The following is a 288,358-nucleotide window of genomic DNA, read 5'->3' as shown; positions in this document are numbered from 1 at the left end:
GCAACTACAAACTAGGAGGGCTGCTTCTGTGCATTACGCTGGTTTTTGTCTAGAGGCCAACTACTAAAGTAATTACTGTTGACATTCTAAGTAGCTAAACCTTCTTTGCTTGTCTCCCTCCTCTTTCTCTCCTGCTCTCACAAACACACTCACTGACAGTGTGACAGTCTATCTAGTCGTCTCTGGAAGCCATATGCCTGGCTTGAAGGTTGCCCTGCAGTGGGGTTTAATAAGTGGACTGGAATCTGTTTCGGTTTTAACAGAAACACAGATGTCCCTTGCTGTGATCTCTCACTCACCCCTGGGGTCAGAGGGACGGTTGTGTGAGGGTCAAGGAGACACTGTGTTCCTCCTCACTAGTTCTTTGCTAATCATTTGTTGGCGATTCTGGTAAATAGCGTCAGTTCAAGTGGGTGATGTTTTGTCTCTTTGTGATGCACGTCTGAATGTAAGTTAATCTCCTCTCAGGATTGGACGGGGCGCCCTGTGTATTGCGGCTGCTGCCGTGATCGTGGGAGTGTACCTCGTACCCTCTCCCATCGACCCCAAGCCATTCATGTGAGTCCCGGGCGTTTCGCCGCCTCTTAATTCAGCATCTGCATGTTGAGAGCACTTAGGACGAGTACCCATGCCACTGGGAGAGGGGGGGCCTATTCACTGCTGTGTGTTGCGGATTTGTCTCCTGCAGATTTGAGGGTCCTCCTCCAGCTCTTGAGGGCCCTTTGGCGGTGAACACCAGGCTGCAGAAGGGACGCAGGCTCTTCGCTGGCCAGCTAAAGGGGCCTGAATCTTTCACTGCTGACGAGCATGGTGAGTGTTCCACCGCCTCCCCAGAGAGAGGAATCCAAATGAGACTTGGGCCGATACTACTGACGTTCACTCCCTCACCTGTTGTTTGCCAGATTTCTCAAACGTTGGAAACCATGTGGTTCGCTGCAGTCTCCAGCATTCTTTCTTGTCATTTATCATTGAGGATCTGTTTCTTACTGTTTCTGTGTGTCTGCATTTTCTCCAACTCCTGTGGCTGAAGTCTTATCGCTCCCCTCACCCCCTTCTCTCTGGCCTCTCCAGGGAATGTGTATACAGGCACGGTGGACGGAAAGTTGTGGAGAATCCACCAGGACGAGCTCCACTTCATCACACAGATGGGGACCAACATCCCAGAATGCGGTCAGTAGGGGAAAAAAAAACATCAATGGGTTATTGTGACATCACCACATATGGACACGTGCTAAGCCTAGATAAGGCCAGTTCAGTTGTTAAAGAAAGACTGTAAAGATATGAAATATGTTTACAAGGTTAGATAGTTACAAGAGCAGACTGTGAAATTGTGTTTTTTGGAATATACGTGCTTTTATGATGTGAGACTCTTAACTACATGGCCTCCACTAGCATTTTTGTGAATCAAACACTAAGTGATACTGAAGATTGAATCAACAGTAAAGATGTGCACTAATAATTATCAGCTCAGGATTTGTCATTACTAGCCTAGAGATCAGATGAGTAATCAAAACCTTTGTAGTTAACTGTATTGACGAATGAATCAGTGAATCAAACAGTCAAGTAATCAATTGATCGATCAAAGTGTATTTGTTATACTGCATTTTTAAAATTGCATTGTCATAAAGCATTGGAGAGAGTACATTTCTGAGAAGGAATGAAAAAAAGCAGATAACCCAGGGCCGTTTTGGAAAAGACTGGAAGATTATATCCTGACTGCTGAAAAAAGCAGTCAGGACACTCTGCTCAAAAACAGTGTGGTAGAGAACAAACAGATGACAGTTTTGAAATCAATATAAATGCAACTTATGTGGCACAGCTTTGATTCAGTCTAGAAGGAGGAATATTTCTGAAATCCTGGTAGAGTCTCTGCGTTTGACACATGCGTCAATGCGTCCGTAACGAAACCGCCTCGATGGCCGAAAGAATAGTTGTGCCACCCCAACAGCCAAAATGGTCTTTGCACTCGGCTGCCAGGTTACATTATCCACGCTGAAGTGATTCTCAATGAATGGTGTATTGTTATTTTAAAGGGATGACATTTCGAGGGATCCTTCATTTCTAGATGCCTTCATTAGCATGGAAACCATGCTGCAGGTTCTTAACAGTCAGAGAGGACTGGGGAAAAAAAGGACTGCATATCTTATTACTGACTCTTCAATTAATATAATTCAGCCTAAATTAGAATCGACCTCCAGAATATTTTGGCTTTTTGGATAGGCTGAATGCAATTTAGATCATTGAGGTTGTGTGTAATCACTCTTCATTGTCTTGACAGTATTAGTATTCCTGCCTTAATGTGCTTGTCTTTCTGTTGATGGTATAGTTGAGTCTTACAGGGCTAAGTGTTGTCCGTGTGTTTGAGCACCTGTATTGCTTTGTCGGTGCTATTGTAGGTAGGGATACGGACTACGAGCCCTTGTGTGGCCGTCCTCATGGGGTGAGGCTGGACCGGCACGGCCAGCTCATTGTGGCCGACTCCTACCTGGGTCTGTTCCAGGTCGACCCACAGAGTGGGGAGAAGACTCTTCTTCTGTCCAGTCGGAACGGTCCGTGACACACACTACACACACACATATGAACATATGATCTAATGCAGAACAATTTACTACTTTTGCACATTTAATAAGCCTAGATAAACAGCAGTGCAGACACAAAGACCATCACAAAGCAATGCACTATATAAAGTCTCATTGTATGAAACTGCACTGCAATATATTCATGACAAATACAGATGTTCTGTAACAAAGCGCACTAGTAATGAAGCCCCTGTGGATGCAGGTGCGGACGGGATCCCGTTCGGGTTCCTGAATGGGCTGGAGATCTCTCGGAACGGCACGGTATTCTTCACTGACTCCAGCAGCAGGTGGGGCAGGAGGCACGTCCGCTACGAGGTGAGAGGCGTGGGTGTGCGCGGCTCGCGTTCGTGGCGCCGGCTGAGCATTGCCTAGCAACCGCATGCCCCCTGTGGCTACCTGGGTGTCATCAGCGTGGCCCTGAGTCTAAGCCCTCTGTGTTCTGCCAAGCAGAGCTGCATCTCGCACTCAGAGTCTGATAACTGGCTGTCAGAGTGACTCTTGCCACCCCTCATATCGCTCATATACGGAGCATAAGATTACATACAGCACCAGTCAAAAGTTTGGACACACTTGATTAAGATAATTGGAACCATGCATTCAAAGACTTGCTTCAAATACTTGAAATCTGTTTAATAGGCATCAACAAAAAAATTTGGCTACTTCTAAGATTGATTTGATTTCTTGAACACTTTTTTGGGCACTGCATAATTCCATTTGTGTTATTTCATAGTTTTTATGTCTCTGCTGTTATTCTAAAATGTGGACAATAGTAAAAATAAAGAATAAAGGCTGCGTCAAAACTTTTGACTCATGCTGTACGTTCTAATGACTCACCACTAAATGTTTCACTACATCTATTCGTGGTGGGACTCGTGACATGTAAGACAACAGACCTTTCTTTTGAGTTCGCTCCATGTGTCACTGCCTGACACTTCCCTGCAGTTTCTCTGCTCAGAGGTTAAGATCTGCTCCCCGCAGGTGCTCGAGACCAACCACCTGGGGCGCCTCCTCATGTATGACCCAGAGACAGGAAACGTGAAAACGCTGCTGGACTCCCTGTACATGCCCAATGGCATCGCGTTTTCACCCGACGAGGACTTCCTGCTGATGGCTGAGACCAGCATCGGCCGCATCCTCAGGTCAGAGCAGGAGCGGTCCTGGTAGCGGGCCGAAATTCTTGCTGACATCACTCCCAGATTTGCTGAAAACACGTTTCCGCATGTCATGTTTTCCGCTCAGCTAAAAATAAGGAAATATTCATTCAAAAACACATTGTACATATGATAAAGTAAAAGGTTTACCACTATTTTGTACAGGGGTGGTACTGTGGTGTACTGGTATGGCACAGTGCTCATAACCCAAAGATTGCTGGTTCGATCCCCCACTAGGCCACTATGGCTGTACCCTCGGGAAAGGCACTTAATCCAGAATTGCCTCAGTAAATATCCAGCTGTATAAATGGATAACATATAAAATTGTAACCTATGTGAGTTCCTCTGGAGAAGAACATCTGCTAAATGACAATAATGTAATGCACTTTGTACAGTATATGGAGCATTAATCTAAGCCTGGAAGATTAAGACAGGCAATGACTAGTGATATTGTGTAACACGTATCTTATTCCTTTGCTGTTATACACAGTGTGCTCCGGCTGTTGCTGCTGCATATGCTTAGCGTGTCACCTTATCCTTTGTGTCCTGGCAGGTACTGGCTGAAGGGGCCCAAGGCCGGTACCAAGGAAGTTGTCTTGAACAACATGCCCGGTTACCCCGACAACATCCGTGCGAGTGACCGTGGCACATTCCTGGTGGGCATCACCACCATCCGCTTCCCCGGCCGCCTCTTTCCACCCTTCCTGGACCTGATTGGGCCCTATCCTGCTGTGAAGCGCTTCATGACCAAGGTAATCCTTATCATCATCTTCATCCACTTCCTTTTTGTGTTTCTGGTAGTATGGCTTTGTGACCTGCACTGCTGTGTTTGAAGAGATATCAGCAGGCATATAACTCCTACACAGGAGGTTGAGCACTGACCTATGGGAGATTTGCACCAAGGGTTTTTGACCGCTAGCCCTGGTTGCCTGTGCACCAGATACAGATTTAATTGACATGACCCTTGACCCCAGCTGTCGCAGTGGTTGTGTTTTCATGTGTCATGATCATAATATCAAATGATTTGTTCATTCCCATGCACTGTGACCACTTCAGCCAATCCACATTCTATAAAGATCAGTAATTCTGTACAGAATTCTGTCCTGCACAAGGCCCTAAAATGCAACCAGCATGTGGGGCTGCTTGAATAGCTTTGGACAGGGGACAGAGAGTGGCTCTGTTTCACCTCTGCTTACAGTCAAGGGGACTCCACACTATGTAATTCAATATGGCAGCACCAGCACCATCTGTTGCTGGAGCATTTGAAGTCCTGTCTCTGTTGTGCAGTTTCTTGTCCAGTACCCTGTTTGGCTGGAGGCCAATGGGTAAGAGGACGTCTCTCCTGGAAATGGGTTTTGTTCTCTAACTGAAAGGTCATCTGACACTGACAAAGGTGTCAGAGGGGCTTCGGTTCACCTGCCTCTTGGTTGCTTGCCTTTAAAAATGCATGTTTGTTCAATTTAATATTCAGTAAACATTTTACTTGCATTCAAAATGTGTCTAAAAATAACATTGTTTCTGTAAAAATATAACCAGTTGATACCAGTGTTCAATAAAACATATTTTTAACCTGCTGAATACCAAAGTGTAAGTGCTCACACATAGTTTAGATTGTTCAGTTGCACCATAAATATCCTTGCCAAGCTCATATTTTCATAGCTACCTGAAATTCTTCTTGAACAATCATGGTTTCTGTAGGACAGTTATGCACTGCTGATGTGATTCCACTCCTCTGTTTCCAGGTGGTTCCACTGAGCTGGTACAGTGCGCTGCTGCCAAAGTACGGTCTGGTTCTGGAGCTGGGCCCGGATGGGGAGATTGTAGACAGCTTACATGACCCGAATGGCAGCCTGACCTGGGCCGTCAGCGATGTGTTCCAGCACGGCAGCCGGGTCTACCTGGGCAACACTGACCTGCCATTCCTGCCTGTCCTGGAGGATCCGAGATAGGTGCTCTCAGACCAGGGGCATAAGGGTTTGAGGGGCTAAGAGACTTCACACATTCTGTGTGCTCATGATGCACTGTGAGCCAGACTCACAGGGAGGACAGGAGTAAATCTCGACTTGAAAGTGAAAAACCGGTAACCGCCGGCGATGCCTACTTTACCTCCGCAGCCCATTTTCCCCCATTGTTCTCATTCGGTGCGTTTCCTGGAGTCCCGGCCAAATTCCCCAGTCAGGCCATCTAAACATACCCCGGTTTATTTGGCTAGGCAAATCCCTCCTCCTCCGTCTCCGCTGATGCGTGGTGAGCAGTGAGCTGCATAATGGCTGCCGTGCACCACGCAGGGGGATGCTGCACATTGCTGGGGGTTAAGGGGAGTCACTGTAACCCCCCCAGTCACTGTATAACAGGTTGGGATCCTTGAAAAGGATGAAATTGCCTTATGCATCATCATTGTCGCGGTAATTCTTGCAGACATCAGGTGGGTGGGTCTCCGTGGAGTCAGCGGGGTGAGGTCTGGGCACTGGGACTCCAATCTGGCATGTATGATGGAGAGGACCACTGGATACCCCATGTTTTACATGTTACTTACAATGTTTACAATGTTATTTGCACTGTGAGGCAGAGGCCACTTACAGGCAGTGGTGGTGGATGAACATGTACACTTACACTGAATTTGCCACAGTGACCTTTTAAATCGAGTTTATCCTCATATCATTCAATGTTGTCACTAAGTTGTTTTTACCATTTCAGAATATTGCAGGAACATTGTCATTGATTTAGAAGTACCTCAGCTCTCCTTCAAATAAAAGAATTTCATCATATGAGGCTGCAGCATAAAAATCATCGCTCTTATAAAAGTACAGCTGTACTATTATACTGTATTAATTATGATTGTGGAGCTGTAAGAGTGAAACCCAAAAAATATGCATTTTTGATACACCTCCACAACAGTTTTGAGGGGAAAGTTACCAGCAACATTTTAAGGTTTTGTGATTCATGGTCGAATGCAAAGCCAGGAACATCTGGTGTGAATTCTTACAGGCAGGGCTGGTGAGTGCCAGGAAATCAGCCTGTTTTCACTGCGGCTGCACTGAGACACCCCAGAAACACACTCGTCTTACCAATGATGTGCTTTTTAAAATGCCTTTATTGAACAAACAGGCAAGCCAGAAAAGTTTACATTTTCCTCTGTAACAAAAACACTATTGCTGGAAAAAAAAAACACATTGTGCAAAAAAAAAAAAAAAAATCATAGTATCTTAGAAGATTTAAAAGTGCATCAGCTACTTGACTGGGCTTGAATGACCGGGTTGAGTTGCAGGAGGAAGGTGGTGACCATGGTGTACAGTATGTGTGAGTACAAACAAACTCAAGTAGACCGCAGTCATTCTCAGTGCTCCTATCCCTTATCAGCGGTAACCCTGCCTACGCTACATTCTAGAATCTCAGGAGAACATTTAACGAACCGGTCAGATGGGCTGCCCCAAAATCAACACCGTGTTTAACAGCCAAAAAGACCACAGTTGTGCATGTCCGCTCCTAAGGACCAAAGTGGCAGGTGAACTGAGCTGGAGACAGTGTTCTGTTTTGAATGATACACTGACTATGGGCTGTACCGACCCTTACATAAACCAATGGTTTAGACCAGCTCAGAGCCTGTGTGAGTTACAGTGAAATATTGAGTGTGTTACACAAGTAGTAAAAGTACCAGAAGAAGAAAAAAAATAAAACTGTCAGTTACTGACATCTGCTGTGTTATCAGTCAGCTTTATCAAAGTAATGGCATCATTTCCCTTGAACGTACATTTGTTTGTTCGTAGACAACTTTTGGTGTGAAAACTCAAAGTTGCTAATAAGCATCATCGACCGCTGGGTTCGAAATTCACAGTTTAAGTAGTAAAAAGTGAGAGAAAATTTCCCTTTTGCAGGTTACAGATGTAGTCTGTTAAGACCGCTAATGGGAGCGTGCATCTGTATAAATAAATCAGTCCAAGTCAGGCACAGTCTTTTTTTAACAACTCTCAGCACCCACTGCACTTCCCTTTCACAACCCATAATAAAAAACACTTCCTTTATGTAGTGGGGGAATACAGGATAGGATCATAAATACCATACTGCAGACATTAGATATTTCTGTATGAAGACATATTTCAGGAAGTGGAATGAGAACTGTTGTATGAAAGGAAATGCTCATTTCAGTAGACAAACATCCAATCTTACAAGATGTGTGCATGCGGGTTAGTTGTTTGTATTGTTAGATGCAACACCTGGGGGCGTCCAATAGAAGCCTTTGCAATACAGAGGCTGGTATGTTTTCTAGTCTGCGCTTTTGGCCGAACAGCAATAGAAAGTACCTGTGCAAACTTCTCCTCAAATGTTATCCAGGCACCAAGCTATGTTTTTCCTCAGATATACACAGCAATAGACTGATTCACATAGCGTAACAACAAAACAACATTTACCTTATGCATCTGGCAGGTTAAAAGTTGGTGTTTGCACAGTAGCTACTGCCTGTCTTGTCAGTCTACTTGACCAGGAACCAGTTTTATTTATGCTGTTGCCCTCTTACATGAGTGTGGCAATTCCAAGTACTAAATATGTTTTGGCCCTAGAAGTATATTTTAACAGGCAATTACTGCACTGTATAATGTGTAGATATGTCAAAGGATAGAACTTGATTTCCTGCTGCAATCAAACATTTTTATGGGAAAATTTTAGTGAGTAATTCATAGTTCATTCCCTCTTCAATGTAAAAAGTGTTTCACGTAAAGGATAAAGAAAGGTTTAAAGAATTAAGTTCCCATAAAAGCTTGCTGCCATCTACAATGTGTCTTTGGAAAAAACATCAAATCTGATAATACATTTCCCCCGTCCTGGGAAACAGCTCATATATATACATGGGAAACATCTCAAATGTACATCCTTACTTGAATTGGTAAAATATAAGGCTTAAACCTGTTTCCATCATCAATCTCTAAAAATAAGAACTATGTGCGTTTAATGTGGCTGTTTGTTATGAAAAATGTTTTAGTGTCCGTAATATCTGATTGCACTTCAATAGAGATGAGTTTATAAGAAACCTGTTAACTAAACTACCTCACATACTGTTAACATCTGACATCAATTCTGTTCATCTGTCCATGTAGGCAGATGAAGACAAGTCATCGGTTCAACCCTTACAAAAAGGAACAACAGGTTCTGTTATTCCCAAAATTAAAATCAAAATCTAAAAAAAAAAAAAGTTTCAAATATAGACAGTGAACTATACCGATATAACACACACACACACACACACACACACACACACTCTCATGTTTTTGGGACTGCGTTTGTGGGTCAAAACAGAAGGGCTTCTGTCACACATGAAGGCAACCATGTTAAAAAAGTGGCTGTAGTGATGGCTGGCCTTGTCTCTCTGTGGAACCCCTCTATCCCAGTGTTAGGCTCCCCCCTCCCACCTCCAGCAGGGGAGGAGGGGGGGGTGGGACAGCTGCAGGACTACCCTCAGGACACAAGGCCCCAGCAGGGCAGGGGCTGGCCGGACCCCCCCCCCCACCTTACTTCAGCGTCTGCCGCAGTCGGCTGATGCGCGGCCCCCCGCTGCTGAACATCATCCGTGGGTCAAACTTGTACCTGCAGCACAGAGAGCCAGGGGGCGTCACCCTCAACACAGCAGAGCCTCTGATCGTCCAGCCTCTATCATTCATTTATGAACTTAAGAAACGGTCTTAACGACATTACATTACATTCTTCTGGCAGACGCTCTTATCCAGAGTGACTTACATAGGTTATAGTTTTTTTTAACCTGTTATCCATTTATACAGCTGGATATTCACTGAGGTAATTCTGGGTACCTTGCCCAAGGATACGATAGTACCCCTACGGGTGCCCTAAAGGGGAACTGAATGAGCAACCTTTCAGTTACAAGCCCAGCTCCTTACCACTGTGCTACACTGCTGCTGTATTCTCACAAATCTGAAGCAGTTCAGGTTGAGGACCTTACTAAAGGGTACAACAGCACTGACCAAACTGGTTACAAGCCCAGTCCTCTAACCATGACTGTGCACTGATGGGGTTAATACATTTGGGAAAGGTGTCCCTGATCCCCCCGCCCCCAGCTGACCTTGAGTCGTACACCCCCGGCATTCGGCAGGACGGCCCCGAGCAGGACTGCAGCATCATCAGCCTGTGGTTCATCTTCTCCAGAACCTCCTGGTCGATGCTCTTGGCGATGTTGCTCAGCTGGAACGGGTCTGCTGTCAGATTGTACACCTCCACGAACACCTGGAAAGGGCAGCAGGTTGGTGAAAGAGCTCCAATCAGCTGGTACATGTTTTCAGGAGGTAGGAATTACTGCTATACACAGAATAACATTCACACTCCTTCATTTTTATCAGCTGGAACTTATATAAACAAAAAGCCTTTGACAAAATTTCTCATACACACAGACATACCTACCTAAATACACAGGATTTTTTGACAACAAATGTAATGTCTGCCTCTACCTCGTTGTCGTCAAACTCGCAGTACTGCAGGTCAGTAGAGGGGGAGACGGTGCGAACGCAGGCGTAGGTGTTGTTGATGGCATCCTCGCACACGCAGTCCGGGAAGCACCCCTAATGGGACAAAGATGCACACGGTCAGCGCTGGTACTCAGAGTAATCATGATCTGCATGTCGATGTTGTAACATGGGTAAGAATGTGTGAAAGTCGGGCTCCCCTCCCCGTACCCAAACGCCAGGCCCCAGCAGCGGGCAGGTGGGATCTGAGACATTCAGCCCCTCGCCCTCGTACTCCACCAGCATGTCTGTCCGCCAGGTGCTGTTCTGAGCTTTACCATTCTGAGGGAAAAAGAACCCACACACATCACAGCCTTACACTGTTACCCTGTACTCATAGTCAGAATAACCCACACACATCACAGCTTTACACTGTTAATCTGTCCTCAGTCAGAATAACCCACACACATCACAGCTTTACACTGTTAATCTGTCCTCAGTCAGAATAACCCACACACATCACAGCCTTACACTGTTAATCTGTCCTCATAGTCAGAATAACCCACACACATCACAGCCTTACACTGTTAACACTGTGCTCAGTCAGAATAACCCACACACATCACAGCCTTACACTGTTACACTGTGCTCAGTCAGAATAACCCACACACATCACAGCTTTACACTGTTAATCTGTCCTCAGTCAGAATAACCCACACACATCACAGCCTTACACTGTTAATCTGTCCTCATAGTCAGAATAACCCACACACATCACAGCCTTACACTGTTAACACTGTGCTCAGTCAGAATAACCCACACACATCACAGCCTTACACTGTTAACACTGTGCTCAGTCAGAATAACCCACACACATCACAGCCTTACACTGTTAACACTGTGCTCAGTCAGAATAACCCACACACATCACAGCCTTACAGTTACTCTGTCCTCATAGTCAGAATAACCCACACACATCACAGCCTTACACTGTTACACTGTGCTCAGTCAGAATAACCCACACACATCACAGCCTTACACTGTTAACACTGTGCTCAGTCAGAATAACCCACACACATCACAGCCTTACACTGTTACACTGTCCTCAGTCAGAATAACCCACACACATCACAGCCTTACACTGTTAACACTGTGCTCAGTCAGAATAACCCACACACATCACAGCCTTACACTGTTAACACTGTGCTCAGTCAGAATAACCCACACACATCACAGCCTTACACTGTTACTCTGTCCTCATAGTCAGAATAACCCACACACATCACAGCCTTACACTGTTACTCTGTCCCGAGTCAAACTCACCTTACACACATTACAGTAAAGTTTTACACTGTTACGCTGTCATCTTAGACAAACTAATTGTGAAATTAGTGAAGAGTTTAAATCAGCATAAGCCATACTGTGCATCGCTATGTCTATCCTATGTGCCCTTTACCATGAGAGGCAGGAAGGACATGCCGTCCATCTGAGTCTTGTTGACGTCGAACCCGGCGATGTCCAGGATGGTCGGCCCCAGGTCCACATTGGCCACAAGCATCTGGGGGTTCAGTAACAGGCAGGCTTATGCCATCAATGCTCACACGTACAGTTGGACTTCCGCCTCTGTGTAAAATGCTAGTTGCGGGAGAGCCTGACCTGGCATGTCTGGTTGGGCTTGATGTTTGGTCCTCTGACCAGCAGGGGCACTCTGATGTCAAACTCATACAGCTGCCGCTTGTCCAGGGGCAGAGAAAACTGGCCTAGAGAAATAAGGAGTTGAATGAATTAAAAGTAAATGCACCTCCATGTCTGGTAGGCAACTCGCTACTCTGTACCCAGAGCTTCAACTCTACAGCCCCTACTGACCAAGAAATCATTAATCTTATTGATTAAAGTATCACTGAAGATTTATTTGAGGGCATCCATCTAGAGCTTTCACATGCAGCAGATTCAGAAATGATTAAAAATAGCCCAGGCTGGGTAACTCAATCGCTACATTGTGGAAACAAGATAAAGTGACTTAAGCAAATATTGACAAGAAGGGAGTAACTTTTTAGTAGGAAAGAACACAGAACAGTCCTCTGTCTTGGATGACTGGAGACGGCCACACCTGATGCCTTGTATAACACAGGCGCTGAACCTAACACACACCTGTATGGTAACCGTTATCAGAGGTGAAGATAATGTAGGTGTTCTCCAGCTCGCCCCGCACCTCCAGCTTCTTAACCACTTTCTCCACCAGGTCATCCACAGATAAAAGAGTGCGCCATCTAGTGTGCAGGGAAGGAGATAATGGCACGCACAGATTTATACAATGGAATGCATTTCTAACAAAGCCAAGTATAGAATGCTGGACCGACACTTTTCGTTACCGATTCCGGAAGGCGTTGTCCAGGTACTGCACAGAGGAGTTTGTCATGGGTGTCTTAGCCTGCCTGATTAGCCAGTGTTTGTCCTGGAACAACAAACCCGAGGTGGGTGTTATTAAAGTCTTAACCTCTGAGGGGAGGGGGCCGGGGCTGCCCCAAGGGTAACTGCTTTTCATTGTCTTCTTTCTGCTCGGAAAGCCCACCTTGCCGTGCACGTTGAAGTTGGGGTCCCGCGGTGCCTTGACGTCATTGAAGCGGCCCTCGTACTGCGGGGCAGCGGTCCAGGGGGCGTGAGGGGCCGGCGTGGACACCATCATGAAGAAGGGCCTGTAGTTAGACTTGTACTGCAGGAACTCGATAGACCTGTTTGCCTGAGGGCGGAGAGACCAGGAAACAGGTGAGCAGTAGGTCTGGCAGCATTATCGCGAGAATTGGCGAGAATGTAAGCGACAGGCGAGAAGAACACTTAACACGCCAAAGCTTGGCTATTCTGAGAACCGCGAACATGAAACATGAAACACTGGGCAACACTGAACATTGTTTAGACCATTTTCTCTTTTTTACTTTTTTCTTCACAATTTCAATTTTCAATTCATGCTTTCCTCAGAGATATAGCAGGTGTTCATTTTAACCAGTGGGACTGGACCGAGCTCGCTCATCACGGTACGCCTGTGAATCCTTCAGCACTGCAGCCGGAGGTCACGTATATGTTCTCAGACAAAGTGGTAAATATGTGCAAAGCAGCTTTATTGAAAACACGATCAGTTCTTACCAGCACATCTGTCAGATAGTCTTCACTGTAGTTCTGGCCGTGCTTTTGGGCCTTTCCATTCACAGATAGCGTGTAGTTATAGTACTTTGAGTTTCTTTCCTGTAAAGTCAGGTGCACTATTAATAGATGACGATGATGATGATAACGATGATAATGTCACAACGAAGACAATCTTATTTGGAAAACTCTTCATAAAACCACACATATCAAAGTGTTGACACAGAGTTTTGCATGGTGTTTGCTTGAGGTTTAGTGAGTTTAATGAGCAAAAATGCTTGTGGGTTTCACAGTGAAGCAACAGCTAAACACTAGCGACATAGAGCCCTCACCCATGCCCACAGCCAACGCACTTTATCTCTGCTACTGGAGGTTGTTTCTTTAAATAGTCATCTGCTCGTGACACCAGCACAGGGACTCAAATCTATTCCCAAGGGCAAAGTAGGACGTGCAACAGTGAATCACACAAACCCTTCCAGAGGGACACAGTCTTTCTTATTAAAAATGCAGCACCACACACAGGCTGTCTGGGGCAGTCCCAAACTCAGAGGTCCCAAGAGTGTCTTCCCATGCCAGACAGAATCTTTTATTTTTAACTTTGATATATGTGTTCAATCGACCTTGCGTGCTCTACCCCCATGAGTAAAATAAAGAATAAAGTCAAGCGTTCTCTCCTTTTAGGGGCTGATTCCAGCTCTGCAGACACTCCTGAATTCTGCACAATAATTCATGCTCTAAATAGGGGAAAAGATGAGTGCCCTGCCAAAAACTGCAGCCAGTGCACTCACTCACTGCAGTGGAAATGCGACCCAAAATCACAACCTCATCTTGGCTCAATTTGTCAAATTCTAACATGCCGTACTTGTAACGGTGATACCTACAGGTACATCTGTAAAAAAAAAAAAAATTCCCTCCTTTTCTCCACAAAAACACAAAAGACTGTGATGTCAAACCCACCAGCCTGTGCACTTCTGAAAGCACTACTGAACCCTGAACATTTTATTTAATGCTCATCAGGTCATGGGCCAAGCTTTATTTGCCTGACATTCATGCTGTGTTTTTAATGCATCCGACAGAATTCCTTACCAAGGCAAACCAGTAGTCCCAGCCTGGAGGGACATGCTCGACACCCCCTGCTTCAGAGGATCCATACTGGAACAGGCCAGACAGAGAGACCCAAGGGTAAGGCAAAAGCACAGGGAGTCAGGGAGGTAACCTTAGTAAACTATCACCAGGGTCAGTCTGACTCCACTGAAATAACATCACTTAAAGGCACAGAAAACAAACATCTATGCTTAACAGGAATTAATCTAAAAAGTAACAAAAATGCAACAAGCACAACTGCATACAAATGGAATTAAATGGAATATTACACAGACTCTGGGGGGTGGAATGACACAGCACATCACACCCCACATTTAGTCACATTACAGAGTGGCACACAAAACCTCCCTCATTAAAAAATGAATTCACTTCATTTTTCTCAAAGCTGCTCTTCTTTCTGAGGCCATCTGATGATGCAGGATAAATGAAGGAAGATTAAAGGGACAGATCCCTTAGACCACATTAACGACAGGGCTAATGACTGTTTTATAGAACAGGTACTGATGTGCATTCTGTCTTAGCTCAGCGGACAGCAAAAGAGCCCTGTTTAACCCTCTTCAGCCTTAATCTGCGCTGGAAACGACTTGGGGAAACCGGATGGACGAGGAGCTCTACCTCGTTAAGGTACTTCCCAGCGAAGAATGTCTGGTAGCCCGCGTAGCGCTGCAGCAGGAAGGGGAAGGCGCTGGGCTCCTGGCTCTTCTGCCAGGCCATGCTACTGCAGTTGCCCTCCAGGGTGTTGTTGATCACGTGGTGGTTGTGCGGGTACTTCCCTGTGAGGATGCTGGCACGGCTGGGACAGCACAGGGGGCTGGCCACAAACTTCAGGGTGAGGGGGTTAGGGTGGAACCGGGGGAGCGACAGACAGGAGCAGAGTGACCCACTGCATATTCAGTCTGTTCCACGTTATAGCATTTGACTGTCACAACCTACTGCTTTGTCCCATTTCAATCACTCATGGCAATTTTGTGCAACTACGCTCCCACAGAAATACGGAAGCGTCGATGATTGTTGGCGATTTCTGATTCGGATTCGATTGTGAGATTTGCTTACTTCGCTACAGCCATCTTTCTCTCTCTCAGTGACTGACTTGTGGAGTGGCAGACAAAATGTTCTTATCTTTTTCTTTCTATTTGTCTCTCTCCCTGAAAGGTAAAAGCCTCCTTTTAGCAAATGAAAGCAAATGCAGGGATCCCAGTCCTTGGCTGGAGCAGAACCACCAAACCCAAAGGCACTTCTGTAGTTCAGCAGGTTTCGTTTGCCGATTACGCTTACAACCAGGACAGTTTCATGGGTGCAATCACCAACATAACAAACAGCTGATACCTCAAGTGGTCAGACAGCATGAGTGGATCGGCCCCATTCTAATCTCTCCTTCTCTCTTCCATTTTGATAAGACACATTACTTAACTCTTTAAGGTAAACATGCAACAGAACAACCAACAGTACCGCACTGTAAGGTTGCAGTTTTTATTCATACTGACTGAGTTTAACCTTTCTACAAGAAATGACAATCCCAAGACATAGTATTATTGCCCCAAGTCAATACTTGTTATAATTTTTTGGATTTGTTTCTTCATTCAATTATTCATTAACCAGTGAGTATGGTATTCTTGCAAGTGTATACATATAAATTACACGGTATCTGTGAGCTGACAAGCTTTGTTGACTTTTCTGAATATTATTTAGATCCTTGATATTCCTTGCTATTCATTATTTACTTTATTTATTCATTTTGTCATCATTATTACATTAATGATTATTATTATTATCATTTCTGTGATAATACTACCCCCATGCATCTTATTCTTTTTTTCTTTTTGCCTTTTATATTTACTTGATGTATTATTATATTATATGCCAGTCTTTGATGGTATCAGAATAAAATGACTGAAAGAAAGGTTAACCAGTAATCAAAAATCTGATGACCCTTCCAAAACATTTCAGTTTGGCAGCTGTTTGACATGATTTTGGACACAAAAATGAGTTGTTGATCTCTTGTTCAGGTCACATTATTCCTGTCACTTAATGCTTTCTCCATAACCAAGCAGTTTCAAAACACAGAGTAAGTTATTCATTAGAAGAAAGGTGACACTTACTGAATTTGTAAATGATATTCCTGCCTCACCAATAAGCTTTCTTGTCTTGTTTAGGGGAATCTGCAAGAAAGAGAAATGTAAAATATGGAGCTTAAATGGAAAAAAACAGCCTGTCTACTTCAAAGCTAAGCCAGCAAGTCCCATTCTTTGTAGTTTTGCAATATCTCATTTCACACTCATCTCTGTATGGTACAAACTAGAGCTATAATGTGAACAGAATCTCTTTAGCTGAAGCAAGTGGGACTTTAAATCATGCATTACTGAATTTTGTGTGGCAAATTTTTAGCTTACTCATCACAGGTGGAGTGACAGATGCTACAAAAAGCAATAATTAAGGACTTACTGCTGAGGCTACTATCTCTCCAAAGGACTTGTGGTGATGTGCAGTACTGACATATATTTATGGGTAACTTTAGGCCATTTTTTCGGACAAACGCAAGCCACGCTCTTGCACTTTCTGAAACGTAACTGTCATCTTCTGATTTTTGGCATATCATATCTATAGAATGGTGGACATGCCATTTCTAATCGTGTTCTCTCTCTTTCAGGGCATCGTTAGATTTCGATGACATCGTTATGTTTACCATTTTGCCTCACACGTTAGAAAGAGCATTCTCAAACGAAAGCATCTGGAGAAATGCCTTCCAGACTGTTAAGACAGCTAGTTATCTGACTGATAAAAAAGTGATGATGTAGCTAAGGTACATAACCTATTGGCGACACTATGTCAGCAAGCTAGCTGGCTTACCAACATCCAACCCAAGAGGTTGTTCATCACTGAACATAACTCATATTCGCTTAGTTTATTATTAAGTTGACAGAGATGTCAGGATAGATAGCTAGGTAACGTTAGCCCCAGGTGGTTACTTTGCTTATAAGCCTACTCAAGTGTAACTAATTAGCAACAGCAATAAATTGGAGCTAATGTTATGGGTAACTAGCAAGCCGATTCTCTTTAAAGAATGGCATCTGACGAGCGGGCCGAAAATACAGTACACCATTATATAATACAAAACACACATAACTTACCATACCACCGATTTTGACGTCCAAGTCGTCAGTCAAAATCAAAACAATATTCGGTCTCCTATTCGTGGCAAAAACTGCCATGTTATTAGATAACAAAGTGACGCAGATAACAATAAAATTCAATAAAGGCCGGAGACCTACTCTAACTGATCTCATTTTCACTGTGAATTAACGGACAAACCCTGCTATGTCAACGCGAGGGCTTTTTTAAGTATATAAAGGCGTCTAATTCAGTTAGATGGACAAAAGGCTCCCTTTCAAGAAGAACAGCGCATAAACACAACCAGTCCAGGACAACACTTCCCTGTTCACGTCACGTCACGTGTCTGTTGAAAAAGGTCAGCTGATCCCAACCGCGTGATTGCTGCAACAGTTGAGTGCGACGTCATTGCTCCGGAATCGCATAAGACTGCATCTTAACGACAGGGTATCATTTACATTTACATGTACTGGCTTGACAGATGCTCTTAACGGAGCAGCTTACAACGTATGAATTCAATAGGATAGGCATGTCACCGTATAGATACCTAATCATCAGGACTGTTCATGAAATAGCATGCCATTGTGGGACATTTAACAAATTACCCACAAAAACTTAACCATCGTTTGTTACTTTCCTGCATGGAGGATAGTTACACGAACACATCTGAAGCACCGTCACTGCTAAAATTACAGTGACCTAACCCTTCATGCACAGTCAGTGAGGCAAATTAATATTTTTAGTTAAACAGCAGAGAGCTGTCTCCTAACGAGTACTAGCACTTCACTTGAATAAATGACATGTAAAATATGCCTGTCATGTATATTGCTGTCGTCAAAGTGCTTTACAGTGAGGTGTCTCACTTCAGCTACCAATAGGTACCATTAAACTGAATTATGCACAGAGGCAATTTTTCCCAGTACCGCTTACTACAAATCATTTGATCATTTGAGGAGGAGTGGAGGAGGGATTTAGTTAGTCACTGAAACTGGAGGATGATTACAGAGTCAGACTGAAAGAGCCAGGAGGCGAAGGTTGAAGGCATCAAGCTATGAAGAATCTTAACAGTAAATGCCATTTGATTTTCAAGGTGGGATGCCCTTAATGTTGCATCAGAAAGGTGGCATCACTGAATTGCAGAGTCATAGTACCTGATGCAGGACACTGAGTTTTCTACTTTGTCAAGAGTGAAGACTGCCCCCTACTGGGCCTACATAGGCGCCACAGGGATTCAAGGTAATAAATGTGTTTGGCATAATTTTACATATATCGACAGGAGAACCATAAAACTGACCTCCTGAAAAAGTGACCATTGAGATGATCAAATGTAACTCACTCATTTTGCTTTAAATGCAGAATTTGTGAATTATCAAAAAACATTACCTCTACCTTACAAAAAAGTTAGCTATAATACAAATATATTCTGAAATGTGTCTTTCGTAGCCTAATAGAAGTAGACAGTAAAATAAGTAGGCATTTTGGGATCACGGAAATCAATGGCACATACTGTGGCGCAAGTTCCTGTGTTGCAGTAGTGTTTACCTTTACAGGTGTGTGACTCACGTCAAACGGATAATATTAGCCACAGATGCACCTGTTGAGAGGCGAGGCAAAACTTTGGTTGGCTCAGTGAAACTTCCGAAGTGGGCTGTAGTTTTGGCTCCAGAAGGGGCGTATATCCAGCGTGTGGAGTTTCAGGAAGGAAACAAGAAGTCAAACTCCAGTCAGCTCAACCTACCCCGTGGAATGGAATGCACCCGGAACCTGGGTTCCTTACAGCCGCAAGTGAGACAAATCGAAGTTTCAGAATACCAGTGTGCTGTTTGTCTCCTGTCTTACAAAAGAAAAGCTCAATCGACCGATCTCAAACTATGTGAGGATTAACGAACGGGACACAGCAGGAAAATGGCGTCTCAGGTAGGACTCGGGCAGAATGAACTTTTGGAAATTGACATATGTGACGCTGACATCTGTTCTGAAGAGGAGAGCGGGGTTTTTGTGAACTCAGGTGCGTCATACACAGATGGGTTCTCCGGGTTCCAGCAATGGATTCCCTCAAGAAACAGTGGTCTGTCGGACATAACGAACCTGGAAAAGACTACCAGCTGCGTAAGTAGGTGCACTAAGACGCCTAAAACTGCCATTTCCAGTTGCACTCAAGTCCCCAACGGCAGTGCCAGTCCAGATCGGGGTTCTGTGGGTAGTGAACCCACGGAAGACGAACCAAGAGCTGTATCCCGCGCATCTATCGTGGACTGTCTCCTGATCGAACTCTATGACACCTGTACGAATCACAACAGAAGGAGTGTGGATAGCCTAGACAGTTCCACAGAAGCGTCCAATTCGGATGCATTCTTCGGGAGAAGCAACAGTGGATCTAATTTCCTGCAAGAGCTGCAGGAGAAACACACCAGGAGGCGTCAGATGAAGTACTTGGCCAAGAAAGGTAAAGAAATTCTCGCTTTTCGTTAGAGTGGCACATGTTTTGTGAAGAGAATATTAAACGATTATGAGATTGCTATTCATTTTGTTCGTTAGACCGTAGAACAGAAATACGAAATCCTACTCCCAGCAATCACCAAACCGAAGCATGGATGGTTGCTTGATATGACGTGTACACAGTACAGTAGATAAGGTAACCTGTAGGGTGGCGTCGTCATAAAAGGTTTTCTAAGAAATAGTTTTGGAAGCGACATGTTGCAGTGATAAATGTAATCATAACCATTCATGACGTCCAGTGAAGACTCCTGAAGCATGGTCTCATCTGACATAATCAGTTAGGCTTGTGTGTCAGTGCTGAATGATGTTGGGCAGCTTGGACATATAGGCAAATTGCAAACATTTTATGATTGTTGTTTAGTCTTTTTAAGCCTACACAACACAAAAAAAGAAACCATTCTATTAAATTATTCCATTATGCTGTTACCATTCTACACAAAGTTGTCCACCTGAATGACTGATGCATGCCACAGGCAACATGCTGTTATTTAAACTATTTGATTTAGGTTGCGTTATGAGTGATATTCACTTTTCTCTTGTTGTCAGTAATTAATACAATCCAAAATACTGGTCATACTGACAGAGCTGCTGAAGAGTGCTCGTTTACTTCTCTGTACAGTCTGTACATTCGTTGCATCTTGAGCCTTAAAGCCATTAACACCTGTTTGCTAGGTTAAAAGCTTTTTATCTTGATTACATGATGAATGTTTGTGTTCTCCCTTCTTCTGTCGGTTTTTGAAAAGGATCTCTTTGCATCTTACAGCCTAATATTCTCTGCCAGCATCTTTTAAGTAATCTCGCCGGGCCCTTAATCAGTAGTTAAATGAACCAGGCCCAGCATTTGTCTTGTTTTAAAGCGTACATTATTTTCCTCTTTGAAAACAGGAGGAGGGAAGCCCATACAAGTGCTCCATTAAGTAGTCATCAAGTCAGTTGATAAGACATCAGACAGAAGGTGGTTTCTTTGTGCCAGACTTGGGTGTTCTGTAGCAATATGGTGTATTCTGTGGACAAGTTGTGGGACTGGAGGCATTTGATATACATAATGGTGTATGTGTTTAGTATTTTTGAAGTGCTCATTGCTCATGAGTGTTTTTTGAATTGCGGAGAGGAGTGATCATTAACAAAGCAAAGACAAAAAATATATTACGAAGAGAAGCATTGCACCAGTGTTTCCAGACGGTTTCCAAAGACACTTTCATCAGTTGTTCTTCTAACAGTAAAAGATCCCTGCTTACATTTTCTTCTCTGCCCAGACTCAGAGGAGCTGAAGTGGATTATCCAGGAAGTGAAGTACCGCATTGGGATCCAGTCAGCAAAGCTGGTGCGGCAGCTGAAGAGGAAGGATCGACTGTACAATAAACTGCAGAAGAACTGTGACATCGTGACCGCCTGCCTGCAAGCGGTGTCCCAGAAAAGACGTGAGTTCAAGAGTTTCATTCATCATTGCCCGATTTAATTGAACAACCAGACTCAGGTTTTCTCTGTTTAACATATGACTAATACGCTAATATATTGGTCTGACATTTAACTTGGATGGATACACTTATGTTACTTATGTTCTGTTTGTGCTGGAAGTCACTCTGGATAGGAGCTTCTGCTAAATGCATGCAATGTAATATGAAGTAATGGATAAAGTAGCTTTGTGAAAACAACCTATTACCATGGTGATGTTTGATTTGCCCATTGACATATTTAATCTTTCATAACTAAAACCTTCCCCTCAGTGTCAGTCATTCTTGCTTGAAGAGCATTTGAACACCAGAGCCACTTTGGAATGTGAAGAGTGCCTTGCTATAAATTAAGGGAGACAATTAAGGATGCACTTGTGACATGTTCACAGTTCATGCACTACAGGGTGGTCATAATTTGTGCATAGGCCTCTCTATTCTAGGTGTTTGCATCTGCTGGTACTACCCAGGCTTTGCAGCCTGATTTCCAAATCCAAAACCAGCTGGATGTATTCTTTTGGGATAAATAAAGAAAACCATGATGTGTTGTATATGTAATGTCTTGCATCCGAAATAACAGCAAAGCCCTGAGCAACTTTTGGTGCTAGGAGAGGAAAAACAACAAATAGTCACTTAGGAAGCACAAATATAGGGAATGAGTCCACATCCCTGTTGTGAAATATGTTTTTCTTAAGTTGCTGCAGTTTTTGGAAAAAGGACAAAAAATTGCAGCTGGCATTTCAATCCCATATATGTATCATCAGTGACAGTTCAACCAAGAACAGTTCAAGCAACCAGCTGAGGAATTCAAAGATTGCCACCTTAGCACTCAGGGACTGTAAATTTCAATAATTATATCCCAGTTTGGTACCAAGAGGCACTACTGAGCATTGCACAGCTGAATATCCTTAGCTACATTATTGTTTCTACATTCTATCTTCAATGAGCAGAAGGGATCACATGGTGTTGTAGCGTAAGAGCTGAAATAATCTTGTTGTGACATGGTGGTGATAAGCATCTGATTTAACATGCATACATCTAAATTCACGTGAGTTTGCAAGGGTAGGCATAAAACACTGTCTCCCAGGAGATATTACAGGTAAACAGGCACAGTATTACAAAAAGTAACTGACAATTAATCATAGCACCATCAATAAAATCAAGGAAATGTGTGCTTCGGTACAACACAATATCCTTAACCTGAGCTGGTGCTATATAGTACCCCCCCCCCCAAATTGTTGAGGCCTATTAATTAAATTGCCTCTGGTGATGGCTGCTAAATCTCATGGTAGATACAGTTCAAAAGGGTGACCTCGTAACTACGGAAGCCCAGTTCTTTGATATTCTACCCTTACGTTTTGGAAGTGGTTGCAGCACTTGAAACTGCACATGAACAACTGAAGTACTGGCAGTGCTTAATGTGGCTATTTGGTCACCTTCACATAATGAAATATGAAGCATAAGAGCATAACTGAGTTTTTACATTTTCACCATTTTAGTATCTGCAGAGAAGCATTGTTGCTGACTTAAGGTGTTGTGATTAATGATATGAGACTTTCTCACATGGGTGGTTTAAATTGCTTCTTTCTTATCTGGATGGTGATGTAGGATTTTGTTTCTCTGATAGTAGCCTGGAGTTACAGAGTGTATGAGTGAGAAAACTATGAAGGCAGATGGTATTTTTAACCTGTACCTTCTATACCCTGTGATCTCATGGAGATATCCTCTCTTGAAATGTTATAAATTAGCTAGTGTCTCTACCTACCCTTTGCAAAGAAGCGGTATCACTACCAGGTAATTGCTTTCTGTGTTTAAAGATTTGATCCCATGAATGATTGTATGATACTAGGGAGGGATACTTATACAATCCCTATTACATAACAAAAACAAAACAAGAAGGCTGATCCAGGAGGGAGTATGCACTTGGTGCTGTAAGTGTGCTTTCGGGTTTAATTGGAAATGAAGTGACATGATTCCATGGGGGACCCGATTTGTTCAGATCTTTACTTATGTTGAAAATGGCTTGCTGTGAACCAGGATCACACGGAGGAATGAGCTCTGCAAAGGCCCCTGTCTGAGTTCATTCAGTCATAACCAGGTATTCAGAAGAGCCACTTCACTGTTGTGGTGTTACGCATATATTGGCGAAACTGTCACATTGTGAAATGCTTGGAATGTCAAATAAATGGACACATATACACTGCATACGTGTGATCAACTTATATTCCACCTGTCTGCCTATGCTCAGCAGTCATTTAGGACCATGTCAAAATTACAACGGGAACACTGGTTTTCATATGAATTGTGCAGAATGTGACGACTATGTGGTTGTGTTGATTGCTCTGCTGGACCATTCTCTTCTCCGATTCTATTAAATGCTTTGATTTTTCTGTTTTGCTTTGTCAACATGCAGCATGGCAGCTACAGGCAAGAAGGTATGGCATGCTCAGTTGCTGTTCTGAGAAAGCATGACTCTGCTGTGATCTCTGTAGAATGTAATGTGTTACCATTCTTTAAAAACACACTTTTTTTTTTGTTTGTCTGACAGAAATGGTGTTAAAGATGGTGTGATATTGTGATGATTTAGGAAACTGGCTTAGGTGTGTGATTCATAATTCGGGAAACCTCTGTCAGGAACGTTCTCTTTTAGGGAGACATGATGCCTGTTTACAAGCCCAGTCACTTGCAATTGCACTTGCTATTACTTAAATTGACATTTGGATCTTCTTTCTTCATCTGTTTACCTATGCATGTATCCCTTTGTGTTTGTTGTGGTGTCTAAAAATAATGTACAGCTTTTCACAGCAGCTTTCAGACAATCTTTGAGCCTTTTGGTTTGTTTGCAGGTTTAGCTAAACTAGCTGCATCCTCTGTCTTGTTCTTCCTCAGTTCCCATCATTTATTTCCATATTGGCCATCTGTTCTTGAAAAATAGTCGTTTACAACAAAACATGCGAACATGTTATGTTCACATACTGAGCATACAAAAGTTTGCCACGCATACGGTCTGTGACTTATGTTCTGCATACATTGGGCAAATAAACCAGTGTATCCACAGAATGCACAGGTTTGAACGGGTAACGCCATTTATAAATTTTAAAATTCCGAGCTGTTTTTTTGTCATGTGTGCCTCTGTGACCCTTCCGTCAGGTCTTCATTGAAACGAAAAATCCGCTGAGTTAAATCCACCTGCTTTATGCGGACGGTTTTATGGTACCTAATAATCTTGAACGAAAAACAATCCAGAATGTCTGTGTTAAGTACAAAGTCTAGAAATGTACTAATAGAGACAGAAGGCCAAGCTTGTTTCTTTTTTAAGGTGAGATAGTGTTTTTGGAATAGCGTTGGCGCTTTCGTGTTAATATGCGCAGAAACATATAAACGTCTTATCCTTAGTTATTTCTAATTGTTTGTTATGTAATGTTATGAAAATTGATTGTAGTTCCCGGAATTTTTTTTATAGATTGTAGGCTAACAACTGATTTCAAGAATACATAACCGTCTTAGCATGATTATAATCTTGGGTGAATAAGAAAAAAAAACCCTCCCCCTTGAGGCTTTTGGTACTAGGAGAGGTCTTTCTGAATGAAGAGTCGGGAGTTTATACAACGTAGTATCGAAACGTAATGATAACGCAGATGGCCGCTGATATTCGTAGCGGTCGCAGGTTGTGGCAGCACCCCCCTCCTCTCTCTCCTCATATCCCCTCTCTCCCCTTTGTTGCCCTCTCTGCTTCCCCACCCTTCTCTCTACATCCCCCTGCGTGACGCCGCGTATGTGGGTGTGTGTGGGAGATCACCATGGGATCCCGCTGCAGCAGCGGTACTGCAGACTGCAGATGCTCCGTGAGAAACAAGCACCGTTTCTCTGTTGTGGTTGATACGCCTCGGTTTTAGGTGGGGGGATATTTTCACGTACACGTAACGTGGTCGCGGGCGTTCTGGTTATATCATTGCAAGGACCATTCGTCTTAGGGAGTTAATTTCTTTTTTTTTTCTAAATGGGAAGAGGTTGTACCAAACTCCCTGTACTCGACTGGAGAGATACCGCTAACCAATTGACTGATTAATTGATTTATTTCGCCATCTTTTCTGGAACAATTTTTGAGCTGATCACATGTATATTGCTGGGAAAGGGATGCGTTCTGTTCGAGCAAAAGCAAAATTCCACAGACAGGGGTGAAGACAGCGTGGAAAATAACCCATCAAACAAAATTAATGACGGAATCGGTAAAATTGTAGTGTTTTTGGTGACTGAATTTTTCCTTATGAAGCAAGATAGGTTTACCACTTCTAAAAGGTCTAGAATTTGTCAGAAACGGCAAAGTGCCGGGGGTGTTAGCAGCATCATTAGTAATGTCCTCAAGAAGCGGAATTGCATCTCCAGGAGCGCCCCGAGACTGCTATGCACGCTTGAACCAGGTGATTTATGATCTGTGCACCTTTTTTTCCTATGACCACCCGTGTTTGCCGTTAGTTTTCCGGCGGTGTTAAAGCAAGAACGACTTTTACCTTTGTTCTGAAGATGGAGAGAAAAGAAATACTACATTTAGCACCAAAGCATGCGATTTATTGATTGCGGCGCTTATGTATTTTGCCACGTCGTATTGTGTGTCGTGGCAGTTCCTTTAACTTCCTCTATTTTTTGTGTTTTGGGGTTTTAAATATGGTTATTTTATTAAATGTGTTATTCATTATTATGTATAGTCTGTATTATTTATTTCTGGTAATCCATTAACATTTTTTTCTGGTTTTGTACTGTCTACTGACTACCATGCACACAGACACAAATACATTATGGTTTGAAGTGTTTAAGTCTTTAATCTTTTCCAAAGGGAAGTAGGAGGGTTCCAGAGATAATAATCGTGTAATCCTTTTCAGCCCGTACAGGAAGAGGGAAATAAAAGGTCGAAAAGTAAACATGGACGAAAATCTACACTGTGTCTGTGTGTTCGTGCATTCGACAGGGAAACATGGCTGAGCCCGAAGCAGGTTGTACTTTGTTTAGTATTAGCTCGAGCTGTTCGGTGTGATCACGGCGAAACTGCCGAATGTGATCGAGACACGCCGTGCTTGTGCCGCGGCTGAATGACTGTTCATTCAGAGAAGCCAGCAATGGCTGCTGCCGTGGTCACTGGGCTTCCGCTGTTCGTGTGCTTTGAATGTTTTAAAACGCGGAGCAGATATTATTTTACCCGATGTGTAGATACGCTTATGTGCGGAAATATCGTCAGTGTCTTCGACTCTATTTTCAGTTGTTCCGGTACATTATACGATGTAGAGGTCCTGAGAATTGTGATCAATTGTAATAAGAGGAGAGACTGTGATATCAGCACCATGCCGTGTGGGACAGCGACTCCAACGATAGGCTATATCACCGTGGTGGAGAATCTGATACCGTGCGTCGGTGTTGTTCCTTAATTCATTTTACTTTGACATAGGCAAAATATATTTTTAGTTGTAGAAGGACCCCTGTTTTGTCTAAAAATATTTCTGTTCCGCTGTATTAAGAATCCGAGGCTGTAGCTCTGACGTTTTCTGAAAGCGCATTAGGTAATCTTACCCTCGGTGCAGGCGAGGCCTCTTGGTGAGAGTGAACCGCGGTGCTTTTTGCGTCATTCATCATTCATGGACAGGAGATATTTTGCTCTCTTTCCAATTCCCGTTCGAGACGATGCCCTTTTATTTCTCAGACTCTGAAGGGCCAAGTGAAAACCAGTCTCCATGGATTATTTTAGAGGGAACCTGGAGACTTAACTAGTCTAGCTACAGTTCTCTGTTTATATATTAAAGTATGTGTTTAATGTATTCATAGAACATGTTGTACAGCTGCATGAACGTAAGAGTTTGCCTATGTTAAAAAAATGAAATTCACCAGATTTGTATTCATGCATTTATCTAGTACCGTACTGACTGATTCTTTCCCCTGCTCCTCAGGAGTGGACACAAGACTGAAGTTCACTCTTGAACCATCTCTGGGCAAAAATGGCTTCCAGCAAGTGAGTGGGCTGTTGTGGTGCTTCACTGTGGGCTCTGAAATGAATTGTACTGTATAACCAGTCAAATGTTTTATTTCCTCAATGAGTGTAAACCACACAATTATACATGCCTGGGGTTACAGTCATAAGACACACCCATGTCCCCCCTTCTCTGTGTGTTAATCTGACTGTGTGTCACATTGTTTGTCCTTGACAGTGGTATGATGCCCTTAAAGCAGTGGCCAGGCTCCCCACTGGCATCCCCAAAGAGTGGAGGAAGAGGGTGGGTACACTTCTATTTTTTTAATATGGAAAGGAAAAGAACTAAACAAAGGTTTACATTGGCAAATGCAAAAAAAAGGTGATCGTGATCATTGCTTTGTGACCCTTGATTTTGCATTTTATTTTCTCCAGGTATGGTTAACATTGGCTGACCAGTACCTTCACAGCATATCTATAGACTGGGAAAAGACCTTGAGATTTGCCTTCAATGACCGCAGCAACCCAGATGATGACTCACTGGGAATCCAGATTGTCAAAGTAAGGAGAGCAGGCTTACTAATACTTTAAGACATTATAGATAATCACAGCTTCTTCAAAAATGGCACTTGTCTTCCCCAACACTTCCTTTGTTCACACACCAGATCACCTGTCTGTCAGATGTCACAAGAATATACAGTACCAGTCAAAAGTTTGGACACATACCTTTCTTTATTTTTTACTACTTTTCAGCAATTTCAAGCATTTTCCAGCAATTTCAAGCATTTAATCATAAGATCAAAATGTCTCAAATGACTGCATGTTTTCTATTACTGTATGTGGAAACTGCCAAGACCATTTATTGCTTTTTACAACACACAGATAATGCTGTGCGTCTCCCCACATAAAATGCCTGCCACACATTGGGATTTGGTATTAGGTATTATCTGTTGCAGTCAGAAAAATGACACCTTACGTAGGCAGCCGGAGGGACCGTATGACATGGGCGAGGGGAGAGGATACCTTATTGCTGAAATAAAATAAATGGCGTGTGATATGAGCTTCCAGGCTAATGGAGGGACAGCCACGGGATGTTTACTCGTGGTGCTGTGTCAACACTAAGTGGATAATGGAAAAGAAGCTGCCGCTGTTTTTCTTCCATCCCCATGCGCTTGCACACAGTGACTCAGGATCTGTGTGTTTTTCCCAACTGGAAGGAGTCCAGGCTTCGCCCTTTCTCTGGTCCGCGTTCAGCCCGGACACCTGATCCTATCGCTGCCATGGTGACCATGGGTGGCACGGAGGAGCTGAATTCAGACTGCGCTGGCAGTGGGCGTTTGAGTACTTGGAATGAAATATGCGCATGGGTCTGGTTTAAACAGAGATAGGACTTGAATTGTGCATTTTTTTAAAGCCCTGTTTGTTGTTTTTTCCACTCAGGACCTGCACAGGACAGGCTGCAGTTCTTACTGCGGCCAGGAGGGGGAGCAGGACAGAGTTGTGCTGAAGCGGGTGCTACTGGCGTATGCGCGTTGGAACAAGGCTGTTGGTTACTGCCAGGGCTTCAATGTGCTGGCTGCCCTCATCCTGGAAGTTACGGAGGGAAACGAAGGGGATGCACTCAAGGTATAGTTCTGAATATTTTGTCTCACAATTCACCTCAGCCAGCCTGCACCTTCTTTATTAGTAAGAAACCGCATGTGGCTCATGGATATTTTTATGCTTCACCAGTTCCTCTTCAGTGTCAGGTAAACATAGGTATGAGGTCTTTATCCCCCTCTTTCCCGCACAGGTGATGATTTACCTGATTGACAAGGTGCTTCCTGACAGCTACTTCGCCAACAACCTGCGAGCCCTGTCTGTGGACATGGCAGTCTTTAGAGATCTGCTGAGACTGAAGCTGCCGGAACTCTCCCAGCACCTACACAACCTACAGAAGGCAGCCAATCGGGAGGGTGGAGGTATGTGACACACTTCCTGTTTCCAGTCCTCTCTTCTGGAGTCAGTTACCACCATCATTCGGTACTGTGGCTGAAAAAAAAACAGCCTCAATCAATTTTATTAGCTGAAGGACAGACTTTTTCATCATCGCTCCTCTGTTAATTCTTTTCACATCTACCATACCTGCAGGTAGCTACGAGCCCCCCCTCACCAACGTCTTCACCATGCAGTGGTTCCTCACCATGTTTGCCACCTGCCTCCCCCACCACACCGTGCTGAAGATCTGGGACTCGGTCTTCTTCGAGGGCTCTGAGGTGCTGCTGCGGGTTGCCCTGGCCATCTGGGCCAAGCTGGGAGAGTGAGTGGAATCGCTACAAAGATCGCTTCCTTCCGAACCATCCCGATCCCACACTGCACTGAATAGCTGTGCCTTTTATCATTCTCCTCACTTTCCCTCAAAGTGAAAGAAGCAGCACCTACATATTCTTGTGTGCAATTGTCTGGATTTCTCCTCTTAGGCTGTTGTTGGTATAAAGTGAGAGAAGGAGAGTGTGAGAAACATTACTGACTTGGCACAGGAAAACAGATTCTCCCTGACAAACCAGGCTGAATTGGTGCTATATCAAGCATTCAAACAGAAACACAATTTCTGAGTGCTATTTACAGCTCTGGTTATGACCCTCTGGGACAGAGAAGCAAAAGTGCCTCATAAAACACACTCAAAGCCTTTATCCTGAGAAGGGGGTGCTTTTTCTGTAATATTTTCCTCTTGGAAGTGGCTGCTTTGAGCAGCCTGTGAACATCCACAATAGACCTGTTGTGCAAGCAGATAAAAGGCCATAAAATAGTTTGCAGTGAGCAGTGAGAGAGGGAAGAGGGCTGCAGGAATGTTTTGGAGCTGATCTTGTCATGGACCAGGGCGTCAGAAGACACACACACACACACACACACACACTGCTGAATTCAAGGTTTTAAAGTGTGTGTGTACGTGTGTATCTGAGTAAGTGCTTACACGATCTGCATCCTTGTGTGTTTCGGTGCAATCAAGATAGTGAAAGGCACACAGAATGTATCTCATGTCCCATGCCTTGTCACCATGGCAACAGCAGACATATTACTCAATGTACAGTATGTGGAAGCAGTCACTGAAGAGAATGGACTGAGAATGTTCCAGAAGTGTATATATATACCACTATGGTGTGAGGGTTGTACAGACTGTCTTGTCTGGTAAATCTACACCTTGTTTCACCCAGATGAAGTGTCTGTACCTCTGGATGTGTAAATACAAGTTTTTGATTCTCTCCTTTCTCTCCCATTCCACGTTATTTCATTTCACTGTGATGCCGCACACTGAGATTACATTCCCGGAACTGCTGCACTGCGCTGTCAGCTGTGGGTTTGGACTGCCTGTTTGGAAAAGCTTTCTTAATCCAGTCTGAGTTTCCCTGCATTGTATATTGTATAAGACTTCTTGAAAAATGTGTTTAAGGTCAAGTATGTCTTAAACCTCAACGCATCTGTTTGCATAATGTGTCTGGGTCCCATTCTCTCTCTCTCTTTCTCCCTCTCCCTCCCTCCCCAATATCTACCAGACGGATTGAGTACTGTCAGAGTGCAGATGAGTTTTACAGCACCATGGGCTGCCTGACTCAGGAGATGCTGGAGCATGACCTCATCGACTCTAACGAGCTCATGCAGGTCAGTGTGTGAAACGCCACTCACGCGGAGGATGGATTCCAAATTTGCCAGAAGTACAAGCACTTGAACCCTGTGTAACTTGGGAAAACAGCAGCATTTATCAATTTTGTGCCAACGAATACCCTGTTTAGGCTATACCACATCTACTATCATTTAACCTGGTACTCCCATGGCTGGTGTGGCTGGCTGTAGGCATAATAAACTAATTGTTTTCAAAAACCTGTGAAACTATAACTTTGAGTCTGGTTTTGGGTCGGAGATCTTACCATAAGGACAACTTCTTGCTTTAAATAAACTGCATTAATTCTTTTTACCAGCATGGCTGTGTTTGTAAGTAGTTTTAATGTAAAAGACGTGGGTTGTTGATGTGTCTGAGAACTGATTTAGTCAAATACCAATCAGAAAGCATTATTTTAATTTTTTGCTACACTAGACTGTTGTAAGGCAGCAGGACATATATTGAACACCAGGGCGATGTGTTCAGTATTAACTCCCACATGCTGTATGTACACTACATGCTATCTACGCTATGTATATGGTGTTGCATGCATATGCTTGCTGCATGCTCACTCGTTTGTGTGTGATGTCACTTTGCACTGGTTACTTTCATATTTAGAGATTGTGTTTATGTATGTATGTGAGGACTTTTTTGTGGTTACGCACAAATTTCCCAAAAGGCACCGACGGAGCAGCTGAACACAAGGAAGGCCCATCTGTTTCTAGATTTCATGCCAATTTCTGCTCCAAATCGCTTTGAAATTACTTACTTTACATTTCGAATCGTGACTGACCGCTGCAAGCTTTGTTGTGACTGTGGGATAGAGCTGAAATTAACCAGTGTGGTTTTAACAGCTGCTTCAAGAAGTTAAAGATAGGAAATTAATGAAACACAAACCGGCAAACTGCTGTGTCCTATGAGAGCTGAAAATTCAACTGTATAATTCCTACAACTTTATAATGATATAAATTAGAAGGTGATCACTTGTTTTGGTAAATACCTCTAGTATTTGATGTTTATTTTACATGTAGTAAGTTTTTTTTTATTTTGGATACTGTGTTCTAGTGACTGATGTATGGTATTACACTTGGGGTCCATTGCCTCGTCAGATTGCACAAGTTAACTTCTTGAATGGTGTTATGCTCACACTCACTGGTCTGGGAGTGTTGTTATCCTGGTTTGACACTATTGCTCATTTAACCTGAATGGATACACTTATATGCTATTGTGCTGGAAGTCACTCCGGATAAGAGCGTTTGCTAAATGCATGTAATGTAATGTAATATAGAAACGCTAATGTATGAACGAAGTGAGACCCATGTTGTGGTGGGCGTTGATGTGGCTTCCTCTGTTCTTCCCCGGCAGACGGTCTACTCCATGGCCTCCTTCCCATTCCCCCAGCTGGCGGAGCTGAGGGAGAAGTACACCTACAACATCACCCCCTTCCCCGCCCCCGTCAAGCCCAGCTCCAGGTGAGCAGGGGGCCGACACTCGTTATGCAAAACCGCCATGTGACGCCTTTTAAATGTCCAAATATTTCCACTCGCCCCTCATCGTTATTTACTGTGAATACATTCAGATGCTTACATTGTTTGGACTCAGTGCTTTCAGCTACTTTCGGTAAGTGTGTCCTGAATGAAACTCAGCCCTCCTGTTTGTGGGACGGTGAATCCTGTCAGCTGTGTTCTGCGGCAGGCCAGCTTCTGCATGCAAATAAGGCCTAATCTAAGATGAGGTGTTCGGTCACATGCTGATAGCAGAGACCCAGTTTCTCAGAACAGTCATTTGAATAAAACACTTGTGTAATTCTGCAGTTATGAGTCACCTGACACGCTCTGGAATAATGACAATGATCAGGGTAAAAAGCGCAACCAGGTCCATGAGGGTGGACAGAAGATTATGACTTTGAATTTTATGTTACTGAAGGTACATGTTGTGATCAATCTTAACAATTATACCGTTCAAACACTTACCAGCGCTAATGTTAGATATGTTCCGTTTATTAAATACGTTTTATTTAATAGAATGCGATATTTTAGTATATGATAAATCAGAGCATAATTAAATGTAATTTAATTATGTAAATGTAAATATAAATTTTATGACATCACCTACTAGTTTCACATTACAAAATACAATTTCTGCTATACAATGGCGTCATCTTATGGCTCCAGCCAAAGGAGTAAAAAATTAGTCTATCCAGGTCTCCTCCCCTCTCCATTTATAATGTTCAGTTGAGTAATAATGTCAAATCCAGCCCTTACATTGGCTACCATTACTGGCCATGTGAAGAGAAATGTTAATCAAGGCTGTGCCTCACAGCTGAATGAAGCACAGTGCCTTTCAGATGGAGGGAGGCAGTGTTCTAGCCTGGAAGGCTGGCTCATTGGCAAATGTCTGTGGTGTGAAGCAGTTTTACAGTTATGCAGACAGACAGCAGTCCAGCACATGGCCCCTTCCCCTGCCCTGCTCTGTATCACTGACAGCACAGAGACAGTGGAAGTCATTTTAAAGCCGTCAGCCTTCTTGTGGTAGGGCTTATACTCACAGCCACTGGTCTGGGAGGGTTGTTAGCCTGGTCTGACACTGTTGCTCATTCAACTCGAATGGATACACTTCTGTTCTTTTTTGCTGGAAGTCTCTCTGGGTAAATGAATGTAATGCGATGTTCAGCCAGTTTAGGTGCACAGACCAAATTACCCTGCCGGCTCTGTGTTTGTGGTGTGTGCAGTCACGGAGGCCGTGGACGGGACAGTGACGAGGAGGGCGACATGGACGACGAGGACTCCTTGGTCAGCGCCCTGGGGTGCCTGGGTCCCATCGGAGGACTCCTGGCCCCAGAGCTTCAGAGGTACCAGAAACACCTAAAAGGTACGGTCTATCTACTGTCTGTCACCAATAATGTAACCTGCTGCTGTGAGGCAATATAAAAGCAACATCACTAGACTGTTATTTGTTAGCAGGGCTGAGCCATACCATCTGTCAGTCAGATAAGGGTAAGCCATTATTAATGAGAATAGAGAGAGCAGGGTACGTGTGTGCGCCTGTTCTGTATATTGGCCGCTGTCCCATTCTCCATCTCTCATCCCCTGCCCGAAAGGACACGCCCAGCCCAATATCCTGCTCCCTCGCTCTCCTTTCCTACAAAACAGGAAGCGCCGGTTTCAAGTTGCCATTTGCACCCACTGCTTTACAGATATGATTAGCGTGTCTCAGATCTGATAGAGGATGAAATGACTTTTTTTGTTTGTAATGTTATTTCTTGAAATTAACGCAAAAAAAAAACATGTCAACAGCAGTTTTTTTGTAGGTTTGATGATAAAAGGGCTTAAATGATCGTAGACTAGGAAGGGGAAACAAAAGCCTTTGGAGGTCTTGAAAGGGGTCTTTTTTTAAGTAAGCGTTGTCATGGTTTCTTTTCATTTGTCTAAGACTCTTCTGCTGCTTCCTCAATAGTGTCTCTCTGCAGGAGGCGGGTGTTCTATTCATTCAGGAGGGGGATCAGATTTAGCCATATACCAGCAGCAAAAAGACTATCAGCGGAGAGCTAGGGAAACGTGTGTGTGTGTACGTGTGTGTGTGTGTGTGTGTTCCTGTGTCACCGTGCACATGTATGCATTTATGCCTGTTAGCCCGGTGTCTGTGTGTATGTAGAACAGTGTTTATAGAGAAAATATTAATTGTTCGGCCTCAGATTAATAGTGAAAGCTCAAATCTCCAGAGGCTGTTTTCATCTGTGCTCAAGTTCACAGATGTATTTAATTTTGGCATTACCAATTTAAAAAAAATTAATTAAAGCAATTTCTTGACCTTGCGCTGACTTGAGAGGAAATACACAGAAAATGAAGGCTGGGACTTGGTGGTGTGTTAAAACTCAAGCAACTTTCACTAACAGCGTGTGTTAAATGCAGTAAATAGTAGCCAGGATGTCAACACCTGTAGATTCTACAACATGTTGTCTTGTCTCTGGATCTGTCATGGTATAGCACCTCTGTATTTACACACACATCCTCTATCTCTCTCTCTTCTTCTCTCTTTCTGTCTGTCCTTCCTGTTCCCCCCTCATCTTCCTCCCTGTCTCACTCTCTTTCTATCTCTGTCCCTCGCTCCTCTCTCCTCTCCCTCTTGCCCTCTCTCCCCTCTTTCTGTCTTTGCCTCCCTCTCCCTCTCTCTCTCTCCCTCTCTCTCTCCCCCTCTCTCCCTCTCTCTCTCTCTCTCCCTCCCTCTCTCCCTCTCTCCAGCAGACCAGCGGGAAGAGCAGAGCTTGCGGTGCAGTAACATCGCGGAGCTGAGCCCCGGGGCGGTGGGGGCGGGGCGTGCCGAGCACCAGGCCGCCATCAACAGCATGATGCTGGAGCGCATGAGCACTGACATCAGCGCCCTCAAGAAGCAGTACCTGCGCATCAAGAGACGGCAGCAGCAGCAGGCCAGCCTGATCTACATCCACGCAGGTACTGTGGGGCGGGCGGTACTCTCTCAGAGTCAGTGTTAGCAAAGTGTAGTATGTGTAATAATATCAGTAATACAGGCGGTAACAGTGGACGGCGTTCTAGTCCCTCTGGTCCTGCTGTTGTTTCTTTCATGGTGTAACGCTGAAATGAAAAGTGAAATTTGTATGGTGTGTTGTGGCCAATTGTAGTGCAGAGTACAGTGATGAGTGTGATGAGTGTGATGAGTGTGATGAGTGTGATGAGTGTGATGAGTGTGATGAGTGTGATGAGTGTGATGAGTGTGTGTGTGTGTGTGTGTGTGTGTGTGTGTGTGTGTGTGTGTGTGTGTGTGTGTTAGGCCATGTGTGCGTGCATCTTATTGACAGTCAGTCCCAGTGTCCCCTTTTTCCTCTCAGGACTGCGAGCAACCAGAACTCCCGGGATCCCTTCTAATCCTCAGAACCAGCAGAATCATGGTACTGTCCCATGTCTGAGGGGCAGAGTCGGGCCCATGGGGCACTTAGGGGTAGTCTGGAACAGTAGGGGGTGCCATGGGTGATTATGGGCAATGTGGGTCCTGTGGGGCGCTGCTGGAGATTAAGGGGGTAGCGTTAGTTCCTGTGGGGTACTTCCTGGGCTCATCAGGCAGTATACTCCCTCTTCTGCTCACATCTCTGGCTTCTGCTGGCTGCGGGATGCTTTCTGCCAGCAGGAAATCACACGATAAAAAACTTGTGTAACAGATTCTGAAAATGCGTTGATTCAGAGTTAAGCTTCTCAAGTGCACAGAGAAGTCCCACATCAAAAGGTCTTTAGAAGATATTTTTGATGTAAAAAAAAATTATATGACAGCTTAATGTAATGATATTTAATATATGATAACCAATGACCTTTAACAAATTACAGCTCTTCATCCCTTGCTCTTGTCCTTGCTCTCTTTACTTTCCCTGTTGGTAACAGGAGGGTTCCTGGATGGGGCTGAAGGTGGAGGGGTTGCTGGTTGCAGGGTTGATGTAGATGTTCGTGTTTTGTAAAGCTGTAGCAAAGCAGGGATGTTTCTCTCCTTTTATTCAGATAAATGCCCGGCCACCAGCCTCCTGGCCTCGCAGCTTCACCCGTCCCCGGTGGTAAACCACCTCCTCATGGGGAAGAAGCTAAAGGCGGTTCAGAGGGGCTGCCGAAACGGCCTGGTCCACACCCCGGGGGCGCACGGGGTGCCCCTCCCCCAGGCCCAGTCCAGCCCCTCCCAGGTGGACGCGATGAGGAGCAAGCTGAACTCGCCGTGGCGCACCCACGTCCGGACGCACCGCAGAAACGTGGCGAGAGCTCGGGCGCAGCTGGGGTACGGCGACACCGAGGAGCTGATCGAGGACGGGGGGCCGGCGGAGAGACCCGGGGGAGAGCCGCAGGAGGAGGAGGGCAAGGAGGAGGAGGAGAAGGAGGAGGAGGAGGAGGAGGAGACGGAGCAGGAGGTAGAGGAGGAGGAGCTGGAGGCAGAAGAGAGAAAGCTGGAGGAAGGAGAACAGGAGGAGGAGAGCATGGAGGGAGAGGACATTCACCCCCCTGAGCAGAAGCCTCAGGACTCCGGGCTGGAGGAGGGGGTGGGGAGGGTCCAGAAGCAGCTGGCTTCCCTCGATCTGAAGCCCGGATCAGAACCGGCCTCTCTGAGCGTGAAGGAGTCGATGCCAGAACCTGATCCCTCCGTCCCGGTACTGCCTCCGCCACCCCCGCCCCGCCGCAAAGAGTCAGACTCCTCCAGCTCCGAGAGCGGGGGGTCGCTCAGACGCACCCCCTCCACCCCGTCCACCCCCTCCACCCCCACCACCCCGGTGGGCCCCCCCAGGCCGCAGCACACCTTCTCCCCTTTCCCCATCGTCAAACCCCCCCGAAAATCGGCAGCCGCCAGGAACTTGGGCCTGTACGGCCCCACCCCGCGAACCCCGACTGTGCACTTCCCTCAGATGAGCAAGAGTGTGAACCGTGCGGGTGGCGGCACCGTCAGCTCCACCAGGAGGCGATGATGAGCTCAATCCAGAGGACACTCTTCGGTTCCCCTGCGCTGTTCTCTCTAGTTGAGCACTTTTGCACTTGCTTCTCCTGTTTAGTGCTCAGTACTGGATTACTCAGACCAAGGTTTGTACTGACCAAACCACACAGTAATTTAAGGCAGGGGGAGTAAGGTCATCAATAATTCATCAGTGACCTTGGCTGGGGTGTCGGAAGCTGATTGATGTCTCCTCTGTGGCAGAGAAGACAGTATGTGCCCAAGAACACAGTTAGAAAAGTCAGCTGCTATGATTCAGCAGTTAGGAAGATCCATTAAGGTCTTATGGATGGTCTTGGATGTTTTTTTTTCATGTTTGTTTGCATATCCATTAAATCCAACCCTGGGCAAAGATAGATGTTCCATTATATCAACCTCAGTCACAAGGCAGAGATAGGACATCTCTGTAAAAGCCACTTTTTCAGGGGGGTGTACACCTTTAACCTGAAACAACGCTGCATGTTGAAGTCTCAAGCTGATACTGTTATACTGTCTTTGCTATAATGTGCAACCAAAGTGTGGGAGAAAACCTGTTTCTTTTCACTGTACTTTACCAGACAACATTACCTTGTAAAGCACAATGAATTGGTTAATGATGTCACACCTTTCTCTAGCATGCAGACTTTCCAGGCCACGGACAAACCTGGTGATGTGTACAGACCCGTAAATACATGTTACTGTGTGTGCCTTAAAAATGTCCCGCAGGGGTCCGAGGAATCTCCGAAACGGGGAAAGCTGACTGCCCCTCTAACACATGATCGTTCCCCTTCACGTTCCCCCAACGTTCTGGTCAGCCTTCACAGTCACTTTCACAGAGAGGATCGGAGATGTATGATGCGTGCGCTGTGTTCAGGGCCCTCCAGCACGCTGCCATGTAATCCCCCAGCCAGACGGATTCACTCACTGCCTCGGGTGTCATTCCCTCAGCACTATAAAAGAGTGGGACCCATATGTCAGTGTTCAACTCCGTTCGGACGAGCTCTCCGCCCCCAGCTTTTGTAGCGTGTTTTTACCTGGAGCGTAACGGCTTGCGATCTCTGATGTCTCGCATTGTGTTTCTCCTGTCGGTCTTGTCTGCTGTTCACCTGCCTACATCTGAATGTTACGACACCTTCAGGCGTTCACGTGTTCACGGTAGTTATTTTGGGTTCTGCGTTGCTTACGGTTCACCCTCAAAGTTCCAGAAAATCATCCCACGTGTTATGACTTGTATTTTTTTTTGCCAGAAGGGGGCAATAGTCAGAATATGCCATAAATACTTAGTTTCTGACATTCGGACTCCTGCTAGCAAGGCTGTCAGAGGGATCACTCTATCACTTTGCCAGAAACGACTTTTGGTACCTGAGTGCCATTCTGTGTATCCGTGGCAAATGAAGTAGAAATTATTACAGAACTGTACACCTTTGGAACTCATTCTGGGTTACCTTGAATTGAACTGCACAGTGAACCAGATTAAAAAAATATTAAAGACCTTTCACTCAATCACTTAAATGTCACTGTTGTTCCAGGGCACAAGATGTGGAATACAGAATAGGCAGAGTGTAGGTAACTGTTTTGTAATAACAAACTAACCATAATCACTGAAGGGTTGGGTTGTGGGATGTTTTTTTGCAGAAGGACTCCTAGGGTGTATTGTAAGCATGTCAATATTGCGCTTAACCCAGAATCTTGCTGAAAAGAAAACTCTGGGTGGTGAAATTGAGAAATTAATTCTTAATTTGGAATTAGGCAACCTTTACAAACTGTATTGTTACTGTATATAGCTCCTCCTAAACAGTCCCAATGACAGTGTTTTAATGGCATTGCCTGTACATTTTTGAATGCTATGTAAAAGATATCTAAAAGTCCTGATTACTTCAGTGGAATAGGTGTATGACACAATGAGACATTAAAAGGCTTTATGAAAATCTTCAAAGAGTGAGAAAAAACGTAAACTAGTCATTGAAAATGAATCTGTGGTGCACTTGTTTCATTGTCCTAAATAAAATGAATGACTGTATCAGCTGTTTGCTTGTTTTATAAGCTCTCTGACAAAAATATTTCTAGCCCTGAAACGTACGATACAATACTAGACACTGTTACAGAATCATTCTTGACCTGTTAATCCCCTCTGTTTAAGGTCTTCCGTGTTTATTCTAATAACATTGACTTTGCAATTTTCGGTTAGTGGATGGATCAAGCTTAATTCCTTGCCTGGAGCTGGTCCATTTCCCAAGATATTTTTGTCTATTCATTTCCCTTTTTTTTTTCATCTTAAAGGTAATAATATACATGTCCACAAGGGGGCGTATAAGCCTCTTGTATATTCCCCCTCTGTTGATGAACAGTGGATCATGTTGCATAATGGCACCACAACAAAGTGGAAATGCTGAACCGATTCCAGGTCTCAATTGCCATGTCAGCATTCGAGGAACCCAAGTCTTTGTCAGTGCCGCCTTGTGCTCAGCTGCCCTCTGTCCCCAGTCAGAGAGATGAGAACAGATCCCTGCCGTCTCCTCTCTCTCCCTCACTTTGTGTGAACCATTGTCCCTTGTGCAACGTAACTACCAGCCAGCCGACACTGAAGTCTTGAGGGTGAGTTGGAGTGTTTCCTATACTAGAGTATAGAGTGGGACTTGTGTTGTTTTCCTCAAGCATAAAACTGTTTAGGAAGAAATCCTCACATCCTTCCCTGGCACTGTGGCTTTTTTGACAAAGTTCTTTGGATTATAGGGAATCCCTGACGGTGGTGCACAGACAGGAGATGGTGGGGAGGACGCAGCCTCCACCACCCGTTCACCTCTTTTGGGTATGATTGATTTGATGGTTGCACGCATTCATGTGCATTGGAGCATTGGGTGTCATATGCAATTTTTACATTCACTGCACAGGAAATCCCCACACTTTGTGCTTTCAGCATACAGTGCTCTCACCCCATTCAGCATCTTATCTTTGCTTATTTGATATAAATGCAACCCCCCCCCCCTCCCCCAGCTCCCCAAGACCTCCCCATCCAAAATGCCTGGTTAGAAACATCCATTAGTGACATTAACAATCCAATTTATCAAATGTTTGCTGTAAGAGAGTAAATAAATGAAGTTTGGGTTCGTGTAAGTTCATGGAATTTGTAATTTTAGAGTTTCAGATGTTTTACAAGTAATCCCCAGAAGCTGGTTAGCACTCATCTTGTCCTCTAAGTGAATTTATTTTTTTTTCCAGTTCAGTGAATCCTGGTGCCTCATTTTACTCACTTAGTGGAGTAGTTAGTAATGAATAATTTTAGAGGTCATGCACAGAATTACAAAGATGTTTTTTCTGTTATTCTGGGATCATTTTAGTTTGGAGTAGTCTTGCACGGTTGTACACATGTCTGTTCATCCTTACAGATAGACAGAATCACATCTGTGAATCAGTCTATTGTTAAGTGCTCGTTTTAACCTTCACTGCCTGTGTTCAAGCACATGGGCTTTTTAAAACCTCTTGCGCCACCTGTGCAGGCTTTTCCCTACAAGCTTGTTCTGTACCAACAGACTAAGATCCATGATTCACCTGTGGCAACTTTTTTTTTTTTTTTTTGACAGACGCTATACATGGATAATGTTCTTGCAGTGGATGAAAAACAAAACACACATACATACACATATACATATATATAAATATATTATATAATTATGTATAATTATATATAATCAGTATGGGCTATATGGGCACTCTATGCATCTTGCCGTGATAGCCTTGTGGGTCAATCTGGATGATGTCTGGATGATGAGTTATGATTTCAGCAGGACAATGGAAGAGGTCTGCGTGGCCTTCGTGGGGTGTGGCAGTGAGCGTGCTCACACGGCATGTTGTCTCATCTCAGAAGACGCTCCTCGAGAGCGATGAGCTGTCACCACACAGAGGCATTCTTTCCCGTTGTGTGCTCGTCGCCACGGGCCATGGATAAGCGTCTAACCACTAAACGCACCTTGTGGTATTGGCATTGATTGGGCTTGCCTGCAGCGGATTGCTGCAGATCAAAGGGCCGTGGGAGGGGGGTCAGGAATAGAGGTGGAGGCATAAGAATAGTGTCAGGATAACAGGATCAAAGGTGTGGGGACGGGATGAAGGTCGCATGTTTACAGGGATAGGAATAGGCTGGAGGGTTAGACGCACAGTAATGGGCTTAAGGCTGTCAGAATGGGAAGGGGGAGTGGTATCAGTGCTATGGGGGTGTTATTAGCGAGGGGCTTTGGGATATTGAGACGGTCTCTCCCCGGTGGTGCCGCTGACCCAGAGTGACCCTCGGCCAAGCGGGGTCAGGCCGTTTCAGGATGGGGGAAGACCTAGGGACAGAGGGATTACAGCCCGGGCCAAGAGGAGAGCGGCTGTGAGTGGAGATCATTCTTCCGCGGCTCTCTGTGGACAGGATTTTACAACACCTGCTCCGAGCAGAGGGGAAAAATGTCCAGGAAAATGCATGATGTAATCTAAACTTTTTAACATGTGTGACAGATCACTATCAAAAACTTCTGAAGACTCGCCTTGCTTAGACATGCAGTATTCACTCAACAGGCCACCAGGAGTATGCTGGGAGTTTGAACCCCGGGACTTAGCGATACAGTGAACTGAAAGCTGAGCATAAATCTATGACAAACAGACCTCTAACTGCACTTTTCAAGCTCACAGCCTCCAGCTTACCCCAAGGGTAGAAAAGTCTGTAAGGGAAGGATGTGAAGACCCATGCAAGGCTGCAAGACTCCTGGGGACATGGCAAGTGAATTAACACGCAGCTATTTCACACTTATTAATGTTGTCGCCGTATAAATTAGTAATGTTGAGAAAGTACGACACAAGTTCAAGGAAAAGGAGGGCACAGAGGGTTTGAATAAGCCTGCGCAATGAAAGGGAGGTAGTCTGAGCTTGAATCAGCCATCACGTGTTAAGAAAAGTGTGAGTGATGGATTGGAACTGGAGAAATTCAAGCAAACACTTGCAGAAAGAATGTAAACCTCACCTCAGGGAAAATAACAGAGCTGGATTATGAAATGCTGTTCTCAGTGTGGCTGAGCGTATTACATTTCATTCTGATATTCCTCTGGACCTGTGTTTCACTAACAATGTAACAGATTCATAAAACAAATTCACATTTTCAGATAATATGACCAAAATATTCTGAAGAAAAATTCATATGCTATTCTAAATATTAACACTGGGTGGAGCAAAAAAGCTTGTGAAATTCTTACTATGCCAGTCATGCACTGAAAATCCAATGACAGAAGATATGAGCTCCCATAAATCGGTGACTAGCCAGATTTCTCCTCTGTATGAAGGGGACACTACACCAAATTGGGGTCCACATCATTCTAGTCCTTACTCTTAGTTCAGGAGATAAACCTATAACAACAATACTGTTATGTGTCTATTTTCTTGTGAGGCATTGCTCTTGTATTCTTGAGTAAGGTACTTAATCTGCCTTTTTGCAGTAAGCCTCTACATAAATTACTAATATCTAAAATGTTAGCTGAGTAATTCCCCCGGAAAACAAATTATATTTTTTGGAGTGTGTCTTTGACATGTTCGGACTTGGGCGTATTGTGTGAGTAAATGTTAAAGAACACACAGTTAATGGTGCGATTAGTGTAACAGTCTGGATATTCTGGTGATTGATTGGGTGTGGCTAGCTGAGCTCTGACTGCAGAAATCATTGGGGAAGGAAGATGAGACAATCTACTACAGGAAGAGAAAACATGCAGATTGTTCACAACTCACAGTCACTTACCTTCTAGCAATCCCTTGCACTCTTGTGTCGACCCCAGGAGGTGACATCATAGGCCATGACAGACTCATGTACACATGGGACTCCACTACCCCTGCCATATTGCCCCGAATACCCAGTGCAACTTCAGGAAACCATTAAGCATCATCTCAAGAATTTAAGCCACCAGTGTAACCTGTATGGCTCACAGAGGGAATCCAGCTCATGACCTTGAACATCATACAGTGCACCTCCCAAAGCAAGACATGATTATCTTGCAGCCCATGGGATGCAGGTTATCTGTACAGTCAGATTCTTCAACTCTTGTGTAGACCCCAGGGGGTGACGTCACTGTCATTTTGCCTGCATGTATCCTGCAATGGACAGTACAGCCATCCTTTCACTGTTTTCAGGGATAAATCTACTTCTACTTCCACAAAAGACACTCTGCTTCTCCCGTGGGAAGAAAAAAAGAGACTACTGTTAGGAAAAACTTTTATGTAATATGAAATAGCCATATTAACATGTGCACCATAGCGGACATTAAAATTGCATTATTACATTCCTTAGAAACCACCATCTACCACATTCAGATACTTGTCACACATATCTTAAAATAACAGACACAAGAAAGATCAGAGAGAGAATAAGAGAACATTCAGATGTAAAGTGCTCTGTTTTAATAGCAAATTGACAAAATGAAGTTTGAAGAAACACACAATCCCATTATCCACTTCCGAACAGAAACATACTTGGTCCCTGGATTATTCATTGTGAGTATAAAGTATAAAATATGCACGTACAACTCTTCTATGCCAAACAAAGGAATTACTTCCTTGCTGTAGGGAGAAGTGGGTGAGTTCACTCATTAATCTGTCTGATACTGTGATCCAAGCATATAGAATAGCTGTTTTTTTCCGGGGTTTTGTTTTTTTGGCTGAAGGAACAGCAGCAATTTCCCTCACATGATTTGTATACACACCCCTGTATACACACTGGTCACAGTTCCAAACAGTCTCAGCTTAGACAGGACAAGGGTCCATAGCCGCAGTGTAATATCGAATCCACGAGGTGCAGACGACAGATAACAAGATAATGCAGTTGACTAGCTCGAGTTTAGCAAATTTAGCATTGAGACCACTGGGCAGAGAGGCAGCTGACGTAGCACTGGGGCAGGCATCCAGGCAGCAGGGTAGTACAGACAGAAGGATGAAGTCAGGGGCCAAGAAAATGCATAAATAAATAAAACACATCAACAAAAATAATAATATCAGTACAACTGCAATCCCTGTCTAGCTGCTGTTGGAAATGTATGTTAAGTGTTTAGTTACACTTGAAAAATGTTCTTTTTACTACTGCTTCCCTGGTAAATGCTCCAGATCAGGAGCCGATACCTAAGATCCAACCTATGAAATGTGTTACGAATGGAAGTCTGCTTTAGGAGGTGTCACCCATGCTGAATCCTTTACTATCTAACATCGTTTTCTTTCGAGTCAGAGCAGAGCAATCCGTATCCCACAGAACATCTGCAGATGTGTAGAAGCCATACTCTACCGCTGTGCTAATAATAGAAATAATGTCAATACCGATAATGGTAATACACCATGCTGCAGCTCCAGGATATGCTTTCTTGCTCCAGTAATTTACTCTAAAATATGTTTACATGCTTTTCAGGCACAGACTCTTCTTATGGGCTTCACACGCTGTCAGATCCTGTTTGGTTTTGGCAGGATTCGCTGGCGCTGTCCTTGCCAAATCATTACCCAACATTACATTCTGTGAGCAAACACAACCGCTTGACCGGGGCTTCGTTTTGGAGAGAGCGCAGTTTTTGGAGCCAGTCCGAGCATCACTGTGGTCAGCTGCGACCTGACCTCTGGTCCACAACGACGGCTGATAGATGGCAGCGGCTCGCCTGTGCTCACAGGCCACGCCTCCCCAAACAAAGACGGCGGAGCCAAGAAAAATGCAGAAAGCGCAGTGAAAATAAACTGGCTGAAACTTGATACAGGTGATTTTTTTTGGAAGGGAGACTGATTACTGTTAACAAAAATTGTTTTGTCGCATACTTTGCTGAGGGAATAATACTGGTTGGATTCTGTTGACAAGCAACTGATATGCTTTCATATCGTGAAAGGGAAGAATCATTCATGAGTGACTGGCCTGGTGATGGTGACGTCATTGTCATGTCATTGTCATGTCATTTTCAGAGACATGAGAATGAAAGCATCTCCCTCCAAAAACTGATGTTGTGATTAAGAATGTGAATGCACTAGTGCCAGATAAGTGAAAACAACCTTTAGTGTTTTAAGATGTGAGTGATGGATTGGACCAATAGCCATGCATGCTAAAAAAAATGGGTATGGGGGTTGTCAGGAGGTTTGCTTAAACAGGCAAATGATTGTAATTAGCTGAAATAATTTGCCTTGTTTGGAACCTTCTGTTTTCCTCAATTTCAGTGAAATACCACTACTCTCTAGCTGAACATGTACACAGAGGTTTAAATACCAGTCCCACCCCCACTCAAGACCCTGAATATTCCACATGTTCCCTCACTTCTATCTGCAGTGTCCTGGCTCTGTGGAGCAGGAGTCAAAAAGAGTTCAGAACAAAAGTAGCTTAAGACAATCTGCAATGAATGTGCCGCTATTCTTTGACTAACTTCGGCTCAGCCATACTCTCATGTCTGTAGGCTTTCTTTAGACATCAAAGCAAATTGTTTTCACTCCAGGCACGGACACTACCAGGGGTTTCTCTCATGTCAGGTTCAGTTTGTCAAGAGGTCACCTGAGCTGTATTATATTGAATGCACACGCATTTGTTCATGAGAAATTTATCATTTTCGATATTCGATGTAGTTTTAATTTTGGGAATAAATTGTGATTATTAGTGTTAATGAACCTAATGGGTGTTTATTTGGATCTCTCGTTGTGTTGACAAAGACTGTCACAACGTACCACAATTTACGATTTTTAAGTGCAACTAGCACACCAGGTGTCCCTGAAGGTGACAGGAGCCATGTCTGAGATGGGGGTCATGCAGTTCAGTTTAGACAGACAGACTATACCTTTGGCTTCGGGTAGGGTCCCATCTCAGATATCAAATGGACAGCATGAGTTTTCATCTTCACTGTGGTCTTTTTAAGAAAGCGTTTTTTCTGATGACAAAGAGCCCTGAGGCAGAGCTGAGGACACAAGTCTTTGATCAGAGGATTTTATGCTGAGGCAAAAAGAGGCGATTCTGTGGGAAGGTGCAAGCCACATCCATATAAAGGAATGGCAGCACATCCCTAGCTAACTAAGTTTGACTGGCTCAGTCTTGTTTTGGGTCAGGCATTTACCATACTTGGGCATGTTGCAATGATATGTTCGCAAGACGCAGTACTGTACATAGTCTGTGGCGTCTTTGTTTGCTTATGGATTTTGAAAATAAATTGGTCAAATTTTTTCTTTATTAATTTCATGTGGAATGAGTTTAAGAGATCCATCCCTGCCAAGAATAAAATCAAAAACAATATAAAACTAACAAAAACACAAAAGATGAGACAAATAGAGGCAATTCTTTCTTCCTTTTTTTATGGTGGCAGATAAATGGAGCTGCTTTTTGCTTTTTGCTTTTTGCTTTTTGCCCACTTCCCTTGAGGTTTTTCTGGGGTTCTGAGTACATTTTTACTCGTGTAATCAACCACAGTGCCATTCTTACAAATTTATGACAGTGCTTTGGGTCATTGCCCCAATTTTATTAATGTCATTTATTTTTGTCCTATTTGTTAAAGTCAATGGCACAATGCCTTAAGGGAGTTTGGTGAAAAATACAGTACAATACAGAAAATACATGTACAGCAGAATTCCTAAGAAATACCACAGAGATTTCACAAAGCCAGTACTAGTTGATTGTCTGCTATATTATAGCATAGCTGCAACATTTGCATATACCACCTAAGAAGTTTTTCTGGAGGTTTCAAAGAACAGGCTGCCAACCCTGGCAGACAACAACCAGCAATGTGAATGACTATTTTAGTTTTTTTTTTAATCAGTGCTGAACTTTCAGAACAATTGGATAAGCAAAGAATACAATACAAAAAAAGTATAGTTAGATATATAGATTTAACTTTCTATATGAGAGGGGCAATGTTTTGTTCTCAGTCTTCTTCAAGCGGCATTGTGGGATTGTGGGAAAGTGTCTAACTGGAAGCCAGTTCCTGGATGCGTGATGACTCCATGACTGACGTGCCAACCAACCAGGAATGTAAAGTCAACTAAAGGAATAGCCAAGACACACAGGGTACGTCAGGGTATGTTAAGACACATAAGCCGTAGAAATCACGAAAAAGGACAAACCATTACACATTACACTGTATAATAACAGGGAACAAGGGTACGATAAACCTGGAAAAAATACTTAAAAAACTGAGGGCTTCCAACTTCTTCACCGAGGCACTACAATGAAAACTGGCCTTATGAAGAGTGTAAACTGAACAATCCTGATGCACATACTGTATTCCTTCATTCCTTTATTAATGCAATTTTTAATATTAGTTTCTATACCATATAAAGACAATTAGCATATAAACTAAACTCAGTACAGGTCCCATGTACATATATTATTTCAGATCAATCGGTATCAATAAAAAAGCAATAGTCACATCTTGATGTAGACCTTTTCAGCATCTAATTTATTAGTACTAGTTTATTAGTATTCATTAGTGTGTATTAGTGTATTCAAACATGCGTCAGTGCCAAACAGCACTCAAATCACAAGCACATGCTTAACTCAGCACATAAGTGCAATGCAATATCTTCATCATGTTTTACCCAATAACTACCGCAATATCCTTCAAGCCAATGAAATGGATAATACAACACGCATGGTTGTCTTTATCTCTAATTATTTTTATGGATTGTTATCTTAGGTTATATTTTTAAACATTCTTGTCCAAGTCATGGGACCTATGGCAGCAGAAATTGCTTTGCTTGATTTGCAGCTTGAATATCAAAGTTCAGTCAAATTAGATTATTATCTGATGTATCTTTTGGTGTAATTATTTGATAGTACATGCTGGTACTGTCAGGGGCTTATGTGACTTAAATCCATATGCTTCTGTTTACTGTTGTGAGAGAGGCAGTGATCCAGAACAGAGACTGGTCATTTAATCTGATTAAATGTTACTCTCTTGTTCAACAATTGGTCAAATACATTCAATATTTTATATATTCAATACATTAAACATTTGTCTTTATATTTAAGTACATGGCAATTACAAAAGCAGACAAACATAAAGACACACAAACACATGCATGCATACACACATGAACACATGCATGCATACATGCACACACACACACACACATGCACAACTGCCCAGACCCAAACTGCTAGACAGTGGAATGCAATGTTATTATTGTACAATGTAATCATTGGCCTCAATACTATCATTAATGATGCATTGTTTTCTGAAATAATAACTCATACCAAGGTCACATGAAGTAAGGTCTTATCTGATTTTTTCATTTTCCTACAAGCTTATTTAGAAGCTCAGGAAATGTTGAAAGATTTCTGATTGCGATGTAAGGCCATATGTGGAATTTGACTTAAAAGTGTACCAAATTATTCACATTTCCTATTTTATGTATTCTTAATGTAACTCAAAGCTGAGTTGATTTTGTTTTTATCTCACTTCAAAGCAGGACTAGCATGTAAGATGTCGGCATGATCATGGACAAAAATCCTGTAATAACTTTCAACAGTAAATCTAGATGAAGACAAGCTTTTGAATGGTCTTTATCTGTATCCCGATAAGGAATGTTGTAATCATTTTGAGAAGTGCAATGTGGGAAAGTACATAAATAAGGTACAGGTTCAACCCCCAGACCACAATCAATGAAAACAGCTTTGTTACTTGTGAGTGCTATGTGAATGAAGTGCTCTGGTCTGAGCAGGACACCTACTTGTTACTGCTGGTCAGCAGTGGTCAGTATGTGAAGCCAGCTCCTCACTGCTGAAAATCAACCTTGGCAGCGGTGACGGGTGATGTCATAGGAGATAATTGTGACAGGAACTGAACTCTTGATCCTATATCTCCTGGGCCAAGAGATTCTATGACTGTCTGTGGACAATGCAGCACCATGTTAAAGGTCTGTCTCACACGATCCCTGCACAATCCTCCTCACGCAGATATTATGCAGACCTGAAATGCAACCCATCAACTATTTTGCACAAGTGACATAACCCCCAGTGAGCTCGGACTTAATTATTTTTCGAAGCTGTGTGGGGAGTGAGGTCATTCGGAGGAGCTTGCAATGCTCCACCCAAAATAGCTTGACAGCCTAGCTTTTTACAGCCTGACTGATTGATATCACAATTATGGAATGCACACACACACACACACACACACACACACACACACACACACACACACAAATGAACACAAGTGCCCTGGTGCTTCTGCTAACCTCAGACTCACCCCCGACCTCTTTCCTTTTTGTGCAGTCAGAGAGGGATGATCCCTGTCTCCGTTATGATCATCCCTTTCATGTATTAATCAGAGTGCTGCTTTTGAAGTGCTGAGGAATTCACTTTGGCAGACCTTAGAGGGCTGTTTTTGGTGTTTATCATTAATCTTCATATTCTTGTCTTACCCACTCCTCCCTATCTCTGTCTCACTTTCTGTCCAACCCATTAACCTAATTGTGGAGGAGGAATATTTGGAGGGTTCAGAGCACTGTGCAAAACCTGCACAAAGAGAAATTCAACCAAAGCATTACTCTTTACAAAACAAAACAAAAAATCTCAGAATAAATTGCATGGTGAAACCTTCTCAAACTTCAAATAATAATTATGTGTATAAAAAAATAATACTCCTACTGCTACTATGGTGCTTATGTTCTATTGTGCTGGAAGCAGCTCTGGATAAGAGCGTCTGCTAAATTCATGTAGTGTAATGTAATGTACTATTACTACTACCTTGACTACCACTGCTACTACTTCTAATAATAAAATTCCTAGTAAGTCAGTCCCCAGGATCCTCTGTGAATCTCTGACAGACCACAATCATGGATTATTGGGACACAGGAGTTCTGGGGGTGGGTTCTGGTCGTGGGTGTGTCGCTGTGATGGTGGGGTGATGTGCTCTCAGTCACAGAGCTCACTACAGAACTGGGTCAGTTCAAAACATCTTGGCTGTCCTGTTACCACGGTGAAGCACAGTGAGCCCCTAGGGCAAACCTGCACAGCACACGGTCACGTCCTGCAACTCCGGGACCCCTTTGTGTCCAAAAGTCACCTACTGGACACAGTACCTACCCATTTAGTAACATTGCGCCAGCTGGTTTTTACTGGACACTTTTGAGCAGTGAGGGAAGAGGGTAAAAGGAAGCAACGCTATTAGTCTCCTATTCAACATCCATTTGTAACTCTTTACCAACAATAAGAGAAAGGAAATCTTTGGGAAGCAGGCACTTCCCCTCATTTACTAAACAGGGGAGGGTCTGAGACAGAACAAAGCAGGCTGGCAGGTTCCAGACCAGGCTAACTCCCAGTCTTTCAGGACGAGCGGAGTGGGAAAGAGATGTTTATTGCGTTCCCTGTACCAGCCTGACAACCTGGATGAAAATTATGTTGCAGCTGCCCCACTTACTTGAGCGAGGATGTCTGAACTCAGTGTAAGAAGGTGACCGTGATGTCAGAGCACCGCCGTAAAGGTGATCTGCTGTTGTGCTCATCTGCTGTGTCCGTCACCAACACCCATGGACTGCTGTGGAGGTTGAAAGTTTTTGGTGTAGTTTTTGGAAGGAATATCTTATTAGGTTTGCTTGAATTATGTTACGTTAGCGGAAACACTACATGCTGGTTTGTTGAAAAACTGCAAACAAATCATACGTGCAATTTCATTTGAATTCATACTGAGAGTAAATCCTACCAAAGGTGTGTTTTTGTACTTCTGTCTAATCACATTTTCCATGTTAATGTTTCAAGACATTCTGGATTTAAAAGGTACCCATTCATACATTTTTAAAATAATTTAATCCAGTGTAATTCACATTCAGTTCCTTCATTTTAGTAAATTCACTAAATTGTATTTTATTAGGCATGGCACATTGTTTATTTCGGGATTACAGCCTTACAGAAAATTCCTCTTAAAACTGTCTTGTTTTTCTTTCTTCTATTTAAAACATTGGAGAATGTCAACTGATGCACTAAAAAGCAGGTCTGGACAACATGAATGTTTTTAGAAGGATTTCAATGAACAAAGACCTCTTTAATGTCAGTCTTGTTGTCTTGCATGTGGATTTTTATGTAGATAAAAAGGTAGTAAACAGATGAGTCGACATTTTGACTTTTACCTTTTTTCCTTCTTTTACAGAAAGAAACAGATACATGACAATACTTGTTTTGTGTTTGTTTCATGTTGGTAACACACATGGACGAACAGAAAATGTATAGAAAAAACAGATTTTATTCTCTAATCTATTTGTCTAAAATATAAAATTATCGACATTCATTTTTTTCAAATGCACGCTCAATCACAATTTTCATGGTAACCATAGTTAAAATGTTAACAGAGCTTTGTCTCTCATTCTGTGCCGTGAGGGATTTTAGTCTATCTTCACATTTACATTTTATCACTTAGCAGGCACTCTTATCCAAAGCTACGTGCGAGATATAAGTACATTTAAGGTTACATTTACATTTTTGACATCCAGCAGATGCTCTTATCCAGATGTATATACGAGAAGTATGCAAACCCGCTGGTTTAGCACGACCTCCTACGAAGCTAAGCAGCAAAATCCAATGAAGTACAAAACAGTCCCTCTTTGTTAAAAGGTATTTCTTCATGGAGACTGAAAGAAAGAAACTAAATGTCTATACTGGCACATTTTGTGACAGTAGTCTCAAAAAGAGGTGAAATTCAATCCAAAACAAGAAAACATGAGACGATCAGAATGAGCGCAGCAAATGGAACTGTGATGTCACAATGTAATGTATTTCTGCTTGATTATAGCATGCAGCTTTTCTGGGACAGAGCTCCCATCATGCTTGTGTAAAAGCCAATAGCATGTGAGTGGTCAGGAGAGGTCACTGCCCCCTGCCAGATGTGCAAAAAAGAAATAAACAGATCTATATCAGCATTTCTGATGAGGGAGTCTTTACTACATTATTAACTGAAAGATGACAGCCAACAATGTTTTAACAGGCGTGAACAGGCAACATTTCTGAGGGGTATACCAAACCTGTAAAAGCTGCCTGGTCACTGGTTATCTTGGTCTTTCTACTGCTTGTACATGCCAAGCAGAGCAGGCCATTTAATCATTATTTTCTAGCACCCTGGGATAGAACACCATGAAGTAAAATATTTGAAGTTTTTCCTTACTGACAAATATGGCAATTGTTAGACTTTTAGTTTGCATTTCACAGACTTTTTTCAGCACAAAAGGGTCTGTATTTCGTTGACCTTTCTGGTGTGTTATGTAAAGGGATAGGCTCCCTGAAGAAATGTCAGAAGGTTTTCTCAGTGAAATCGGGCTGCTTTCCTGAACCCGGGGATTTGTATTAAACATCACTGCTCATACAAAAAAAAAAAAAAAAAAACCCTTAAAATATTCTTGAACAAAGCCATTATTGAAAACATAACTACCACATCGATCACAGAGGAGAACACAAAGAGAGGAAATCTACATGTAGTACTGAAAACATTTGATGTATGGTCCATTGAGAAGGGTCCAAAATAACAAAACCGTGAGTATGCACTCTTTTTTTAGATTGGTTCCATACAACGTGGACGTTCACATGCCCATCCATTTATAATCTTGCATTAGCTAGAGGTAAGCATGAAATAGGGGGTGAGCTGAATGTTACTGCCGGTGCTGATGGAAAACACTTTTAATAGAGAGCTAAGCATTCTGATCCATGTAAAGAGCCATATTTGAGACACCTTAAGTCAGTTCAGAAAGTGTGAAATGTATGCATTGTCTACATTTCAGATCACTTACCAGTTTTGCCAGGAAAGTGTTCTTCAGCACAATTCAGTTCTGGAATTAAATAACAGTTTCAGTTCCAGAACAGACGGTTACAACAGTTTTATCAAAGCAATGTGATCCTCTCCGTATCAGGTGACACCCCTTTAAACTGAGATGCCAAAGGGGTCATGCTTTGAGCAACAAAAGAAGAGAAAAATGACACCTGAGGCCAAATAAACAACAGCTAGATATGAGGAAGGTGAACTGCATACAAGGCATTATGAGATACTTGAAATACATTGGCGATACTGTACATTTTCAGATGAGCACCATCAATATAACAACAATATGGGTGATAAAGATGTCTGCTGGATGTCAAAAATTTAAATGCGAATGTAGTCACGTCTTGTGCATTTTTCTAAATAAGAGCATCTGCTGGTTGTCAAAAATATACATATAAATGTATGCACATCTTGTATATCACTCTGGATAAGAGCATCTTACAAATGTAATGACATGAGTAGTATGTCTAAAACAGTATGAGAATTTCTAATTAGAAGGCACCATGCATTGCTGAACAGGAATCTGTTGTCTAGAATACAAAGAAAAGGTGTGCATTTTGAACAGTAAATAAGTAATTGTGCATTTCAAGTTTCATTTCACAATAATGTGAACAATATAGCTCAAGGTTACTTTGAATTGCAATGTACTTACCCAATATAACTAAATGTATTCTGAATTTAATAAATGATCTTTATTTATCTGAGGGGGAGTATAATGCTGAAAACCTCAAGCGGGCGACAGAAATTACATCAGCAATAATGGGGCTCTGAAAATTTCAGAACACAGATCTGTGCCACACCGGTGCTGACCTCACGATCACATGCACTTCACAGCAGCCTGAACTGCGCCCATTCAAATCATTCTGATTGCTCAACAAGAGACTGGACAGTTCTGCTGGTGCGGCTGTCCGCTGTCGCCCGTGTTTCGAGAGGTCACGGTAATAATGAACTGTTCGTGCTGTACTGTTTCGCAGCACCGCTTGGAGGACCCGGTGGAGACGTTGGCAGGACAGGGCGGAATTCCACGGTCTGAGAGTGCGTGCCAGGTTGCGGGCACGGAATGATCAGAATGAGCAGTGAGGTCAGTGGATGGTCTCAGGCCAAATGGCCCTTCCTCTGGCTTGGCCTGTGTGGTGACACACCCCTGAACCAGCCACAGAGAGGAACGAGAGGGGTCCTGCATTGAGCTCAAACAGAAATGAGCATTCATTTTTCTCAGCCTTCAGTGTGCCAACTCATTCCCTGCCCCTGTGTGAGTGTCCACTGGTCTTTCTTTGCTGCAGGTCACGTGAACATGTTTGTCTTTTTTATCAATGAAACATATTCTTTGCTATTTTAGCAATCTGCCTATTACATGGCTTCTTCAAATGAATGGGAGTCAGTGAGCATGCAGAAAGCCATTTCTTGCATTCCAAAGATAAATGCAGCGAATTCCTGGCAAAGGAATGTGTTAGTGATGAAGAATATCAACAGTGAGTCATAGTGAGTAAGCCCTGAGTCTGTGGTACAATTCACACCCCACACCGTCACCTTGTTATTTCTGTTTTCATCCTCATAGTGATGGCACCAGATGTTCAATAATTCAAATTTTATTCCTGTGGTACTAGGCCACGCATACATTAGGAATTCAGCCTGGCCACTTTGAGGCATGACCAGTCGTGTTTGTATCTGAGAGATCTGTCTGGGTCAAAAAAGCAGTTGGTTTACATCGTTCGTCTTAGGTGGCTTCTTGGCTTGTTCTCAGCTGTTTAAAACTGACGGGGGCCTTGGAACATTGCAAGAAAAAAATATATATAAATAGGCCAACGCTGCATGGCTCCTAGCCAGTCATAACAACAATGTCTACCCAGTTGATCAGGGATTATTTGGGCATCTTGAATCTCAGGGGAAATGGAGGTCCAGCAGTTTCTCACAAGTACACATAAATAAATAAGTCCATCGGAAAGGATACTTGGCATTTATTCTTGTTGAAAGTCTTGGGAGAGATCGTCATTAGGGTAAGGCTGTAAGCACTATCACTTACCACTTTGAAAGATGAGCAAAACAGTGTTGCAGACATAAGGGAAAGAATGTTAAAGCTTGACTCTCATGTCTGGAAATGAAAGCATGAGAGTAATAGTTAGATGTTTTAATGACTAGTCTAGTCTGTTTTAACTCACTAAAACACATGCAGTGGGTTCTGCCGTTAAATTTTAAGCAATTGACTTGATACAAACAGATATGACTCTGTCACCCAGGTTGGGCTACTCCACATCCCAGAATGTGAACCAGGTGCTTTTCTGTTTTTCAGGTATCCACCCAGCTTCCTCAGGCAGAGTCAAGACACCAAAGGTAAGCTTCAGTTCTTTATTCATATTCAAGTTATAAAAGCTGCATCAATGCCTTGGGCCCCTTCTACAGCAGTTCCTCAGGGTTTGGTCCTTGGCCCTCTTCTTTTCTACTTGTACATAAGGTCACTTGGCTCTGCCATTTCCTCCCATGGCTTCTCATATCATACACTACACTGATGACACGCATTTGACAACCAGAGTTTGTCACACATCTCAGCTTGCCTAACTGTTGTCTCATTGAGGATGCCTAAACATCACCTGAGACTCCATTTGACCAGGTCCCATAAGTCTGTACTTTCCAGGCAAGTCTTGTCCACTCAAAGATTTGACCATCACCCTGAAAAACATCACAGTGTCAGCCTCCTGGACTGTCAAGACCCTTGGAGTGACACTTGATATTGATCTGACATACACGTACCACAAACAGTCAGTAGGACCTGCAGATTCTTCATATATGGTATCAGAAGAATTCACCCCCTCCTCATCATCTACTCAGAACTTCTCTCCAGAAGAGAGAAAGGGACCAGCCCCTCTCAGCGTTGCAGCCAGCTCTGGAAATAGGTGACGTGCAATCTGTTTTTCCCATCGGTTTACCACATTCCTTAAGGTACGGGAGTCCTCTCCCAGTCCATGCTGCTGTGCTCCACCCCAGGTGGCACTCCACTGGCCGGTCTCACTGGAGCTGCTATGCCACCGCCACCATTTTTGCTGCTGTCAGGTACGCCCCCGCTGTCTTTCACATCCGCATCCACACGCGATTAAAACAACAAGCAAAGCTAGCTTTCGCTGTGTAAAAACACATCGTTCACCTGCTCACTAGCCAGACCACAACTCTAAACCACAAGCTCTTAATAAACAAAACACAGGAAGATATCTTTTTATCTCGCCATACCGCCAACACTAATCACTCAATAATCCCTACATGCCCCACCTCCCACTCTATCTGCACTCCCCACCCTTCTGCTGTGGTTTCTTCTGCTCCCACTGGCAACCCATTTTTTCAGGCGGTCTTCTCTCTTCCATGGGCCAGCTACTCAAGAAAAAGAGAAACACACATATTAAATACAGCTTATTATTGTTGACACATTACGACATCAACCTTTTTACATGCCTGACATTTTCCAGAAATTGCTTTAGCTTCCCGTTCACTGAAGACAGACAGGGAACAGAATGTTTACTGTTACTTGGACTAACTCACGTACATTGCCACCATGGCCTTAAATGATCGACTCAGGGCCCAGCGCATGTGTAGTGAATAACAACACATAGAACAACTACACCGTAATGGCATGAATAGTTGCGCTATAGAAAAACAGAACCTTAACATTTAGTGCTGTCAATTTTCCTGTTATATTCATGCCTATTCTCCAGATCTCCACTATCTGGTGAGATTGTGGCTATGTGTGAGTGGATATTTGGAAATGCAAGGACAAACAAGTCAAACTGCTGGCCTGGTGGTCACTTATGGTCTTATTACGAATGCAAAAAGTATGTAGAGCAAAGCTGGCTGCGTCAGTTTGAATAATATTCATGTGTCTTGCAAAAGACGGGAAAAGACAGGACTAGTTATCTACATGCAGCTGTGGCCTTTTGACATACCACGGAGACTTTGTATTCTGCAGCATGACCAGAGACTTCAAAAACTGCTCAACTTCAGCAACTCCTTCAACTGTTTTAAATCTACCTCAGCCTGGAGAACCAGAGCTGACATTCCATAGGCACAGTTAATCAGATCATTTAAACAGCACCAAAAGCTTGGAAACATTCTGAGTGAATTCAACCTTAATGCTTTAGCAGCATCTGAAAAAAAAAATTAACAGTTTGATCTAGATCCTAGACAAGTCTCAGTAAGACATGGTGGACTCTATGAGTTCAGTCTTATCTGAGATAACCAATAAATAACTGGAAGCAACTTTGGTTGACATTTATTTTGTTGCCCAATTTGGCATTTCCCACCAGCCTCATGACTTCTCTATAACAAAATAAGTAATATGAAATAAAGGCACAAAAAGTTTTCAAATTTGAATATAATATTTGTAAAATGTCTGCAGCAAAACTCCTGTCTTGATTAACTAACTAACTAGCCTTAACTAGATTAACAAACCAACTAAATAAATCCACAGAATAAATTTAAAGCTGCTGCACACCGCTGGAGTGGGGAAAGCACATACTTCTTGTCAGCATTTATCAGAATGCATATTGCACTAAAATAAACTAACTGAAGCATCAAATGAGCAGATTACAATGATACTCCACGACTGGCAGTTCTGTGAACTTGACATCAGAGAAAACCTCATAAAAAGCACATGGATCCAATTACAGCGATCACACAGTTAGTTATCTAGATAAATCCTGACAAATTTCACCATTGTTTCAGACACCAAAGTGAAAATAAATCAAGGAACTCGCCCACTACCTGACTCACCGAATGTCTCAAAACAATCACCACACTGGCTTTGTTTCATTGTTATGAAATACTTAAGTTCTTAAGTTCAAATCCAATAATGTTGTGGAGCAATATGTAATAATCACAGCATTCATACCCCTCTAACTGTAGGTCCTCACCAAGGTTTTGGAGGACTGGGGAATGCTTTCTCGATTATTAAATATGTCAGTTCTTAACGAGGTGAAATATATTCTCATGTCCTCCCATATTAAGGGAGGACATGAGAATATACGCTACTAAAAAAAAAAGCTGAACCACATCAGAAATGGGGGTTTGGCCAAGCAAGGGTGGGGGGACATCACTGCTACTTTCAGATCCCCAGCTACACATCCAGGTGCCTCCTGCTTTCAGTTCAGAGGATTTTATAGATAAAACCAGCCGATACCACACATCAATTATTAAGCCCTGTTGTCAGTCAGGCAACTACTAACGTTGGAGGTAAATTGAATGAAATACATGAACAAACTGAGAAGGCAGTTTTGTCACTCCCATGAGCATCATTTTGGGGTTTTGCATTGAAAAGTCCTCACAATAAATCCAGAGGAAGCAGAGGGATGACAGTCCTTGACAAACAGACACATAGCAGAATGTGCCTGAACCTCAGCTGTAGTATGTCTGCTTGTTTACGTGTCGGTTTTATGTGGTTAAATTCCAGAAAAGACCTCAGTAATGAATGCAAAGACATTGCATTATTTGTTGGAATCACAAACATTAAAGATTTATTAGAAGAGAATTATGCCAGGCTTGGAAGAGAGTTACGAAGATGAAGTCTTCATTAAAAAACAAAGGCAAGCGTAAATTAATCTTGATTTAGTAACAGAAATGATTTGCACATGAGGAGTCATTCCTGCACAAACAGTCATCCACAGTCTCCTCAGTCAGGCTGGGAGTTCATTTTATCAGCCACAAAATAATAAACTACATTTCTTCCAAGAATTGTGCTTGTGAGTATTTCCCTTCTGTGTGCATGAGGGTGAATTTGATGTCCAAGTCTGTGTTGCAACAACAGAAAACAGTATATACCATGCAGTAGTATGTACCATTTAGTGAAGTCTCTCACAGTTTTCTCCTGGCTAGCTCACTGGGCCGTACACTAACACTAAGCAGACTACAGAGAGTTCTGAATAATTGTGTCTGTTTCCAGTTGAATTAATAGATAGAGGAACACACTTATTAATTTTATTGTTAATAAGTGTGTTCCTCTATCTATCCAGTGACCCATTACATTACCACATTTAGTTGTTATATGCACAGTATCTTTCCCCCGACTGCACAGATGGAAATGCACACATTCACATTTCACTTTATTACACGTGACAGAATAAGTTCTACACTGAAAGGTTGACTACCCATGTGTGCATGTGAACTCAGAAATAATCTTCGGAGAGTATGTAAAACTTGTGGAACGGAAGTTCCAAATTATGGACTTTACTTGTGAAATTTCAAACTCGTCATTTCAAACGCTTACCAGATGAAGCGAGATGGACAGCCGGACGTTTGCTGTGTGGAAATCTGTAATAACAAGGACTACAGTGTGCTCGCTTCAGCCCACTCCCTCTCTGTAATGGCAGCCCGAGTCTGCTGCGAACGTGGGCTAATGTCTTTCGGAAACGCGATTCTGCTGTGCGCTCCACATGAGTTAACGTGTGTGGTCGCCCATGCGCTACATCACCGTGTGCCCTGAATAGACGCTCTCCGGAAGCCACAACAACGAGAACAGTGGTCATCCTGTGTGATGAGTCATTCGTTGTATCTCTAAACGCATTACTCTGAAGCGCAGGGACACTTAAGCAAGCAAATGAAAAAAAAAAAATGCAAATACAGTGAAACGGGCACACAATCCCAAATGCTCGTGGATTTGACCCTGCTACTTCTATAGCACTCTATTCCACAAACACCTGTCCCAACAGTGAATGAACTCATACTGTTGGACATAGTTCCCAAATCAAACATGACAGATTTGAAGAGGATCTGGGTTAAGTGATTTATTAAAAAAAAACATGCCATTTATATTTAGTATTTATATTTGTATAAAGTTTCATTTAGGTACAGATGGTTAACTCAAGCAACTGAAAATAGCTTATGCACGTAAACCAAGAGAGTTCTCATGTTGCCCCTCAGGATACAATAGCTGGGACAACGGTTGTCAGGTAGACATGGAGTCTGAGGAAGGAGCATTGATTTCCAGATTTACAGCTGAATTTAATTAGCACAACTCTTCAGCCAGGTAGAGGAGCTAATTAGTGAAATCACCTTGTTTAGTGAATGGCTAGAACAAATACATGGTAGGACTTTTGATTTCTGAAGCTGGGGTTTTCCACCTCTGCCCAAAGCTGGCCTTGTCTCCTTCTGCTGTTGGTGTGTTATGTTATGAGAGTGTTAGAGTTTGTACCTGAGCCAATGTTGCTAAGGAGGGCTAGAAAATTTGGCACAGAGGGGGATACTGTGCTGTCCCCGCATTCATGGAAAAACTAACACGTGTCTTGAGCATGGATTTTTTTTTTTTTTTCTTTTCGGAAGAAAGCCTATGAGAAAGAATTTGCGCTCAATTCCCAGTTGTGTGATTACTCATTCTGAAGTCAGTTTTTGATTCTCTCTGCATGGCTTCTACGACTTTCAGTGGTTGTAGAACCTCTTTTTCTGAGCACTGCAGCCAAGCGCAATTATCCTACCTCCCCTCTCAACGCACGTCTAAATAATTAATTGTGGCAATTACGGCAGTCTAGGGAATACATATGCACAGTCACTGTGGGCTGATTTTGTCAGAACAATGGTCTTTTTACTGTTCACAGGCAAAAGCAGCTGAGAAGACCATTATCCCTAGAGGACCGCTCCATACAACGCTACATGCAGAAACAGAGCCGATGCTCCAAATGCAATACAAACCACACACTAACACCTCATTTATTTCTGCTGATGCAAATAGTGTCATCGCTGTGTGGTAACAAGGCCATAATATTTACCATAACTCATTCTTCTGATCATGCACAATAATCGTTCTAATCATGTTGCCTGGGAATCACGCAATCCCAATGGTCCGGCATTTTGAATGAAAGTAGGCCCTGAGGCAAAAAAGACTCAACATGGCCAACATGCCTTTAAATTTCATCTTGTGTAAAAGTTAACATAAAATCTGATAAGCTATCATTAGGGATAGGTGTGAAGATGCAACTATTCACTGACATGTGTTATGCCATATTTATAATGCAATTTAAGAATGTGTGAATGTACATTTTTAAGGTCCCTGTAGTTTGGTTTGTGTATAAATTTGGTGATCCTTGTTTTTTATAATTCTTTGAACCTTTTTTATCCCTTTTACTCATGTTTTAGCTGTTTTAGCCAGTTCAATTTATTGATGATAAATTCAATATTGCTGATGTTTCCCTTCCTGTGAAAACCATTCTATGTGAGAAGCAATTGACCAGTTTCATCACATTTATTTTCAGAGTTGGATACAATTAGTATGAGAGGATCAACAATTTTTACAATTTTTAAAAAGCAGCAATGTAGGGTAGTGGTAAACAGCAGGGCTTGCAAACAAAATGCTAGTTTGATTCCCTGCTGGAGCACCACGTTTGTACCCTTGGGCAAGGTAGTTAACCCAGAATTGTCTCAGTAAATATTCAGCTGTATAAATGGATAACATGTAAAAATTGTGACCTATGTATGTTGCTCTGGATAAGAGTATCTGCTAAATGGCCATAACATAATGTACCGCTGTTACAGGATGTACCAGGCAAGTGTGGGCAGTAAAGGTAATGTCAAGTCAATGGTGGACAGCAGTCTGGGATAGTAGAGGTACTGTAACCGTGATGGCCGTGCCTGAAGTTTGGAGTGCAGCTTAAAGGTTGAGGAAGACGCTCCCACAGAAGAGAGGAGGAGCAGCCCATGGCCCACTCGGAGCCATCACCTCTGGAGCCTCAGAGAGCTGCTGTTAGGTTGAGCCGGTGGGAGGAGGCTCGCATGGTCTGGAGGGGGAGGGGTCTGGAGTGGTCCCTCATGGATAGTGGATGTCCATAGAAGACACAACATGTCAGGAGGGGTGCAAAGTGCAGGCCACTTTCGTTGAATTAGGGACTCTGAACTGTGAACAGAAACATTGCCTGGCTTCCAGCTGGAGTGGCACGTCATTGTGTTTTACAAGCTGGAATTAAAGGAAGGACATGTGAAACTGCAATCATCAAGTTTCACATAAATTAGAAATACAATTCCTCTGTATTTCTAATTTAATATAATGAAGTATGAATGTGTCATTTTAAGGGCCCTGTGGTTTCATCATCTTTACAAACAAACTTTTCCATCAGTTTCACCTGGGTCAGCATTTCTGTGCATGAGAATGTGTCCAGGCAGGCACATGGTTAATTGATTGACTGACCACACCTCTCAATTGGTACAAGCAGGTGATACAAATAAAGGGACGATTGTGAGAAAATAAAGAAGGACAGAACTGGCTGGTTTGGCAATAGATGTTATAATCTTTGTTTTACTCAATTTTTAACCTTTTGCTGGTTTAGTTTCCTTGTTGAAGATTATATTACTGGCATTTAACAGATGGTCTTAATCAGAGCAACTTACATAGGTTACAGTTTTTACATGTTATCTGTTTATACAGCTGGATATTTACTGAGGCAATTCTAGGTTAAATACCTTGTGCAAGGGTCCAGTGGCAGTGCCCCAGAGGGTACTCGAACCGGCAACCTCTCAGCTATGAGTCCTGGTCCTTAACACTATGCTACACTGCCGCCCAAGACGAATTCATCTTTGGTTTTTATTTCTATATTCCTGTGTTTCTGTAAGAAAGCTTTTTCAGTGTAAGAAGCAGTCAGCCGGCTTTGCCACAGTAGGTTAGAATTATTCCAGGAGAAAAATGGCATCATTGGGATGAGTCAACATGGTCTTGTCAGAGGGTAGTCATGTGTAACATATCTTTGAAGAAATTCCAAAATGTTGACTAAAGTCCTCAAACTTAAGTTAAGTCTTAAAGTTCATTAACTGCCTTTGTCATATAAAAAGTGTGATGGAATAAAAAGAATCACATCTGAGCATTTCTACAAGAAGTGGCATTAGTGATGTTAGTGGATTGGTGTTGGGACCTCTGCTGTTTATTATTTTATAAAACTGACCTTAAAAAGCACATGAGTACTAAAATAGTTAAAATTGCAGATTAGTCAAGTACAAGTACAGTACAAAGCCAGCAGGTTGGAAGTTGGAAGAAATAACTCTAGAAAATTTGGCTAGAACCCACAAATGGACAGACACCTGGTAAATTGAATTCAACATCACCAAATGTAGTGTTTTACTTGTGAGCAGTAATTTTTTTTAGCTTGTTTTCTGAGAGGCACTAAATTACAGTGTGTGCAGTATAAAAGAAACCTCTAGTGAAGTAGTAAGCCTTGGTCTTGAGTCTGCACTGAAAAAATGCAATAAGATGGTGGACTAAATTGAAAAAAGCATTATGTGTAAAGGAAGTTTTTTTAAAGGCTATACATTATACTGACATTAAAATTAATACAGGAATAATACAAATTAATTAGACAAATGCTAGTAAGCTAATGTATGAGAAAGGTATTAATGGCACCTTCAGACACAGACATTATTTTTATAATTATGACTTGATGAAATATGCACATTTCCTGTGGGATCATGAAACCAATCAGAGTCAGATTACCATGGAAATGGTACAGTACAGTAAAATAAATAGAGTGGAAACTTATACATACATCATTGAAGCACTTGTGATGAATTCTAAGAGCAAGCTGGTGTGAGTCTCCCATTTGCCTTAGTTGCTTTTTTTTTCTTGTCACATGGAATTTGAAATTGGCTTTTGATGAAAAGCAATTTAAAGTTGGTAACAACTGGTTTGAAATACTTACACTCTTTCTATTAGCAGTCAACTGCCTCAGTGTTTCTACACCAAAGTTCCTGCAGTCCTGCAATTTTCATCCAACAGCACTTACAGTTTGTCAGCACTATTGAGGAAAGCGCAACTGTCTTACATTAGATTTCCATTCTGACTGGGTGCAGGGCTGTTAAATGCTTCACCTCGGTGAACTGAAACGTCGCCTCGTCCTTCAGCACCGGCGTGCAGGGAGACAAGCTAAAGCAAATACAGAGGGAATGTAAATAATTCCGAGGAAACAGAGATGGCAGATGGTTAAACGGTACTGATCTCCGAGTGGGTGGAGAGGATTCCTAAGTCAAACAATTAGCTTCAGGAAACACTCTGGCCTCTCAGGACGAAGGCAAATGTGGTTAAGACGCAGAGACGCTGTCTTACGATACCTATTTTACACCCATGCTTAGCAGCTGCTGACAATTACAGCACAATGAAGCCCCTCAACAAAAAACCACTCTTTTCCTAAGAGCCCCTTTCCTCTGCTCTGCTTGGTTACGTTCCAGATATTTAATTCCTTCCCTGCTTTTCCCTCGGCCGCACTGACCTTGCTGATCGGCGTTCATCGTGTTCACATGAAGTGTTTGTTCCATGTGAGCACCTCCCAGCCTATAGATGGTGCAATTCACCTGTCCGACTATAGCACTCCTATAATTCTGAGACGGGAGCCCTGAAATACTATAGTGAAGCACACAAGTTATTTAAATGAAAAATCATCATCAGTTCATGCAATCAAGATACGCCATAAACAGGCATACATAAACAGGAATAATAAGTTATTTTTATGAAAAAAGTACTAGTAAAGGAGACCAGTACTGATCTCGCTATCAACAATGGAAATCACATTTTATGTGACCCTTAATACAGCACATACAATCAGCAAACAACTTGCATTATATAATTATGGGCACAATTTGATCAACTATGGGTAATTGATCAAAAGCCATGTTAAAGACAAAAAATCAGTAAATTTAACAGCGGAAATGTGCATTCTTCTCTTCACTCAAGCCTCTACAACAGGGGAAACTGCAGCACACAAGGTGTTCAGTGGTTTTATTGATCTGTGCTGTGTGATATTCACTTGCAGCATTGCATGGAAACAGAAGAAGCAGGGATACGGTCTTTAATCGTACAATTTACTGAACTCTGATCTAATTTCATTTTTCTAAGATAACGGGAACTACCACAGTACTTCAGCGAATCATCAGGTCAACCGAATTCACAGAATGGAGCAAAAAATTGCATATCATACAGGCCAACTAAATCATGTAAACTGGAACTCTTTGGATCCAAGTGATGACACATATAAAAAAAGGAACATGATGTAATATGAAACTATCTTTTATGGAAACACACTGTTCCCAATCAGTTTGATTTTTTTGTAGGGTTTTACAGCTGTGATAAATAAAAGAAGAGCACTTCTTATGGAAATGGACAGCATGTAATTTCCCCCTGGCAGCTCTGCCCTCAAATGTCTCATGATCGAAGAAAAAAGGAGACAGGGGCGCATATTAAAGCATATCTGCCTCTGGCAATTACTACCAGGGCATTCCTTCTCCACTTTCCTCAAAAGTGTGTCATTTCAAAGTTCTCCGAGGAGTGCTCTCCCTCCCTCTCCCTCTCCTCTCGCTCTCCCCTCCCTATCTGACGGCCTTCAGAGATCTGTCTTTCTGCTCTCCGTCCAGACGCTCCCAGGAAAAAGGAGACACCCTAATGAATAATTTCCACCTTTCGCCCCTCAGAAAAATGGTGAGTAAGTAAGAACTGGGATATCTTTTATTTTTTAATGGGAGTGGCTCACCAGGGGAGGAGAAGAGAGCGAAGGGAGAGGACGGAAGCTCATTTTGGGGGCAAAAGGGACGTGGAAACTTTTTAAAGTTCCATTTATGTCAAATCCCAACGTCTTGCCAGCTCCCACCCAGTGAGTGGACGGTACCGTCACCATCCGGTCTGTGGGGGGGTGTCTGGAGTGGGTCTGCGGGCTCGGGGGAGAAGGGAATCTGATACTGTCAGGGTCTGTCAGGCTTCAGGAACCTCGGAACGGATCTGAATGACAGGGGCTGTGGAGGAGACTATGTGATTTTGCGCAACACTGAGGGACACGGGGAAGTAGGTCCATTTTCACCAAACCACCATCTCGTTCTGTGCAGGGATCTGTGGGATCTGGACCTGATATCAGAATAAAACATTACAATGTAGTTTGTCTTCTTGTATATTGTAGATATTCCACTAACTGGCAGTCTGCGGTATGTCATACTTTTTCCAATCAAGAACATTTTTTCTCTCTCTTTCAGCACACACTGTGCCCTAATATACTAACAAATATGAGTAAGATGCTGTAAAAAATCTGCATACAAAATCTAAAGAAAGTATTTTTTATTTATTTAAATACTGTATTTTCAGGGGGCAGGCTTCATATATGAAGGCACATACAGCATCCATAAATAACATCTTGTTTTTCAAAAATACATACTAAGCAAAAGTGACATAACTATGTTCTGCATGGGAATATTGTTATCAGTATAACCTTGTGATGGAAGTTATCACTCCATTTAAAAAAGTAGTTCCATTCAGAGTTAGTCCTAAGCAGGGCTACATTGCATTATTCAGTCAATTTGCTGGGCAGGGGCCCTTATTTTCCTTAACTTTTATGCAACTATTGCAGCTTAATTAAGTGCTTTTCTCCAGGGAACAAAAGCAGAGCATTGTCCAGCATTCAGATTTCCTGGTTTCAAGAGCCACATGATGCCACGTTGCCGCCACCAACAGTGATAAATAATATTTATTTTCTCTCCTCTTTTTTGAGTGTTGGAGTGCAATTTATCAGGATTCTTCTTAGGCTGACACCTCTGTACCAGAGCACTGGAGCTATACCAGGCACTATTATTATTATTTTGATATAATAATGTAACATATAATTACTACTATTATTTATGATATTAATATATCATAGACAGGGGTACACTGTTGTTATAGCCATGGTTGATACAGCTCTGACATGTGCTTCACAGTGAGAACTGTGGTTGCTGTGAGAAAAAAAACCCGAAAAACTCGACTTATAGAATAACAATTGCATCTGATCAAACATGAGAAATACAAAGGGCCTGCTCCTTTCCTTTTTGCAGTTTGCAAATTTCACATGATGTGGGATATGCTAAGTGGTATCCGTCTGGGTTTCATAACTCTTTTGTCTGAGTGTATGTAATTGGTAATGGTCATGGCAGATTAAGCAAAGAGTCTGACGAGTGCATGCCTTGGCCTCGGTATTAGACTTTTCAATGGTTTCCATATGTCCATAACCTGTATGCTTAACCTGCTCCAGTCGGAGCATGCTATGTAAAGAGGCTATGTACTGTCACCGCTACTGTTCTACTTGTCATGAGATTTCCATATTTCCCACCTGCTGGTAATTACCTTGCCGTTATTACACATGCTGTTCCCCTTTTCCTTAAGTTAGTAATGGGACAGGGGGCATGCATGAGCCCCCAAAGGGGTGCTGCTATTAACGAGTCACCATTGGATTTTTGAACCATTGGGCTTTGGTTTGGTTCGCACGGGTCCATCATTGTATGATCAGCACATGGTAGCTGTCACAATTACAGTGATTGCATGTCATTAATGTCATCTGTGCATTTGGTTGTAATCCAAGGGGTTTCCTCTTAAACTTGTCTGACAAATTAGCCTAAGTGTACACTTTCAGAGGCAGTTAAACAGATTCAGTTTTTTTTTTCTTTTGAAATGTTTATGCAAGGAGCCCGAGAAGGTGAAGCAGTAGCTGGAGGAACATACCCTCGTAAGATTGTTTTGATCATTAAGCGTAGTATAATCTGAAAGGAATGTAATTATGATTTTTTGACCTGTCATGCGCAATAATGCTATGGGAGGTTTTTGAATGTTTCTGAATATTTGTGGTGAAAAGCGCTGCAATACTAATCAGACTTCAGCTTTACATTGTAATTGGTTACCCGGCTTCTCAAACATGCGAGTGCTGGCACACACTGCTCCACCGTCACTTTATAAAGTTCTGGTGCCAGACAGTGCAATGGAGTCAGAGAGGGCAAAGAAATTTTCCGAAATTTTTCCTCAGCTGCCGTCCCTTCTCTTCTCCATTCATCCCAAGGCAGAGAGTATAACCACAATCTGTTACTGGGGTAAAAGTAAACAAACAAGCCACACACACACACACACACACACCCACACTCTCTCTCTCTCACACACCCACACACCCACACACACACACACACACACACTCTCTCTCTCACACACCCACACACCCACACACACACACACACACACACACACACACACACACACACACACACACACACACACACACACTCTCTCTCTCACACACCCACACACCCACACACACACACACACACACACACACACACACACACTCTCTCTCTCTCACACACACACACACACACACACACACACACACACACACACACACACACTCTCTCTCTCTCACACACACACACACACACACACACACACACTCTCTCTCACACACACACACACACACACACACACTCTCACTCACACACCCACACACAAACACACACACACACGCACACACATGCACACACACACATAGAACAGAATGGAATGTGGCCACTTGTGAATTTTTATTTTTATTTTTAACTTAGATTTGAATTCCTTGTTCATAATCAAGTCCATGTGATTCTAATGACTTGTGCCTATGCAGTCAAACCTACAGATGTCCCAAAAGGAGGCTGACTCAAACAGAGGTACAATTAACACATTATATCCTGGCTCACACCTTAGCAAGAAAAGGGATAGAGCCAAGAATTACTAACATATCTAAGTGCCAGGACACTGATGGAGACAGCATGTGAGTGAACACATGGAGTCAAAGCAAGTCCGCAACAATGCAGGGCAAAAAGGCAGTCGTATCTGCAGTGCCCGAGAACAATGGCGGCTCTTCTTTGTCCGCCTGTGTGTTGCCTGGTGCCGTACAGGTCTGCGGGCTTTCGCTGAGGTCTAATGGCCCAGACAGCCTTATTTCTGAGAGCCTAATGCAAATAATGTAAGTAATACCTACGGAGGCTCCTGGGTTACAGTCCCTCTTGTTCAGACTCAAGGATGTGGAAGGGGAGGAAGGGTCACAGATGAGTTAAACTGAAAAGAAGCTTTCCTTAACCACAGGCAACGGCAGAGAGAGAGAGAGAGAGAGAGAGAGTGGGGGGGGGGGGGGGGGGGGGACAAAGCTTTCATAAACGACTACCATGCGGACAATGGGAATATTAACCCTGAAGTTCATCCTGGAGTCAGTACCCACATCCACAATGTGAAAAATGTCATCCTACACCATGAAAAGCACTGGCCTGGTATAGCATGATCAGACACAGTGTTTCTTTTAAACCAGCTCAATTTCATGTTAAAAACTGCTTTTTGGAAAATAACAATAAGGATTAAACAGAAAGCAGAATTTTCTTTTGTCAGAGTCAACTACAATATTTTTTGCTTAGTTGGTCAAAACTAACTTTGACGCTCACATTATCCCCCACGCCTGCAAGCCTAAAACAGGCTAAGATTAAGTCCCTTTAGCCATGAAGAATGTAAAGCCTTCACAATGTATAGTATTTTCTAATTTGTTCATGCAAAATTGTCTCTATAAGATCAGTAAAACAGTGAACTCAAGTCTGGTGGTGCTGGTGGTGAGGTGTGAGCTTACACTGCCTCATAGAAACAGCAGCAGGATTAATTTCTGCACTGATTCAAATGATTAATACTGTACAGCAAGCCAATAAGGTAATTGAAACATAATACCGCATCAAGTAAAATGATACAGTGAATGGATGTATGTGCAATGTCACAAACAGATGTACTATGCAACACAGCAGCAAAATATCACCCTGGGATTATCACAGAGCAGGATGGGGAAATTTCCTCTGGGAGAAAACAGGCAGTGAGAGACAGGAACCAGCGTGCTCTGGATGAACACAGCACCAGAGAACGATGCGATTCACACATGACAGTGCACACACACAGTGCTCTTTCTACATTTTAAATTATGTACCAAAGGGCATGCAGATACACATAGCTATTTATAGTTTTAGTGTGAGATTCTGATGTGCCGTTAAAGGCAAAACTGCAGTTTCCCCGGCGCCTCATTTTTACACATTGCCATGCCGTAATGCTGTGTTCAACAGTTCTTCCCTCATGCGCACCACATCCTCGCCAAGGACCTTCACCGAATAGTACATCATTAAACTCAGTGCCCGAGCATCCAATTCACGCGCCACTTAAACCTCATTATCGGACCGCTGCCAAGGGGTAATGAGGAGAATGAGAGAGAGAGAGGGAGAGAGCGCAGAGGAGAAAAACTGAAGTTATGTAAAGGATGATGGGAGCAAAGTGACAAAGTGCAAGTGACAAGTTTGAAAATATTACTTACTGTTAGCAGGCACTTACATTAGCTCCCTCAATGCCTTTTAAAACAAGACCGATAAATTACTCTCTAATCATAGAACCTTGTTGTAAAGGTACTAGTAGTAGTACTCTCTGTAAATTAAATATTTATTCAGCGGCTCATTTTAAACTGCTTTTTTGTCACTGTGGTGCCTGCCGGTTCAGTTATGAGAAAAATTACCAGCCCATACCACAGAAGAATCTGGTGCCAACATAAGCACATTACAAATCACAAAGCAGTCTTTACAGGCATCTGTGCTGTAGGAGGGATGCAGCAAGATCAACATCCGTCGCATACACCACACAACAGGATCTTTAAAGGCCACTGTCTCCTTTTGTGTCAGTTTCTCAACTGGCAGTGTGCGCATGAGTATGTGAGTCTGTTCAAGCATGATGTAATTGCTCGATTGGCTCCACCTAAAGACCTGTGGGTATAAATCAGACGATTGTAGGGAGTAGGGAGTAGCAGGGGCTATGGCAGGACAGGATTATATATAATATATATATACATATATATAATGCATATTATATTTATATGCATTTGGGTATCATTACAATAAAACCACTAACTGTGTTTCCATTCCAGCACTGCCTTTACCAGCAATCACACATGGGAATCCCCAGTTCGCCACAGATGCAAAGAAATGCAAAGAGGAGGCAAGTGCATTCCACGTGGAGGTGTATCGACAGAGTGAAGCCTGCACCTGGAGAGGGAACGGAGAGAATGAACCATGCAGAGAGGCAGAGGGGGCTGTTTCTCCACACAAGCTCCTGCTGACACCTAGAAGTACCTGTGACCAAAGGCGAGAGGTAAGAGGCAAGAGGTGGCCGGAATAAGATAGCCACACCGCAGGTAAAGGGTGTCTGACCAGGAGGGAACACAATACCCGTAGGAAATCTGTGGGAAGTAGCAGAGTGAAGGAGCTCCGACCATTTTGGGACAAAGCCAAGGTGTGGGGGTTTATATACTCGTGGTCATGGCAATGCAGGAAATATTCACGTCTGATTAAGTGGTATGCTTATCTCAAGAAACAACACCAAAACGGGTCAATACCATCAACATTCTGTCACATTACGCTGGAACAATTCCTGACTAGTAGTAGCGACTATAAATACGTCAGAACTATGATTACTTATCAAACCAGCTGCATACTGGGGACAGTTTTGCAAATAAAATGCATGCCCTCAGCCGTTGCCAATGACCTCTGCTGAACTTCATTTGCCATCTGATTGTTGAAGATTGAAACACATGCTTTTGGTCTGCAGGGATATGACAGCATTTACATCATTCAGCCTACTGTTCTTCAGTCATCTCGGTCTCTCTCTGTTCATGTCCAGACACTTGCATGTTCATGTCCAGCGCTTGCACAAGAACTACTAACTTCTACTACTGCCAACTGTAATAACTGAATCTTTTCAATCGTATTCATTTTTGCACTGTAATCCCTTCACAATTGGCCTGGTGTAGAATGCTTGAAAAACATGGCACATAGCTTCATATGAGGTCAATTCCATTTTTATTGATGGGGTGGAAATCAGTACAGTTGAGCTGTACAAATACTTTGACGTAACAGTGTACAGCTAGTTGGATGGGGAGGAAAAGTCTAGCTGCGTGAGCCCTGTCCAGACTTGATTTTCTAAGAGAGCTGAAATCCTTTAATACATGTGTTAAAATTCAGAACATGTTTTACAACAGTGTTGGTTCAAGTATATTGTATTACTTCTTTGTGTGTTAGGGGGGAAACATTGTGGAGGAGGACAAAAAGAAACTAAGGAGAAGAGTTTAAAAATCTGGCATTTTAGTTGGTAATGGTGTGGATTAACTGGATACCATTTACATCTCAAGATACTTTACAAGATAAAAGCAAAACCCCACATGGTCATTAGTAGCCAATCTCACCCCATTCAGGACTCCTACTGCAATACCAAAGCTCTGTTAGTAACCATCCATCATCTTACTAAAGTGTAGAATGAAAAGATTTAGGTGGTCATATCAGTGCATCAAGTAAAATGATGCAGTGAAGCAAATGCCATCATTTGCTACACTGTGACATGCGATATCTGTGCACCTCCCTGTAGTATTTGCCATCATTGCATAGTATATATTGCTGAATTGTCTGTATCCTTTTTGCTATATGACCTGATAATTGTTTAAATGTGATGTTGGTGATGGTTGGTGATGAGGCAATCTCCCATTTTGGCAATCAAAAAAGAATTACTACTACCTTAACATGGTAGATCACAGGCAAGAAGATGAAGTGGTTCTTAATTTAATATTTACTTGGCAGACACAGTTACGCAAGGTAACTTACCTTTCTTACGTACAAATGGATATTTACACAAAGTAATTTGGCTCACCTACCCATCTGAAAGGAAAAGAAGTACCCACCCTTGATTCAAATGTGCAACTTTCTACCTACAAGTGTAGTTGTTTTCCACTGTACCACACTTTTAGTCCTAACGAACATTTAATATTTTTCAACTTTAAGTCTTTTTCTTTGGTTAATTTCGTTAATAGTTCCATAATTCTTCAGAACCAATCTCTAACTCAATCCCTGGTTGCCATGATTACAAATTTGCGCTAAGGCCATAAAATTAATAGTAATAAAAACATAATTACTTGCAAAAGTTCAGTCCAGATTTGCTAAAGGTAAATATAAAATACTGCTTGAAAAAAAAAATACATACACCTACTCATCAAAACCTTTTCAAGTTCCCAGATAAATAAACTGGAAATCAACTGGCATTTTGGCATACAGTAAATATGGCAGCCTGTCTCCAAGTTCCCTCTTCTATGTGGTTTTGCACTCCATTGAGAATCTCCTCCGAGCGTTCAGGCAAGCTGTGATGTGCACTCCTGGCTTCACACACGCTCTTCTCTAGCTGTCTTACATGGGTCATTACCACGTTCAGTGGCTGACTGCAGTGAGACGTGCAATAGCGCAAAACCCATTATCTCCAACTGCATATCTGACTCTTCTGGGTTCAGGGAAAGTTCTCCTCTCTCAGCTCACCTCCAATGTGAGGTAACACCCCTGCTGAAAGCCCGTTTTCATCAATTCGTTCGCGGCCTGGTGATAGGATCTTTTCGCATTTTCCTGTGCTTTTATGGACCCTTCCTCCTGGAGTGTTTTTTTTTTCTCCAAAGATAACAACATGATTCAAGTCAGGAAATCTGTGTGAACCTGGTGCCGTACGCACACATTTTCACACTGCTGCACGTGACTGTGGGAAATATTTTAATGAGCTCTCTTTTTTATTTTATTCAAACACTATTTCTGTGGACGCCGCTGCCCTCGCAGTTAGGTACAGTGCATTCTTTAGAAATGCAAGAAACAGCACGGGTCAAATACAAACCTCCTTTTTCGCTGTTAGGAAAAAACGAAAGAGCTGAGCTTTTTTCTGAATGAAAAATACAGACAGTGACAATGCAGTGAAGCTCAATAGCGCGACCTCTAAACACAGATGATCCTCAGAGATATGACTGTGTCTCACCTTGTGGATGTCAGGATCTGCTTTACTCACCCTGCAGTCAGGCCCTCAAAGCATTTTGGACTCCTCATTTCAGGGTGTCAGCTGTTTAGAGAGAACAGGCTCACCATCACTGTTAAACAGAGAGGGTGGACATGTGGCGCAGCCATTGAGGAGCTGGTTAGGACGGCTCACATCCTGGGTGGCCCATTGTTAGCCAGAATGAAAATATTCAGCTGAAGAATGGTAAAGGACTAAAGCAGGTAATTGCTCCTCATTCTGTAGTTGCCAGTATAGTGATTTTTGAAAGACATTCCTCGGTTCCTTGTTGAAGGATACAATGATTTCAAAAGATTCAAATTTGTGAGCATCAAAAGCATTTTATTCATGGTTTTTTATGTCCTGTGTGTAGTAGCACCTGTCAGCCTTTTCCGGAACTGTAAAAAATCTTCACTCTTGTACCTCTGAATGCAATGCAAATATTGACCTAACCCAACAGCAGAATCCAGCAAAATGGAAAATATTGCACAAGAGGAAAATAACTGGCAATAGCCTAAATATATATGTATATATTTACAAAACTACCCCACTATTATGAAGAATTATGTCCCTGAAAATTAATGTATTTCTTATCATAATGCACAGAAATGACTCCTGTAAACCCAATTTACTTCTGGTTGGGCTTCAACAGCATTTGCTTTTGATGTTGTTGTTTCCTGAAACAAAGAATTATGTAATCAGTCTTGAAAATCAGCAACTTGCTTCTCATCCAAGACCCTGATCCATTGTTTCCTCTTCAGATGCCATATTGTAACTCTTTACAGTTGCATTCTCCAGGTGGTGCTTGGCAAATAAATAGGTATGTACAACAGCAGCTAGCAACACTCAATGTGATAATGCAGAAAGTGGCAGGATTCGGAGAACAGGCCTGTAGGGAGAAATGGTTTTTGCAGGCACTGATTCAGTGGGTGTAATCCGCATATGCACAGTAACTTTTTGATATGTTGATGTTGGCAATGCTGTATGTTTTCACCACTTTGCTTAGCTTGCACCTGTCATGTAGTATCACAATCTCTCAACTCTCACACCTATAACATGTTTTCTTTTTTACTCACAAAGCCATTGAGGAGTGCAGGTCTCAGCATTGCAGGCCTCCACTGAAAATTAAAATCCATATTCATTTATTGATATTCCAAGGCATTTCTTCTCTTTTTTATTTAAAAAGTTATCTATCTGGAAAAAAAGGATTCATTTTTCTGCAATAATCATGCAACATAATTTTAAAGAACATTGTTTTAGATCACACACATTACTAGACTTTTCCTTATGCATAAAATCTTATATAATCCGCAGCCTGTCATTCTCAAACGCAAAGTTTACAGGAGAATGCCAGCCAAGTATTAAGACAGGATATGTTATATGAGGTGTATCAAGGACTGACATGCGCTGTTGAGCGTGGCATTGTTTGGAAACTGAATGAAAAGCTGGAAAACTCAACTCAAATGGAGTTTGATTGAGTAAGAAACAGAAGTTCATTTGACAGGCCGAAGCTGCCTATTGCTCCGACTGGTTCTGTCCAATGATCAATATTCACTGACTGCTTCTCCTCAGTATTGGACCACCCAGGATGAGTCATGGATAAGTTGAGTTGTGGTTGGTAGGGCTGGGCCTCTCTCCTTTTGTGCAAGCTGTTTTGCTTTCCTATTTGTTTGGGGTGGAGGTGTGGCATAGTGATAAGGAGCAGGACTTGTGACCACAAGGTTATTGGTTCAGTTCCCTGCTAAGGCACTGTGGTTTTATCCTCAAGAAATATCTGAAGACACAGCTCTTCTGTACTCCCCTGAAGTAATTTCTTTTGTCGTAAATTTTGTTTTCCTCATTAAAATATTCAAATGTATGATTTCATGCGCTCATATCTCATCTAGCTAGCTTGTACCTCGTCTGCCCAACTATTGAACCTTGGTCATGCAGCGCTTCTAATATTGTTGACTCCTTATATGGCTTTTGACTTGTATTGCAATCTGCCTCACTTGTAAGTTGTTTTGGATAAAAGCGTCTGCCAAATGAATATATGTAAATGTAAATGGGGCTGCAGAGACAAAGTTTGGGTCACTGTAGATAAACTTCTCCTCTCCTGCCACATCCTGGCTCCTGTGATCTGTCTTTGGAACACGTGTTCGGCAGACAACATGACTTATGACGCAGAAGAACTCTCCCTGTGATCACGTATACAGCGCAGCTCACTTTCAACAAGTGACATGAATTATTCTGCCTGTAGAAATTTGTCATCCTAGCAAGGGTGAGGTGACAGCTGCCTGCTTTGTTTGGGCAACAAAGGCTGGAATCCTGGTAGTTTGAATGGCTCTTTTAAATGGTGACTTAGCACAGCCTCTTGATGGTAGATTGTTTTGTGAAATATTTCAAACGTATGATAAAAGGGTGACATAATGCATTATATTTTCTTCATTACCTTACAGTTTAGTATGCATGCATATCAACAGGCATGGAACCAGTTTCACAGCACAGAAAACTCCATTCACTTTCACACCTTTTTCCCCACGCGCTGACCTTAATGCGATACATTCTTCCTCTCTAATGTGAGAATGACGAATGGGAATTTGATTTATGAACTTCCTGCAATAAGTCAGTTTTTCCTATCCTCATATGAGCCTTCAGAGTATGTATAGGTGGCTCGCTTGAAGAATTTTACCTGTTTTTAATGAAATGCTGAGATTTGTAAACCCTAGTTGAAACAGAGCGTGCTCCCTGTCACTGCATTTCTTTTTGCCTCCAAATCCCAGAATGCACTGTGTAGCTGGTCACACCCCTTGTTAGTACATACATGTTAGTGCGGTGTCAGTACATGTCTACTATATATAGAATTAGTCCACAGTCCACAGACAGAAGGTGTGGAGCCTGAGAGTCAGATTGCCTGAAGGAAGTTAATAAACCATAACAGGATATCGAATTATCTTTTGTGCCAAGCTTTTTGACATAGATACCTATTATAATAAATGGAAGAAACAACATATTAAATTTACCATTTACAGTGAAGCTATGTATGTAAATCTGTCAATAACACAGACCCGTGAAACTGCACAAGCAAGACTGAATGACTCACACTAAAGGCAAAATGTCATGTGATGGAATTAGGGCTGATTAGGGATTAAGGACCAAGCTCCTGTGTGTCTTTGTGTGAGTGTGTGTGCGTGTGTGCGTGTGCGTGTGTGTGTATCCAGTGACAGCCATGCTACTTCTTCCAGTTTGCTTTGTTAAGTGGGGTAATGTTAATTTACAATAATTACAGTCGGCTTTGCAGCAACAACAATGACAGCAAGACGTTCAAAGAATCAGAACATGTCAAAATAGAAACCTGAAAGTGTGATTGTGACAGAACATGTTCTTATTATGTTGATATGTGATTCCATTTTGGTACAAGAAAGGAGAGGTTTTTGCACCCATCTAGCGATCTCTGTTTTTTATTTTTTGCCAAACTGTGACTTTAATTGCCTTTGCACTGTTTGTGGTTTCCATAGCATGTGATGTCATTCACTCGAGTGACTGAGGGAATGCACTGTTGTACTGTAGGTGCGGTAACACCAGCAGTGAAAGTTTTGTCATATCGTGCTTGAAAATAGTTTACCCCTAAGCAACAAAAAAGCCAGGAAAAGCCAGGCCAAGAGTCATTGGGGAACCTTGCTATTCCTAAGGAAACATTACAGAACAATGTATTCTGCATTCCTGTGGAATGTTTGCATTTCCTATATTTAATGGGCAGCCCTTCCCCTATTACAAAAAGGGAGCTCAAATCAAGTTGCATTACCTGAAGGTGTCATCACTAAATCACTAAAACTTCACTTATTGTTATGTTTGGTGTAATAACATGTGAAGCTCATGTTGATAAAAATGTGCACCTTGCATACTGTGGAATATGGTGAGTGGTTTATATTGGCGTTTTGTGTTCATGGGTACCAAATACCTTGTTAAGATATAAAGTCATGTCACCTCCAACAGGTAATGGAACATTTTGGCCAAAGAAGTGGTTCTCTCCACTATGAAGCTTAAGTTTTAAAAAAGAGGACATTCCATCATGACCTTGATCCACAGAATTAATCAAAATCTACAAAGAAATGGTTAACTGAATTCAACCAGCCATCTCAGTCTCAGGGTCGCTATCCAACTGACCACTTGTGGTTACAAATCACAGCAGTACAGTTCATACACAAAAACCAAAAGATCAGACTTAGATCAACTCTGCCTGGAGGAATAGTCAACAATTCCCCCTAAAACTCATAAAACTCAGTGTAATAGAGTAAGCATAGCATTTAAAAAAGCACCATAAAAAAACTAAATACATACATTTTTCTCCCTCCTTTTTAATCAGATATATGAATAAATGTGGAAGGCACTGTATATGTACATTGAAATATGTGCAATCTAATCCAAGATCTCTGGAATACCGCAAACGCCCAATATCTAGTGTTCTCATGGTAACAGAGCTTAGATCAGGTAAACTGAACCTCAGTCTTTGAATTACCCTTCCTCTATTTCCTCAGGTCAGTGCTTTTTGCCATCAGTCTGTTTGTCTGATTCCTTATTCAGGGGCTGGGAGGGGGGATAAAGAGCACAAGGAGCCCCTTTCTGTGGCAGTGGACACATCATGGCCCCGACAATGCTGCTCCAAACTCCCCATTCAGGTGGGGGGAGGTTGGGGCAGCATTCAGCCCTCTTGTTTATGTCAGACAGTGTCAAAGTCAACGTTGGCAGTCCTCAGAGGCCTACCCAGCATGTGTGAATGAAACACAAAATCTGAAAACACTTGCAAAGACCAATAAACCTATTGAAAGGATGGTTTAAGATTGCAAGACCACCGATGTGTGAGTGTGAGCGCAAAAATAAATACATGTTAAATGCTCACTAACAGAGGGGGTATTCTAGTTCACCTCTATGGCTAGGATTCCGCTAAGTGGGTGTATGTGGAATGACTGTTTAAAAATGGATATGAAAGCTGTACTTGCTTTTCAGCACATTCTCAAAGCTAAACAAATAAAGGGAGCTTTAACAAGGCTGAGCACTCCTCGACAGAGTTTTCATGACCCTGACAATGAAGTGCTTATCATCAGTGCAAAGCTGAGTTCGAGTCTGTTTATTTGAGAGACTGAATGAGTGACTGTGTGTGTGTGTGTATCTGTGTGTATCTGTGTGTGTCTGTGTCTGTTTTGGGGAAAAGAGAGCAATGATCCATGACAGTGTGTAGAAATCTGATCTGGCCAACAGTGCTGGTGTCCACCCGATGCATCTAACACATGTCTGCATGTAGCCTCAGACTTGGCTGAATGGGGGGTGTCTGAACAGCTGTGAATACACTGAGTTAATGGAGGAGCAGGTGAGGCAGAGGTAGGTTGTCATGTACAACATGTAGACTGACTTTGCCTGCTGGCAACAGATCTGAGAATGAAAAAACAGGCAGCGAGTGAAGTAAATACACTCACACACACACACACAAGTGAGCATGCGAGTAAATACCTACACACCCAGACACACAAAAGACGAGACACGCAGAAACAGCCAGGCTGACTCTGCAAGACCTGTTATGTAAAGCTGATTAAGTCAAAACAAAGGCAGACACAACCAACAGAGAAGCTCATATCCGAAGAAGTAGAGGTCATTGGCAGCTCATGTGGTAGCCAGAAGGGTCAAGCTCTGAACAGGATATAGCAGGCCACAGTAAAAAAGCATGCAAACACAAGAAATAAATTGGGCATCATTCCCCTAGTGAAATAATATTATGGTATTGTAACTTGTTTTTAACAAAACACCAAAAACCACACAGAAAAAAGAAAAAAAAGACACTCAAAAGCTGATGATGACTTCAGCTGCCAACTATAGACAAGTCCAAAAGGTAGTTTTTAAAAACCTACAGTTGACAGAGGAACATATCAAACAGGAACTCTGAATGTGTGCTGAAGGATCTCTTATTTCCCCCTTTCAGGCAACAACAAGCACTGAACTGCTTTTAAAACCAACAGCTGCCTGCATTGTCTGATGTCTTTTATGTTCCTCCCTTGGACGCTTCAGGAACTCTCTTCAGCCTCGACTCTGTATGCCCCTAAATAAACTATAATGGCAGCTCTCACAAGAGGTGTGTCAAACATTCCATAGTGGAAAATAATTCCCAAATGTATATTCAGAGAAAGGCACACTGCCTCGCCTGAACCATCTGCTGCCCCTCCCTGTTTCATGGCCTTTAGTATGCCGTGTTTAATTCACTCAAAAAGATGGTCATTGCAACAGATGTTGGCTGTAGCTTATAGGTTTCACGTCGATTTATTTATTTCATTATTATTACATTTTGTTTATTTCGTGCACTTTAAAAAAAAAAAAAATGGAGCAAAGCTACTGTTCTACCACTGTAGATTCTCAGCCGCTGTCAGCAAATGACGCTGTTGGTTTTGAACTCTGGCTGTGGGGATCAGCCCAAGTGAACACCTTGCTGACTGATCCACTTGGGATCCACTTGGGACCCTCACATCCCTCTATGAGTCTGCAGCCGTTCAACTGTCCAGTTATGCTCCTTGGTGGAAATTCTATGTGAAGAAGTAGCATTAAACATGAGTGACTAACTACAAATGAAGAGCAGTGTCAATGTTCCTAGAAACAGCAATGTTAGACCGCAAATAAAACCGTAGTGTTTAACTACTAATGAACAACAGCATTATACTCTGGAAGAACAGCAGGGCGGTACTGTAGAAGAATGGCCATATGGAACTGCCAAAGAACAGCAGTATTTAACTACTGATGAACAATAACGTTTAGTTACTGATAAACAGCAGCGTCAGACAGAAACACAAGGCAGACACAAAGACACTAAATGAGCGTCAATGAAATTTGCAGTGAAAGTATTTTTTCATCTGTGCTGTCACCAGCAATTCACCATTCACAACGTTACATCATCTTAGATTACACTGAAAATCCCCAGTATTGGTATTTTTATAAGCAGACATTCATCTGATGCGTTCATTGAATGACATCATTGGACTCCTTGGAACATTATATAATTTGCATTTTTAGAATGACATTCACATTTGATTAGAAAGGAATGCACACTATCTTCTGTTACTTTGTATGCTCAGATGTTTATCGGGAATGTTGTCACTCCGAACACCTCAGGCTAAGTCTGAGTTGTTTTCACATAACACAGAAACAGAACCACTACACATAACCCTACTATAAATAATGGTGATACATATTTTTCAACATAACCTTTTGTTTTGACTCAGAGATCTGATTAACTGGTGACCATCAAGCATGAACAGAATCCACTTTTATCTGCTTTGAATTTGGTCTTTGCACAAGGCTTTCTTTCTCTTTTGTTTCACAATGTTGTTTCACTGGTATGCGGTGTCTGTCTGTCTGTCATTTAGCTTTCAACAAAGATAAGTGTACATAATTGTGCATCTTATTCAAACATATTTGACAGGTTACACTCAAAGCCAAGAATGCAAATTTTCCATGATTAATTGCTCAGGTAATGTGGTTTTGCCTAATTAACGGTAATGACTCACTTGTCCGGGCAAAGTCAGTCTTCAGTTGATATCGCTTTTCATCTCACACTGCTTAACCCAGAAGTTCAGACACTTACCAGATTTAAAGCACAAAGGATTGAAGTACTAACAGGCTTTTGTCCACCTTAAGGGGTGTGGAATGGCTTCTGGCCATGTTGCGTATGTCAGTTTCTGGAATGTGGAATCCGTCCACTGGTTTCCGAGTGGCTCAGTTGGCAAGACGCACATCTTTAGTGCCCGCTGAGCCCTACTGCCCAGGTTTGAACCTGGACATATTACCTGTTGAAAACTGTAACAATGTGCGGAACGAACTGGCTTTGTTCTGCTGGGGACAGAGCTTGGTGCGTTGGTCAGGGTTTCCCGGTACCACAGCTCTCAGCCATATTGAAGGATTGAATTTATCTCACTCCATGCTCCTACATGAGCACAGACATTGTTGTGGGGATATGAGCCTCATGAAAAACTGACAATTCCTAAGCAGGATTGCTGAAAAGGGGCAAAAGCTATACATATGTATATAATACATAATGTTAGTTTGTGCATTTTGAAATCTAAGTTTGTAAAGTCCCTTCTTTGTATATGTACATATTAGACATGACTTGGCATAATTCTCACATTGCAAGCAAAAATTCACTCCCCAGAACCCTCCCAGTGATTGTCCCATATTTGAATGATTCACATTATACCCAGACAACTTCTAACAACTGTGAGGAAATGATGAATTCATGCAGTGGCACAACATTGGCCACAGGGATGCATCCAAAGTCTACAGGGACATTGATGAGAGCTGTACAGTCATGCTTGCATTGGGTGAGATAATCGGCTAAGTGTCATTCGCCACCACCTGACAGTTTTATTTATTAAATACGCTGAGAGCTGAAAACATCATTCTCACATTTCCTGGTCATCAACTCTGTCACCTTCTAAGATGGTTAACAACACTGAACATGCACACAAGTGATCAACAGGCACATACACAAACCAATTGCTTATGTCTGCATCGCTGAAAGAGCCAAGAATATAATAATTGGATTAGAGACCCATCATTAAATTAAAGTGAGTACTTTGAGGGTGTGAGAAAGTAAGATTAGAGAGCGCATGGGAATGATATATCCCAGGTAGTGTGGTCAAGAGGTACTCTTGCTAGGCTGTATTTAGAACAAGCCTGTAGTCTATGACTACAGAGCCAGTGCAGAGCATAGGAGAGCTCCCAGTGCAGTCTAGCCAGTGCAGAGCATAGGAGAGCTCCCTGTCCATTTGACTCATTCGCTGGCTTTTTCTCTCCTCGTCGTGCTTATTTATCTTACGTCTGAAACGCAGCGGGCCTGTGCGGTGCCCAATTTTCTCCCCGCCTCTCTCGCTCTCCCTGCTTCATTGCCTGCTGGGCTGTGTTAAATTCACTTCTGCAGGAAAAGTTCACAAGTTGACTGCGTGATGTTCTTAAAAGGTGATCATCTTACTTTTGCATTTTTCGTCTTGTTATCCAATTATAAAGTCTACTTCACCTCTAAAAGGAAATTAATAATTAAAAGTGTTTCACGTGATCAGGGTCGGAGCGTGATCCAAGTGGGTGTATCCCATTCCAAAATATCCACATATCTTTTTTCAACATGACTATAATGAATTATTGAGGGTTCCATGGGGACCACACATAGCAATTTTGGTCTCTTAAAAGAACTAAAACCAGCTGGCGGAGATCTTATAATCTACCCAAACGTATGCCTTTGCATTCCTGATTTAAAATGCAAGGCTTAGAACAAAAATCATGCCGGCGAAGACACGCTATGATTTTAGTTCCCACTTTTTTACCTCATAGTCCATATGAAACATAGACATTGAACACATAAAAATGAAGTGATTTGTTATATTCAGATAAGGTGAGCTGGTTCCAGGGGATTGCAGGCATCCCTTCTGCAGACTTTGAAAGAATCTGCTGAACTGACGCCTCTGGTCACACAAACATGTCCTCCACACAGACCTGCCATCAATATCTGTCTGATCTTTCACCCTTACCTAACAGCTCTCCCATTGGCCAGACTCCAGGCTTTGCACTCCTTTGGTCTCAAAGTACAGTTGATATTTTTGACTCAATTGATGAGATACACTGTAGACTTTACCAAAGTAAACTTACCAAAGTAAACAATAAGCAGCTGCATTAAACATTATGTCGGTTGGATGGTGTAGTAGCTATGGAGCTGAACTTATAGTGAAGATTGATAGTTTAATTGCCTACTAGGGTGCTGTCTCTTCACCCTTGAGTCATGTGATTACCCTTAATTAGATGAAATATCATCCATATTTATAAATAATATGCCAAATGGAAACAGTGTAAATTCTGCTTGACAAGCGATGTCTGCCGAGCAGATTACAACAATTATGTCTTGGACTATGATACATAGGGCCCCAGAGGTACTGAGCTATGTCAAAAATATTCAACTTACAATACAGCTCTGTCTGAGTGATATTAGCAAAGATGTAAGCCACTGGATACTTTCCCTTTCTTATATGTACTGTATGATGATGCATAATGCTTAGATTAAACTATATGCTGTCACACAATTGTGCAGATGATTTAGACTGATGCTGCTCTTTTCAGAGACTAATGCCAAATATGTGGGACAATCAAAGACCCAGGTACAAAAAGCCAACACTCTGCCACAGCTGTAAAAGAGATTTTAAATTACCTTAGAGCACTGATTTTCAGTCCTGCTCCTGGGGCCCCCCTGCTCTGCACGTTTTCCATCTTTCCCTGCTCTACCTACCTGACTGAACTCATCGGTGGCACTTTTGATTAGCTGGGCACACCTGATTTAATCAAGAGCTCACACTAATTTCAATCAGGTGTGTTTGGAGCAAGAATGGATAGAAGATATGCAGGACAAGGAGTAGGATTGAGAAACACTGCCTTAGAGAACATTACTGCTGTAGCCACTGTGGTGGACAGTTACTGTGCCCAGCTAGATCTCACAGCCAAGTAATGCCACTTGTCCCGAGAGCGGAAATTTCATTCATAAGGAGACATGCATGCTCTAACAGTATGTCTCCTGTTCTATACTGTTCTGATCCTAGGCAACAACATAACTTGCACACAGTTGTGAACCCTTGTGTTCCCATATGTTCCTAGATGAAGGGAAAGACAGGATAAAGATGAAAGCACCTTGGCACGCTACAATAGTGCGACATGGATGCAGCAGTCAAAACAGCTGTCAGAACTGCTGTTGCACCACAACTACAGCTAAGAACGTACGATGTATGTCAGTCTAGTCTGTGATGGATTAAGAATGGAGAAGAGAAGCAACATATAATTTTGATTGTTTTGACACTGGCTGTGGCAGCACATACTAATTTGTGTGAGTTCAATAGGTGTTCAAATTGCATTTTGTGCCGGAGTCTTTACATGTTTAACTAATGCTCAGCCTCCCTCACCCTCTCTCAAATAGCCAGCCTATGAAAACAGTCCATCACAAGCCCTGTAACAGCAAAGTAAACAGCAGCCTCATACTGCGGATGAGCAGGTAGAGGTACCCAATGGCACATTAATGAAGTAGTCCTACTAGTAATATATTTCATAAAATGTACATGCTCTTGTAGCAGTTTTGATTTTTTTCATGCTTGAATTGAGCCTGCTTGGCAAAATGTCTCCTTGCAATAATACGTACCAGCTGGGAAGTGCAGCTGAAAACACGGGTGAAGGGAATGCATACTATATCAAAAATGCTTTGAATGGAGGATAGCAAGATATGGTCTTTGTTTAAAATACCCCCCACTCTGTCAGAGTATGGGTAATTCACAGTTTTGTGTGTAATAAATACATGGAACATTTATGTATCCCTGAAACATGTATAACATGTGTGAGACAAGATGTAAGAAAGCGTTAACATTTAACACTTAAACATTTCTTTTCTATGGATATTGTGTGTTAAATTGAATGGGGGTATAAAAAACAACACTCAACAAAAAGAAAAGACTCCTTCTAAGAGCTGTCTTGTCAGTTAGGTTATGGTCTTGTAGAGGCACAAGAACAGTATGCTACGTAGAGGGCAACTGCGCTGATATTCATAAATCCTTGGAGAACAGTGCAAGAAGACAAGGCACAATCTGGCATGGTGACTTTGAAATTTGGGTTTCAAGTTTCCAACAGAATCCCTCAATTAATGTCAGCAGTCAAAATTGACCTACCATTACAGCCACTAACATTAACCATGTCACTGTTACTGCTGCATGCACCTACAGGTGATACTGAATGTGCTACAGAAAAAAAAAAAAATACACAGATTGAGTTTCCGGATTGCGACGTCCCAGTCATGAAGTTTAACAGCGCTGAAAGCCATCTGGCTCAGCTGGATGGGTATAGCAGCACTGCAGATTACGTTTTCAAGGGAACCGGCAGGGAGGAGGGGAGAGAGAGAGAGAGAGGGAGAGAGAGAGAGAGAGAGAGAGAGAGAGAGAGAGAGAGAGAGAGAGAGAGAGAGAGAGAGAGAGAGAGAGAGAGACCGTTTTGCACAGTTAACGCTAACAAGACTGTTGCAACACGCAACGCACGTTCTAAATTGGGAAGTTTCAAAAAGACCTTTACTAACTTATTACCTTAATGTCGGCTCTGCTGGATGTTTTCACACCGATGCTATGGTTACCTTTATTACGGTAAGTTCCTTTTTTAAATATTCTGTTGAGTTTCTGGTTGTTCTTACTTAGTTCCGTGGGAAATGGAAGCGACTTCTGATTTACGGGACTGATTCGGCAGTGAATTTATGATGATGAGTGGGGACATAACTGGAAATAACAATAACCACTTTAGTGGTAGTGAAAACACTACTGTTGCAAAGCTGGCGAAGCTTACATTGTGGACAAATTACAGTCTGAAAGGGAACCTTTTGAATCTGGTTTAGGGACAACAGGTATAGCCATTTTTTTCTAGGGAACCGATCTTTAAAGATAAGGAAAAAATGTTTCAACGTAATTAAGACGACGAAGTCAAGGGCGATTCTGTGATCGCTTATGGTCCACATAGTAATGCATCTACAGGGAATGTAAAAAGCTCTTCGCAGCGCGCACTGCCCTTGGGGGAACTTAAAACCAGTACGGGCGCAGTCTTCTTACCTTACCGAGAATGCATACATTCCTACCCCAGGTGGAAAACAATAGACCGAGGGCTGTACAGGTTATTGTAAGTTTCTTCGCTGTTATTGCTGAAGCATTTTGTCTAATTTCGGTGATTGCTTGGGCGACTAGTCAACATTTAGTCAGTTTATTTGTGAGTTCTATAAAATACTTAACAGCGCAGACTGTTGTGCACTTTCACTTAACCAAAGACGTGTATTTAATTGAACATCTATCTGTAAAATTTAAGAACTCAACAGCACATAATGATATTTTCACGTGTGAAAATGAAAGCATCGCACGTTACCCGGAGGGCTGGTCTGTCTCATCCACCTTCAGCAGCGCCGCCGTCGCTCTGTAAAATGAGAGTAGAACTACTGCGAAGTACTAGCTATCAAATGAACTACCGGTCTTTCAAAAACTTTTATGCTCATCACCTTCCTGATATGGCCAAACGGAAATATTCACGGCATTATTTTAAAACATACCCAGTACACAATTCGAGAAAGGCGGACAATCCCAAAAATGGATAATCCACGCAAATCTCTGTGGTAGACGGGATTGCCAGCCACTTCTAGAAATGCACTGTAGACTGACCATGGCTTTTGTTGCATATCTGTATGTTCATCAGCGCACTATGCTTGTATATGTTCGACGCCTAATTTTCACACTTGCCACTCAGATGTTTGTAATGAAGGCTACCTTTCCCTTGGCGCGCGCTATGGGCAGTCGTGTGTAGGCTTGCTTTTCAAAGAGGCATTTGTCAAATAATAGACTTGGGACGCTGCTAGGGGTACATATCAGGTTTTCTATTAAGTAGGAAACCATTTTCAGTGTTTTTAAACACTCCACTTTAATGTTATGCATGTTGGTACATGTAGACTATATCCCTTTTAAGTGATAGAGCTGTTACTGTAATAGTGTACAATAATATTTTGTTACGTTTTGGTAGTATTGTTCAGTTAACAACATTGCAAGTATATGCATTGAACTCTTATTCCAAACTCATTTTGCCCAAACCGCAAAACGGAAGGACTGAATGTGTGTGTGAGAGACCGCGCGCGTGTGTGTGCGTGTGTGTGTCTGTCGCGTAGACGAACACAGTCTGTTGACCTCCAGTTCTGCTCATTTTGTATATTGTAATGTAAATTGTATACGGTATCATCAAGGGTGCATAGTGTGATTTCACTGAGTGTGCTACAGGGAACTACTTTCAGGCACCAATTTACCATGGCAGTGTACAATATTTCTTCACAAAAAATGAAGAGTTAAACACAGAGACACAGAAATAGACACAGACGTACGAACGCACGCACACACACACACACACACACACACATTGCGTCATGCGTAATGGAAAGACTATTGTAAATACAGACGGTATATGTCGTAGGCCTATTTCTTGAACTCAGTGAAAGTCAGAACACCACGAGTCAGTAGACACATCTCCGGAACGATCGCGGCTGGCATACTCAATAGTGGAGTACAGCTACAATATATGCGGATATTGTTTATACCCGGCGCTGTTCAATGGGGACAGGGTAAATCCTGCTGTATGTGAATTCCAGATTACAGTAAATGAATCCCTTCCCATGTTTGATCCATTAAATGCGTGTCCTATTAGACTGGGTATTAAATTGCGTTACATGTTTACTCAATGGGGCATGATCTATCCAACATGCCTTCCAGATTAAGCGAATCCCTTTCCCTGATTGGTTCTCAGCAGGCGTTCACTTTAGAACTGCTGTTACCTTGCGTTACACGTGTTACGATAACGTCATGTGGGGGGCGAGAAAAAAACCTGGTCAGGCACCATTACATTGCAGTGAAACCAGACACAGCATTTACGCTTTAAAAATTTAAATATATCATTCCTGCTCACTATTTTGAAGTCATTCATTATCCACGCTAACTTTGCTATAAAGCTTTAATATTAAAGCATTTACTTGAATTCATTTGTTTTCAAAGTTCATCGATTTGTCGATATTTTCAAACCAACTGGCATTATTGTCCAGCAACATGAAAACTGCGCGACAAAACCTCGGTTACGAACGAACGAGGATTAAATAAAAATTACAATTTAGACCCAATTAAAACATCTGAATCCGTAAATCTATAGTATGTTGCAATTGTTCTTAATTTTTGTTAATTACATAACTGTAATTTGAGAAATGTAATCTATATACAGTATGTATCATAATGATATAATATGTTGTACTATATAATCTGTTATAATTGATATTATATATGATACGAATAAAAAAAGCAAATTTATGCAAATATTTCATTTTCATTTTGTTTAATTATTAAGTGCTATCCAGTCATATAATTTAGGCTGTTATTTTGTAATGATTGTTGTTCTGCATTGTGCTTTACTAAGAAAAGCCTTTGTGTTTCCAGCTGAATTATAAAAAAGGCTTACCTCCTCACGCAATGATCTATAGTTCCATGCATATTGCATGTTATGCACGGGAAACATGGGTTTTAACACCTGTGCATGCTGAAAGGCAGACGTTCTGTGGGAAGGGAATAATACTGAAATTTTACGAGACTCGTTAAAGAGCTAAATAGATCACTCTGTGGAGTTTCAGGAGTGTCAGTGTGAACAACAACAGGTGGCTCAGTGATGGTTTTACATGCTAGTAGCATTCCCATCCTTCTGCACTCTATGGGCAGAATTTAATACTCACGCTTTACAATCTGGCCATAACGTTTTAATCTGAATTAAAAGGAAGTGCTGCTTTTGTGGTACTTGCACATGATTTTATTTTTAAATTGAATCAGTTATACATCTAAAATGCATGAGTAATGACAAATATTTTGCCACTCAAAATAAGGCCAGAACACAAAGATGTAACACTGATTAGCAACTTAGATTGTATTGAAGTTTATCAACAGTTTTTACATCACCTTTACTTTCATTACATACCACTGCATTCTGCTTTAAAGTTGTTGGGTGCCATGGAATGGATTTACGGTGAGATCACTGCTTAATCTCTGGGATTAGACAGAATGTGTACTTTGGCAGTGTGCAATACACCAAAAGGAAGAGAAGTCCTCTGAGCATTATCTTAGTCTGCAGTTCTTGAATTGTTCATATTAGTCTCAACTCTTAAGATAGGGAGCAAACCAATTGGCAAAAATGGTGATCGTGTGCGAGAACTAGAAAATCATTTGTTATAATTTGAAAGATTAAATCAATTAAAGGTGTAATTTGACTTTGTTAAAGTTCATCTTGGAAAAATGACCAAACATTTTCAATGTTTCCTTATAATCTCAGAAATTCCTTAAAGCCTGTTTGATGGATCACCACTGCATTGAATAATTCTGACAGTTGTTCACTGTTATTATAAATTTTCCCTAGGGGCAATTGTTGATAATATAATAGAGATAAGACTAGCAATTGCTAAAATGCATTAGAGTTTTCTTAATTCCCCTTTGTGAATTCCATCTTTGTGATGGATGTAAAACAGTTGGTATTAAAATACCCATTGTTTGTACTAACAAGACAAACAAACCTTACGTAACCAATGGGCCTTCCCTCAACACATTTTCAAGAGCTTAACACCCTTCTCAAAATTTGCAATTCACGAGTTTTTCTCTCTCAAAAATCCTCCCACCAAAACCATTAAGAAAAATAATAGGCCAGGTCATCTGACATCAGCTCATTAGTCTCTGATCCCGAAGCTGCCTGCTTACAGATAAAACGCTGACCCATTTTTGGGCAGATGTGATGACAGCTTGACCATACAGGAGCAACTATGTCACTGTATGAAACAGAGGCCAGGAGCAAATCTGTATGGTGTTACACTGCCCGGACCACACAGTAATATGGTCAAACTTAGTCACAGTGGAGGACTGGCCATTCACATAGAGTTATCATGCTTTTATTGACACCAACCTCTCATGTTCTGCAGAGAGGGAGTATCCTTTCACATGGAGGGGAAGACTCATTTCACTCTCTGACCAGATACAGAGGTTACTGAATCAATTCAAAATTGAATAAAGCTTATTCAATTTGTTCAGCTTTTTGTGTATTTGATCATGAAAAGTTACGACCCAGATGGCGGTTCGAAAGCAAGTTACATAATTCCAAAATAAAAGAGGACATTTAGGAACTTTTATCATTTATCATTAATTTTCAGTTGAAAATTAAATTAATGAATTCTATTAAATTATTAGCCAGACAAAAAGGTTATGGGTTAAATGAAAGCTCTGACTTATTCACTAATAAAGATAACATAGCATGCTAATTCAGAGTTATTATATAGACAGTTTCCCCTCCTAGCATATAAAACTGGGCTCTATTTGTATTGTATGTGTGACTATATATGCGTTCTTCACAGCCTTGATGCAGTTGGAGTAAAGAGAACAACAGACCAGCCATACTTCATGAGTACTTCTGAATATGCAGATCTCAAGTGAATTGCCTCTACAGTGTTATTTTGGGAGATTAATTAAAAAAAAAATCATGCATAGACCCCATTTCTGCAGTTCATTTGTGGAGTAATGCAGTTTTTATTTTCATGCAGTAAAACCTCAAAAACAAATAGCCCATATCACTCACACATGTGTCCGCACTCTGTGGCCATCACTGTAATTGTAAACACATGTTCCCGATAGTCTGTTTATTTGTGTTCCTTCCCTTTTATCTCTCTTTCCATTTCTATTGCAATATGAGAATGTGATTTCCAGGAAAGGACAGTTTTTTTTTTCTCTTTTGTTTTGCTTCTGGAGGAAGCCTCCCTAGAATTGATCATGTCCGCTGACTCAACCAACAATTACTCATTTTTTTACTTACTGAGTCAGGTGCTCCCTCAGGAGTGAGGGACAGTTACAACATCCCACCACTGGAGGGACCAAGACCAAGAAATCAGAGTAACTACAGCTGTTGAAAAGGACAAGCAGCCTTTTTTTGATGTGTCTTGTTTGTGGTTGCTTTGTCAGGTTACGTTTAACAAGGCGGACAAGAATAATCTGACTAATATAAACACTGAGAAATTCCCTCAGACAGAAAGCAGGAACACATCCACTTAATGTATTGCACTCAACATGGCCCACTTTAGATCAGATGTGTGTCCCTGTGGGAGGAGTGGGACCACTCTATGGATGAAATGACCTTGTAGATTCACTGAAAACTAGTTTAATCTGGAAGACTCTACTAGGGAACTGGGTTGGTAGCTTTCCCTGAGTTTCCTGTTTGCTATTGCGGTGCAGGGGACCATAGAGACCATGCACAATAGACTTTACTTTGTAGATGCACAGTATATGGGTCACTTAAATGTCCGTTTTCTGACATGAATGAAAGTTTCAGAAGCATATAGAGGAGTTGTTTGGCAGCAAGCAGTGTGGTGTCACATTGTCTTTTTCAGTGATTTCCCATGAAGTGACAAGTACATCACTTTAAAATACATTATTCATTTCCGCAATGGCTTTTATATGTGACTTGACAGATCTTACAGTCTGCTTTCATATCTGGAACACTTGCTCAAGCGGTCACTCCAAATGACATACTTCAGAATGTGGGAACAGGAGGTCTAAGTCCACACATAGGTTGTAAAACCAAGAATCAAAAACAAACCTTCATGCTGTCACCCCTCATCATGTCAGGTACCAGGTACCTTCTGGAGTATATGGAGGTTTTTACAGTATGTTGCAATCCTCCCTGACCTATTAGGTCAATTGGAGTCCTTGCGTAGTTAAATGTTAGAGCTGTAGATCTAAGCCATAGTTGACCAGACTCCACAGTTGACAACACAACATTCATAGTGCGTAACATGCACTAGTTCCATTGCTTTTTTCTGCCTCTTAAGTATTGAACATTGCTGTGTTGTTTTCAGCTGGATACAGTTAAGTATATTTCAGTTCTTACCCTTCCTATATATATTCCTATAAGTTTAGGATCTGGTATGGTAAACACCTGTAGCCTGTAATATCCACATCTCAATTCCTCAAATGCTCACAGTGCTTGAAAACCATTTACAGTAAGAAATTTAATTACTCTTGAGTGTCTGTATTAATATACATCTGAAACACTGCTTATTATATTTATTGTATTAATAAACAGGATCGATAGCATCAGTAATTAACATCTGACACAGAAGGGAAATGATGAGTGGGTTTTTATACTAGTAGATTAAACAGGCGCTGTGGCCATGGTTTCCCTTGGCAGGGGTAGACTGTTGATTGTGGTTGCACCACCGTAGATGCCTCTTCAGAAGCACTCTGCCATGTAATTTGTTTGTTGTAATTTTATTCCGTTCTACATTTTTGCGGTATCCAGTAAGTCGCAGGTGAATTACAGTGACAGTTTTGAATCAAGAGCGTGATTCTAAATCAACAAGCAGATGTGTCAATGACAGAGCAGAACTGAATGGTGCTTGCTCCATGTAGTCTACGTGGACATATTTTAGCAGACGTAGATAACGGATTAACTTTGAAAAGGTATTCCCCAGTTAATGACACCTCTGAGGAATAAGATCCTTTAAAACAAAGTAATTTTCAATTATTTAAAATGTTTGATTTGAAAAGCTCCAAAAATCACAGGATGTAATTAGAAGCAGTGCAAATGCACATGCATTTAATGGTCACTGCCTCCTTTCCACCGTTATTATTTCTCTGTTATTTTATTGAAGCCATCCACATGTCTGATGACTGAGAGTGTCTGTCACGGGTAAAAGATGAAACACAAATCTAATTCTGAAGATGCTAAAATGCTGATCATAAAGAGGGTGGAACTGGGAGATACTGAAGTGGCAAGTTCATTCGAGTGAACATTTAAGTTTACATGAATCTTCAGTTTATGAAGATTGCAATGCAATGTGCTAATTGCCAGTTTTCTCAGGTGCTGGAATGCATCACTAAAAATATTTTATTTTATTTATGTTTTCTGGATTTTGGACAATTGATGAGGGTAACTGATTAATACCAGAGATATTACTCGTATCAAACGTGTCAGTTCAGGTCTTTCTGTCTATACTGATTTACTTTCACAGATACTGATGCTGTTGAGTACTTTAACTAGAGAGAGGAAGACATTGTATTTGATTGTCTTTGTGGTGAATATTCACACAGCTCCACCTACTACATCTTCTTCAACTACCACATGTACTCTTTACCGCTGCTATTATAGCAGAACTATTTTTGTGACTACAACTTTTGCAGTTTTTTTTACACACCTCTCAAAGACTACCTCTACTGCTGCTGTTTTATGACTGTTTTCAATATCCTCTTTCACCTCTGACCTCTTCTTTACCATCCTGTGCTTGTTGTGTGCTTTTCGGTCCCTGTCATTGGCAGTGGCAGCAGAGAGTGTGTGCTCTGTCTTGGCCTCTACACCACTGAGACTGCATTTTCTCACGCTGTCTGTCTGCTATCCCATTCCAGGACACGTTAAACACACACACATGTTTAGCGGGATTTACTGTTCCCCTCCCATATCTTTACCTGTCCAGCCTTGAGACGCAGCGTTCTCACAACGTTCAGTGAGCGCTGCATATAACTGAAAGTACCACCTTGGTCACATCTGATGAAGATAATAGGGACCATGCATTCAAAGACATTTTGATGTAACGTCTTATGCTTAAAAATGCTTGAAATTTGTTTCTTGGACAACTATAAATAGTGAAGCTAATGCTTATGTATGAATTTTTTTTTGGCTGCTTGAAGAATCCAAAAATATAAGATAGTTTTGGTTTGTTTAACACTTTTTTCAGGCACTGCTTAATTCCATTTGAGTCATTTCATAGTTTTGATGTCTTCACTATTATTCTATGAGTAGGTGTGTCCAAACCTTTGACTGTACTGTATATATAAGTGGTGGTACGCACCTGGGTTACGCGCACCAGCCATTTTGCGCCAGAATGCTCAAGGCGTATCAGCTTAGGTGCAGAGAGAGGGATTTATTTAGCCTATTAAACTAAGGGAATGATTAGGTGGCCAGATTGAGACAGCCAGGTTGGGAATTTAACCCCCAACTCACATCAGGAATTCTATGGCAGTGCAATGCTATGTTGTTTTTTTTGCAGTTTTCCTCACGAAAGTTAAAGCCCTCAGCAGAGTCAGTAAAGAGCAGGCCTTAGCTGTGGAATTGTACTTCTCTGGTGGCACTGCTGATGTACCTTTCTGTGCCACTGCATGGAACCATTCTTCGGTCACTCCAAAGGACGCGTTGACACTCCCGCTCAGGGTAGACGGGTCTCATTGCTAAGTTTGACCTGCGATATTAAGGTTGTGTAATGCGGGCCGCTTCGAGCCTCCTTGCATTTTTGCTTGACTTTAAAAGGTATCCTCGAGGATTTGTAGTGGTAATTATTGTCAGGCTGATCTCCTCTGCAGAAGGGCCTTGGGGAGGGTGGAATGCTGTAGGAATGTGGTGCGAGCCCCGAGCCCTTCTTCGCAGCCTTCATTTTGTGACTTCGTGGGATTTCAAGCAACAGCCTCACCTTTGTGAGGACACTTATTCGAAGTATCCTAAATGCGTAACAAGTACCCTGAAATAAAGTAAGAGAGCTTCAACAGACTTTTACACCAATGTGTAAAAGAGCTGCGGAGGCAAATCCAGTTCAACTGATTTCTTTGTACTTTGGATATAAATTTAGATATAAATATCATTTGATCAATTGAAAGGGGTTAATTATATTGTCACGGACCTATGGGTTTACAGCATCCTCTCTATCCCATGTTGTGTTGGTCCTCTCTTGTGAAGTAGGAGCACCAAGTGCTCCCTCTGTCTTTAGGAGCCTCTTGTTTGTATGGGTTGATAGCGTGCTTACACACATGCCCAGCCTACGCCATGCCTCTACATGTGTACATTTGAGTTCACCACCTGTTCATTCTTACTTATGGTGTGCTTTTTAAATGAGTTGATCTTGAAATACCGAATCTGACGGGTGGAGGTGTTAGGAGTAAGGCAGGTGTAATGCTTTCCTGCTGGTATGATTCATACATCCTACAAATATGACATACAGGTGATGTTGATGTGTCAAGGCATGACTTATGAATCAGGTGATGTTAACTTGTCAAGCCATGACTTATGGAAATACCTCATTGCACCATGCATATAACATAAGTAAGTGCTTGGTAATCACTGATGTTACATGCCTCCACCAGCTTTTTTTAAAATACAGCCGCATTCCAGTGTAGTCAGTGGTTTCTGTTGCAATGCAAATTTTTCGTTACAGTGTGTATGGCTGCATACCTTGACTCAGTTTATGTCCTATTGCTCGCTGATTTCTGCCCCGTCAGTGCATTAATCTATCAGACCTGTAATCCTCTCTGATCAATTCATGGATGTCCCCAAAAAACTGCATGCAATTTTTACTCAATTCTCATATGGAAATGCAACAATCATGTCTATCAGAAATGAATTGCCAAAGGAAAATTCGATTTAAGAGCCTTATTATATTGTAATAGACATACTGTGTATATATATGTGTGTGTATGTACACTATGAATATTTAACAGTCCCATTCAATGGCCACACTTTGGCATCTTCACAGGCTTAGAATCCAATTCTCATTTTATTACAAACTGTCCAATACACACCTAATAAAGTGCCATTTGTAGTGCCCAGAAGAAGCATTACACGATGCTTTCACTGGTACGTTGTACACATGGGGGTATTTATCTTTTCTGAAAGGTTGTACATGATCTTGGTGAGATTTCGAACACCGTGTGCTGTGTCCAAATGGCACAATTGTTCTACAGGTTGCCACAAGTAAACTAAGACGTGTGTTAAACACATTCTTTCCCTCACTGTCCATAACTCCAGCTGTGTGGGAGTGACAAAAGACAGAGGGGGATGGGGGGGGGGGGGGGTCCCAATACTTTCTCTTTTATTGGAACATCTGGAGTCTATTGGGCTTCGCTGGGGCTTAGCTGCTTTGAAATTCGTGTGGATTTCTCCTTCAGTATAATGCCCTCAGAGCCGTGTTTAACGCACGGTCCATCAGACGAAATGGCACTTTCAAAATCAGAAACAGATTGACTTGGGGCTCAGGTGTTAAATGCGTTATCCGTCCCGCTGGCAGGCTTTGCGGTGAAACTGCCTTTGCCCTTTTTAGTTTATTTCTGAAATTTTTGAAAAAGAACAGGTGCAGATCGGTACTGAAAGGTGGAAGTGAGTATTCAATTTCCGTTGCCTGGTGAATTGCAACCAGGCCAGGCGACTTACGTTTGACTTATCAAGCCATTATTTTGCATTCCTCAGTCAAAACAGTTTTCAGAATGACTGACATAATTGGATACAAATAGTTTTCAGAATGACTGACATACACTGCTCTACCTTTCAGAGATTCAGTCATTGCTCAGTGATTGTTTTTATTTCTTAATCTACATCTAATTGTTAAAAACAGCAATGACCATAAATTATTTAAGTACAGTTAAATAAAAAAAACCACAGCCCGTTAAACTCATGTTTTGTATAAATGTTGTATGAGCATCCCGACACAAGCTGCTGCAGCACATGTCAGTCTACATGTCTATTTCAGACGTCACTCTTACTCCCCACTGCCAGAAGGACAGCCCCTGTGCAGGGAATGCAGCAGCTTTGTACATACACGCTCCGAGATACTGGCTTGATTGCATGGGTGGGGGGGTGGGGGCAAATAGGATTACTCAAATGTGCATTTCTCCCAGAGATTGTCACGCTGCAATATCGGCGAGCTCTGACTCAGCTGGGGCGACGCGGCGTACGGTAAACGACAGCGTGGAAACGAAGCGCGGCCTATATCTAAGCGGAGCGGGGATGCTAATCCCCCCAGCAATCCTCCAGGGAGTTAAAAGCTCAGAGAGCCATAAGCTTTTCTTCGTAAGACTTAGGTGGTGTGTGACGGTGGAGCGGAGCGCTCTCCCGATGAGGGAGATCTGAAAGCTGTGTTACATTGGTATGGACACAGATTAACACACCTCCTCTTTAAAGGGTAAAGTGAAGTTCAGGTCACCCGTAACAGACGCAGAATCTCGTTAGGCGCGCGCCATTGATATTGCCGTTGAAGTAAATCCTTCGTGGAGAAACGGAAGATATAAACCCTTAAATTGCACCTTATTTTTTAGTGACAGTGTGTAGGGGTGCGGATAGCGTGATGATATACTGAATTGCAAGGAGAAAGCAATCCCAGCAACTACACATAGTCCAATTGCAACCCAAGGCATTGCCCTGCACTTTAATGGTGCAGCAAAAGGAACTATCCTGCAACAGACAGCTTAGGGTTCAGTTCTGTAAACCACTTATAGGAGATCACAAAGCGGGCTCCTACCCCTTAATGTTCAAGCCTCCTTGGAGGGAGATCCTAACATGACAACAAGTCTTTAAATATGCATTCTCCATTTTTTTTGATAATCGCAACATTATGTTGCACCAATATTGTGCTGCACATGGCGCTGAGAGCCTATACAAACAGAGAAAGAAAATGCAATGGAGAAACAAAATGGAACCCTTCAAACATTCTCTCAGCATCACAAGACCTAGTTATATAAAAATTGAAAAACAGTAACGACATCCATCCTGGGGTGGCTAAGATGATTGTGATGGAAACTATGTTAAGAGTGATTGTGTACAAAAAATAGAATTTCTTTACACGCTGCCAGCAATGACATGTTTTTTAAGGTATTTTATTCCTGTGGGTCTAAAGGCTATGGGCTATTGGCCTTTGATCAATGTAGCCTTGTTGTTGGAAGAAAAAGCATGAAGAAATAAGATTAGAGGACAGTGCGTCGTCTTGCCACTTCCTCTTTGGTTCGGTGAGGCTGATGCGGAGCCGTGCATCAGAACGGGCGTCCCAGGGTGTTTTTTGAACAATCCTCCTCTGATCTCCTGATGATCAGCGTACTCTCCCAGGCATCAGCCTCCCTCCCCATCCTTCACACATGTGATAGCAGGAGCATATCTGATGTCTGGGTTTTAATTGCCTAACTCCAGATGTCTGCCCTATACAGTGCATGGGCTGAATTAAGGCAGGACTGTAGGTGCCTCCCAGGCTGTCTGGATGTCTGAATACATTTCCTGCTGACCAAAATGCTAACAGGAACTCAGACAGGTCATTTAGTATTGTCTAGTATTTGATTCCATTACATTTTTTTCTGTGCAATAATAATAATTCATCATTATTTGACATAACGGAAGCCAACAACTCCTCCCCCATCTACCTAATTTGAAATGATAGAAGCCCTAACAAATCCGAGCCCTACATTTAGGTAATGAAGTAGTGGCCAATTAGTTGCCCTAAATAAACAGCAGCCGTATAAGCTCTCATTTCAGGCACTTAAAACCATCTGCCCCACTTTTTCACGTGTGCCATAGAAACACTTTATGATGAGGTCCTATACAGTTGTCACGGTTTAACAATATTTCAAAAGTAGATTCATGAGTACATTAACAAATGACAAATGACATAGTGATAGTTAAAAATGGTTGAGACTCAGAAAGGTATGCCAGGTTATAATGAACATTCCTTCACAGAGTGCATGACAGTCGATGTTGCTTACAAAGGTCACTTCTGTACAGGACAATGTTGAGTGGTATCCAGGCACTTAACAAAACTGTATAACATTTTTACCAGAATATTTTTCTACTAAGTGGTCTGTCAATTAGCATGTATTAAAATTGTAACAGGATCAGCATTTCATGATATACCATGCTTGCCTTTGCACTAGAATACTGTTTAACATGTTTTAAGTAGGGCAAAATTGCTTCAAGATGATTTTTTGGTTCTTACAGGTGGAGTTTTTGAAACACCTTTGCATAGGAATGATTCTGTCCTGTTGGTTTTGATCACTCTATATGGTTGATTCTAACCGGTATATAAGCATTTCTGGATATAAGTTCATGTAAGTGTATTTTCCAGCAGTGGTTTCAGTTGTGTTTTAGGTTGCACATGGAACAGAATTACCACATAATTGTTAAGCTCAGGCAATGCAGGAACACCACGCTGTTACTTTTCAAGGACGTATTTATGGGACTGAGATTGTGACAGTAAAAATAAATTAACCAGATGTGTGCTCATGGTGTGTAATATCAGCATAAATTTTGTTACAGAATGCTTTAACTGTGGTCCAATGTCACTGACTCATGCAGGCTTGAAAATGTCATGATGTGGAAACTAAATGACACAATGTTGAAAATGTTGAAAAGGCCCTTTCCCATATGAGTGAATGGACAGTCAACAGTAATCTCTAAAGTTACACTACTGAGCATGTAGACAGGAGGAACCAAGCAGGTAAAGAGAGGAAAGCAGAATCCCACTTGCTGCTTGGTCTGTAGTTCGCAGATTTGGTTGCTCCAGATATATGTGCAGCATTAGAATCTGTACTTCCTGAGCTAAAGTGATAGCTGGACAATAGCCATACTGTTGAAGTAGAGGTCTTCTACAAATCTTTCTAGGAAATGTGGTAATGAGGAGTGTGAAGGAGTGTGAAGATTTGGATGCTTTGGAATCATAAACTTGACATTCCTTTTGAATACTTCCCAATACACCTGACTTTTTCTTTCATGGAATTACCAGCACCATCCTATTTTTGGAAAGCCTGATGTACTTGCTACTGAAAATACAAAATTGCGTGGATGTTTAAGGGATGCAAAAGATGTTTTGTGTTCTAAGTTACACAGATACACCTTGATGGAAAAAAGGCTGTAAAAAAATTCAGTTTCATATCTTTACTACAGACTAGAACAGATGGCTATAACTGAGAAAAATCTTTTTTCTTCCTGTCACATGCTGGAAGCAACTCTCATAGATTTTTTCTGCCAATGACATCATACATTATGCATGAAATTTGTCATCACAAAGACCTCTGTAAGAATGAGCTGAACAACTTTGAAATTAAAAGAATATGCTTCAGACAGACATTTTGCCAGGCAAATTATTCTGTATTGTTTCATACATTTCTCGGTGAAGGGTTGCAGTGATGTCATCGTTACACATGCATCATTAATGTTAACTGCAATCTCAGACAAATTTTAGGAACTATTTACAGTGCAAAACATGAAACATTTGTGTGATATATTTCCATCAAATCCCAGACTGGATGAGGTTATCATGTGTTCTTGATTACCTACATGCACTAGTTTCTATAGATAATTCTCTAAAATGAACATAACTGGAATATTTTCTCTAGTGTTAAGATCATGTATAGTAGGGCCTGTATCCTTACTCCAAGACTATAAACATTTTCTGTCCATTTCTGAAATATTACTTATTTTTACTGTAGTCATAGCCAAGGAAGTGAATTGTTCTTTATTTGGACAGCAAATAGGCTTCCTAATTCTTTAATAGCACAGTAAGATGTTTTGACACTCTCAAGTGGTACTGTATTTTACAGAGAACTGCTCTGCAGCATAGATCCTCATAATATATTACTCAGGCTGTATTATTAAGCGTGCACTATTTAGTCATATTTAATGACTGATATGTGATATGTTCGCACACGACCATGGGAGAATTTTCTTAAGCTGAAACTTTGAGCTCAGATTGTGCTGGTGTTTTGGATACACAGTTTATCGTACATCATGTGATAGATGTATGTATTTGTCATCCTAGCATGCTTAGCAAGCTAATTAAAAAAAAGAAAGGAAAAATGTACATAAAGGACATCTAATTAATTAAAGAAAACTGCAGTGTGGAGGAACTGTCAGAGAACATTGTCTGTGCCATTGGCTGTGAGGTGACTTTGTGTCTGACCCTCTTTCATTGTAACCTATGACTGGAACGAGGTGGTTGGTCTGTCAGCACCAACCTTTGCCAAAAAAGCGTAATTAGCCGTGATTATTGATTGCTAGCAGGGACGGCCTCTGCAATTAAGCCAGTGTCCTCTGACTGCCTGAGGGTCAGCCATTCAGACTGCTCATAAACTCTGGAGGGAAGGTGGGAGGGAAAAAAGGTCAGTTTGTCCAGTTTGTTCATATTTATCTTCCCATTTCTATGCAAGGAATTTTGCTTCTTACTATGAATTCCTGACCAGAGTCAGCATTTAAGAAAGTAAGAAACTCTTCTTACAAAATTCCTGCTTTCAGAGGGCACTTTTGACATTTCAACCCCTGTGCCCCCCCCCCCCCCCCCCCTTACACACACACACACACACAAAACACTTGTGTCTGTTGTCTCATTAGTTAGCGCTACCTGAGGGTAGCACAGCAGCAAATTCTAACTTTCAAACTCCTACTCCTAGAGTTCCAGCTATACTAAAATGTAACCTTTCCATTCTGTGCTGCGCTGCCTCCTGCGCTGCCTCCTGGAATTTACAGCCATCTGTTACACAATGAAAACATTTATCTACTGCACAATATATTGGTGATTAAAAGCTTTTTTCCCTAGTCCCCTGCTGTCATAGGTCTCCTGATTCAGGTTGCATTCACAATCTGGGACAATCAGTTCATAACTTTGGTCTGAAGCAGGCAGTACACCTATGATAATCCATCTAGGATCGAAGCTGAACATCTCCAGAAACAATGTACTGTACACTGGTCTTTCAATTATGGCTGCGCAATCCAATTTCCGAGGACCTGTTATTGGTCTTCAGGGCCTTGTGACCCAGTAGAATGACTTGGACAGGCTCGTTTTATGTCATATTAATCATTTACACGGAAAGGGAAGTGTAATTAAAAGGAAATTGTCTGTGTTTAATGAGGGTAATCAATGCAGAGAGCACACACCCACCCCCATATGTCTGGAGGAAGTGATGTCTCTGAACGGACCAATGGGGTCCCTCCGTGCTGCTCTGGAGGAGATGCAAGATCTGCAAGATCCCTTTTGTGTTCACAACATAAATCATTCTGGCTGGAACTCCGGCACACTGAAGCATGCGCTAGTGAAAGGAAATATGTAAACACACCGGGCGACCTGAGGGGCTCGATTAACCACATTTATTATTACTAAGCTGGAGTAATCTGTATTCTGGGATGGGCTCCTGTACATCTTTGAAGTGCTAATTGTAACTAATAGCGCCTATGGCACCGATGTCTCGGAGCCCTTTTCATCATCACTGTTAAACATCTAAGAGCACAGTTCATCACTCAATTTGAAGGTTTTGCTACGGTGCTTCTCTCTTACCTCATCTGGTTCAGAGCTGGTCTTGAGCTGTTTTGAAGGACCCCAGATATCCCAATGCCGAAAACAAACGGAGGCTTGAAAGCGGCTCCAGAGATGCACATGCTCTTCGGGGATGTGGCCCCTGAGTCTGCGGCGGTGGCTTCACAGCGGGGCCTTGTTTTTGTATCCCCTGTGGCGGAGGGGGGGTCTGGCACGGGGGCTCCTTAATTCAGGCTCTGCGCTCTGCCTTTCACAGTAGCTACAGAGGTTTTAGTGAACAGCGCCTCTGTGCCACTCTTCCAGCTGGCAATACATCAATGCGGTGTGGACTTCCCCACCTCTAGGGAAAAACGAGCGGTGCGTTACATCGGAAAAATGTAAACAAAAAAAATAAATAATGATATAAAATTGAGCTACCTTTACATTAGGCAATTATCGGAATTGCTGGGCCGCATTCCGTACTGAATGTGCAATTTGATGATTTGTAGAGAGATTAAATCTGCAAAAGACATCACGTTTCTTTCAAGGAAGCATGAGAGCACTTTGTATCACGCTACGTTGTTTGCGTCCAAATTCAACCTCTGACAGGGGACATGCTGGTCGTTTTCCATCTGTGCTGGCCAGGCTGTTGGGAACGACATGAAATGCAGCCTCCTTAATGACCCATAGAATTACAGGGGTTGCAAGAATGACTAATTGACCGATTAGGGGGATAATCAGGAAGGTAATAAACATAAAAACTAAGTGATTTGGCCAGACAGCCCTGCTTAATTTTTTCCCACTTTCAGCTCACCAAAGCCAAGGGTGAATACACATTGCTCTGAGTCAAACATCCTCAACCCCCCCCCCCCCCCCTCCAGCTTTTCTTTCACTTTCTCAGGGGCACTTACTGTATGGCACATGACAGGCCTCTGTTGTACTGTTAGCTGTCCTAAGCCGTAAAGAATTGAATTTGAGCACCTGGTGAAATCACGCTGAGGACGGTGGATTAAGCAGTGGTAAATTATAATTATTTCCATCCGACACCCCTCCATGTTGTTCCACTCCACCAGAAGGCACTTTGCACACATTGCTAAATGGATATGCCATGCTGGCCCATAAATCAAGCGAGGGATGCATGTGAACGGACATGCTTGTGCACTCCCTCGTGCATAGATCACTTGTAGCTGCACATTTCCTCCGACGCAGATCAGCCAGCACCATTATTCACGAGGGCGTTTTCAGGAAAGATCCAATGTTTTCATGTCATGCTGTAGCAGAAACAGTTCTGCACTGTCTGTATCAGCCTGCAGACGGTTAGCAGGCATCCAGATTCTTGGTGTTCTGATGGGAATTTAGCCCCTTCCTCTGACTTTTTTTTTTTTTGTTTTTTTTTTTGCGCTCACAGATCTTACAGGTGAACTTAGTGATGTCCATCCTGCTGTACGTGATGTTCCTGGCGTACCTCTGCGGAATAAAAGCCACGTCGATGGACAAGCGCAGCCCCACGCAGGACCCCGTCAACGCCCTGGTCATCAAGCTGCTGCAGGCGGACATCACACGGACCAAGCAGAGGCAGGCGGAGGCGCAGGACGACAAGGCCGAGGACGTGCTCCCGCCGGCCGCGCTGGACCCCCCCGAAGAGGCGGACTACCCGGAGAGGATGCCGCCGTCCGTCTACCAGCCCGTGCTGGACATCGGGGCGGAGCTGCTGAAGCAGCACAAGCGCTACAACTCGCCGCGGGTCCTGCTGAGCGACCGGCCGCCCCTGCAGCCGCCGCCGCTCTACCTCATTGACGACTATGTGGGCGCCTCGGAGGCGGCCAACAAGACGCGGAAGAAACGCAACGTGGAGCACAAGAGCTACCGGGGCGAGTACTCGGTCTGCGACAGCGAGAGCCAGTGGGTGACGGACAAGACCAACGCCGTGGACATCCGGGGCCACCAGGTCACAGTCCTGGGGGTGATCAAAACCAGCGGCACGGAGGTCAAGCAGTACTTTTACGAAACCAAGTGCCGCAGCGCCAAGCCCTTTAAGAGCGGGTGCCGGGGCATCGACGACAAGCACTGGAACTCCCAGTGCAAGACCTCCCAGACGTATGTGCGAGCGCTGACCTCGGAAAAGACCTCTGTGGGCTGGCGCTGGATACGGATAGACACGTCGTGCGTCTGCGCGCTCTCACGCAAACAGCGCAGGACGTAATACACACCACTCACTGCTTTTTTTTCTTTTTTTCCCTGGCGGGAGACTCTGTAAATATAAGTTATTATTTAAGTTATGTGAATTGCATGTAGTATATAAATGTTTATATATATATCTATATATATATATATATATATTGTATAGATATATCTGTGTTATTTATTTAAGTCTTCATTGATAAAACTGAAAAAAACGGATAAACTTATGGAACACATGCAATGCCGCCAAAAAAAGGAAAAAAAAAAAAAAACAACAACAACAACAAAGGAACATCACATGGTAGGACTACGTGCCTTTTGTAAGCATCTGTACATTGGACAGGACAGCAAAGGTCACCCAAGATTGCTGGACTTCAAGAACAGCTACAGAGGGAGATGTTCATTCTTCTGGGTCAGTCAAATCAGTATTTCACAACAGTATTCTTGATTATGCTCATAAAATTGCAATAACACTGCAGAAGCACCAGTATATGGCTCCTTTTCACCCATTTTGATAAATAAGGAAAATCACTCATTTATAGAGTTTCCTCAGCTATATGTACAAAAATATATAAATAGGAACACTTAAGCGCATGGAAAATATGAGACAAAACACATGGTTACTTTTCTAATACAATTAATAATTTGTTGTATTTTCAGAGCACAGTACCTGTGGTTTTTATATGTTGCTTGTTTTACAAATGCACATTGATCTGAAATATTAGGGCACTTACAGAATTTAGTGTGCTACAAAGGAGAAAGCGTGCAGGTTGTGTTCATATCCCATCTTTTGCCAGTCATGCAAAAAGCATTGTTCTGAAAACCACAAATTGATCACAAACTGTTTAACACAAAGCACTACAAAGCCAAACCTAATTAACTTGGCATGCACCATGTTCTATTTCAGACTCTAATCTGAACTTTTTCGTAACTGCGCTTCACTTTTTTAGGCATCCAATAATCTGCGCATTCCACTGAAGTCAGTCACATGCAGAGAACTGGAAAATAACAAGTATGAACACTTAGGGCAAATGGAAATGCCTACAGAGAACAGACCACCCAAACAAAAAGATCTGAGATACTACTGCAAGATAAAACATTCTGCACAGAACTATTTTTCCACCACGCTATGACCGAGAATGGACCAAAATGCTTCAGACCCTAAACAGTGTACTGCACAGGAAGAATGCAAGGCAGAGACAGTGGCACAGACAGCGCAACCTGAGAACGAGTGTCAAAGGGCGGGGCCACAGAATGTGGGTGGGGTGGGGGGGGGAGGGGAGGGGGCAGAGGCGGAGTAACACCGTGTGCGTGAGAGAGAGTGCTTTCTTTGAACCACAAGACACAGAGAGTCATCTTTTGCCAAAAAAGAACTCAAGCCGCAGAAGCCATGATTATAGCTCAGGGTCCAGGTCTGAGATGAATGCAGGAGACACTAGAATGCTGGCTTTTTGCACCAGATGCATCTTGTTTCGCATCTTAGTATTGAGTGAATTTCTATGTATTTCAGTATCTGCACTTGAGAAAACATTGCAGTTTCATGCATGTTATATACTAGACAGAGATGTAGATTATTTTGGTTTATTTTGGTTGTAGCTAAAACAAAAAAAACAGAAAAAAACGGTGTGACAAAAACATTCATCACCGATTGTAATTCAAGTCATTAACTAAAACACAGACATCTGTGCGCCAGGATTGTGCAGTGGAACCATGCAACAAAAGTAAGGTACCCTAGAAATAGTCCTGCTTAACTTCATCAAAATACATAATCACGTACATATACAACAAAGCTTTTTAAGTTTGCATTCCTGGCATACTTGATTTGGAAAAAGGTGGCTGTTAACATTCGATGTATTCAAATCAAAACACAAATTGAAAAATACCGGTATGTAGGTTAAATACTGAGAAAAGCTAAGACCAGACAGGTTGACAGCTGATTGGCGGTAAACAGTCATTACAGACAGCTGTGGGGGAAACTGGCTGCCAGGCAGCATAAGGAATGGGTCCCCATGATTACCGCAGCAGAAAACCCTCTCACCACAGGCCTTGTGACAGCCCCCTCCTCCCACAGTCTGAACCCACGCCAGGCAATCTGTGCCATACTCCCACTATCAAATGGAACTCATTTTCAGTGAAGGAACTCAGATGCATCAGCACTTTAGGTTAAAAAAAAGCTGGATTCTATTTCCCAATGCAGATCAATGGGCGGACAAAAGGACACCAAAAGGTGTAATGCCATCCCTAATGACACCGCAGTCTTATTGAGGGAAAAGCTGCCTTAAGAAGCTGTACATACGTGCAGAGCTGGGATTTGAACACATAATCTCCACTTTAAGAGGGTTTACGCCTTTGTCAGTCTGATCTTAGGGGATAAGCATTTTACCAGTGTGCCCAGGATATAAAAAGGTGTAGCTTACTTTACTGTAAGAGTTTACATAAATGGCCCTTCCATGCACGGCAAACTCAAGTGGGGCCGGTTTGAGTCATAGGAAAAAAGTGACTTTTATCCTTTCACTTCTTAAGAGGTAACCCTCTCACTGTTCTTTCTGTGCTAGCCCAGGTGTAATGCAAATTTTCTCACAGGACCTGTGCCTGCCTGAAAAGGGTCTCATGTTTGTCAACCAACCTCACTTAGCCCATGATTATACGTGTTTCTCCTCATTTAGGTCATTAGCCCCCTGCTTATGGAGTCGACTGGCATAGGAGGAATATACAGATAGAAACAGAAACACGCAAATAATACTTAAAGTGGTCATGGTAAACTCTGTGGTGTCTCTCTGTCAGATCCTTTTGTGAAAATGTCACCTAAAGCATGCAGTATCTTCTAGAGGAGAAAAGGAAAAAGGCCCACGTGATCTTAGCTCCTATAAGTGTATTTATTTATGACAAGAGCAACATTTCAATCTGCGCTGGAGGCTTGTCCTTTCTTAGAAATGCTAACCAAAACCAGAATGATCTCTGTGAAACAGGAGGGGCTAGGGCCACTTAGCTTAGCTTTCTCCTACAGGTTAAAACAGTGCCGACCCAACTTAAATCTAATGTGGTGTTTGTGTTCAGATTACACTTTTTTGTGGTCACATTTATCCAGGTGTAGTATTCAGAAGCTTTGTTTCTGCATACTACATGTACGTACATGTAGTATGAAACAATGTTCATTGTACATACAGAAACATGTTCATTGTTTTCTCCCAAGTCAGGCTAAAATGGCGGGAAAGGGGATTCTTTTTTTTTTTTTTTTTTGCAAGGTAACACATCCTTGAAGACACAAAACCTATTCAGGGCATTTAAAAAACAAACCAGTTGGGGATACTGTGTGCTGCTCTGAGGTCAGCTTTGTTTCGACAGACTTGGCTCTGAGGCACAGAGCTCAGGTTTAGGGTTATAGGAGGTTGAGTGTCTAAGTTCAGGGGATGGTGGAGATATACCTGTCAATCACAAACCACTGTTAGAGAAGGTCTTAGGGCTTTAAATGGTAAATCCCCACACAGACCACAGAACAGGGCTGGACCAAATATCTTATGGAAAATCACCACCCTATACAATTACTCTTTAGCATACCATTCACAAGACAGCCACTGCCTCAAGCAGTTTGAATGGATAAAGCAAGTAAGGATGGTAAAGCAAGTAAGGTATTGGAATTGACTAAACACATGGTTTTCTGTGTCAACAGAAGCTTGCTGGTATGCTGAGTATGTAAGCTATTGGAATAGAATCTGAAAGTTTTGAATCTCATGAGCAACATGTGATAAGTAACATGAATAGCTTACTGTGAAAATTACCAGGTCACTTTTCTGTTTGCACATAATACATATATATATGTATATATACACACATATAAACACATCTGTGCTACCATCAACAATAAAATGCTAATACAGAGTGCATGTGTTGCTACAATTTGCAAATGATGGTCCCAAATGCCTCCCTTTTTAAATGCATTATGGTGCTCATACACACACACACACACACACACACACACAAACGATTGGCTGAAGTTTCTTTGCAGTTCTGAATGTTCTTGGAATTTGCAGATATTTGCAAATGGAACCTGGCTGCTCCAAATGAGAATAACAGACAAACTGTCTCCTTTGCAGGCTCCTGCTCAGGGGGTGGAAAGGGAGGTATTACTTTTTTATTGGGTAACATAGCAAAGACTTGATAGCAGGGATTCAAATGACTTTGGCTCACTCCTTACCACTAAATTCAAATCATAGCTCTGATAATTTAATCTTTAGAAGAGGGCAGCTCCTAAGAGTAAAAACTTGTTTTGTTGAATAAAGATGTATACGCTCCATCAAGGAACTATTTACTGAACTAAAGAACTTTTTACTGAACTAAGGAACTCTTTATTGAAATAAGGAACTCTATTGAACTAAGGAACTGTACTGAATTCAGGAACTATTTACTGAACAAAGGATATCTTGTGCTTGTACTGTACCTCCATTTATAGAGCATCATTTTCTGTCCTTTTCAAGTAGGCCTGAACACTCCTTAATTATATTGCCTTTCTGGAAAAAAAAACACTATAATGGTGGACAAACTTACACCTGGAATGTGAAATACAAAGATTGAAAAAAAAAACTTGCACAGTAAAGGTCTCTTTTTAATTAGTGGTAAGATAAGGTATCAGCACACTCTATGACACATTCCGTCACATTTCATTCTGTTGTCTTCTACCTGTACCTTGTCTTCACCCAGAACTGTTGCTGTACTCATGCTGTTGTGTCATACCTTCTTTTGACCATCTCTCCAAAGTTAGCCCAGGTCTTACTGTAACACCTTGACACAGCTGTCAGCTGAACTGAACTCTAAACTGAACTGAACAGAATTACTGGACTAAGTATATGGTTTCAAATAGTTGAAATGTTACCTGCAGTGACAAAAGAGATAGTGCCAAAAATAAAACAAAAGCATTCAAAGCAACAACAAGAAGAATAGTGGAAACTGAATGTCAAATGTGGAAATAGTTTTTTTCTTCCAAGATTACACCATTGTAATAAGATTTTAGAAAACACCTGTATGTTGGATGTGTACTGTACAATATAGTAGCTTTTGCTGCCTGATGTAAGTTGTCCACATGTTGTTTGTATTTTTGTTTGGTTGGATCTTTTCAGCTGTCCTAAAAGAGAACCATGTGATACATGAGGAAACATTATGAATCAGAGTAACATTTTACATAACACTCTCCTCTTAGATTAAATGGGGCCTGCAGTGTGTGTGAAACATGTCTGAATAAACGTATGACTATGTTTTTTATTATATGTGTTCAAACCTCATCTTTTTTGCTTGATGTTGCTAGTACAGTGTATGGGGAATAATTAGAGACATTTGTGCTCTATGACTATGGATTCTAAGCCAATAAGGTAAATGAGATTCCTTAGCTAAATGCAAAATGTGACCTGTATTGAAGACCTCAAGCACAAAGAAATAACACACCAATGTTCAACAGCTTCAGAGAGACCCCAGTCTCATACAGTGTCTAAAATATTATTACTGTATGGTGCATTTGCTTTCTAGGTCACAGTATAGGTATTTTTCACTTCCTGGTTACACATCCTTGGGCAAGACAATAGAGTGCACAATTGATTTAGACTAAGATTAAGACTAATTAGGGGTCATGCTGACTAAATGCAGTAGGATGGAGCAAACTGTAATGATTGGTGACCTAAAAATAAATCATATGTCGAGGCATGGTGGTCAGAAATAGCTGGAGTCAAAAGTAAATTAGGGAATAAGCCTCTTTCAGGCAGTCTAAGAGTTAAGACCTCTACTTAAGAGTAAAATCCAATCAGCACTCCCTCATGAAAAGGTCTATTGAACAGGGGTTAATTAAGGTAACAGCCACATACATTGCAATAAAAGAAACTTCACTAAATTTGTTCAAAGACTTTGATGGATGAATTGGCTAATAGTTTGTATAAGTGTTGCAATCCATCAGATATTATTGTACAGATAGTTTATCTTATTCTTACTGTTAAGTTAGAAATTTTTTAGTTAAGGAGAAAGAGGTTTCAACAGCAGTGTAACCTGATATCAATACTGAGTTCATCTGAAAAGACTGTATTTGTTTATTAGTCTTTATAATTAGGCCTTGTCTGTCAGTATGCTTTAGCTGTTATGACATATTGCATGAACATCATTTCCATGCTGACCTGAGAGACCTGCCTTTCCAGAACAATGTTCCAGTTCTCCTTCTCTCTAAAACCAGGTCATGTGCTCACCCTTACAGTGAGGCTGGGCTGGGAAAATGCAGTCTGTGAAATAAAACTGGAGGAATTAAGGTTTCTGTGAGCCTTCCCAGAAATGCAGTCCACTGCACAGAGAAATATAACCATAAATCACATTAAAGTCTTAAACACGTCAAGCAAACAAAGGCTTTGGTTGGAGGGCTTTTTTATGAAGTGCAGAGGATATAAGACCTAGCCCTTCTCCGTAAGGCTAGTCAGGAACTTCAGTTGTACTGTATGGGTGGATGCATCATATTCAGGCTAACTTGCCTTGCCAATGACCTGTCAAAACACCTCTGTCTAGACAGGGTTTTGCTGATTTAGTCAGTCCACCTCACTCTGCCCTTGAAATTAATGCTGTCTCCGGTTGGTGATTGACATGTCAGTCACACATGCCTCTGAGCAAAGGCAGGGAAAGGCACAAACACAAGGACATTTTGATTGGATAATCATTCAAAAATGACATCCAATCACAAGTAAGCAAGACCCTTAGGCCAAACTATCATGGCATGGAATCCCGAACTGAAAGAGGGTGATTCTTTCCAGACTTAGGAGTTAGCATCTGGCTGCTGGACGGGCTAGCTCCAGGTCCCTCCACGCTAAGAGCCGAATCTATTTCTGTTCATGTGAGAATTACATCAGCGTAACTTCCTTGACAGCAACATGTCCTCATGTCATGTGCTCCACAGCTGCACTCCCATCACCACAGCACCTGGTTCTAATAGGGCTCTGTGCTTGTATTTGTATGTATTTTACAACTCCGTCAGCCCAACGAACAAAACCCTGCAATGTTCTCAGCCGAATGGGCAGTCTATCTTTACCCTAGCTTCAAATGATTGTCCCAGGGACAACCTCCAGTGATCAGCCGTCACACAGAATAACACAGAATAACGGAATAATGCCACAATGCTGATTTCTTTGCACATATCAATCCTGTTTCCTCACAATTCCATTCATGCATGACGCATTACACACACACACAAACTGACAAGCTCATGTTATGCTTGAGATTACCTTATTTCCATATTCTCCAAATACAAATGCTCCTCTCTGTCAAGGTAAACAACCTACCAGGCTATTGTCCTGCTGAAAAAGTGCTAATTACGCTTGCCCTCGTGCATTCTTGTGAAAGGAACATATCGACACGGGCAAAATCAATCTATCAAAGAAGGTGGGGCGCGGATTTTTATTAGCGTGCAAGTGACACTTCTGGCAGGGGCTGCCGAAATAGCTGTCATGACAGTCCTCATCATCAGGCTTATATTACTGAAAGCATGCCACCCAAAGCACAATACAACAAGGACCACAGAGAGAGTAAGCCACACTGACCACAGCTGGAATCCAAACACTGGACCCTATTCCATGTAAGTACAGCTGGGATTGTTGGTGTTCTGTAGAGTAGTGTGAACTGTTCCCAGAGGGATAGCTATATAACCATTGTGGGAGTTGTCATGCACTGCGGTATGGCCTTCTTTGCCTGTTCTGCCACAGTACTGTTTTTGATTTCGGAGCCTACTTTTAAGGCACTATATTGCTCACAGATGATTTATGACCTACGGATACAGAATATGAGCTTCAGAGTGTCTTCATTTGGGTGTTATTTGAATGAGCTACTATACAGTGAAATCATTTGCTGTTTTTAAGTTGCCGTTTCCAAGGAATATTATGGAATGCCATACATTTTCCTAAATTTCCCTCTCACAAAGCTGAATGCACAGTTCACAACATGATTCTATTCAGTCAGGATCACAGTGAGTCGGATCACCAGAGCAGAACATTGAAACATTGCGGGATAACTTAGGGAATCGCACTGGGGGGGTCACGGCCTTGCAGGGTTTGCTTTCACATGTTGTTTAAAATTGGTCTGTCTATCTGGTACGATGATTGAGTGCTGCTGGACGTGGGAACCTGTTATGTCCCTCCCTGGTCCAAATAAACTAAAATAGAACATTCAAAAAGAGAACACATCATTAATTAATGGGTGTTTAACTCTTGTCAAAATACCAAACCGCTTCATCAAAAACTATTCATGTGTGTTCTAGTGGCTGTTTATTTTCTCTGATCGACTTGCCATCCCCGTCTCCTTATCATGGCTCATCTGAGGCGATTTGAGGGAATTCCCATGTCTAAGGTACTGCGTGCTACAAGCCAGTCCCAGAGGTGCATGCTTCCTGTTTCCGGGGTAACGTTATGATGCTGCCTGCGCTGCAGTGTGAGAGTAAGTCATGATGCTCCGTTGGCCTTTTCAGGCAGGTTGCACACCTGTCAAATTAGTTTCTACAAAAGTGGGTAAGCATTGAGAGGGAATTTCCAGGTCAGGGCAATGTTCCCCAATCTGAGAAACATTGACTCCCACCAAGATATGTCCATTGAGAGCACTGGTGTCACTGCAAGTATGTAGACAATACAGAGGTACCCATAGGCTTGGAAGCAAGTTTTTGTTTGTGCTGTATTTGTCCAGCACTTTTCTCTCCTTAGACCATGAGAGGAATTTGTAAAGAAGAGGATTATGCTTTCCTCTGCAACCTGGAAGATGCTCAGCCTCAGGCAGAAGAAGATGCCAGACCAATGGATGAGGAAAAAAGGGAAAGGCACGAGGAGAGGGTAAAGCGATCAGTCCTTACACCACTTCTCTGAGATGCTCTTCACATGACCTGCTAAGCACTTCCTGCGGATGACCTGCAGCATGTGTCTTTAACCCTCAACCCACAGATCCGTCGTATGCAAGAGAGAGCACAGAGAGAAGAGGAGAGAAAAAGAGAGCTGGAAGAGAAGAGAAAGGTACTTCATGATTTACATGTGGTTTGCCAACATCTGCTACAGTAGTGATCAGAAAACATTCAAATAGAAAGCTCCGCTGCTCTGAATTCTGTGTATACATTCTTCATCAACACGCAATGACTGATTAATCTTAGCATCCATTGACAGACTAGAATGATAACTCTGCTTCTATAACCATCTTCAAACAAGAAATACAGCGTAGGGGATTCTACATGGACTGCATTAATCAACTTACACAATCATAATACAAGATTGTTTACGCAATATTCAAATGAAAGTTTGTTAATGAAAGTATTAAGGAAGTTAAATCGATACATAAAGAAAATCTGGATGTTCAGCAAAAGAAGGACACGACCCCACAAAGATGAGATTTACAGCTGTTATCTAGAGAAACGTAATTGAACTTGACTGTAGTAGTTAAATTTTTTTTCCTATGGTGTTGTGTATGTAAAAAAACTGCAAAAAAAAAAAAAAAAACTTCTTCCTTCTTCCTAGCAAAATCTTACAATGTAAATCATTGGAGCCATTTCACACCAGGCTGTAATTCGACTTGATTGCAATAATTGCTCTGGAGTAATTGCAGGCGTCTCTTGTGTTCTGCACCTAGCAACCATTTAGGGCTCCCAGACCACAGGATTACACTTACCCACAACACACTGCAAGGCGAGCGTAATATTCAGGTGCACATTTACTGGTGCCAGTGCTAGACGTTAATGAGAAAATGCTGGGTCACTGAAGGACAAAGCTGTTGCTTATACATGGATATGCAAGAAGCATAAACAGCTTATTTGTTTTAGACCAAACTTTTCCCCTCAAAATAAAACCACCTGTGGCAGAAATGAGCCCCCATTGGTTCACAGTACTGAGAAGCAGTGGTGGCCTCTTTCCCTGTCTGTGTAAAGGCCTGGACACTTTCGTTCTTCATTAAAAACGTATGGAGAGCTTTCGCTGTCCTCCATCTGCTTCCTTGCTTTCCCGCTCCTTGTATTTTCCCTGCAGTGGGATGGGGGGCCCTTGCTGTCCTGGAGCATCAAACAGCCCAGTGACTGATGACAGACAGGGGGGAGAGGGCCTGGCCTTGGTCCCATGTGTGCAACATTTGAGCCCATTGTCATCAATCATGATTACCCCATCCACCCCCAAAAAATATAAATACAGGCAACAGTTTATGTATATGGAGCCTCACCACTCCCTCCTCTGTGCCGGGAGAGAGGAGATTTTGTGTAAGCGGAATGAACAGTGGTAAGGAGATGAAGTGCCGGAACTTTCCTTTGAACCGTTACAGGCAGGAGGGCTGGTAACAGTTTCAACAGCTTCCATATGAAAGAGGTTACGCCTCTGCGCTTGTCCTGTGGCCGCCGCTGCACACGGCGGGGCAGGAAGCGTCCCTCCAGCGGGGCCAAACGCCCGGCTGTAACAGACACGAGTTCACATGTTGCACTGCTTCCCCCTCCATCATCTGGGCTTTGAAGGCCGAGAGCGGAACTCGCTCGGGTCGTTCGAGACGTGAAGGCAGGACTTGTCTCGGAGAAACACAGGAACGGCTCTCAGTGATGCGGGAAGGAGAGGTGGGGCTCGAGGCCCCAAGAACCTTTCCGCTCGCAGAGCGCGCCAGTAAAAGGCAACAGCTACGGTTTCTAAACCCCAAGGAAGTGTGTGCGCTGCAGCAGTCTTCTAGCCAACACACCAGCATTGTCTTTCAATCTAACTCACGGGCGTGCTAATTGCAGATTTTCCCTCCAACTGATTATTGTGATAATTAACATCGCGAGTGTACCTGAAATGGCTCCTGTACACTCCTCACAGCAAAAGGAGGAGGAGTGGAAGAAGCATGTGGCAGAGCTGGCCGCTGAGAGGGAGGCAGCCATGCAAGAAAGAGCACTGCGGCTGCGAGACTTCAGGGTAAGGCACTCAGAGAGCTAACACTGCAAGGTACAGGGGCAGATATATTGTATATATACTCAGAACACTGCAAGACATGGAGACACTATGATCAGATAAATACTCTATACTCTTGACAGTGCAAGGTACACAGATGCCCGGGTCAGATATGCTGTATATTTCCTCCAGACACAGCAAGGTACAGAGACTCTGGGGTCAGACGTACTGTACATATAATCCTGACATTGCAAAGATACAGGAGTGATATGCACTGTATATATACTCCTGACACTGCAAGGTACACAGGGCCACTGGAGTCAGATATACTGACTCTATGTATTACACTGTGTGACAGGTGTACTGTATACATGAATCCCAGGTAATGTCTGCTTTGAGTGTTTGGCAGCATTCCTTTTTCATCATTTATTTTATTAATTACTGTATTGTAATTAAAGGAATGTTTGGTAACAAGCATTAATTAGTGAATCAGAGATAATTACAGAATTTCATACTTGTGAAAATTTCTAGAATGTGTTCTCCATGAATAACAAGGAATTGCTGTATGGTACACATACCTCTGATAATCCATAGTACACAGTGCTCTCTCTGTGATGTATTCCCTACAGTGCCCCTGACAATGCAAGATAATCTGAGTTACTAAAATACATACAGCACATATACCTCTGACAATGCAAGGTTCATAGTGCAATTATATTGAGTTATCCTGTCCGGAATATGTACTCCATATAGTTAAACAGTTCCACTGGGGTCAGATATACCAAGGCAAGTATTCTGAGCTATGGCACAGAAGTTGCATTACGAAATTTGATGCTACATTTTATGAAGTGATAAAACTGCTAAGGGTCACATACACCAACACATAGCTGGGATGATACTATTTTTAAGAGTTTTACTTCCAATCTTTGCTGGTGACAAAGGAGAATTGATTATGACATTGAGGGAAGATGTGGTCAAGTGCTGTGTGGTTTTCTCATTTGGATCAAAGGGAAAAAAAATCATACAGTAGGAGACTAATAACCCAGGTCTGGTAATGTTTCACTTTTGAAATTCAATGATGCCTTGCGCAACTATAGCCTAAGGGCTAAAGGTTTGCTTTTTTTAAACTCATGCATCAATATTTAGTTTCAAACCTGCAGTACGTTTTTCAAGGTATCAGAAGTTAGACTGTTTGCTTGGAGTTCCCTCATACCTTTTTTCCTTTTTGCAATTGCAAAGGTGTCCTCAGTGTGGATATGAAAATGCAGGAATGGCAAATGGCAGAAATTCTTCAGCATGCTAACAGACCTGCATCATGCTTTCTGCTTGCCTAGAAATGAGAAGCATACAAGTTGAATCAGTACATTTTTAGAACAAAATATTAATGTAATAAAGTCATCATGAAAGATTAACCAGAGCTCCTTAAAAGGCCTGTGTTAAGGTTCTGCGCCAAGTTCCATTTGATTGTATTGGCAAAACTGTATTGTGCAATATCATTTTCTTGTATTGTTTATCTGCAAATATTTTTTCATATCCCTGCATAGGATTTAGCTGGATATGCATATTGCCAAGAACAGCCACATCAAAAAAAAAAAAAAAAAAACTCGTAAATGTTTAGTCCCTGCTTTTCTTACCTTGCAGAATTTCCAAAGGAAGATTCTCGAACAGGAAATCAAACCAGATCTGGAGACTGGGTCTGAGAACATTGACAAGGTTCTGGTTAAAATGTAAACACTCATCTGCAAGCTGAGGAAATGCAAGAACAGGCTGAACTGCACAGCAATGGTGAAGAACACCCTAGCTCTATCTCAAAGCACCATTCATTTGTTTTGTATGATAGACAGCTAACCTTATAACATGCCTGGCAGTAAGGTTGTGTACATCTTTAAGTGTAGAGTAATATAACAGTAATATAATACATACACTATAGACATATGATCTTAGACTGGATAAACTTTTAAAAACCAGGTTTTCAATTTTCTACATAACTCCAAACAGTAATGTTTGCCAATTTCTGAAAACTCAGCCAGCTAAAGAAGCCGCAGTCATTAAGAAATGTCAGTAGTAGACAGTTACCACCTCATCCAGTTTTTCTTTCTGTTCCAAGAAATGTAAAGCAAAACAAAAACACAACAAAAACCCTGACATTGTCAATACACACATCGATGAAAACCTGTTATCAAAACCATTTAAATGTACTTAAAAAGGAATTCTTTGGAAACACATGAATCATTCCTAAATTGAACCATTGAGTATCAGTTACCAAGTAATTACATAGCAAGTGCATAAATCTTTCCAAGCCATTTGTTAGTTAGAAAGCATTCAGCTGAGAGGGACGATTTAATGTGAGAAGGCAAAGGAAGTGCTACCCTTGCTATCTGCAAGTTGCCATCTCTGAAGCCTGAACAGTGGGGCTATATTCAGAGGTACAAAAGAAGGTATTGCCACCTGAACAGATTGCAGTCAGGGTGGGTGAACCATATGCCACCTCTGTTTCTCACCTTATCCTAAATAATAATAATAATAATAATAATAATAATAATAATAATAAATGCAGTTGGGACTGAGAATGATTTTGCAAGCTTTTGAACTGAAAATCTCAGTGCATTGGCCCAGCACCTGACTGCCTGAAAGACTGGCCATGCACTCAGCATGGCCCCAGGGCTGTTTTTTGAAGAAGTCCATTGAATATCACAGACTCAAAAGGGAGAAAAAAAATCATTCTTTATATTCTAAGCTTTTTTTTTTCTTCGTATCTTTAGCTGAGACTGAAAGGAAAGATGTTGACAGAGAGAGGAGAGAGAAACAGGTGGCTCCAGTATTGCAGGTCTCCCATTAACAGTGAGTGAAACGGGGGAGTCATGTTCCAGCGCGTCTGGCTCCTCAGGGCAGGGAAATGCCACAGACTCCTGGATCCCGGCCTCTGGAGACTCTTGATTAGATAACCAAACACCACGGGGCACAGCTTCAACCCTCTGCTCCTGCAATGCCACCGTGCAATGTGTAAATCAACAGCAGCACCCACATGCCTAACATTATCTTTAAATTATTTAATTTTTTGCATTACACCTAGTTCCGCCCTTGCATTGATGGATGAGTAAGCCTCAACTAGATTGTTAGATATTAATACAAAACTAATATGGGCTTGTTCTTTTTGATTGTGACTTTTGGATGAATACTTAAAACGCCCTGTGACATGATTTGTACAATTGCCTCCAAAAATAAAAAAAGGAAAATATTAGTTGTATTGTGCTTTGGACAGACGCAGGTATCAGCTTGTGAAGCCCGGGAATGTGGTCGTGTACTTGGACAGGTGCCAGCGCCTCCTCCCTGGTTCCTGAGTCCTCCCAAGCAAGATAATTCACTATAGTCATTTGGTAGCTAATGTTACATAAAACGCATCTTTAAAACAGTCTCATGAGCACGCAGTGAACTGGTTGTTATGGTGATGAAAGCCTGTGCGCAAAATGACGTGGATCCTGGAGATGAAAAGTTCAGCGCTGTGTCCTTTAGTTAACCTGAACAGCAAAGTTTGCTTCCCTGATAGCTAACAATTATGATTTAATCAGTACAGCAATATCATAATGTCAAAACATCAAACCCTTAATAAATTCTCATCCAGAAAATATGGAGAGGTGTAGGGTCTTGCTAATATGAAGCTAAAATTGAAGAGTTTTGGAGGAAAAAAGCTATGGGTTTCAGTTGAAATAATGACCCATTTTACTGAGCATCATATATGATTTCGCATCTACTGAGTAAAGAAATGATAGTTTGGAATAGCCTGCGACAACATCCAACTTCAGCAGTCCAGCCTCCCGAGGCACTCCCCATGATAACTGTATGTGTGTGCGTACATGTATGGAGGGATGGGGGTAGCTCACTTTAACCATTGTAGATTTTGCATATGATCTCCAGGTTTGCAATTGCAGCCTTCATTACAATTTCCTATTACGAACAAACCACTGAAATTATCTGTCACATCTGCATTCTCCAAAAGACATTCAATCGTTATTTTCGTGGGTGCGGAAATGAGAGAACCATGCCAGGAAAAAGTTAATGGATATGAATTCAGACAAATCGGGTCATTTCAAAATTTAGCTGAGCTGGCTCAGGAATTCGCCATAGGGGCTACATGCACGCACAGATACAATTGTGAATTCTTGAGGTGTAGCCAGCTCTGGAAATGATCTGGTCAAATGCTTCTATGCAACATTAACTCAAATGAATATGCTGTCATGGAAGTGGATTTAATGAGATGCTTCTCCCTTTTTGCAGTCAGTCAAAGCCTTGATAACCCTCCAACAGCCTGGTGTCCTCTTACGCTTCCTTCTTGCTTTGTGGTTAGGCTGTTTTTCTTCGTCAGTTACTCAATGGTAAAAACATTTCCATTTGTTATTTGCTCTACTCTGTGAAATCCCTATAACCCGCAATTTTTATTCATTGATGGACAGTTTCAGCTTGACATTTTCACATATCCTGTCCAGCGAGAACCATTGTTGGTTTCCAATGACAGATAACGATTTTATACATGTAAAAGATGGTATAGCAACATGCGAATGAAATGTATACTGCTCACAATGGAATGAGCAAAGACGGTGAGTGTCCCATAGTTTCAAACAAATTTCTAAAGGACAATTCTTAGCATAACTTACAATCTGAAGTACAAAATCTACCAAAGACCCAGGGTCTGTCATGCATAGTTGGATGATCTTGGTTTCAAAACCAGGAATTACTTCACTGTCTCACACTTATTAGCCCCGAAGGAGTCTGGCCACATTAGAGATGCATTAACACACATATACAAGCACATTTTAAATGGCTGTAAGACAGTAACCTCCTGGAGACATTCCCAGAGGGAGAGAGAAATGCAGGTTTGTGTCAGCGATCTCTCCTCTGCTCCACTCATCTCCATTCCCCCTCTCATTTACCTCTGTCTAACATCTATATTTAAAATGCTGATCTTAGATGCTGTCTTTTAGCCAGGATGCAACCTCATCTGATGCTACCTCCCATTTCTTCCGAACATCTGTATCATACGACCCCTGCATTGAACGTTACGGACATTTATATAGTACTGAATGACAACTGCAAAGCTTAATGGGTATAAATGGGCAAAATCACTTAATTCCAGATGGTAAAAGTTAAATCCTGACAGCCTGTGTTTGTTAATGCTTCTTGGCAGTTCATCCAAACACAGACAAAGATGAATGGTTAAAAAGTTACCTAAGCAGCTGGACTGCCTCCCATCTCAGTAAGGTGTAATCAGGCGCCATGGGTCTTATAATATGTAATATTTTAAATATATATAATACATTTGTTAAGACTAGTCTTATTTCAGCGTGCATAGGAAATGTGGTCTTTGCCATGTTGCAAAATCCTTGAGGAAAGTATTCAACCTCTTGGAAAAGCATTGAATTACGACTGTCTCCATTCAAAAGAATCATGAATATAGGAGAATTAAAAGGTTGCCGTGGCATAAATTCTACATACATGCATTTATGCATCTGGATATTTAAAATGTATTTGTAAAAATGGAATGTATACAGCAAGTGTAAAAATAGCATGCCTACGCTAGAACTGTATGTGGGTATGCTATTTAACAATATATGATTGCAGTTTAAAGGTGTAAGTATTAAGCTCAATGGACAGCTTACCTCTGGCAAGCTTTTCAGTTCCAACCATTCACTCATCCTTAAGATTACCAGATCACTCATTTCCATTCAACCATCTCATAGTCCATATTCCACACAGCAATTCAACATTTTTTGGTAAGAATATACAAATATTGGGAGATGTTTTTACCACTGCTTGAGTGAAATTAAGACAGCTTTGGAATTTTGGAAATAACTGTTACATCATGTGATTCTAAAGGGACTTGGCCGCAGTGAAGTAGTAAGTGGGGGTCATACATCATGCCGATCATTGATTGCTGTTGTTGGATTAACTCCCAGATCGTATGTGCCAGTTGCTCCGGAATCCCACAGAAGTGCCCGGACCCATCCAGTTGAAAAAGATGAACGTTTTACAGCTTGGTCCAAATTTCCACAAACACAACAGTCAGAAGAGGAGGCAGTCTGGAGAGACACAACCTCTCTGACCTGACCCTCCTTTTAGGGAAGAAGAACATAGCGACCTCAGTTGGTATGAGGCAAGCTCAGACTCCCCACCTTCACACCGGAACTAAACACACAATGGGACATCAGAAGTATTGATAATAATCGTAAAATAAACAATAATTTGGTTTTAGCCACTCAGTGTTTTACAAGAGGCAGGTTAGAGCATAACACTGGCCTGTTGATGGCTTCCGCTCTGTGTGCTAACATGTGTCTACCAAAGACTGAAATGGCTCAAGCTACAACATACTGGGAATGTTTTTTTTGTCCACATCTGTGGTAAATACACACCATAGAATCATGTTTTTTTTTTTTTTGCCGGAAAAGCAAGAGAAAAGGGTGGGTGAAAAAGTGAAAAAGGTTCAACGGTGAGGGTGGGGGTGTGTGTCTGTGTGGGGGGAGGGGGGTAAGTCACGCTCCTGCTCCATTGCATTTTGAGCCGCTTATCTTTTGACCACATCTTATGCCCTAAAGCCACGGAAATGCAAATATTTACGTGTTTTACGCTGAGCTCCCTTGTGTAATGCAGGAAGCTGCACTGTAAGTTTATGGGATATCATTCATCGAGTCTGCCGAGGCCTAATCCTCTTACTGTCCGCAGTCAAAAGCTAGGATAAATGAAATTCTATTGTAACAGAATGAGTCAGAATGAAAGAAATCAAAATCCATTCCAACAGTGTAATTTAGTATCAAGGGGAGGAGGGCAATGTTTCATATGTAAATACAAAAAAAACATACATAGAAAAAGCTTTACCCTTTCTCATACAAGGAAGAGGTCAGGTTTCTTTCCTGTGTATGCAGTTGTAAGGCCTACAGTTAAGGTTTGGAAAAAAATGCAATGGTCACAAATATGAAAATCCACTGACTTCACTTGTTTTGAATTGTGTGTACGCTTACAACTTTGTCGTGCAGTTGTCATTAGTGATGTGACAGTGAGACTTCATGAGTTAAGCTGCAGTACCATGTGCTATCAATCACTGACACCAACCACTATCAATTACCTGCTGCCCACAGCAGAATCATATTTGGGTTAAATCAGGTAATCATTTGTGACAGATAATGGCTCTGCCCATTTCAGGGTTCATGAAGCCTTACTGTCCTTCCTGAAAACCAGTAAACTGTGTAAATGGCAAAGTCACAAGGTACAAATTCATACAGTCTATGGAAACCAAAACTGGATTTGTGCACAATTTGGCTTGCTTCATTGTAAAAAAATGCTACTTTCATATAGTGTTTCTATTAATTCTCAGGCACCAACTGAAACACTGAATGCCAAAAACTTAAATGCTGTATCTTAATATTCCCACTCACTCTTCTATGCAAAGGTATATTTTAGCATTCTTTCACATTGCATGTCTATGACATAGAGCAGAAACATTCTACGCCAGTTATTTATTTATTTATTTAACATGAACATGGCCCCTCCCCCTTACACACGATGGCAATCAGGCCTGTATAACACCAGAATACAGGAAAAGATTAAAGTCAACATATAAGAGGACCATGCTGACTGTATACAGTGAAAACAAGGAAGCTGGAACAGAATTCCAAAAAAACTGCACACATCCATCCAGAAGGGGCATCCAACATTATTCAAATACAAGTATCTGTGGTAGAAGTGGGCAAGAGCACCTGGCATTCACTCTCATGAATCATAAAATGCTACACATGGGGCAGCTACTTTTGAACTGTGTAGAGCCTCCGCAGCTATAAATGGAAACAGTTTGTATAACTCAGATAGTTCCAACTCAACTCGATGCCGGTGGGCCAAAATGAATTCAAAGTCGTAAATAAGAATTGGCTACCATCTTTAATATTACATTGCTTTATACAGTACCTTTCAAGGATCTCAACTTTATGTGTGTGTATAAGTGTGATTACATGGCGGTCATTTTGCCCCAGACCGCTAACATCAGGTCAGGTGGAGAGGAGTTAATTTAGCCAGATAATTAGATGGCCAGATTGTGAGAGCCAGATTGGGAATTTTGGCAGGACACTGGGGAATCTCCTAATCTTGTGCCATGGTCCTTAGTAACAACAGTGAGTCAGGACCTTGACTTAAAGTCTCGTCCAAAGGATGCTGTTTCTTACAGTAGTGTTATGTATACCTGGACCTGGGGACTCACCAGCTGAGCTTGACTATTATCCCATCAGGACTGTTAATCAAACTGTTCACTGTTAACTGGCCTATTAATTGCATACTGATCAGAATTTGCTTTTAGCAATTTCTTACAAATGCGGGTTGTTTAAAATGTGTTCATTACAACAAAGAGTTGCAAGTCCAGAAATAATTTTCATTTGAGCCTCTTTAACAAATTAGAATTACAGAAAAGTATCTATCTATTTAATTAGGGGCCGGGACACATATTTAATGACTAAATGATATCAAGATACCTGGACCAAATTTATTTTAGGGCCAGATAACAAAAATATGTTGAATAAGCAACTTCATAATAGCCCAGATATACACACTTGCACTAATGCACTAATGCACGTATTTGTAAAATTCAGATAAAAAAAGACAAATAAAGACATTGATATTCAGACAACAGACCAATGAAATCCAATCAAAAGTTCAGCTGCAACAAAAACAGCATATATGATGTATCTCCAGGTCCAGGTGTAAGAAATACTGTCCCCATACTTATAAAAGGGCATTGATTTCTTATTTTGTCTGGAGTGGAGACTGCCTACTAGCTCACCAGCATGTCTTCTGGCAGTTTTTTAGGGGAAATTTTCATACTGAGTGCTAACCAAGCTAGCCCCACTTAGCCTCAGGCATCAGGCAGAGGCCTATAGGTCGTTAAGGCTCCTGGCAGGAGACAAGAGCTTATCTGAGGAGCCTGAGCAATCCTTTCTGCGGGGTTTGGCAAAGCACCTGTACAGTGAGTGAGTTGGTGTCATCATCCTGAAGGCCTTGAATAGTCTAATTATTGGGGACTAAATGGAGCTGTCCCAAGTGAAACAGTGCTGAAGACCAGGCTATTCTGCTGTCACTCTCTTGCCACTTTCACCATCAGAACAGAGCCAGAAAACCACCCACCACAACCCCATTCCTTGAGAGATTCACCTGAGGAATTCACCTAATACTGTCAGTGTCAGCGTAACAGGACACAGTAAGATATGGTTATTACTCAGAGCAGCACTTTTCATGCAAAATGAAGACACACAACAACCTGTGACATTATGAAACATCTGGTGTTATGACAGCAGCCTTAATTCTTTTGTTCTGCTAGTTCCAGGAAAAATCTTATATCAAAAAATAGGGCAATGAATTCTAAATGTTTCGGTATAAAAAAAAATCGACTTTGCCCAGTTGTATAAATAATCTGAAGTATGATCTACTTCAGCAAGTCTAAGAGGAATGCTACAGTTGAAACTGAACACTAGAACACAAAAATTAGAAAATAAATAATTTTTTAGTTTTTTAATTGTATTTTTTGTTGCATTAATTCGGACTGAGTGGATTTTATGTACAGTATATACATGTTAGGCTTACGCCCATGGTCAAGTCCAGGACTGCACAGCACCATGTTCCCAGATGTTGGAGCTAAAGTGGGATCTGCTGTTGTATCCTACTGTCACCATCACCACCCATTCATCCATAATAACACCCCCCCTACCAGAATCAGACCTAGCAAACTCACGCCCTCTCAGCCACTCACACCAAACTTCCTTTGTCTCTTTCTCTCTCACACACACAGTCCCAACCTCACTTTTCCTCATCTCAAGCAGTAGACCCTTTCCCCCAGTGCTCTGAGACATTCTACTAAAGCCTCTTAATCACAACCAGTGGTAGGAATACCACCTTTGAGCATTTGTGCTTCTTAACAAAACCCTGCAAGTTATAACAGACTTCATATAACAATTTCATGATGGACGCATTGTAATATCAGTCGACATTCATACATTCATACAGAAGTTATGTCATATTTCATGTTCCTTTTGATCTAATGTACATGAACATGCTACTGTTTTATAACAACAGAAGCCTAGGGTGATTGCTTTACCTGAGAGAATGAAAAGTATTGCTCAGTTACCTCAAATTACAATTTAGAGAAGACTTAGAAAAGTGAATAGTACTTGTCATGTGTGTTGTGCAATGGTATAACAAGAAACAGTCAGTAGTTCACACTACTTTAACTGTCTGCAAGTCCTTTTTCTGCTGAATTAATGATCATGTGCAAATGTTGGAACATAGATCCTAAATAGTCTCTCCAATGAAAAACCTATTTCGGTTGTATTTTTTGTCCACTCTCCATTCATGGTTTGGTTCTTTCTTCAGTTTCACATTGCTCCCAGTCAAGCCTCAGTTTCTCAAATAGAATAAAAAAAGTTTCAAAAAAAGTGAATGAAACACAAAACAAAAGAAGAAAAAAAAACCTTAAAAACCTGACACTGTGTCTCTTTCAAATTGGTTGAGACACACAGAAATAAATATACATATGCTTGACTTCATGCCCTCATTGGTCCCGTAAGAACCATCCTGCAGAGAAAATCCAGCCAATCAAATGGGTTCCACTGACTTCTTTCTGGAAGAGCCAGACTCCAATCTGCCTCATATCCCTCTTAGGTGATCTTCCAATGACGGCCCTATGGCTATCAAGCAAGGTCCCCTTCCAACCAGGCCCCACTCTGTGAGGCAGGAACCCTAGTTCAGCCAGCCAGCCCTTCCCACCCCCCACCCCTTCCCAAAACTCACACCTCTGTGTGCTTCACGTTCTTATTTCGGGATGCCTGTCTGCTGAACTGGCTGAAGCTGGCGGCACGGCAGCGGGCTCGAGGCCCCGCGTCGTCTGCCTTCTGCTGCTTCTGCAGTGGGGGCAGGGTGTTCCCACGGGTCTTGCCAGCCCCGTCTTTGAGGAACAGGTTGTGGATGAGCTGGAGCTTCTCCTTCTCCTCCCGCAGGAAGACGTCCACCATCATGGTCTTCTCTCTCTTCAGCCGCTCACTGATGGTCTTGGGCATGTCAGGGATCATCCAGTCCACCAGCATGCTGAGGAACATCACCACGTTCTGGGCACGCAGACACAGGGTGGATGCAGATTAGTGATGGGCAAATGCACACAGAATGCTGTCTTTATAGAACTAAAGCAACACTGTCCTGCACCTTTTGAACTACCTTTTACAAAATGCATATCATTGCCTAAATTTAACAGCAATATTTCCCATCCACTGCTGTTTGGATTATTGTTTGGTTCAGTGGTCTGCAAAGTGTTGTAGTGGGCAACTGTGACCTCAGAACTTAGGGAGTTGAATTCCTAGCTGAGTCATGCGACAGCCTGTTTCGCTCTGCCAGTCTGCTTGGCACTCAGCAGAGGTGTATTGTGGGTAATGGCGCTGTGATGGACTGCCATCTTGCCCACAGGGGTGCCCTTGCACATCAGATGCTCCGTGCCACAGAAACAGGGATAAGCGCCAAAACCCCTGTGACCCACCAGGCTCAGACACGGCTCCTTGCATTATTGTGCTCAGTAATTTTAATGTAATCCTCAATGATCGGATAGAGGAGCGTAGTAGCCAACCATCTGGATGGACAGCCATGAGAAAGTGCACATCGGGAGCAGAAATGAGCACTGCTGCAATCGTGGCAATAAAAATGAACCTGCTCCCTGCTCTCCTAGCTCCCACGATAAGGTATAAAACTTCAGACCAGCCTGTAAATCAAGACTAGAGAGATTTTATTTCTGCCATAAAAGTCTTAGATAATAAAAATATATGGTAATTTTCTACTCCCCTAATAATACATAATAGTACACTGTAAATGGTAATAGCAGTTATTGTAAATTTGAGCCCTAATACTATTCAAAAGACAGGGCAGCAAAGAGCAGAAGATCATAAAATGTAGTCCTTGGATTGTAATGGTATACCCACTCCTTACCATTGAAACTAACACACTGGGGCTGGAGGGTTACAGCTTCACAAATCGATTATGCTTTTAAAAAAAACATCCTCAAAGCTTAAATGTCCATTTAATGGAATATTGTGTTCAAAATCTTATAAACTGAGCGATCAGATCTTTCTCTAGGAAGATCTTTGTGGGCATAGGCAACTGCCAGGATGTGATATACAGTAGAGCTCATTTGAAATGACTACTGGAAATTGGTTGAACAGTTGAATACTATATGAATGTGCTGGCCAGAAGATCAGGATTCATGATGCTACGGAAGAAAAACTCTAAAAGCTATACCTGAAACAGGATGACAAAGCCGAGTCGGGCAGCAAGGACTGACCAATACTGCTTAGTGAACTGGTAGGCCTCTGGAGACCAGGGTGGCTCTCTGTAGTCCTTGTATCTATAAAGGAAAGATACAGACATTTATCAGTGAAATCATGGGTGTTGTTTGGATTCTGCTGCTCAAAAAGGGTAACTGCACCATGAACATTTAACCCTCTTTTAGCTGTCTTGAAGAAGTGACCTCAATTCATAGCCAACGTACTTTGAATTGGAACCTAATTATGTCCCCATGAAATCATAAAAAGCTGAAAACACAATAAAGACCTACTGTAAAGAAATTGGGATAAAGATACTTGTAATAATTTAAGTTTTTATTGCTTAAATTGTAAAACTCATATACATCAGCTCAAAGAGGAAACAGCAATAAAGATTAGTAGAAAATATTTTATAAACCTTTCTCTTCCCTGAGGGCATTGTAGCTTACTGTACAACACCCCTTTCCTGAAAAATGCTCCCTTTCTCCCTTTATTTCTCTTTCCTTCTCTGATAGTAAATCACTTGGATCACCACTTCGGGGGGAAGTATGACTCAGACATCTCGCTGCCACTTCCTCTGGGGAACCAGGCAGAAATATATGCAAACAAACAAGGCTTGACCTATTCCCAATCCACCCTGCCAGAAAACACAGCCTCTCTCAGATAAAACTGTCCCTCTCCAGGGGCTGACCTTAAGATAGTGAAGTCCCACAGCCGCAGAGATGAGCCACAAAGTAAACACCGGGGTCCTTGCTTTTGCCTAACGTCCGACCAATTGTTTTGGAGACACAAGCTTTGTAATGAAGAAACAAGCTGTCTGGGACTCTTTCACAGCCAGGTGTGACACTGGAGTGACTTTAATGGTCACTCTATACATCCCTTGACATTTCTGTCCCCTTTGCCAATTCCTCTTTTGCTCACACAGATGTCAGAGAGCTGGCCTTTCCAAGCAATTGATAGCTGGACATAGTTATTGCATGTGACAGTATGTTATTCTCACAGTTTATTTATCTTTTTTTTTGTCCCCAAATCAATTAGAATGCGAAGGTCCACTTTGCGCAGGAAGTTCAGTGCTCATGACAGACTATATATAGTGATAACCTTTTGGCTTGTTTTATGCACTTTGAATGAAAGTCTGATGCCAGCTTCAGCACCTAAACCATATTTCTGACCATGTGCTGATAATATCCACAAGAGAAAGTGTTTGCTTGGACCAGAATTCTGCAGGAAGGATGTTGCTATAACAATGATTATCAGGGTATCTATTGTTCTGAACTAAGATGATGGGAAATTCCTTGGTAAGCATCATCCAGATCAAAGCGTGTTTTTTTGTTAATCTCATGTGACGTCATATCTAATCTTGATTTCTGTCCCTGGGAGAATGTGTTCCTGTCATATTACTTAGCATTTACCACAAACAAACTGAAAATCTGAATTAAACCGCATGCCCTGACATAAAAAAAGTCATGACATGCCCTTCTGTTCATCGGCGGATCAATCTGAACGTCAGAACACTTAGAAATGAGGTCACTGTAATCTATTTTTGACGCAAATGGAACAATTTTCAAGCCTGTTTCAAATGTTGACTCTGTGCACTGATCTCAGTACAATAAAGTACGACCAGTATGAAGAAGTCAGTGCGCTGACATAAACGATCATGACACAAGTTGTTCACCAGATTACAGTTGGAATAGTTGGACCGGGCTGCTCTTTTAAGAGGGGGAAATTGTAAGTGGACAAATGCATGATGTCAGTGTTTGGATGTTTAATTAAAGATTTAAATCCCCCGACAGGGGAAGCACGGCATGTATGCCATCCCAAGTCCTGGTTTGCCCTGGACGAAAAAGTCCTAGGACATCATCATTTTGGGCCGTTTCAGTTCCCTGGTGTAAACCATCAAACTTCATCATAAATTCTTTTACACAAAAGTTATCCTTTCATTATATGGTGCAGAAAAGACTTGAAATATACAGACTATTATTTTTTCATTATGCGAGAGCAGTTTTAAACGGGGACGCCAACCAATGTGGGAAGCGGAAGACTTCTGAAAAACCTGCCCTGCTTGTGTTCTTTGTAGTCCTGTGCGGTCACATGAGAGATCAATGTGTTTTAGGGCTGTCAGAAGATCTTCTTCCAACCCATTTGCCATAGTGTAACTGTGACCCAAGAAGGATGAAATTAGTGTCATTCAAGACAGGGAGTGATTCAGGTGCCATTGCTCATTTGTCAAAATTGTCTGCACAAAAAATATGCTCTGTAAGGCAGCTATACCACAAGCACTATTACAACTTGTGGAATGTGCTTTCGATAAATTTTTAAGGGCCAGTCTTCATTAACAGATGTACCAGAATTTGGGGGTAAAGCTGAAGTGTAGATACATCATCACACCATTTCAAATGCTTCTAATGTGTCTCACCTGCAGAAAACGACATCCTTCTCTAACTGGGAGGAGGTTGGCGCAGTGCCAGGCTTGAAGTTACTGACGTTGAAGTAGGAGAGGGTGTGGTCGATGAAGCCATGCATGGTGCCTGTCTCACTGTACATGTACTGGTAGACCAGGCGAGGGATGAAGTCCGAGGTGAAAGAGATCACAAATGCCTGCGTGGGGGGACCAGAATGTGAGTTTAGATGAAAACACTCTTGATTACTCATTAGGGGGTTCTGAGCTAGAAGAACCATGACATTTACTCTTTTATGAATTCAAGGTAACGAGTGGAAGCTCCAGAGGTTCTGGAGTTTGTAAGTATGATTACAAACACAACAAACATGAAGCACAATAACAAACTTTAATGAAAACATCTGGCTTGTTTCAGGACTATGCTTTGGAACCCACAAGATTTGTCCAGGAAAAAAATTCATGAGAAAATACAGGCCATACAGAGGATTCTTTGTTATTTATATTTACATACATATACTATATTTACAGTGCTTTTTTGGTGAGCCCACAGACTGTGCACTCTGTGTGAAAAGGGAAAGTGTTTCTATGAGAGTTTCTATCAGAGGAGGATAATGAGTGAGCTTCACCATGACGCTGGCACTGTGGTGCTTCTTCTCTTTCAACACGGCAAGCCGTGAGATTTAGCGATCGTTTCCATGGCAGAAAAAAAGGGTGCTATGCCAGGAAAATAATAAAGGGTGGGCCAAAAGTGATGGCTGGAAAATTAACACTGGAAGAGTGAAGTTGTCTTTTATGCACAGAAAACTGATGTTTTTACATTTGATCTGCTGCTATATAATTCAATGAAAATAATTTAAGGCCCCAAACTGAGCAAAAAAAAAAAAAAAAAAAGAATTACTTGTTTCAAGGAGTAGTCATTGAAGGTGATATTGTCATGTAGTTAACGACCTACAATCTGAACATGACTTTCTTCATGCAATTGTAAACATCCCTGTGGGATGTGACTTTTGAGGCTCTATGTATGATGTAATTCAAACACCAAATACAATAACTAATATTAAAAATCAAAGCACTTCTTTTGAATTAAAAAAATAACTTTCCTCTTGGAATTAGTCTCAGTTGGTTCTACCTTTATTTGTGAAATTAAAAGCAATGTCTTTGTCAGGTACTCTTTTGCCTTCGTCCTACTGTACATGGACTGTTGAGACAAATTCCCACTTTAACAGTGAGTGAAGTCAGAATAGCACAAATTATGAGGCGGCCTTCAGCCAAAAGAGCTAAAATCTATCATGTAGATTAGGCCACCCTGCATCCATAAGCTTATTCTGAATGATGGTGGGCTTTTAATGATTTCAGCCGTTTCAATGTCAGCACAGTTCTGATTTATTTCACAGATAACTCCGATTCTGCAGTCGTCCAGATGAGGTTTTAATTATTTGATTCATGCATTCACCTTCCTGGGCCTGGCAGTGTCTCAGGGTGACCTTACATGGCTTAAGTGTCTACATACTGTATTTTCTTGCTCAAGGATAGAACAGCTTTGCCCTACCTTGGCATTTCGCCTACAACCATTACAATCCCAACTCCTTAGCCACTGTGCTGTACAGTATCTAATGCACTTGTACTGGCTTGTGGTCAGACATCATGGCAAAGGGGGCAGGTCTCAGTACACGAATTACAATTATGACTTACATTTATGATGACAGAAAATTTTCCAATCCCGCCGAGAATGCTGTACCAGATTCCTGCCAAGGAGAGAGAGAGAAGCAGGAAAGCTGTGAGAGTGTGAAAAGCTGTGAAAACCCAGCAGTTTACATAAAGTCTACCCCAACCAAACTGTGTGACTGGACAGGACTCACATGGCCTTCATTAACAAGTTCAAACACTAAACAGTAGCAGGCGTTAACAAGCTCTCTCTGTGAATAAACAGGCGTGAAACAGATTCGGTAGTAGCACAATACACCTCACCAGGAGGGATCACCAACAGTTACAATGATGAAAAATGGGTGTACCTGAAAAATGTACTAGTGTAGTGAGACTGTAAGACAGGGGGTGTCAGATAAGGCAATACACTTGTGCGCTGAACATTGGTGATGAAAATCATCACAGTAATGTTGCAGGAGGTGCCTTAGGCAAAGTTCTTACTCGAGGATCTCTCACACAAAACCAAACATGTTAAAAGGTTTATTTGTGCAAGCAGTTGGCCAAATGAGCAAGTCGCTTTGGCTGAGTTAAATCTAGGTAAAGATACCGATGTCCTTGGCTCGCACGGCATCTGGCCGCCGCAGCTCGGTGACAAACTTCTTGGCGTCGAGGCGGATCTCGATGACGTTGTTCAGCAAAGCGAAGAGCGGAGCCAGAGGGAAGGAGGCCACGAACAGGGAGACGAAACCGAACTGAATTACTGCAAGGAAACAGGCAAACAAACATTAGCAGATAGTCCCCTCCCCCAGGACTTCCCCGTTAAAATCGCTGTCAGCCTCTTTCCATGCCAATCAGATCTGTTAGCACTCAGAACCACTCTAGATACAAGCAAACAAACAAAAAAAATGATAGTTTATTCCCAACGCATCAGGTTAGTAGCCAAACATAAGCAAAACATGATTAAAGGGCAAGAATTAAAACAATCACTGGCAGAACGTTGAATAATTTGATGATGAGAAAGCATGGCAATTTCTAAAAGTGACATATGGGAACATGCCACCAATATAATTATTTTACTAAAACCTTCTAAAGGGAAAACCAACATGACATGTAACATCAGAACAAAAATAAAATCATATATCATAATATTTCCTGGTGATTATCAACATGCTTTACATTTAATTAAATGTCACCATAATTTCTTGCGCTTATCTCTTTATCATACTGAAACAATAATGTGTATGAACTGGTTGCATTCTCAAGTTATAAATAAGTGTTTTCTGGTGCACTCTGACGTTAGCTTCCTGTCTAGTTACGGAATGCCCTGAGGAGTAGATTCTTTATGAGTCCCCTGATGTCGGGGTAGTAGAATTTACTTCTGATTTTCTCCAAAATATCTTTCATGAGGATGTTCTCGGAGGTCGTCAGTGTACACAATCTTGTTCTCCATGCCAGCAGAATGTAAAATCCACAGGGGGAAGAAACAGAACCCACACAGTACATGTATCTGTAATTTAATTTACAGTCGCAATCATGTTATCGCACATAATTTCCTGGAACCATCAGTGTGGTCCCTGATCTGCCTTCTTTTTACAAATGCCTTACTAAGAGATTTATTTTTTGGGAAACATTTACTTCTCTGTGTGTGTTTTGTAGACATACAGTGCGCACTTGTCCTCTGATTGCTAAATCATTTATAAAATCCAAAAATCTCCAGGCTTTTACGTCAAAGAGCGTATATATGGTGGGCTGATTGAGACGTGATAGAAAGCAATCAAGAAACTTCTGAACATACCCTACCCAATGCCTGGATTAGGATTTCCCATGTGTGTGCTTAATAAGACTCAAAGCTTCCATCTCAGGGATTTTTCCCCTCTCTTGCTCTTTGGGTAAGCATGACACAACCATGTGAGTAAAAGAAGAGCTTTAGGGATTCAAGTGAGAATTTGTTTTGTGTGCATTCTGTGTATTACTCCTAAGGCGCTATACAGTATAACTGATGTAATCTGTCATGTACTGTTCTCTCTTTAATTTCACAGTTCAGGCTATACAACTCAGGCAAAGTCCTGTTAATGTAAAACTGCTGACACACTGCAACCTGAAACATGAGCATACTGGGAATGGTGTTGCCCGCATACAGAAAGCAGGTTTTGACAGATGGGTCTGAGCCACACTTTTCTCAAATGTTATTATCTTGAGTTAGCGGCCTAATTTGCCATGGCATATTTTGATGGAGCATGTCCTAAACTGAAACTCGTGTTGACAAACTATGTCAATGGATTAGTCGTCTTTCCAAGAATGTAGAAATGAGGAAATCATTCCATAAACATAACCACCGGCTTAGACAAAATTGTGGAGATTTAGTTTGCATCAGGGCATTTACGGGAAAGCAGAAAGACCATCAACGCATTAACGGCAGTGCCACACGGCAAAGATAAAGCAGGTCTGCACTCATGCTCTGCTGCCTCCAATCCAATTGAGCTGGTTTGTCAATAGGATTTTCATGGAATAATGTAAAGCCCAGCATTTAGGCTACACAGGCTTTCAAAAAGTAGCAGGCCTGAAACACACTCTGACAGACACGCACACACACACACACACGCATGCACGCACGCATGCGCACACACACACACACACACACACACACACACACACACACACACACACACATACACATGCACGCACGCGCACACACACACACGCATGCACGCGCACACACACACACACACACACACACAGACGCAGACACTCTGCACTCACATGCTAACTTTTGCTTCAGGTTATTCTCAGTGCATATTTAGCTGTGCATTCCCTTAAACAAAATCCTGAAAAAAATGTGCTGGCTTGAAATGTACAATATGTACAAAGCGGAAAATAACCTACAGCACATGAGTGTCATTTGAAAAGACAGAAATGAATCTGAAGCTCTCCTTTGCACTGCAGAGCTCATACAAACAACGCCTAGAGACTGTGAGAAGGTGAAGTGGGGCTGAATAGCGGACAGGAGCAGACACTGTATCAAGCAGCAGAGTGCTGATGAGGCAGGAAAACCTGCAGACGTCACAGATGGGCAGGCCCATTGTTCCCCATCGCCCTTCACATCCTTTCACATCCACTGTCACCTCTCCACACCATGCACAGGGAAAGGAGGAAATGACAAGTACAGAAAAAAGGGCATATAAGTGTGCTTTTTTAAACAATACTACTACTGCTACTACTACTAGTAGTAGTAATAATAATAATAATAGATAAACAAGAAATGGAATGAAATTGCAAAGTAAACATGTATTGAGATTTCCATTAAAGTTGTTGTGGATCCACTTTGGTCAGGAGATGAAGTGACACATTATTTCATCTTAAGTGTAAAATATTAAAACCAAACATTAACTGAACACAACACATCAAAACATAAAAGAAGTACAGTTTCTTTGGCATTTTCTTACCTACTTATTACTTCCTCATTATCAGCTATTTTCAAAACAAGGTATGCTTAATTAATAGACATAAATATATTTATCAACTGTTTTCTGAAAGGATAAATAGGCCCTTAAACATACATACACAAATTTAAAAATGGTGACAGGTAAAGCCAGTTATGTCAGACATCTTAATTATGTTGGACTTCCCCCACAGAAAGTCAGTTTGGATTAAGACATAACTGAGCGCTGAGATCTTGCCGTAAACCAGTGTCAGAATGTAAAGTCCACTACTTGTCAGCTCCAGAGACAGACAACACGGCTTCTTTGGGAGAGGGCTGTTCAGGTAATCACAGGATCAGGATCATATTTTTCCCTCCTCTGCTGAACAAAGACTTCAGGAGATCACAGACTGAAAGCCTGAAGGCATTCTTTTAAAAAATGTTGAACCCTTTTGACTAATCGGCTGTTTGCCATCGCAGAAGAAATGTGCCTCAGGGACCCCTATCCCATGAGACCTCAGTGTTGACTCTCCTGGCAGAGTTCACATTCTATACCCACAGTACCCTACTGCAGAGCTCTTACCTGGGCTGTCATACAACTAGAGAAGCCTTTTCATCATAAATCCCCCCTCCTCTTTATCCTCCTCCTCCACTTCTTCTGATTATATGCCACCTACATTCTTTATGACCTCTCACCATTTTTACCATCTTTGATATAATAGTAGATTCAGTGACAACACAACATCATGGAGAAGAGTGTCTGCTGGATGTCAAAAATGTAAACGTAATGTTAAATATAGTACATCTTGTTCTTTGCATCTTGTACTTTGCACAGCACAAAGCACAGATGAAATAAACTGTCATTGGCACAATTTTTTTAAACCAACACCAAATTAATTAAGTGGTATATCTGAAAACCTTAAAGTCTTATCCTCTTAAACATTTTCTCGATGCATCTGATTCCCCATCCTTCAGATACACTGTCACTGTAAATCTCTCATTACCCTTTAGCTGAAACTTCTCACAACTGCAGAACACCTGAGGCATTTCATGGTGCAAAGGGTGATGAGTCAATTCTCATTCCTACGCAAACTCTGCGTTTTAAACAGCATACTCACTCAGATTTAGATTAGACTTGTTGTTTTTTTGCCACAGGACAACAGAATCATTTGGATTACCAATTAATCCATTTTTAAAACCGTAGAAAATGTAGTATGCTGGATTATAAATGTTTCAATACCCTGCGATTTAAATAGGTCCTTATTCGCGGACAAAACCCCTGGGGATCTCTACTCTAAAACCCTTTCCACTCTACACATTTTGCTGCCATTTACTGTGGACCTTGGCCTCAATACATGAACTGTGCCAGTTTATGCAGTATTGAATTCTTTCTGTCAATGGGTACACATAAATGGGTCAGATGGGTCTATGAGAAATAATGCATCCACATAAGGTATGACTCTTCACAATCGCTATGACTCCAACATTCTCTGCTATGTGAACAGGAGATATGCACACAGGTTAGACAGAACAGGAGCCTGACCACACCTGAAAATCACATAAGTCTCACTCATTCAAATATCAGGCTCAGAAACAGTCAGAAAGGAGTTTAACTTAGTCACATCTGTGTCTTGAATGGTTTAACTCATTCATATCCACCTTCAGGGGAGACTGAAAGGGATCTCACTCATCCATACATCCTTGTTCTAGGACACAGTCTTAAAGCGGACTCACTCATTCATCTCCATGTTCTGGGGTATTCAGAGATGGTCTCACTCATTCAAATCTCCGTGTTCTGGTACACAGTCAGCAAGGGGTCTCATTCATTCATATGAGGAGAGGTTGCACTCACTCATCTCCATGTATTCTGGGGTCAGGCCTTCAAAGGGCTCCAGGTCATAGTCCAGGTCCCAGCGCTGGGGTGCTCTGGCCTCCTGACTGTCACTGTCCTTGGGGGCGGCACCCCTCTCCTTCAGCGTCCTGTACAACTTCTTCAGCTTCCTGTAAACCAAGATGTGAACATTATAAACAACCTGAGGTTGGCATATGTTCAATAAACTCAGAGATGTAACACAGCACAGGGCTGGTTTATGAGTACTACAGTAAGTAGAAGGATTAATGTTTTGATACGACTGCAGCCTTAAATAGAAATCCTCCAGTGAAACAAGGATATAATGCCATGCTTCCTCTTGAGTTGCCCTTAAAGCCCACTTGTTTACAAAGAAGTGTGCATGTTTGTGACTGCAGTTCTCCCTTCCTATTTCACATCTTGTGTCTGTGGAACTCTTTGCTCAGGAGTCCATGACACTTGTATAGATGTGTAAAATGGCAAGTATCTAAAAGGGCCATTTCCTGATGTGCAAGAAACCTCGGCATGGCGCACAGGCCCAGGACAGGGTTTAGGTCCTGATGTTTTTCGCATTGAGGGGACGGCCTGGACTGACACTCGAAAGGACAAGCGCTCTTGCAATGCCCAGCAGACTTCCCTGGGAAACCCATTAAAGCACCATATGGTTGTCATTTGCAAAACCTGATTTCGCACAGGTTGTTCCCTTCTCCTGTCATTTAGGGAAAGAGGAGGACATGCTGAGTGAACACAGGGGAGGACTTGGAATCTCCCACACATAGCGCCGTCAAAGCAGGCTTGCCCAGTGTTAAAGCAGAGAAAAGCTAGCACTACCGATGCTATGTAAAACCCAGCAGAGTGGTTCTGCAGTACATCCCTACAGCACATGGCCCTCTGTAGATAGAGGGTACCGTTATCTCGAAATTGTTCCTCCTGGACCTGATGTTACGATACACCCCATTTCAGAGGCAAGAGCCAAATGGTGCATGCGATAAAGATGAACTGAATAACATGAACTGGGACCATATAGCTGATAACATATTAAGTTCTGCAGGAGAGTAATTGCAAAGTCAGAACTTATTTCAGATGACAGTCACATGGGAAATTTTATAAAGGTGTTTAACTGGAACAGTGAAAAATCTTTTCTTTCAGATCACACCTCGATAGTCTTCTCTTCTTTTATCTCAAAACCTTTGAGAGTGAAACCTCAGGGCACTGAATGTACCACACATGTCAGCCTTCATCAGGTAGTAGTGCTTTCTACCTTTACTTTGAGAGTGATACCACAATGTTTCCAAATGTGCGGTACGTGCCATGAAGAAGCCATTTTGTCAAAGGCTGCAGAGAGTTGGTTTGCATAGCTACATCCTATGTGTTACTTTAGCCTTCTGTACCCAAAAGGAATCAGAAGCCAATCAGAAAATCACAATCGTCATTGTATGCTTATAACAGTGAATTGGCTAGAGGGACAAAACTACTTTTAATTTCACATTCAAAATTTCTCATAAAGACTACAATTAAGATTGCAAGGAGACATTTTTAAAGATTATTCCATGTTTGCAATTTGACTTAAGATCAAACTAAAATCAAATGCAGAGGAACGGCAAGCTAAAAAGAACAACTGCCATGTCTGTGAGATGACACTACCACGAGAAAACTTAAGTAGTTACACTGTAGCAGTGCTACCACAAATCGCCTGATGTTTCACCCTAAAGATGAATTCCGTATGATTATAACTGCAAAACTGTATGACATGTGTAAGGTATGCTGTATTCCCTCTTTTTAAAGAGGTGAACAGTTTCCAAACAGTTCTATTGGTTAAAGAAGCAAAAAACTTGCCATAATGTCAAAATGTCACTTGGCACAGTGAAAGAAATTTTTTTTATGAAAAGTGGGCAATAAAGACAGGAGCGAAAAGGCCTACACTGGGAGAATTTCACATGATGTTGGCTTTAAAGGCCAAACACATTGGAAGAAATGGGCCGTGTGGTCCATATCCCTGCTGCCTAATAATACCTCCAATAAAAACGACTAAATGCAAGCTTGCATTATTTATACTTCAAAGGTACAGCCCTTTCCCAACCGCATTACTTTTTAATTTGTTCCTTTGTGTTGTGAGTGCTTTCCAACGTCCATGTTAAAGCTCTCGTTTAACAGCTGTTGAAAGACATTTGCATTCAGAAAAACCCATACACGTGCACACACAGAGACACACAGAGACACACACACAAACACACACACACAGACACACAGACACACACACACACACACACACACACACATATACAAACACGTGCACATGCACGCACATAGACACACATTTCATCAATGTCCATGTCCAGTGTTGGTCAATGGGGGCAGGGAAGAAGGCCTGCTCTGGAGAGCTTATTTCTTAGATTTAGGTCAGGTCTCCCTGTGGCTCCTGAGAGAGCACTCAAGGAGATGCTGGCCCCAGCTCGGCTGAGTCCTGTCACATTGGGTTTATACTGCTGCGTTTCAATGCACATCTCCCAAACTTGAAATTCTGAACTGATGAGTATTTATAGATATAGGCTGGAACCAGTTTGAATCCTGCTCCCTGCCTCTGGCCCCACCTGCTCCACCCTATCTGTTTGAACTTTTTGCTTTTTCATAGTGAGGGTCAGATTAGATTGCAACTTGGCCGCACCCTTAAAAACCAATCTACAAAGAATGGGCCAGTTGAGAAAAGGGATAAAGAGCTAACAGAAAAGGAGTAAAAAATCTCTCAGAAACAATCTTGAATGGAATGACCTAAAGTTTTTACTCAATTCAAGCTGTAAATAAACATAAACCCCATCTCCACAGACATGTAATGATAGTAAATTAAAAAAATAAGACATAATTTGGATCAACTTGACCAAGACACTGTGCAAGAATGGCCTTGATTTCCTTCTCTGGTAACTTCACAACCTGGAAAGGGTTTCAAACAGATGCTACAGATCGAATGACAAGCCAAGCAATCTGTCATTCTTAGAACATGGTATAAGACACATTCCAAGATAAACAGCAGGATGGATCTTAACACGACAGAGCGCATAGGTTCAGAGAAAAAGTTTCTCAAGAGCAGCTGTTTCAGAAGTCTGGACTCTGAAAATGGTGAATACTATGGCCGTACTGTATGCAATGCATGTCTTATACTGGCAATCACATTTAACTACTATTTGTAGTTTAATAAGTGATATCAGTGAAAGAATTGGTGGAGTATTTAATTTAAATATGAATCGGTGGTTATTTAATTTAAAAGGCTAAATGTGCAAAAACCGAACCTATTTTGTAAAGAAAGTTTAAGCACAAGGTTATCAATACCAATAACCTTGTTAGAATGTTAGAACGGAGCTACAAAGTTTTTGAGTCTTGATACACATTTGGACATGTGTAAGAATAAAGATGCCAGTTTAAACTATTTTGTGAAACCTTTACAGATGCCATCATTACAGAATTTGCTTGTTGTGAATTACAGCAAAAAGCAAGCTGGCAGACATAGTCTGTGTATTAGTACAAGTGTAGCCATGTACTCACATAACTCTCTCGGTTATCTGAAATGAGAAAATACTGAGCTAAAGAACACAGGAGCACTGAGTGTCGTTTCATACTGTGGCTGCCAAGACAAAAAAGCTTTGGCAGGGCTATTAAAAGGGAAATATAGTCTTGTACATTAAGTCTGTAGGTAAATGCACAAACATACCAACTGGGGAAAGATCAGAAGGCACAGAGGAAAGTGCCACTAGGGCAAAGATGTTGGCCTCTTCGCAACCTTTCTCAGAAATGATGCCAATAAATGATTGATGGCATATGTTGTGGGAACAGTATAAATGCGGTACAGTTATTGTAAACAGTAATTTAAACTGGAACACATGAACGGCAGCTGCAGCCAGAGTCTCATGGAAATGAGGAGATCTGTATGAATAGTGTTTTAGAAAAAATTCTAAAATTCTATTTCTCTACACTTCTCACACACCTCCAAACTTCAAAAACACAGGTAAATTTAAGATTTTATTTTTGCTCCACACCAATGCATTGATGTTGCAATCGATGTTCTGTATTATCTGTTATGTTTACAAAAGTGTGATCAAAGACATTTCTAAACTCCTCCAAGAAAAAAGGGGAGAAAAAACAGACACAGAGCAAATTCCATCAATAAAGTTGTATAAAATGAAAATACAAAATGATATATTAACATTTTGGGAATAAAAATAAGTCACTTCCTTCAATTTTATTTCATTAGCTCTGATTTGAGTCTATGCCAGTGTCATGTAGTGGTTCAGGAGCTGTAGGTCAAAGTTTACAGGTTCTTATGTTAGGTAGGGTATTGCCATCATACCCTTGAACAAGGTAATTCATCTGAATTGCTCCTATAAATACCCTGCTTTATTCATGAAAATTATATATTGTTTTAAAATGCCACTCTGAATTAAGCAAACTGCTAAGCAGATAGGTAATAAATGTCACAGAATGACAGCTGGAAGTGTCTGAAAATGCGGTTCTCACACTGCCTCCAACTAGATGTGCCATTTTTTTTTCTTTGCACAAGCACTTAGCAGCTTATGAAAAGGCAACTTAAGTGAATGACAGGTAAAGAGCTGTTTTCATTTGCTCAAAGCCTCACCCAGTCATTAGAATGCTAATAGGAGCTCACCTGGTAGAAGCTTTACCATTGGCTGTGTACTCTGACAGGTGGTCATATGAACTGTCAACAGCAGAGACAACTGCAGCACCCTTTTCAGCTCAGTAATTTCCCAAACTGAGAAGTCACAATTTGCATATCACCTCTTCCATAGCACAACTGTATGTCACTTGTGTAGGCATGTGATTTGGAATTTGAGGAACTGAGGTCGGAGAGAATCAGTCAGACAGTCAGTAAAAGAGACAGAGAAGGCATGAAGGGGTGTATGCGTGCGTGCGTGCGTGCGTGTGTGTGTGTGTGTGTGTGTGTGTATGGTGGTGCTGGTGGTGGTGGGGGGGGGGGGGGGGGGGGTTTAAATATGCGTCAGACAGCAGAGAAGAGTGATTATGAGATAGAGAGATGGTCAGACAGACAAGAACACACAAAGAGCTGATACCACCTCCACCCCAAACAGCAACTAGGGCCAGGGCCTTCCTAAAGTAGCTGCTGGCACAGGACACATGAGAACAGAAACTACAGACACTTGGGGATGGCTATAGCAGTCCTAGCCCATGGGAGTTTGAGCCAATACATATCTTATTAGGAGCATGTCAGTGTACCGAGTGGAGACCATCTGTTGGTGAGGCTTCCACTACACTGCTATACATCAGGAGTCCGTTGGTACTGGATAGGGCGTGCCAAGGAAAACATGGCAAACTGCATTGTTGTTTGAGAAATAAAAATGCTTAAAACCCCTACAATGGATAAAACATGCAGTTTGTAAATGATTACTCACATACTCAACGGATGTACAGAGCTTTACTGTATATTTTACATATTAAACATTTATAGGACTGGAAATTTACTGAAATAATTCAGGCAGAGTGACTTGCCTAAGGCTACAGCGGTAATCTTCTACCTGGGAACCGAGCCTGCAACCTCCTGGTAACCAGCCCAGTTACTTAAACACTAACACACGCTGCTGGCTGGGATTGGTAAATAATCATAAACTTGGGCTCAAAAAGGATAGGACTGTGCATTAGAGGAGACAGAAGGAGATTTCCTGATGGGGGGTTTGGGGGAAAGGACCGGGAGGTGGGGTACGATACTCACGGGATGCCAATCTCGCAGATGTTGTTCTGAATCAGCTGCTTCCCCAGCATGATGATGCTGAGCTGAATGCAGAGCTCGATCAGACAGCCCCCCGGTGCGCACTGACAACCCACACAAACACGAGTGTCAGAGAGGTTACAACCCTTTTAAAGGGTCATCAGCAGGCCAGTGAAAACAGACAAGAGGCGGCCGGCTTACCTCCTCCATACGGTAGTCATTGAAAACGTAGACATAGTCCCCCGGGCGGCCTGCGAATCTGGTAGAACAAACGCAGAGATACGGCTTTGTTTGGTAACGTTTTACTTCCACAAACAATTGAAAAGGAGCTTGGTTTGGTTTCTGGGGCTGTTACACATTTATTTTCTCTGTGTGGGGGCGACCAGATGTTTACATCTTAGCCAATGCCTCTGAGATTCTGTTTACAGTGCCAGAGTGCCGCAGTGCCTTTCCTGTCTGGTTTACTTTATCAGACCTAATCTGTCTCCATTCACATGCAAGGAGAATAGCACACATGCGATCTCCAGTCCAGGAGATACAGATGGATTTGCATGAGGCTTGTGAGGAACGCTTTACATCAGAAATTCTTCAATCATTCAATGATGCTTCTCAGTATTCTGTGAATCATAGTTTTCTCACAATATGTATCCATCCTGCCTTTTACTCCCCCGACCTCAGTTCCATGTACACCTACTCCCATTCATTCATCTACACGCCCATTCATTTCACATGCTTTTACACTGATTAGTACCCCCCCACACACATATCGTATCTCTGGTTTGGTCAGCCAAGAAAAGCATACCAGTGAAAACCTACAAACTCAAATCGGATCTTATACAGACGTGTACATTAAACCAAAAATGCTACCGCAGCACAAGAACTGTGCAAATACCTGAAATGAGCAGGTAAGTTCCATTAGCTTAATGTTACCATTCATACCAGTCGTTTTCACAGAGGGACAGCTGGAATCTGCCTACCTTCCTTTGAAAAATGCCACGTAGAAGATGGGGGCGTAGGCGTTCATAAATTTCAGAAGAAAAGACTTCAATATCAGCCGATCCTCAAAACTTCTCTCGGTTTTTGGAATCTCTGCAGAAACAGAAATTGAAATGCGATGTTTGTCTCTGGTCGAAACAGAAATACTGCAATGATTTTGGTTAAGCTACTTTGTCAATGTTCCTCTTTTAACTTTAGACGTTATTTCCACCCTCCCCCAGCTTTTCCACCATTTCCCCTTAACTTATACCATCATTGTGTCTGCATCCTACCCAGCACCCCTCTTTCCTCTGTAAATTGTGAACAATACCCAACTAAAGTGATGCAGCATTGTTAAGAGTATCTGTGCATTGAAAACCTACGATATAGAAAGCCTAGCCAAATGACTACATATGGTGCTTCCCAATGATTACTGAATACCAAGGCTTGTATTTTTTTCCTGTAACAACCACCAGAGCAAATTTGGTTCAAAGTTAAACCACCACCATTATGTATTTTTTTCGAGGCAATTCATATTTTGAAGGAAACATACAAATCTTAAAATATTCAAAATCTATGACCAATGTTAAAAAATATGTACATATTGCGCTGCCGACTGATCTTCCTCTCTTGTATAACGCCCGTTCCACACCTCAGCCTCAACTACTTGCATTCCACCCCCACACACCCTCCTCAGTCTCTCCCCTCCTTCTGCTAATGTCACCTCCATCTCAGCTCAGCCCTTCTAACTGCACCCTCTCTGGGTGTAATCTCCTTCCTCTCTGCTGCCCTGAAGCATCCCACGCAGAGCCTTCATTATTATCTACCACACACTGCAACTCCTCCAGGATTACTCCGGCCTCCGCCTTTCACCGCTGCTCCCAGTCTGTAAAACGTCAGCTGACATGACCATAGCAGTAAAACACAGTGCAATAATACATACACGCTTCACACATGTCAGCATGGCTGGAGGAAATGGGAGCATTCAGCGGTTTAATAAAATCATTTATATGACTGCATCAGACCTAGATAAGCGCACATGGATCGAGGTTAATACATCTCGTGTTTCACTGCATCTTACTGTATTGTTCATATGCTGATTGGGAATCAGCAGAAATGAAAAAAATGGCTTATGTCTTATTCACTGGGAAGTAAAACAAATGTTTCAGAGTTCCCAAGAGGCTTTCATCTATTAAAGTATCTTTTAATGAAACCTCAAGGACTGCCGATTGTTGAGTGGTTTTTCCTGTGCTCCATGGACAAAAATACATGAACCTGCTCAAGAATTCATAAGTCTAAAGAGAGTAAAATAAGAGATGGATTCTGAATTTTCGGGAGGGAGGGGAAATGAGTTTAACAGGGAAAGAAGTGCTGTCTGGAAGTGAGGGTTGATGTTTATGAGTTTGCTCAGAAAGTGAGGAATGGGATGAGAATTGTTTTTGAAAAGCTGGATTTCACCACACATATGCTCAGTTCTCATGCCAAGCAGAGTCTGTGGGACAAATGTGAAAGTAGTCCACACCTATGCAAGTGAGATCCGAGCCCATGTTCTTGTTGCACAACCCACTCCGCCACATTACCAATTAGGCTAAATTTGCCTTTAGCTGCATAGGCAACAATGCTAGATAACTCTCAGGGAGTGACATCATAGCTGAAAGCATTCTGCTACCTGCTCCCATACCAGCTTTACACAGGACTCACAAGCTTTTACCCACAGATTACAACCCACAGATTATTGTAAGAATGAGTTTTAACTACATTTGTGCTGAATAATGTCCCAGAACTTATCGGTGAAACTGGAAAAAGACTAGCACTAGCACTTGATCTGGATGTCTGATCAATCACAGGGTGAACGCAGCTCATAGGAAGTCACCTCACCCAATTCAGTGAGCCAGACGGCCGCAGCACCATAGATCTCTTCCAGGATCAGGATGACCACCAGGTTGATGATGACCGCGGTGGCAGTGACCGTCACCCGCACGTTGGCCTTGGTCTCGGGGTCAGGGCTCATCGCCATCAGGGCCGAGGTGGTGATCCGGTAGATGATGATGCCGAACACAGCAGAAAACGTCAAGCCAAACTGTGACAGCAAAGATGGGGGATAGAGAGAAAGTACAGACACATGAAGACAGCAGCATGGTGCAGTGGTAAGGAGCATGGCACGTAACAGAAAGGTTGCTGGTTCAATTCCCTGCTGGGGCACTGCTGCTGTACCCATGTGCTTAACCCACAATTGCCTCAGTAACTGCCCAGCTGTATGAATGGATAAAAAGTTGCTCTGGATAAGAGCATCTGTAAAATGACAACAATGTAACATAATGAAGACAGCATGGGTGTGGGGCCTTTCTGACGTGTAATGTAAAAGCCATATAGAGATTTCAAGGTCATTAGTGTCATTAGAAGGGATTTGAAGACAAAAGCGGTAGAGAGTTCATGATGGCAGGACAGTAACAGACAGACTCCAAACTGCATTTGTTACAAGGTTGAGCAATCATGCCTCACAGGACTGCAGCATTCAGTTGCAGGCATGATGGAGGGAAGGAGGGGAAGGAAGGGACCTACCATGAATAAGATGGAGGAGATGTTGATGATGTATCCAGGCATCCTATCTCTCCATGTCAGCTTCTGCTGTGCTGGCTGTTCAAGAAATAAAAAAAAAATCATAGTTTATAAATGCTGAAGCATAAACAGATTTATATTAACACCAACAAACACCAATGAACTTGGTACAGTAAGCTTGTCTGCACCTGAAGGGCACTCTGTTGTACACCGGAAAGAGTTGCGTTCCCAATGAAAACACATGTATGACAGGCTATATAAACAACTGAATGCCTTTTGTGTCCTGCCTCTGTGCCGAGACAGAGATTATGTTAACTTGTGGCAGCCAGTGTTCCAGTCCTGGCCTAATCTGGTAGTGTGCCAGTGTTCTGTGATGCTGTGTCACACTCTTGCTATGAGGAATATGAACAGGACTTCTGTGTGTCTGAGAATAGGGGAGCCCCCTTCAAAAATGATCTTCAAACAGCTGGCCTGCTTTTAACATAGGAATTATAGAGTTACACAATATGAGCATTTTTAATACCTAAAGGCATTACCTCACACAACCACAGACCTAGATAATTATGCGTAATTAGAATTTAAGCAGTTGCCCAGTGTGAGCTCCAAGCCAGCGGTGGCCACAGGATCGAAAGCTTCAGGCTATCTGGCTGTCTGAGGATTAGACACAAGCAGGTGGCCACTGAGGAAGAGGTGAGGAAGCTGAGCTTCTCCTCGCCAGTTTGGGCTGACTGAGATGAAGAATACCCTCACCGAGTCTCCAGGGTACTGAACATAGATTTCTGTGGGGGGAGACTTGCCCAGAGGCTGGGAAGAGCCAAAGGACTCATCACCAACAGTGAACACCCATTCTGGTATATGTCTCAAGGCAGCACATCTTAAAATAGTTGTAATATGGCAGGCTCTTCCATGGGTCTTCATGGAAATTATTTATTTAAATAAACAGACAGTAACAGACAGACACACACACTGTGCATATATACATGAAAAATGCAACCTATGTTGGTTACAGTGGATAAAGGGTGTCTGCTAAGTACATAATTTACACAGCTACTGTTCTACCCTTTCCAAAAGGCCGTTGGATTGTTTTATTGAAGAACAATGCAGTCCTCTTTGGTTCTTCTCAGGTTCACTCTTGGCATGCTCTGTGCAGTCACTGTACTTTATCCTCTCCTTTTGCTCAGTGCCAACAACTACAGTACTTTAGGAAAACACTGGCCTCTGGCTCATCTAAATGACAGAGGTGGTACTTGCGCTCTCTCTCTCTCTCTCTCTCTCTCTCTCTCTCTCTCTCTGTCTCTTACTTACTGTAATTTACTTACTGTATATTAAAATCCTTGGGTCTAAGTATTGTAAGCAGAATATGCTTATGAAAGGGGTAAAGGCAGTTTGAGAGCATAGAACAATTAAAAGGCCGCAGGAATGCATTGTGTGGTTCAACAGAATTTTTTTTATATAAAACAGAAATCAGCTTGTTACAGACTGAGGAAAGTGCTGATGCATACACAGCACAAAAATGTGCAATAATAGGCCGTTTTAACCACTTAATCTGGAAGTATGGCTACTGTATATCAGCCAGTGATTTACAGGAAAACAGTCTGCACCTTTGTGAGAGTGTTTTACCTTTAACTAGATACATGAGGTGAGAAACAACAAGAGAACATGTTACAGTATTTACAGACCTAAAAACTTTCCCTCTCACTGTGAATTAGTGGCACGGTGCAATGGCCCTCGGTAACTTTTAAAAGCATCTTAATCACCTTAATTAGAGGGCAACAGTGCCCCCTAGTGTGCAGGCAGGGTGCCAGTACTGCCAGTGGCTCATTGTCAGACTATCAGACATCAAACACACAATCTGGATGCAATTTCATACAGCCACAAAATAAATGCCAAAACTTGGACCATTTTGTAGTTCTCCATCTCCTTCTCTATATCAGTTCTTGTTCCACATTACATCTTTACAAATCCCACACTTCTCACCATTAGTCTCCTCTTCCTTCACCTGTTCATCTTGGCCAATAGCATGCTATAGACAACAGTAAAAATTCCCACATGTAGAACCAATAAGGATGTAAGCATTATACTATTTTAGCCAACAAGGAAGGAACAAAGGAAGATGACATTTGCTGTAATAGGGTAATGTAATAATAATAATAGAATTGCATCATTTGTTCACTGAGGGCAACTAGCAAGTACATCACAACATCTCTGAACTTGTTTACAAAAAAGCCATGTTCCTTACATGTGTCAGATCACTCAATAGTTCAGTTTGTGTGAGGTAATATAGCCAAATTGTTCACTAAAAATTATTTTAATGGCAAACCTAATTGGAAATTGTGTTGACACTACAGAAAAACATGCTTTGCACGTGTGAACAACCTGGAGTTTTGTAAAATAAATAAGTTTTACATACAGAACATGCAAAACAATAAATTATCGATAATTCTTCTGGTCTGTAGAGTAATTTCACACAACAAATCACTGTTTCAGAATGGTACAGAATGCTAATACTTAGAATACATACGGATTTCTAGAAGTAGTTTCAGCTTATCAGTTCGTAGTTTATAATAAATCTAGAATGCTGTATGTGGTCAGAAGAGTTTCTGGCCAAAGGGGAAATGTCCTCAGAGCCTCAGGAAAAAAAGCTTAAAGGAATCAAATGGGCCATCCCAGTGCAAGACTAACTTTCACAATCTGATGGGGAAATCTGATGGGCTGATTATTAAGGTCTACTGTCACAGACTACAGCAGCCATGAGTCATATTCTGTGCTCGAGTACATGGGAGAGAAGCTTGTCTTGTCTATATGTTTCCATTGAGTTTATTTGATCTGAAAAGCCCAGGGCATTTTTCAAATCTCCCACAGAACTTTTTCAATAATTCAGCACAAAAGATGTTTCATACACCCTCTCCCAGATGACTGAACTGTGTAGGATAATCAGAACTGTGCACTGTGTAGGATGATCAGATATGCCTGGTAGACATTTCTCCTTGCTCCTTTATTTACATATCCCATGTATGCATTAAAATCCATCCTTCCATTTCTTTGAACACCTATTTAACAAACATATTATCGAACAAAGAAAAAAGGCTGTGTATTGTCTGTCCACAGACAAATGAGCATAGACTGCAATCAATGGAAATTGGTTCTCTGCAGATGAAGCTCATATGCATTGCAAATATACCTACAAGCACTATGGTATTGTAAATGGCTTGACAGACACGCTGTATCTCTCAAGATCCATAAAAGAGGGTAGGGTTGATTTGATATATGAATTTATGTAGAAGCTGAAGCCCTTGCTTATGGATCCCATTGTCATCCTCCAAACACAGTGCCACGAATTAATTAATTATTAATGAATTGATTCTCACTGACAAGGTTCTGTCCAGGGGTTAATCCCTTTACTAAACCTTTTCAAGTTCTCACAGAGAAAAAAAAAAAAAAAAAAACAGAAGCTGTTCTGGATTGTGAAGCATGCAGTAAATGTGCTTCATTTGGTGAGGAAAAAAAAAAGGAAAACATACACTATGCAAGAGGTGTCTGGTTTTTTACAGCACCAATTACAGCAGGTAACGAAAGGCCCATTCCTATTAATGTTAGGAGACAGACCAGCCTGTGTACCGGATGTGTAGATCCTATTGCATTTATGGCAGACACTGGAAGTGCATTTCATGCACACGCAGAAGTCAGTTATTCTGTATGAATTAGTGTCCTGCACAGACATCACAGCACATCTGGGCTTGTGTGTAAGCACACTTTGGCATGTAAGTGTGACAGGGACCATCACATGGATGTAGTTCAGTGGATTAACTCCAGGGCAATCGGGGCCTCACTGTCAGCCTTGCTGACAGGCTACAGTGAGAGTAGATATCCCTGTATAAACTAGACATAGATACCTGTCAATCTAAGTTAGAGGTTAAGAGCTTCTCCGTCAGCAAGTCAACACCCTGTGACCTCACAGTGTGTGTGTGTGTGTGTGTGTGTGTGTGTTCTGGGCACTGGGTCTCTTTCTCTGTGCTGTGCTGCATATGCTCGGTGTTTGTGGGCATTAGTTTCATAGAGAAAAGGGCTTGGGACATGGAAAAGCAATTCAATTAAGAAAACTTTTAACTGGGTCTGAGCATAGACACCATAAATAGGTTTACATTAAGAGGGCCCATTAAGAGAGACAGAAACAGCAATCCCTCTGCAAAGGCGGGAACCGACTCACATACTGTCTAAAATCCCTTGGATCCCTCTTGCTAGGGCTAAGAATTATAAGCTAAAACAAATTCTCTCCCACATGAATTTCTATTCTGGAAGATATTAAATCAGACCTTGATAAAAAAAAAAAAAAAAAAGGTTTATCGTGGCTTCTCTGCTCCTACATCTCAGATCTTGACCATCTTGGCAGTGGAGTTTATAAGGCATATTTAAATGTTTTCTTCCCTTCAATAATGCTGTCCCCACTCTACCTCTGGAGAGGAACAGAATTTTCACCAGGCCTGCTGGGATAGGTCCAAGTAGCCCCTTGCAGTGCGTCACCTTCCTGGGCAAGCTAAGCCCTTTGGGAAATTAGTGACAGGATAACTAGTGTGGGGGATTTCCTCTGGGCCATATGTCGCTCTGTGGGTCTAAAGAGACAGTTCTGTGATTGACGTCACCGTGTTCTCCCGCCCACTTCATAACTCCTGTGTACATGGAATCTCGGAGAGCAAGTGGAAAAAAATGGGACCAGATCAAGCCTGTGCTACCCTACGGTAAGTCACATGATGTAGTGATATCACCGCTGCTGACTCTCTGTTGTGATGAAGTCAGTAAAAATTAGTCACACACTAGATGAAAGCATAATGACAGCAGCGTCAAGACATCAGACGTTCTATATGCACGTCTAAACACTACTTCACAGAGCAAACTAGTCATAACTGGAGCATAATGACATGATGACTGCATGATTTTTGTTTCCACCTGTACAGTGCCACGTGCTGTAGATATCCTTCAACGGAATGCAGGAAGAGCCATCCTTCCAGAACAGCTGAGTGGACAAAAAGTACCTCCGGATAAAACCAAACATAATTCACATGTACTTGGCATTACAAGGTAATGCAGTTGCACAGCATGGATATTTACACACGTTTCATAAGAAATGGACATTAAGTCAATACACTATATTTTTTGCATAATCCTTGGGACGCTTTTTTAGCGTCCTCCTCCGGCAGGAGTAAATGAACCTGCTTGCTTGCCACCTCCCGCTGTGAACTGGTCTCATGAATAAAGAGTTCTTTGCATGGAATGGGCAGCAGATAAGCTGACGTGAGCCCCATCTGACACACATTTTAATCCGTCCCTCTCTCTCCAGTGTATTCATGCCCATCATATACTGCACCCAAACCCCCACCCCTCCACCCCCCCTCCCTGAACACAACACATGCTTGTGCTTCTGACATGCAAAACTCGACTTCCTCTTCATTCACAGACTACCAAATTCACGGAATACACGATACGCAGTCCCATACAGGCATTCATTATTAAAAGAAACTAAACAGCCTAGGTCTTCACGTGGGAAAAAAATGAAGGTGCATTATCTTTCCTACCCAATATAATGAAGGCAGTTAAAATATAAAGGCTACACAGTAATGCAGAGTGAATTCCTGGGATTCCCAGACACATATACGGTGTATTGTGTGTCTTTCTGCGTAAAGCAATTAGACAAGCAGGTGCCCTGCGTGTGCATTTCCGATGAGCTGAAGAGAAAGGAAAAGGGAGAGTGAACGCACAAATTCTGTGAACGTATGCGAACTTTACACCAGCGACACGTGTAGCACTTAGAAGCTCGCTCTCCCTCTGAACACATGGACAATCTGTCACAACAAAGGAGAGGCACAGAGAGGGGCAGGTAAATCGCATCATGTCTGTCCATAAAGATGGGGTTAAATGGATTATCTTCAGAAGTTTAACACAAAATCATTAGCATTTCAGCTCTACAGCAAAACAGGCCCTGTTCACAATTAGAACAAATTATACCTCTTTCTTGTTGTAGGGCAAAGGCTCCCCACAGCACCCATCACCAGCCTCATTTAAATGACTCAAGACAGATTGCTCAAATTATTCAACCCATTCAAATATAGAAATAAACAGCCTGCTTTACATGTGCGGTTCATGCCAGAGCGGAGACAAATGGTTGGAGTAAGTAGACCAAGCTGTCAAAATGAAGCATCTACCATACCACACTAATTAAAATGAAAATCGGTTACAATGAACAGGCTGTTCAGCAATGATTGAGATTAAAAGGTGGGTGAGTGTTTTGGGTCTCTCTGGCAATACCACAGAAGCTTATGTTAATTTGTGGTTGGGCCTGGCTTTACTGACCCATTCGAGCTCAACACAGCCTTGGAGTCTGGCACCCTCTGGTGGCCACATTGTTGCAATAGCACCTCCTTCCCACAGCTACAGAACAGTTGGGACCTATAACATAGCCTGTTCTAAATTCTGAAGGTCAACATAAGAATAGTAACTTATCACTCAATTTATAAAGATCTTTAGTAGGGAAGCCCAAATACCAATCATAGAGCTTTCTCTGCTGAGAGAAGCCATAAAGCAAACGAAAATGGTAGACATACAGTGCAAGTTTCCGGTTCAACTTGTAGCCTATGTTTTCCCTCTGACAGAGAGCAGAACCGAGCACAGACTGGGAGCTTGCACGTTCCTGCCATGTGGTCATCACATGTAACCGCTGTGAGAGATCTGTCAGTACTGGCAGGATGTTTACTCCAAGGATGTAGACTCAAACCGCTTCCCTGTTTGTCCTGTAACGTTAAGCTCTCCAAACCATCCGTTCTCCAGATGGGTACACTTCACCAGCGAGATTCAGAACCGGGTTCAGTGGTGATCTCAGGCACGTATGCTAAGGGGACTCAGGATTCCTGACCTCCCTGCTTTGTGCTACACCCTCAGCTGACCACACTGGAGCATCATGTACTGGCATGCTTCCATCACTCGCTGGAGACAGTTAGTAATGTTTTGCAAATAACTGGGTCAATGAAGACATTAAGAGCTTGAGGTCTTTGTTGTGCATCAAGAGCCCAACAAGAAGCCTTATTCCTGATGTCTCCGCTGCACAAAGACGGGCCTTAACACAATATGTCACTTAATCCGACGTCTGCAAAGCTGTGAGATGCCGCTGGATGAGACGAAACTTCAGAGAACAGCTGTAGAACACATCAGAGCAACTGGAACCTAAGGGCCAACCAATACTACATTTGCTCCCAATGTGAGAGGTTGAATATAGAGATTCAATAGCTGAAAGTTAAGATGTTTCAAACACCTGTTGAAAATCTGATGTGTATTGCATATGTACCAAAGACATAAGGATCCATTAGAAGCCTTTGGCACTAAAGGAGAGAGCCCATTAGTTTACAGTAGTTTACAGTTGCTCCTGTATGGTATATAGCCTGACTGTGTGAATGTCACCCATGCGCGAAAAGCCTGGGATTGCACGAACATTGCTTGAACAACATCACATGAACAACAGCGCAGTTGGTGAATTATTATGTTAGCGTGCATAGATGCATCGTTATTAGATGAAGGACATGACACAAGCGTATGCTTCAGTCCAGACCTTGTGATAATCCCCGATTACCAGCAGACAGTGGGAGTCCAAGGGAAGGTAAGCCGCTTTGACTGCCCGCAGGGGAATAGCAACGAAACCAGTCGAGACTCCTGGACAGCCAAGGTCCTTTCTTACATAAAAAACAGCTGTTCCTACTGCTGACGGTTCACATACTGCTCCACGCATAAGCAGGTGACAGAGGAGGGAGTGTGCGAGTGAGAGAGCAGGAGCGTAACAAAGGGTAAGCCGTGGCAGTGGGGGCCTCAGAGACTCGTCTAACTACTTTCTGCCGTCTCAGAGCTGCACTCTCCAGAGCTTAGGCTATTCCACACAAACATCTTTGTCCCCGGCACTTGATCCCAGCATGCACTGCAGAGAAAACAGCCCTCAGCAGCTAAGACAACAGCACGACAAACACAGCATGTCCTAACACAATCCCGTGCAAAGTTCAAATACAGCAAATACGTGTGCAGTAGTACTACAGCAGGACTTCAAGTACATTAAAATGAAAAAAAAATATACAGCAAAGCTTTGCAGAATTTACTGATTGCTCGCATTTATTTGTTGTTGTAACCTACTTAGGATTTTTAATATTCAAAACAATGATTGCTTGAGATGGCAACATTTGGCCAACTGTCAAAAAAATTATTCTATGCCTCCCTCAGAGTCTCTCAGCTATGATCACGACTTATATGGATTCATAACTGAGAATATGTAGAAAATGTTTTTAGATAATTCATTTAAACAATTGATTTTTTACTAAACGCGGCCTTTTGTGAAGTGTGCATTTCATAGACACAGACAATTAAAGCCCAGGCATGCAGGACTTGGAAAAGCAAACTTTGAAAAAATAAAGAAAACGAGTTCCACAAAACGGCACGATAAAATGACTTCGCTCAAAACAACTACATCTGCATATTCCGAAAGGCCACACTGTGTTCACTTCCAAAGATGTAAATGATCTAATGGCATTATCCTCGTGTGCACTGGGCAGCTTTCCTCTGATAAGCAGATTAATGCGTAAGAATGGCTGGCTGTGCGGCACACTATGCAACCCCCTTCCCATGTATAACGTCCCAGCAGACACTTGAACTTGAAACTTTCACAAAAGCTCACAAGCACTACCATTCCCATGTGGCCCCTTCCACATATGCTCACTTAAAAGGAGCTTGTGGAAAGTGAAAAGTTAGAAAAGTTAGCATACCCACTGATGCTAACATGAGGCAAGGGCAGAAGGTAAGGAATCTCTTCACACAGTCAAAATATTTGTCCGTTTGTGCAACAAGAGATTGCCCTCTTGCCCCGAGTACCATATTCACATTTGTTCATATTAATATATTCACAACTGTGGGGGAGTCAGAGCGACAGGCCTACAGTACAGCAGATTCAGCACGTCAACTGTGGCAGAGCTTATTGCAAAATGCCACAAAAGTACAGAGGCTGTTAAAGTTTGTTTCAGCTTTCACTTCCTGCAGGGCTGCTGTGCATAAGCCGTCACCCAGTGCTTGAGGTGCCCAGAATGCATCCTGGCTCATCCAGCAATGGTGTAAGGCTGGAGTTGAGCGCACTTTCTCGCACAGTACAGTGACCTTGGGTGCAATGACTGCATGCAAAGCCAAAGCTGGCAGAGAGACAGAGAGTGAGGGAGAGAAAGAGAGAGAGAGAGAGAGAGAGAGAGAGAGAGAGAGAGAGAGAGAGAGATACCTGCCCATTGTGAAAAACAGGGAGCCAGCAGCAATGTGCGAGGCAGCATCAGAATGTAATGCAAAAGCAGAACAAAGCCGAGAGCATGGGCGAAGACAGCTCAGTTACCGGAGTCGCTACGCCCATGGCAGACCGTATTCTCTGTCTCCATTTGTTCTTGCCAGGCTCCGCCCTCTCCTCCACACCTTTGTCAGGCTGCAAGAGACAGAGCAGTCTGGGTCACGCACATTACTGGCTTTCCACTGAGCCAGCGAAGGCTCGGAGCATGCAGTGGTGGCTGGAGCTTTGAGCAGGAGATAGAGCTCTTCATGCTTCCGACTTCCAGGCAGACTGCCCACATTCACCTTCATTCCTAAACAACTTCAGTGTTGCCAGGGTGAAAACACCTGGGTTCCTCAATGGAAAAGAACACAAAAAACAGGCAACCTCTCAGTAAGAGGCAAGTCTTCTTTTTTGGACAGTGGGCCAATATCCCCCCGAGCCCATTGGATACGCTCATCTTCTGGCACAATGTTTTGTATTTGACAGCTCCTACATTATCCATCCAAGCCCTGGGGTGGGTCCACATACTGTCCACTTCCCCTTGAGAGCAGCCCAAACAGCACAGCAATCTCCAAATACCAAATATATAGCGCTGGCTGTCCCTAGAAAGGGCAATGCATGATGGGAAGTCTTTTCCAACAGCCAGGTTCTTGCCTGTGAAACCTTGCCTGTCCTCACTGCACACTTGCAATCAGCCACAACAAAAAAACAAGTCTGGAAGAACTAAATTCATTAAGACTGAGAGACTATGGTGCAGTGAGCTCATGCCATTTTTAAAAATGTGCTCCCACAGAGTAGGTGTATAATGTAGATGTGCATGAACCCAGATTACTCAACATTCTGTGACTAATCAGAGTAGTGTGCATTTCTTAGCCTTTTTCATACAACAGTCTCTCACCCTCATCATATAATGAAATGCAGGCAGGGTGTATATTCAGTTTGCTACACTTTGTCTTACATCACATCAAGTCATTCCCACCTCAGTTTTATGCTTTTTAGTCCTGATCTTCTTGTGTCTCTTATGCTGCAAAATGGTCTCGTACTTTGGTCGCGGGTGCTCCTAAAGGCAGAGAGAAGACAAACATTCCCAGGCTAAGCAACACTGCCCTCACAAAATAACTCGGAACAGAAAAAGAGGAGAGCCGTCTGTCTATACCTTGAAGAGAGCTAATGATCATATTAAGAGAGCTACGCTGCTAAAAACAAAAACTCCAAACCTTCACTCGGTCCTTGAGGAGAATGTGGCAGTTTGAAAAGGGAAAATAAAACAACACACAAAATAAGAAAACATAAAAGAAACAATAACTGTCTCTTCCCTTAAAGTGGACATTGCAGTAAGAAATGAAGAAACAGAGAAAAAGATTGTCTGATACCCACACTCTCTGCACACACCTACAGTGACTATGACCCCTTGACCACCCGACCTGACCTCCTAAGCCAGGCCTCCATCTCACCTCCTCTTCCTCCAAGGCCATCAGGTCCCAGCTGTGGTTCAGACTGATCTGTCTGCGTTTCCAGAGCTCCATGAAGGTGGCAGCTGGGGACACACACAGACCCGATCAGAGAGGAGCAAACTACAGCACAGCAGTGGTCTAAAGCTGCGTTTTGAATGCGACGCGAAATTTATGAGCGACGCAAATGCATGAAAAGTCAATGGCGAATGGGTGGACTTAATCGCAATGAAACTGCGAGCGATGCAAAATGGGCGAAATGAGCGTTCGCAACGCATCGCTTGAGTTAAAAAATGTTCAACGTGAGCGAAAATTTCATCTGGCGGAAGCCCATCACCTTCAACTAGGGCTAGAAGCCACTCCTCCTTTCCAGAAATCTCTTCAATCATTTGCTATCAGCGTTGGTGTAATCAAAAGGGCCACGCCCCCTTTTCCGAAATTCGCTTATTCATTTTTCAGGCAAGCAATAAAACCCGCGTGAGGAAAGGGAAGAGAAATTTTGCTTCGCATTTGGTTAAAACACACCTTAACACTTTCCTGCAGCCAGAGGGGAATGATCCAAAGGGCTTTAAAAGTCTTCAAAAATAAGCTCCATCCTTTTTTGGAACATATTCTTTCTTAAACAGCAGGTAGTGTCACATTTTTTTTTTTACCGATGTTCTAATTTCACAATCATTTTAACTTTTTATCATTACAGTAATTTTTTGTTTTAAATTTTGCCAACAACAGTATGGTAAAACCTGCTTGCATCAATTTGAGATTTTAACAAATCAAATTGGATTCCTTAGAACTGCATTGACAAGAATGCTGAAACAGTTGATTTGCTGCTGTATGCATAATCGAGTATGATATAATGAAGTCTTGACTACAGCTACATACTGCATAGTGTGTCTCCTATGGAAAAATTATGGAGTCAGGTAAAGCAGAGTGCTGTAGAAATACACTACAGGATCACTTGTGTCTCTATCAACAACAAAACTGAAAATATCATTATGATTAGGACGCCATCTCACCTGTAAGCATGTTGCTGATCTTTAAAATCACTGATAGCGACTGGGCTTGACGACATAACACCTCGTCTTAAAATGGATACGCCTTTTAGGTGCCACACCTGGCAAAACTGAGTCAGTACTTGTTCCTTCCTAGAGAACATTCTGTATCAAAGCTCCAGTGTATGAACTGTAATCCATACTGTTGAAGCAGAATTCCGTGCGTAGGACTTAATGGGATAGCGACTGATCATAAATATCTTAGCTCCTGTGCCTGTGTGGAAGCACAGGTATAAGTAATAATGCATAGGTCTGTGTCCCTCATGCTCTGGGATGGTACGGTGAAAGACAAGCTGGTATCATCAGGACACACACAAAGGGCCTGTCATTTGGGTGAATGACTGGTGGGCAGGAGAGGTGGCAGTCATGACATCACTGTAATCTAATTCCTGGTATTCACACAGAGTAACTGCAGCCAAAAACAGACATGGTGAGTTTATACTTTCCTCAGCCACGGAGACACTAGTGATATTCCTATATATATAGTTGCTGATATTATCCAGTTGATTAGATTACTTTTTCTTGAATAAAACAATGAAAAATTATTTATAATCAACATTTGACAAGGATGATCCATAATCCACACCTTTTTGGATAATCAAAACTGATATTAGACATGAGGAACTCATATTGGTCATCTTCTCTGAGATGTTTGTCTGCCGAGGCAGAGTTGTGTATGGTACAGCAGCAACTGGATAAAAATCTGGCGCCAGCATATTCTTTAAAGCAGCAGTTTGTTTCAGGTCTAAGGTATTGCATTTGGCAAAACAAGCACAAACTCCACAGAGGGTTTGATTTAAATTCAAAAAAATGAGGAAAGCCCTGCAAACAGACTACAGAGTATACCGTTGTGCTATGATCTGTGGGTCCGTATTTGAGAAACAACTACCAAAAGTCACACATAAACATATGGACATCTACACTAAATCTGAAACGAGAATGTATGGATATTGGGCGGCGATAAGTGGCAGCTGCAGAGGCTCCCCCTACCCCAGAGGGACATGAAGACGGCGAAGAAGACGGTGGCGGGGTTGTCGAAGAGATGGCTGGCGCGGCTGGTGTCGCAGGCGGTGCTGAGGTGCCAGTAGTCGCACGCGCCGTCACACAGCGGACACATGGTGAAGTTCTGACTCCTGTCACACATCTCCATGCTGGAGCAGGCAGACGAAGGAGGGTGGGGGAGAGTGAATGTTATATACTGCACAGAGACCTACATGCAATGTAGCAGGGTTAGCAGAGTCAGCAGGGTGACAGCCGTCTAACTGAGGGCTAACGAATCAAACCAGAATCAAAGGACCTGGGAATAACATAATTGCATTGCTGTACTGCACACCCAAATATGTACTCAGCTTTGTCCAATAACAGATTGTAACATATTGATATTGAAAATGCTCTGTGTGTGTATCACTGTAGCTGCCAGGGTAGTTATTTCTAACGCATGTCAATGTGCGTATACATTTATAAAATATTTCTCTAGAGCAGGTATCATGAGTCAGCAAATTTACTACAGTGGTCTTACTTCACAACATTGCTTTTGGGTTTGTACAACACGGTTGTTCCTTGTGAAAATCTACCCTCCACAGGAGTGTCACCCATTTCCCTATTGTATCTAATTTGCGAGCTTCCCTCCCGGCCTGCCTCACACCTACATGAGACAGAGACAAGAATAATCTTCACAAGCCCGGTGGGAGCAGCAGGTACCTGGGCACATTGGTGTCCACGGTGGCGTAGCCGTAGAAGAAGACGAACACACCCACTATCGAGGCCGGAATTAGCAGCTGGGTGTAAACGCCCAGCCACGCGAAGTACAGGCCGATCTTCTCCCCAAAGTACTTCCTGAGGTCCAAAGTAACCAGGATACAGTCATGACAAAACAACAGCTAAAATAGTGTGGATTCATTACTTTTTATTAATACCTCCACCACCCCTCTCCCCACATTCAGCAGACTACTATATGAGACACATGGTGGCGCTGAAAGTGCAGTTGGTTGATGTGGCATAAATCTTGCACAGCATAAAACAGTGCATGATCTGGCACTGGTGCTGTCCCTAGGTATTGTAAATTATTCCCACAATCCCATCCACGGTGGATTAATTTCTTAATAAAAACACACCACGTGACTTGCGTGATTGTGCCATGGTGGCGATTACATGCTTAAACCAGATCTGCTTATACGCTACCTTATGAGATCCACAGGCTGGTACTTGTAAAAGACTCCGTATCTTGCCCATTCATCGTGCAAAAGCTGGAGAGGCACATCAGAAAAGGATACAGGAAACAGAATACATGTCAATGCCCTAAGTTTTTATGCAAGCGCTCTCCAGAATGTCTTGCCTTATATAAAAGAAGAATAAAATTTTGGTTTCAGCTGCAAAGATACAGATAATCCTTAAGTTTCTCTTAAAGGGCTAGAAAGCTTTTGTTTGAGATGGTGAGGGAGAAATCAATTTAGGTTTATGGGTTCAACTCAGGAATTCATATGAATAGCTTCAGAAATCTGTACTCACCTGTCTGTCGTTCCTCTGATCATCTTTGTCTGCACCTTTGAAGTCTCCCTACAGGGGGGCACGGCATTATCAGTATATTGCAGAATAAGGATAGTACTGTGGTTTAGTGGTAAATGAGCTGGGCTTGTAACCCAAAAGTTGAAGATTTGATTCTCAGATGGGGCTCTGATTTTATATCCTTAACATGGCACTTACATCATGCAGAGGGAAGGCAGATTCATAGACACCTTTCGCTAGTAATGAGTTTAGACCTGAAAGAGAAGCACACAAACTTAGCCTTTGGACAGTAAGTACATGCTTCCCAAAACAAACTTCTCCCTCATACCTCCTGCCATTTCAACTTAACAGGAAGCCCAAAGGGGCAAAATCAGCTGCACCTCAGTAAAAAATATATAGAACACAAATTTTAATCAAAGTAATTAATATGCCCTCCAAGGGGCAACATTTACTTGAGCGATTAACCCGTGATAATGGAGACGACACCGAACTGCAGCTGTGGGGACATCACTCTCAAAGGGTTCCATATTAATTTGCGACACACCCTGGAACTGAGTGACCCATTTTAATCTGTGCGGATGGGACATCACACCCATCCTCGTGCAGAGCTAGCTTACGTCCCACACAGAGCCACCGGCAGGCTGTACTTTTAGCTTTGCTTATTCCTAGAGGGAGGCTGACCCTCAGCAGGGAGGCAATAGAAGCATTACCATTGGCTTGGCATGTCCTCGTGCAGGAAGTGCGCCGCAGTATCTCATACACCTGGGCAAAGGAGGGGAAAAACACGAACACAGGAGTCATATTCCTAGAAAGGTGTCTGGTGGGACTCTCTCATTACCGCAGCCGGAACATGCAGCATCTTCATTAAAGACTGCAGATTAACGGCGGCTGTGTGGAGACGGGTTCTGGTGTCTCTTAACTTGCATATTGATTTACAGACAGCTTGCCAGTCTGATCTGGTTTCCAATTAGCGGTCTGACACCAAAAGAGCTAAGGTGGGGTGTGGTCATTAATTGCGCTGCCAAGGAAATAACACTGTATGATAGTTCAACGATAAGAGTCTTTCAAGCGCAGAGGGAAACATGTTCATAATTATCCCAGCTGTTAGTATGCTCATAAATCACAGCACAGGAAAGGTAATAATATCATCAATTAGACCACATAATCTATTATTCTTAAGTGTTATTAATTATTTCACAGTTCATTGTGTCTTATTTGTAATGCTTACAACTGCAAAGGGATGCAACTGACTGTAGAGAGACTTACTATTCGGCTGCGTGTTGCATTGTCAAAGAATGTGTCCTTCTGTTTGATGTCATACCTGCGAAAGATGAGAACGACAGTGTTGGCATGACTTTTAGACAAGCAGATTCTATCGGTTTCATTGTTAAAATATAATACTTCATACTGCAAATGACAAATAGTGAGGAAATAGTACTGCCTGTAGATTTTATCAACAAGAATAGGCATTACAAGATAAGGAAAAATATTAACCTGCTTGTATGTTTAGTTAAGCTATTTCATGTCTTTTCATCACACTTCACCATTGCTCATTCATCAAGTACATGTGTTAACAACAACAGTATTACTCATAACCTGAAACAACATGAGTGAGTCCTTTGAGGACATGCTGCAAGCAGTAGCGCCTTCTGCACTCACAGGTGTAATTTGTCCCGGGAGAAGGAGTGGGAGAGAAACTTGGTCCGGCTCTCGGTGTTCAGGTGCGGTACGTTGGGCTGGAAGGGCTTGCCGAGTTTGCGCCACAGCACAGCCATCACACCCGAAAGCCCCCTCTCGTCCTGCAGCTCGTAACTCTGAGGAAACCAGAGCAGCGGTGAACACTGGTATTCATTTTTAAACCAAAATGGCTCCCTTTGTCTCCACAGAGTTTTGCAGGCTATAAATACAAAAATATAGCTGTAGGTAATTTCACAAAGGCCAAGCAGAAGCCACTGCCTACAAAGGCTCTTTGCTTTTTGCCATGTTAAAATTACTTGAGGTTGAAAAATCACCACAAAATCCAATATGGCAGCGAAGTGTGTGACCCTACAAACACTAAATTTATTGCAAAGGCACTTCTCTATGCCCCCTATTGTACTGTCAAATGAATTAGATTTTTAAATAACAGTATACAATTTGCAGTCTTTCAGCTGTATCTGCAATTTGATTTACTCAGGGTGGCTTCTGCTGAAAAAAGCTTGACCAGTTCAGTAACGGTGCATCTGTACTGTAGGAATATTAGGAGAACTGAGATTGTGGGCAGACTGAGGCAGAAGCAGGGGGCGTGTGAGACAAAATGTCACCACGGTAGACAGGGTGGGTATCTCACCTTTTTTGTGGGCACCTTGATCTTCAGGAACTCGGCCTCCCTGCTTAGGACAAGCCAGGGCGCATGCAATCGAATGAAGCTCACGCCTTGAGTCTTGTGCTGGAAAAGGAAACAGTCAACAGGTTTGATATGAGGACAAAACCTGTAAATACCCTAAAACAAAGTGCTGTGTGTAAGCTGAACAATACAGGAAACATGAGGACCAACAGTTACAGTTATAAGGCCCCGTGAACCTTGCAGAAGTGATGTTACTATGAACACAGAACACAAATACTATGTACTCTCTAAATTAATTGCAGACAACTTAGTCAGATCACTCTGTTTAGTTATTAGTGGTTAATGACATTTACACATTCGCTGTGTCCTTATGTGACACAGATGTTAAACGATACCTGCATGCACTGCTCAGAACACTGTCAGCATTGTATACTCAAAACACCAGCATCAGAACTGATGGAGTGAGACAGAAGTAACTCTATACGTTGAGCCGATATCAGGTCAGGTAGAAAGACTGAAGGACTGAGGCAGGGACTGACACGACAGAAAGAGAACGATGCCTCATGCCCAATATTTATTTATAGATGTATTTATTCTCTCTATATATTTATAGATACTCATACCTGCTCAATCACTTTCGGTCATTTTTTTTTATTTGGTCCAATGCAAAAAAGGAAGATAAAAATATCATGTGGATCTGAGAAGGTTAATTAGGATAACATATTCCAATTAGCATTTTCAACTCAGCAGGGGCAGGCAATTAGGTCGATGTCAGTCCTGCCTGAAACAGGCTGAAAGGGAGCCATCACTACGGCGATTGGGGAAGGGTGACATTTCAGAGCCTTAAAGGGAAGTGACTCAACACCCAACATGGCAGTGTGAATCCTGCCCTTGCCATTTAATATCGTTAACCAGGAGGAAGTCGAGAGGAATTAAACATAAAAATTTTGGTTTTTACATACTGACCCTTTCCAAACATCTATACGCTAAAACAAAGGTTTGTGAAATCATTCAAAAAAAATTGTCATGACGATAAAGATGATGAGACAGAGTTGGAACAATATGAGTAAATCTGTCACTAAAAGCGCCCATGAACCTGGGAAAATGAGACAGGCAAACAATATGTCTAAGGAAAGTGGTTTAAAGAGGTCACAGTACACCAATAGCTTTGTCACCTTTCTAGCCCTCAACTGCTGTAGGCAATTGAAGGCCATCAGGTTACAGGTGTCCTTGAAGTACTAGGGGGACAGTTAACAGCAAAAGGGCAAGCCTAATGTAGGCCAATAACACTGTTCATATGTAGGTAGAATTATTCTGTGCCAAAAATACTGAGTTTCCTTCCAGGTTGTCAGTTATTATAAACGTCCCCTCTGCTAACTGTAAATGGGGACAGTGAAAAAAGTACAATATATTTTCATTAAAACATTTTAATCACAGATCATCTCATTTTTGTATACCAGTGTATTTAATTTTATTTTTATGCTTAAATACCTACTACATTCACTGATTTAACAGAGAGCATTTTCATATGCACAATATCAGGATCATACAATATAAATCTCATATTATTGCGAACAATTAAGAGATGGGTCCTTTGACCTGCCTAGAAAGAGCTACTAAAAAGTTACATAAGTGGAGTCAATGGTGGGTCACCACTAGAACTGCCTTCTGTGAAATTCTGAACAGTGGGTGGGCCAAAGTAATTAAGTATATATTGATTTATCTGATGATATCCTTTGAGGCAGCCTGCATAGTGTAAATGTATATATTAAGCCCCCTGGATCCTTTAAGCCCAGTGACACGTTTTACCACACATTTAAAAAAAAGAAAAACACATCCTGTTGATGATTATCCTGGCATATATGTTCGAATGTTTATGATTATGATAATCAAATTTTACAACAGTTGTGGAGAGTTTAATTGATAAGAATTCATACTTTCTGTTTTTCTGTAAAATTAGGAGATTAATATTTTGTCAAACACATACATGAACTGCATATCATGTATTTTATTGCCCTTGGAAAAGTTAGCTTTTTTAAGTTTTCAAAATAGAAAATCTGACTAGCAAATTGTCTGAGGTATGCTTTACCATTTAAAACAGCAGCTATGTTGTCATTTAATTTTACCATGAAAAAGTTGTATGAAATATTTAGAGTATGGAAGGATATCCTTGGTGTTTTAAAAAGTAACTTTTATAGAATAAAACACTTTAACAGCATTAAATACATTGCTGATGGATTTTTTTTTTAAAGAATATGAACTTTGAAACACAAAATAAAGTAGTGGGCTTATTCAGAGAACACATGGTGGTACAAGGTGGTACAAGCCAAGACTTTCATCATTGAGAAAGATGTATTTTTCTAACCTTCCGTTAAAACAAATTATGAAAGGTTTGACTTTAATATCTAATTTTCTCACTTTAGTTGCAAGACCTGTCGCCTTCTTGAGCACCAGAGAAAGCAGCATTCTCAACAACCAGCCTCAATCCATGCCATTCACTATCATCTGCTTTTTTGGGCATTCTGTGAGCCTTGGAGAGACCACAACCTCACAGAAAGAGCGCAAAGGTCATGCACTCCCTTTATGGTGAATACCATTCAACATGATCAAAGCAATCCTTTTATTAAGTAGAGATATGTACACGCATGCTCACACCCTGTACATAATCTGCATTCTGTGATTCCTACACCTGCTGTGAACAACACTGTCAGCAGTTTGTACACCCGTAAGATGAAGCTGTATTCCTCGAAACTCTGACACCCAAGACTGGTGAAGTGTGGCAGAGGTAACTGAATATCCTGAACTGAAAGCGCATTTCGGACAGACAAAGAGAGACAGCAACACTGACACTCATTGACCCATGTTGACTCTAGCCTTCTGATCAGCCTTCCCTTGCAACACCTTCAATGTGCTGTCCATCCATACTTAGTTTGCCAATCAATAACTTGAATCACTAGATAACTACTCGAGACTGGGCTTTTCAGCTGTAGAGGTTTGTTTCTTATTTGTTGTATATGTGCAACAATGCACAGTATTATAATTTGGATGAAGTCAATGTTAAGATTTAAGGCCAGCCACTGTTAACTTTTCACCACAGTAACTTCACTCTTTGCTTCCTTCATGAAAGCACAGAGCACATTACCACTACTCTATTAGGGCTTCTGTCACTTGATTCAATATCACAAACATTCAACAATCTAATAAATCACAACCAAAAAGAGGAACTCACAAACAATAAAGCTTCACATGCAACAGCCAATTTTCACAGGCGTATTTGGGAATTCAAGACGGACGTTTCAAGAGCAAAAATCACAAACAGTAAGGGGTATTATACCTGTGTTGGAAATATAGAATTATATTGAATATTCTGAGAACTGTAGGTTGATTTGGCACACCTATTTGTTTAAATATGATACATTTTTGGGCATTTGAGCAATGTCTTCAAATCAGTATGGTGACAAGGGCTGATGTCCCATTTTAAGTTGTGAAAATATGGACAGCTTACCTTGACACCAAAGTTACATCACATTACATTCATTTAGCAGACACTCCTATCCAGAGTGATTTCCAGCAAAACAGAGCAGAATGTATCCATCCAAGTTAAGTTAAAGTTATGTTTATGTTAGCAAAAATGTTACACCATAGATCAGGTAACAAACATTGCAATCATGTAAGCAAATGGGCAATCATAAATAATAATCATAATTATTACTCACATATCCACACTGTTCTAAATAATAAACTATAAATAAGTCCACAGGCCCACAGGATCAAACCTGTACCATACTCTGAATGGAAAAAAACAATGCCTATCAGATCTGTTCTTGTGAAATTGGACCCATTTTGACATGGACCTCTCAGATTGTCTGCTGTTACATCAACCATGTATGTGCCAATGTTCAAGAGAACCAAAGAGAGTCAAGTCTAATCTGATCTTATTTCATAGGGAATGACCCTGTAACCTGATGATGTTATGCATCAGAGGATGTTGCATGAGCTGTGTAGGCAGTCATTTAGGGTGTTGCCCGTTACTGGGGGCACCACGTGTCACAATTGTGTGCATACGTGTAGTTTGGGGGGGCAATTTTGCCTAGGGAACCAAAATAGTTAGAGCCAGTCCACTCGCCAAGAACCGCCAAGAGCTCACTTCCACGGCCAGAAATCACACAGTGGAGAAACATGTGTAGACGCAATATGTATAATACGTAACTTTCTGTCCGCATAAAGCAATTTCAATACTTATTTGTAAATAAAACAGATACCAATGGAATGATAAACATAGCGACAATTCAAAAGCTTCCCACCCACCTCTTTGTCCCGTTCAATTTCGAGGCCAGCCTCAACGAGGCCCGCCTCAAACTCCTCTCGCACCAATGCCTTCTCCCCTTCCGAGGGATCTATGGGTTCCATGTCCAAGACCACCTCGGGCTCTGCTTTCGCCGCTTGTGTGTCCTTCTTGCCGATGGGCAAGGTAAAACTTCCGTTAGAGATAACGGACAGTCTGTGCTGGCCAGAAAACCTGCGTAGTAACGATGGTCTCCTGTAGTGGTACACCAACACATAATCCACCTTCCTCTTGCCGTCCGCGAAGTACAGATCGTTGTTCGGACTCTCTGGTGACTCCACAAAATTGTTGACCACCTGAGGTCAAACAAAGACAACTTGGAATGTTATTCCTGTAATTTACTGATATATAGAAAGGCGGTTGATCTTGCTACTTTAAATGCGTTTCAGTTATTTGGTTATTGTCAATGCTAGCAGATAGCTACCGTTATGCTAAAAAGAAATGATTAACTTTATCAAAACACTAAACGAGAATGACATAAACGAACCCTTAAAAGTTGTTCTTTAGACATGTCAGGTATTTGGCGTGTAAATTGCAAGTTGTCATATTCAAAATAAAGAGTACTCACAGGTATTTTGTTGTCGCTTGTCGATTGCGGCATGGTTTTGGTCTTTAAAACAAACACAATTAGAGAACAACGCTGATTATAATGGCAATTTTCTTTTGTTTTGCTCCTAAAAAAAGGCTGCACACTCAGCGCGATTCCATATTCCGTTCACATCACAATCCATATTTTTCTGAGCAGAAGCTTCTCCTAGTTCACAACGCGTAAAATCCATCAGGTCGCCCGATTTCGATGCTGCGCTCTACTGACTGCGAGGAGGAACGGAGCTCCTTGGCACTAGAGCAACTGCCTATCGCCATAGAGACTCTTCGCTCTGGGTTCGTCATTACCTAATTACCAAAACCAAAAACACCTGTGCGGTTTAATCAGGCGTTGAAATCAAGCACGCAAAGTGCAAAGTCCGGGACAGAAGAGACAAAAATGATAACTCAAAGCCAAAAAACTCATCTACGAATATGGGTCAGATAGAACGTACTGTACTGGATAAGTGTATTCTGAGACCGGTGAAAGTGGCAGAAACAAGAGGATATATATGCTACAGTTTAAAAAGAACGCTATGAAATTATTACACTCAGTAGAGCTGTGGAAAATTCACATGGCTATCAGAACAAGGCAATACCCCGGACACGCTGTGATGAAGTTAACTCTCCCATCTTCTCCTTCCGAATACTCCTCTCTCATTTTTAAGACTCTCTCTCTCAACACCCCCGCCCCTCCTACCCACACATTCTGAGACCCTTGGAACCGCGCTGACAAAAGAAAAAACGGGCACAGTTTACACAATACGTACAGTGTCCGGCCGCTCTTCGAAGTAGTCGGAGGTGTCGACCATGCCGTTGATCATGTCCAGATCATACTCGGACGTTTCGCGCGGTACTGAGCTGAGGAATTTGTCGCTGTGGATCGAGGATGACTCGCTAATGGCAGTTGTGACTTTGATTCGCTCCGGACCAGCATAAGGTGTATCTGTGTGGAACAGACAAATTAAAAACACATTTTTCCCGAAATGTTGAAGTAATGGGCTTGGAAAAATAAATTCTACACCCAGACAGCAGACGTGGCACCACTCTGATCAGCACCATGGACAGAAACAATACACGTTTCCTCATTAACGGAGAGTACAGATGAATTTATAAAAACGCGGATTTAAAAGGGTGATCCTTGTTTGGATGGACATTACATTTCCCATTAGCTGAAAATCTATTGTGTACCTCAAATTATAATCAAGTACTTTGAGGGCTCGCCACGTTCCTACACGTTTGTCTAAAACTTGTGATATGTCTAAGCTTATATAAAATTTGTGATATGACGTCTGCTACTTCTGCTGTTATCTCAGGTGTTGTTATTCCAGCCCGGATCTGACACAAGGATCATAACCTCTCTATCCTTCTGTATCAGATTTCAAAGTCTCACTTGAATTAGATGTTGAAATTATGCATAAAACACCATGACAACGTGCAGAAAGTTGATGACAATATGTAACTGTACAAACTAGCTGAGATAAATGTCCCCTTTACCTTACTTTACAGGTCCTTATAACACCTGACCAATGAATTTGTATTTGCTTTTTGTGTAACCAAAACTGAAACTGAATTTAAAGACAAAAATGCGAATTGGTTGCGAATTTGATTGAACTCACTTAACAGGTAACTCAACACACAACATGATTTCAACTGAAACTGATTTCAACATTCCTGATATAGCCTAGATGGACATCGCTAATTATTCCTATTCACATAACAAGTGTCTGTCATCAGCATATTAATAATGCTCAGAGACTGTCTTAGCGCATACCATAAGCCAATTATTTAATCTGCAAACAATATACAGTATGATGATAAGTGCTGCTTTGTGTTGTGCATGGGAATGTATTCATAATTGCCTACATACATTTCCACTCAAAAATCTCTCGAACAGTAATCAAGACGTAAATGTTTAAAGTTAATGATATAAAACATAAACATATTTATAAATCTACAAGCGCAACAATGCCTCCGCGCATGGCGTCCGATTACCCAACTTCGAACACCTGTTAGATTCTATGCCCGTGCTCGGTGTAGCTTGTACCGCTCTCGATAAAATCAGCGCAGAAATACTTCCAGAGAAGCGCAACCGACTTACCGGTGCCCGGGGGCGCTTTGTTTGCCATGTTGTTGGTAAAAGACACTGAGACCGACGGGTGAGCGGAGACGCAGGCGAGAGAACAGGGGAGAGCTGCGACACTGTACAATCCACTCCTGGCTCTGGACAGGCTTAATTTGCGGGCGGCTGTGGCGGCTAATTCCATGACTGCTTGAGCGAGCTAGGGCTTATGATCAGGCCAAAGGTGGACTAGGTATCTAGGCCTTATGTTTCTGTTTATCCATGCCGTGAAGGGGCACCCCACTCCTGTCCTTATAAATTATCCACAAACAAGTCAGCGGCCAGACACAGGTACTCTTTACTGGAGATGATACAAATATATACCTACAAATTAAAATCAATATTAAGTAAACATCAAAAACTGATGAGCTTCTGTTGTCATTGTTAAGTCAGTTTTCAGTTTTCTAAAAACTCAGCCTATGCCAGGTTGCTCTAACGTTTTTAATCCACGAACCAGATATCGTTTACCAAAGGTTCATAAAATCACAGGAGGGGCTTTTTCATTCAGTGTAACTAATGTGAAGCGCTGACCTTCCTTGAACTATACAGTAAACCACTTGTATCCTCACACCTGTTGATGATGCCTTTCGGATGTATCTCCGGTTACACCCTGCGTGCAAATATATTCAGCCGATTAAATTTTAAAGCAGCTATCTTGTAGTCGACAGCTTTGTTCTGGCTTTGACCTTTTCCCGGTTGGCAGTTGCTCAGGTTCCAAGTGCAGTTACAGTCTATCGTCCCAGTGACCCTATTACGCGAATGGCTTCATTTTTAACAAATTTCTAAAACAAATGTGTAAAACGAATGCTGTTGCTTCTTCTGCTGTTATTTCAAATATGATGTTTTTTTTAGCCCAGGTACTGATTCAATGTCCTCAACATGCAGATGTTTCTGTGTCAGATATCAAAAGCACTACGCACATTAGACGCTGAAATTATGTAGGCCTATAAAACACAGTGACAAGAGCAAAAACTGAATAAAATATTTAAGGGTAAAGGCTCATTGAGATAAGTTCCCTTTTTACTTTAATTCACGCTTCTTTTTGCCACCCGTCCAATAAACTCGTATTCGCCTTTCGTTGATTGCACGAATAGCTTCATTTGAACATTTTTTAACTAAAATAAATTTACCAAAAATACTACACTTGGTAATACTGTAAAGAGCCTAAGGCTGTTTACCCTGAGTGGTCACTGAGTGCCATTCAGTCACAACTGGAGACAAAAGAGTGAACTCCAGGGTTTGAGGTTAAGTTTAGTCCAAAGGGCTGTTGTTACTCTGGGGGCAAGGTGCTCGAAGGCCCACCTAAGAAGTCTCATTTAACTCCATTGTCTCAAGGCAGCAGAGCACTGATTTTGAATACCCTTGGTGGGTCACTGGGTCTTAGGGGAAATTTATGTCAGCTTTAGGAAGACAATTAGAACAAAGGCACAAACAAAAACAGATCATACACATTGAAAACTGTTCTTGGTTTAATGGAATAAACTGATCAAACTGTTTGGTACATATCCGTTGAAATATTTAGGAAGCAGACCATAGAAAGAACAACGGTCTTATTTGCACAAACATCACAATAGGTAGAGACTTGAGGTTGCAGTAGGTGAGGGTATGAAATTGATTGCTTAAATTGAAGCAACTTAATTTTTTTTTGCTTGAAGCTGTTTTTTAAGAGGATGGGGGGTTGGGGGGCAGGCAGCATTGGTTGAAATAATTTCAGTGCCGTGACAGTAGCGTGAGATGGTCTGAAACAATTAGATTATTGTTATTTTACCATGGAAAACAAAAGATATGTACAATAACAAAAGTATGGAATGGTTACACTCAAAGAACTGTGGGAATTTTACAAATTTCACATGGCTATCAGAGCAAAGTAAAACCAGCACAACTCACTCACTCTCTTTCTCTATTAATTCTCTCTCTCTCCTTATTAATTCTCTCTCTCTCTCTCTCTCTCTCTCTCTCTCTCTCTCTCTGTCTCTCACTCGCAGTGCTGGGATTGGCAGTCACAGGCGGTGACTGTCAAGACCTGGTGCTGGACCAGGGTGCCGTTGGCACAGCGCAGGGGCACAGTGAGGGCAGACGTTGCCGTGGCAGCGCAGCACACACACTGCCGCTCCACCCCGTTCTTCTCCAGAGAGTACATTGACTTGCTCCGGCACTTGCCCTGAAAGGAGAGAAGAGACAGCAGAAAAGACCGCTCAAATGCCACATCAAACCACTGCTAGTCAGGGAAGGGTAAACATTTGATTATAATCATCTTCTTCAGGTTTAATTGTGTGAGTAATTCTTGTGTGACAATGAAGTTGTGGTTCATAACAAAGAATAAAATGATTTCTTATTCATGCTGTGAGGCTGTTAAATTATGTCTGGGTCTGTACTGTCCCCCTGACTATATCCTTACTAAAACAAGGATTCCTTAGCAAACCTGACCTGTTTCCTACCAAAAATAGAAGTGTGCAAGCCTGTTTCCTTACCTCACAATAGGCTAAATGAGTGTGCAAGCCTGTTCCCTTACCTCACAGTAATGCAGCTCCAGCTGCTGCTCTGACTGGCAATTGTCCACTTTGATGTAGTTCAGCACTCCAGTGGTTTTCTTACACTCTGGCTCCGTACCTGGAAACAGAGTTCATCCCTCACCCACCAGCTCCCAGACAAAGGATGATACAGCTCCTAATATGGCACTGCATCAATGTCACAGAAGTCTAGGATAGGTCACTTTCTCAAAGGACTGAATGCAGTCGTTCGTAGCAGTAGCATGCTGCTTACATAGATGTGTGCTAAGTTTCCCTGAGCATAAATCCATATATCTTTTTTAAATTTGGATGATATAAAGTAGCTGCCAAAAGTGAATCTGTTCCATTAAAAAAACATGTATCATAAATAGAAACACTCACATATCTCACAGCAGCTGTTCCCGATTTGGCTGACTTTCCCCTGGAAACAAGGACAATTGTACGTCACAGTCTTAACTCTTCAGAGGGGGGACTGTGAAATCAATCATCGTGACTCTATTCATATTCATCGAATGTATCCGCGTCCTGATTCAAAAATTAACATAAGTCCCCCCAAAAAAGCTGAATTACGTATATTCAGGGAAATACACCCACTCCAGCAGTAGATCGCCTTATGTTAGGAATGGTTAGGATCCAAGCAGCAACCACAATAACTGCATTTAATTACAGGAAATAAATACATAAAACTGCATGATATACATACCCTTCAACCGATCCAAAATATACTACAAGAAAACCATACTATGTGGACCTACATAACAGCTGATTCTTTAAGTACTATGCATAGCGTTTAGAATTAAAATATCTTCATAGTGCAGTGTGGTTTTTGTCCTATTGAAAGGTAACAGTGAGCAAGTACCGTACCCCTGCATCCAGGCAGCTGGCTCTGTCAAAAGGTGGACAGGTGGTGACCTGCGTCTCGAGGACCAGATCTCCGTCTTTGTTCACCTTACAGTGGTGGAAAGTGCAGCCGTCCTGCTTTGTCTCATTAGCCTGGGGATACAAACACAGTGCGGGAAACGCTTCACTGCTGCGGATTACGGTTAACAAAATGCAAAGAGAGTGGGTGCGTTGTGCTGCTGAGGGCATACAGCACAAGATATATAGCTAGCAATCTGTGTAAGGATACATGAACATTACATTATATTTAACTGGTAGGGATACATTCATTAATATTTGTAAGCTGAGGCTTTTCAGGGGTCTCTAGCATGACCATGAACTGAAATTTGGCTGTAGCAAACGATCTCTCAGGCACATAGCACACAGCAGCAGGATACCAGACTTCAGGCAGAGTAATGATAAGTGGAGGAGACTCTGGTGTGGCCTCAGAGGACACGGTGTAGTCCCAGACCTGGAGGTTGATGAGCTGGCCGTCTGGGCGTCGGATCCGGCAGGACGTGGCAACACAGCGTCCACAACATGAGTCAGGGATGGTCTCCAGAGTGTAGCCCTAGGAGGGGAAAGCACGCGGCACAGTCACACACCACTGCAGTGAAGAGGATGAGGGCAGCGATGGGGAAGATGGAGAGCATGGTAATGAATAACGGTACTCGTTTGGTACAACGGTATTCATTCAATGGTATTCATCTCATGACAATGATTAAGAGGAGGAGGAGGATGATTATAACCATGATGAAGGATAAGTGTCGTTGTTATAATTGTCCTAATGATGCTGATGATGACAGTGATGATTATTTTAATGATAATGTTGATGATGATGATGTTGATGATGAGTAGGAGGAGGAGGAAGAAGAAGAGGAGAAGGAGGAGGGGGAGGAGGAAGGAGAAGAGAAGAAGGAGGAGGGGAGGGAGTAGGAAGAGGAGGATGAATAGGAAGAGACGGAGAAGGAGGAGGAAGAGGAGGATTAATAGGAAGAGAAGGAGGAGGAGGAGGAGGAGGAGGAAGATGATAACGATAATCAGGTGCCGTACCTCCGGGCATGGTGTACAGGTGATCTTCCTGCAGGAGAGCCGATACTTCCTCATAGCCCCCTGTTCCATGGAGCACTCACAGTGTGTGCACAGATCCACCATCACCCTCTCCCCAGCCTGCACACACCACACAATCATGGCACATTCAAGACACAGATGGCATCCAGCATAGTCTCATTTACCTGGATACTGTTTACAGTGGCTAATAATTTTATATCATTTACACACCACCTTGATCCTCTATTTTAGGAGCTCAGTGGCCATTTTACATGATGTCAGTCTCAGGTTTGATTTATTTAAACTGAGGTAAAATGAGATTAAATCGAAGACTAAGCTTTAATTAAGGGTTCTGGCTTTAGGCAAAGATGGCAGGAAGAGAGGAGAGAGACGGATCTCTTACCCCGATGACAGTGTGGTTCATCACACACCCATCCAGGGGGACTGCAGCGGGAGGCAGATAAACAAAGACTTGCTTACTGCACAGCAAACTGCTGACTCACTGACAAAACATCCCCGCGGCTTTGCATCGTCATACCTCACACTAACATTTAACTGTGCAATCTACAGAAATCACACCAATATCAGAATGACTGAAATGTAACACTGTTTAACACAAGTTAAAAAGTATGTCCGGATGAACGATAAGAAGGTCGTTCTGACATCATTTTACATCAATGGTGGATTAATGAACAAGACTGAACTTGCAGGGGCTGTTTGTGTAATGGTTAGGAAACTGGGACTTTAGCCAGATAGTTGTAGGCTCAAATCCTGAAGGAGGCAATGTAGTATCCCCGAGCGTGGAAATTAGCCTGAATTGCTTTGACAGTAAAAATAAATCATATGTCAAATATAGCCTGTGTAATTTGCCCTGGATAAAGACATCATTTAAGCAAACAGACAAACCGGTCAATCAATAATTAAATACAATATCATTCCTATGGAGGTTTTAAAAGGGGGAAAGAGTGGAGGCTGGTATAGAGGAGAAATATGGGAAGATGAGGCAGAATTGTGCCCTGTCATAGATCTGAGGGAGCAGTTGAGAGAGGGGGTGGGAAGGAAGAGTGAGGAAGAGAAGCTGGGATGGAGTACAAAGAGAGAGTGAGAGAGAGAGAGATGGTTGTGTGCCTCGTACCGCACTGGCAGGTGGGGCAGCAGTCATTTCCTGTGTTGCAGTGTAGTTCGGTGCCCAAGGGACAAGAGGGAGTGTCCAGCTGATGGCAGGACACGTTGAATTGCGAGACAAAGACCTCATCGTTCACCTTGACGCACTCGTTGACCACACACCTGTTCCCAGGTGAACGCCACCTCTCTCCTACCTACAGACACACAAACATATATGTTAATGAATAGCTTCCATGATTACCTCTGAGGATGAGTTTATTCTTTTAAATTTGCGCTGTTAATTGATTAAAGTCCTCCATGGCTTCCAGGCATGCTGTAAATGCCTCATCATTCGTGATGCATCCACTGTGTTCATTAATGTCATCTCCAGTTCCACTTGGGAACTTTTCCTGATCCAGTTCCTGTTTCGTACCAGCCGCAGACGTCCTCCGGGGGCCATGTCTCCCATGGGGCCGCTGTCATCGTGTTCCGTGCAGCTGGACTTCCGGCACTTTCCACAGCACTCGCCCTCCGTGCGGGTGTAAGTGGAACCCTGGAGTCAATGCACACAGCAGGGGAGTGTCATTTAGGGCTCACCTTGCTGTGACAACCACTGCACTCGCTCAGCGGTACTGAAGCGAGAGGAATGTAACCCTCTGATACACTCGCTAACAGGCAGCATCTATATTTCACACTACAAGTTCCACAGTGCAATATAGTAAAGTGGGTGCTCATTGGAGGATAAGCTCTACTTCATTGATGTCAACTGAGCAACTCATAGGTGTCTGACAGTGCCTGACGAGGGAGTCCTAGCTGACCTATCAACATATCCCTGAAAGAACAATGTCAATTCGTTCTGCCCCTGTGGATTTCTGGTCATTGTTGGCAGGTGAACATGGCTGGTGTAGAATCCCAGCTGTAGGGCTCAACCTGCATTTCAAGCAACTCAAAGCCCAACGCACCACTTGAGATCACTTCACGGGGGGGGGGGGGGGGGGGGGGTTCTACATTGTTCAACACTGACAAATACTCACAGGCTTACAGAGCTGAAAGCAATTACTGACAGGCAGTCTGAGCAGGAGGTAGGAAAGAGACAGGGCAAAACGGCACATGACATTCAGTACTTCTAATGGCTACAGATAGTCATTTCCATCACTGAGGGCAATGAGGAAGTTAGACCAGTTAGGATGGTAATAACAGAGCACATACGGAATGCTACCGCTGTCGATGTCTTACCGCAGGGCACATCTGGTTGCAGACCTTATCCACACACTGCACAATGTGCAGCCCCGTGGCTCCATCCTGGTGTTCGGTGCAGGTGCAGGTCTTACAGGACTCCTCCCACTCACTGCCCACCTGGTAAACCACACCTGAGACCACGCACACCTGTGGGAATAGGAACCCACAGTAGCCTGTGTCCACACCATGGCAAGCCACAAATGCAGCAAGTTCAGACAAGGAACAAACCAAATTAAGGAAGGGGGGGAGGACAGATAGGGAAGGTTAAGACCAAATCTCTGAGATCAGGAATGATGATATTTGACAGGTGGGGGATATGCCCATTTAGAGCTGGCCACAGTCAGCAAAGGCGATCTTGGTTTCAGGATGAGTGACCGCTAAGGGTCACGGAGAAGGCCCTTCAGTGGTTGCGCGTGGTTTACCTTGTCTGGATGGCAGGTGACGTCTGTGCAGCCGCAGTCGTTGGTGGTGGAGGAGGTGAGGTACCCCGGCGGGCAGGCGCGGGTGGTGTTCTGGCAGTCACACACGCAGTCGTAAGCGTCGCAGCACTGTGTGTGTTTCACAGCCAGGCGGCGGTGAGGAGGGCAGGAATGCTGGGATTGCAGGGGACATTCCTCTCTTTTACAGGCTGAGGGGGCGCAAAGGGTGAGACAGGCAGGGATCAGGGATGGAACACATAAAAAGGAGGGTCAAGAGATGGAACAGACAAACAGAGGAGCATCAGAGATTGAGCAAACAGAGAGAGTGAAAGAGAGAAAGAGAGATCAGAGCAGGAACATACAAAAGGAAGGAGAACAGACCAGGGACAAAGGATGAGATGGGTGTTTGGTACATGAACATACATGAGGGTGAATGAGGGAGACACATTTATGATTTGAGCCTCTTCTGAAATCCTCTGGAACTCTGACTCCGGGAGAGGTACGTAAACGGTCAAAAAATGCGAGACAAAAGACAGGCAGCGGACCGAGTGACTCACCACACTCATAGACGGGTCTGCACTCTCCTGGGTTGGTAAGGACCACTGTGAGCCCGTCCTCACAGTGAGGGACGTCAGGGAGGTTGCAGGTCACCAGGTCGCACACTAGAGGGCACATGATCAGAGGGTCAATCAAGGTTAGCCAGCACTCTACCAGTTTTATATGCAGATGCTTTTATATAGTGTGGCATCATACAGTGTGAACAGCAGGAGGAAATAGGAGCATCACAGTCAAACAGGCGAGCAGTGGAGGAGGAAGTGATGTACAGGAAAGAGGATAAGGTAACTGCAGGAGCATAGCAGGATCCTAAATGCTGATCTGAAGTCAGCCTGATTTCTTAGGAACGTACCACACTCGTACTCAGGACAGCACTGGGAGTCCCTCTTCTCCCTCAGGACCTCACAGGGACCACACTCAGGGGCTGTGGAGACACGCAAGTGTGGAAGATTACTATGCATCTGGTTTTGCAGTCAGGATGACTGTATCAGCAAAGTTGAGCCCTGCCTTTCTCAGCTCAGAAATAAATAAATAAAACACCTGCTAAAGTGATTGCATAGCACTGCATGCAATACGTCAGGAAATGGTTTTAAATTGGATCAATATCCCAAGCTCGCAGGACTGGGCTGGAGGGGGCAAAAAGTCAGTTTTAGAGCATCTTCCAGAAAGAGACTGGCCCAAACATATGCTACCAGTACATAGGGAGGGATAGAGTTAATTACATTTACAGTTTGTAGGGGGTGATACATATTTACACTCGTTATCAGTGAAAAGATACAGGTGCTTTCATGTGCTATTGATGCTCAGAAAATACAGGTCCTTACACTTGATCAGAGAACAGGGAGTGAGACAGGTTCCTACACTTACATTAGTATACAGAGGATGATGCAGGTGCTGCCACCTGTGGTGCAGGATGAAGTGAGACAGGTTCTTACCCTTTTTGCCAGTGCAGGGTCGGGCAGAGCAGTTGACATGCTGATTGTACAGACACATGCAAATTTGGCAGGGGTTTTCCTGTGGGACCCAAGTCTCCAGGTACTGGACACACAGAATAAACAAAATTACCAGGTGCCATACAGACAAAAAAAACCATTCGACTGTATACAAGGACAACACGCACCAGTCACCAGGCAGTGTCATTTCAACAATTTACCTAATATTAATTGTAATTACTCTTTTTTTCTCAAGAAAAATGGGCTACTTCAGAATATCTTGATAAATAAATTTTCTGGCTTGATATTAACTTAACTTGCATGGAAATCTGTTTAAACTCTTCAGCTGCTGTACACGTTGAGTAAAACCTCCTCAGCAACAATTACAGAATTAACCACAAGATGGAGTCAGCTCACAATGAATCTCCACCTAAGATATTTACTTGTCATTACTGAGAAATTCTTTACACGCTCCAATAAGATCTGACATGATATGTTTTCATTTAAACTGTGTTGCAAATCTCAGTCCTTTTGTTTATTAAATAATGTCAAGCAGCCCACTGTTCTCAGATCAGTGTTAGCATTCCCGAGTGCAGCTCCTCTCACCTGGTATGCCTTCCCGTGCTGATCCAGGCACTGGGAGCAGGCATCCGGACTCACACAGACCCCAGAGTGTAACACCTGCCCAGGGGGGCAGAAGCAGCCCTCTGTGGGTGTGTCCATGCACAGCGGGCCGCTGCCACCGGGGGCACCATCGCCGCGGGCGACGTCATCACCGGGGGACGCTCTGCTGCTGCCGCATTCCTCCACACAGCCTGTGCGGCAGCTGTCGAACACCATGGAGCTGGGGCAGGGCATAGCTGCGGGAGGGAGACATGAGCAATTACACACACACAGATAGTCATGGCCAATTACACACACACACACACACACACACACACACACACACACATACACAAACACCATACACACACACACACACACGCACACACACAAGCACACACACACACAGTGGAAAAAACATACTGATGTGCACAAACATGGTATAGTACAAACATACAGTTATAAACAGAGACACAACAGGTCACACAAACACACTGTACCATAAACATGCTGATGAAGTATACAAACAAGCTGCTGTCTGAACACACTTAATCTATGACATAGACATACAATGACAAGACCTGATATACCTAATATAAGACCTTATATAAGTATATAAGACATTATATAAGTATAAGCTGACTGATAATGCACAATAGTATAAGGAAAAACAGTAACACTTTCTTGTAGGAATTCACTGTCCCGCCATAATAGCTGTAAGCAATGGCAATAGTGGTTGGGCTGCCAGGCTGCATCTGAACGCCGCTCTGAACTTACGGCAGAAGTCCGGGCTCCTCCAGTGGACGCAGACGCCCTGCAGGCGGCAGAGACGGCTGTAGGCGGACACCAGGTCGCAGATGTCCCCCGTGTGGCAGCCATTCTGCTGGCACAGGGCGAAGAAGGGCTCCGGGGGCACGGCGGCGTGGCAGGGGGCGAAGACGGACGACCTGAGGATCTGGCAGCGGTCCGTGACGGGGTGGACGCACACCTCGCTCTTCCTGGGCTGGCACAGGGCCCCGCCCTCCTCCGGCAGCGTCCACTCCCTTACGAAAGCCTCGCTGTCCGAGGTGAGGGTGTGGTTGCGGAGGGCGAGGTCGTTCTGCTCGTCCTGGTCGCAGTAACCTGCGGGGGCACAGGGGGGTCCGGAGCGCTCAGCGTGAGAAAGGACCAGAGGGGGAGTGGCCACGTACAGTACCAATCAAAAGTTTGGACACAACTGTTATTCTTCGCTTTCACTATTTTCCACTTTGTAGAATAATAGTAAAGACATCAAAACTGTGAAATAACACAAATGGAATTTTGCAGTGGTCAAAAAAAGTATTAAATAAATCTTACATATATCTTATATTTTAGATTCTTCAAAGTAGCCAAAAAATTTTTTTGGAAAGAACTTCATACATAAGCATCAACCTCGCTATTTATATTTGTCTAAGAAACAAATTTCAAGCACTTAAGCACAAATATTTAGATCAAAATGTCTTTGAATGCATGTTTCCAATTATCTTTATCTGATCTTAATCTTAATCAGGCCTGTCCAGGCCTGGTACTGTACGTATCCCGCAGACACGTACCACAGAGCCCGGATGTCCTGTTGGACACCATGGTGGGACTCAGCTGGATGGTGAACTCATTGTTTTGGGGGGTGAAGGCAACAACGTAGCCCAGCTCCTCCACCTTCAGCTGGTGCATCACGGCTCCGTACTGAGTTACCTCCACACCGTGGGTCCTGAAAGGGGGGAGGTTCTTGATCCCGTTGATAGTTACCTGAAGCAGGCAGGCACACAAGCGTCTTTTAAAGCATTACCACAAACACAGTCATGAGTACAATGAGATGACACCATGGCATAGCCCCTGTTGGGGCGTATATTACATTAATATCTAATTTAGCAGATGTTCTTACACAGAGCGACTTACAATAGTGCACACAAAAAGGTTAGGCTGGGAGCAGAGACAATACCAAATTATAAGTGTCATAATACAATAGAAAATTACACAACATACTGTATCATATTCTGTTGAGTGCCATAGTACAGTGGCGGCAAGAGCAAGCTTGAGGATAAAGCAATTGTATTTGAGGAGCATGAACGTTCAGACTTTCACTTATGTTGAACCAAGGTACAGTTTGGTTAGTCTGCAGTGGAGGATGGTCAGTGACTCGACTGTTGTAGGGCACTCCTTCCACCACTAGGGGGCCACAGTAGAAAACAGACATCATTGAGAAGATGGACCCTTTCAGAAAAGGATTCTAAGACAACCAGAGGTTGTGGAGCAGAGTGGTCTGGCAGGAGTGTGTGGTTCGATAATGGACTGATGGAGGTTTGATAATGGAGGTAAGAGGGTGCAGTTTCTCCTGCTGCCTCGTAGGCTAGGACCAGAGTTTGTTTTATTTTATTCTGGCCACAAGTGGTAACCAGTGGAGGGAGAGAAGGAGAAGAGTGAGAATTTTTGCTGGCTATAGACTATACTGAGATACAATGTAATCAAAATGGCTGCTCCCTCTGCAGCAGTGAGGCCTACCGTCATGTCATCCTTCAGCACCACGGACACCTCCCCGACCTTCACCTCCATGGCCTTCATGCAGATCTGATTTGGGGAGTTCTGGCAGGGTTCACTGTGCAGCACCACCTCCACCCCTCCCGCCCCTTCGGCCCGCAGCAGAGTGTACGAGCAGAACCCGTCCAGCTTCAGCGCCAGCCCGTCGAATGTCACAACGTGATTGGTTGAGCTTCCCATGCACATGCCTGTGGTGGGATTGTGGGAAAGTGAGAGGGAGCAGTACAAATGTGCAATATGACATAGATATAAATTTAGAGAGAGTTAGTAGATGAGAGAAACTGTGGTGGTTAATTTAATATCAATTGTGTTTTCTAACATCTCCCCACATTAGAATCAGTGACAGAATTTCTAGGCTGCCAAGTCAGGCTGCACAAGTTAACTTATGGTAATGCTGAAACAGTGTTATGCTCACACTCATTGGTGTGGGAGTGTTGTTAGCCTGGTCTGATACTGACACGACTTGAATGGATACGCTTATGTTTTTTGTGCTGGAAGTCGCTCTGGATAAGAGCATCTGGTAAATGAACGTAATGTAATGTAATGACAGAAAGCGGCACAGCGTGGGCCTGTTAGACCTGTTACTCACAGGGGCAAGCCCAGCGGCAGCCGCATGGTTCAGGAACTTTGACGCTACGCAGGTTGTTCTTGCAGGCCGGACGCTCCATGTGCTCACAGTTGACCCGGTGGCTCTGGATGGTGACCGCTCCATTAGGGTGGCACAGTAGGCTGTGGCACTGGTCAGACAGGACCCAGGTCTCACCAGGCTGGCACACAGAGCAACAATACACACATTAGTAACAAATAGCACACAATAGTAACAAATACACGCATTACTGTTTTACAAGAGTCTCTCAACCACCTTTTCCAGGGGGCAGGGAATAATTTTCCAATTTTTTCCCAATTAGCCCAGGTTTTATGCTTTTTTAATTCCCTCTGGAAACTGCACTATGCTATATGTACAGAACTTTGTGACAATCTTTGATTGATTGTTTATGCCTTCCCCTGTCTGGGGCATGTTGGGACTTGCGCACACCACTCAATACAGTACAATCAAGCATTTCAAACAGCAAGTACATCTATCTGCAACAGCATTCAGCTAACCTTCCTCTGATTGCCATTGTCGTCCACACACACTCCAGGGGGACCCGCTGGGAAAAAAGAAAAAAGACAACACATATGATTTAGCATATTCCTATTTCTCCCTGTACTTCTCTATCGGTGTGAGTTTTGCTCGTCTAGTAGTAATTTATGTTCATAGCTTATGAGGCTTTATAAGGATAGGTTTTGCCATGGCCTCACCCCGGCAGAGCTTGTCGATGAAGGTGTGTCCCAGGGCCACCATCACTTGCAGGTCCTCCGCGCTGTTCAGGTGGATGACGTTATTCTGCATGCCGTGCCCCGCCAGCGCACTCAGCTCGGTCCTGTCGTAATGAGACCCGATGCCAATGGGGAACACTGACACACCTGCAGAGGGGAAAACGCAATGCACCATGGGTAAAGTAAATATTAAAAGATAAGAAAGAAAGCCGTGTGCAAAGTGTAGAGCGGAACACATTTCATAAAAACCTTTTGTTCATGTTGATTTAATGCAAAAAGAATGGATGTCTAAAGCACTCAGAGAGTAATCACCATAACTTTGCATCAACATGGAAACATAGCAATGCTCCTTGCTCTGACCCTGTGCTAAAGCCCTCAAGGTCTACATCCCATGTCCATTCTTACCAGCAGTTAGGGCTTCATTGGCTGCCTCCTCCACTGAATCCTTAGACCTGTCTGTCACCAGCATGACCACAATCTTGGCCACGCCTGGACGCCCCCCGTTGGCTGAGGAAATGGTGCTCTGCACCGCATAACGCAGGGCAGCACCTGGGAAATCCCATGGAAAACGAAAGCACATACACACAAATGGTGTCAGTTGCACTCCACTATATTATACAGACTATCAGCCCAACAGATGCAATGCTTGCAATGTGTATGGCTCTCTCTACAGTTTAACCCAGTGTAGTGGGAATGACTCTGTTTAGAGACCTGCAGTTTCACTCAGTATGGCAGGTAAAGGGTGTGGCTCTGTGTACAGGTGTGTGGTTTTACCAAGTGTGGTGGGTGTGGAGGTCCTCTGTTGTATAGAGTCTACAAGGTGGATGAGGTTGTCCTTGGTCTGTTCATCCCTCCACGACACGTCCTCTGTGATTCTGCTTCCATACTGGATGACCGACACCTGCGTGCCCTTTGAACCTGTGGTGGGATGACATAATCAACTTTTTCCCTGCTGGGCAGTCTGTGGATTCAAAAACTGACAATAGTACAGATGTTCACAAACCGATGTCAGCACTGTTGATGAACTCTTTGACAAAGGTCTTCAAGTCTTCAAATTGGTTGGGCCCTTCTTCAACACTCTCCTTCAGCAGGAAGATGATATCCATGGGCTTGTCACAGGGGACTGAGGGAAACAGGGCGTGTGTCAATGTTACAGGATCCTCAAATCATTCCATTATGTACATGGTAGTGGTCTTTTTTGCCTTTTGCCTGGAGAAGAGTATTAATATTCCTATACCTGTATTTCAGCATATTGAGAAATGTAACAGTATGTTGCCTGAATGAGTTTACTGGATTAATAAGTCTTACTTAACTTTGAATGTAAGTTTGAAATCAGTAATCTGCCTGTATGCAACAGCACAACATACAGCATTCAATGTGCAGGCTATTTCCTCGTTTGCTCAGAATTTACCTGAAGGGGGCAGTGTGCTCCTGGGAGGCAGAGTGGGCTGTAGAGGGGGAAGAGTGGGGCTGATGGGCTTGATGATGGATTTGGTGTACTTGGTGATGTTGACAACTTGTTGGACGACAGTATCCAGGTGGTCGTAACTGTCCACCATGATGGGCTTCTGAGGGGAGCTAAGGATTTCCAGATCCACCTCCCGAATCTTTTGCCCAACTGCGATAGGGTAGATGACAGTGTTGGAGGTCTCTGGTGGCCTTTGGACTGTGTCTGTGGGTGGGTTGCTGGTCACCATGAACACTAGCTGTGGCTTCTGCTCCTGAGGACTCTGAACGACTGTGGAGCTCGTCTGGGACGTGGCCCGCACAGCATTGCCTGTGTTGGTGGCGTTTCCTCCCCGCCAGTGGATCTGTCTGATCTTCTCCAGCATGAGGCTCCTGCTCTGGGCCTCTTTCTGAGTGAACTCCACGGTAATGGTGTACGAGTACTGGATAATGGTGATGTAGATGTGCTCCTCGCTCACTGTCAGCTCAGACACGGCTTTCTCCAGGAATTCCCTAGTCTTATTGAAGTCCTCCTCCCCGACTTCGTCTGAGCCCTCAACTATGAAGGTGACATCTTTGATAGCCCATTTGGAGTACGGGGTGGTGGAGATGAAGCCAACAGTGGAAGCGGCAGAGGTGGTGGGAGCTGGGGGTCTAAGAATCTGTTCCGTCGGGGTGACGACCACGTTCGGCCCAGCCGTGGTGGTCCTCACAGTGACAGCGGGTGGTGTTGCTTTGGGTGGAATCACTTTCTTGGGCTTGGGGACTTCAGGCTCCAGGCCCAGGGTGCAGAGGTAGTCTGTCACCTCCACCGCCCTCACGTCCAGCTCCTCGACGCTGCTGAGGATGTACGCCCGACTGTTGGGGTTGGCCTTGGTGATGTCATTGATCTGGGCCATGCTGACACCGGGCCCCAGGGCGATGGTGAGGGTGGTGATGTCCTTCTTCTTGAGCAGACGCTGAGTGGTCTTCATAACCCGCGGGTTGGTGCTGGCGGTGAGGAGGATGGCCACCCTGCCCGCGTGCTCCCGCTTGTCCTTGTCATAGATGAAGACGGCCAGGTACTTGATGGCCTCATCCATGAAGGCCACGTCCCCGCCACTGTACTTCATCTCCCGCACCATCCTCTTGAAGATCCACTTCTGCACCTGCATCTCGTAGCTCTTCACACCCGAGTGGAAGATCAGCATGGTGGCCCGCGTGTGCGCCGAGCCCATGCGGAAGCGGTCCACCACGCCCAGGATGAAGAGCTTCACCGCCTCAAAGTCCTCCTCCGTCAGCGCTGAGGAGCCGTCCACCAGGAAGGCCAGGTCCATGGCACGGTCACACGCGTCCTCAGGCACCGGTGTGGAGAAGGGCAGTGGGGTGGGGGTGGTGAAGAGAGTGGTGGGGGCAAGAGTGGTGCCAACCTCTGAGGGACATCTCTCGCAGGTCAAATTGTTACCCTCACAATGACTATAGGAAAAGGAGTAGGACATGGAAAGCTGTCAATATCCTGCGTATATTTAGAATACTCTTGTAACAGTATATGAACTCAGAGGTGTTCAGGGTAAAATCAATCAGGATAAAATCAAAGAGTAAAACTGTTCTTGAAAACTAATGAGACCATAAAGTCATATTTTGAACTGTAACATCACATGAACAGGTAACATCAAAAATGTGCAGTGCTGCACATCAATTGGTCACTCTGTTAGCACCAGTCTTTCTCATGCTATATAAAAAAAGTCACCCCTCCTCCCCCTCCTGTTCACTCTTACCAGATTTGGCAGAGCTCTGGATTATTGTGGTCCAGGATGATCTTCTTGCCGTGAGAAACGCGCTGGCCCTCATGCATGCACACCTGACAATGTGTGGGGTCCACGCACTGCATTGACACCTCATCGAGGATCTTCCCTGGGGGGGGGCAGGTGGGAGCACAGGGGCTCAGAAACATAAAAGCGCAATATAGTAACAGCAGCAGCATTGGAACTGTCATGTGGAGCTGTGTGCAGGTGCTAGGGACAGACCTGGGGGGCAGTTGGCATGGCAGCCCTCCACACACTCCTGTGGACACTGTAGGGGCTCTGGGTGCTGACAGGTGATGGGACAGGCGCTGGCACAGGCATTGTACCTCCACTCACACTCAAATTCCGGCTCCGCCTTGTTCATATCCTGGCAGCTCATGGCTGGAAGATAAATAGCAAATTAGTAATGGTGACTCCACATTACACATGACTGCATTTGTGTGCCCTGCAAAGAGAAAGGTAGTGTCTTTTACTACCTCATGACACACACTGGTAAGTGATAAGAGTTATAGAGATAATTTCTGCAACTGTACAAATGAGTGCAAGTGTATTTGAAACAGAAGGTTTTATTGTACCAATAGACAGTTTTATAGGGCTAACAGACTCACAGTGTTGCATACTACCAAGTAAAGTAGTGGCACCATAATACTGTTAAGTATAATTATAATGTAAACAGGATTTATAGTGCCTGTAGACTGATGACACAGGTTGTTGAGATTCAGTATAATGTAAAAACTGGGAGTTGAGCTATAGAGGCTGCAGACTCACGGCACAGATCGTTGGATCTCCAGTGTACCACCACCCCCCTCTTGGAACACTCATGGGCATAGGCTGCTATGGCATCACAGAAGCAGACACAGTCTCCAACAGATGGGCAGGAGCAGGTGTCTTGGGTACAGATCTCCCAGTAGGGCTCCGGGTTCACCTGCACATGGATATGACCCAAATGCATTTCTCCCTGCTTATTAACGTCCTACAGGGTCTCACCGCAGCGACAAGCTACGGACAGCATGTGAATGAGGGATTGGCTTTCAGGCGCTCTTACCACGCTGTTACACTCCCTGAAGAGGGCGCTGGTGAGCACACGGCAGGACTGCTCCACAGTCACCAGCTTCATGATGTCGTCGCTGCACTGAGATGGCAGCTGGACCCAATGGAAAACAGACACGCATTGTCAACGTACTTCTACAATATGATGCAGTGAGAGCGATCTGAGGAAGTTGTCCTTCGGCCTCCTACACTGCATGAAACTGCAGATCCCTCACCTGCACCGCGTCTGCACAACTGGGGTTCACCTTCCAGGAGTTCCCAAAGTCTGCAGCATCCACCTCCAGCTGGTTGTTACTGCTGAGAAGATCGTTGTTCGGATTCTGATCAAAGTTGCCGCACAAACCACAGACCTTATCCTGTAGGGACACGGACAAAATATGGAAGGTGAACAACATACACTTGATTTGTTTCTGATTATGTTCTGCATGAATGTGAGTGTTTAGGTCTAAGCACTAAGCACATAGTTTTTTACTATACTTATACATATGAACATGTACCCTGTAGCGGCCCTTGATCTGAATGATGACCCTTGTCCCCCGGTCCCAGGTAATGGAAATGTCCTTGCCCAGCAGCAGTATATAGTACAGGCCCGACCGCACAATCTCCACCTCTGTCTCCCTAAGCACAGGCTTCTTCATCTTCAACTGTAGAAACACACAGACACATCGCAATCAGCCATGCCACTGGACATTAAAGGGAGCTGTGGTTGAAGTACAGAAGAAAGGCATTCGGTTTTGCGTTCCCCACCTCTCCCTGCTCCATGCTGATGAGCCCCCCATGGTACAGCACTGTGATGGTCTTGGCACACTTGTGACCCAGCACCCCACAAGCGGTGTTCTCTACCAGCACCCGGAATGTTCCATGGTCACCATTGCAGTAATCCTGAGGTGGGAGGGAGAGTGAGAGAGATAAAGAGAGGGAGAGAGAGAGAGATGGGGTGGAAAGAACAGAAGACAAGAGGCGACTGGTTAAAGAAAGCCATAATGGAGTCGGGGGAAAATGTCCGAACTCAAAGAAGGTTCTGGATGACTCACCTGTACCAGCACATACTGGCAGAGCCCGGGGAAGGAGTACTTGAGGCCATCGAAGGTGATGTAATGACTGTCCCCAACCGTTTTGCAGGACCCGTCACACACATTCTTAGTGCACTCCCACTTGCGATTGCGACACACGCTGGAGGTACAGACAGATGTACCATAATGTCAAAACTGAACACCACAAGCCAACCATCCTATTAGACCTGAGCTGCATACAAACTACAGTTAGAATGAAGACTGCAAGATCACTGAAGGGTTTCCCTAACTGAAACATTACAGCACCTTTCAAAAGTCAGGTGAGCTTCTTGGCCCCACATAGATCAAATGTGACCCATAAAGTTACTATATGGCAGTACTATGTCAATCTGCAGGCACATGGGTGTGTGTTCAGCATCTGCCTGAGCTGGGGATTTACCAGGTGTTGCAGTCCTTGGTGATACTCTGCCCTGGAGCATAAGCCTTGTTATTGTGGAAACAGGGACACTGAGCCGGGGCAATGCAGTCTTTCCGGTGATGGACCTGCAAGCAGAAATGTTTACTCTCAGCCTCGATCAGGTCTGTCGGTTTATCCATGCATCAATTCATCCACGCATGCAGCATTCATTTCAACCTTTAACTGTGTTTACACAGTCAGAACCTGATTATGGAAAGGAAAGGGACAGTGGAAAAGCACTGGTATATGAAGCGAAGACCGGGCCAAATTCACAAAACCAAAGTTACATTTACATTACATTTTCATTTATTCATTCGGCAGACGCTTTTATCCAAAGCAACTTACAGGTGAGGCAGAGTACAACACAAGCAAAAATCCATTTAAGGAGTCAAAAATATGAGGAGCGCTGCATGACCAAGTCTCAGTACTAGGCCAGACAAGGCACAAACTAGCCAGCAGAGATATGAAAATCAAAAGTGATTTGATTTGATTTTCGTGTTGAAGCAGAGTGAATATGGGGCATGTGATGAGAAAGTGCACAGTTAGGACCTACAGTACAATGTTACTGCAGTGAATGGTGTTACCATTCCAGGGGGGCAGGCACAGCCAGAGATGCAGCTCTGGCTCACACACTCCAGGTCGTAGTTCTGACAGGTCTTGGCGCACTCGATGCCTTCATCCCTGGGGCTTCTACACTCCAGTTTCTGCAGAGGGGGAGGGCAGGAGACCGAGCGACGGGCTGCAGGGGACATGGGAGCAAACAGGAAAGAGATACAAACACAGATAAAAGTGTATTTATAGTGAAAGATCTAGAGTTAAGTGGACACACACACACTTTACAGAAAAGTTGAGACACATATGGAGACAGATGCAAACAGGCACTGAAAGAGAAAGAAACAGCGAGACACAGATACAGACACAGACAGATAAAAACACATTCATGCATGCACACACAAATAAGTATATACAGTACAATTAGTACACAATGAAATTTCTTGATTCAAATGTGCTACCAAGGATCCAATATGAATTTTTGTGAAAAAAAAGAAACCCCATAACATTCTGTTAAGGGTCTTTGATGGCTTGGGTGATTTTTCTTGTGAGGTGCCTGGACCTTCACTCGCATTTGTGCAAAGGGCAGGTGGTCGTACCCCTTGCAGATGAGAGGCCTTCAAAGAAGAGGTCGGAGAGCATGGTTGGCGGCATCTCGTTGGAGCTGCATCGCATCGCTCCATTCTCACAGTAACTGTAAGGGGAGAACACACACACAGGTTTCACTGTACAGCTGCACAAGCCCATAAACATTTAAGTGACTGTGGCAGCAGTGCAGCATAGTGGTAAGGAGCAGGACTTGTAACTGAAAGGCTGCTGGTTCATTTCCCCGTGGGGGACCGCTGCTGTACCCTTGGGCAAGGTACTTCACCCAGAATTGCCTCAGTAAATAACTAGCTGGATAAATGGACAACATGTGAAAACTGTAAACTATGTCAGTCACTCTGGATGAGAGTGTGTGCGAAATGACAGTAATGTGATGTAAAGTAACGTGTAGCAGCTGCAGTGACCTGACTGGCTTTAACTATGGTAACTGCATGGATTTGAGTAGCAGCTGCTCACCAGATGGTGTGGTGGTCGGAGAAGACGTCGTTGGGATGGTAGATCTCCCCGTCGTAGTAGCACGAGCACTCGGCCCGGGGCACGCATTCGCCCATCTCGGACAGGAAGAGCCCGCGGGGGCAGTAGCAGCCCTCCAGGCAGAGGTCCCGGCACTCGGGGTCCGGCAGGGACAGCGAACGGCAGTGCTGGTTGCAGGGGCTTCCACACTGCTCATACACCTGGCCCTCAGGGCAGCTCAGCTCTGTAACAAACAGCTCCCGTTAGTACACAGCTCTGGACTACAGGGGCTTATATAATGCACCTTCCCCCTAGACCTGAAGGCAAACGGCTCCCATGGAACACAAATCACTGTGATCCCCAAACGTACGGCCTGAACAAGAAACGTGTAAAGAGACCACTGTAGAACCCCAGCCAAGAACCCCAATCCCCCGTGCACCATCAATTCCACCGGCTCAGTCCTGATACTGAGAAGACTACTGGTAAGATCTGATGCTGAGAAGATCTGCTCTTACAACGGTTTGGTAGGACTTTGTTTTCGTGGGAGTCTGAGGGCTACTCTGGCTGTGTACTGGAACAGCGTTGCGCTGAGCGGTTACCGCAGAATTTGGGGCTCCTCCAGTTAACGAGCACCCCTTTGCTCGCGCAGGCGGCCGCGTAGCTGGCCACGGCGGAGCACAGGCACTCTTGTCCGTCTGCGCAGGAGCAGACGTCGTAGCGGCAGTTCTTCAGGAAGGGCGCGGGGTTCACCTCGTTGTGACAGGGCTCAAACTGCACGGAGAGCATCACCGAGCACGACTCCTCCGCAAAGCGCACTGCGAGGGGAGGGCAGAGAAGAGAGAGAGAATGAAGGTGTGATGCACAGCGTGTACTGTATTCAAGGTTAAAGGAGCAGGTATTAGTGGAAGATTACAGTAGTGTGATTTACATGTCACTGGTTATGACCTTTACAACTTATGGCCTAAAAGTCACAAAGCTGATATAGGTCCTGTGTGCACTGAGATAATTTTCCTACCTCTTAATATTGTGCAGCTTGCACTGTGCACAGACACATGTATTTCATGATATTAAGAGGTTGCTAAAATTACTTCAGTAATAATAATAAATAATACTTTAAATAAATAATAAATTATATATATTTTGGCTGCATATACCATTGCATTCTTCAGGTGTTTTAAAAATATTCATAACATAGTAATTATGCATATTAAGGGACTACACAAAACACAATGAGCCATCAAACTGTTATTGGTGGGAGTTAAAGATTCACGTGCATGAAGAGGAAGGCAGTTCACAGGCTACCTCTCTTGGGGTTGAGGATGCATGGGTCGGTGTCCTGCCTGATCACGTTGTCACAGTCCCCATTGATCTTCCACGAGTTCCCGAACCCCTCGACCCGAGTCTCCACCAGCCCCGCGGCGGTCAGGAAATCATCCCCCTGGTTCCCGTTGTAATTCCCACAAAGGCCGCATGTCTTCCCTGCAAACTCGGGTCCGAGCTGTCACAGGGAGAGAGAGATACACGCCCGAATTTACCTGGGTTACAGTTGAAGCACTCTCACCTCTGGTGACCTCATCTGCTACCAATGGAAGAGCTGACTTCAGATACAACTAGCCATCAGTGCTGGGGGGCTTGTGATTGGTGATAAACGGTAGAGGCGTCCCACCCTGAATTGTGGTCAGGGCGTGGTTTTAACTCACCTTCAGCAGGACCTTGCCCCGCCCGTCCCAGTCCAGCTGGAAGTTGTCAGTGTACGACAGCCGCACCGAGGACAGGACCGTTCTCTTTATATGAAGGGGTCCTGTTGGAAGCATAAACAAAGTATGGACTTGACCCTTAAACTACCATTAAAAATGAGGCACAGTAGGAGATTTCCCTTCAACTCATTCCATATACACACTGAAGAGAGACATTTAAATGCAACAATAGTTCAATGAGCAACATGTACACATGACATACACTGAAATGCTTCCTAGGGCTGTGAGGTTCTATTTGTGTGAAGGACTTTGACATATATTTTCAGTTAACACCACCACCAGCACTCTGGCTGGTAACTGTGGTTTTGGCAGGAAAAGGGAAGTCGCCTTTGCTGTGCTGCGCCACACACCATGAGTCAGAGGCATCTGGATGTCCATGCCGTCCACCGCCACGACGCCGCCATGTTTGAGCTTGACCGTCATGTTGGCCAGCTGGTGGAAGCGTAGTGTGGCCGAGCGGGTGCAGACCGCGTCCTGATCATCTGCACACTGGACAGAAAGGGCAGCGGTCATACTCCTCTCCAGACACGTAAACCGCTAACACACAACGCAGCTGGGTGCTTCGCCACATTCCACTGCAGAGGACCAGCATGCAACCAAGAATGTAGGATGGCAGAGGGACTTTTTAGTCGTGTCAGAGAAGATACTCTACCTGCACCGTCTCGATGGCTGCAGCAAACAGGTTTTCCTGGCAGTCCTTTGCGAACAGATACTGGCAGGTCCCGCTGAAAGTGAAAAACTTGTTGTCGAAAGTCTTGAAGTGGGACTGTCCCGTGACAAAGCACTCCCCTGGTGACAAACGAATTGCAGACAAAAATAACCGGTGTTAACACAGCTTTGAAAGGGAACATTTTGTTTGTTATTGAGATCACGAATTTGAGCTGGCCGTTATATTGTACTGCTTCAGTGCTGCGAAGGGAGCCGTGAGCTGATTTTCGGATCAACCTGCCGTAAACAAACAGCGAATCAATGAGGTATGTCCGTGTGCGTGCTAGAGAACAAGCTGGGATGTGATGACTGTTTTCCCACCACAACAACAACAACAGACAAAGTGCCCTCCTGAACCCGGCTCCAATTTCCCCTGCTGCTGAGACACGATAAGATCAAATCGGCCTGGCTTTCATTACCCTTTTTCAGGCCTGCTGCTTGGCACAACATGATAATCTCACAGCTCGCTTGGACGGCTCTCTGCGCCTCCCGCCTTGGTCATAAAGGGGACAAATGAGAAGGTTGGGGGGGGGGGGGGGGGCCGGGGGGGGCGGGGGGCAGCAGGAAACAGTGAAAATGAATACAATTCAGAGATGAAAAGGACTGGGCATCATCAAACGGTAACAGAGAGCAGCCCCTCCCTAGGTGTAGGAAAGCTATGTTCTGTAACTCTCCTTTTCCTTTCCCAAGACAGCCTGACTTTACAACTGACTTCCCATCCAAGCCCAGCTCCGTCACACAAAGTATAGGCAAGCCTGCCGTACTCTGGGAAAGTAATTATACAGTGCTGACTCACAAAGTATGAACGCACGAGAGTCTTTGTGTAGGGACTTGTTTTGTTTGTTTATGAAAAAAAATGTTAAAACCTGTCAGGGAAGAAAAATGCATATCCATTGTTAATGTGAACATGGGCCTGATTGCATGCTTAATTGATGTGTCTGATGTGGCACGCTCAAAGGAAGCACTGGGAAGACAGATGGCGAGTGGTAGTCACTCTGGGTGACAACAGGTCATCCAGGGTTCAAGAGAAATTTGTTTATAAATGCCAGTTGCCGCTTGGACCTGAAACACGAGAACTGCTCTCGGCAAAAACATCATGGATATTCAAATCAATGGGTATACATTTACATAACACTAACAATCAGACTGAAAATCTGGACAGAGCCAATGTGAAAATAAACTAAACAGCATGTTAAGAGAGATGGAGAGGTTAAGGACCTCCAAAGAGGAAAAAAAACTAGGATGCTTCTGTATAAAAGATGAAGCACGTGCTCAGTTAGCTATAGAGAGACTGGCAACTGTTTCTGAATTTATTCTTAATAACAGTCTTCTTTCCTACAGTAAGTCACTTGATAGACACAATGCTGTTTCTGTTAGGTTTGTCTGTTCTATGTACTGTCAAAGAGAGCATGCGTGGTCTGTGGGATAGCTGCCTGTGATTGGTGAAGATCGGCAGTAGATCAGTAAATATCGGGAGACTCACCTGGACAGCCCTCATTGGTGCACTCCCACGAGCCGTGCCGACACACACTTTACCAAAAAGATTGAAAGAAAGGAGAAAATGTTAGCTCTAAATAAAAATTACTGTAGCAGTGAAAAAATCCCTGGGGTGCTATTTGCTATGACTATATCATGAATTTTATCAATTCATTGATCATCACTCCTTAACACTGTAAAAACAAGAGCATTTTCTTTACAAGGCCAAAGAGGTCACCATGACCTGTCAGATCTCTGATGTGTGAGGTCTCATGTTACTGAGTGTGGTCTCAGGTCAGTGAGCAAGCACTCAGGTCAGAGAGTGAGCTTTCAGGCCAAGGGGTGAGCTCTCAGATTAGTGAGTGTGCTCTCAGGTCAGTTTATTAGGAAGAGCCGCTGCTCACCATGTGTTGCAGTCCTGGGGTATGCTGGACCCAGGGGGGTAGCGTTTGCCTGTGTGCATGCAGGAACACTGGGACACTTCCACACAGCGGTCATCTTCCAGAACCTTCCCCACTGCCAATCCAAAAAAACAGAGGCATGCAATGAGTGCAGTCACACATACATACATATCCATTCATTCACATGTCCAACGAGTTTCATCACTCTGGCATGGGGGAGCGGCAATATAGCATAGTGGTTAAGGCGCAGGACTCATAACTGAAAGGTTGTCGGTTCGATTCTCCACTGGGGCACTGCTGCTGTACCCTTGGACCCAACCCACAATAATATCCAGCTGTATAAATGGATAACATTGTTAAAAAACTGTAACTAATATAAGTCGCTCTGGATAAGAGCATCTGCTAAATCTCACCTGGGCAGCTGCAGCCGTCCACACACTCCTCCTTACAGACCTCTTGGATGTTCAGGCTCTGACATGTGGTGGAGCAGGGGCTGGTGCACTCACTGTACTGCATTCCTACTGGGCACCTGGGAGCTGAGAACCACACCATACATTACACACATCCAAATTTCTATATCTCCCCACCTTCTACATCTTACATACACTCTCTCAATGGAATATCAAGTAATCCAGGTTCACAGGAATTAAGTGCTGGGAGTTTGACGGAAGTGTGAGGAGGGGGTGTTTTTTTGGTGTGGGGGGGGGGGGGGGGGGGGGTTACTCACAGCACTGGCTCTCCGCCTGCCAGCCGTGGAGGGGCAGGCCGTGGGAGGCGCAGGAGCGGGCATACTCCAGGAAGGCCTGGCAGCGGCAGGCCTGGTCCTCCCCGCAGTGACAGGCGTCCTCCTCACACAGCCCTGCGAAGGCCTCGGGGTCCACCAGGTGCGCGCAGCGCAGGAAAGACGGGGAGCTGCGCAGAAAGTCGCACCTGGCCATCAGGTCCTGCAGAGAGAGAGAGAGAGAGAGGGAGAGAGAGAGAGAGAGAGAGAGAGAGAGAGAGAGAGATCATCTGGAATCATGGACTGGACGCTGGCAGTGAGTAAACAGGGTGAGAAAGCCTAACATTCCATGAAAAAAAAATCTCAATAAGAATTTGGCTTAGAATATTTAAATGCAAAACTGAACCAGTAGCCCAATTTGGCAACAAAACAAGGTACAAATATCCAATTGAAACCAAACATGAAGAGTTTTGTAAATATCACACCACACACAGGAAAACTGGAAAGAATACATGCAGGGCAGAATTAGGCCACAATGTATTATCCAAGGTAAGTTACATTTTGTAAACTTTTAAAAAGTAGCACCACCGCCCCCTCGACTGACTTGTGGCAGTTTAGTCAGCTGCAATTCCTAAACACTTGCAAAAAAATATACTGAAATACAAAAAATAATTTTCCCAAAATAAATAATATATGACCACTATTCGCAAACCCCCCAGACATCTCAAAGCTCCCAATTCTCTCTGGAGAGGAGAGACAATGTGCTATAATTGTCATGCCTTCCACAGTCTGAGGAACAGCATATGACACTGAGGCACCCTTATACTTTATTCAGTTTCATTTTAGAAATATATCAACATATAAAGTTTTACCATAGCACATAAAATGCTAACTATATGTATGCATAATCTGTTAATGTATTATTTATGTTGTATATATGCTTATATGGCAACACAGTTATAGTTGTCGTGCCAATAAAGCAAACTGCACTAGGTTGAAAGACACACAGTACAGTATGGTTTGCTATGGTACAGTTTAACTAATGTAATTTGGCAATTTTCTCTAGTATAGTATATTGTGAGACAGTCTGGTGTGGACAGTTTGGCGTGTTAAATCAAAGTATGACTTAGCACAATTTGGAATACTATATTAAGGTATGGCTTGGTATGGATTGGTATGATTTACTTTGGTTTGCTAATGTACCGTTTGCTACACTGGAGCACATGTGGATGTGGATCGGCACACTCACTGCTGTGACTTCTCTGGAGGCATTGCAGGTCTGGCTGGGGGCAGTCACACGTTTGCAGGGCTCACCTGCACCATGCAGGGCCCAGGAGTTGGCAAAATCATAACTGCTCTCTGTCAAAAAACCTGGAGAAGGACCCCCCCACACACACACCAGCCATGTTTATTATTGAGGCTATTCATTAGCTTCCTTAACTACAATGCTGTGTCACACATGAATGAGTGAGCATGCAATAAGAAGTACACATACTACACAGTGCTGCTATAAAAACACCACATACACGTAACAAGAGAGAGTTGGTGCAGCTGGAAAGTTGTAAATTCTTGCTAAGTAAATTCTTAGAAGTGTCAGGAGCAAAGAAAGAGATATAATAACTCCCACGCTTAATAACTCAGAGTAATTAATCTTCATGAAGCTTTTTCAATTGCAAGACAAAATCAGTGATGGGTAAAATAAAATGCCATTAAATCACCCGGCACACTGCTCTCAGTATTTTTCCACAGTCGAGCAAGGTCGTTTTCTCCAAATTGAAAGGCCACCTCGTTTCCTTTCTTCTCTGAAAGGGACGATAACCGGGGCTCCACCCATTACGGTTGATTTGTGGGGAAGCACAACATAAACCAATACTGGCTCGCAGGGAAAATAGCAAGAACTGGACGAAGCTAGATCACAGCTGATCTCATTCTACAAAAACATATTTGCAAAGTAGTTTATTACTCTCTACTCAGAAAGATTGCCTAACTTCTAAGTCTTGGTCTCTGCCTGAGGTTAGGTCAGTGAACCATGTTTGTGTGTAAGCCACTGATTAGCATATATTGTAATCTTTGATTGTCAGTGGAGACCTACTGTACAACTTTGCTGTAGAAGAGGACACCATAATCTTGAAAAGAACAGGGCATGTGTAAGGGTCAATATGCATTGCCTGCAAACAGATTGTCCTAGATTCATTTTGGCCTAGATTTTTTTTTTTTTGCATTTATGTTAATGACAATATAACCACTATGGTTTATTATATAACTTTTTGTCTCCTATCCAACACTCTTGTGGTATATTGCAAAGTCATGTGACCGCCTCAATCAGGTAATCTTTTGGTACTCCTAATACCATATGTTTGTGGGCCATCATTTCAGAAGTTAAGCTGCAGATTTAACCTCACACCTTCCTTCAGCTCTGTCGCTGAGCCCCACACTGACCTTCCTGTGCCATGTAATCGTCTTCAGGCATCCTGTTGAAGTTGCCGCACAAACCGCAGGTCTTGTTGAAGTGGTGTTTTGACAGCATTAGATTGATGTTGCCGCTGCTGTCGATTTTCACCTCAAAGCCAAACTCCTCGCTCCACAGCTTGTAGGAGCCGAGCTCCGTCCCAACAAATATTGTACTGGAGGCGAAGGGCAAGGAGAGCCTGAGGGAGGGAGGGCAGCACAAAGCGTTAACACACGCACACACTCTCCTTAAATCACTGCATCATGCATATATTCAAACACAAATGCACACACATTCACGCACACACCCATGCACGTACACACGCACATACACGCAAGCCCCCACCAACACACATACACACAAACGCACATGCAAACATAAATGCACACGTATGTACAGGCATGCACACTCACACACACATACGCATATGCACATGCACACAAACATTGAAGCCCAAATGTTGATGTGTATAGTATTTTATGAGTTACAGAACTGCACTGTTGTCTCTTTCCCAAAAGATGAACTGGGCTAAAAGCACACAAGCTCTGAGGACAGCAGAATCCAGTGACCTGTCAAGATCCAACAACACACTCATGTGCATACACACACACACACATACACACACACACACACAAACACACACACACACACACACACACACACATATGCATGCACACACACTCTCTCTCTCTCTCTCTCACACACACACACACACATACACACACACACACACACACACACACACACATATGCATGCACACACACTCTCTCTCTCTCTCTCACACACACACACACACACATACACACACACACACATATATGCATGCGCACACACTCTCTCTCTCTCTCTCTCTCTCTCTCTCACACACACACACACACACACACAGACACATATTAATATCCCCAAACTCAGAAAAGCAGGCTAGGGGAAGGGAAGGTGGAGGGGGTACCACAGGGTAAATAAACAGCTTGTTTCCCTCTCAACATTTGGTCAGAGCTGATACAGCCCAGCCCACTGACTCAGCAAAAGAGGAAAGCAGAGAGATGCAGTGCAGTACAAGGCTTTGGTAGATCATGAACAATGAAAGGCTGTAATTCCGGCACAGGGAAAGAAGGCATGTGTTGTAAGCTTGCAGTGGCCGTGTCGTGCTCCTGATCTTGTCCTGACGTTTGTTTTCAGAAAGCTTGTAGGGGCGTGACTGGGCACCAGACTCCGATGAGCTCAATGCAGCCTGAGCACTGGCTCTGTGTGGCGATGGGTCTCTGAGGGTTTGAGTGTGTTCAGTGGGTGAAGGGGTAACGAAGTAATTAAGAGACTAGACCGAAGCCATGCACCTGTTCTCTCCCTGAGTGAGTCTGCCATCCACGGACAGGTGAAGCTCGAAGAACTCCCCCAGGTACACGGTCACACCTTTCCTTTTCCCGTGTCTGAAGTCAGCTGCAAGGAAAACACACCCGACTGAAACTCATCACATCATCCAGGAAAGTGCAGCAGTGTAGCATAGTGGTAAAGAGCGGGACTCATAACCTAAAGGTTGCTGGTTCAATTCCTCACTGTAGCACTGATGTTGTACCCTTGGGAAAGGTACTTTACCCAGAATTGCCTCAGTAACTATCCAGTTGCATCACTGGATAAAATTGTAACCTATGTAAGTCACTCTGGATAAGAACATCTGCTAAATGACAGTAGTGCAATGGAATGCAATGAAGGTACTGATGTTGCATACATATAGATAAGTAAAACTGTATGGATTCCCATATGGAGAGGTGTTAACAGGGGAGACAGGGGGATGTCAGCCTCCATACCCAGCAGTGAGAAGGACCGACGGTGACAGTCGCCCGCCAGCATGTAGCTGCAGTCCCCTGGAAACTCGTACAGCACCCCGTCAAAGGTGTGGACGTGGTCCCGCCCAAACAGGCTGCACCGTCCTGCCAGCGTCTTCCCCTCCGGCCCGGGCACCCACAGCACCAGAACCAAGCCTGGCCAAAAAGGGAAAGAGGAGGAAACACATTCACATGGCACCAACAGAGCCACGACCCTGTGTGAAATTACAACGGTCGCTCACAGTGATGGCGTGAGTATTTCTGCACTTTCATTGCTCCTGTGGGAGATTGGCCGAGTTGATTACGAGGACAATATTAGTTCCCCAGGTGAATTCAGAGGGAGGTTTATCCTGAGTAATCTCTTTCTTCTCAGGATGGTGAGTGTTGCATTCTGACTATTGACTCGTGTTATCTGGCCCCTCGTACTTGAAGCCAGAAGATGGAATTGAAGATGTCCTTTCCCTGATGTGAGGAAAAAAATATCTGATAACTTGCTCTGTCTAATCCTTATTGTATCTTATTATTAGATTATTGTAGACCCACCAGTTAATTGAAACAGCGAAGTCCATGTCAGCTTGTCCAAAGTGTGCCCCCCCATCTGCAGTAAATGAGACAGAGAACATATCAGTGTGTCTGAGGACACTGTTGCTGTGTCTTGGATCTAGACAAACACACACAGATGCACTCACCCACATACACCCACACACATGCAAACACACACCCACACAACCTCACATAGCATGCAAATATAGCAAACTGTCTTGGAGGTTCTTAGCTCTTCGGAAAGAATTGTTTCAGAATGGACTCATGTATGTAACTATTTTGCTTGTAGCAAATGATACTTTTTTATGGTATTACATGTTACATTACATTACATGGTATTACACTCCATCCCTGCAGTTACTGCTGGAGTCTCCTCTGTTGAAAGACATCTGTATGTTGATGCCTGTGATTTCCAGCACCGGCGACCTCCGACCAGTTGTTAATAAGCCTTTCATTTTCGAACAACTTAAATTCTTCCAACCAATGATCCAACACCAAGCCACAAGGACACAGATGTTTACAAAAAAACACAATTCCATGCTGGATGATCCCTCCTAAAGTCTTTAAAATCCACACATTACCAGCAGATGAACAGGCCTACTGTACCTTAGTCATCTGCATGAGTGAAGCCTGGCACCTGTGAAAAGTCACTGCAATCCAATACAAAGCTCCACGGTCTCAGCGTTCACCAGTCATGCCGATACCTTCAGGGGACTCTGGGAAGAAAAGGCTAAGGAGTGTGGTTTTATACAGGACAGGAAACCAGCTCCCCCCTTACTCTATCCCCCCCAACGCCCTACAAAATATTGAGGGAATGATGATATGAGAGTGTTATATCCGTTCCCCCCCGTCGCTGGTACAATGGTGCAGACGTGCCCTTCTGGGAAAGGCCTGTCTGCTTAATTGCCAGGAGGAAACAATGGAAGGAAACAGGATTAAAAGGGATTGATAGATTTGTCTCAGAATAAATGATAAGAGCAAACACTTTTCAGGATTCCCATCCCTGCCAAAATAAACAGTCCTGGAGCAGAGAGCTTAGCTTCGCATGGTGGAAAGATACGAGTGACAAAAAATTCCAAAGAGCAAACAAGAACATATCAAATTCACCCATGGACATGTTCTGTACTGAAAGGATCACAGCCGTGAATATAGATTTCAGTGTAGCTCCAGCGTATTCCAAGCTCTCTTGGAAGCTGTGACCTTCGCTGGCATTGGAAATATCTGTCGCTGTGCGTATCAAAGCTGCACACTTACAGTGTTCCTCAGCCCAGAGGGGAATAAAACAGCCCTTTGTTGCTTGTCTGAGGAGGAGGCATTTTATAAGGAGCCTGGCCCACGCTCACCCTCACCCTTCCCCAAAAAGCTCCTGCCTCCTTAAATGTTTTTGTGACAAACACACAGCCATTCCATTCCGAGAGGAGAAAAAGCGTTTTTGAAGAGTGGCTTTGTGAGAGATAGTCAGCGTGCCAAGATAAAAAGCTATGTTGTTTTGGAAAGGCACACATAAAGCCTTTTATAGAGGCCTAAAAAGAGCATTATACAGGGCTTTTCGGGGTAAATGTATGCCACTGCGGGTAAAATTTACAGTTCCAGCTGCAAGACTGGGAGAGGTTTAAAGTCCAGGTTTATCTGTAATTGAAAGCCCCCTCTGTTGAACTCTCAACAGTAAAATATTGTTTGTCTCTTGTTCACATCACCAAAAATGACTGGTGTAGTCTATATGAATTAGACAAATGAGGAAAATGTTTTGTTTAACATGAATAAATAAAATTAAAAAACAGGTTCACTTGGGTTTCATTGCAACAAGAATGAAGAGTCAGAATACACATGTTAACACATAAAGGTTACTTCTGCTATTTTGTAGTTTGAACAAGACCTCAGATTGCAGCTCCTTGTGGTATTTAACCCAAATAGAAAGTGCAAGAAGGCCTCATCCATCAAAAGGGAAAGAGCTACTGCTACTTCTGCTGGTGGGTGGAACGACACTCTGGGTACTTGTGTGATGTTTGTTCGAGGGAGGGAAGGAAAAAAGAGAAAGAAAAAATCTTGGACAGAACCGTGGCGACAACGCCTACCTCATTCCTCTCATCCGCTGGCTGCCAAGTTAAACATCTCACTTTCCGATCAGGGCCAGAGCAAGTGCCTTTTTCTGCATAATTAAAAAGAAAATACTATAAGCAACCGAACGAGAAAACAACGGTAAATCAGTAATGACATAACACATACCAGCAGCAGGTTTCCTTGGGGTGAACTAAAAAGCCACTTGCTGCATCAGATGTGTGAACTGACTGAATCATTGCCAGGAAAGGATTTCATATGCTGTTTTGTTTTTTTTCAATGGAATTATCACTGTCTGATTTTTGAGTTGATTGGCAAGATGTACAATGCGCACATTTGTGTGTGCATGTGTGTAAGAATGTGTCTGTATGTGTGTGTGTGTGTGTGTGTTAGTGTGTGCATGAGTAAAAATTCTGATTTGTGTTCCTACATTCAGGAACAGGCCATGTCTGTCTCTCCAGCACGCCCATAAAATTTTTGCTGTTGCTACAACATGACTAAAATGTGAGAATCTGATTCATAAGCTGGTTCTCTGTCAAGAGCTGTAAGTGTACATTATCAGAGCAGACACTAGCTTAATCAAACGCTGAATTTCATTAACAATTCATAATGTTCATCTGTTCCCCCCTGAATGGAACAAGTGTTTGGCCCAAGGCTTGACAGCTGGTCTTCCTCAGGACCTATGACCATCTATGTTATCTAATTTTTTTCAATTTTTTTTTTTTTTTTTTTGCAGGTGTGTGTGTATGTGTGCGTGTGTTTGTGTGAAGGTGGGGGCAGGGGTCAGCTACACAGGCAATGAACATTGAATTAACAAATTGCACTAACAGATTTTTTTTAAGATGAGGGAGACCTTGCAGTCACATGTGCTTGAGATTAAAAGAACACCATGGAAACCTGAGCTCAAATGGAGATAATGAGAAGAAAAAAAAGTGCTGAGAAAGACTTGATTTTTAGCATGATTTTTAAAGCCACTGTCATCCTCACCAACCTTCCACCTCCCCTCCATCCCAACCCTTTTTCCTGCCCTGTTCCCAATCATGAATTTTTGCAGTGGGTGACTAATCCCTGTACATTTCTTTCAGCTGAAGGACAGGGAGATAGGAACCTGCCTTGCAGACCTCCCTCTGCTTCCTTATGGAGGAATGAGTGCTCATCCTAAACCTTGACTCAGGCAGTATCACCCCCTCTGGTGTTGACCCCTCATTGCTGCATTCTCTACAATCACCCAACACACCCACCAGTTAAATTCCAACACTCCAACTGTGCAAATCTCCTCTACCACACTAGCTGATTGAGACTGCACAGCCACTGATAGTGATTGAAAGTCCCTTGCCACACCTGATAGGATTATTCAAAGACACTGGGTGATTGGGACTTTGAGACCAGGACTCCTTTGATCACTCAAGCTTGTGCATTTCACCAAAAATGAATTATTTAAAAAAAAAAAAACAAAAAACAAAAAAAAACAACAGAAATAATTAGGAGTGTTTCGACTGACTTTCAGTTCTGCACACAGAGGAGTATGGGATAAATGGTTTATACAGTAACTGACAGTGCTTCATTCTACTTTAACTCTCAGAATCTGAAGCAGGGGGAGCAGGTATATTGCTGGCTGCCTGGACTCTGAGCTCTTTCTGCTGCACTCAGACACTCAAACTGCACTCAGAGTCTCTTGTTGGATTGTAGCCCGTTGCCTGCTGGGAAGGCATGCACCTTGCTCCACTGTAGTGCTCTTTAAATGGAAAACTGCAAAGCCGAGGAAGCTGCTTTATTACAAACTTTGAGATTACTTTTCTCCCATGTCCACAGTAACTCCATATTCTTTCTGTTCAAAGAAAGAAAGAAAGAAAAAACTACACTGCATTAGGATACACTAAGGGAATGCTTTTGGAATGTGTAGGTACCACCTGCAGCCAAACGTGGCAGCCATTTTGTGTCTGAGTGCTCACCACACATCAGTGTCTTCCTCATTGTATTGCAGCCTTGATCTTATACTTTGTCCCAAAAGAGGGCTGCCCCCTACTGGCCCACCAACGCCATTTCCAGCATCGCCCTGATTAAATTACCAGATCAAAGCGTCCTGTCACATTGGTGTGGCCAAAACAAACTTCCAAGACTGACCACATATGTTTGCAGTCAGCTGCCATTCTCCAAAGGAGAAAGGAAAATTGAACACTGGAAAATAAAAGGGCCATTTTAGGTAACGCTACTTGTGGCGGGGCTGTGAGGCTCTCCCGAGCGATTCCACCCAGAAAACAGAGGGCTTTTCCATTTGTGTGCTTGCTCTGCAGAAGACAGCTCTCTCTGGCCGGAATGAAAAATGACTCGGCTCCCGCTCTACCGGGGGGATCCACAGAGTTTATTTCATACAGCCTTGGCTGCTTGATTAAAAAACGCACTCCTTTCACTCCTCCTGTCAGAAAAGGTTTTCTCTTCACTTCGTCACCGGCGGGCCCCGGGACGCACAGCAGGTGGACCTTTGGTCGTTTCACACTTAACTCACAATAAATAGTGAGGAGCAATAATTGCCCTGTGGCTGCAAGTCAAAGCCTCTCACTGTTATTGACCGTCCACAGAAGCTCTGACAGAATGGCAGTGATAATCAGACTGAACCTGCATACTGGAAAATAGAAATATAGACTTCACCCTCATTTTGCCCCCAAGCCTCCTCATTTATTTACTTATGCTCAGAAACAAACCGCTAAAGGGCAGGGGCAAATGGATCGATCCTCTCCGCACCCAACGTGCGTAAAATTAAGCTGGCACTGGAGTCCTTTGTCATCAAGCATTTGACATGTTTTTGATCACTTTCAATATGTTCTCATTCAGGACAGCCCCGACATGCCTTCTCTTTACAAATATGCCAGGAATGTACCATTTTATATGCAGCACCATCCCATGGTGAGAGGAAACATTATACTTTCAAAAAGAAGTAAGTAAAAAGCATATTTCAGAGCTGACAAAAATCTCAAACCATGAATCTCAAACTAAGATCTGCAGCCAAATGCAGTTTTGAAGAAGGAAATTTACAGAGAAGAGGTAACCTTCTATTCGTTTTTCAAAACAGTACAGCCTCCTGTAAAAAAGAAAATACTCATTGCAAATAGTGGCTAAAACTTCGCAAAACTCACATGACACCTCACACTTCACTGTTGGAACATTCACGCCCTGTCAGCTTCACCACATCATCTCCCCCACTGCATAAAGGCTGTTTCTTTTTTAAAGATGTGCCATACCAAGCATGCAGATCCTCACTGAAAATTCCTGTAACACATTTACTGTTTTGGGCTATTCTGTGGAATTATATGGCGGCATTTTAGGACATGCTTCCTCGATTTCTTAACAAATGGCATTGAATACATTGACCATCTGTATCGTTAAGATGAAAAAGAGCTACTTAAAAAAAACACAGTATTCATAAAATTACAGGCCATCTGGCTCATTACCTCTGCTTGCATCTCCATTGGCTCTTAATTATCATCACAGACAAACCAAATTATAATGCTCAGCCATTAATTAAACGCTTAGACAACTATGGACAGTTGAGCTGAGTAAAGGTCAGGCTTCTGAATTCACTGTAATGCCTTCGATTCAAATGCCACAAACCGGATGTGGTCTTGAGGAAGGCACTCTACCTGTTTGGCTGCAGAACGGAAAAGTTCATATGCGAGTTGCTTTTGATGTCAACATGGCCCAAGCAGACCTGAATTGCAATATAAGCATAGTCTCCTGTGTAGTGAATAGCATTCTCTTGAAATGAGTTTATTTATTGTTTTGGCAGACAGTAATAGCCTTTCTGGCTATCCTCTGTGCCTGTTCTGTACATTCTCTGGCATGAAGAATGATAATTCTGGGCATAAGCAAACCTATGAGCTGTGATGTCATACAGCCACACCTTGTGTTGACTAATCAGCAGCATGAAGGCTGTCACAGTGGGTCAGTGGGTTCTAATGGAGGGCCGCAGGGTCACGGAGCAGGCCGAAAGCGTGGGGCAACCATCTGTTTTACCTGTGATTCAACCCACACAAAGCTCATGTGTGTATGCCTGAAATACCAGGGACATGGCAGCGCAAGAGTGAGGCCGTTCTGAATAGAGGCTTCCTGCCAATGGCAGACGTGAAGCAGAAAAAAAACTCAAAAGTTTCTCCCAAAACAAAGAAATTTATACAATTCAATATCAAGCACAGTATGAAGACATTTTAAATAACTTTTGTCATTCGCCGTATTGTCACATTGTAACAATTAAAAATAGTCAACTTTACAGTAGCTTCTTGTCACAAGCTACTGTATGCCTAACAATTGTTAAAGAAATAGTCAACCTTACTCAAAAACACATGGGGAAGGGGGGGGGGGGGTGGAGAGGGGTGGACAAAACACAGACTGAAGTCTTTCCTGTCTGTTTGACAGATGGAAAACACCCTGACAAAGGTAAGGAAGGAGAGTGAATTAAAGAGAACGAGAGAGAGAGAGAGAGGAAATGTAAAATATATAAAATGGATAAAAAGCTCCGTGTGTGCTGACAGCTTAATGTGCTGAAGAAGGGGCTGGCGGCTGCCTTTGTGCTCTGCCTACTGGAGATGATGGCTGACGCGGCGGAGTTCTGTCACAACAGCGCGGGGTCGGCTTGGACGGGTACGGCGCTCCGCTCGGCAGAGGGCGTGTCTCCCGCTGCCTCTCCACTCACAATGGGCCCCATTGTTCTGTGAAAAGTCAGCGGGAGAATGGGCGCATTCTTAAACAGAGCCTTTTGTCGCTGTCGCTTTTCCGACTCTCCGTTTGCCACCGCGGAATTAAACAGATTACGGGAGTAAACTGTCTCACCCTCCAATGGTTCACCTCGTCTTCGCAGGATGACATCTGGCACTGTGCGGCCGATGAGCAACACCCGCTTTGTTACAGCCGCAAACTGTCCGTTTGAGCTAAGACTTTTGGTCTAGCTGCTTAGCACTGTCTTAAAATAGCACCCTGAAATAATGTCTCCTGGTGTATAAACTTCATTCCAGCACTCACCATGCCTGTTCTGAGGTCATTAACATACCAAACACAGGACTAGCTGACTGGATTTTGGGATGCTGTGTCTATCTGTATAGAATTGTGCTGATTGTTTCTCTTTTCTACCTAGGGAAAATCTGAAAAGTCAAATGTGCTGACGTCAAAACATGCCCAGAGAGTGCTGTTGCTGGTGAAGACAAACAGCTGGCTCTGTGAACAACTTTCTGCTCTGTGCTCAAACATTTGTAACACATGAATTGGGCCTGATATGTTGCCCAGTTAATTTACTGTCTGTACCACTTACTGCGCAGAATCAGGTCTCTGAGTACAAGAAGCACATCTGAGGTTCAGTCACGAAAGGACAGTGATAGCCATTATCTCCAAATCGGCACATGTGTGCGAAAATATTCACCCTTCTCCCTAAAAATTGCAGACAGCTGGGAGACAGTGAAGGCCGCCATGTGTGAACTTCAGAATTCCCACGACCGGTTGATGAGGTAACATTTGAATGGGATTTCCCTCTTAGCCTCTGGGCAAGCCTGCATCTGCGGCAGAAAGACGACGCATGAACAGGGGATCTGTTTTCCGCCAATGCATGCAGAGAGTACGCCAGGACTATATCAAAGTCAAAGACTTGCGTGCGTGCATTAACACCACAAAGCCTCTTACAGACAGCTGTTAGATCCTGAAGGGCACAGAAAAGCATGGTGGAGAGCATCTAGGCCTTCAGAGTGCCTGCAGTACCAGGACTGCTGGTATCGTAGACCGCAGGGCAAACAGGAGACACCCTGCCCCCCTCTTGCACCCTATACTTACCCCAGTGGGCCGTTGGCCACGCTGTATCATTAAAGACCATTATAATCTGGCAGGGTTCTGCATGGGCTGTGGGCCGGGATGCAGATTAAACGGAGAGCGGCCGCTCCTTCCCCTAATTAAAGGGCCTCCTTGGTGGGGTACTCCAAGGAGAGCTGCGCTTATCCTGGTCTCCATCCACGTCCCAGTTTTAGAATCAAACAGCCTGTGGTTTGTTTTCAGTGTGCACAGAGTAAAAATACATTCCTTCTTTCTGTCAGACGCATCATACTTTGGTTTTTGTTACAGCAGTCAGTGCAAATTGCTCTGTATTCAGTTCTCTACACAGCAGCAAGCTAAGCAGAATCCACAGGTGAAAATGTTTGTGCTAGATTACATTCACCTCTGGTGGCAGTGTAGCATAGTGGTAAAGAGCAGGGCCTGTAACCAAAAGGTTGCTGATTTGATTCCCTGCTGGGGCACTGCTGCTGCACCCTCGGACAAGGTACTTAACCCAGAATTGCCTCAGTAAATATCCAGCCGTATAAATGGATAACATATAAAAATTGTAGCCTATGTAAGTCACTGTGGATAAGACTGTCTGCCAATCAAAACAGCAGCCCCATTTTAAAGGAACCCGCTTTTAAGGAACTTTTCAAAACCACAGCGCCAGAAATACACACCCATATAGAAGCAACCACACTGATTTTATCAGAAAATACTTTCACACAAGAACATAAATTTAAGTTAGAGACAGCTTTTCCCGTAATTGAAACTGTCTTCACGTGAACTCTTTGTGTTCCTGCTGTTTGAATATTTCAATTACTTATCAAATAATCATATAATTTCAGTATTTTATATGTGTTGAAGATAACAATGTACAGTTACATATAAAATTCTACAGACTTCTCTGTAAGTTAACCCATTCTGAAAATGTGGCTGAAATTTTAGAGTCTTTAGAGTCTAGACAAAATAGTTAACCCACCTTTTCCCAGCACTACAGGGTTCGGCTCACCATCCCTTCCCTGCTGGGTGGTCTAAAGGGGGCGGGGTTATTGTTCTATCAGGTCGAGCTTCAAATCACTGCTTCATAATTACTCCTCTAATGCAAGGAGCTCGGGACAAACAAGGTAATGACAGGGTAACTGAGTCAAAGTGAAGGAAATGCTGTTATCCTCTGACAGTCTACACCACGCACTGCGTAAACTAGTATGTGTTTAGTCTGCTAAATGGGGAAGACAAGGTTAAATGTTTGCAGAGTTCAGTGCCTGTAAATACCGTCGCTGGAAAAAAAGCCGTAGGACGGCCAGATTTTAAACATGGGGCACGCAATTGCAGACTGTCGTTACTAAGATCAATGTTCCAATGCCATTGATGTAACGTATCCTGAAATGGGGACAGACATGCTGTCTGTACCAGCGGTACCAGACTGGTACCAGCGGAGGAAAGGAAGAGATGTCAGGTGCTACAGCTTTGAAGGGCAGGGAAAAGCAGACAGCAGCCCCCTCTGTGTCCACTTCTGGTTATTGTAGACATTCAGACTGCAGAAAGAGAAGGGACTTTAACCTCTGCCTGGGACACCTGCGTAAGTGTGGTGCTGAGAAAAGTAACAAGGATGTGGCATTTTCACTGATGAAGATGTCAACAAATGTCTGACTCACAAGGAAACATCAATGAAATTTATGTACTATTACAATGGGCGATAACACCACTATTGTCTTAAGCCCAGTGCATCAGATACATCTTATGTATGCAACACAGCTGGGAACGTTTTTGTTGCAGGTTGGTGTTTAAATTTTTCATGTTAATAGCGGTGTTCTGCACACAAAAGACGTATAATTTGAATTAAGTGACGAGAAATCAGGTTATACGCAGTAGAACAATCACATCAATACTGACACTTCTGCGTAAGCCACAAATACATATAAGAACGAAAGAAAGACAGGAAACAAGAAAGAAAGAAAAGATAACGTGGAGGGCAAGTCAATCATTTGTTGTGAACAGTCGGGCCCATGTGAGTGTCTTCCGACCGCAAAACAGCACCGGTGGGAGTGTACCGCTATATACGCAGGCTCGCTTCAGGACGTAGTAAGCATCGAAGCTGCGTTGGAAGCAGTCACACAGACCACCACGGCGCTCCAAACCGAGGACGTACAATATTTCATGCTTTATAAACCTTTTTTTTTATTACTGTAATAAGCTGATACTGTATACGTGTTGTTATTTTTGAAAATCGCAAGTTACATAAACAAATTGCTAATCGAAAAAAGAATACACCATGGCAGTGTTGACAGGTGGAGAGAAGTGCGTAAAGTATTTACTGTTCACCTTCAATTTTATCTTCTGGGTAAGTTTCCGCTCACGTGATTTCACGGTCGCTTTTCGACATCTGTGATCCGCGTTATGAACATAGCTAGCCCAGTGCCATCGGAACAGTAGCTGTCAAGAAGCTAACGGTGTTTAGAAACTGTGCGTTCCTGTGGGCGTTCCGCACTTCCTATGGGAGGAAAAATATTTTGGCGAACATGTTTATATATATCTGAATATACTTCTGTATTTTCAAATGTTCTGCTTCGTGCAATTACCTACGGCGAATGGCACACAATACTTTTTCTGCTGTACAATTGTATCGGTTATGGGACGTTTCCATAATTAACTGCATGCAGATTCCTTTGAAATAACAGTGCACGCAGCAAGCATGCCTCGGACTTTTAAAATATTTTGAAGAATGTATAACACTGATGTATTTAAAATTGTGCAACGGCTTAGTATACCGGGATTTTATTTCAGATGGTCGCCTGTGTGTTAATCAGTGACCGGTGGGTTTTTTTCCCTTTTTTTCGTCGGTGTCTAAGCGACCCATGGTAGTTTCAGATTAATTGGCATTCTAACCGCACTCGCTGCACCGGAGTAAATGTGAGCTAATTTTGCCCCTCATTTTGCTGAATGCGATATTATTGCTTATGCCTATGAAAGAGTTTGGCTGGGGATTCCGGTGTCCCCTTGTACATCTCTGCGAAAACATGTATGGAAGTGGGGTATGATGGTAATTTGCCATTAGTTGAAAGCCCAGCAGTCCATTTTGTTCCCGTCAGTTCTTCTAGTGGGCGCGTCTCCCGAGGTTGTGGGCTCGGAGAATGCACAGACGCCTGATGCACAATTCCTTCTAATCTGAGTTTCTAAAAATAGAATTTCATAATCCCCGAACAAATTACGATTACAGGGCGTTCCTAGCTGTGTGCTTTTCTTGTGGTCGTAAATGGGAAGGTTATAACACGGCCCGTCACGAGTTTGTGTGATTTGACTTAGTGATAAAAAGATATTCACCGAAATTACATTTAAGGTAAGTAAAGGGGAGAGGGATGGCAGTCATACTCTTCTTACACAGTTTAGTCACAATACATTTCAAGATTATGTTATTCTTGTGTTGAAAGGGTAACAGCAGATTGACAAATAGATGTTTTATATCAGCCTTAATTATCTTTGAAAATACACTTGATCGAAATCATAGTACTGGGACAGCCTGTGCCATGCTGGGATTGAGTCAAATTAAAACTTGTCTTCATTGTACAAAATTGCAATCTTTGCAGGAAAGGATTTATTTAATCACAATCAGAATTTAAATTGCAGAACATTTTCATCTTTTTTCACCTTTTTTTGCTGATTTGCAGCTTAGATAAAAAACAAGTGATTCTTGTCAATAGGCAGGAACCAACCATCCCTTGTTTGTTCAGTTCTTAATTTCTGGCAAGGTAAAGAATGCTTCTTTTGAGCAACCGCATACAAGTAATATGTTGTAACCTGCCAAATCACCTCATTCCTGTTTTTAAAATGTACTGTAGGCCTGTATGTCAGCAGTACTGAAGTGAAAGTCTTCATTAGCCCACTTAAATTCGAAGCATGGGATCCAAATATCTTTAGAGTGAATATTTGAAGTGACCGCTCACTTCACCCGTCTGTATCGTCAGCCCTGCACATCTGAGGAACACACGTGAGACGATACATTCAGGTCACAATATGATGTGTATGCAGTGTACGGTATAAGGGGAACGTAAATTGCATTCCATCCAGTTTCAATCTAAATCAAAAGGTAATTTGATTTGAAGGTATGTATTCTCAGTCTTGTCAGCATTGTCATTTTCCAAATTTACTAAATTTGAAATAACCTCGTAATGGATCAAAATTCTTTGCTAGAGTTGCTGTTGATTTGATTTGAAGTTTTACTTGCTGAACGCCTCTCAGGACACGATCTGGTGGTGTCACACACCTCTCTTGTCTTTGTTTTCCATCTTTTTGCTAGCAGGATGAAGGATATCACTGGAGTCTATAGTCACATGTCAAATAAAACATCTCCCAACCCGATTAAAAAAAATTACTCTCCTAAGCACATCTTAGTCTATTGGTTAATCAACAATTTAAACAGCCCCCTTTACTGTACAAAGAATAACACAATGTCTTACTTTGAAAATGAAAAAGGTCACATTAATGTTTCTTTGTACTGATGTTCTGTTATGGTAAAATGGCTGACTTCTAAATGAAACACACATTAAAATGTATGCATTATATGACAGTGCCCCCTAGTTTCATATTTGTAAGGACTGCAACAACCAACCCTTTTGACAACCAGCACATCTCCTCAATCCCAAATGACCTGCTCAGAATGTTTTGTTCTAAGTGTTTCCGAATGTATTCCAGGACTGGGGTGTGTGGGCATGCAGTCGTGGGTGTGTGATTCTCATGTGTACTTCAGGTAGGCTAAGGATTACAATAAAGCAACAAAAAACAAATAAGGCTATAGATAACACATGATATAACATCAAGGAGTTCAATGTAAAAAAATCAACAAATTTAACAAATGTAAAAGCATATTTCATTTGTTTATTGAAAAGACACGCAGCTCAGGAATTATCCAAGTAACTGCATTAACAACAAAATTAAAATAATTTGTTTTGTTACTTAGCAGTAGATGATTATCAGTTTGCATACCATGCCCAAAAAAAGTATTGACACTACAAGTCTTGTTAAATGGCCCTAAACTCAAACTTCAGATGAACCATTTGCTAACTAATAGAAGCCAGCAGATCAAATTTGATGCCATTATCTGTATTCAGCACACATATATTGAAGTGCTCCAGTGTGTGTCTGTTTCATAAATTTTAAAAATACTAGAACCAGCATGCCAGTTTGTTGTATCCTGACCATTTGGCTGACAGTGAAACAGAGCCAATCGTCTTTACAGTTTCACAAATGACATTTGTCACTTGTGGTCTGAAATAGACATAGACATAGACAATAGACAGCTATGTTTTTCTCTGCGCAGACAGAGCTGACTGCGCAGAGCTGCTCATGCAATGCTGGTCTCCGCGCATACAGAGCTGACTGCCCAGAGTTGCGCAGATAATGTTTCTCTCTGCGCAGACAGAGCTGACTGATCTGATGCTATGGATACACTCTTTATCCTTAAATTACAGGTCCTAATCACAACATCATCTGCGCAGTCAGCTCTGTATGTGCAGAGACCAGCATTGCATGCATAGCTCTATACCGTCAGCTCTGTCTGCACAGAGAAACATTACCTGCGCAGCTCTGTGCAGACAGCAACATCATCTGCGCAGCTCTGCGCAACTCGGTGCAGTCAGCTCTGTATGTGCAGAGACAAATTGTATGATTAGTTCAGGTGTTATCAAATTATCCACTGGACAGTGACGTGATCTTGCCAAATTTTATTCCGAGAAATCCATTCAGCAAGAGTCTTTTCACACTTGCATAGCAGGGGATTAAAATAAAAAGAGTGGTGAGTGATGAAATAAAAAGTACAGATTAAAGCATATACTTGAGGAAAATACATAAAATGAGAATTTAACAAGGTATAAACAAAATAAGACAGAGTTGCTCCATACTAAAACAACAGACAGCCACGGAGCCCAAAGGGCATCTGTTTAGGGTACAGTCACACAGAAACACAGTGAACCAATTTTGACAAAACAAAAAACTCCAAACACCAGATTAAACATCAGGAATTATAGTCTGCCGAGGCCCTGCTTGCTCCCCTTTTAAGGTCAGACAGCATGTAGGACTAATTAATACAGCAGGAAACAGGCAGGCTGGTCATATCACCTCTCAGACCATTACTACTATAAATTGAGGAAGAGAGGAAGGGGCCAATTCCCAGGTGACACTCACAATCACAAGCTATGACCCCCTACGTCTTTCATAATGCAGTCAGGAATTTTCCCTCACCATTGCACTCATTTTGTTGCTGATGGAAATGAATTTCTCATGAACTCTTTAAGGATGCATTCACACTTCTGCTGACTAAACTAGATCAAACGTGCATATTCAGCTGTGGTGTGGCCGCGCACACCCTTTTTTCCACTGCTTGAAAGATTATATTACCCATCCTCCCACATCTGCACGTCAGCCAGAGTGCATGGTGATTGCAACAGTCCTGTTGAAAGTTCAATTTTCAACATAATGGCCACTGACTTGGGATGGATGGCTGTTTCTGCTAGTCTTTTTGACCAAAAGTGTTAATTGGCTGAGATGAAGCCAAGCTGCAGCACATGTTTACAGTGCTGCTAGAGATATTACGTTTATGTTACATTATTGTCATTTAACACATGCTCGTATCCAACGTGCCTTAAAAAGGCTACAATTTTATCCATTCATACAGCTGGGTTTTTACTGAGTCAGTTGTGGGTTAAGTATCTTGCTCAAGGGTACAACAACAGTGTCCCAACAGGGAATCAAACTGGCAACCTCTTGGTCGTAAGAACTGCTCCTTACCACTCAGCCACGCTGCTGTCCTCAGCAGTGGTTTGCGTAGAGCACAATTTTGAAAGACGCAGGACAAAAATGATGCGCATCTCAGGACTGAGTGGTTGACATAACTAACAAAATTTTCTCTTGCTGTTTGACACAAACATTTCTATTATTGAGGAAACTCCGTCTGAGAAAAATGCCAGCATTATGTCTACATCGTCGGAATATCAAAGGTTGCACTTTAATATGTGTGGGGCAGCCACAGCAGTGTGGTATCCTGATAAGGAACAGGGATAATAACCTAGGTCACCAGTTCTATTCGCAGGTGGACCACTACTGTTATACCCTTGGGCAAGGTTGTTATATTGCGTCAGGGAATATCGAACCTCAGTAAATGTCTAGTGTAATGTTCACCTCAACCAAAGAGCTGCTGAGTTTATGCCAACTTTTAAAACGATCTGAAAAGATCAGAACTTAGTGTCGCCACTGTCTCTGGTTATTTCCCGTGGTTAGTGGATGATGGTGGGGTGCTCCTTTCCCCCTTCCATGCGAATTTTGTTTGTTTGTTTGTTTAAAGGGCCAGTGCTGAAAGCAGTACAGTTATGCAGATGTTGACCCCATCCATGGCTCAGTTGTCAGAAGGCCTCTGTCAGTAACGCTAGCGGTCTGAGTGTGCATGAGCCAGCATGGCAACTGTCTGCAGTCTTACCTAAAAGAGCCTGGTTTTAGTCCCACTGTGGAAAAGAGGATGGATTGCACCTCCAGAATGTATACTTAATGTGTACTGTAGGCATAACCGTGTCTCTGTAAATATCCTGACTGCATCTGTCTTGGAAACTCTTGATCACACCATCTGTGCTATTTCCCCTTCATTTTTTTGCAACACCATTTGCAGTTAGAAAAGTTAGTTTGATCCACTAGAAAATATGCCTGACGTGGGCTGGGAGGTGGGTGCTGCTGTTGTCATGTGCTCCTGGGAAGGAAGGCCTGGACTGAGATGTTGACTAAGTGCCAGAAGGATCTGATGTGTGTGTGTGATGAGCTTTTTAAATGTTTTCTGAAGGCAACATTAAAAAAATCTAAATTAAATTCCCTTAGCTGGCTCTTATACGTATAAGCATATAACAGGCTGGATTGTCAAGCCCAAAAGAACAGAGTTTAAACATACAGTAACTAACACCACTGACTGTATGGCTATGTTATATCATGTGGCTAGATGTGGAAAATGTAGCGGATCGTGGAGAAGAAGAAAAATACACTCATATCTCCTACTGAGTTATTTTCATCTTCTTTTGTACTGTCCAATTAAATGTACCAGACATTCAGGGGTCTGACTGTTGCATAATCTCCATCTGACTTCAATGATGAAATAGACAAACTCAATAGAGGAACTGGTATCATGAGGTTCCAATGAAGACCTTCACAGCAAAAAGGAGGCACACCTACCCAAACAGCTTATTCAATTACTACTCAGTCAAAGTTATTGCCAAAAACCTGTTAAGGAAATCTCATGTTGATTGGTCCTGGCAGAAGAACAACACTATATATTGATAAGCTGGAAAAAAAGACACATGAAAGACTCATGAAGTGAGTGTCAATGGGAACTCAGTGCTTTAGGCTTACAGGCCACTTTGAACAGGGAGAAATATCTGCTGTAGCCTGACCTCCCATTTGAAAGGGGAGATATTAGACAATGGCTGAGGGAGTTAGTGCTTCAGAGAACAGTAAGCAATTTAGCTGATAAAATCTGTTCAAAAGCTTTATGCTCAATCACAGGGCTATCAGCATGAGATCTGTTTACAAGGTTTTTGGCAATAACCCGGACTGAATTATAACATGGTGACTCTGTTCTTGATAATATTAAACTGCCCCAATATTTCATACATTTATACCTCACAGAGTAGGCCTGACAATTTTCATGCTCTGTCTGCGCCTCTAATTTTGTAGGACATCTATATCATAGTGTTGTATTGCCTGCATGCTTGTATTACTTGTACAGTGAATCTTAGATATGAGGCACCCTTTGCTTTTGAGTTGAGTTCAAATTCCATTTTAGGCATTTATCATCATTATTCTTCAACAGCCCGTTGCTGGGGGCTGCCAAGCTTGTGCTGATACAAGTTGTGACAGGTTTTGCCACTTGTTGAAATTACATGGCTGACTTCTGGCCAGTATTGTTGGATTTTTGTTTTATTTACATGCTGGATGAAAATACTCTCAGATCACTTTTTTTTTTTTAATCAAGTTGCAGTGTAGCTCAGCTGGTTGTTCGATTTATGGCCTTCATGAAACAGCGGAAACTGACTTGTGCCTTGTGCTATTTGAATAACAAGCTATTTGCTTTACAGATGATCTTATCCAACTTATAATTTTACATAATCTTTGTACATCTTTATACATATATTTATACATCTGGATATTTGCTGAGGCAATTCAGGTCAAACACTTTGCCCAAGGGAATAACAGCGGTGCCCAATCTTGAAATCACACCTGGCAACATTTGGGTTAGGAGCCCTGCTCCTGCCACTATCTTACACTGCAGTAAAGACACTATGTAAAGCTGTAATTTGCTTTTGCTATATAAGGAAGTGAGAGTATGAAGCAAACATGTGGATGTTTTGTCATGAGACAAGTTTAGCTACACAGACAAAAGAAAAAAAATGCCCTTATGAATACAATGTGTGTGATACTGGTGAATCTTGCTGTGGGAAAAGTGAACAAATCCATCAAATGGTGGCATCGTGCGTGGGGTCCAGGCCATACGTTCCAGAAACTAAAAGCACTCACATTTCCCCTCCTCTTCCATGCTGGTCGACTGTGATCCCTACTCTCGGAGTTTGCAAATGGAAAAGAAAGGCGGTCGGCCAGAGAGACAAAGGCTGTGTTGTTGGTTCCTACCGTGTGTCCATAGGGAAGGGGGATTGAGTTACCTGCTCTCACATACAAAAGGGCCTCCGGGTCCCAGAAGTCTACCTCGTTGCTGCCGTAGCAACCCTCAGAGGGTGGACGCAGAGGAAGAAAGATCTGAAAGGAAGAAAAAAAAGCTATCAGTTCATGCTGTTTACATTCTTTAGCAATCTTTGTTTATGGCATATTTTCTCTGTCCATCAATCTTACCTGTTCTGCTGATTTCAACAAGCTGGACAGAGGAGAGGTAAAGCCTAATCACAGATATATCATGTCATCAGAAACACTTAAAATATTTTTTTACTCTTTTGTTGTCCGATTCATTTTTTTTTTTTTTGGGGGGGGGGGGGGGGGGTGGAAATCTTTCTCACATGTTGTGAGAAGTTTTGGTAAGAGCTACTGCTGGTGAGTCACCTTTTAGAAAGAAGTTACATTACACAAATGTCAGGCAAAAATCCTGTTTCGGGGCCGATGTCTGCTCATGTGATAGGCTGGAGCCCCTTCATCACTCCCCTTCATCACACCCTTTTTAATGACATCAGGTGAAGTACAGGGCGGCAGTGTGGCGTAGTGGTAAGGAGCAGGGTTCATAACCAAAAGGTTGCTGGTTTCCCCACTGGGGTACCGCTGCTGCAGGTACCCCACAGTACCCCTCAATTGCCTCAGTAAATATCCAGTTGGTTGGTCTGGATAAGAGTGTCTGTTAAATGACAATAATTTAATGTATATTATAAACTGAATGATATTTAGGATAGTTCTGAAATATGAAGAAATAATGGATGCTCTGTGGTTTACTTCTCATGAAGTCTGTCTTTAAGTTGGTCAAATGTGTTTTAATAAAATTAAGGGAGGCTTTGTATTTCACAAAATTATGAGTTTGGTGATTACTGAACTTAATCCAACATGTAATGAGGAAACAAAAAAATAAACGCTTGCTGAAATTTGTTACTCAGAGGTTAAGAGCCGAGTACATTGCACTTAGAATGCCCTACCAACAGTCTAATTGGTCTCCTGCTTTCCCTCTGATAGTTCCTGCCCACTTACCTTAGCTCAGCCCCTCCCCCCCTCCCCTCACCTGATTAACAGTGCAGGTGAGCCAAACACAGGCGTGACTGCTCAGAATTTTTTCTCTGAAAGAGGAAGAAAGAGGAAGCAAGGTCGTTCATTTGGAGAAGGTCTTTCGTTCCCACAGTACAACTTCACAGCACAAATTACAACATGGGACAAGGAGGACTTCAGTGCGTCAAATATCTGATGTTTGGCTTCAACTTCGTGTTCTGGGTAGGTTTAGCCTTTCTGTTGTGCTTCATTGAAATGTGTGAGGTTGCTGTGTGAAAAGAGAGTGAGATTTTAAAACCAGGCTATGACTAGCTTGATCCAACATGCAGTAGAAATGTAGATGCAAAGTCCTGCACAGATTAAAAAATGCTGGAATTCTAAGAGAGTTTTAGCTCTTAACCGTTTTCTACCGGATTAATTTTACTAAGAGTTTAACTCAACTGAATCACGGGTATCAAATTTCCTCCATCAGATCGCAATTGCTTTGAGGTCTAGCCAATGTTACATTTGGGCTGAGCCCAATCTGTGTGCTTCATTACAGCATTCATTCATTAAGGAAAAAAAAATAGTTTTTATAAACAATTTCATGAAATGCCTAGGGAGCTGCAGGGTTTCTGTGATCATGAGAATAAAATTTCTCTGAGCTAATTCTTTATGCTCTGATCTCAGACTTCTAGGGGAAGCCTTAAATGTCCCTTCCCTTCACATGAACAAGTCTAACCAGGTATTTAGAGAGTAAGACTTTGGGTTTAAACACTGTAATTATTAAATGTCCAATGTATCAATGTAGACCAGCTAGTGGTACAGAAATCAGGGTAGAAAATAATAATAATATTATTATTATTAGAAAATAAGTATATTGTAATGGACTTCAGTTATGCCCTCTTTGCCTAATACATTTGTTCACAAGCCACCACTTAGCAAAAGTTTAGATCAGGCCACTGGAGTGGGCAAATTATTTGGGGTTTAACATATCTGTTTGCTCTGACTCAACCCAACAGTATGTAAACAAAACCCGAGCGTACCAGCATGCACCTGCCAGTGCTTGGCACATTCGTTATCTTGCGTTTCGTGAGCACAGCCAATGTAGATTTGCTGTGCGCGGTCGTCACTGCCTATTGAAACAAGATCGGGTTACAGGAGGTTCCACTGTGCTGAGAGCTTTGTTAAATGAGTCAGACAAAAACCTTGAGGTCTGTGATCTGCGGTATGCTGGAATGTCTGTCTCTGAAACAGTGATTATGAGTGAATAGATGTGGTAATCCCTCAGCCCTCAGACCACAGCGGTAGTGTTCAGTCAGGTGTGACGGGTGGAGCAAGGGAGGGGGTCCAATACCAGCGCGCCCAGGAAATGACTTAGAATGAACAAAAGACCACCCCCCCACCCCCCCAGAGACGTCATTATTTCTAGAAACGTTGCGAGTAAAAGGTGCTGTAAGCAAACATGTGAGTCATCAGCCAGAGTGTCAATCAGGAGCACTTTGTTTGTTAATGTCATAGGAACAGAAGGCAAAAAACATCTCTGAAATGTGCATATGGTTTACATCATACTTGTGCGGATAAATTGCTCGAAATAAGCAAATTGTTTAAGCATTTCAAGAATAATAATTTTATATTTAAGACTTTACATAGATTTATGTAAAATATGTGTATAAATGATAAATCATATATATATATTATATATGTGTGTGATTAATCTTTGTGTATATATTTAACATCAATTTGTATTAAAATGCTTTCACAAGCTAGAGTTTTTATTACGCTTTTCAGATTCTATTTTCAAACTATTGCAAGCCTAGCCTTGCTTCCTCACTTGACTTCTTTCAAATCATACCATTTTGAAACGATAGATGGAACTGTGATTCATCGCTCGCCAATGTTTTATTTAATCTCTTAGCAATTATCGCCACCACTTGAACTCCGAGGGCCTCGTTTTCTCTTCGATTCAGTCCTGGTGTGATCTGATGACCGAAAAAGAAGAATTCCTTTTAAAGTAATGTTTCACCCTTCGTTGTATCTTTGATATTAACAGTTAGGTGCTGCCTGAGAGTGCCATTCCACAATCAAATTAGAGAGTGGTGTGCAACAGGAACCTCTTTTAACCTTATCACTTTAACCGATTCCTCGTTTAACAAGAATAAGAGCCTTTTGTTTTGTATGCTGATGCTGTGAGTGAAGATATGTTTGGATGTTTCCCCATACAGTAAGGATACAAGCTTGTATGTTTTTTTTGTTTCATTTCCTGTTCCTCTTTTGGACTTTAATGTGTATCCTTTTTTTTCCCCACCATGATTTCTGAGATTTTTGTTTTGCATATGGGAAAAGTCTGGTTTTTGGGGAAGGGGTCAAAATCCACAATTCCACAGGCTGAAACATCTGAAAACAACTAGTCATTCTTTGGTGTATGACTTGCTGCTAAAAGTCAACATATTTTGAATGAAACAGAGCAGATCAAAGAAAGCTTATGCTGGTTGTTTCATACTGCAGGGGAAAAAAAGTACTTGTGGTCTGGTTGAATAGACGGGTATGTGCAGGAAATGTGATTCATCACCAGTTTCCTTTCCAGGCCTTAACAGACAGCAGTGAAGCATCAGCCCTCACATGTTGGGACATGAGCTTAGACAAGGCCTTCATAGCGCAATCACTACCGCTATACCACAACATGGCAGTCAAGGAGATTGTCCTGTGACTTCATGGAGATTTTAAAGTTGACGCATGTTATTTTTGTGGGTATGAGGTGTCTGATTTCTTACTGAGTCACCTGAACTGTGCAGTGCATGTGATCTTGATCACTCTTCTTTCTGTGTCTCTGTTTTTGTGTAAGTCCTGTAATTCCAGACCCTCCCCAGTAATGTTCTAGCTTGTACAGAAAACCAGCTATCCCCAAACCTACCAGAGGGAGTTCTAGTCCCTCATCAAGGGCCTCTCCTATGGTTATCAGATCAAACTTGGGAAGTTATGACTACATTTTTTTTTTAAAAATTATGCCTCACAGTCCATTCCTCTGCTGTTGAAAGCTCTGATTCTGTGCTCAAACTTTACTGTACACACAAATGTGTGCACACATCTCACTCAAGCATGACTGTGTGGGACATACCTAATGTCTCTGAAGCACGTTACAGGTGAAGTGATATTCCATTTTCACTGTACAGGTGGAGCCATATTGTCTTTGTAGGCAAAAACCTGCAGGAATAAAAGGATCTCCCCCCTCCCCCTTCCTAACTGTAAAATATAAAAACATGCAAACATTATTCTTCTCTTAAAAATGGCCGACTGTTTTTGAATACTTGTCTAACTTTGAAGTGCTCAGTACTGTTGCACTGGATATGCATACTGGAAAAAAAATCTCTCCATGCACTGCATATGAAAGATTTAACAGCCTATAATTTAAGTTGCGGGCATCATCTATAAGACTTTGCTTACACTGTAACACAAATTGAAGTGAAATGAGTGCATTGTGAGAGGTAGCAAACATTTCTGGCTTTCAGTAGTGCTGTTCAAAGCAAAACAGGCACAGTGTTAAGACGAGTACTATCCAAGGAAGGTGGCTATTCTTGTCATGCATTCAGAATATAGATGCTACTACATTCCTTAACAATAATCAGGAAAATGAAGTCATTAATGTAAATGTATATATTATGACAGTACAAAGGAAATGTGCACGGTAACAAAAGGTAATAGAAAGGAAAAACAAAAAGTAAATATTGTCAGGGATGATCATTGGTCTGTTGAGAAGGTTTCACAGTTATGCATGTGGCAGGAAAGATTTATCTGCATGCCACCTTTGTACATTTGATGCTTTGTGCAACCTCTTGTGGTGTAACTCTGCAGTGCTGAGACAGAGCAGGCACATTGTCACATGTACAACAACCCTATATGTCACCATGGAAACACTGCATAATGCAGGCTAGCAGTCTTACAATGATTTCTTGCAGTGTAAGTATGTGTGCATGAAACCACGGGTGTTGAACCGCTGAGCTGAAATGCGTTACACCCATCTTCCTGTCCAACCTAAATTTGCTGCAGTATGACTGATAAAGTTAGCACACCTCTGTTGATTTCACACATTAAGCTCGGCTCACTTGCCTCACTTGTAACTGGGTATCTATTTCCAGAACAACGGGGAAAACCATTGCTGCATCATATACAAGTTGTCATATCCTGTACATAAGATGAAAGTAAACTAAACATGTGCAGGAATAAAATTACATTATTATGTGATGTTATACCAATATGCATAATGTCTGCATTTTACTACGGAGAGGTTTGTTCTGTGTGTTAAGTATTGGTGGCTTATTTCCAGTCTGTATGTTTGGCATGATTTCTGTTTCAAATGTATTATTGCCTGTCAGTGGTAGTTCCTGGATGCTGAAACTTTGTTGTCTAGAAACAGGTACGTTGTGTTACAGTTATGATGGATATCTTTTGGCCGAAACAAACTTCATACATCAGTAGGATACTCCTGAACAAACGGACTTGGCCACATTTCTCCTTTTCCACACTGCTGCCTCATGTAAATACCCCACAGCCCCTGATTGCATTCATGGATTGACGTGGGTCCATGTTAACGTGAAATGAATTACACCTCTCAGAGCCTGTGTTAATTTCATACACCACTAGATGTGGTACATTTGAAATCCATCTAATCTATAGTAAATGTAAATCCCAGTGTCTCTGCTAGAACACTGCAATGATTATTAGGCAACGCTTTAACCCAAATCTGGAAAATATTGCTACACACAAACATCATTTGCAACCACATGATGAGACCCAGGACTGTCTTTACGCAGTTTGACACAAACACGTTTGAGCTCATCATTGAAAAGCTGAGCAGAGCAGCAGGGCACATTGTTCTTGGCATGAAAGGGCCTTTGTCAAGGAGCTGGATTGTTCAGTTTTATGACGTGTTAGCGCTGTCGTGCCGTTCGATCTCTACAGGAGCTGCAGTAGAAATGACAAAATTTCAGTATTTGTCCACAGCGTAAATCGGGCAAATTGACATTTGTAGTCCATCGAGCACCTGCAGCTAAACTGCAGTACGAATGGTGTTGAAATGAACCTAAAGAGGGCGACGCCCCAAAACTCGCACTGAACAAGTTTGCTTGTGTTTGCTCAGCTTGCAGGAACGTTGGTGCTCGCTATTGGGCTATGGCTTCGTTTCGACTCCAGGACCAAAGGCCTTTTCGAAGGAGAGGGTTCTCCTTCGGTCTTCTTCACAGGTAAGGCTAAGAGCCCACCCCATCTCCTCCTCTAATCCCCCGGGCTCCTCAGCTCCGAGAAGGGTGGTATCCATGGGAACGAGGCCTTGCTCTGCTTGTGGGCGAGGCAGTGTTATCTTAATCAAAGAGACTCCATCCGGTGCGTGTGAAGGTACAGGCGTGAGAGAATTTGTGTGTGTGTGTGTACACAGAGAAGGACTGATACCACCTCTGGCACCGCTACAGTGCCGAGTTCTTGTTTTAAAATGGCTTTCAATAATATAGTACTGTAATAACGGGGGAGGGAACCACCTATTCCTCTGTAGCACCACAAGGATATTTTAGGGTAACATGGTCTATAATTCAGAAAATCCTTGTTGGGATGTTTGGCTAAAACTGCCGTGGTTGGAGTTTGCAAATGCGTCAGTTCAAGACATGTCAGTGAAAGGTCTCCTCAGCAGTGCAGGCACTTGCGTTTAAAACGAAAACTGATGACAATACCTCTGACCGAAACCTTGTTTCAAGTTGTAGATCCTCTCTGAAGTCAAACACCAAGCTCCCAGCAAATCCAAGCCAAGCAAATCCACGCTTTCTAAAGTCAAAAACTGAGGCCGGGGGGGATCAAAAACTACATTCCTGTCCCTGTCCTGCAGATAAATGAAAGGCCAGCTAACCTCCAAGGCTAAAACAGACAGTGTCTGTGGGTGGGGCATGGCTTCGCTATAATATAATGGAAGTGCTGTTGCCCCAGATTTGGTGGGTGGGGTCACGGTGGACCTGGCAGAGGTCCCCATCGACAGCAGATACAGAGAGAGTTGATTCATTGAAAGGACAGGGAAGCCATTGTTCCCTTTTTCTTTATTCCTGCATGCCCCTCCCCCTTCAAAATTGTGCATAACTTTTGCCTTTTTTGATTATGTACTTTTCAGTCAAACTGATAACTTTTGGGGGGGGGGGGGGGGTGGCATTGGCAGTCGCTGCCACAGACAAAGCCAGGAAATAGTGCAAGAGGGCTGCATCACTATGACAAACATCTTAATTGCAGGCAGCCCAGGAGATGTGCTGGTGGGTGGTGCTATTTGTGTGGTTTAACATTTGATGCACCAAAGTCTCAGGTCTTGTTATCTTGTATGTGTATAGCTTATACCTTATCTCTTTTGTACCAGTTGGTCTGACAGGTCCTCCTCTGCCAAAGATGTGTAACTTTCTTAACTCTGCTATGTTAAGGGGGAAAGATATTTTGCTGACAAATTTCCCCAAACCCTAGGTCACAATCTACATAATGTATCTGATCACGTTATGGCCATTATTCTGTCTGATAAAATCAAAACCACTTGTTGGAAAGAAAAAAACAAAAAACCTACTGCAAAATTAATTGGTCTATCACTCGCTCTGTTATTCTACTCAGCTAAACTACATCATGCAATATTACTGCGCAAAAAAGTACTTGTTCTTATTTTACTCATCTGTACATGCCGTATCCTGGTAAAGTACACCACTCCGGTCTGGGCCAGTAACCTGCCTTGGCTAAAGATTGGTGCAGTGACCCAGTGTCTCTTTCTTTCTCTCTCAGGGGTCTACATCCTGATTGTAGCTGGAGCCCTCATGATGGTGGTGGGTTTCCTGGGCTGCTGTGGAGCAATCCAGGAATCGCCATGCATGCTGGGACTGGTAAGTCTGTTACCTGTTGGTCTGATTCTTATTTTTAATGGGTGTTTTGCTTTGGTATTAACTTACAGTGTTAAATATCCTCCCTTATCTAAGTTTCACCTTAAACCAAAAGTTATGGGTAGCTGCGTAATGACAGAAGCTCAACACTTGTGAATCTATAGGCAGAGTTGGTATTCATAAGGAATCTGGCATTAATATTCTGACTAAATGGCCTAAAGTGATGTGATGGCCTTTTGTTGTTACTAATACACAGCTGGGAAGAAGGCAGTGACGATTAGAGTTCAGACGTCCTGCCCCAAATGTCTGTGTGTCTGACGTCAACCCGTTTGTGATGTGCGGCAGCCCTTCACTCCAGGACCCGAAGCTGAAAACACTCTCTAGTTAAAGATTAGGAACACACTGACAAAAAATCACTCATCTGAAACTGCACTGTTTGGTTATGACTTTTTCCTCATGCCTATGCATTGACGGATGCAGTTATAATTTATTTGTGCTCTCCTTCCAGTTCTTCTTCTTCCTGCTAATCATATTTGCAGTTGAAGTTGCTGCTGGGATCTGGGGCTTTTCCAACCAAGACAAGGTTGGTAAAATCTTGAAGCTGTTTGTTGTTTTAATCTTCAGTCAGGCAGAGATCTGTTTATTGTCTTTACATTTACAAGTTAGGATCAGTTGCAATGGGTAAAGTGAAGTCGTCTCCTGTCAAGCCATTCGAGATGGAACCGATATGACTTCCCCCTCTCTCGCTGTTTAAAAAACCTCTGTAACGAAGCAGTGCACCTCTCTCTCACTCACTCTTACAGGTTGTGGAGGATGTGAAGACGTTCTATACCGAGACCTTCGAAAACTACAAAAAGACCAAACAGGAAGCACTGAAAGAGACGCTGCGTCTCATCCAGTTTGGGGTGGGTTCAGTCACACCTGACCTTTGTCATGTTTCAGACTTAATGACCTTTTTGGTCCTGTAACATTTTTAGGCCAAAAAATTACTTAAAAATATTCGCAACATTGGGAAGATAAACAGTAGTAAATCTAGAAAAATGTAGAGGAATCATTAGCACAGCTACATGACACCTGTGTGTTAATGAAGTGGCCTAATTTGTCTGTTTCCCTTAATGAGGGATATTTTTTTAATATTGATGTGCTGAGTGTCATCTGTGGGTGACATACTGGGTGACATTCAAGGACTGTATTTCAAAGTCAACAGGAAAAAAAAATCGTATCACAGTCCAGAGACATTAAAACTCGTGCATATCAGCACAAGGTACTTAACTTGTCTTCCAGTTCCAGTAGAATTCTGTGAAAACAGCACACCCACATTAAGTGCTAATTGTTCATTTCTTCATATTTTTGTTGTGCTAGTAAAACAATTGATAATACCTCACCACAAGCAATGCAAACTATACAAAAGATGTACAGATTTTTCATCAAATGATTAAAAGGGTGTTTATGATTTAAGTACCTTATTGTGGCAATCTTCTTTGAAACCTGATTTAATGTTCATTTCACTCATTGAAATTGCACGCCATACAGCTCTAATTAGAGAAGTGTCACTGTGTTATCCGACAGAATGGCTCTAACTACACTCCATCTTCCCCTGCAGCTGAACTGCTGTGGGCCCACCGGTACCCCCTTCGATGGCGCCGCAGACACCTGTCCGAAAAAAGAGGGACTGGACCAATTCATTACTAAAGTAAGACTCTCTTGTCAGCTGACATACACCACCTGTCTTATTTCAGGGATTGGTTATTGAAATGCAGTGGTCACATTGTGCTGAAATGTAATTGGAGTTGAATTCATCACTATGTCACCAGTGCATTTTAATAAAAAAAAAAAAAAAAGAACTGAACACCATGAATGACAACGCACCTCTTTAACTTGACTGTGTTTCTTGGCTCGGATCAGAGCTGCCCCAGCGCCATTGAGGAAATGTTCAGCTCCAAGCTCCACATCATCGGAGGGGTCGGAATTGGCATTGGCATCATCATGGTGAGTCAGGCCTTGAGTTTGGACCTCTAGCACAGACCGGATGACATAGGTGATGTCACAGCACCAGAGTGTTGCAGTGTTGGCACTGTCAACTGATTTGCTGATTTAGGCAAATATTTGCCTGTAACAAATGGGTAAAATAGGGAAAATAATCTATGAGAGAGAGCTATCTTCTAAGATGAAAGACTTTCACCATTGTGCATTACTGTGGCACAACAATTATGGAAGAAGACCTATAACCAGTTGGTGGCAAATTAAAATTCCAGGCCAGGTACAGCTGTTGTACTCTTGGGGATTTAACCCAGAAAATGAGAGCCGTGCAAGCTGACAGCATCGTACAAAGCAATTAAGCTTGACCTGCGGATCCGACGCCGGGTTGAGCACAGGTTGTCACATTTGTGCCCTCAACTCTATCCATTCCGTTCTGCCTCTCTGTCCAGATCTTCGGCATGATCTTCAGCATGATGCTCTGCTGCGCCATCAAGAAGACGCAGGAGGTGGTGTGAGGAGGATCCCGTATCCATGACAACGCCATGCCTCCTTGTTAATTTATGTTAGTCTCTCTCTGTCCAGGGGTCGCAGCTTTTACGTACAGCCTTACAACTTCTAATCTGACGGCGGCGGCCAAGAGCCGGTTAGGTGGAACACGATAAGCCAGTTACTAATTTACCAGTTCCGTACTTGGTGGAAATTTGTGGGTTTAGATTAGTGTGGGACCAGCCCTCTAAAGTTGTACAAAACACAGTCAGCTAATAATACCAAGATTATAATGAGAGATTAGCAGCTAGATTCCTTTTCGTTTAATTTCGGTGTATGTTTGAAACAAAGCGCCTTTAAGTTTGATTCTCCCTCCCCCCCCCCCCTTTTTTTTTTTTGCAGTGGATTTTAAAATATATGTGCTGCTGTAAGGTACTTGCAGATTTTTTTTAAGCTTCAAATAATATTGACTTTTGTAATGTCTCATTTTGAGTAACCTGATTTATAAGTACTGTTGATTTTTTTTATGTACCTATTTTGTTGAACACAAACAAATGTAACATTTTAAAATGCCAAATAAAATTGTGATAACTAATTTTGGTCCTATATTTTTTTGAAAAAGCCCCTGTAGAAGTGCTTAGCTCAGGTTGGAGCTGGAAAGAGGGAAAAAGTCCATTGTTGTGAAGAAACCAGATTTTTAACAATGTTTAAAGTCTATGTCGCTGTCAGTTCTTGTATACCTACTGTTGAATGCAGTAGAGCTGAAGTACGGTACTTGCATCTCAGTTACTTCAGTGCATATCCAGTTGTCTAAATATGTTCTCCAGATAACTGTGTATGTTAAACATAAGCCATGTTATGACACTGGGGCCTGCTAAACAAAGGACACAATGTAATCTGCTGCGTTCTACCTGAATTTCCATTTCTTACATAGTATTCCCATATGTCACAGTGTTTCTAAGGGGACAGTGCAAACATTACACAACAAACCACCGTTTCCCCCTCTGAGGTATCGATAGATGCAACTCCTGTGCTCAGAGGGGAATGCGGAGCCCGAAGGTTCCTGTTGCTACCCATTCTTACTGTGGGGGGGTGGCATGATTCATTCATCTCATGCGGTTGAGTCAGGAATAACAACTGAAGAAGATGACATGTTGCAACACTGTTTCCTAAATCTGCCATTTACGCCCCACCAAACTACTTGATCATGCTGTCTTGTTTTGCCAACTACCTCCCTCCCTGCTCATACCATTTACGCATTTACTCAGCCGACAGACACACAACAAGGCTAACTTGTATAGGTGACACTTTTCATTTTATTCATTTAATCGTCCGGATGTTTACTGAAGCAATAGAGGTCGGGGGAAACTTGTTCAAGGAAACAACAGCATTGCTCCCCTTGGATTCAAACTTCAACCCTTTGGGTTACAAGCCCAGCTCCTTTATAACTCCACCACTCTGCTGCCCCGGTTGCTCTGACCTCTCACAAATCATCTGTTTATTTTCATGCTGTTGAACCCCCCCCCCCACCCCCCCCCCCACCATTGCAAAGACCTGCACCCACTCAGACATTTTTGACCATGCTCCCAGGAGGAAATAATGAACAATAGTTTGTTCTCAAAAATAAACATTCTATTGCTGTGACCACAAAAGCAGCATTTTAAACATATTTTAAGGTGCAGAATGCGGTTAGGGAACCTACAAGGTCACTTGCAAACCACATAGGGCTTCAGCTTGTTATTGTAGTGCGCCTAGCAACTGCAGAAATATGAGGGAGTAAATATTTGCATTTCGGCTGCACCCTATTTATCATTGCTTACCGGGCCATGTGGTGCTGCATCATCAGGGAGAGACACGCAGTGATCCAGTGATGTCACGGCAATGTGGAGCACGCGGGGACAGAGAATCAATTTGCCGACACTGAAGTTCACAGACAGGTCACTTCTCTGTCATGGCTATTTTGAGACCATGCCACTTTGGTTCTGTTTTGCTGATACAATAAAGCTGACATCAAGGCCAGGCCTGGGTTTTCCTGGAATACACCTGAGACACACTTCCTTCTCACCTATTTTTTCCCCCCTGCCAGAATGTTATAGGGGCTTACCAGTTACCAATGATCCAGATCTTCAGTTCCCCAACTCTTGGGTAATGGCATTTTCAACATTTTATCTTGCCTGTTTTTAGGTTTGACAGTCATAGTTCATTACACTGAATCTACAAGTTAAGGAGGCTGAGGAAGCAAAACTATTCAAGAGTATAAAGAAGTCAATAAAGTAAAAATGATGTCTTACTTAGTGTTGCAAGAAGTCTGGAGTCCATAGATAACTCAACCAGCTCAACCAGTTTTAAAGATGAGAGATGGCACACTTGCAATTTGTAAAGACACGACAACATTGGCTATGATAATGGTGCACTGCCAAACCCAAGCCAAAATACAGCCAATTTAATCTTGTCACTGAAGTCCTACACAGGGCTTAGCAGGCAGAGGAATTTTGCTCCACTGCAAGAGCTGTGATGCCATTCATAAAATGCGGAACAGTGCATTCTTAGGGAAACCTTCAGCGGAGGCCTCAATAAAGATGCACAACTTGCTCACCCTTTACCCTTTGACCCAGTCTACAAGACACGGCAATGCCTTTTTACCTGTAAAAGACATTTCCCTCAATTTCCAAGGACAGCAGTGTAGCATAGTGGTAAGGAACAGGGCTTGTAACAGGGCTGGGTAAATTGACTCCTGGAGCATTGCTATTCTACCTTTGGACAAGGTTATTTAACCCACAATCACCTTCACCACAATATCCAGCTGTATAAATGGATACCATGTAACATTGCATCTATGCAAGTCACTCTGGATAAGAGCATCTGCTACATTTACATTTACATTATTGTCACCTATGTAACTCGTTCAACATTCTAATGAGCAACCCCCAGTATTAAATGTAAGACTAGGAAAACAGCATTTCAATTCATTATTAGACGCTTCTTCAAAGGGTATTTTTTTAATTTACTGACAGTGTTTTACTGGATTCAATCTATTGCTTACACCCTTTTCTAACCAGTCTTTGTACCCGTCTTTTCAGCTGAAAAGTGTTGAGCCGCATTCAGACGCAGGAGGTGCGGCTTCATGGGGAAGGTGATGACCATGGTAAAAACAGGAAAGGCTGATTTGTTCTGTTACTGACCAAGGTGCAGAAAGGCACACAGACCGCAGGGCTGCTTCCTGGTTACCCACCCATGTTAGACGGGACAGATAAGCGTCTGGCTAATCAAGGTCAGCCTTGATTAAGCAAATAACTCAATGCTACAGTCTAAAATTTCAATAAAGGGAACAGTCACCACCAGATCTGCGCCAAACTTGTTTCCTAGTAGAGGATTAGTTTTTTGAGTCTCAGTGTCACAGTTCTCACAGTCATATTTGCAGGAAAAAAGAATGGTGGGCCAGCAGAATGCCCAACATTTGACCACTGGTGTAAGGACAACTGATATCTAATATCACAAGCATGGACAGAACAAGCGAGATTATACGAAACTGTCCAAATAGTTTTACAGGTCAAATATTTAAACTTTCCTCAGGGTTTGCCAACTGCCAGCACAGTGATGAGATGATCTCACGTTTAATTTACAACAGCAACATGCCAATGTCCTGGTGCACCTGGTGCAGTGTGGTAAATCACATTCAACCCACTAGAAAGGGTAGGACACTGTTGCATTGTAGGTACTCTCCGACTGCAATGAGGAGCTGAATGTAAATGGTAGATTGACCTCGAATTCAAGCAGATTAAATCTAGAAGTAGAATGACACCTAGAGGCCTAGAATGCTGACGCAATGCTGTCAGACTGGACTTACGTGCCCTTCTGCAAACAAATGTAAAGTTGTTTTTTAGGGCAGAAAAAAATGTCAAAAATGTCAGGAATTTCTCATTGGATCTATGCATCGCATTCAATCCTATGTTTTGTACATGTCAGTCTCAACTGCGAGATCTTAATGCCTGCTGAATCAGTCCGGTTGAAACAAAACATTTTATTGACATAGAAAAATAGATTTTGTTCTTGAAAAATAAGCTGCTTTGTTTTTTTTATTTTTTTTATCCTGAACAACACACAGAAATGCTCAACGTTTAATAAAGCTGTCAAATATTTTCTGTTACCAATGTCCCACGAATCCAATTGACATGAAAAATGCTACAAAGAACAGCAGACTCCATCCATTGTCCATCCAGTGGGAAAACACAGGCAGAGATTGATAAAACAGCAGTCTGGCACTGCTGGGGAAATCAGCCCGGGAGACGAAGTCGGGGTTGACCTTGGCAGGGCCACACGCAACCTGTTAAACGTACAATCAGTCCTATGAATTTTTTTTCCCCTGTTTGTTTTTATAGCCTTGAGAGTGCCACAACGTGTGAACCCTGGAGAGATCCACAGAGGAAGAGAGATGGCTGCCATGCTTGGACAGGCTGTACGCTGACATACTACATCAGCTGTTTCCTCCCCAGGATTATGCAGCTGACTTCCTGCTTTAATGTAAAGAGATAACAAGCTGATCACAGGAAACACACAATGCATAAGGCTGTCTAAATATCATTGTCTAGCTATGTTCTACTCTGACCTCTGCTGTTACACTGAGACTCATACAAGGGCCGTGGCAGTATGCTCAAAGGTACCCACTGATGCGTTCAATTTTCAGTCTAGATGAAAACACAAGTGACTGATATGAATTCCTTTAAAACTGCTATTAATAAATCTTCCTCTTCTGGCTTCCTTCTGTTCTCCTTTTATAGCAGAACCACAGAGAGAGAGAGGGCCAAGGAAGCTCACATAGGGGAGGGGGGAAAAAAGAAGGATCATTACCATGGTGACACATTCTACTTGGGTAACAAGACTCATTTATGGCATTCTATACAAAAGCCCGCATTCAAATTGGGTAAACTCATTCACATGTACTTCTTTTCCTCCAGCGTACATTCTGAGTAGTCTTTTTAAAGCATACCACTTCAAGGGAATTATGCCCCGCACTCATTTGTCGCCAATTCACATCACGAATGCGCCCAGGGCCATGCCAGCACAGAGCACCAGACATTACGCAACAGGGCACAGGAAGATCTACTTTGGCGGCAGTGGGTCTGCAGCTGGCGCTGGCATGCTTGCTTCTTCTGGTGGGACCCGGGCCCCAGTATACTAAGAGGATCAGGGCCTCCTGCCACTAGCTCTGTGAAGAATGGCACCACTCTACAGTGCAGGTCATTGCCACTTACATTGCTTTGTCAATACATCAGTGTGGATGAACACCCATTGCATAAATGGGCAGCGGGACAGCAGTGTGGCAAGGTGGTAAGGTGCAGGGCTCGTACCTGAAGGGTTGCTGGTTCAATTCCGTGCTGGGGGACTGCTGCTACCATTGCTTAAAGTACTTAACCCAGAAATGCATCAGTATGCTATCAATAGCATCAATGTCCAGCTATATGGATAACATGTAAAAATTGTATCCTATGTAAGCCACTCTGGATAAGAGAGTCTGCTAACTGCCAGTAACGTAATGTAGCTCACAGAAGCGGCTGCGTCACAAAGAAGAGCATGGCTTTTCCATTCTCTTCAAATAAAACAACCTGAAACGTACAGGAAGGATTCACAAAGTTCCTCCTGTTTCTCTTGGAAAATGTGTAAGGCCCAGGTCTGTTCTTTCCAGGCGAGGGTTCGGATCCAAGCAGTGAAGAGGAAAACATTCCCCCCCCCCTCGGCAGACCGGCACAGCACGGCTCCCGAGATGACTGGCAGATGAATGGGAAAGCCCGCCGGATGCTTCACTAGGGGAGCTCAGGACAGGGGAGGCGTGTTAAGATTGGGCACGCATCCCTCGGCCCGCTGCATGACTCACCGTGGCGGGATATCCCTTCCTCCCCCGTTCCCCGGGATGCACGTTACCCAAAAAAACAGGAAAAGTAAAGTAAACAGGCTCTGCTTTCAACCGCTCCCATGAACACCCAGCAAGGGAGCCCTACTACAAACAAACCGGTCCAGCAGGCAGATCAGCCATCTCTGCTGAGAGGGGAGCTGGAAAATGTTATTTTGCAACCAGGGAAGATCTAGCTAGCCCCATCATCCTCCTCATTTTTCCCCACATTTTACAGCTTACTACACAAATACCTGCACTGTACAATACAGGGCAGTACATGTCCAGAGATATTACATTGCATTGTTGCTGGTCTTCAGACTAGCCCGAAACGAAAATGTTTTCACTGAAGTCCATCTTTTGAGAGTAAGTCAGTTCACCTGGGTTTAAGGTCTGGCTTTAATACCTGGAGCATCCTGTCCCGTAAGGTCCTAGTCTACCCCTCATACAGGATCATGACTCAAGCCATTGGAAATGCAGACCCACTCAATATAGCAAAAACAGCTGGCAACTGTGAATGGGTGCAAGGGAAAAGATTGGGTTAAGTTCTAAAACATCAGTAAGGGAAGAAAGCTCATGCAAAATCAGCTGCAGAAGAGAATATTCTTTAAAGAATATAAAAATGTAAAATTTCAGCATTGTTTCGAGTCTATGTGTCATCAAAGGGTTGAATGCAACAATCTGCGCAATTAATACATTAATACAGCCCAAACACATTCACATATATCATGTAACTGTGCTACTATCAGGACCATAACATGACAAGCCCCCTTTATCAAAACCTCAAGGTTTTCTCATTAGAGGTTGTACAAGATGGCAAAGAGTAATATATTTGGTTAGAAGGGGTATCAGGGACATAGCAGACTATAACTCCTGATGTCTAAGCTGTTGTTCGGGGACTTTTTTTTTTGTCAGTTCTGCACACTGTACTTCTATGTGATTGTACTCTGACCAGACCCACTGGATTCTGTGACTGTCTTTCATTTTACCATGATTTTTTCTTATTGTGTTCATATCCTGCTAAGTTCCCATTTTTATGCACTGTCCACAACTCAACACTTTCATCTATGCTTTTTATTTCACCACTCAAAGCCCTTGCTATCCAGGTTCAATGAAATTCTTTGAGTAGAATTTGGCAAGATCATGTCATTGCCAAGTAGTCCTGTAAGAAATCATTAATCATTAATAAATCATACTTGATCTCCAAACATAAAATCAGGTTTAATCAGGGATTGTATGTAAAAAAACAAAACCATAGAAAAGAGAACATCAACTTATTTATGTACAACAAAAGGATCCACGACTGCTAGTCTTATTTCCATGGCGTTCAAGGTAACAAGGGGAATATCTGAGGGTTTGCTCAGATTAGCCTTGCTTAGCCTTTGCTTTCACATCAGATGGGACCACCAACTGAGTAATTCAAAAAACATGTGGCAAAGCGGTACCCCGAAGCTGTGCTCTATTTAATCCAACCAACGACACTGAAAAGCAGAGAGGGTGAGTGAGCCCCGCCCCCCCCCCCCCCCCCATGTTACCACTGTCTGCCAGGGAGCCTCGCTGGACCCTCGAGAGAATAGTCTGTCATGTGACCTCAGGCCACCAATTCCGGCACCGCAGCCCCCTGCTCTGTCCTCAGAAAGCTGGCCTTTCAGTCCATCAGGGTGAAGTCGAAGGGCTCAAATTCTTCCCGAACCTTCTTGGTCAAGGATTCTTCCTCCTCCCGGCTGTACTTGCACTCTCTCCAGTCAGCACGGGTTGGGATGTTCAGAACTGCCTCGCTGGCCAGCACCTCCCTGAGGAGAACACATGGGGCTGTGCAATGTGCTACATACTTTGATTGTGCTAGCACACATGAAGCATGTGTGTGGGGTGGTGACATTAAAATGCAGAATATGGGTGCCAAACAATTCCATGGCTTAATGGGTCTGATTCACCGATTAGCTGTATACATTTCCACTGATGCATTTACTACATAGTACACTGTGGTAGCAATCCTCAGCCATAATGTACGATTTCAAAAAGCCAAATCGTGTAACTGACCTGGTGAATTAGTATTTAAGAAAAGGGGGTGAGCACAAAACCGGCATGCAAGGCATCTGGTATTGGCATCCCTGGTCTATGGGAAGCCCTACCTTCCAAACTGAAGTGGGAAGTTCTTCTTGATCCTGTGGAAGAGCTTCTCTCCAGTGTCCAGCTCTACATAGAAGTATGGTGTACCCGGCTGGGCAATCTGGAGTACACAGACAGACACACATTAACATTCCCATATGTGCATCACCACTCATCACTCTCTAGTTTCCAGAGATTTCATTTTATCTGAAACATACTGAGAACTTTTTAGAGAAGTCAACTATTAAAAGTTCTTTCGGGATAAATTAATCTTTAAATTAAAAGAACAAAGGATAGATTAATCCCAGACACTCAGGCACTTCATATTACAGGAACTGCATTTGGCATACAAGCTGTGCAAAGCGTTCTATATCATGCAGCCTTTTCCACTCTGATCTTAGCAACCATCTTAATTCTTAAGAAATGCCATGTAACTTGCTTAATATCCTCCTTTGATGTGCAGAACAAATGTGACATTATGGACAGTGAGATTCTAACAGGGTTTCAATATTATCCAATGGTGCCAACACAGAGAGCAAATAACGGTATATTAACAGTATTCTGGAAATGGCACTAATAAGGAGAAAAAACATGACAAAGAGGATGACAACATTAAATAAAGTTAATTTATTTTGATATTCAAGAGTGTTGGCTCTGTATGTTCCACAAACACTTTAAGGTGTGGAAGCTCTGGAAATGCAATTTCAGTTTTTAATTAATTACTCTTCAACGCAATTCACAGACGTGAGCCCACTGGCACAGGCTCCAGAGCAGCACTTCTAATTTATGGTAAAATTAACAGGAAGACGATTGACGGGGATGCCGGTGCTATTAATATAAACAGTGATAAGACTGGCATGCTAGAAACAAAAGGGTGATGATGACAGTGAATGAGATGGGAAGGAATCGGGGGGGTGGGTGATGGGGGGGGGGGGGGGGGGGGGGTGTTCTGTGAAAACACAGGAGGAGGCACGGAACAAGAAAGCTAAACATTAAACGCTGACGACCTTGTTCGACCGAGTGAAATTCCACGTCTGCACAGACTGCTTCACAAAACGGACCAGGGCTCAAACGTTTAAGGCCAGTCAGTGCTGGAGGGTGGTTGAGGTGGGGAAGGATACCTGCTTGAGGTCTGTGTGCTGCGGGATCTCCAGCAGCTCCATCTGCTGCTCCTGCGCCTGCACCATAAAGGCCTCCTTTATGTCGTCTGTGCTGCACCGATCCACAGGCACCGGGACCACCTGGGAGAGCATCACGCACACACGCATGCGCACACACACAGACACACGCGCGCACATGGACATACACACACGCACACACCCACAAGTGCATGCACACAGACACAGATGCAGACACACACACATGCATGTGCACAGACAGACACACACATACAGATGCGCGCACACACACCCCCCATATACATGTGCACACAGACACATATACATGCACACACGCATGCATGCGGATACAGACACAAACACACACGCACACGCACACACACAGACACACACACACACGTCAATAAGAGATCAATGCAATTCCAACAGGGGTTAGCCCTTTAGCGTCTAGAGCCCTTTCACATACACCACTGGCATTCAAACATTCATCAGTTTGACACTCAGAACACTTCTAATACTGCCAGAAATGCCAGCCAGTAAAAGCATTTTGTCCAGGAGGTAATCTCACTAATCGCTTTTGCATTCATTTCCCCAGTACTGGAGTACTACTGTTACCGCTAGTGTTGGTTTCAGAAACCAACAGTTGTAAAGGAAACCAAAGGTTGTAAAGGAAAAAATCTACAATACATTTTTACTAAAATACTGTGGATTATTTTTATATTGCACAACGACTATTAAAGGCACACCAACATTTGCAATTTCACACTACTGATTTAACCATTAGGTATTGGTGGCCCCAGATTGTACATAACACATGAATCAGAGCATGTACAAAGCAGCACTTTTCTAGTTGCATATTGACAAAATAACTACCCTGTTTTCACTGGGCTGTACACTCTTAACACATCTCTCCTGTCCTTCTGTGCTTTAAGTAAAATCTATTTTGGAATGGGTAACTGTATATTGCGCTCACCTCACAGCGACAGCCACTGAATTCCCTAACAAGCACCGAGTCCTCAAATGCACTTGCACACAGCTATTTATTGCACTACAAGTCACACAGCACACTACAGCGGTCAGGGAGGATAGGTGTTACTCTGCTGTGGTCATCCAAGCTGCAGGGTGCCTGACAGTGGTGAGATAAGGAAACCCTGTGTGATGTACCCACCCTAATCAATGGCTGGGATTGAACCTGACCTCAGTGTGCATTCAAAGTGAATACCTTAATTAAGTAGCCCCCCAATTAATAGGATTTCTGTGATTTTAGAGGCATACTTGCATGTTGGGAAATGTAGTTATATACTATATAACAGCAGCAAAGAGACAGCATTAATCCAATGAACTACCAAAAAAAGCAAATGCTGTATGTGAAAGGGCCTGCACGCATTCTTTACAGTGTAACACGGCATATACATTACTGGTGATGGTAAGTCATCATTGGGAAATGCCATTTCCCTCAGAGCCATTTCTCATCATGTTGGACAGACAGACAGCCATGTCCTTCCAGACTTAAACTGATGTGACAATGGGAGTGGGTCCAGTGGGGGACAGGCCTGGTGTCTCCACAGGCTCACCCTGACTGTCTCGGACCCACTGCAGGTTATCTGTGTGGAGCTGCTGGACTGACCAGGGGTCTGTCAGAGCCAGCCCTGTGGAGCAGCAGCCACAGTGGCGCACAGTAATACAGTAAATGGTCTACACGGTGACATGATCTGGCACAATCTGGGCTATACAAAGACATGCAACATTACAGGGAAACCAAAAGGGAACTACACAGTGACATGATCTGACACAATCTGGGCTATGCAAAGTATATTTACATGTAATAAGGGGAAAAAAACAAAACTGAGAAGCAATAATGTATGATGGTGGCAGTGTGCAGCCTTTGCAGGAGTCAGAGTTAACGCTTCACAGAGCGGACTCTGCCAGTGCTTCTGCAGGGGAGGGATGGGGACACAGCACCTGCAGCTGTAGGTGCTGGCTTCGGTAGTTCCTCTCAAACAGCACGCAGCGGCGTCCCCGGCTCTTGTAGAAGTCCCTGACGGCCGCCTTGTACCGCTCCAGTTCCTCCACAACCTCCGCTGCCAGGTCCACCACAGACTGGTAGTGTCCGATGGGCAGCAGCAGCACATGATCTGGGGTCAGGCAGCCTTTGGCCAGAGCCATGTAGCACTGAGGACAACGGGGAGAGACGCAGGAATGTTCACAATGCACTTAATGCAGAGTGAATGGATTATTAGACAAATAACTATAAAAAACTACAGGAACAAACTTTTTAGAACACTTGTAGAAAGAGTTGGCCAAATACTGACCAAAAGTGAGTAAACCTGCTTTGTAAAACAGCTACTGTTAAGCGGTTAAGAGGCATCTGGCTATAACTCAAAGCAGTGTGTAGAATGTAGGGGTCACCCCTTCAATGGAAGTTTTCTTAATCTCTATCCGTCTGTTTCTTTGGCTATGAGGCAAATACTGTTTTCATACATGTGAAACTGACCGGGGGCATGTACAGTCACACACACACACACACATACACATACACACACACACCCACAACGTTCACAGCCTAAAGCAGCCAGGCAAAACGAGCCAGCAGCTTTCATCTCGGGCTACTTCCTTTCCAGTTCAGACTGAAAGGAAATGAGTTTATCTAAAGCTGCAGGTAGCCCAGGTACAGAGGGGATTAGAGAAATTCCCCATGAGAAATTAAACAAAGCCGCTGCGCTTGACCTTGCCTGGAACAAGGTTCGAGGAGACTGACAGCTGAAGTGGAAGGAAAAACCGAAGTGTGAAATGTACCAGAGAAAGAGTTTCAACTTACTAATGTTGTCACCATATATACATAAAATGTATATTCGTTTGACATTTATATTCAGACGTTTATATACATTATTTGTTTAGTAAACTAAAATTCCATTTGTATGTTCATTTTAACTTAGTGCCCAGACATAATATGGGTCATGCATTACATTACATTGTATCATTATATTATATTATTGTCTTTAGCAGATGCTCTTATCCAAAGCAACTTACATATATTACAATATTCATGTTATCCATTTATACATCTAGATATTTACTGAGGTAATTAAGGTAATTGAGGTGATGAAGTACCTTGCCCAAGGGTACAACGGCAGTGCCCCAGCAGGAAATCAAACCAGCAACCTTTGGTTACAAGTCCTGCTTCTTCTCACTACTGTGCTACAGTGCTGCCCATTCATCTCAAAGGACAATTTCCTTATTAGGGCATGATATTTCATACATATGCACACCACACACTTGCAGAATAGCACACAAATATGAAAAAAGGTAATTTACAAACCCACAGTCGTGTCAGCCGCAGTGATGAAAAGGCAGACAAACTGGACAGCACGGAAATGTTAGAGAGACTATTGCTTTAGAATACTGATTAGAGGAGGTCAGAACTAGAGGTTAAAGGTAATGCATTATGATTAACTAAATGTATTGCCTCTGGGACAAAGGGAAACTTCCTTCTGTTAAACAGTACTGGTATATGGATGTACAGGAAACATGCAAAACAAAAACCTCCACTGCCCTCTGGATACCCGCATCCAGACCAACCAACTGCGCCACAAGAAGCAACTTCTGAAACCTCACAGAGGAACTTTCTGCTCTATGAAGCTGATAACACAAACACTAAGGGATAATTAAAGGAATTCAAGGGATACCTATGTTGGATTTTGTTCTAATTTTAAAAGTAAACGAACCGGACCAAAAGCGCGCTTGGAGAAAAAGCTTTATTCGGCGATGGAATCCGGCAGCATCTCTGCCTGCGAAGCTTTAACTCAGAGAACTGTTACCGTGATCGGCCTTTTATACCATGAAACAAATGGCAACAAACAATAGGTTTTACACTGTTGCAGCATCAACCTATGTTCCCAATGCAAAGCGGGATCCTTTGATGCTGACTGCGTCTTTGTGTGGTGATGGTTGCCAATTGCCCACTCCCGGTTGTATGCTAGACTTGATGGCTGCTGCCTGCCTTAATCAATTGCTCTTGGCTCCAACTGTAGCGTGGCACCAAGGTGTGGAGCTTCCTTTGTAACTATGATAATAAGGCCATCAGGTTAACAGTTCTCTGATTCTGAACCATGTCTGGTCAGAAGTTAGAAGCACTATAATCTTACACCTATATCTCAAAATTTGAATAAATAACCTTAACTATGCTTGCATAATTGCCCCAGATTATGAATATAGCGTGACCAAAACTAATCAACAACTCTGGTCATTTCCCAAAACAAGTCATTTCTGGGAAATCCTCCCGCGCTGACTCAGAAACAGAGGGCTTCCCTCTGATATTTTTGGTCATTAAGTACCACCTAATAGCTAAAGAGGGCTTCAAAGGTCTCCTTGCAAAGATGCAGATAACAGCCCTCCAGCTACTCTCTTTGACAGGGCCAACCATTTCTAATATCTTGCAAATTGGGGAAAGTTTCTCTCCCTATCAAGAGCTGCTTTCCTGAGGTTAAAAAACACACACCAAATCACCAGAGACGAAGAGAAACTGTATTTTCAAACAGATTTGTTAAATGTGTTTAGAATATGCAATGTGGCAATTATTAAAAAAGGAAAAACAACAGAGGATGCTCTGTTTGACAAAGCATAGTGGATTATCCAGGATTAGGTACAAAACAGAGCACAAGATAAATTCCACAGTTACAACATCTTTCAATTATTTCTGCACACACATTCCCTCAAATACTATGCAAATATGCAGCCATGTATCTCACTATGCCTCAGGGCACTCTGTGGGTGGATACCTAAACCACACCTGCCTGGCACACCTGCCCGTGTGCCATTAACTCACGTGAGTTCCGATGCTGATCACCAGGTGCTTCTCCACCTCTGGGCTTGCCAGACAGAACCAGCAGGGTCCGGTGGGCTGAGCTGGGGAGACAGCCAGAGGCGGGCAAGTGTCACAAAGCAGCAATGTATTCTAGGACTGTAAAACATTTTAACTGCGAGCATGAAGACCAGTTTTTGAAGGCGAAATAGACTGAGGACCTCTAAGGACACTGTACTCCAGAGACAGAGTGCAAGGGCCAAGGAAGCCAAGTCTTTCCATGGATCCACTTTTTTCAGACATTTAAAGGGGGCTGTTAGGCAATATTATTCCCCTGTGAATATTAAGGCACATTTCTTAGCTGAAAGGTTGCCTTGAAGAGCACCGAGAGTTTATCAGTAGTAGTGTACTTCCTGGGTCATTTTACATATATAACTGACTAGGAAAGGTCAATACTAGTCTGGAAACAGACTATTGTTTACTTGTCTACACCAAGCACAGACTGAGCCCTTACAAGGCATATTTATGAATGCTTGGCAGGAACTGAACACTTCTACAGGGTTTTGTTTCCTCGCAGAACAAACCCAGGTGCCATTTAAACTATAACAGAGCAGGAGAACAGCATCAGAGCAGTAAAAAAGGGAGTCGGGCTATCATTACCAAAAAAGCTAGCTATACCTCTGGGATCCTCTGGAAAAAAACTGTTTGACGTATCAAAAGTTCAGCACAACGGAAAACACTCTGGAGTGTTCTAGGGATTTCCTCTTACTCACTCTATGCTTTCATGTTTAAAAAAATCAGATCAGAGCATTCTGATGGCAACGATAAGCTCCTTTCTTGTTTTGTAAATATATCGGAGCAGTTTGCCAAAAAGTGCATTTAAACCCTCAAGCCTAAACAGAAACAGAATAAAAGGGGACTAACTTCGTCATGCTCTGGTAGATAACTACGGATTACACAAGATAACATTTTCCAGTAATTAAAAATCAAAGAGTCGTCCCTCTTGTCTAGCGTGAACGATAGGGTAAGGGGCTGACTGACTCACGGGGTCTGCGTGGCTGTTTGGGCTGGGTGGGTCTGTCTCCTTCCGAATGCCTCTTCCTGACTGAGCCCTGCTGCTGCTTCTTCCCCAGGTCAAAGAAGAACTGAGAGGCCGGCTCTTCCTGTGGAGCATACACACATATATATTACATTACATTATTATTGGCATTTAGCAGACGCTAATGTTAATCTTACCCATTTATACAGATAGATATTTACTGAGGCAATTCTGGGTTAAGTACCTTGCCCCCATGGGGAACTGAAGTGGCAATCTTTCATTTACAAGTCCTGCCACTATGTTACACTGCGGCCAACTATATAGGTGTACACAAAAACACACACACACGCTAATATAACATTAGCTCACTTTGCATGTTGCTTTAAGTGAATGTCTTTCACTCTAAAAGAAGAGCAAATGGTTCTTTCCAAATGGATCATGTACACAGTGAATGTGAGAGATCATCCATCTTCACCTCCCCGAATGTGATGTAGCAAACTTAATGAGAATTACAGACATTAACTGGAAATCCCATTTAAAAGACTGATCCAGCTGCCTTCCAAAATGTCAAGGGATATATAAGAGATGCACAGGTACAGATGGAAGTATTAAAATGAACACAAGTCAACTCTATGGAGCACAGAAATAAACGGTGAGGCATGACTGGGTCACGCTAGCTGGCACGTACTTCCTGGAAGGCAGCTGCAGCAGCAGGCTTGTCCTTCTTGCTTTCTTTCAGACTCTTGCGGTAGGGGTTTTCAGTGACATCTTGTGGCTGTTTAACCAACTCTGCGGGGTCCATGTTTTTCAGTGGGACGATGCTGAATGCATACAGGTACTGGAGGAGGATCACCATAATTGTTTGTCACTACAGATGATTCATATTGAAATAATCAGTGATTATTAATCAATATTCATTATTATTCAATATTCAAATGTGCAGATATATATATATATATCAAGTACAGCACTGCGGACCTCTGATAAGTTTACTGAGAGGAAACAGTGTTTACCTTTTTCTTTGCAGGGTTGTTAACGTTAGCCAGGGCTATGAATCTGCTGACATGCTGTGCATTCTCCAGCAGTACCATGTGATTCCTGTCATCATATACAACACAGCATAACAAGAGAAAGTCTTATAAAAACACAAGGACACTTTCTGGCAAAGAGTCACTGACAGCTAAGAATAGGGCTACCCGATTTACTCCTAGGGCCTTCCAGTGTGTACTGGTTTTTGTTCCAAGCTTCATTTAAATTCCCCATGTGCATTCAGCTGTTAACTGATCTTTAGTCTGTGTTAAACAGTTACAGTGACCTGCCACAACGGCCGCATTATTTCAAAGAAACAAATGTGTTTCAAAACAAATTCTCCGGAGCTGAAACTATTTCTGGTAGTAGCGATGCTTTCCTGAAATTAAACGTAGTGTGACCTGTTGGTCGACTGACTGACTGACAGACAGAAGGAATCACACTGCACTTGCTTAGCTGTTTTTTGTCACTGCCTGTCAAATACAAAGAGCTCAGAGTCAAAGCAAATGATTCTGAGCCACACCTCCAGTCTGTTACAATCTGCTTAAAGACAAAATCATAGAGGCACTTAAATGCATTAAGAGGACGTCTGGGACAAAAAGCACCATGCACGTGGGGGTCTCAGAGAGCCCAATTACATTACAGTACATTATTGGCATATAACAGATGCTACTATCCAGAGTGACTTCCACAGGTTACATTATTTTTTTAACTGTTACCCATTTCTGCAGCTGGATATTTACTGAGGCAATTCTGGGTTCAGTACCTTGCCCAAGGGTACAACAGCAGCGCCCCAGCGGGGAGTCGAACTAGCAACCTTTCAGTTACAAGTCCTGTTCCTTACCACTATGTTACACTGTTGCCTCAATTAGCCCTATATGATACCTGTATGGCAGTCGCTCATAATGTGTCCCCTCCAATCCAGCGAAGTGGTAGCGAGGCTTCAGCTGCTCTGCCAGGTGGGCAATAGAGGCTGCTCCACAAGATTTAGTGTTTATGTCCTGCAGTGAGAGAGACTGTCAGACTCATGAAGAAATAAAACTCAAAGTATCATTCAAATAAGTATTTGACTGATACGGTTTGTTACAGTGTTAAAGTATGCTCACATTAAAGTATGCTAACACTTCTCACCTATAAAGGTCCTTCATAAGGTAACATTCGCTGGAAATAAGATTTTTCAAATCACAAAAGGCAAGAATGCTGACTCATGCTTGTATGATGGATGTGAATGACCACCACATGACATAACATAACATCTGTGATTTCCACATCATGCAGTGTAATACAGAATAAATGCGAGTAAATCAAAAGGAATGCTGTGTTCTGAAAACGTAAAGCTAAAGAGACATGACACTGTGCCAAAACCTTAGATTTAGTAGGGCAGTAACTGTTAACAGGTTTTAATTACTGCTCCAGATAAAAAGTCCTGACACTGTTTGTTCCAAAACTAATTTACTTTGGCAGTGCGCACAGGACAACGTTCCCATCCAGGGAGTGCCCCTTGTTAGGAAACAATAACACATATTTTGGTTAAAGGCGCGAAAAGAGCGGGGAGGAGAGCGCTTACTGGACTGTTGCCGTACTGCCACACCCACCGAGGCCACTGCGAGGTCAGGAGAATGTCCACCCCTTTGAACTTGGAGCTGGATACCAGCGGCGCCACCAGGGCGGCCACATCTTTGGCCGTGAAGCAGTGGGCTGGCACCGGCTCCTGCTGGGCCTCTCTGCCGCTGACGTAGGCGATCTGGAGCCCCGACACCCCTGTGAAGACGCCCCTGCGACCTGAAACGTAGTAGGGCTCGTAACCAAAAGGTTGCCGGTTCAATTCTCTGGTGGGACACTGCTGATGTACCCTTGGGCAAGGTACTTAACCCACCAATTGTCTCAGTAAATATCCAACTGTATAAATGGATAACACTGTAAAAAAACTGTAACTGATGAAAATTGCTCTGGATAAGAGCATCTGCCAAAAGCCCATATTGTAAAATAATTTAATGAAACATGCAGACCATTCAACATGGACAATGCGCCTTAAAATGTCTGCTATGCTCCCACTGTGCTAGGGTAAATCATATTATGGAATTCACATACCCAAATAGGTGATATTCTCCGCCAGCTCGCACCCATCTGAACTGGGAAAATACCTCACTGTATCCTGACTTGCTGCACCCAGAACATAGGTGTGGATGGGTGCTAGAGTTTTAGGAACAGAAGGACCATTATGAAGTTTAGGAATATTCTAGTTACAGACAACATTACTCCAATGAAATTTTTAATCATGTTCTGTAAGAAACCACTTTAAAACTATTTTGCATCCAAAATAACATCATTAGAGATCATAAAGATGTCTGTGAAAAATCTCTGTCTGTAAAAAAAAAAAAAGAAAAAGTTTCAAGAACTTTGGAGAATATCTTACCTTTCTTTGCCCCAGATTTGTACGCTTCCCACTCCACTTGCGTCTCCGGCGAAGAACCAAAGAAATCTCCAACACAGAGCAGCAGCTTCACAGACGGAAATCAAATTACACACTTTGATCATTATTAAGTAGAAATGTTTCAGATTCAGGTGCTTTAAAAATAGCATGACATACTTACATCAAACTGCCCGCTCTTCTTCTGAATTGTTGTCACCCGGTTGAATAAAACGCTAAACCTCCCTTCAACATCCCCACAAACAAGCCTGAAAAACATTGTGTTGGAAATCTTTAACAGTGCAGAAGAGAATTATTTTACAAATCTTTTATTCAATAAAGTTGGCTTGGAATTCCTGAAAAGGAGAGCATAAAAACGTAGATTCTATGTATGTGTAATGTGCTGAGCCAATCATAAATTAGGCTAAACACGCACACACACACAAATGTATGTGCAGACCCATCATTTCATCTGAGAGAAGAAAACTGACATTGTACAGCATAACCCACTTAATTAAGCTAACTAAACATACCCCTATTTTAAACGGCAATAGACAGTAACAGGTTACACAGGCATTACATTCAATCATATTAGGGATGAGCATCATCAAGCATGCAGGCATTTGGAACTCTAATTACAGCTATTCTCTGACTGTAACTAAATAAATGCATTCAAAAGCATGAGCATGCTGTCCAGGGCAAATTTTATTATTCTTTATTGCGCTGTAAGTTTATATGTGATCCATTTACTGAGCAGACATCCTTACCTAGAAGCCAAGCTGCGAGAGGAAAACAAATGGTTGTAGGATTCCTTAGTTGTAAGAATAATAATCAGCATGCCACAAGACTGGGTCTTGACCCAGTGACTAAAGTGAGGCATTCAGTCAAATTAGCCACCAAGCAGCAAGGGGACAATATCATCAACACTATGTCATTCTGTACCCCTGCTCTGCATTTTCCAAAACGACTGCAGTGTGGTGTGTCGACTACCGCAAATAGCACCTCTGTTACCTCCACAACTATTTGTTCCATTTCACTGTATCAACATTAAGACAGACAGGAGGTGGATGGACGAAAAGCACAGAGGTCTTGGAGGCCATGGCCATCTCACTCCCTTTAAAAACTGGCTGGTGAGATGGCGCACCTCCACTGACATCACACTGATTCATCCATGACAGGCAAAAACTGCTGCTAGAAAGCCTTGTAAGGGGAATTCAGGCATACTACACTCTAGAGCACCACAGGACAAATGACCAAAAAGCAGGCATGTTGCAAGTCACTGAACCCAGTGCCTTTGCATAATACTACTGACAGCACCAATTCCATTTGCATGCACCCCCATGAAGAACTTGCCTTTGTGGGATCTATACAAAGGCACTAAAGGTGCTACTCTTCAGTGGCTAAGCATATATTGAAAACGTGTGGTTTAGGACACCAAAGCAACCCCAGAGCCTGGGACAGAATGCCTGCCCAAGAAGGAAAGATGCCAAACTTAATCAATTTTACCAACCAGGCTCTGCAGCACTATCACGGGGCCGTTATGACCTTCATTGTCCACTCCCTGACTCGCACCACAATGACAGTGAGGAGGAACGCACAGACAATTCTGTCATAGCAATGGTGTGACATGGTCAGGAATCTTTGTCCGTCATTTCTCTGCTAAAACCACTACCGGATGGGGCAAGTACGTGACAGGCCCTGCAACCCTGGACCGTCACCAGGAAGCTGAACAGCCCAACACTTCTATGTCAGACATTAGCCAGAGAGCGCAGAATCAACTCCATCAAAACCAGACGAGGTAAAAAGATCTGGTGTCGTTCAGTACGATATACTATCGGTGATGTCACTCCTCATCACAAAGTGCTTTCTTTGTCAGAATTCTTTTCTCCAAATAGCTGCTCGGCACAAGACTCAGTCTTGTGGTGTGTACTGCAGCGAAATGGACCGGACTTCAGAAGATTACTGCGGTCCAGTTAGCTGACTGCATCATTGCGCGCCATTGCTGCTAGTAGGAAACCTAGGTAACTAGCTTGCTAAGAGCACCAATTACTGCAGTGTTCTGGACGTTTGTTCGCTAACTAGCTAAATCGATGGAGTTATAAACTAATTCAACACGAAAGCACACTTTTTCCTCAAATGTAACTGTGCACACGAATTTGAACTTGGCGGGATAGCCACTTGTATCGAGAAACTGACCTGCGACGAGCCACTCTTTTCTCATTACAAAATTGCGTGATTTATAAAACTAGCTAGACGAAAGATAGCTGACAAACTACGGAGCATGGTACAGCGGCGAATCTTCGCTTTTGTGGTCGAAGTTACGGACAACTGTAAATATAAAATGTTTTCCTCACCCTATAGTAGCATGAAAGATGACGTTATCTGCAATGTTCTATAATAAACAGCTTTGGCATGCCTTCTTTCAACCATCAAATATTTAGTCATTGTGTACCTGATTATCCGTAGCCAACAGCGTTATGGGTAACTAGCATTAGCAGTTTGGCTAATTAATATACTGCTAGTCTCGCTAGTTAATTGCATGGGCAGATAGCAAACTAACTAGCTGCGTAGAATTGACAGATTATCAAAATGTCGAAATAGTCTTGGTAGCTCAGTAGATAGCTACCTGCACGACTTATAGTCTAGCTAAATTGGGTACTTCTGCAATCCAACGTTAGCTAAGCACCTGTAGCTGCAAGACAACTAGAGTCTAGCTAAACCAGGTAACTATATGTAACCCTGCAGTCATTATTGGTAAGGTACCTAAGTTAGCGAAATCGATCCTGATAGTTAATAAGCAGCTAGCTGGTACGAAAGGATTTGAGTGATGTTTAAACTTACACTCTTAATGGTTGATCTCCCATTCTGTCAAATAGATAAAATAATCCGTAGTAAAAAGTTGCACGTGTGCTGGAAGCGGTTTTTTTACGGAGCGTTTCAAATTTTAAAAATACATTCGCGTGGTGTCCGTCGGTATTTTGTGTCCCCTTCAAACATAAAAAATATTGAAGTAATCTCTAAGAGAAAGACTTTCAAAGGCATCAGCCTACATAGTGAGATGACTAAAGTCTGTATAAAAACATCTTTGTTAGAGCAGATTTATAGCTATTGACCTGTTCGTTTACTTTCATTTATAAACCGGAAATGTGTCCACTCGGATTACAAACAAAGCGAAACAACATCAAAGTATGGGATCAGAGATGGGACAATATTAATTCCCAGTAATTTACCTGGTTTTGAAATGCAATAACAACACGGTGGATGTAACATTACAGCAATGATGGTGATTGTGAAATTAGGTATTTTAAATATACTGAGCGAAGACAACTTTAGCTAATGTTATATTACTGAAGTAGACTGTAGCGAAATCTGTTTGCAGTACACAGTTAGTACACTGTAATTATTAGTTTTAAGAAAATAGCTGACAATATTAACCATACTGTAATCATAATATATAACAACAATTATCCTTATATAACTTTGTGTATAGCTGTGTACCGTAGTATTTATTATTCCTGCTCCCACTGTTGCCGTAGGGCAAGTACTAGCGGAAGAAGAAGTGACGTTCCTGCTGCCAGGATCAAAATAGGAACTAATTTGCATTCAAATAGCTGAAGATGTTCTTGGGAATGAAATGGGAATGTTGTGATGAACTGAACACGGTAACCTTGATAAAAGAAAATCTTTTATTTTAGAATAACTGTTGTCAGTATGATGCAAATTATCAGTCAAAACATAGCTTGCAAACTAGCATGCAAGCTGTCTTAACTTACACTAAACATGCATTAAAATAGGTAGCGTTAGCTATTTTGTTTGCAAGCTTGCTCATTTTTGCCTACGTCGCAGAAACTGAATTAGCTAGCTGGCTAGTTAGCTTTTATTAATAGCTATTATCCATCAGTGGATCTATGGGCTGAGCATTACCTTATATAGGCCTGTTTTCTGACTGAGGGGTAGCAGACCTACTCTGCGCTTGTAAAATGTAAACGAGGGACACATCCACTTTGGGATAACCCGGACCCATCTTTCCAGAAGCCCTACCCTGTCGCATAGTGTGACAACAAAAGAGGGAGGGCGTTCAACACTACAAACAAACGCTAAAGATGTCATCACCAGAACAGATTATTGCAATCGTAATGGATGATAAAACGTACAACGTGAGCAAAAGCAAACTGATTGAGAAGAGCGACTACTTCCGTGCGCTGTACAGTTCTGGAATGCGGGAGTCCGGAGAGGATTCGGTGCAGCTGCAGGGATTGAGTGTACCCGGCCTGGAATTGGTCCTGGAGTTCATTAACACTTCAAAAGTGCAGGTTGTCAATGAGACATTGGAGGATTTGATTGAGACGGCATCTTTTTTGCAAGTGACTTCAATTTTAAAATTACTGCTGTCAGAAATCAGGCAGGACAACTGTGTGGAACTGTATAATCTCTCCGAGATATACGGAACTCAGGATCTGAGGAATGCGTGTCTCAAATTCATGAGCTGTCATTACCACCCGATGCTTCGGAGATCCGAGTTCCGGAACCTCCCGGCTTCCCTCCGCAGCCAGGTAAGGGAGATGCGCATGAAGGGCACCGCTACCCTGGTTGCTATTGGGGATTTTATCGGAACCTGTCTAGACCTGGCTGATCAGGACGAGCCGTGGTCCATGCTTCGTTACGGAGAGCTAGAGCAGCGCTGGAAGCCGCTAGCGAACAACCTGCCCTCGGACATGGTCAATGTGAGAGGGTATGGTTCCGCCGTCCTGGACAATTATTTGTTCATCGTTGGAGGCTACAGAATGACAAGTCAGGAGATATCAGCAGCGCACTGTTACAACCCCTGTCGGAATGAGTGGAATCAGGTGGCCCCCCTGAACCAAAAGAGGTATGACTTAATCAAACAATAACCAAGTGATTCAGTGTCAGGCAGCCCAAATAGCTGGTTGTGTCAGTAAAAGCACAGCACCACTGGAAACTCTCAAGTCTTTCCTGTGCTATCTCCCCTAGTGCCTGATCCCTTGCTGAGTCATCCTGTTAGTATGAACAATTGTCCATCCTGTTTTAGACTCCTTTAAGTGGAATTAAATTACACTGGATAGATAGCATCAGAATACCCACCCAGTAATAATGATACAGTCGACGCAATAGCAAGTGATTCATGGCAGGAGTTGATAACAGCAATAACAGTCCTCTTCCTCAACCCACAGGTCCAATTTCAAACTGCTGGCAGTGAGTGGGAAGCTGTACGCGGTGGGTGGACAGTGTCTGGGCACGGTGGAGTGCTACAGCCCAGAGCAGGACTGGTGGACCTGCGTGTCCTCGCTGCCCGACCCGCTGGCGGAATTTTCCGCCTGCGAGTGCCAGGGAATGATCTACGTCATGGGGGGCTACACCGCCAGAGGTCAGAGTGCGTTAGACATCCCTGGGGGGGAGGGGCGTTGCAGGTCACATTCTGAGTGTGCATTGCGGGTCACATTCGGGTGGCAGTGTAGCATAGTGGTTAAGGAGCAGGACTCCTAACTGACCCTTGGGAGAGGTGCTTAACCCACAATTGCCTCAGTAAATGTCCAGCTATATATATGGATAGCATTGTTAAAAAAAGAAACCGTAACTGATATAAGCATCTGCTAAATGCTAATAATGTAATGTAATGAGTGTTTGACAATAGTAGAGGAAGAAAACATTACTGTGTACGGTTTTACTGGGGCCTCTGAGTTTAGCTGAGTGCACGTGTATGTTCCACAAGTGCTCCAGTGCCTCCCTCTTTCCATCCCTCCCACACAGACAGGAACACCAGTGTGCTGCGGTACTGCCCAGCCTCCGACACTTGGACAGCGTTCCGCTCCTGCCCGGTCCATGTGCGCAAGCAGCAGATGCTCTCGGTGGAGGACACCATCTACCTGGTCGGGGGCTACACCCACGAGCTGGAGCCCGAGCGCCGGCGGGCCAGCCAGACGGAGGACATGCTGACGGTGCAGTCCTACAACGTCACTACGGGCGAGTGGCTCCACCTGAAGGAGAACACCTCCAAGTCGGGGCTCAACCTCACCTGCACACTGCACAACGACGGCATCTACATCATGAGCCGCGACGTCAGCCTGCCCACCAGCTTAGAGCACCGGGTGTTCCTCAAGTACAACATCTTCTCCGACGCTTGGGAGGCCTTCCGCCGCTTCCCGGCCCTGGGGCAGAACATGCTGCTCTGCTCCCTCTATCTCCCCAATGTTCTGTGAGCGCGTCCTGTGAGCACGTCCCCGCGGCCGTCGGCTCGGCAACGGGGCGGGGGCTATGTGCCGCATGCACCGATTAGACGCCACAGCAAGGTCTCGGTGCTTGTTCTCTCACCTCGCTGTGGTGAGGGTAGCGGTCGTAGCCTCGACTGGTAACCAGAAGGTCTTGGGTTTTAGATCCCGTGTTGGGGGAGGGTGGGGGGGAAGGGGAAGTGGCAAAGTGCTGATATACCCTTAAACAAGATGCTGAACTTAACTGCTTGGACAAAATGAGGGTCCCAGAATCATGTACTGTAAATGTCTTGTATGAAAATAACCTAAGAACAATAATTTAAAATGAGAATAACTAGTTTCCATTATGGGGGCTTAACACTCCTAAGGTGTGTTCTGGGGCCACTGCTCGTGCATTAGGAAGCTGCAACTGCTTGAAATGTCTCCCCCCACATGTTGTGGGGGTAACACAGAGCATTCCTTTTGATTCACTACGAAGAAAAGCCTCTTTCCTTACATGAAAGGAAAAAAGTTTTGCACAAATCGATAATGTGTTTCCAGTTTTGCAGAAACAAATCTTCAGTGCTAATGTAGATACTTGCATCTGAACATACAGAGGTGTTATCTCTCACACAACAGTGTTGATGGTACAGCTGGAGTCTTGCAAGACTAGCCTTTGGTTTTACACTGTCCGTTTTCTGGCAAGAAAAAAAAAATCCTACAGAGTGCAGTTGAGCAGCTTACCACAAGACTTGGCTTATGAGAATTCAAACTTCTGTCACTTATGAGGTCACTCCAGCTATCTGAATGATTAATCCCTTTGATATGAGCTCTCCAAGGTGAGATCTTCTGGAAAATGATCATGATCTGATATGTTTCTCTTTAGCATTGCTTTTGTAGAGGGAAGCAATGAGATTTTTTTAGGTATTATAATACAGACTCTGGATAAATTAGGTTAAGATATGAAATGCAGTGGAAAGATTGTTCATTTGTTTGGATTTTTTTAAGTATTCCTGGAATGAATGGGAGTCGTTGGAAAGGCCTGATTGTTTCAGTTTAACTGAGAGCGTGATTGAGAAACTGACATAAGTTCAGCTGGAGTTACAGCAAAGGGCTCATTAAAATTGCTACATTTGAATTCTCATCAGTTTTCCTGACGTCTGAAGATATTGCACAAAGCATAACGCACAAATCTGTACTTAAATAAAGTGTATTATGTTACTAGCTACTGGCCAAAACTGCTGTTTTATGACTCTGGAGAGGGGGGGTGGGGGTGAATAGTGGCCTTATTGAGGACAAATTGTACAAGAAGACTAAAGTTTTAGTTTGAGAACACTAAAAACATCTTTTATGTGGTAATAACCTTTCTGAGAGCAGTGTTTTTCCGTTGCTGAGATGGGGAGAAAATTCATTCTTTGTTGTTTTCCTTTGTATGACTTGATGAGAGGCGATTGTTTTCATTTACCCCCATCAAATGCTGTTGAGTCGATTTCCCACTGATGCCTTGGGTATTAGAATAATAAAGGATATGTTCAGGGAAGCTGTGCTGTTGTCTGTTTTATTTTCAAGCATTTTGGTCTGTTGTAGCTAAGCAGAACTGCGGTAGATGCATTTTGATATCGCAGACAGTTTTAGCCATTTAGAACCTAGTTGTCGTTGTGAGAGTCTCCAGTTCTCCCGCCAATGTCATTTTTCGTCATCCAAGGACTACTGCAGTCTTTTGGAGTAACGTCTTTAAAGCATTATCCAAGTATGATTCAACAGTATTTTGTAATGATGATTGAAAGTGTATTAAATTGACAGACAGAGACTGTGCACCTGTGCATGTGTGTATGCTGCTTTGTATAGCCAAGTGGGGAGGAGACCCTGGTGAACTCCTGGTGCCTGTTCTCCACTAGGATTTGTTCCTCAGCTTCAGGGACAGGGGACAGCTGCAGCACCGCCCTGCCTATCTGAGCAACCGCTCTCCCTGTGCCCTGACAGTTCAGTCTTATCTTAAGCACCAGAGGAGGCAGGCGAGAGCTGCAGAGACAGAGCGTTCATAAGTCTCTCCCTGCCCTGGGTCTTTTTGGGTGGCTGATGATGCACAGTTGGGGTTAGATCTGGGTAGCAGGGGGTTGTATTCCGGTGTAAGATGATGACCTGCAGCTGGTTGTGGAGCAGCAGGGCACTCTTTGATTACGATGTGGAGATCTGAGACACAAGCTGTGAATATAAGCAAACAGGACGGTGCTGGCCTCATTGTTAACTTTTTGCCCCTTGCGTTTGGGCTGTTCTTAATTAATGTCTTCTTCTTTGTTTTGATGTACGTGTTGTTTGCGTTGGAACTTTGCACAAGCAGCTGTTTTTATCTTTAGAGGTAGTCCGCGACGTGACTGAACTCAGGGAAGAGGCAGAAAATGTAACCATTTTACTCACTTCTTCTGTCTCCACGGAAGATCCAGCCTGATTGGCCCATCTTCATTTTTCCTCTGCATTATTGGCTGTGTGTATTGGGGTCCTCCTGGTCTCCACTCTGTTACATAAGGCAGGATGTTCTCTTCCTCTCCTCGCTTTCTTCTCCCTCTGTCCTCCCTGTTTTCCTCTCTCTTCTTATGTGAGGGGTTCTCTTAGAACGGGATCATTCTCGCTGGTGCCCTGATGGCAGCGTGCTACTGCCATCTTGTTTGGGATCACCCCTCCCATTCTCATCCTTTCCTGCGGACTGTTATTGGCTTTCAAAACTGAGAGTCTCTTGGGGTGTCCAAACGGGATGCCCTTCACACTGTATTTTCCCTCATCCTTTGGTCTTTGTCTCTGTCCTGTTGGAGTATTGGAGCAGGAATTCCTCTCATGCTGCATATTCAGATGTTTTACTACCACCAAGCCCTTCACATTCTTCCCACACCTGTTCATCCTTTTAAACCCTCTTTTTCCTCTGTCCCTGTTGGCTATCATTCTCTCAGATTTGGAGTAAATCCTCTCCTCTGTTGCCACTGGGGTGTACTGAGTTTACGGTCATGGTCTCCAGGATCCCAAGTTTTGTCTTGTATCAATGGTATATTCCCCGTCTTCTTTGTGTATGGGGGCAACAATTTGGGTAGATTATTATTTTTCTAAAATAAAAACAAAGTTTTCAGGTTTTTTTGAGGTTTTTATCAGCGCTTTTGAAAATGTGTTCTCTGCTTGTTAAATATCTGCGTGCATCATTATCAGCTCAGTAAAGCTAGCTTATTGCGGCGTTATTGTAGCGTTAATGGATTGTTTTGATTGCAAGCGCAGCACGACAGAGACCCTCACATTGGCAGAACGTTGCTGTTGTTGTTCCAGTCAAATGCGGGCAGAACAGAGATGAAGGCCTCATGGCCTGAGGCCACAGTGACTTCTAGCATGCTGCCCAAACACATTACAGAGCTCAACACTGAAGGGTCTGCGCTTTGCACAAATTCAGTGTCCCCACCAACCAAGGTCATATGGTAAAATCATACAATGCAGATGGACTGTGCAATCTCCACTGTACACTTTTTCATACAATCATCCAGTAGTTGAGCACATAAATGGGACCAAGGAGAGTATACTGTAATACATTAATTTTTTTTTTTTCATCCAAGTCGACTCACCGTACAGTATTTGAAACTCAAAGTGCAGCACAAAATTGAACTGATGAGAGAGCACTACCATGTGAGAGCTCTCCAAAATGTTTAAAAATAGTACTACTTTGGTCCTCCCAATGGTCCCATTGGTCAGTGTGAATAGTCAGAGACACGGTATCCCCCTATATACAGGTGCTTTGCTCTGGCTCAGTCTCTGTGTTAATGGTTACTCAAACAGCAAAGTGGCCCTCACATACCCCCTACCCTGGCAGGCATGAGTGGACCTTGTGAATTATGTCTTAAAGTGACAGGTTTTCATTTGTTGGGTGTTTTATTATGTGTTAGTTTCTTAGTCTGCAAAAAGGTTTTCAGTATTCACAGTTGTGGCATATGTAATCACACTGCAATGGATTCAGGAAAATTTAATTATGTTCACTTAGCTCAGATAGTTATGGGGAATCGTAATGACAAAATGGCGGTTATGTATTCTATTTTGTTACTTCATCCAGTAGACAAGTGAACCCCAGCCTTTATCTCAGTCCACTCTCATGTGCTTGCTCAATGTCAGCTAAACATACCAAAGATCTAAAAATAATAATTATGATAAATAATAATAACAGTTAAATACTAGATCTAAAATCTTTTTTTTCAGGTGCTTCATCAGTCCCATTACTGCTGTCTTGTCTTGAGTACCTGACAGAGTGAATTCCTCCAATCAAATCACAAATAATCTATTCAACTTGACTACTGTAATGTACTTTTTAAAAACCGATTTGCTGAACATTATAATTTGAGGAAACAAAGAAAGAAAAAAATCTGAGAGAAGAGGTAAGTGTATGAGTTAAGATGTAACACCATGTAGATGTGAAAAACATGAAGTAAAACCAAAAAAATAAATAATAACGGGACAAAACGAGGATCATTCTACAAAATACCAGAAGATGGCAATGTTTCCTCATTTTAGACAGAGAAGTTGCTCTAAAGACTGACTGCTTCGTCCTTTGATAGCCTGACTATTTCGCCGGGAAACCAAGCCACAACCAGCCTAATGAGACAGAATGTAGATATGTAATAAAATCTATAACGACCAATCAGTATTATGGGAGCAGAGAGAAACTCTGTTATTACTGTAATTTATCTTCTTGGTATTTCACAGTATGTAAATGCCTCATATCCAACACATTATGTAGCCCTGTTGGTTTCTGTTGGAGTTCCTCTGATAAAGTACCTTACTCAAGACCACCTTGCTTCTCCATGCTCAAAATAACAGAAGGACATTTGGATTTCACAACAAAACAATAATCTTTTTTGAACCGCTCTGAGTATTTGGTTCCAGTGAAGTACCATTAAGCAATTAAACAAATGGTGGAAGGGAGACAAAAGGCATGGTGCATAATGCATAATGCAGTAGCCTTTTATTTTATTCATGTGGTCTATTGATTTTTATCAGTCATTTGTGCACCCCCCCCCCCTCTCTCTCTCTCTCTCTCTGTCTATGAGGAATAAACACTGGCACTGATATTGACAGAAGGATGCAGGGTGCTTACAGGAAGCGTGAGGGCCTGTCTTGAGTGTACAGAGGGCTGGAGGGGACAAGTGATGGGCATGAACCAGCACACAGGCAATCATAATGCTGGGGAACAAAAAAACGCACCATCAGCGTCAATTAGGCTCTCTGAACTGTTTTAAATGCGTCCCTAAAGCAACAAATTGCCTTCTGTTACAGCCCTGCTCCTAAAATGCACCCTGTGGCGCAAGTGGGCCAGGGGAGCTTAGGAAAGGGGCAGAGGGGGGACACAGAGGAGAACAGTTCAGGAGCATACAGGTACTGAGAGAAGGTACAGGAAATCCCTGACTGCTGTGGGTGCAGGGTCAGGAAGAGTACGAATGCTGGCTATTATAACCATGGGGATGAATAAACAGCATTAGGAGCAGTGTAGCAGAGCCACATCGTTTGCTGTGGAGGGCAGGGGGTTAAACAGCGAGCAGCGGGCTAACATTGTTTTCCAGTCTGATGCTTTCTACTCCCGTCTCCCTCCCCAGGGTGACGTGCGCCAAGAGGAGGACAGGAGAGAAGAGTAGAGGAGAGGGGAGGAGAGGAGAGGAGAGGAGAGGTGTGTGTGCCCGTGAGTGAGAGAGTGTGTGCGATAGAGGGAGGGATGGAGGAGGAGCACGTCCTCACCCTGGGAGCTGCAGAGAGAGAGCAAGAAAGATAGAGCGACAAAGGGAGAGAGAGAGGAGAGAGAGAGGAGAAAGAGAGAGAGAGAGAGAGAGAGAGAGAGAGAGAGCGAGCGAGCAGTTTGCATCTGCAACGCTGCAAGGACAAACTGCACAGACAGGGAAGTACTGAACACAGTGCTGTCTGAGAGAAGCAGCCTGCCCGACGAGAACTTCCCTCTCGTAATATGACCATCATAAATCTAACAATGACGAGAGAGTGACACTGGGGAAAACACGGCTGGCTGGGGGACAATAACACTACAATAAAACTTCAGATCGAAGAGGGAGACATTCTGTGTGAAGGAGACCTTGAGGGGGAAGGATATTCTAATAGAGAAGCACACCTGTTCCAAGCGAGCGTGTGAGAGAGGATTAATGTCCTGCGCGCATGAGAAGAAAAGCCGAACTAAACTGTTCTGTGCTGTGCTGTGCTACGCCGTTTCCTGCTCTGCTCTGCTTTAGCGCCCCGCGCTGTGCTGCGCTGTTCCACGGCGCACTCTAACACGCAGCGCTCTTCCCGGCCTTGCTTGGCACTGAAGAGGCGCACTGCGTTCGCGTTGCGCGGTGTTCTTTGATGTGCTAAGATCCTGCGGCGGCTGTAGTGCCCTGGGCTGCGACTCCGAGCGACCATGAGCGGGACTAAGAAGAGCGAGCTGGAGCTGAGGGACAAAGCCATCCTCCACCAGCAGCGGCGCCTCAAACAGGCCACCCAGTTCTCGCACAAGGACTCAGCTGACCTGCTGCCCCTGGACGGGCTCAAGAGGTTAGGCACCTCCAAGGACCTGGTGAGCACATTTCTACTACCTCTCCCTCCTTCTCTCCTGCCTGCTTACCTCTTCTGTTTCTGACACCACTTTCTTTGCCGTGTAGTCACTGGTGATGTTTTAATACAATGCTGCAGGTGACCGCTCTGACCCTTTATTCTAAGCCACACGATATTGCCTGTTTGTACACCTTTAATCCGCACTTGGAGTTCAGAGCACAGAGCAGCACAGAGGACAGCAGAGAAAGAGAGAGAGGAGAAGAGGGTAGAGGATAGGAGTGAGGAGGAGAAGAAAAAGAGAGAGAGAGAGAGGAGAGGAGAGAGAAGGGTGGAATAAATTTGATGGATCTTGAAGAATTACTGTGATCTTTGCTTTGTAGAATGTAGATAGGGATGTAATTTTATTGCTTTTGTCACTTTTGACTGTATCTCCTAAGGTTTAACTGGCCATATAGGCACTGGAAGATTGGATAACATAAGGATTCTCCTGTCAGGTCAATACGGCATCAGCATATTCATTATCACCCCATTTAATATGGAAGGACACATGACAATTAATATTCATTCCCATATTGACCTGTGGAAAACAAAGTCTTCATTTTCCAAATATCTGTCTTTCTCAGATTTTCTCCAGGATACCCTTAAATTGTTTACATGAATTTTGAATTACTGATAATTATGAATACATTTATACAAATTATTGTTATTATTACAATCAGTGTTATTGTTGCAGAGACTATTGTTGCAATTAACTATTCTAAATTTGGGTAAATCAAGAGATTATGATCTAAGTTAATGTATAAGTATAATAAACATGAATAAGTTGTTAACAGTCACAGGAAAAAAAACACAAAATAAATTACATTTATAATTTCGTTTTTTTTTTTTCAGTACTTCATTTTGATAACAGACAAGGAGAATGTAATTATACCACTATGTCACTAAATGGAATATTCTCGTCCAGGTTCTGACAGCAATTTGACTGTCCGTGATGCACTAAATTTACTAAATTCGATAATTGAGTGCAGCTATAATAGAGTGCAGGGAATTAATGAAAATATTTTGACCTGTTATACCCAGACCAATGATAATCTAATTGAATAATCAAATAGTGATCATGTCCCCTGTGACTGGTGAACCTGTATTCTTTGTGTTTAAATAAGGGGTGCTCACCATTTGGCTGTGTCTGTGCTGTGCTGTGTTTGACTGCAGCAGAACTATGATTGTATTACAGAGAGGTGAGAGACAGAGCATGCCTCTTCCTGTTTTCTGGCAATAATATCAGTCCTGCTGACACACACGCACACACACATACGCGCGCGCACACACACGGTACACTTACTCCTCTCAGCATGTCAGAGGGTATGGACGTGTGGTTTTGTGTTGCATTGTATAGTATTACTTTGGGGTGGTGACGATGACGGTAGCCCTGTGTTGGAACAAATCCCTAAACAGAAACCTGAAGCCAGCATACACACCTGAAGATTTCAACACTATCAGGTTCGTCCGCTGCCAAATCGTATAATAAAAATAGTAGGCCTACGTTGAACACAATAGACAAAACGCACAGCTCTCTGCCAGAAATGTGTGCTTCACTACCCCTGTGATCCAGACACAGATTAATGATTTCTTGTACATCTCTCTCTCTCTCTCTCTCTCTCTCTCTCTCTCTCTCTCTCTCTGTGCTGTCTCTCTCTCTTACACACACACACACACACACACACAAACCACACATGCTCCCTAATATCCTGACCCTTCCTGTATAGGCCCCCATAGCCCTTGTAGACAGGCCACGGGGGGCTTCCTGTAATAACAGCTTTACTGCCTCCCTGTCAACTCCTGCCATAGTATTTATTAGATGGCAATCTCCCAGATTCCCTGACCACACTCCAAGAATCTCCACAATGACTCCAGTGTGGTCTGTGAGGCGTGTGCAGTGTGATTACACTGTTTATTTATAGCATTCACTTTAACACCAGCCTTGACAGCTAGCAACTGCTACAGATACTCAACTGGAATTTTTTAAAGAGTTTTTCTCCTGACCTCCCTTCACCTCCACCTGACTTTGTCTTTCATTTTTTTTTCCTCATGAAATTAATCCCACAATGGCAATATGGCTGTTGCCATGAGGACTAATTAGGTCTAATCACCTGCTGCATACACGGCTTTACACACTTAATGATTGATAATGCTTGATGAAAGTTTTGTATGTGGGGTTTTATCCTGAACAAGTCATTTGGTTTATTCAGCTATCCTTAGATAAGCAATACAAATGTCTATTTTTCCATTATGATCTAAGCTTTCATGATCTAGGAATTAGGTACTTTCTCAAGGTAATGCATGTAATGATGCAAGGGTTCACTGTACTGAGCAAATGGATCTTTTGTCAGGTCAAGTCAGGTTTGGAATTTGTCCAAACTGAAGTTAACATTCCTACTCTTGGAGACAAAGGCCATGGGCTCAGACCATGTGAAACTTCTCCCTAGGGAGTTGGCACCTCCTCCAGAACACTGACTGAAATTCACCAGAGTGAAAGAGTGCCCCCTGCTGTCACAACGACGTCTGTCCAGGCGGAAATCCTGCCTCTCCCATGACATTTCCCTGACCAGCTGCAGATGTGACAGAGAATTCCAGAATTACCTCTTAAGAATTCTGATCATATCAGTTCTGACTGACAAGGTCTACTTACACAGACAATCAGACATAGAAAATTACAGAAAATTTTCTACTTGAAGGCTTCAGCAGCAAATAATTCCAAGAAACCTGAAAAGAAACATTCTTATGGTAATGTTAATCAAACGTGGAGTAGAGGATTATGAAATGTGGCAATCGAAATTTCATCTTTTACAAAGCCGGCGTGTATAGCACAGGGCAGCCAGAGGTGCCAAATGATTAACATGTAATTTCAGGGCGATGCTTGGAGAATAATGGCCTTGAAATTGGACCGGCAGCCATTGTTAGTGCCTCCCCCGCTGTCTTTTACCTTCCCTCTGTGCTTTGTGGAAATCCTGCTGTCAAAACCAATCTGTTTTCTGTATTGGGCCATAACAAATTCAGAAAAAAAAAAACACATCACTCACTCTTGAAGTGCGTGGCAGAACTCGCAGGAGACATGTCATATCACGGATCTGTGCTGTGATGTCACAGAATCCCAGCTTTACAGACAGCGCTGCTCTTCAGAGCTGAGAGCTGCTTCAAGAAACACCTAAATTTTTTTTGCGTGTAGATTATGCATGTCTTACCCTGTGAGGGAGGGGGAAGCTACACCTTTCCCTTATCAAAGGAAGCTGTTCCTGTGTGATTTATGAGGAGCTGACTGCAGTGCAGCAGTCTATCCCTCTTACACGAGGCTAAACACACTATGAGCAATGCTAATTCCTATCCTGTGCCGATGAACCCATTTTGTATTCCTGTCATTATCGTGGGTCATCGATAGCATTTTATGAATTTATTATTGTGAACCTGAGCTCCTGCGGTTTGACCCCGTGTCTCAGATGAAAATCTGTGCGTTCCCCACAACGTGCAGCTATTCTGAGAGACGGAACAGCCCCACCACGTCCAGGACCCGCGCTGCTTGGGGTGACAGTGAACGTCTGCATTCTGCGGGCTGATGCAGCCCAAGCGGCCTCAGAATTCATAAATGAATGGAGTTATGTAACTGTTGGATTTCTGCTGTGTTCACTCTTAAGGCCTTTTTTTTACAGTCACCTCTGCACTCCAGGGATGAAGCCAAACTAAATATGGTTGGGGGGGGGCATCTTTTATACTGTATGATCATGCCCTGAAATACCTTAGCAACACTGAATAACTCCTGTCCTCCTAATAAATGAAAATAAATCCTTGAGAGAGAAAGAGAGAGAGAGAAAGAAAGCAAGAAGGAGCCAGCACTGGGTAACCACATCCCCCCCCCCCATGCCACCATCTTAGCTCTCCACAGCTGACAGCATTCCACTGACTCTTCCTGTCTCAGTCTGTTGTCACTCCTCATTCTCCATCACCCACTCTCTCCATCTGCCTTTACATACACATTACTTTAAGTTCCAAGCCCCCCCCCCGCCCGCCATCCTCTCTTTCTCTCTTCCTGTCTTCCTCCCCTCTCCGTCTCCCTAACATTGTCTTCTTCTGGCCTCCCATACACACCCCTAAGCAGTGTTTTCTTTCTCTCTGTTTCTGGACGAGACACAATTATAGATTCTCTCTGCGTGTGGATCCCCCCCCCCCCCCCACCCCAGGAGTAAGGCTGGGATCATTGACAGGCAGTCCATGTGTCTCCCCACATCCTCTACTCAAACACAACAGAAAGACGCAATGGCGGAGTGGAATGCATAACAACGCTTAGGCGTGATGCAGTGAAAATGTAACACGCTACTGTCTGTCTGAATACAGTAAATACTGCTGTCCATCTGAGCTGCAGGAGACTGTGTACAATAACCGCTGTCTGTTTGATACACGCCAGAGTGTATGCCGTAACATCCAGCTCTACAACGTGTGTCTCATGGGGGGGGGGGGGGGGGGGGTAGTAATGGTAGTAACATGAGCAATGGTAATTGTGAATGGCTTTGTATGACATTTTTGAAAATTAGTTTTTTGAGGGGTTGATGGGTGGGTGCAACTGTTACACCATCTGGAACACACAAAAACACACACATGTTGCATTTAGCAAGACAACATTATTACATTACATTCATTTTCACATTATCCATTTATACAGCTGGATATTTATTGAGGAAATTCGGGTTAAGTACCGTGCCCAAGGGTGCAACAGTAGAGGCCCACCTGGGAATCAAACCAGCCTTTGGCTTCCTCATAGCCTTCTGCATCCACACATACATACAGACACAAACACAGAAGCCAATTTTTAGTGTGGCTAAATCTTGGAGTCAAAGTCATGGTCGTGAGCAGGTCGTATCATGCTCAGCAGATCTTCTTGTCTAGCATGGTGTACAGTTATTACATATGAGCTGTCTATACATATAGATGGATGTTATACTGATGTCCTTCAGACTGAGTACCCCTACCCAGGGTGTAGAGCCTGACAGCTGCACACACAACCATCTGGTATCAAGACCCTTTCCTTTAGCCCTGCATCTCAGTGCTGACCAATGCAGAGAGGGTTTGGAAGGAACAGGTGAACCCAGATCCAAGCACTGGGCCAGTGGCGTGGGCTTTTCCCTTGGCAGTCAATGACCATGAGCCCCAAGACTTAGCCACACTCAGCCTATCTGTGTTATTGTGTGTGTGTGTGTGTGTGTGTGTGCGCATGTGTGTCTGGAGACGGGAGGCCATGTGGAAAGAGAGGATGCTAAAAATAAAAGAGTACAAAAACCTCCCCAACGGTGGGGAGAGCACAGCATGTCTGAGCCAGTGTGCCTCGCCCCTCTCTCTCTCTTGCCCTATGCCACAGGAGAGGGCTTCCGCTGCGGGAATGTTCACAACAGGAAACCGGCTGTCAGCTCAGTCACGTGACCGATGATGTGAGAGAGGTAGTTTAATAATCAGCCCGCACAGCAAGTCATCTCTAATCTCAGTGACAGCTTCTCTCTGCCATGGGCCCCCACATCTACAGGAGACCGGATATGACTAGACTTTACTGGACAGGACTGGATCACTGAGTGGACCTGAATGTGACTAGAACACCAGCAGCAGCATGTGGTTCTAACACACAGCCCTGGCCTCATTGGGTTATTGATTAAGGCTGCTTAATTTTGGAAGCAGCACTCTGTTCTCCCACAGGGCAGCACCACAATCCCAGCGGCATGATAGTATCTACACAAAGTTCCTTTTTTCAAGTCGCTCCGGAAAATGTGTTTTCTAATCTGATCTGAGGGAAAAAGGGAAACATGGCTGCCTGCGATAGTACAATAACCGCAATGAAATGAAGGGCATTTTAAAGACATTGTAGCAATGTCTGCTGCTGTTGACTCTGTGATTGGGTCATGGTTATGTCATTGCTGGAGGGAAGCTTTAAAGTATTGACATCCCATTGTAATAACACTGCCAGTAAATTAGTCCTGGTATAAACTGCAGGGCCCTTATGCTCCGTGTTGTTGTTTGTTCAGCAATAAGAAATAAGATTATAGATTACTGCCATTAAATCAAATTTCTGTAATGATGGCTGATAGCTGGCTACCATCCACCGCTGAAAGCAGAGGAGCAAGAGAGATTTCAGCGTCGGTCATCATGTTGATCTCATGATCTATATTCAATGCTCAGCAATCAGGTCACGCTTACATAAATGTTTGTTAACACTTTGGCTGCTCCCAAAATGGTTCGTGTGCCACCTGCCCCACTATCCGACAAGGTGCTAAATATGCTATAACTTCATCACCTCTGACAAATTCCTTGCAAGAAGGAATGGTAAGGAGAATTGCACGGCGCTGCCAATAAGGACTTTCCCAGCTGCAGGCGCTTGCATATAGTATATGCAGCCACCGAGTTCTGCATATTTTATGATGGTCGCCTTCTCAGAAGGGCAGTTCCAGAGGTACAGCCACATTAATTCAAAGCTCTTTCCGCAAGGCCCTGCAGGGCATTAACGGACACGGACAAAACTCCAGTGTCATGTGACCTGCCGTAGCGCCTCAAGTATTTCCATGCACTACACACTAACAGCGGAGGGTGATGAGATCGAAGGCTGCCAGAGATCAAGGGTTCTCGCCACATGTTTTTCTCCAAATTCCTCACTCTCCAGCGTCCTCTCAACATGGCTGTCAAGTGGGAAGAGAACTCTTCTCTTTATGAGCTACTTAACGGCAGCGAGGGAGAGCTCCTCCCCCTAATAGATCTCATTCCAATTTGTAACTCGCTCTGACTCACATCCTCCCATGAGACGAGTCAGTCAGTGTGAACCACATTCTCTGAGCCGGACGGACGGATAAACAGGTCCACCGCATTTGATATGAAAATAAGTGCATAAATGAATATTTACACTGCGCGCACGCGGGCTTCCCAATTAAGCGTGCTCTGCCGAGCGTAGATGCAATTTCCATATGCTGACCTTACTGTAACATCGGCCAGATTGAAATCAGCGGCAGCTGCCTGTCTTCGGAACACAGAGGGATTGCTGCATTTGCAGCCACCTGACTCAATTTGCTATGGCTCAGTCAGTTCTGGGAGGCAGTGAAGGGAGATACATGGGTAATGGAGTCTTTTTTCTGATTAATATGAGTCCTAAGACAGGACTTCCTATTTGGGGGAAAGCAGGATGCTCCTATGTGCTCCTCTATATCTTCCACTACCCAGTGTCCCTTGCTTTCTCTCTCACTCCTCATCACTTTCTCCGCCCCTTTTCACACATCCTCTCTCTCACTTGCCACCCCCAGTCATCCTGACCTGCTGGCTAACATATTCATACGGGGACAGCGTGGCCAGGGAGCAAGGCGGAGAGGCATGGCAGGGCATAAGATATCGTTATTAAACCAGACCTGAGCCAGCACCACAGCACTGAGCATCTCCAAGCTCCCCTCCCTCCCTCTCACTCTCTCTCACACACACAGGCATAATCCAATTCAAAATGCATTATTGGCAGAACATGCAATCAGCAACTATTGCCAGAGCACAGAACAACAACTCAAAATACAGAAAAACAAACTGAGTTAAATCTTATAATGGTAGTGCCACACCAACGATAATACTATCGTTACGATTCAGTAAGCATAATACCCTTTCTCTTTTTGCCTCTCTGCTTCCCTCTCTCATTAAAGTGGCCGATAAAATCCGAGTAAAAATGGCCATTGGTCATACATGGTATTTCCATGAAGTAGAGGCCCTGTGGACACAGAGATGAGCCAAGAGAGGGCCTTTCTTAGAGGGATGGTCATTAAGGTCATTAAGGAGCCTTGAGCTAAACAACAGACAGGAAACTCAATCAGTGACCGCAGATTAACTTTTGATAATTCGCACGGCTTTCCCCATCCATCAACACGTACCCATTCATTGACTGTAATTATCTCCCTCTTCATACTTTTGTATAAATCCAATTCCTCTCCTTGTTAATTTAAAGGGGGGTGGAGGGAGGGAGAGGGGGGGGGGGTGTGTTGAGGGCATAACCGGCGTTAATCATTTTTTGATTTACCTAATGAGATTGCTGATAAATGCAAAGAGCAAACAAATGACTCTAAATTCTTATTTCCCTTGTAAGCGTGGCTTAGGAATCTAATTAGGTATCTATGACGCAGATGGTTACAGTTGGGAGACGGAAGAAACGACAGGTCTTCAGTCGCATAGTTCACCCAAGTAGTGACTATGGCGCTGTGAGCTGTCGGGTACCATCTGTAAGTTATGGTGCACCATAATGTCGGTGACATTTGAGCACCAGACTCAGTCATTGAGTCTGTGAGGTGAAACACTCGCACGATATGTTTGTCACACGCTCCCAATAAATCACAAGATCCGAGGGAGGCCATGCGGCAGCTCAGCACTGTCAGGAAGTTGTCACAGATACACTGGAGGGAGGATTAGCGTGATCTGCGATTCAGAGAGAGGTGTGTGTTTCCTGCGGTAGGTGAGACCATTAAAGGTGTGTTTCATGGTGGATTACTATGCCTGCCACTGTTTGGTTGTTCTGTTCTCTCTCTCTCTCATTCTCTCTCTCTCTCTCTCTCTCTCTCTGTCTCTGTCACTGTGTACAATACAAACACTCTCACAGCCTGTGTGATACATACAAGGAGACAGACGTGCTGCTGACTAAAAGGAGCACATGTGCTTGCGTGAGTGTGCCTCAAAGCGAGGTATGAGGAGAATGGGCTGGATGCTTTGCGGAGGCAGAGATATCAGAGTGATGCGGTTGTCAGTCTCGCTGCGGCCGGAGGTAGAGGGGGCAATTACACACCGAGCGTGTGGGGACAGGGTGGACACACACCAAGCCATAGAGGCACGGCAGGGCATGAGATAGCATTATTAAAGCAGACCTCAACCAGCACGGAGCACTCAGCCCTATCTTTAAGCTCCCTCCCTCCCTCTCTCTCCTTCTCTGTCTCTCTTTCTCTCTCTACCCCCCCCCCTCTCTTTTTCCCTCTCCATTCATATTCAAAACAGGCCTTGTTGGTGCTACCCTGCTGCCAGAGCAATGCGGTACAATGTAATACAAGGTAAAAAAAAAGCTCACAATGGATTGTAAATATTATTTTGACAAAACAATGGCCTGACATTTATCTTCTCTTCTTCATTTTTCAATGCCCCTCCCTCTCCCTCTCACTCAATGTTCCGAGAGCTGGGGCCTGTGCCCACGGTCTGGGCACCACGTCCCACATTTCACAGCGCTCACCTTGTCTGGGGAAAACAGAGGCACATCCTGTATACCTTTTCTCTTTTTTTTTCCACTCTGTCTGAATTAGTTACAGCGAATGGAGCAGAGCTGCAGAGATTTATATAACCAGAGCCCTCTGAGCTCAGCTACGTCCGACCCACAGAGCATGCAACAGCCATGTGTGCTCAATGCACCGTGCATGCGTGCATGCTGAAAAATCCGCAAGAATTTCTTTCGTAAAACGGCATGAAAGTAAACGTTTTTTTTTTTTTTCATTTTGCCTCATAGGGAATCTCTTGCTAGTGCGCTGGCCCAGGAGTCCTTAAACAACATTGTAGAGAAAATGAGGTTTGGTCATGTCTTGAGGTGTTTAATCACACAGGCACTGGCAACAGAAAGATAAATGCTTTTTTGTGCAAATTTCTGTTCTTGTTAAAAACCACCTTGGGAGAGGAGAACAGATAAAATGAGGCTGGGTCTTGTGGAAGGAAATTCTGCAGAAATTCAGCTGTTAGTTTGGAGACTGGAGGGGAGACAGAATGAGGCAGATAATACACAGAGAGCTTTACGTGACTGTACTTTGGCTGGCCGTTACCGCTCGTTCTGAATGACTGTTTCTGATTGTATGAGACTCCTGGAATTAACTGCCAGGGCTTCATCTCTCTAAAGCCCATGGGGAGAGGGTCCTCTCTCTGGAGCAAGCTCATTATTTACGATTGAGTCCTATTACACTCATATACACACACCTATACTGACAGAGTGTGCACACACTACTCTGAAAACTTATTCCAGGTAACACTCTACCCCAGAAGAAGATGTTTGGCCTTCCAAGAACGGTCATCCCTATGGCTTCATTTTCCCAGGAAAGTGGAAAACAGCCCCTCTCTTTTCTCCTTCTCAGAGCTCTGGTGAGAGTGAGGATAATGGCAGAACTATCAGAGAGGGGTAAAGTGGAATGAGAGAGGAGGTAATGAGGGCACCCAGTCCCCTTGATGTGCTTTTAATGGAGAAATCAGGAGAGCCTGACAAAGCGGAGAAAGGCGAGAGTCTGACAGAGATGCAGGTGCCATCCAGACACCAGGCATAAATGAGATGATCAGATGTGTGAAGAGAAGGATCATGGGAAGAGAAGGCTTCAGATAAAGGTGGTCTAATACAGCCCATCTGATCCATTTCAGCTGTTTGCTTAGGGCTTTGGGTTGATCTGAAGAGTCTCTGCAGTTGGCAGTCCCTCAGTTCTGCTTATTCCAACAATTTTCCTACCCACAGGAGACACCTGTACCCCCCATCACACATACACACACACACACACCTTCTCTCCCTCTTACATGCACATACACACACACATGTGCACGCACGCACATGCATGAACATGCACATATACACAGACACATGCACAAGCATACACACACACACTGCCAGAGGACATTGTCTCCTCGGGCAGAATTTTCTTCACAGCTGGCTTGATTTTAGCAGCTGCTGTGGAGCATCAGACTGAGGTTTTTTAGGGATTTTGATGGGATCTATATATAGGCAGTCCTCGCATGAGTCTGAGCACAAACTGTGATGGTCTGTCAGAAAGGACTGGAGGACAGGGCTATATAAGGAGAACGAACACACAGCTGGCTCCTGGCTCTGATCCTCTCTGCGGTGACAGTCATTACCTCAACCCTTACGCATGTACCTGTAGCCGGAGGACTTCTGCAGTCTTCGCATATACAATTAACACACATTAGTGAGATGAGATAAGGAAATACATTATACTTCAATAGATATGAATTTCCATACAATCACAGCATTAATGTTGTTATTCGGTGTGGTTACAGTGGGAATTTATTTGACTTGGAGTCCAATGAAGGGATCGCACCTGGCTGTGGGCCAAGGTTGTTGGCCCCCTGTGTGGACATCATAAATGGGGAAAAGAAAGGGGGAGATAGGGTGGAGGAATGATGCCATGAACAGCTGATGTGAAAAGGAGGTGGTGAGTGCAATTTTTATTTAGTAGACGAGACCAGTTTGAATTTGGATAACTGCGCGGGGATTTGCCTGTAAGATCTGCTTTGGAATGGCAATAAAACGCAAACACCCACATACACAAACACAAATGATTCCAGCAAGACATATACAGACATAAAATCAGGGGGAAGCTGTTAACACCAAGAAGTGAAAGTGGCTTTTAATTTTACTTATTTTGATTGAAAGTTTGAAAGCCTTGCTTTTATCGTGCTACCAACAACTCCGCAGCATTTCCAACAGCAATTAAGATCTCCAGTCGGGCTTTACCATCTTCCTGCAGCTGTATTGATGCTTTTGACTTTGTTTGTGTTGGCTGACCTTGTTTCTTCCACACTTCAAAGCACATTCCCTCCTCTCAGAAATGATTTACTGGAGCTGGTCACCTGACTACCCACGGGGAAGCAGTAGCATTGCACTGAGGTGTAGCAGCAGAAATACACCCTGCTCCATAACTCTGTAAACTCATAATATTGATCATAACATTTACACAACTCTACCGCCAGGACTGTATCATATTTTTCAGGGCATTAATCTAAAGTAGATTAAGTAACATTAGTCATGATACTTCCAGCAATCATAACCTGAGATCCTTTCTTTCTTTGTTTCTTTCTCTTTCTTTCTTTCCTTTTTTCATTTCTTTATTTCATTTGTACTTCATTTCTTTACCTTATTTATTTATTTATTTATTCACTCAACCGATTTATCTGACAGATATTCTTTTCCAGAATCACTTACAGGGCTTGTATGGCTCATCCTTAATGATCATTCATACATCCGTTTCCAGCATTAGAAATTTATCCGCACTTCTGTGGATATCTGAGCCAACTCCCACTCTCTCTTCCATTCCACTGCAGCAACCACACAGCATCGTGCAACGGCGCCTCCTAGAGGGCAACATAACACGGCTGCGGGGGGAGAACCGCGACCCGGCCGCCAGGGTGCGCTCTCCCCTGGCGGACAACAAGGAGGGCGCGGAGACGGAGGAGAAGAGCGAGAGCACCGCGGACGACTCGACGGAGGAGAGGGAGTCGCCTGAGGAGAGCGAGAAGAGCCTGAGATCGGAGGAGGAGGAGGAGGAGGAGGAGGAGGAGGGCGCAGAGTCCGTGAGGAAGAGAGAGGGCGAGGAGGAAGAGGAGAAGCAGACGGCGGAGGAGGAAAAGACAGAAAAGCAGCAGGAGGAGAGGAGGCCGAAAGCGGAGGAGGGCAAGAGGGCGCTGACCCTCACAGCTTTGGTTGTAAAATGCAAGGTAGAGATTACTCTTCCCAGTGTTTCCCACATTTCAGACAGGTTCTTTAGATTCTAACCATTTCAGCCACCAAATGAATTTACAGTGATGCATTGTGACTAAAATGAAAATACTGGTAAGGAGTGGGGCTTGTCATCCAATGGTTACTGGTTCAACTCTCCAGTGAGACACTGCTATTGTAACATTGAGAAAAGCATTTAACCTGAATTACCTCATCAAATATCCAGCTGTACAAAATGAATGAGTACTTTCTTTCCCTATACCGCACATCCTTTGAAATACCAACATGCATAGATTACATTGTTTACATTGAACGCGAGAAGTTTAATTATTAGCAGGCAATTAAACCCATCTAGGTTTGTCAGTTTGCTTACTGCATCTATCAAGGTCTTGAACAACCCAAAGCTTCCATTAAGATCCTCTGGCAAGCTATCCCATGCATTAATAACACTCAGTATCAGATTTCTCCAGTGAGAATTGGTGGTGTTTGGAGGGCACAATTTCTGAAGGATAACATTTCTCTGTAGTAGAAAAAAAAAACTTATCATCTGCATGAAAAATGAAAAAGTTTGTATAAGTTTGATGTAACTCTACATCATATTCCCATTCCTTTTTCCCTCTCTCTCTCTCTCTCTCCCCCTATCTTTTTCTCTCTGTCTCCCTATTTCTCTATCTGGATCCATCTTTAGTTACAATTGAAAATGAGGAAAGTGAGGAGAAAAGAAAAGTGGTGAGAGAACACCATTCAGTCCATGGTGACTCATCATTTTCCTTTTCCCTGGGAAATTCACCCTTTGTCTGAGGCGCAGAACATCGGGTTTAATGGCTTGCATTATACCCCCCCCCCCAAGGACCCCCCCAGTTTAAAGACCTCTCTCTGCCTCGCACAGACTTTACTGAGTGCTGAAAGGGTAGCACGACTTTAGCACTCTGACTCATTCAGCTGTACAGAATACACCAAACCTGAGATTAATGTGCTTACAAGTGTCTCAGTAACACTTAGGAGTCCATTAAAACACACTGCTGCAAATATCTAACGACCTGATCAAGGCAAAGCTAAAATCTTTTAAAGCGAAGAGCATCAGCTAAAAGCAGCCTAACTAAAACCTAACTGATTCTACAAACTGCAAAGGGGACATAAAGTCTTGAATAAGCGTACAAGTATTACACAATTATTTCAAAGAGCACAGCACACGCAGTAAGTAATGCTGTTTAGGAGTATGCTATAAAACAAAAGTGTTATGTAAGAGCATGTGGTATGAGGATCCGTTGCAAAGGAGTAGTTATGATGATGGTCACAGTCAATCTAGAGTCTGATCTTACAACCTTGCCACCTGAAGTACCTGCATACAATACAGTGCGTTGCATAAGAACTGGTCTCTGAAACCATCTGTCACTCCAGATACTCATCTGGAGCTGCAGGGTTAGTCAGCTGTTAGATCTGCGAGTTTCACTCCTACCTGTGCAGCCTGAAGCTAACACAATGCTTCAGATCTGTGGGAACGGCACACAGTCAGCATCACCACTCAACTGCAGAAACACAGTCTCAGCTTTACACAAACCACAGTGACACAGCATCGCCTCACACAAACTGGTGCAGTGCACACAATCTCAAGCCTAAATGAAGACCAACTCTGTGGTTTCAGTCCTACACACACCACAGCAACAATTCTGCCTTAAACAAAGCATGGAAACCCTCCCCAAAAGATAGCACAGACTGCTTCAGCTTCTCCTCTCTGATAGGCTGATCCCCTCTGCTACTCTGATTTAGACAGTGAACTCTGATTTTAAGAATCACACTGAAAAGGCTCAGTTTCAAAGATCAAAATCTTCATGACAAATCGAATCAACCACTGCTGCTTATCAAAGGCTTTGTTCAAAAGACAAGCTGCTTATGAGAGTCAAGCCACACTGGGCTACTGTGACCTTATTTCTCATTTCAGTCATATCATATATTTTCACTAAGACTGTGGTGAAGAAAATATCTAAAGCTTTCACCTCCACCATCCTTTCTCCAAGCCATGAAGTCACGCAATTGCTATTAGCGTTGCGCTGGTTGCTGACACTGCACTATGCATAGATTCATAATCAATAACTTTTTCAGTGTGTTTAGAATGATTAACTATTGAGAAAATGCACATAATTATTCACACAACTTGATTAAATGGGAGGGTAGCTGTAATGGCCATTAATTTTCTATTCATTATTGATCGATTAACAGCTAGAAAATCAAATCAACAACCTCTGCATACAAACTCACTGGTTCATTGACACAAGATGTATTATACTATATTATGTATTTGATAGTACTCTTATCCTGGGCAGCTTACATTTATCATACCATCTATTTAGACAGCTAAATATCCACAGTAGCCAATTTACATTAAGAAATTTCCTCAATGCTAAGGCAGCAGTGCCACATAGGGATTTGAACCAGCAAGGCCTGTTCCCTTGCCACCTAGCCTCACTGACTCAGAATTATTTTGGCACCGCTCAGCCTGTTTGTTGCTGATAATTACTCTGAATTGAGGACAAAGTGAGCAGAGTGACTTTATTTAGAGCATAATTTGCAGCAATTTACAAAACAATAACTAAAGCAAACAAAAGTAAAAATATAAAAGGCTAGTCATTTCAGAACATTGTGGAAAAAAACACGTTGCAGGGAAGGAGAGAGGGCTACTGGGTCTGACTGTCAGTTTTAATTTTTTGACCTTTACCTGTATTATTTTGTTCTTTTTTAGAATAAAATGTTGAGAGGTAAAAAATGCACTATAACTGATCAGTCTGTAATTATTTTTAAACTTCACACTTTGGCATTATGAGGACCGTCTTTCCAGTTGCCAGCCTGGCATATGCTTACAGTTCCCTGATAAGGCTGGCTCCCCAACAGAAGCCTTTGTCTAACCGAGCTGACAAGTGTAAGAAACTCCATATGGCATGTGGGACGACGTGGCAGCTCATCAGAATGCATGGGTTTGCATGCTCCCATCGTTAACAGTGCCTAATTGGGAGCCGAGAAAAAGCACACCTCAGAATCGAGCCGAAGCGCAGGATAGGGTGTGATGCTCAGAGGAAACGGCAGAGAGTTAAGAATCTGCTCGGCTGAGCGCTGTTAAAAATCGCTCTAGTGTTCTGGAGAGGCATATAAAATATGGTAATATGTCCTCAAAATCCAGGCAGTGTATTTTCAACTCACAGGCTACAGGGGGTGAAATTTCATCTGGGAGTTTGTTGGTGTCCAGGGCAACATACTAAGTGGCCAGATGGTAACAGCTCCTTGAAGGGGTGGTGGTGGTGTGAGGGTGGGTGGGGGGGGGGGGGTGCGGTGCCACATTGTGTGTTGGTTTCCATATCGTGTGCAGGGACCGTACGCTGATGTACGCTAAATGTGTTTCAAATGTCGCCGGCGATGTGAGTGGGCTGATCGAGCAGCAGGTAATCGGTTAAAGTCTCCTGAGATGAACCCCGCGGTATGGAACATAATGGAAAACGAAATGGGCCATTAAAAGGGTCTTGCTGTTTACTGCAGCTAATTTCAGCACGCCGTAAGGCTGTCAGGTAGTTCTATTTCACTGACGGGAGGTACGCTGCCATACCACCATGTTGTGTCAAACACTTAGGGGAAAAAAAGAAAACTAATTCAAAGGAAGCCAAGCTGATAGGGGCGACACTGTGTAAATGCTGGAAAAAGGTCATGAAATGATTACACCAGAATATGTGTTCTTTTAAAGAGGAAAAACTACTGCTGACTCAGAGCTCTGATGCTGGCATAAAATTTGATGGATGTCATGGGACATAAATCCCAAATTATTTTTAGATCTTTTGCTTTTTTCCAGTGCTGCTGTTTACATTTTAATTAATACTGACAGTTTGGCTGATGCAGTCAATGTACTGGCTAATTCAAACGGAATGGAGAAGTCTTATTTGCTCTGCCTTATATACACATGTGCAATTTTTCATCTTAATGCAGCCATTTTATAGGAAGTCAGTCAATTTGCCAGGAGCTGGCAGCTCTGAAAGGTTTGCTCAGCTCAGTTTAATTCAAAACTGAGATGTAATTCTGTACATTTCCCCATCCATCGGCTCAGATAATATATCATGTAAATATAATATATCACACAACGGTACAGCATCACACAAAGGCAAATTCACTCTCAGGACTAAATAAAGAGGAGAAGACAGCACTAAGCATGGTTGAATAGCCCAGGTTTTTACCTCTGCTTCTCTATGTGAAATCATTTAATAAATTGCTTTTGGGCTTTTACAGAGTTTTACGATTTTTTGAGATCTTTTTTTTTTCCTCACTATTCTCTAGTGAGTGAAAATGTGCTTTTTAATTGATAAAATTTTCTTTGTGTTTGAGTGAATCTGCTTTCACACATCTCCTGGCGTACCACCATCACCGGTGGCTCCATTTGCCTGCATATCAGTCAGCGCCATACATCACAGCATAAGCTGTCACGCACTGTGTGTGTGTGTTCATGTGTATGTCTGTGTGTCTCCCACAGTGCTGTGAGACAGAAGTGAAGGCCTCCATCAACACCGGCTGCCAACAGAACCGAATCTCCTCTGCCTGCTGCAGGAGACTGGGGTGAGAGTTCCTTCCTCCTAACCTGGGCTCATCTATTCACGGAACAGAACACACCTGCTAAACTCCCTTCCATCTGGGATAAACATCCCACACATGAATGCCCCAGTACAGTCACTCTTAACAGGCTCCGCACTATTTATACAGATCAAACCATAATTACCTTCCCGCAGCCACCAGTCGATAAGACTGAAGAGAAAACCTCTGAGTCTGTCTCTCTGATCTGTATCTGTATCTGTGCCTGTCTATGTCTGTGCTTCTGTTTGCCTGTCCCTCTCTCTGTCTGTTTCTCTGTGTGTCTGTGCCTCTCTGTATGTCTGTGTTTACATCTGTGTCTGTTTCTCTGTGTGTCTGTGCCTCCCCGTGTCTGCTTGTCTCTACGTCTGTGTCCGTTTGTGTCTGTGCCTTTGCATCTCTGTGTCTGTGTTGGCAGGCTGATGCCCACCACAGTGGACCACGGCCTGCTCGGCGGCACCACACAGCCCCACACGGTGGAGGGCCTACAGCTGCAGCTAGGCAAAGAGAGGACACAGTGCTCCGCCCATGTTGTCGGTGAGGGTGGCTCTCTTCTCTGCACGTCGTTGACATCGTCATTTTGTCACTTTTGTGGATGGTAGCTACATTCTACTGACTGAAACAGAAAAATTAACAACTGAATGAAAGAACGACATAATCAAAAAAGCTAATGAAATAGCAAGTAAAGGATGGGGGTAGCTGACAATGCCAAGGCTTCAGCTGGCAACTGGCCAAAGTCTTGTATACCAAATATGGAAAATACTGTCCTTTCTCTTCTATAATGACAAAATTAAATAATGTTTATTATTGTTTACTAACCTTAGCAGCCTCCCCCTTCGAACTGTTTTGACCTGCTGTTGTCAGCGAGGGCTGCCAGTGATGTATGGGACTCTCTCGAGGGACATGGCTGACTGCACTCACACTGGCCACAGTTCATGGCATGGACCATGCTGCTGGAGCCTGCCAAGGATCCCACTGTTTAGCTGTCCCGTATGCCTGGTATTCCACATGGAGTCCTGCCTTATTCCCCAGCACAGGGTGCAACAGGCCTTATGTAGGAGATGTAGACAGTCAGCCACAGGGGAGATGCTGGTGGCGGTTGTCTGATATCCGGTGTCATGACTATGCTTCCCCCCTCGCAACAGCTTAGCATACCTTCAGCTGTGTCCCCCTGGTGGGTTTAAGGAGGAGACCTTTTAAATCATTTACCTGCTTCCTCTCTCGGTTTCCTTTCTCATACAGAAAGGTGCATTGAAGGTGGTTTGTAAAATGCTGCAGGTGTGGTCATTGTTATGCCAGTCTGTGGATGAGCAATGATTTTATGTTTAGAATCATCATGCAGATTTCTTCAATGCTAGAATGAATACAATAGCAATTTGCAGTATCACAGCAAGGAATCTGCAACACTATGGAATTATTTAGAGATGCATCGTTAGCTTCTTCCATCTCCGAAAACTGAGGACATCACCACCCACATCCCCTGTCCCCTGTCCCTCACCTTGGGCCTGCTGAATCTGTTCCTCCTTGAGGGGACAGCCCTGCTCAACGGCAAGACCCCATGAGTCCTCATTGCAGATGTTTTAGCTCTCTTTCACACACCTATTCATTCGTTTTTCAAGTCTACCCATTGTCTACTTCCAATCAAATGAGCTATCTCTGCTCTCTCATTCGGCAAGTTGTGCTTTGGTGAAGTTGTAAAAAAACACACTGAGGATTTTATAGAAGGAGCTGTCTAACTGAACTCAAAGATTATTTAGGTTATCCGCAGCTGACATTATGATTGTTGCTGATAGACGTGCCACAGTCATGAAAATGATGAAGTGTGAAAGGAATACTACAATTCTCAGTCATTGGTTTATCAACTGTTTTGTCAAAACTGCCTCATTCAGCCAACCTTACATGCATCAAGTGACAGCTGCTTTCTTATTGGAGGAAAGGAAGAACTGGCTCTAACTGCAGGGAGGTTCTTTGCTAATTACCCACTTCTTCCCCATGCAATGAGAAAAACACCTACTGTACGCCAAATGAGTCAGTGAATCACCCGTTGCTTTTGATTGCTCTGGCTTTGTGCATACATTACCTCAGTTTAGAGCACGGTTGTCACCACCTGGCTTCACGTAGGGCTAGTAAGTAAGGCTAATTGGCAGCTATATTCACATACTTAGTCTGATGAAAAACTCTGCTCGCAGTATGTCTCTTTGTTTGTTCTTAAAAGAGGGCCATCCCCAGTGCTGTAGGAGGCATGATTCTCTGTGCTCAGTATTCAGACCTTGTGTTTGACCTTTAATACACAGCAGCAGCTTGGAAACCGCAGAGACTAAAAAAAAAAAAAACAATCAAACGCAAATGGACGCTATGTAACTTCAGTAAAATTGCAGTCATGCAGACCTTCTGTGAAGATCTCATGGTCTCTGTGCGTGCATGTGTGCCACTGTATTAACCTCACTCAAATTCTCATTCTTTCAATCGTATATGCGCATCATAATGACATCTACAAATGAATCACAGGCCATGTTTGTTTTGGGTTAGGCATTTATCAATGTTTGCGTGCCCTCTTTTCGCAGAAGATGACGTGTTTGAGCTGTGCCTCGGTCTTCAGACGCTGTTGGAACTCAAAGTAAGCTCTTTGCATTCAATGTGTTGAGAAGGTTTCTTACTTTCCAACTCTACTTTTTTTTTTTTTTTTTTTTTTGCAAACATTGCTAAGTACATTGTGTCCACTTTGGGACTGATAGGCTGGGTGATGAATATTCCACAGGGAAAGAACAATCTGTGAGAGCTACAGTTAATGGCAGGGGGTAAAAATGGAGCGGCAGGGCTCTGGCACTTAAGTCCAAATATCATTCCATTTCAACAAAAAAGAGCCAAACAATTTGCATGTCATCTTAATCAAATTAGTAAGTTTCAGAAGTACTCATGTGAAATGATTATTTTTAAAAGTTCTGGAGCTGTACCCTCTTGGCCCTGAGCTGTGGAACGGCACTATGAGAGAAAGCAGTAAGGCAGTAAGGAAGAATCCAAACAAGAGGAGATTGCTGCACAAGACTTTAATCCTGACATTTCCTGAAGGAACATACCACTATGCCCCGGCAATCTGATCACAGACAAATATGGAAATGAATTTGAGAGATATATGCGGAAATTACAGAGAAATATGGCCTCGCTGACAAGGTACCTCTGACAGAAATGACAAGGAGTCTTTATTAATAAAAAAGGCAATATCTCAGGGGGACTCAGACTAAACATACTTGCTGGGCAGATGGGAAATTATTCCCCTCGAAAATAAATATATTTCAGGAGAGATTTTTTAGGGAGCCTTCATCACTCAAGCCAATATTATTCCAAGTGCATACCCTATTAGGCTTCTTTCACTCAGGGCAGTTCCTGTGGAGAATTTGATTTAATCTGATCACGAATAAAAACTTTATAGTGATGTTCCTAAAATATGCTGGCCATTTATGAGATACATTTCAAATGCATCTGTATTTAGTGCATGGAGCCTGAAAACGGTGAACTCATAACAAAGATGAATTTTATACACGAAATGTATAGGTCTATAGCTCCGGTGACCTGGAAGTAAAGTGTAGCCAAAGTGTATTTTCTGGCCTAGTAGAAAGGTCAGCCATACTCCCTGGCAGAATGTCTGGTCACTGTTATCATGCAGTCATGTACAGCAGCTGACTACAGGACCAGGTAGCATTACTCCTGTTTAGAGGTTCCACCTAATCTCTGATATTCTTCAAAAAATGACAGACAGGTTGATGTTCTTGGATCTTGGTCAAGCCTGTGAACAAAAGGGACTTTCAGCCTCTGTTTACAACGAAACAGCAAAAATGTTAAAAAAAGTCTCCCAGGGCTCTCCAGATCCATTAATCTGTTAAAGGGATCAACCTTACCAAAAGTGAGCAGGATGATGGCTGTCTAATGGACTAATCTCATTTGTTCGATGCCTCAGTGTGTGGAGGATATGAAGCAATCTATAAATCCAGCTGGATTCCAGGCCCAGTATCAATAATGGCATTTCAAATGCCCTCTAGGTTATCTCAGTGGAATCATTCATGTCTAATTATGACAGGAATCATGTCAAAAGCATGCTTTAACCACATGGTCATATTGGAAGCACAAATGAGGTCTGAGGTGTGCCTTGACCACGTCGATGTATTGGGCAGCTCTACTCTGTTCTGATTGCTCTTCTTTCGTCCCTTTTCCAGTGTTGCTTGGATCTCAGTAGCAGAGTGCTGAAGCTCCAGGGCTCAGGGGAGGAGCTACCTTTCCTGGAGCCCACCACCGAGAGCCAATACCATCATGACAACAACAAAAACACCACCATGTGACCCTGAAGTCACTTCCTCCTCCTCTCTGGAGTTAACGCTGCCATAGTGAGGGCGTCTCTGATGGTACCACCCCCCACACCCCCCCCCCCCCCAAATCTTTGTCTCATGTGACTAACCTGGAGGAGGACACTTCTCTCTCTTCAATTTACACAACCGTGTCTGTTTCTGTAAGCTTACGATTCTGTTTTCTTCAATTCCTTCTTTTCTGTTTTTTTTTTTCCTGTGTATTGAACTTGTTTATATTGGTTGATCTGACAGAATTTGAGAGGGCAAAGTTTTCTATGTGTGCAATCTTTACAAATAATTGTGGGAAAAAAAGCTTGTTACTAGTATTTTCTAAAACTGTCTTAACTAAATCTGTACGTGTGCACGAGAAAATCGGTTAAGTCTGATCTCTGTTTTGCTTGTGTATTTGATGTGTCTGCCTTTTGAGAGCTCTGCTGCCTGACAGTGCTGGGAACACAGCTTTTTTTGCCACCGACAGGTGACGGAACCAATGAAAACCATTGTGGCAGCCCTCATGTTGCTGGAGTTCCTTGCAAGTTTGATTCGGTCTGTCCAGTTAAAAGCAATGTCAAGAACAGTCAGTAGGTCCCACATCAAATATTCAACATCTTTGATTATATGTTAACAGGAGAGCAGAGGGTTCCTCTTTGTATCTGTGTAGAGCCCGTACAGCACAGTATTGAAACATTCCACATCTGGCTGTGGCTGACTACGCCACCGGTGGATGAGTTGATATCTTCTGCATGATTTTTCAGGTGCTGGCTTGTGTATGTATGTACTGTATGTGTGTCTGTGTGTGTGTGTGAGTATGTGTATACTGGAGGGCTGCTGGTTTCCATGATTGCCAGACCCATGGGGAAAAAAAAGAATATGTTGCTGCTCTCTGTCCAAATTCCAACTGTGTGTTTTAAAATGCCAAGACACAACCCCAGCTGCCTTCCCTCATCCCCCCCCCCCCCCCCGGGGGACATCAATCACTCTGGTCTGGGACTCCACTCAGTCCCAAGGCCCTTCTAGATGTTGGTATGAATAAATCTCTCTTTTCATCTAGAGAGCATATCTATTCCGTCACGTGGCCTGTCTGAGGTAATTAACATTGACTTCATGTGTTTATTGATTTAGTCGTATAGAGCGCTCCTGTGCAGAGTTGAGACGTGTCTACGGCCTGTGACTTAGCTTGTCACGTCTTTTTGTCATAGCTTCTGTTCTGCCAGAAAACGGCTCCATAATTCTCTAAAACCCTCCACACCATGTGCCACACTTACTTACAGGAGTATTTTCAGGTGTTAGGATGACCAATGAGCTCTCATTCCTGCTCACGGAGATGGTACACTATTCTGCTATACTCTCTACACACATGCTGTGGGCTACGTAGCTATCTGACATTCTTTCCATAAAGATTAACCATTCATATATAACATTACTGTGACAACTTTTTATCTTATGTCACGCTACAATGCAATGCAAAAACAGACAACTATAACTAGAAAATATTTCTCATTACTAGATTATTTATCACAAAATAAGATTTTTTTTCTTGATTTTGTAAAATGTTTGAACCCTGTGTTGGAAGTGGTAAACCACATTTTTTTTAGTTGAGATAACACTTAAGAAAATTAATCTTGTTCATTCCTAGATAAATAATTTCTGAATGAGAAATATGAAAATTATTTTTTGCAGTGTACACCTATGGACAGCAAAAGAAACAAGTGTCTGAAAGGAGTAATTTTGTGTGTTTTTCTGAACAGTATTTTCTCTGCTTAATAAAATATGTATTCTGGCTAAACATTTTGCCTTGTCATACTTGTAACAGGTTGTATTAGGAGACAAATCATCAAGACCTTGTGAATTCCAAAATATGTGTAACCTACTGTAAATTTTTATGCTCATCACATCACAATTCATCAGGAAAAATAGTGCAGCTATGGGTATGGGAGGGGTTCACTATACCTATACAGGTGAGGGATTGCTTCACATTATTTGTGCAGCTCACTGTGCAAAATAACTATATAATATTGTCTGGAGGGATCCAATGGATTGCAGGAGCCATCTATTCTATTTAAAAGCCTCACTTGTTTCTGTGGATGCTCTCATTGCTGTGCTGCTCTGACATCCTTGTGCCCTGTGCTGGTATCGGGCTATAAAAAGCCAGTTTTCGTGTTTCTGTAGAAGCAGCAGATGTTCCCACAGTGAGTTGGGCCTTGAGGGATGACCCTGTGACCATCCCAGTGCAGCGGCCTGTCCCCCTCTTTCCTCAGACCCCCACTCCTATCAGAGAGAGGCCAGATTCCCACTGTCACACCCACAGGCTCCAGGTGTTCCTCTCTGTGACAGTATGAACAGCTTCGTATCAACTCTCATATGTAATATCTGGGGTAATATACGTTATTTCTAAAGACCTTAAGGATGACTTTGACTTTCAGTTTACGGTTATTAACATTTTAGGAAACATACTATTAATAGGTATGTCAGACAGAACAGAAAAGAAATGTATTGTATTTTTATCTTAATACATGCAATTTTACTGCACAGGTATAGCAGTGTGCTGTCCAATGGTCCCCCAGCAAGGAAATGTCTGAGCACATTTAATTCCTGTAAAGATCACAGGGGTTTTTTGCCCCTCTCTGTTCACATGAGAACATTTCCATTTGTCCCGAGAGCCTCCCACGCTGCCGTGCTTAAAAACTCGAGCCTCAAGAGAGCATTAGACTTGTCATGTCAAACAGCAGCAGACATCACGTACCTCTGGAGTGCAACATCACACTGCCTTTCTCATCAGCCCCTCAAAACGTCCCCGGCTTGTCACAGCCTCCCATTTAAAGCGTCAGTATAACACTGTGATTTCCTGCAGGGAATACTACATAGTATGATGCATGTATATATATAGCATACATATACATAGCATGATGCGTGTGTGTGTGTGAGTGTATACGTACACACACTGTTTCAGCTGTAGTGCCACTGTCGGTAATCTCAGAATACATTTGAATGCCTGCGGGGATCTTCTGGCTTGATACACACGTCACATTAAGTCACAGTTCAGACAGCTCGGCTTCTTGCCACACGGGGACAAGAGTCATCACCCAGGCGGAGCTTATGGTGTCGCTTATGACTCCAGCGACTCTGTCGTGTGAGGGGCGTTTAACCCCGCTTCTGTGCCTACCCCCCTTACTTGTCTGAGTACGGAAGGGAAACGCGGCCTCTCCCCTCGGACTCCGCCGGCCTTCTCGCTTACAGGTGAGAAGAAACTCGAGCCGTGGCAGACGGCGCGGCAGGAGGCGCCGTCTCGGACGCTGAAGAAGAAAAAAACCTACTTGAGAATAAAGGCCTCCAGACCGTATGTGTGCACAGAATAATCTGTTTGTACGCTCTCAGCATGCGACTGAGGAGCTTCACTCATCGTAACGGTGACATCATCCCCTGCATCCCCCGGCATCAGTGTTTGAGTCGCCTGCGTGGGATGCCTGGGTCTTTCAGCAAAGCGGCCAGAAAGCTTGTACTGGACAGTGCTGTATGTGCATGTGGAATATGTGTGCTCAAGTCAGCGGCAGTATGGCATAGTGGTAAGGTGCAGGGCTTGTAACCAAAAGGTTGCTGGTTTGATTCCCCACTGAGGCACTGCTGATATACCCTTGGGTAAGGTACTTATCCCACAATTGTCTCAGTAAATATCCAGCTGCATAAATTCATAACATTGTAAAATATGTAAGTTGCTCTGGATAAGGGCATCTGCTAAATGACCGTAATGTAATGTAAGTTCCAACTCATGACCATAGATTCATGCGTGTACATAAAACATTGAAAATGCAGGCTGTCTTTCACATTTTCCATATTTCATCTGCAGTTATGACTCTGCTGGGAATTCATTGAGACATCAGAGACCCAGAGAATGGGAATATAAAACTTATTCCTGTACAGGCCGTGCCCCTTTACATTGTGATTGACAATTTTTCCCAGGCTAGAGCTGTAACAATAATTATTGGACCCCTCCCACACACACACACAAACATAGCCACACACATGCATCCTCCGTCTTTTTATGTTGTAGCATGTCCCATGTCCCGACCCAGGGGTGATGCTTTGTTTGGCCAGACTGGAGAAGATTGCGATTTCTTGTTTTGCATGCCCTGATGATGCACAACAGATTAGACTGACTAATGCGGCCAGCCCTCCCCTGAGCACCGGGACATCGCGGTGTCTTCCCTGCGCCGAGCGGAACAGGCGTGGGGGGGAATATTAATGGGGCCGGCCCCTCTCGGTCACACAGAGGAACAGGCGATGAATGCACAGCGTGAAATGGAGGTAGAGAGGAAAATCCCGGGGGGGGACTCCCGCCGGAGCGCAGAGCGGCAGGGTGTCTTCCTGGAGACTGAGAGATTGACGACCGATGCTTCTGTGAAGCTCACCAGCTGTTTTTTAGAGTGCGCACTTCACCAGATCCCAATGACTCCTTTGAGAAGGTGCATGCTTTGCCATAGCTCACTGGTTGCTTTCAGAAGTGCACACTTCACCACAGATGCATCGTTACTTCTGAGAGAGCACACTTTACCACAGCTGAATGACTCCTTCAAGAGGTGCACACTTCACCACAGCTATGCCATCACTTCTTAGAGTGCACACTTCCCCATAGCTCACAGACTATTTCCTGAAGTCGGAGGAGCATGGAGTGCACACTCCACAACTCACTGGCCACTGTGGAAAACAACCAGGGTAAAAATAAAACCCAATTCAAATTCCTAAGGCACTGATACTTTGTAAAGTGCAAAACAGATTGCGGTCATACTGCATTAAATGACCATGATTATTGGAAAAGCCATTTGTGTCATTCATCAAACCCACTTCTTCAGGGCATTATACGTGATGAAATGGTGAAGTATTAAGCTTGACACTAGTGGAATTGGATGCCATTAATCAGCTGCATCAATCGCAAAGTGCAGCGGAATTGGATATGAAGCCGGCCTCACATAAAAGCACCACTCAAAGGTTGTAAAATTGCATGGGTTGACACTAAGGATTAGTATTTCTCATGTTAATTGAGGAACACTGAAGTGTGAGTCAAGTTGCTGCAAAGTGGAGCATCTGCTCACCAAAGGTACCTACCACACATATTGTAACAAGAAACCTAACTGTAACATTAACACATGTACATGGTACCTCACTGGTATGTATTTGTAACTGTCTATGAGGGTATCACTGTGACATTCATTTGTGAATTCTATTTTTTATTTGTAAACAGAAAAATGTGAGTTTGGGGCTGGGATCAGCCAAGAGACAAGGGTGTTTGCTAACATGGTCAGGTGACTACTTGATCATTACATTACATTATTGAGTAAGAGAGGAGTCAGAGATCGTCATATCATTTATAAATAATTATATGTGGCAACTTGGTCACACTTAATAACATCACGATTTAGCTGTTTTATTACATTACTTACATATGCATTACTTACATATTGCAAGCAATTATTGTGGAACTGTTATGCATTAGCTGGGTAATTACATTAAGGGTTAAAATTAATTTTGAGTTGACACAGAGTTAACAGTTTGACTTAGGCCAGGTCAGGATCAAGACCAGGGGGGAAAACAAGGGTGATTCAAATAACTTGTATAATTACAGAAACTGCACAAGTCTTACACATTCTTTACTAAGTGGTTTGTTGGTGCTATGCAACAATGAAAATAAAGATTCCTCTGAATGAATCCGTACTATAGTAATGGTGAGGAATAAAACATACATATTTATAAAATAATAATTTATTATACTTTAATATAAGGCATTACCTTAGTTGAATTCCATTTGGAATTAATACAAGCAATTAGTGTATTAATATATACCAATTTCTTTTGGCTAAAATATGATTTATCTTACAAAATTTGTCTTTAACAATATAGTTTGCATCTAGTCTTTCATGAAGTCGGGCTGAAAGCCTGGAGGAGTATTTCATTTTCGTGCCGTCACTGACAGTATATCCAGGCTCTTATGACAGGGCCACGGCTCCAGAGGAGTGCTCCGCTTTCTCGCATCTTTCTTTTTTCCCCCCTATGCTTACGCAAGTCCCACCCCGGCACTCCACGGGAGTGCGTCCGATGGCATCTCGCTCCCCTTGGCTCCGCGGAGCGGCAGAGTGACACACTTCTGTCCCATTACCCGGGATCGCGGGAGGTAAGCGCTCAGAAACGTGCTCCCGCTGCCGCGTGGGACGGCCGAACTGGGCTGTATTCCTGCATGTGTCCTTACAAAGGGGGTGAAAGCCTTGGCTGGCTGCTGCCAGAGAGTGTACTCTTGGGTGGCTATTTCCCAGGGTCAGGCCGTTTTATATTAAATTAGTGCTAAGGACTGGCTGGAAAAGTATAAGGGCAAAGGTCACCTCCAGAGAACATCCATCACACTCGAGGCTTTATTTTATAAAGGGGAAGCCTTTGCTGTCTTTGTGGGAAAAAATGTAAAAATCTTGTGCCCAAAACGGATGGCCCTTCATGCCCCTCCTGCATCCACACGCCCCCCTCTCTCTCACTCTTTCTCACAAACACACACACACACACACACACACACACACACACTGATCTCCACAAACAACAGAGGTTGAGAGCAGCAGATTCCTTCCAGGACAGCAGTAGCTACAGAAATAGGACACAGTGAATGACTACAGGACTGGTCAGTGTTTACTCAAGCCTGCAGAAGCTCACAGGTCCTGGGAACCAGAATGACGAGCTGTCAGTGAACTACGTCCCTGATCAGTAAGGATGAGAACAAGCAGTCAGACCTGACAGGGTGGGCAGACACATTGACCAAAACATTGGCTCAAAATCAACCCAGTTCAAAAAAAGCCCTCCCAGAAACAATGTGTTGTCAGCTCCATATACTGGTCTCACATCCAGCCTGAGGAACCCCACAGACACAGAACATTAGTAGCTTGGCACCCAGGAGCCACCTGCTTGATGGCATTGAACATTACCCATTTGTACATCTGGATATTTTCAGTCAGTTCAACTTAGGTACCTCACCAGGGAATGAAACATCCAACGTTCTGGGTCTGAGTCCACTCCCCTAACCACTACCCCACGTGGCTGCCAGCCCCTCTCATTTGGCCTCACCCTCTCTGAATACCCTCCCAGGAACCATGAACCCAGGACCTCACAGCCCTGCTGGGATACTACGGCACACTGCGCAGACCCGACGTGCAAACAAAGCGGTGAGAGGATCCAGACGCAGCTGAACCCGGGGTTCTGGCCCGCC

At 43.1% G+C, this 288,358-nt stretch overlaps 11 protein-coding genes across 19 annotated transcripts in view; 7 read left to right on the top strand and 4 right to left on the bottom strand.

The window, feature by feature from the left end:
• The window catches only part of zgc:194209 (uncharacterized protein LOC570908 homolog), a 9,338-nt gene extending 3,209 nt beyond the window's left edge, over positions 1–6,129 (top strand). Inside the window, exons 2-9 of the mRNA XM_036518530.1 lie at positions 469–558; positions 689–810; positions 1,072–1,174; positions 2,401–2,549; positions 2,782–2,894; positions 3,558–3,718; positions 4,284–4,482; positions 5,473–6,129. Of these exons, the coding sequence (XP_036374423.1) occupies positions 469–558; positions 689–810; positions 1,072–1,174; positions 2,401–2,549; positions 2,782–2,894; positions 3,558–3,718; positions 4,284–4,482; positions 5,473–5,679 (1,144 nt within the window). The 3' untranslated portion in view covers positions 5,680–6,129. The remainder of the gene's footprint in view (positions 1–468; positions 559–688; positions 811–1,071; positions 1,175–2,400; positions 2,550–2,781; positions 2,895–3,557; positions 3,719–4,283; positions 4,483–5,472) is intronic.
• Positions 6,130–8,983: 2,854 nt separating this feature from the next.
• Positions 8,984–17,853, bottom strand: gnsa (glucosamine (N-acetyl)-6-sulfatase a). Its single transcript, XM_036518075.1, has 14 exons — positions 17,547–17,853; positions 16,518–16,577; positions 15,034–15,240; positions 14,401–14,466; positions 13,318–13,416; positions 12,749–12,916; positions 12,549–12,631; positions 12,328–12,446; positions 11,833–11,936; positions 11,633–11,734; positions 10,408–10,518; positions 10,183–10,293; positions 9,801–9,961; positions 8,984–9,310 (listed from the first exon to the last, which is right to left on the bottom strand). Exons 1-14 carry the CDS (start codon positions 17,700–17,702, stop codon positions 9,235–9,237), a joined length of 1,623 nt encoding a protein of 540 aa, XP_036373968.1. The 5' UTR covers positions 17,703–17,853; the 3' UTR covers positions 8,984–9,234.
• A 1,417-nt stretch (positions 17,854–19,270) lies between these two features.
• Positions 19,271–39,523, top strand: tbc1d30 (TBC1 domain family, member 30). 6 transcript variants are annotated; one of them, XM_036518339.1, is made up of 14 exons: positions 19,271–19,972; positions 21,282–21,446; positions 27,413–27,474; positions 27,671–27,736; positions 27,868–27,993; positions 28,873–29,058; positions 29,225–29,393; positions 29,563–29,731; positions 30,966–31,071; positions 32,435–32,541; positions 33,801–33,940; positions 35,314–35,520; positions 35,916–35,975; positions 36,574–39,523. In XM_036518339.1, the coding sequence occupies exons 1-14, from the start codon at positions 19,432–19,434 to the stop codon at positions 37,518–37,520; spliced, it is 3,051 nt and encodes a 1,016-aa protein (XP_036374232.1). In that variant the 5' UTR covers positions 19,271–19,431; the 3' UTR covers positions 37,521–39,523. The 6 variants fall into 6 exon arrangements, with proteins under 6 accessions (XP_036374232.1, XP_036374231.1, XP_036374234.1 ...); XM_036518338.1 differs by having other exon boundaries at positions 35,311–35,520; XM_036518341.1 differs by lacking the exon at positions 35,916–35,975.
• A 46,442-nt stretch (positions 39,524–85,965) lies between these two features.
• Positions 85,966–104,727, top strand: ntf3 (neurotrophin 3). Of its 2 annotated transcripts, none has more exons than XM_036518265.1 (2): positions 85,966–86,064; positions 103,933–104,727. In XM_036518265.1, exons 1-2 carry the CDS (start codon positions 86,047–86,049, stop codon positions 104,725–104,727), a joined length of 813 nt encoding a protein of 270 aa, XP_036374158.1. In that variant the 5' UTR covers positions 85,966–86,046. The 2 variants fall into 2 exon arrangements, with proteins under 2 accessions (XP_036374158.1, XP_036374157.1); XM_036518264.1 differs by lacking the exon at positions 85,966–86,064 and adding an exon at positions 86,519–86,587.
• An 8,294-nt stretch (positions 104,728–113,021) lies between these two features.
• Positions 113,022–116,229, top strand: LOC118770708 (capping protein inhibiting regulator of actin dynamics). Its single transcript, XM_036518476.1, has 5 exons — positions 113,022–113,063; positions 113,411–113,536; positions 113,645–113,713; positions 115,520–115,615; positions 116,221–116,229. The coding sequence occupies exons 1-5, from the start codon at positions 113,022–113,024 to the stop codon at positions 116,227–116,229; spliced, it is 342 nt and encodes a 113-aa protein (XP_036374369.1).
• A 10,173-nt stretch (positions 116,230–126,402) lies between these two features.
• On the bottom strand, positions 126,403–168,920 carry LOC118770707 (anoctamin-2-like). The gene is made up of 26 exons (XM_036518474.1): positions 168,854–168,920; positions 168,067–168,108; positions 167,462–167,794; positions 163,157–163,255; positions 162,487–162,641; positions 162,094–162,148; positions 161,538–161,589; positions 161,026–161,081; positions 160,831–160,878; positions 160,504–160,568; positions 160,024–160,158; positions 159,313–159,473; positions 157,277–157,359; positions 156,802–156,882; positions 155,889–155,975; positions 146,495–146,569; positions 145,811–146,012; positions 143,935–144,046; positions 143,159–143,216; positions 142,961–143,061; positions 137,230–137,378; positions 132,567–132,719; positions 132,008–132,060; positions 130,334–130,515; positions 127,895–128,000; positions 126,403–126,720 (listed from the first exon to the last, which is right to left on the bottom strand). Exons 1-26 carry the CDS (start codon positions 168,905–168,907, stop codon positions 126,403–126,405), a joined length of 3,015 nt encoding a protein of 1,004 aa, XP_036374367.1. The 5' UTR covers positions 168,908–168,920.
• A 2,753-nt stretch (positions 168,921–171,673) lies between these two features.
• On the bottom strand, positions 171,674–201,313 carry vwf (von Willebrand factor). Its single transcript, XM_036517583.1, has 52 exons — positions 201,216–201,313; positions 200,610–200,664; positions 200,049–200,222; positions 199,578–199,680; positions 198,233–198,441; positions 197,043–197,164; positions 195,800–196,016; positions 195,486–195,608; positions 195,076–195,187; positions 194,679–194,725; positions 193,140–193,276; positions 192,838–192,976; positions 192,431–192,531; positions 192,033–192,228; positions 191,330–191,545; positions 190,734–190,974; positions 190,271–190,365; positions 189,704–189,858; positions 189,102–189,205; positions 188,684–188,822; positions 188,397–188,531; positions 188,147–188,293; positions 187,865–188,005; positions 187,645–187,743; positions 187,368–187,524; positions 186,822–186,980; positions 186,573–186,708; positions 184,781–186,270; positions 184,373–184,492; positions 184,144–184,287; positions 183,775–183,918; positions 183,352–183,516; positions 183,154–183,200; positions 182,639–182,816; positions 182,014–182,237; positions 181,068–181,260; positions 180,274–180,618; positions 179,500–179,753; positions 178,897–178,999; positions 178,314–178,385; positions 177,964–178,068; positions 177,410–177,615; positions 176,985–177,134; positions 176,182–176,301; positions 175,780–175,963; positions 175,048–175,088; positions 174,648–174,764; positions 174,067–174,165; positions 173,580–173,708; positions 173,097–173,136; positions 172,718–172,815; positions 171,674–172,366 (listed from the first exon to the last, which is right to left on the bottom strand). The coding sequence occupies exons 1-52, from the start codon at positions 201,228–201,230 to the stop codon at positions 172,181–172,183; spliced, it is 8,628 nt and encodes a 2,875-aa protein (XP_036373476.1). The 5' UTR covers positions 201,231–201,313; the 3' UTR covers positions 171,674–172,180.
• Positions 201,314–210,549: 9,236 nt separating this feature from the next.
• Positions 210,550–228,918, top strand: cd9b (CD9 molecule b). Of its 2 annotated transcripts, none has more exons than XM_036518118.1 (8): positions 210,550–210,801; positions 224,299–224,401; positions 225,954–226,051; positions 226,557–226,631; positions 226,852–226,953; positions 227,652–227,741; positions 227,954–228,037; positions 228,478–228,918. In XM_036518118.1, the coding sequence occupies exons 1-8, from the start codon at positions 210,733–210,735 to the stop codon at positions 228,541–228,543; spliced, it is 687 nt and encodes a 228-aa protein (XP_036374011.1). In that variant the 5' UTR covers positions 210,550–210,732; the 3' UTR covers positions 228,544–228,918. The 2 variants fall into 2 exon arrangements, with proteins under 2 accessions (XP_036374011.1, XP_036374012.1); XM_036518119.1 differs by lacking the exon at positions 210,550–210,801 and adding an exon at positions 219,206–219,404.
• Positions 228,919–235,927: 7,009 nt separating this feature from the next.
• On the bottom strand, positions 235,928–250,065 carry cwf19l1 (CWF19 like cell cycle control factor 1). Of its 2 annotated transcripts, XM_036517911.1 has the most exons (14): positions 249,749–250,065; positions 247,092–247,176; positions 246,914–246,998; positions 246,589–246,690; positions 246,065–246,279; positions 245,383–245,498; positions 244,482–244,566; positions 244,157–244,306; positions 243,475–243,592; positions 242,454–242,533; positions 239,591–239,800; positions 237,632–237,751; positions 236,534–236,631; positions 235,928–236,194 (listed from the first exon to the last, which is right to left on the bottom strand). In XM_036517911.1, the coding sequence occupies exons 1-14, from the start codon at positions 249,769–249,771 to the stop codon at positions 236,050–236,052; spliced, it is 1,632 nt and encodes a 543-aa protein (XP_036373804.1). In that variant the 5' UTR covers positions 249,772–250,065; the 3' UTR covers positions 235,928–236,049. The 2 variants fall into 2 exon arrangements, with proteins under 2 accessions (XP_036373804.1, XP_036373805.1); XM_036517912.1 differs by lacking the exons at positions 246,589–246,690; positions 246,914–246,998; positions 247,092–247,176; positions 249,749–250,065 and having other exon boundaries at positions 246,093–246,135.
• A 654-nt stretch (positions 250,066–250,719) lies between these two features.
• klhl42 (kelch-like family, member 42) lies at positions 250,720–253,143 on the top strand. The gene is made up of 3 exons (XM_036518312.1): positions 250,720–251,777; positions 252,100–252,293; positions 252,677–253,143. The coding sequence occupies exons 1-3, from the start codon at positions 251,011–251,013 to the stop codon at positions 253,123–253,125; spliced, it is 1,410 nt and encodes a 469-aa protein (XP_036374205.1). The 5' UTR covers positions 250,720–251,010; the 3' UTR covers positions 253,126–253,143.
• A 5,790-nt stretch (positions 253,144–258,933) lies between these two features.
• On the top strand, positions 258,934–282,070 carry nrip2 (nuclear receptor interacting protein 2). Its single transcript, XM_036517953.1, has 6 exons — positions 258,934–259,690; positions 271,786–272,178; positions 276,687–276,769; positions 277,200–277,318; positions 279,346–279,398; positions 280,993–282,070. The coding sequence occupies exons 1-6, from the start codon at positions 259,535–259,537 to the stop codon at positions 281,113–281,115; spliced, it is 927 nt and encodes a 308-aa protein (XP_036373846.1). The 5' UTR covers positions 258,934–259,534; the 3' UTR covers positions 281,116–282,070.
• The last annotated feature ends 6,288 nt before the right edge of the window (positions 282,071–288,358 follow it).

The sequence above is a fragment of the Megalops cyprinoides genome, chromosome 23, assembly GCF_013368585.1.
Source record: "Megalops cyprinoides isolate fMegCyp1 chromosome 23, fMegCyp1.pri, whole genome shotgun sequence".
Lineage (NCBI taxonomy): Eukaryota > Metazoa > Chordata > Actinopteri > Elopiformes > Megalopidae > Megalops > Megalops cyprinoides.
Note: the sequence above shows the minus strand (reverse complement) of the source record. Positions and strands in the feature narration are given on the sequence as shown.

Bases quoted from the DNA above. Each gene is read 5' to 3' on its own strand.
- gnsa (XM_036518075.1), bottom strand. From the start codon at position 17,702: ATGAGATCAGTTAGAGTAGGTCTCCGGCCTTTATTGAATTTTATTGTT. The intron at 15,241-16,517 runs GTAAGTGTCACC...CTCACCCTGAAG, and splicing joins GAATATCATTTACAAATTCA to TTTGTGGCCAGCCCCCTGTG. The intron at 13,417-14,400 runs GTAAGGAATTCT...CTGACTTTACAG, and splicing joins GGGACTACTGGTTTGCCTTG to GAAAGAAACTCAAAGTACTA.
- tbc1d30 (XM_036518338.1), top strand. From the start codon at position 19,432: ATGGCGTCTCAGGTAGGACTCGGGCAGAATGAACTTTTGGAAATTGAC. The intron at 21,447-27,412 runs GTGAGTTCAAGA...CCTGCTCCTCAG, and splicing joins AGCGGTGTCCCAGAAAAGAC to GAGTGGACACAAGACTGAAG. The intron at 33,941-35,310 runs GTACGGTCTATC...CCCTCTCTCCAG, and splicing joins GTACCAGAAACACCTAAAAG to CAGACCAGCGGGAAGAGCAG.
- ntf3 (XM_036518264.1), top strand. From the start codon at position 86,531: ATGCATACATTCCTACCCCAGGTGGAAAACAATAGACCGAGGGCTGTA. The intron at 86,588-103,932 runs GTAAGTTTCTTC...TTGCGCTCACAG, and splicing joins CGAGGGCTGTACAGGTTATT to ATCTTACAGGTGAACTTAGT.
- LOC118770708 (XM_036518476.1), top strand. From the start codon at position 113,022: ATGGCTCATCTGAGGCGATTTGAGGGAATTCCCATGTCTAAG. The intron at 113,064-113,410 runs GTACTGCGTGCT...TTCTCTCCTTAG, and splicing joins AGGGAATTCCCATGTCTAAG to ACCATGAGAGGAATTTGTAA. The intron at 113,537-113,644 runs GTAAAGCGATCA...CTCAACCCACAG, and splicing joins GGGAAAGGCACGAGGAGAGG to ATCCGTCGTATGCAAGAGAG.
- LOC118770707 (XM_036518474.1), bottom strand. From the start codon at position 168,907: ATGATCAACGGCATGGTCGACACCTCCGACTACTTCGAAGAGCGGCCG. The intron at 168,109-168,853 runs GTACGTATTGTG...TTTGTTTTAAAG, and splicing joins TCGAAGAGCGGCCGGACACT to ACCAAAACCATGCCGCAATC. The intron at 146,570-155,888 runs GTAACTGAGCTG...TTTCTTGAACAG, and splicing joins CCATGGGCGTAGCGACTCCG to CCAGCACAGCAGAAGCTGAC.
- vwf (XM_036517583.1), bottom strand. The intron at 187,525-187,644 runs GTAAGAGCGCCT...ATCCATGTGCAG, and splicing joins TCAGGGAGTGTAACAGCGTG to GTGAACCCGGAGCCCTACTG. The intron at 178,069-178,313 runs GTACGTTCCTAA...TGTGCCCTCTAG, and splicing joins CTGTCCTGAGTACGAGTGTG to TGTGCGACCTGGTGACCTGC.
- cd9b (XM_036518118.1), top strand. From the start codon at position 210,733: ATGGCAGTGTTGACAGGTGGAGAGAAGTGCGTAAAGTATTTACTGTTC. The intron at 210,802-224,298 runs GTAAGTTTCCGC...GTGTTTGCTCAG, and splicing joins CCTTCAATTTTATCTTCTGG to CTTGCAGGAACGTTGGTGCT. The intron at 226,954-227,651 runs GTGGGTTCAGTC...CTTCCCCTGCAG, and splicing joins TGCGTCTCATCCAGTTTGGG to CTGAACTGCTGTGGGCCCAC.
- cwf19l1 (XM_036517911.1), bottom strand. From the start codon at position 249,771: ATGGGAGATCAACCATTAAGAGT. The intron at 247,177-249,748 runs GTAAGTTTAAAC...AATGTTTTTCAG, and splicing joins GGAGATCAACCATTAAGAGT to GCTTGTTTGTGGGGATGTTG. The intron at 236,632-237,631 runs GTATCCTTCCCC...TGTGTACTCCAG, and splicing joins AGCACACAGACCTCAAGCAG to ATTGCCCAGCCGGGTACACC.
- klhl42 (XM_036518312.1), top strand. From the start codon at position 251,011: ATGTCATCACCAGAACAGATTATTGCAATCGTAATGGATGATAAAACG. The intron at 251,778-252,099 runs GTATGACTTAAT...CTCAACCCACAG, and splicing joins GCCCCCCTGAACCAAAAGAG to GTCCAATTTCAAACTGCTGG. The intron at 252,294-252,676 runs GTCAGAGTGCGT...CCTCCCACACAG, and splicing joins GGGGGGCTACACCGCCAGAG to ACAGGAACACCAGTGTGCTG.
- nrip2 (XM_036517953.1), top strand. From the start codon at position 259,535: ATGAGCGGGACTAAGAAGAGCGAGCTGGAGCTGAGGGACAAAGCCATC. The intron at 259,691-271,785 runs GTGAGCACATTT...ATTCCACTGCAG, and splicing joins TAGGCACCTCCAAGGACCTG to CAACCACACAGCATCGTGCA. The intron at 279,399-280,992 runs GTAAGCTCTTTG...TCCCTTTTCCAG, and splicing joins AGACGCTGTTGGAACTCAAA to TGTTGCTTGGATCTCAGTAG.